Source organism: Poecilia mexicana, unplaced genomic scaffold (assembly GCF_051168715.1).
Source record: "Poecilia mexicana isolate PSO_F unplaced genomic scaffold, ASM5116871v1 scaffold_2, whole genome shotgun sequence".
In the NCBI taxonomy this organism is placed as follows: domain Eukaryota; kingdom Metazoa; phylum Chordata; class Actinopteri; order Cyprinodontiformes; family Poeciliidae; genus Poecilia; species Poecilia mexicana.
The window spans coordinates 7,914,763-8,159,111 of record NW_028263371.1 but is presented as its reverse complement, the minus strand read 5'-3'; the positions used below and the strand labels follow the sequence as shown (position 1 = coordinate 8,159,111).

Genomic DNA, 244,349 nt, shown 5'->3' with positions numbered 1-244,349 from the left:
ATTTGAGAGAAAACACAAAAGTAAAGCATAGTTTTGTTTTTTGGGGTTTTTTTTAAGGAAAAAGACACATGGTTTTAATCTAATTTTTCCTTTTTTTCAGCATCATTCTGTGGAGATGCTTTTCTTTAGGACAGGGAAGCTGACTGGAGTTAATAGAACAATGGAGGAAGTTTATAATGTTCATAATGTGTGGTACCATGTATCACACACTAATGAAAGCTCTTGTATCAGTGTTGATACGGGGACTTTACTTAGTGTGTCGTTCTATTTTAGCGTTTTTCTCCTTTTTGGTCCAGCACTGAATCCTGCTGAGTTTTGGATGCAACTTTCAAGGGGTGTACATAAAATTCACTAAATGCTTTAATGGAAATTACCGGCAGGTGGTTTAGGCATGTTCCAGAACAAGTACCTGTTAACCAATAACTTCTACGCTTGGACTGCATCTTGTAGCGGGTGAGATTACCTCAAAGCCAATGGTTCTGTTTCTCGGACCGTGGAGCGTTGGAAAGTCCTCGATGATCAACTACCTTTTGGGTCTCCATGGCACTCCCCAGGAACTTTACACAGGTTAGCACAAATAAAACCTGACAGTTTCTGATTTTGGTGCATGCTCCAGGGGGGAAAAAATCCCTTTCTTTTCATCCGTGCACCAGGTGCTGAGCCCACCACATCTGAGTACACTGTCATCATGCACGGGGAGAGGTTTCGTACCATAGAGGGCATCGTGATGGCAGCAGACAGTTCACGGCCCTTCTCTCCGCTGGAGAAGTTCGGTCAGGGCTTCCTGGAGCGACTGGTCGGCATTGAGATGCCCCACAAGTTACTGGAGAGGGTCACCTTTGTTGACACACCAGGCATCATTGAAAACCGCAAGCAGCAGGAAAGAGGTGAGGATCAGTCCAAAAATCTGTCCTCCATAGAAAGTTGGATAGAGGAGAGGTATTGTTCGAAGAAAGCCATCAAACTTTTAGTCTTTTCCATAGAAATTGCACAGCCGAAGCTAACCTAGCTCACCTTCACAGGTTACCCGTACAACGATGTGTGCCAGTGGTTCATCGACAGAGCCGACCTCATCTTCCTGGTGTTCGACCCCACCAAGCTGGATGTGGGGGGCGAGCTGGAGATTCTCTTCCGCCAGATGAAGGGCCGCGAATCCCAGATTCGCCTCATCCTCAACAAGGCCGACAGCCTCTCTACGCAGGACCTGATGAGGGTCTACGGGGCCCTGTTCTGGAGCATGGCGCCGCTCGTCAATGTCACAGAGCCGCCTCGCGTGTATGTCAGCTCCTTCTGGCCGCAGGACTACGCTCCAGACACCAGCCGAGAGCTCTTCATGAAGGAGGAAATCTCCCTGCTGGAGGATCTCAACCAGGTTAAGCTCACAGCTTTCTGTTCAGTAACCTCGAGGTGATTCTGTGGTTCGCTGCTGAGGGTCTGCGGGGAGTTTCTCAAGGCTCCGTCTTTGGGCCGCTGCTGTTAAATATCTAGAATGAAAACCAGAAGTTTTCAAAATGACACATGGCTTTTTTTTTTTTTTCTTTTTTCTCGCTGTCTCAAGTTAAGACAGACCAAGCTCTTTTGTTTGTTTGTTTTAGGTGAGTTAGAATTACCAAAATTATTTATATTTGCTTAAACAATGAGAGAAAGCCCAGATGACGAGGTCGTGGCTTTGGAAGCTTCTGATAGGTTAATTGTGTTTGTTTGTATCTTTTAATGTATTTCTGAGATTATATAAAAAAGGCTTAAGTGATTAAATGAAAAATCTGTGAAATGTACCAATTTATTTATTTTTTTATCAGAATAATTGATTACCAAAATAGTTAGTTGTTGCCCTAATGGGCAGGTGTTTTTCAGTAGCAACATAAAACTTTAACAGTGTCAGTGTTTGGGTCCAGGTGGAATGATGATATTTATTCTTTCGTTCAGTTTCCATACCCGTTTAATCCTTGCAGGGTAGCATTAGGGCTAGTTGTCAGCGCCTACACCCTGGACAGACCACCAATCAAAGCTGTATTCTCCTACGAGTTCTTGTTTCTTGCCTTTGCTTTCTTATTCATGTTCCTTAAACTTGCCTCTGTCCGTGCAGGTGGTTGAGAATCAGATAGAAAACAAAATCGCATTCATCCGCCAGCACGCCATCCGTGTACGCATCCATGCTCTGCTGGTGGACCGCTACCTTCAGACCTACTACGACAAGCTGGGCTGGTTCGGAGACCCCTACGAGGTTTTCCAAGACGTGGTGAACGACCCCGATAAGTATTACATCTTCAAGTCCATTCTGGCCAAGAGCAACGTCAGCAAGTTCGACCTGCCCGACAAGGAGGCTTACCAGGACTTCTTTGGGGTCAACCCCATTTCCAACTTCAAGCAACTCTCTCAGCACTGCAGCTGGACTGACGGATGCCTGCTGGAGAAGATCGAGAAGGCCATCTCGCACGAGCTTCCGGCTCTGCTCAGCAGCGTCACCAAGAGCTCAGGGGCACCCGACCCGGCAAAGGCTGCCCCAGCAAACCCGCCGCCTCTCCCCGGTACATGCGAGGGTCCAGAGTGTGAGGAGAAACCCAAAAACCGCTGGAGGAAGCAGTGAGATGGAAGGGAAGAGGACAGGAGGCAGCCAAGGGAGAGATGAGGCAGAGGGCAGCCAGAGAGTTTCCTGAAATAATGTCCAATGGTGTGGATTCCAGGAATAGCTCCAGGAAGACTGGAAATGGGCAGAAAACCAGATATTGAATGGACTTCAGGATATTTTGTGTTACTACTTAAATGGAAAGAACATTTGCGGTACATGTTCTGTTAGTTGCATTTGAAAGCAGAGGAAAACAATACAGGGTCCTCTACATTTATTGGGACCCTTTATCAAGATATGTAAAAACCCCTAAGTTAATTATGTTTTACTCTATCATACATTTATACAGTTCATTTTATTTACCTTAACTTTAAATTTAAATGCAAGTGGGGAAACAAAAAATCTGTTCGTTTTTCACCAGATCATTGGTGCCACACTTATTTGTGCCCCTACTTCTCTTATAATATTTTACAAGTTTTAAACATACAGACCATATTTTAGACCATTCCTCTTCGCACAAACTCAGTAGGTCATCCAGTCTTAAGTTCTCTACTCTTCGGCTCCCCCACCTGGGCAACTATGGGATTTACATCTCAGGAAGTGAGAAGGAAGGTTGATTTAGTTACTCGTGAGCCGTTTCTGCATCCATTCAGCCAAATTTCTCTGCTCATTTTTCACTTGAACAACCCTATGACGATCCAGTTTCAGTCTTCCGGTCAGAGATCCACTGATTTTCATTCAAAATCTTTCGGCGTCTAACACAGTTCACAATGCCATGCACTCTAACTACATTTCCAGACTATTTAGGAGCGATACAAACCCATCGCGCATCACAGAACCTCCACCATGCCTAACAGTGGAGAATAAGGTGCTTTTCTAAGAATTAATTATTTTTCACATCAGACCCAACTCTTTGTTGCACTCACCAAAGCAGCTAGTTAAAGTCCCAGTACAGTTTGCCAAACGGCCTTTACATATATGATTGTTAGGACAGAAAAGGCTTTTTCCTGGCATGCTTCCCAAACAGCTGGTTGGCATTTAGATAGCATCTAACAACAGTCGTCCAGGGCCAATGGGTGAATTACCTCCTCAACGCTTCACTAACATTTTATTATAGGAAGTTTAGGGAATCCTGATTGGTGTGGCACCAGTGATTTAATTTATTTTATCTTAATTGAAGGTTTTTCATACAAACCTTCAAACAACCTTTTACCAGAGGTGCCAAGAACTGCTATATTTTGATATTGCTGGAGTAGAATTTTATTTGTTTGGCATTTAGCAAATTCCTCTCTGCAACAGTTTTAATTTTCAAACTTTATTGAACATCTAGAGCATAAATACACTTCCGGGTTTATGTTTTAGAGAAATTATTTTTCAGTTTCTTGTTGATGTCCCTCGTTCTTTTATTCGTTTTAATCAGAGGAGTCATCGGGAAGCGACCACACTGCTCCTGGGATTGAAAAGGAAAGCTGACCTTGAAATGTTTTATACTTTCAGATCTGAACCGCTGTAATTCAGACAAACAGCAGAGTTATGTGACAACTTGTTCTAATAAAATAAGAAGGGTTCTCACTCTGTTTCCACTGTAACTTCCCTCTGAACTATGTTTTGTTCTAATACATAAACTTTACTTTTTTTCTCAACATGTCCTGAGAAGGTTAGGATAACTGAAAGAAATAAATGTGCTACAATTTCCTAGCTGTATTTTTCCTCTCAAAACTTTGAGCTGTTGTTTATTTTCACCTCAGTTCTGCAGCGCACCATATTGGCATTTTCCATTAAAATGCACTCTGTCGGCACTCTGTTGGGTCCTTAATCAGTATTTACTCTAATATTGTCCTTGTTTTGTGTGACTCATTGCCAGTAAACAACCAGGATACAAAAACAGCAGCAGCACCGTTTCCTTTGTGAAATCCCTTTGACTGAAGCCTAATGTTCTGGTATCGAAACTGAACCAAACCTGAACTTCTCCTGCTGTTCTTCCGGAGAAATCCACTTAAATGGCAGAAATCCCAGACAGAGCAGTGAAGATAAATCAGGATTGAGTGGAATTGCTCAGGAAGGCATTGGCTAAGCTAGGGTTTGGCATAGGTCAATTGTGAAGAATAGAGGGCCAAGTTTCAGTGTTTGGGGACGTTTTGCTGACACACCACCGAACCAGTTCTCCATAACGGAGTCCATCATGGATTCTACCGTGGTGTCAGAGGGTGTTTGAGGAAAATGTGTCATCAGCTGTAAAACCATTTAAGCTGGAGCAGAACTGGACCCTGCAACAAAGAATGATCCAAGCATACCAGTAAATCCATCTTAGCCTGGCTGAACGTTATTAAAATGGAAAGTCAGTCCCGGAATGATTCAAGATCAGTTGTTGATCTCACTGAGATAATAATGTGAGGTGACTCAATCTAGAGCGAAAAAAAAAAAAAAGAAATCCTTCAAACATCAAAAAGCTGAAAGTGAGGAGCGGACAGATGTGAAAGACAAAAAGATGGCAGCAAGAAGTGTTTCGAGAAGAGAAAACATTTCCACCGATCAGGTTAACGCTCTTAGGGGGTAAGATATACTAACTTTTTTTTCTTACCAACAAATCTAGACATCTAGTAAAATGTTATTTTCAGGAGTGTGTTTTTTTTTAGAGATAAAATAAAAAATAATAAAAAAGGGTTTGGCATTAATGTGTGAATATGTCTTAATAAAGAACAAATAATTGTTTTCACAGGACTGTAACTGTGTAACAGCAGAATGCTAATATATTCCTATTATTGAGGTAATAAAAAGGCTGATTCCTTATAGCCGTCGGTCATTTTCTGCTGCAGTGACTAATAATTGACACCAGATGGCGCTTCGGTTCAATGCGTCGACTCAAACGATTTTCAAAGGTAGAGAATGAAAATAAGTTTGGGATTGCCTTGCCAAGCAAACAGGAAGTAAAATCTCGAAATAAATAACATATTATGCAGAGGGGGGAAAAAGATAAAAGTAGCATGTAGCTGTTTATGCAAATGAACAAAATTTGCACTGGATTTACACATTCTTACGTCCCCATTCTGTTCTGAACATATTTGATGAGCTGGTTATGATCTCTGGATCACTGCAGTTTAGTGAGTCAAAGTTTAATTTTCTCTGAAGATAAATCTGCATGAGCTGAAACTGATTCAAGCTTTAGAAAAGCTAGCAGAATTGTCGATTTTATGCTACATATTTTTAGCCAATTTTCTTTTCTTTTTTTGTATAAATCAGTTTTCATTTTGAAATTCTTTTTTTTTTTTGTCAAAAAAAGCTACATTTCATTGATCGAGACTGATTTGCCACAGCAGTAAAAGAGTCAAACATCCAAGGTGGTGAGTACATTTCATGGGAACTTCATTTCTTCTTTTTGATGCATTATTATGAGCCAAAATATAAAATGTGTCAAACTCGAGGCCCGTGGGCCAAAACCCACCCGCTATAGCTTTTTATGTGGCCCTCTATCTAGACTAAACATTAAGTGTCCTTAAATATTATGTTTTCAGTCAAATTGATGCAATTTTTATCTGTTTACTATCAAATTATATCAATCAGTCCCTCCAGTTTCTTTAGAAATATTATGAAAATTCACACAAAATCAACAAATCCGCGTTCTTTGTTGCGCTAATAATTGAAAGTTTATTGCAGATTTTTCTAAAAACAAAAAAAAAATAGTCAAAACCTTCTTACTTGTACTAAACATCCTCCTCAGTCTTAATTGATACCAGATTATAGTCCACTATCCATACAGCGAGTAATAAAAAGCCGCATTTACCGTTACAAATAAGCACAAGTATTGCAAATATTTCCAAATTAGTGCCACAAATACTTTGGTTTTCATTGCAAAAAATCACAAAAAGAATCACGAAATCCTGGAGGGACTGAAAAGATGTTCAACAATATTATTCAATCTTAAGAATTGATAGATTTTTTTTAACAGTTTGTGAACAGGTTTCATCAGTACATTTGGCACATCCGGCCCTTTAAGAGGATTCGTGATCTTGATTTGGCCCAAAACAAAAATGAGTTTGGCATCTTCGTTTTGGGCGAAGATGCCGTTACTCTACAGTGCAGAGTAACAGGTAAAACTGATATTGGCTTGTTCATTAGTCGGTCTCTCTCTTTTGGTAGCCAGTCTACAATCAGCTGCTCTGCAGAGTAAACCCTCACAGCAATGCAACTGTAGTTTTCACCGTACCAAGAGTAAAGAGTTCCCAGACTTAATCATAACACCAAACTAGCTGAAATGCTCTTTCTTGCCCTCTTTTCAGTCTGCGAACCAGCTTCATTTCCCTTCTGGCTCATTTTTGACTTTACATGACTTCACCTGTGGATTTATGAATAAAACTTACACCCTCAAGCACACGCTGGAGCTCTTGTCGTCTGTGTTTGATGAGCTGAGCCGCGGCTCTCCAAGGCTCTCAGCACAGTTTCAGAGCAGACCTATCAGACGGGCTTTATCAAATCCCACAACAGTCCTCTCTTTGTAAGCTCTCAGCTCACCACCCACATGCCAACCTCTCTCACAAGAACAATGTGGAGAGGTCACACATCCCCTGAGATTGATATTCAAATTGTACTCCATCTTCGACAGTAACATGTAATTAGAATAATATACTAACAGAAAGGACTGGCGACCTGCCCAGGAAGGCCTGTATGGAGTTAAACTTTCATTTATCTTTTGTTTTCCAGTTTCAAATTTTATTATTATTATTTTTTAACCATCTTTATGACCCCAGTTGAGCTCCATATACTTACAACAAATTTGAGATAAACTTCAATTGCAAGATGAGGTAAATGATGAGGTTGACCTTGCTAAGAGACATTGCAACAAATGAGATACATATGAATGTATGAATATATGTAGCATCAAGAGGTATATATGTAGGCATCTATGGGTCATTTTTGAGCTGGTGTACGTAAAAAAAAAATCCACAATAAATGCAAACATTTGCATCAAATTCTTTTTCTTTTTTTAAATCAAATAATTCATATAATCACTTTACCCAGGAGGAACAGTTGAAATAATTAACTAAGGGCCAAAGAAGAGTAGTTTATTCCTTTAATTAGTATAACTTTTGACCAAAAATGACATGGAGGTCCAGATCAGGATCAGAAAAGATCCTGATCTGGACCTACAAGGTTCTACAAATGTCAAACCTGTCGGTCTCTCTATGTTTGTGAATACTTTTTTTCTGACATTTTGTGATATAGAAAAGAACAGTGTTCACTAAAAAGTAAGAAAAAAACAAAACTGAGAGACGTTTTTTTTCGTAGCCACTGACACTTAATGCAATGTGGGCGATACGAACTAAAAAAAAAAAAAAAAAAGGTGCTAGCCAATGATCCAAATGCCCAAAGCTGCATTTACAGGTAATATTGACAACAAGATGTCAAGTCAAACAAAGGGAAGCATATAGAGATCAGAAGTTGAGTTTGGCCTTCAAATTAAAAGCATGTTGCTTTTTAACATTGATTTGAAAGTCAAATAGTAAACGCAGTTTACTTTGCTTATTTTCTTTTTGTTGTTGTTGTTGGTTATACTATTTTTTTCTTTTACAGACATTTGTTCATTTGTTTATTGGTTGCTAAAAGGGCGGAGTCTGTCATGGCTTGTAGTTACATTTTAACCCGATTAGGACTAAAGCAACTTGTACATTCAAGCTCTAGATTTAACATTAACATTCAACATTAAACCGTTTTATTTACAATACTCACCACCATTATTGGCTTCATTTCATATTTCCATATACATGAGCGTAATCGTCCATTCGTGAGCACAACAACCCCAAATCTCAGCAGTGGCTAATTATTAATTATTAATTGTATAACTCCAGTCAACATACAGACTGTCTGTATGTTGAAAGGTCCAGATCATGAGCATATTTATCAGTTGGGACCGCTCATTGAATGTTCAGACCTAAATCCACTTAAGAATATGTTGAAAAGCAGAAAATCTAAACTGTAATGAAATGAGAAACAAATACAGTATTTATTTATTTTTTACTAGTAGTATTAAAATCTGAGCTATGGTATATTTTTAATTGTGAGTCTTTCTTATGATTGTCTTGGTCATGCTCACAAAATAACTTTTCACTCCTAAAGGTAATTTTTCATTGGTGTGACGTAATCATCAAATTTTCTGACAAACTGAATATTGACGTTTTCAAGAACAGAACGCCACGACTGAACTACTAAAATACATTTCGATCATGATGAACCTGTAGAATACCACTGGTTAAACATATTATTTCTCTGAATGTACTAATTCTAAGTCGTCTTTTATTTTATTTTATTTTATTTTATTTTATTTTATTTTATTTTATTTTAATATATAGGCCCCCAAACCGGAAGTAGTGTTCTTGAGGACCACAGTTAACTTCGCCGACTGCCTGGTCTGGCCAACCAGCTGGGGAAGGATTTCCGACCCACTTGCAGTGAAGATGGTGGCAGTTACAAGAGTGAGGAGCTTTCTGTCGCCCGGACGAGACGGAGAAACAGACAGCCGTCTGTCTTTTTTGTTTCTATCCAGACCCTAACTACGTCCGAGAGCTAAGACAGGGAGGGGCGGAGGTGTGGAGGGGGGGAGTGAAAGGGTGGCAACCAGCCACCGAACGGACGGAAGAGGACGCACCACCGCCGGAGCGCACAGCGTTGTGTTTGTTGGACACATGCATGCCAGCGAAAACTAGTGCTACCCAGACCTGAGGAATTGCTTGCGATCTGGAGATAAGGAGAGTGTTTTTTTTCCCCTTTCTTTCTTTCTGGATAATCCAAACGAGGATCACCAAGAGCCAGAGAGCCGCTCTGTGGATTTTCTCCCGTCTTTGCTCCAAGGGAATGCGAGAGGAGGAAATCCAGCCTCATCTCCAAATAAGCAGAGACTCCTAACTGGGTCTCCGCTCCAAACGCAGGAAATACGGCCTGGAAGAGAGAGAGAGAAAGAGAAAGAAAAGTTTGGGAGTTGGGAGGCTTTGAGATGGGGGGTGGAGGCTTTACCATAACATTTTTAGCCTAAGCAATCCTCGTGCTTCTAGGAAGAAGTTCAAGAAAGAAAGAAAAAAACAGTATTCCCGTTTTTACATGCAGCGGGGTGGTGTTATTTGCAAGAGTTTTGATCATCACTATTTATAGCCCAGCCTGGTCCAAAGCGAAGCCGTTCCCCGTAGCTGCATGTATGTTTTGCCAACTGCGCGCAACAAGTTGCAGACACTCCCAGCAGAGGCAGAACACAGGCTAAAAGAAAAAAAAAAGAAAAAGAACCGGGGCAGTGCATGGAGAGTTATTTTCCCCCCCTTTCTTTTACTAGTGCGGATCATGCGTCTTTGAAAAGGGGGGAGGAAGGGGGCAGACCCTGAGACCCTCTCTTTGGGAAAAGCGGAGAGAAAGAGAGAGAGAGAAAGAGGGGAGGGAATAAACAGAGGAGATCCGGAGCTGAGAGTTCAGGAAAGGACGGGGCTGCATCCGTGGGAATAGGCCTGGCTGTCAGGGGCCTCCTCTGTGAGTCGGGTGTCCAAAAAAAAAATAACCCCCCCCCCAAAAAAAAAACCTCGCTTTTTGTTGCAAAAAATAAATAAATAATAATAATAATAATAATATAAAATGGAGATGGGCTGCTGCAATAAAGATGGCAGGGGAATCTTGGGAATGAGAAATGGAAAGCCTTCGCGCACTGAGCCGTTCATTAGAGTGGATGCAGTGGGAGGTAATTACAGCTCGCACACTTTTTAATTAACTGCTTTAAGACTTTACATCCGTTTAAGGTCGCCGTTCTCTTTTGATAAGCTATTAATTATTATTATTATTATTGTTATTATTATTATGCGTCTGTATTATTTCAAATAAGTGCAATTTTATATATATTTTTTCTTCGTAGCACCGGTTGCTGCTCGTACATGTAGTATTTTATTCGTGGAAAAAGGAGCATAAATAGTGGAGTTATGCAGAACAGTACAACCTTTGTAACCAACTGTTGACGGCTATTATTATCATCATCATTATTATTATTCCTCATTCAAACAACCCAGTTAAGCAACGATGGGAGAAACTTTCCAATTGCGCACATTCAGTGGCTGATAATCGCCAGTCGTGCACATTTGAAGAAGAGGAATCTGTTGCACCGCTACCAGCAGCAGCAGCTTGCCGAGAAGGATGCCGAGTCCAGGAGGCAGGAGACGGGATGATGAGATTGTTTGCACCGCAGCTGGAGAGCACACCGGACAGCCTCTGTGGAGAGGGATGCGTGCAACGCGAGTACTGACGCAAAGGCGAAGCTGCGGCTCGGATAATGGTGTTCTGTGAGCGTCTTAATGTGAGTGACTGCGCGTAGCCGACTCGTTTGTCCCCCTTCCCCCCTCCCACTCCTCCTTCAGTGTTAATTTTCCGACAAAAACCTTTTTTTTTTTTTTTTTCTTGTTCTGCCTCCCGTGTCAGTGTCTGTCCTCCTCCACCTTCCCTGATTTGACTCGGCGGCACCAGAGTAAATTACGGATTGATTCAACACCTCAGTGACCGGCCCCCTCCCCCTCCCACCGCCTCTACCCCCGCTTACCCCACTCCCATCTCCCATCGCCTCCGCTCGTCAGCACTAGTCAACATGGCCACTCTGCAACATCACAGGCAGCTTCTTATGCACGGCACGGAGGTGAGCTGCGACTCAGCCAGGGGTGATGGCGCCATCACGGTGCGGATTGCCAATAATTCCACCCGGATGCAGCAGCAACAGCATCATGAACCACTTCGGGTTGCAAAGAGTGAAGGAGGAGTGGGAGGAGGCGGTGGAGGAGGAGGGGGTGCCAGTAAAGTGAAACCTGCCCTCCACAAGTACAGCATCTCCTCCAGTTGCAGCTCAGCAGACTCCAGACCCGTCATAACTTACACTTCCCATGTGCAGAAGAAGGCCCCTCCGCTGTTTGAACGCTCCGCCGCCCAGTGCTGGGACCCCAAGTTTGACTCCTCTGTCCTGGAGGATGCCTGCCAGGAAAGGTGCTTTCCACAGAAGCAGAGGCGATTCCGCTATGTCCTCTTCTACCTGGCAGTGGCTTCCCTACTCTGGGGGGTGTACTTTGGGGTGAACAGTGACCGCTGTCGTCCTGTGACCTTCCTCGCCCCCACTGCCTCCTTTCTGGCCTTGCTGGTGCTTTTGTTTTTGTTCACCTTCACCAAGCCGTACATGTGGCTGTACAACCAGACCTCCCTGCTGCTAATAGTCCTTACATTTGCCATCACTTTGGCTCCACAGATGCAAACTGCTACCTATGACTGGGCTGCCAAAGCAAACGCATCGTACACCTCTCTGAACAAAGAAATTCCGCCTCGGATGTCCTGCATCTCCCCTGTTGGCACCTTTTCCCTCTGCATCGAGGTCCTGCTATTGGTATACAGCGTCCTCCATGTCCGTCTGTATGCCTCAGTGATGCTGGGCCTCCTGTATTCTGTCTTATTTGAGGCGTTAGGATGGCTGCCACTGCTTGAGAGGAATTATGAAGCCACTGGACAGGTGTCAAGTTTGCAAAACACGCTCCTCTGGCTTGGCCCGGGCAAGGGTCTACTCCACCTGTGCGCGCACGTCATTGGCATTCATCTTTTTGTCATGTCTGAGGTGAGATCCCGCAGCACCTTTCTTAAAGTGGGCCAAGCCATAATGCACGGCAAAGACTTGGAGGTGGAGAAGGCCTTGAAGGAAAGGATGATCCACTCGGTCATGCCGAGACGAGTTGCAGACGAGCTGATGAAGCAAGGCGACGATGAGGGCGGCGGCGAGAATTCGGGCAAGAGGTATTCCTCCGGCGCCTGCTCTGCCTCGGCTGTGGCAGTGGGCAGCGGCGGGAGCGGAGGAGCTCTACAAAGCCAAAGTGTTATAAGTTCAAAGAATAACCCTCATAGCAATCACAGACGTAAAAAGACCTCGATACCCCGAGGACAGATAATATTCAGGCCCTTTAACATGACACGCATGGAGCCTGTCAGCATCCTCTTCGCCGACATTGTGGGCTTCACAAAAATGTCTGCCAACAAGAAGGCGCCGGCCCTGGTGGGCCTCCTCAACGACCTGTTTGGTCGTTTTGACAGACTCTGTGAATTGACCTGCTGCGAGAAGATCAGCACGCTGGGAGACTGCTACTACTGCGTGGCAGGGTGCCCCGATCCCAGACCGGACCACGCGTACTGCTGTGTCGAGATGGGACTGGGCATGATCCAGGCCATTGAGCAGTTCTGCCAGGAGACGTGCGAGACGGTCAACATGCGGGTCGGCGTCCACACGGGCACCGTGCTGTGTGGGATCCTGGGAATGAAGAGGTTCAAGTTTGACGTGTGGTCGAACGACGTCAATCTGGCGAACTTGATGGAGCAGCTGGGCATGGCGGGGAAGGTTCATCTGTCCGAAGCTACTGCCCAGTTCCTGGACGACTGCTACCAGAGGGAGGACGGGAAGGTGGCCGAGAGAGCAGGGCAGAGTGCAATTGAGAAACTGAAAGGTAAGTGGCTGCTTACCTCTGATTTCCTCACCAGGTTGCAGAATGAACTCACTTAAAATGCCAAGCCAGCTGACAGATGCATAAGATCATCTTCAGAGTTGTTTTTGCGTTGCGATGTCATCACAAAAAAAGCACTTGAACCATGCCTAGTGTGTGCACTGATCAGGTCTGGCCGGGGTCAGTGCATGATTAGACGGAGCTGAACGATGTTATCCGACCCCTTAATCCAGTCAAAATTAAGCAGAGATCAGAATATAACTCTCAGATTGGAGCACCTGAAGTGTAGGCAGGTTTTATTTTTAAACGTTCTGGGTGTCACTCCACATTTCCTAGTATCTGAAAATAAATCACATGCTCTATATTAGGAGCTTTCAGCAGATGTATTTAGGGAACGTGGATCACCCTCTTCGTTTAAAATCCTAATTACACCAAACGGAGGTTTTGCGTAGGGATCTGTGTGGTCTTGACATTCTGGGGCACGGCTCTGCAGACGTATTTTTGAATCATGCATGCTTGTGCCACCGAGATTAGGACCGTTAATCTTCAGATGTAACAAATGGATTTTGAAACCCTCGCTGCAGACGACTGTTTGCAATGTGCATAATAACAACATAAATGGATGCCGACAGCTCAAGGATCACCAGATAAAATTACATTTGGAGAGAGGGCTTAGATGTGCGACTGTCAGAAAGCTGGTGTGTTTGATAAGCTTGTTTAGATGCAGACAAGGTCGTGGCCCTCTCGTGGATTTTGTTTTAGCTCTCTCTTTGGCTCGCGCTCTGGTTGTGTTTGTGTTCTGACGCCGCTGCTGGGCGGTGTGAGCTGAGATTTTGCCGTCGATGAGGTGAGGGCCGGCTGGATTTACTGTTCTTAGACGGGTTATTGCGGTGGGCTTCAGTGGACTGCGCGAGTGCTCGTTTCGCTGCGTCCGCGAACTTCTGTGGAAGGTTGCAAACCCCAGAGAGAGACGGCAAACAGACAGACGTCTGGCATTTATGCAGGCTTGAAATCTCTTCTGATTGGGTAACCACAGTCAAGCGACAGGTGCTTGTATGTCGTCTAGATTTCTATTTTGAGTTTTTATTTAACTGAAAATCACATAAAATTGGAATAAAACAAAAAAAATATGCAGCAGGTTGTTTACATTGTATAGCAAAATGTAATTAACAAGTAAATACATGAAATAATTAATTAACCTCTTAACTGTCACCTCAAAAACATTTTGTCCTCTTGATAGTTAAGGGGTTTAAAGCATTGCAATTAGATTAAAACGGCAAATCTTACTTTTCTTTTCTGTTAGTTTATCCAGATTAACTCCTATTAGTTTATAAATTGTGGCGTTCTTAACGTTTTTCTTTTGTGATTTTGTTCCTAATTCACGTAGAGCACTTTGAACTGCCTTGTTGCTGAAAATGTGCAATATAAATAAAATTTGCCTTACCTTACTTTAGGAAAAACGTCCAATTTCTACATACATGTCGTCAGTTCGGTCGTTCTGATGGATCTAGAGTCAATTACATGCATATTCAAACTCAATTTCAGCTACTAAGCAATGCAGAAAAGTTCATTTTATCACTCGGATTGGTCAAAGAGTATGGAAACCCGTCAGATTGTATCGAGTCGCTATAACAGCCATCGATCCTCCTCAGTTGGAGCAACAGTCAGTCGCATTGAGTCCTTAACTTTGCAGAGATCCCTCATACTGAGCATGCATGTAGAAACAGCGGGGAGGAGAAATCCCCTCTAACAGGAAGATGCTGAACCTCCATCTGCTGCAGGCACCTGGGTCTGTTTCAGAAGACGAAACGTTCACACGCAGAGAAGCGCTGATCCAGGAGTACTTTCTATGTCAATGAAAGAGGAAAGTCACTGGCAGCAGTCGGTCATTTAGACGCCTCCTCTAGGAGAGAAACACAGCAACACAGATTAGCCCTAAGCTAATCGCTCTAACTTTGAGCTTTATGTAAAACAACAGTTTAAAATTTGGTCCAGGGCCCAGTCTAAAACTGGGCCCTGGTTCTACAGAAGAGGAGCCTGATAACTAAAGGACCAGCCTCCCACTCTAGGAACCAGTCCTGCAGACTGAGAGTGAGGCGCTCTGTTATAGGAACACATGGAACAACCAAATCTTGATTATTAAGGGATTTATATGTGACCAGGAGTATTGTGGATTCAACAGGGAGCCAGTGAAGAACAGCAATGATCTCTGTTTTTAATTTCCATCCGAGTTTTTAAGTACATTATTCTACAATAAATAGTTCAGGTTAAAGTAACAGATGAGTTGACTGATTTTGCTGCAGGACAAGATATTTCTAACTTTCACCATTTTGTAGCGGTGACAGAGGAAGGTCCTAGAAAACTGGTTTATATGGGATTTAAATAAATCGTGGTCAAGGATGACACCAAGGTTCTCCATTTGTTACCAGATGCCAGCTTAACGGTACGCAGTGCGGTGAACCGGTCTGCTTCTCGGAGGATCGGCTCCAAAGACGACAACTTCTGTCTTGTTTGTATTTAAAAGCAGAAAGTGTTCAGACATCTAGGGTTTTTTATGTCTTCCAGACATACCTGTAGTCTACTTACCAGATCGGATTCTGTGGGATTTCTGAATATAGGTGAGTTTTATCGGCGAAACAGTGGAAATGCATCCCGTGCTGTCTGATGGTTTTACCAATCGGAATCAAATGCGAAGTAAAGAGAACTGACTGAACCCTGTGGTACTTCACAGAAAACCCCGCAGTGCTGTGAGGATTTATGATTCACGTGAACAAATGAATCTGTTTGGGCCGAGTGATGTTCGTTTGAACCTGACAGCATGTTGGAGCCTTTCTGAGGAAATACTGTGCTGCAGCTCTGAGTGGGACAAGTCCGTTATCTTTAGCCATGTAGCTTTCACCAGCGCTGCCTCGATGCTATGGCGCCTTAATGTCATTATACTGTAACAATCACATGTCGTTATGTTAGTGTTGTTTTTTTCCATTGGTTATTTCTGTATTTTAATACAGATAAAACAAGCAACCACAGTAACATCAACATTAACATCACCCCGGCTCAGACACACAAATAAGTAAAGAAATGAAGACACATTATTGCAATATATTATGTAAAGCTCTGTGGGGAAAAAAATAGCAGAAATATCCAGATCAGTATACAGTACAAAGGAGTCCTAAATATTATGAAACACATTTTCTCTATTGTGTAATTTACTAGTTAGAAAGTCCAACAACACAAATTCAAGGACAGTTTGTTGCCATTGTGTTTTGGATGGAGCCTTATCTGTTATCCAGCTCAGACATTTCCTGTACAGGTGTTTCTCCACAGCTCTTCTGAAGAATCCCAGTAACTCCCAGTAACATATACATTGGATTACACTCGGTGCTAATGGAAAAAGATCTTGTCCAACTCTTCCTGTATACTGAACCAGAACTGTTGAATTTTCCTACAAAGACAGTGAGTTAGATTTACCCTCCTCTATTCTACGTTTGGGGCAAAGCGGAGAAAGGTCTGGATTAAATCGGTGACGTAGACGGGGTGATATGTGGCCACGATGTGACATTTTAAGTTGAGTAGCTTTTACCTTATTACAAACACTCAAATATTTAGCATTTTCCCAAGCTTCACTCCAAGCCTCGTTGCTGATCTCCATGGCTAGCTCTTTTTCCCACGTCTCCTTTAAAAAAGTCAGTACGTAAACCCCAGTTTAAAAAAAAAAAAAAAAAAAGCTACAACAGGTCTTAACAGAGCTTATAATTTTAGCTTAAATCACTGATTTTCACAATCAGAGACATTTTGGTTGTTGCGTTCTTCAAAATGTAGTTTCTCACCTGTAAATACAGAAAGAAGTCATGTCTGTAAATGTTATATTTGGTGATTATTTCATAATTCCCTCATAGCTGTCCACCATAAAATAAACTAAGCTGTTGCTGAGTCTCACTGGAATCCGATTGGTTAATCGCCTCCCACCGATTAGCATTACTACAATGTGACTTTGATTGATTAGGCTGACTTATAAAATGAACTGATGTTGTGCATTCCCTGATTTCAAGCCAATGAATTAAATAGTGAAATTATGTTAGTGCATTCACAGCAAACACATGTATTTTCTTGTAACAAAATAAACAGATCTATCAAACTGGACAAGATAAGTACAGATTGTGTAGCGTGTTGAGTAGAAATGTAGTAAATGATTATTAATTGCATAATTTAATGACACCCGCTACACATAAAAAAGATAATTAGATAAACAAATATTTAAATATAATGCTGTAGGTTCATTACATCTTAAAAGGCTGACTTATAAAGAATGTGGACATGAAATAATCAAATGCTAAGTGATGGATTTATATGTAAATAATGCGACTGCATTTCTAATTTGTTTTGCGTTTATTTTGAAATTCACATTGCTATCAACACTTCTAAATCATGACTTACTAATGTTTTGTTAAAGAAACTCCGTCTGCATGGTATTTGGAATATATCTAATGAATTCTGACAATTGTAACCCAGATTTACCTTTTTTTGTTCGTTCTTTTATCAGATTAATTGCATAACCACAGGGCATCTTTCAGAGACTGCCTAAATGATCTATAATAACATGTTGTGAAGTATAAAACATAGATTTGCACCAGTGTTTCATGTAGACACACCACAAAAACACAAAACACACACACACACACACACGGAGCGAGCCTGTATCACAGAAACTAATCTCTCCAGCAGGGAATTCCTGGTGGGATGTCTAATCTTAGGTCACTGGTGAAAAGAAACTGTCTGCTCTATTGTCGGGCCTTATGTCACAGTGTATTCACTCTTGGCTCTAAATGGTGCCATCACTCTCTATTTCCAGGCTGGCAAACAGTACAAGAGAGGGATATTGACAAGCAGCTTTTGTTGTAGGAGAGAAAAGCGGAGATTGAATGGCATCTAGTTACTCCGCCGAAACACAGAGCAGCGGTTTCCTGTTCAGAGAGGGAGAGAGAGAGAGAAGTGAGGCTGGAACGCTGATTCTGATTTGAGGAGCTGTAACCGCTTTTAAAAAATGAACGTAGCTTTAAAATATATATATATATATATATATATATATATATATATATATATATATATATATATATATATGTTAACATACTAATGCTAGCAAATGTGAGGATGGTGGAAGTGTTTTCTTTCTGTTAGACTGAAGAACGTATTCAGCAGGAATGGTGAACGTGAGAAAACAGGACTGTGTTCGTAACCAACCCCAGTCGTCCTACGGCTCTGAATGTACAGAACACTGTTCAAAAGTTCAATTCACTGTGGGAATTATTTCTTTTTGATCATTTATTTTAGGTCTTCAACTGACGCTTATTTTAGTAATCGATTAATCTATCGATTATTCTGACGATTCTTTCATTTAACCACTTAAGCGGTTATTTGTATCATTTAACGCAATATTAGAAATGCATTAAATGATACAAATAAACAAATAATTCAGTTCTTTTTTTTGTTTTTTTACATAAAAAAATAAATATTTTATAGCTTAAAATGCAATACTGTAGCATTGCTTTAGTAAATCTGAACCTGGTGCAGCTTTACCACTCTAGTAGTTTTGGCTTAAACATATTGTATCTTATTTTTTTTGTACAGTTTTACCTTAATTACTGTGTGTGTTGTATTTTTCCACCAAATGTGTGTTGTTTTTTTTTTGAGTCAGCAAAAGCCAGTTAATGATTAATCTATCACTAAATTAATCAATTATTATCACAGTAATCGATTCATCCAATTAATCGTTTCAACCCTAAGTTATTTGTAACATTTATTTTTCTGCTGTGGACTAATAATGCAACATATAATGTAATTTTTGAGGCAAGAGTTTTATTCTCAAGTTAGAAATAATTGTGTCGATTTGTAGGTGGTTTCCTGTCGAGGCCTCTGCTTTTTATCGTTGTATCAAAAGGTCGGGTTGAGGTCAGGGCCGACCCGGAAGCCTAACGGTGACCTGTTTTATCCATTCCACTTTCCTGTTGGAAAAATGACTTACCCATCCTGAAACCGTCCAGCTGTTCAATTAAGGTGGAGCTGTTTGGCGTATCAGGGCCATTGGCAGCATGCCAGACCCTCAGCATGATGGTACCACCACCGTGTCTCACAACAGGAAGTGCTCTCTTGAGTTTGAAAGCCTCACATCGGTGCCTTTAAACATGCAGGTTGTCAGGAGTTCAATCTCTGTCCCAACTCTTGCCAGCTAATGTTTGGTTCCGTTCAAGGCAATACTTTTCTCCAGGACATTTGGATTGTCCACCTGGGGGGAGCTGCATGTTTCCATCGAGCAGGGAGCCCCCCGCTCAGCTCATGGCCATGTGAAGCTGTTTTCACAGTGAACAGTGACACTGGTGTTGCTGTCGTAGTTTCCACTCCATGCTGGTTCCTGGTTTGTTCCTGAACATTCACAGGACATTTCTTCCAGCTGAGGCAGACAGTTTGGGCCAGATGGTCAAAACATGGCAACGTTTGAGTCTTCCAGAAAGAAAATGATCCCAAGCACACAAGAAAATGGCTTTGGAAAGCTTACATTAAGGCTGATGGCGGCTCCAGTGCTATTAAAAAAAGCCACGTTAGTGGAAGTGTATCCATACATTTAAATCCAAGTTGTGTGTATTATTTGTAAAGTTTTTTGGCTTATTTACTGCTCTGAGAGTTGTGTTCTTTCAGCAAATAGCCTTATACAGAGTCTGTATACTCCAATTAATAATTAGCTGATTACCAAGTTAGTTGGCGATTATTTTAATGGTCAATTAATCACAATTAACCCAATTAACTGTGTCAGTTAGATTGAGAGACGAGGTGCAATAATAATTTCAAATCTTCATATTCTGTGTAATCATTGCAGCCCAAACTAAGAATAGCCCAAATGAAACGATGACATTCCTGAAATTAATGAGATTCATTCCCATTGTGAGTGAACGTCAACTTCCGACTGGAGTTTTATTCTTAATCTAAAGTCAGTGTTTCAGTCATAACACCACATGATCTAGCGGGATTAGTGACAAATTGTCTGTCTCCCATTTTTGTGCATGCAACACTTTGAATTTTCACATCCTTCCCTTTGCTTTTCCTCACTGTTGCTGTCTCTCTCGTTGCCTCAGTCTCCCACCTGTCACCCACGTCTGTATCTGCGGCCTGTTGTGTAACACTGTTTTTATGCTGTTTGTCCGTCTGTCTTTAGTCAAAGCTTTGCTCCAGATCTCCCTGTGGGCTGAACGAATCCAATCTCAGGCTTTGAGTCCTGTTTTATTAGTCGCTCAGTTCCCCATGTGCTCCCAAGGATCAACAACCAATCCACTGAGGGACTGTTTTGGACAATGTGCAACATGCATATCGCAAAAAACTTCTTGGATTGCAGAGTTGCCTAATTGTTTAAGACTGCATTGATTAAAACATGCATTTACTTTAACGGAACGTAAATGTTTTAATCTTGCTTGGCTGGAGTTTGTTTTTGTTAGCATTGGGTCTCAGACTCTCGTCTTCATGAGCTGGTGTCCTGTAACATTTAGATCCATCCCTGGTGCAATGCACCTCAACCAAATGGCATTCAGTCGTGTTTCTGGGAGTTCTTCTAGCCACCAAATTATTTGATTCAAGTGTTATAAGGCAGAAGAAACACATCTAAAACACACCAGCCCCTCAGTATTTAAGTTTGAGACCCCTAGTGTAAATCATTACTGTGTACAAAGGTTTGGTCATTGTTAGGAAGCTAACTGGTACGAAAAAGTGAAAAACTTCTCAGAATGAGAAAAGAATGCTGTGTAAATCCACTTCTCCATTGTCAAGACTCAGTCGAGCCGGCTCGTGTTTCGCTTGGTTCTAGCCAAGTTGGGTGTGTCTGCATTGACAGTGTGTTCCTCACCATGTGGGCGTGGTGAACAGGAATTTGGCTGGGATGGTGGAGCGGCCATGAGTGCACAGGAGCTGTGGTGGATGCTCCGGTCATGTCATTTTGAAAGTCTACCATTGGGTGACTATCTTCCCATGCACATTTTTGTGGTGGGTTCCAATGTCCAGTTGAAGGTGTGGGCTCTTCCACCAGAAGAGCGCACACCTCAAGGTCTGGACATCAAGGTTTGATCATGAAATTTTCAACTTACATCCCCTACGTCTCTACTATGTTCTCATTGTGGACTTGTTGAGACGGGGCCAATCAATGAATGCAGTCTGCTGCCAACCAAAGAGCTTGTGCACAATATCCGGCTTGGGCCAGCATGTATCAGCCTTGAGGTGGTTCCAAAAAACAGGGACAAACTTTCTCGCATGAACGGTTTCTCGTTCATGCGTGTTTGAGAAATCCTTGAATTTCCTGCGACAGCCATTCTTAACGTTTGCTCCTGAAAGGTGTTTACCCAAACCTCAGCCTTGGAGGATAAGTCTCCAGCAGAGCTTGACAGAACATCCCTCTGCCACCCCTTCCCCACTCAGCTCCTCCAGACTAGCGGCAGCAGCAATTAGCAAACACCAGGTGGAACTGCACATCTGCCGAGCTCGTTACACAAACTGCAACGCTTCTAAGAACGGTTGTAAATGGCGATGGAGAAGCATTGTTGGGATGACATACTGAAGACAGAGTGTCAGAAAGGACAGGAGCTTCTTAAAGAGACAGAGGCCCAATTTCAAGGCATCAGATGATTTTAAAATTAAAATAATCCGATTACGGTCACCAGCCAATATCTCGGCTGGTGAGATTCCACTGTTTTTAACTCACTTTATCATAGTAGATTCTGCTTTGTCCTGCGTTGTCACACCACTCACTCATCAACCTCCCAACAAATATGAATGAAAGGAAAACGCCGTCAGTGAGAAAAGCTGCTCTCATGGCAGCTGCCAAACCCAGATTGAACCATTGGATTATCAAGCAGTGAGACAAGATTTATCATGTCTCCATTGCTCTAGACTCTGGTTACTGTGTGCTTTACACCACTGCTTTCAACACCGTGTGCTGCACCAGATGATTTAAGGCCTGAATGCAGCTGTTCGTTTGGCTGTGGAAACCCACTCTACGAAGCCCACTCCACACTGGTCTTGGACTAATCTGAAGACCACATGAAGTTTTTAGGTCTGCATCTCCAGATTTCAGGAAGTAGCTGCCTTGTACATATTATCCTTCTCATCACCAGCTGATCACTTTGAGGCTTAGTTGCATTTGTTTCAAATCACTTCCACTTTGTTACAATACCACAAGTGACTGAAGTATGAAGTTGTGAAGACATTAAATGACTGGAGTTGATGCACAGCTGCTCCCCTGAGAACAAGCCCATTTTCTCAGAACTGTTTGAGGATAGTAGGGAGCTTTGAATGAATTATTTCAACGGATGAGCATCCAAATAAATGCTCATCCGTTGTTTTGGAAATACAGTGCATCGATTATTAATTAATTATTCGTCATTAATTGTTGCGCAAGAGATTTATCCAAGACTTTGTGTTTGACTCGCCATGTCCAATACATGGCTGCAACTAACGATTATTTTAGAAACCGATTCTTCTTGTTTTGACAATTAATTGGATATAAAAACTGGCACATTCTGCAGATTTCTCACTGAACTACTTCAGTCTTTTTTATGCGATATTAGAAATACATTATACTACAAGATTAAATGAGTCAATGATTACCAAATTAGTTGACAATTATTTCTGTAATCGATTAATCTGTAATCGTTTCGGCTGTAGTCTGATCTTAAGTCTCTGTTGCTGAGGCCATTTTTCTGTTCTGCATCTTTTCTGAGTTAGTCGTTATAGCGTATCATCATTTTCTAAGCTGGTGCTTTTTAAACTTTCCTGGAGCGTATTAGCATTAAGAAAGAAAACATTTGAGTTGTTTTCAGGTCACACGTCTGTCTGTAAAAGTTTTCTTCACCTTTTGCTCCTCGGTGCGTCACAAACACTCGCTCTGCTGCGTACTGGCTTGACTTAAGGTGAACCCTGAACACTTCTCAGGCTTTCATGGCAAAGCGCAGGCTCCTTTTCAGTTTACATTTGTGTCATCTAAAAGTACCACTTCCGTTCATGTGTGTGTGTGCGTACGTGCGTGTGTGTGTGCGCGCCCCCACACACGCACGAGTCTTTCTCTGTTCTTGTGTGTGTGTGCATTCGGCCATGTGTGTACAAATAATCCGTGCCACTGTTACAGTGAGACACAGCACGATCCAGTTTCCTCAGGCTAGCTAGTCTGTGCTAAATCAAACATGCCACCCAAATATGCAGCTGCAGATGAGAGATCCTGGACTACAAACTGACTGGTGCTGGTGTGTCATGGCTTTGCTATTCTTGACTCCGTATTTGGCTTTAGTGACTGTTTTAAGGTAAAGACAAGCAGATCCTTGTCTGGAGACTGAGCTCGGTAAATACTTTGCTGTTTGATAGTGGACGGCTTAAATATTAAGACTGAAATGAAAATCAAAACTAAATTCACAAAATGTATTTTGTTTAATTCCTTAAGCTTCTTGTTGAAAAAGCAATGTTGTAGTTGATGAAATTTTTTATCTATCTTTGAATTTAAATTTTCATGCAATCTGCATGAAACAGTTGGTCGTGAGCCGCTGGGCGTCTCTTCACATGTGTCCATTTGCTGCTAAAAAGGTTTACAATAGCAATTCCAACTTTTCAATTTAAAAAAAAAATCAAAAGCTTCAGGGCCCAACAATAGTAATAAAATTTCAACATTTTTGACCTTTTAAATCCCTGTTTTACAGTAAGTTTTTTTTTTTATTCCTGTTTTTTTTTTCTTTTTCTTTTGCAAGGGAACAACCAAAAGTTTACCCCTACGATCCCCAAAATATATACAAATTAATTTTTTTTCAGATGAACGTGACTTGAGGTTGGGACGGTTAAACAATTAGCAGAAACATTGATTCTACTGAATGTTATTTTTTGTGTAAAGCTGTTTTATCATTAAAATCTTTGCATGTTTGTCTCAAAAAATGTATCAATAAAAATATTCACCGTTGTTCACTTCCGTTCTTGTTTAGGCCTGTCACAATGCCAAATTTTGCTGTGCGATAAATTGTCACATAAGTTATTGCGATAAACGATAATATCATTGTTTTGAGACCATTTCCAAGTATTACTATGTCATAATAATGCAAGAACACATTCTCAACGATCAATAAACTTTTAATTCTAATAAATATTTAACACTGGAACTGGAAGAAATTTGAAATATCCAAAACAAATAAACACAAACAGCAGAAGCAGCTGGTAAATGATGAAGTCTCTGTAAACTAAATTCTCCGTAGTTGAGACCAAAGCATCAGTTTTTCATCCAGTCAGACTCAATCAATGGAAATCATTGAGTTTGTTTTATTTTATTTAATTTATCGTGCAATTAATTGATTTATTGCTTATTGTGACAGACCTAGTCATGTGTAACAAATATTTTCAAAATTTCTGAAACTTTTTAGCCCCTTTAATTCCAGTGTCGTAAAAGTCTCTTTGTCTTTTTATTAGAAATAAAAACAAACGTTTTATATTTTTTCCCATCATGTGAATGCAAATAGGAACTTTGTCAGAAAGGATATTATTCACGAAGCAGCAAACTGACTTGGATAAATTGGATGCAAAGTACCAATTTACATCCCTTGTATGCAAATTGGTAAATTTACAGTAGATGGAAAAAATATATCTTCACCAACGGTAAAGCAAAATAAACAAAACATTTTGAAGGGATGAGAAAAAATGTAATGCTCATGTGTTCAAAAAAGTCCAGTTTGAGTTGGAGTTAGTTGGAGTTAGTGGAAACACACATTTCTCTGTTCAGTTACAAAGACTATGCAGTTTGCACCTGCAAAGCCAAAGTCATGCAAAGATAATGAAAAGGCAAAAAAAGGTGAAAGCAGGAAGTGACCTTCATCTCTCAGTGTCTGATGCATTGACTTGTCAAAGCGCTTGTTAGTGTCAGTTTTATTATAAAGATAAGGAAATAAAGCAAAGGGTCTGATCAAAGTCTTTGTGGCCTGATTACTCTGGCACACACACGTGCTGCTTACACTGAAGCAGGTGACCTGACAGCCGGTATGAGGTCATCTCAATGCCGTTTGTTGCTGTTAATGCTGCGCCTGTGTTGGTTTTGTTTTTTAATGTTAGGTTTTCACCTAAATCATTTTTTGCCATTGCTTCAGTCGGTTCGTCTTTGCTTCAATTCGTCCGCTTTGCCCCGTCAAAAGAAAACAGGGAAGAAAACAGGAATTTCATGGAAAAAGAATGTTTTTTGGTTGTTGTTTTTTTTTCAGAGCACGTTTGTTGGTTTTTATATTTGTGATTTTACCATAGAGTTCGGGATCATCGTCCTGTGGGAACTCTAGGTTGTGTTCAGGTTTTACCCATCAGCCATCAGGACTCTGGAGGCTTCCACCGCCATGTCTGAGACTCGGTGCGCTCTTCTTTGGGTTGAAAGCCTCACCGTGACTTGCAGGTATATTAAGCTCCCAGGCCCGACTCGCGGATCAAGCAAATAACAACTCGGGCCTGACTTCAGGTCGGGCTCGGGCAGCAAATCTAGAACTCTGCAATCCAAAAGACTTTCCCAGTGTGAAAATGTCTCCTCCTCTGATCTTCACACAGTTCTGGTTTCCCAGTTGTTCTGAGCCTGGATCGGTCCAGTTAGTGCCACGAAAAGAATTCTTTAAAGAAATTACGTAACGTAGTGTGTCATGGCTCAGAGACGGTGATTAAAAGTCGGAGCCTCAGACTTCAAACTCGACTTAGACTTGTGCCTTTAAGACTTTAGACTCGACTTGGATCGACAACACTTGTGTGAACATCTCTTACGTCGCAACAAAAGAAGGGTTAACGGATCACAGCACAGCAAAAAAACACTCAAGATTTCCTTATTAAAAGCTTTAAGATAAAGTTGTGTCCACTTGAGCCTGTTTTTTTTTTTTTTTTAACCTAAATCAGTGTTGATTCCAGGAAATTTCTGATGAATTGAAATCGGTGAACCCACATGTTGTTTTTGAAACGTATTCCTCTTGTGCACAGCCAAAGGGAACCACTTAAACGGATCCTTAAAAGACCCAGTTTGGATCTCTGCAGGACTCTCTCTTCATGAAGTTGGACCGGTTTGCGACGGGCTATCATCAGCCGTTCAGCTCCAGTTGTTTCTCTCCGATAGCAACAGATCAGGGACTCCCAATAGACGTTCAGTAACTGTTTTCATTATCCCGAATGTTCCTCTCAGTTTCTCAACAGATTTCTTGTTACTACATCTGTCATCATCTGGATCTCTCTCTCTCTCTGAATAGATCTGTAGTAACCCTCAGCCATTGTCTCCCACATGGACATCTAATCAACTCTGTTTTCTCTCTCTCTCTCTTTTTTTTTCATACATCCCACACACTTCACTTGAGGTTTGTCATTTCTGTTGCTCAAGAATGTCATGAGTCAAGTTTGTTTGTATGTGTGTTGGCTGTTGATAAGCCATGCCGTGCCCCGTCCTTGCCTGATTGCAGACACACAGCTCACCCTCACCGCCTTCACATATTTCTACTCCCACCTCCGTAAGGACAGAAAACTTGACTGAACCGTTAAACAATACAATGTACCCAACGGCAAAGTCCAGAAAGCCGTTTAGCACTTTGTAAAGTTGCAAAATCAAACTGCAGTGTATTTTTTATTTTTTATGTTTTTGGATTTTTGCAATGAATCAGCACAAAGAATGTGAAAAGTTTTCATGTCCAAATTAGCTGAAGCTCAATCCGATTGGACGGCTGGTGTCTCTACATGCACATTTTCAAAGCTCTATTTAGGTCTGAGTTTTGATTTGATGATTCCCAGCATAACTAATATCCAATTTTTTTTTGTTCTTTTTTGTTGCATCTTTGTTTTTTTCTCTTTGTTTCTTTCTTTTTCTGTTTTGTGTGATTCTTTCTTTCTCTTTCTGAACAATTTCACTTTCAACAAAACAAATACGAGAAAAAAAAAACATGGACGTTTCCCACAAAAATATTCAGTAAAACAAAACAACGTGGGGCTCAATACATATACAGAGTATTATTTATATCTAAAAAAAAAAAAGATTTTGAAAAACCATGTTTGCTTGCTTCTCAACAGTTATGCGCCGCTTACTGCCGATTCGTGTGCGAGTCCCATTGAAACGCGTTGAAGTTTACGGCTGTGAAGTGATAAAATGTGAAACGGCACCAGAGGTTTGAGTTCGCAAACAAACCTTCAGAGGTGTGTTTGGACGTCCAGGACAGTCAAACATTCGTGTTTGCACAATCTGTTCACGCACTTTTCTGTTGGTGTTGCAGAAAAGGTTCTATTTTTAGAAAGCGCTAAGCTTCATAATCGTGTCCAAACACATTATCCACCTGCCTCACGTGTCATCAATCATTTGGTTAACATAATGGGTGCTCTGATTCAAGGCGTTAGTGGTATTTGCAATGCGCTTGACGATTATCTAATAGTCTTGATGATTACCACGTGACTCTGCGTAATGGGTCGGACTGGTGTGTGATTTCTAACTGGCTCCCGCGGCCGAGGCGTGTCGCTAACGCTTATCCGACTTCATCGCTACCTTTGGCGTTGTGAAAACTTGTGTGAAGTCAATTTTATGTGAATGCTTTTGGAAATAAATCCTAACTAAAAACATCTGGTTGTTGTTTTAGCCTAAAATGATACAAAAAAAAGGGATGTTTATTTAGGTTTACTGACACACAGTTCTATTAGAGTTCTTCAAATTATGAACCCAGTAAAATTCCTGGACGTTTTAAATAAAGATTTAGCAGCTGAAGCCGAAACTGGGGTGTCATCAGGGCTTTCAGCTCTACACAACGTAAAACCAAAACGACATACAAATGCTTCACCAGCACATTAAATTAGCCCCCCCCCCCACCCCCCATTGAGATAAAAGGAAACCAAAAGTTAAAATTGGTTTCCTTTTATCCTGAGTACGACTGCCTGATCCAGGCATCAGGCGTCACTGCTATCTGCTGCAGGACGCTCTGGGCTTTTACACTTTGGTGATATTCTGAAAAAAAGAAAAAAAAACCTCCTCATGTAAAGAGGTTGCTTTTCATGTTGAAGACTTTGATTTTCCTAAAATGTCTCTCTGGGGACAACCGCTGATCTTTTAAGGCTCCTGTTTGGTCACTAATAAACCGTGTGCAGTTAAAACATGTCGTTTCCATTTGATCTTAGGCGGATTAATTTGGACTTTTGCATATCAACTTTCAATTGACTCCAATTTTTTCTTTTTTTTTTCTTTGAGTGTGTTTGTAATTTAGCAGCGTTTAAAGAAATGATCACTGTTTCTGTTTACCTCTGTGTTTGTTCGGGTGTGTTCTGGCTCATGTTTTCTCTGGTATGCCGTTGTGTTTAAGTGGTTGTCCTGAATAATAGATACAATCTGTGACCTCAAGCCTGTTAAGAGCTTCTTTGCCCTTCCCTGTGCTGAGTTTTATAGCCGAGGTATTTAGTCTGTGTTGGGATGGGTGTGGGAGACGTTTGAGGTCAGAACCCAGGTGTGCAAGGACTTCACAAATACAAATAGGTGACCAACAGTTAACAAAATGAACTGATTTTAACACCTGGCTGGCACCCTGACGTGTCACCATGAGCCGACAGCAGGTTCTTTTTGCAGATAAGGCAAAAGCTGATGACTTTACAATCAAACTCAGGCTGCACACGTTTGACTTTTCCACAAGGTGTGCAAGACTGAAGCATTAGAAAAGCATAAAAGCCAAGCTGAAGTTTAAGTTTACTGAAATTTGTTAGATGAACAAAGACCAGAACTAGTGCAGTGTTGTTCTTTGGACAGAAGAGCCTAAAAGTAAATCTGGAGGATTTACTTTTAGAAGAGAAGAGCTGCTTGGCATAAACCAAATCCAGTGCCTCAGGGAAACAACCTCACACCGACCGTGAAACGTGTAAATATCACCGTTTCCTGCGCCTCGTCAAGGCAGCAAGTCAAGTCAAGGAATTTCATTCACAATTTGCCACAAGTCATGTAGACTCATATCAAACCTGTGGGTCAAATGAGAGCAAAAACTGGTGAAATGATTGCGACACTTATCAGTAAGCAAAATGTTGAAAAGCTTGTTTTTTCCTTTCACGGTTAAATATGCACTGCTTTGTGTTGGTGTGACCCAATAAGGTCCGTTAAGTTAAAGTTAAGGTTGCAGCCGGAAAAATGAGGCGTGAATATTGTAACAAACATTTTTCTACAACTTCACAATCTGACTGCAAAGATACAAGATGGCTAGAAATTTGCAAAACGAGAACGATTATCCAAACAGTAAGTTGTCGTTTTTGTTTAGGTGTACAGAATTCGTTAAGTACTTTTGAAATGTTAAGCGATAACTGACTGGTTTGTTAAATAACGTTCGAATGGATTCTGATTTCACTGCCATTCAATTGTCATCGATCAAATAAGTTGGCCTGTGTTCGGATTCACGGTCAACGCGTGATCCGCCAGGCCGCGCCACATTGTTGCTTGAATCGAATTTCTTATCTGAATTGGATGCAATGTCTTTTTTCCTCTGTGGAGGAGAGAGGGATTTGTGTTACACCAGGAGGGAAGAAAAGAAAAGAGACAGAGAGAGAGAAAGCGAGAGAGAAGTGGTTGAAAGATGGAGCATATTTTCTGGTCATGACCTTTTTCCAAGGATTTCCCACAGCCTAACTTTAGGCACAGAGTGTGTGGACATCAAATCCTTGCTAGACTGCAGACTGATTCCCCCAAAGCAGCAAACATGAAACTTACATAAGATTCTATGTTTTCCATTACCAAAAAAAAGTCTTTCAAACCCCTTATGAGCCTAATTATCTACTGCCGAGCTCAACGGGTTATAGAAACTCCTCCGCTGACGGGCTGCAGCCTCCCCGAGAGAAACCCGGAGAATCCGGGAACACCGATTCCAAAAGTCCTTTTTAACAGCTGCGTGTCTTGTGTATTTATCGAGTATGACGCAGTGGCAGTCGGAGTGTGCGTCACTGCTCCTGTCAGCTCGCTGCACACCACAGAAACACTTGCGCGACCTACTGAGGACACAGATTGGTGATTGCTCAACAAGGAGGGGAGGGGGGTTGAATCTACAAAGCCGACTTCCCTGTCCGATCTAATCATAAATACCTCTGTACCCTCAGAGTAATGCCGTAAAAGTCTCATGTTTGACCCCAAAACCCCAAGAAGCCATGCTCAGTCATCCACCCGGCTCCCTAGAGATGGATCATTAAATCCCTTCTTTTTAAACACACACAAAAAAGAAATAAGCCAAAGAAGATGTGGGGAGGGGAGCAAGTGAGGAAGTCCCTGGACCGAGATGATGGCAGAAAGGAGGGATTGATGTAGACGTGGGGAGGGTATTTGAAGGAGGACCGTGTGAGAGCTTCGTCCCTGGGCTCCATCAGCGTGTCCAAATATGGAGGCTTCTGCTATTGTTGAGCCGCGTTCTCAAGACCCACCAGCGACCAGGGAGAAAACCGGAGAGGAAGGGAGCTGCTGGTGTGTGGGTGTACCGAGAAGGAAAAAAAAAAAGAAAGAAGAAGAAGAGCGTGAACTGTGGGAGAGTTTAAGTGAGACGGCTAAAAAGGACAGAAGTAGACAAATTACCTGACGGTGACTCGAAGCGAGAGAGGTCTGCTGAAATGTGAGGCTTTGTAAAACAAAGTGGAGAAAATCTGAACAGATGGAAGTCTTTTGAAAGGGGAAAAAAAACGAAACAAGTTTAAGTCTGTTCTTTTTTTCTCTTTCAGTTGTTTATTTTCTAACTTTTGCAAGCAGCGAGATGAAAGTGCAGAATGAAGTGACCGTAGAGTTGCTCACATGTATTTTCATGTGGTAAAAATGTTTAAAGAGTACATTAAATTTTTTTTTATTATACCAGCTGAATTTGGGAAAAATCTGGACTTTAATTTGAATTCATTTACTCAGTGAATGGGGAGGAAAAAGTCCCATTTGCTTTGTTTTGAACAGGATAAATGTGGGGTTTCCTTTTATTTCCAAAGTGCCATGCATTATAAGAGCAGCAGTAACGGAGCTTATTGTTGACGAGGCTTATCCTCCATTCATATTCACATGCAAGTGCACATTAATTTGTGTGGGACCAGAAGGGAGGCGGCGATCTTTGGGTCACTGGGGATGGGTTTGATCATGTGGTTGTAAGCTGCCACAAGGTGAAAGGGTATTTGTCAGGAAGTGCGGAGTTCGGGCTGGGATGACCCTCCGGGGATAAACTAAAATGTCAGATTTTAGCTGAAAGCGTTCGCTCTTCCGGCGGCGCTTTGGACTGGTTTTATTTATTTATTCATTTTTAGCTGCGTATTTCATCAACAACCCCAAACACTGGTTTAGTCTCTGAATATCATTTGGAGAGTTGGAGAAAGAAAGGAATCAAAACAAAAGTTGAGAGAGTGTTTGTGGAGAAGCCTTTCTCTGCTGCGTTTGCGTCCAGTCAGTGGACGGTCTTCGAGTGTGCATGTGGAATGTGGCGACTCAGCTGCACTTCCTTTTCATTCCCCCTTGTTTTCTTCGCCAGCGGACGGACGGATTTGTCTGAGTACACACCTTTTCAGATTCTGCCTGGCGCATGCGAATGCGTGTTCACGTAGAGTTCGTTTGTCTCTGAACGCGAGTCCCGTCTTCCTGGGTCAGTCGTCGAACGAGTCAGAGATTGGAAAATATAACCCAGAGAAAGTGGGACATTCCCGTTTCAATCAGAGGATTTGTCATTGGTTGATTGACAGCCGAACAGATTCCTTCTGTTTTTGCATTACTGTGTTACCTGGTTAAATCAGTTTTCAGCTGGTTTCACGTTTTTGAGAGGAAAACTTTATCCCCCCCAACTTTTGCTTGTATAAAAATATTTCTGTCCCCCATGCTAACGTAACAAAAACCAGTGAACATTGTTTTTCTCTTTCTGATTTTAAATTATAGAAGGATTGACACCATGTATTAGTCAGCCTCCTATTAGCCTCCTATTAGCCTCCACAGCCATAAATGTCAAATTGATTACTTGAGTTTGTTAGCTAGAGCTCACTCTTGACTTCTGGATGCACATGCATTAAATATGATTTCCCTGAAACCAATACAGTTATTCTCACACACACAGACATCCAACACATGTGCGATACAGTAACTACAAACTGAGAGCGTCTTTGGTGCACTTTGCTGTCGGAAAAGGCCGATATTTCCACCGCCTTGCTCTCTCAAGCTGTTGAATGGCCTCAGACGTCAAGGTTTGTTTTCCAAATTTATGGCTGATAAAGTAAGAAAGGCTGAAGTGGACATGGATGAAGAATGTGGGTTATGAAAGGCATGCTGGAAATCCAGGCCTTCAAAGCACATCTGCTGTCTTGATCCTATTTTACCATGTCTGGAGCTTTCTGCCTCTTTCCACCATCTCGTCTTTGTGTTTGAAACATGTCGGCCTTTTTTTGCCTGTTTTGCAGCACGAATGCCGCAGTTTAATCTGTTTAGATGGAAGAAATATGGCAAACTTCAATTGATGCCGTATTTGACTGTATCAGGGCTCTTTCTCTGTTAAAGGCCACTTTTCATTTTGCATAGAAAATACGCGGCTCACATGTTTCTGTCACCTGACTGGAATTTGAAGAACTCGGCCTTTTGAGACCAGGTCATAAAAAAAAAAACACCTGTTAGAATCATTAGCAATAATTGTAGAATGGATGACGCAGCGTTTGTGTTGGGGCGCAAGTCTTGGTATTTCGTGACCTCAAATTATAAAACGTCTGTGTAAAAATAGTTAGAAGGTTTCAAAATGATTGAGGTTGTGCACATCTGTGAGCAGAGGCGAAGACATGGCTCCTTTTCAGCTCTACTGTGATCGTTTAGTTGAGTGGGCTTAGAAGAATAATCGTCTTTGAACTCAGCTGATTCAAAAGCAGCACGATTTGAATTATACACAGGTCTGTCTCAATAAATTAAACTGAAAGATTTATTTATTTATTTCAGCAAAACAAAAAATTTAGTTATATATATATATTTTTTTTACATAAGACCAAGAAAGCATATCAGCATATTAAAAAGTGTGTTCAGTTTATATGTCATTAATACTTGGCTCCTTTTCTGTGTGGCTGAATGGCTGCACTGACTTTAGACTTTATAAAACACGACCGTTTCCCAAATCATCACCGTCTGTGGAAACTTTAACTGGACCTCTAGCAGCTTGGGTTCTGTGCTTCTCTTCCTCCAAACCCTTTAATCTTTATTTCAAAAAAGAAATGTGAGATTCATTTTATTCTAAGAAGATGATTTTGAACCTCTGTGGCTAAGCTTTTTTATGTATGGTACACAAAGCAAGCCAACGTTCTTGTGCTTTAACAAAGAATAACAAAGACATTTAGAAATTTGATCAAAAGATGACTTAATGTGTCATAAAATGAAACATTTTTTTTTACATAAAACAGATATCAAAAGTACATTTAAATAAGGTTTTAATTCGAACTTTAATTTTAAATCTATACTCCACTCAAATCTAGTCTTCAGTCACATTAGTAACGTTCTTTGCTGTTTTTTTCTGGCACAGGAATCGTTTAACCAAGTGCTGCAGTTGCTAAAGTCGTTCCTGTTGTGAAACGGTTTGACCACACGTTTTTCCTTCCACTCAACATTCTATTAATGTTTTGTAAAAGCATTTCTTTGCAATGACTTTGTGAATGCGTTTAGTGAAAAAACTTTTAAATTAGATTTTAATTTTTGTTTGTGGTGAAAACAGGTAAGCCCTCACTCATTCATTTTTCAGGTTACTGTAATAAATAAAAAATAAAATGGTTTTACTGAAGTTGTCAGCAACAGCTCAGGCCAAGGTGACAGTAGGTGAGAAGGAGAAGGTCCTGCTAATGTACATGGAGAGAAGCTAATGGATGGCATGAGAGCAAGAGAGTAGACCATCCTGGAAGTTATTAGTCATCCACTCTCTAATGATTTATTAATTTCTGCAGACAGAAAGTCTACTGTTCATCAGAGTTGTTGATTGGCCGCTTGGTTCTACTGCTGATCTATTAAACTGGGGTCTTTCAGCTCAGCTTATAGTGGACTGCAATTATTTTTGGATCAGCCCGTGCAAGCTCTTCTTGTAACAAGGTCAGGTCGATATATGTTTACAAGCACTTTTCCTGTGTCACTTGGGATATTGAAAGAACTCCAGCAATCCTTTGGCGCGTTAAATGCAAGGCTGAGATCTGTGAGGTGAACGTCACGACCTTTGCGGCCGTGCGTTTTGTGTCCCGTGTTTATTGAAGAGGCTAATCTGTTATTACTCAAGATTCAGATGGTATTCACTCGCTGGATGGTGAAGGAATGAAAAATATGCTATGCGTGTGTGTTTGATTCGCTAAAAATGTTGCAGATATTCTGTAGTACACAAACTAACACATGAATGCACCCGGCTAGCGTCAGACTGACGCACAAAGGTTTTACATACACGTAGGTGGGGTGGTCGTCGGTCGCAGCTAAAGAGGCTCTAACATTGCTGCCTTCTTTTTTTTTATCTGCTCCTGTTTAAAATAAAAACTTATCAGGGGAATCCTTTCTTTGAGAATTGCTGTCAAAGAAATGATCCTTCCTTATCTGGACTGGAAAACATTCAACATTTTCCTAAGCTAGTTTTAGCTAGTAGCATACAACAAAAGGAGACCTCTTTTCTGTGGCACTTTCATTGGATTAATTGAAATTAATTACATTTATGTATCTAAAATTAAGGTCTTCAAATATCTTGAATTCAATGAAAGTTAGCCTCAAATACCTAAAGCATAGATCTTATATTTTATCTGTTTAGTCCTATATTCTATGTAGTTGTTTTTTTTTCCTAGCTTGACTTTTCTATCAGGAAAAAGTTTGAGTTGTATTCAAACATCTACAATACGTTCTGTGACTTGAGGCATTTTCAGCTACTGCTAACTAGTTGCTAATGTACCCTTGCTAGCTATCTCATACAATGCTACATTCTGTGCAAAAAAGCTTCGAACTACGGGGTTAATTCTGTAGAGACAAATATACAATGTGAGAAGTACAAAGATGCTGCTAATAGCCACAAATGTACCTCAGAAATGCCACAGTTTTGATTCCCTGCTGTGGCTAAAGCTACCTAGAAAACATTCAACGCTGCTACTGCTACTAGCACTGAGAAGAGCAGCATTTGGTGCGACACAAACACTGAAGTCAGATGTTTAGTGAATTTTAAACACCAGTCTTGGCTATTAAAGAATTTTGTTTTAAAAAAAAAACTTGCTACTATGGAGAGAAAGCTACGATTTACGATGGTCTTTAGAGGTTTTAAGTTTGAGTTCGTGAAATATGTAGAAACCCTGATCACGAATGACTGTTCCTGGTTCTTATTCTCCCTTCGCCGATCCCATCTCAGTGGAAAACAGTGACTAAACCAGATGAATGAATGAATGAATGAATGAATAAGCAGTTAGAGATGGGTTGTCCTCTCATATTTCTGGTCAAGGTTGCAATGCAGACTCCTGATCCGCCTCCGGTTGTCTCCACGCTGTCAGGGACAGATCTGTTAGCCGAGGCCAGCTAGCCGGGTTGCTGTGTGTTTGGACAGGCTGATATCAGCTGGCTACGAGCCACCTCTCTAATCCTCTGTTTGTGTATTTCCTTGTTGGCTCTACACTAGTGTGAACAGGCCAGAGCCCTGGGCTGATATGCAAACATCGTTGGTGAAACACCCAGTGTTGCATTACTGTCTGCTTGTCAGCATGTGTATGCATCACTACGGCTGCCTGATGGAAGTAGAGCCCCTTTTTGAAGAATGTAATGTAAACGAACATGCATATCGTTTATGTTTTTGGGCTTTCTTTTGTTTTGATGTCTTGGATAGGTTTTCAGACTTTTTAAAAATACAGTAAATGCAGAGGGAGAATTACTGTTTCTGTATATTTTTCTTATTTTTTTAGTTATACAGTTTTTGGAGTGGATGGTATCCCGTAGTCTTACTGTGTTCAGCTGTGATTTTATGCAATTTTTGTGTTATTAACTACTCTGTTTTGTGTTCTTTAATCTGTGTTTCTGTTGTATTGTACTTTATTGAAATATCTGCCATATGTCAAACAAAGCAATGGGCTAGATAAAGCAGTTAAATTTTAACATGTAAAACCCACCAGAAGAAATTATAAACCAATGCTGGATGCACAGTAAAACCAAGTTCATCATATCTTTTTGCATAATAAAAAGTAATATTTAAGTTGCATGTTCTGCTAAGGTTTAAACATCTAGAAGGGTTTGTTCCATACTGGTCAATGATGGGTACTTACATTTTCAAGTATCTGGTAAGTCTAGTTTTCCCAGTGAAGGGAATTGATGGCATCACAAAGACTCCTGGCAGATTCAGAGAGAAATATAGAAAAACACAGAATCTGGACATTGTGTAGTGACGGTTATGCGTATCGGACATCTGGAAGGTGTCAATGGAGGACATAGATACTTCCCCAAATGTTGTTACTCTCCTCCTTCAGTCATACTGTTGATGAAATTGGAAAGTACTGAAATTGTACTTCGAAATGTTCTTGAACCACGTGCTGTATCTTATGTTTTTTTTTATTATTATTATTATCTGTCGTTTGTACTCTGTACCATTTGGTACCAAAATGAGCTAAGTGTTAACCTGCAAGGGTCAATGGTCAGATTCAAATTTAGGTTGAAGCCTAATCTTTTTTGTTAGTGTAAATCATTGATCATTATGACTCTGTAAAGCAACAGCAGTGAATTGGAGTCAGTAGAGTACGTATGCTTCACTTCTTGCACAGGGAGGGTAATAAAAGTACACTTGTACGAGTTATCTATTGACATAGCTGTACATTTACAATAGACTTTCATCTCTCGCCTAGCCTTGGCTCATAGTAACAAATTAATTTGGTGAGCTTGAGAACCAGAAATTTTAGATACTTTCTGAAGGATTTTCACTGTTACATTTTCTCAAAACAAAGAGGAAAACAGCATCAGGTTCAGCTGCCCCTGGGTATGGGACATAAAAAAACAACCCCTTTAAGAATTATATCAAGTGTATTATTTTACAAAAAAGATTTGTCTTTCTTATTTCATTTTGTTGTTGTTTATGCAAAACCCCGTATTGCGCCAGATACGCCAGCTTCTACGTTCCAGCTGTATACATCTTGATATTTAATAGGATAGCTATTTTGATAGCTTGTGGAATAATTCATTCATTCATTCATTGGGACGTGCTGTAATTATGTAAGAATGCTCTCTGGGGTTGATCATGAACAGCTTGTTGGGACCAGAGGCGACGTCACACTGTGTGAGAGAGAGAGAACAGCTGATGTTACACAACTCTGCAGATAACCAGGATTTGACTAATAGATCAAAACAAAGACAAAAAGAAAGGTAATATTCACTGTAAATGCTAGCATTATCCTAGCATGTACGATGGGTAGTTTGAGTTTAGCATGATTTGCAAGTTAGCATTAATAAAGCAATCTTTGCTGGTATGACTTAAAAGGCCAGTAAAGCTTTAACTGTGAGATTTCAGCACGTCCCATTACTGACCAAATTGGATTTTTATGAAGGATAAAATTGAGCAGGTTTGCTGTGACATGCTCACATCTAACTATCATTTTAGGTTTAGCGGAAGCGTAAATTAACAGCCAACATGTCTATTGAAGGAAGTTTGCTTTTATAGAAACTGGATATACTTTTTTTTTTTTTGCTTCCTCTGTTGTCATGTAAGCGCCTTAATGATTCTAATCTCCTGGTCACACTATTGTCAATCTGCTCTTCTTATCATTTGTTGTTGTAAGACATGAAGCCACAGGAAATGAATGCTCCTAAATTGCATTTAACCAGAAAAACCACACAACTGTGACTCAACAAATATCACAGCAGTGACCCAAAAATATTGCGTAACCTCTCTCTATGCTATGTGGATGTTTCACTCATCTGGGGAGGCTTTATGCCTGCATTGTTCATCCTGTCATCCTGTATTACTTCTTTAACTTGGATAATTAGCTGACCTTTCTAAGGAATTCGCAGAACATTGGAATTACAATCATAAATGGTCAGTATGGCGATTTCACAGGACAGTAATGCACCTGGTTTTAGCGCAGCAGAACACTGTGAATTATATCTCACTGATCTCAACACACACACACATTGGGCTGAGCAGGAAGTTCATTATTAGCTCCATGCATACTTCACTGGAGTCGATGTGCAGAAGATTCACTGTAATTGCCTCAACTTAAGGCTCTCAAAGTAAGATATCAAGCAGTTTGACGGCAACTTTAACAAAACAAATCCATCTCCGAACCTCCTTCCACGAGTAAAATCTCCCACATGGTGTGGCGTGTCCTCTGATTAAAACATGAAGCCAATAAAGTTAACTTTGCCTTATGCGTTTTACATAAAGATTAACTGTTTTTCCATCATTTTTCTGTGGCATCGAATGTCTGATCAGTAGAAAACTGGGTGTATTGGCATTTAGACTTGGTAACTTTGGACCATCCCCATCATTGATTGCCTTTTCTCGCAGCATTATTTTCATGTGCCACTTTTCTTACTGTTTGTGTGCTGCAGATTTGTCCGTCTTTCTGTCAGACTAAATGACAAGAGAGACAACAAAGTAGTTACGGACTCCTAAACAGAGAATATTTTCTGTCTTGTCTTTTTGCCAGGAATGAAGACGTACCTGATCTCAGGAAGGAAGGCAGACCATGATGTGCAGTGTGGCTGCTCTCAGGTGGGGCTGCCTGGTGGGGAGTTCGTGGGGGTCAACATGCCCTCCTGCCCTCAGCCTCGTACCCCGGACCTCATCCACGGAGCAGCACAGGCTGCCGAGTCCCTTCTGCCTCACAAGCCGTCGGACAGAACTGTGGTGAGAACGTACTTCAAGAAAACACTTTGTCTATGGCTTATTGAGTTTTGTCCCATTAAACTGGTCACATTAAGGAAATCCCTGTTTGAATAGCTGTACGTACCATCCAACCTCTTTGCCTCTTTCTCAAATGTGATTCATCTTTCATGGTTCAAGGCCCTGAACTGGCACCTGAGCTGTCGCCTCGTTCGCTCAAATTAATACTTTGCGCTAAATATATTAAGTATTTTTTTAAAAATCTTCATGAGAATGGGGAATAAAAGACTAAATTTAGCACGTCGGTCATCAACGTTTGTACAGAAATCCTCTTGCTGACAGACTCAGGATGCAAAGATGCAGCGGCTGATTTTACTTGATTTGTTTTGAGACGTTCTGAGAAGCTGCAGCTAAAACCCTGGAGCTGGAAAACGTGCGAACGACATTCTGAGAGTAGTAGCGTCTTCTTTCTTTGTCATCGCCATATGTTTCCTCACAACAATTAATGTGGTTCAGTAGATAATTTTCCTTTGCAGACAAGAGTCAGGACAATGTGAGATAAATAAAATCAAGAAGCCTACATGGCAAAAGTGTTCTTGTGGTTTTAAGGACAGTTTCTCTGAATATTTGCCTGAAATAGGTGGAGTCACTTTAAACTGAGACGGGTTATTGTACTGTATTCTTTTTATGGATTTAAATTTTCCCACCAAAATGTCCGTTTTGCACATTGACGAGACTGGAAAGCAGCAGTAATGCCTAAATTTACTTTCATTAATTAATTTAAAAAAGATATTGGTGAATAGTTTTGGTCATTTACCAAAAAGATCCAGGCGTCTGACTGGCTGCAGACGGAAACTACAGGGGAAGGGAGACTACCGTGCTACTACGTGACTTATGAGCCTTTGTTCAGCCAGCTGATAGGCAGTGTACAGCAGCATGTGGGGAAGGGGAGGCTCTGCAGTGCTTGAAAATTGCTGCACTTTCTCTGAAATCTCTTAAACCACCCATTATCTTCCGCTTATCCAAGGTCGGGTCGCGGGGGTAGCAGCCTCAGTAGAGTGTCCCAGACTTCCCTCTCCCCAGCCACTTGACCCGACTCCTCTGGGGCAATCCCAAGGCGTTCCCAGGGCCCGCTTCACTGTAGATTCAGCACCAATCCGCCTATCGATCTCCCACTGCCATCTCCCCTCAAGACCCGCGATACTTAAACTCCTCCGCTCAGGGTGGGACTTTGTCCCCGACCCGGAAAAGGCACTCTACCCTTTTCTGCCTCAAGACCATTGCCTCAGTTTTGGAGGCACTGATCCACATACCAGCTGCTTTGTACTCGGCCTGATGAAGGCCACACATCGTCTGCAAAGAGCAGAGACCTAATCCTAAGGTCACTAAATCAGGTCCCCTTAAAGTTATGAACAGAATTGGTGACAAAGGGCCACCATGGTGGAAACTAGCCCGAACTTATTTATGCCAACGCAGACCAAGCTCTGACAGCAGTCATGCTAAAGCCCGTATCAAAGGACCTGGTTTCTCATACTCTCAAACATTAAGAGGGCTTTAAACTATAGGAAAACAGAGGTGGATCATTTACATGTAGCTTGTTAAAGCCTTGGCACTCTACCTTTTTAACAAACATCTGGCATTTGCCTGGTTCAGACAGACTGAGTGCAATAACAAAGTATTTTCAATGTTCGCTGCAGCCCCAAGCGACACCTCAAACTTTGGGCCAGAACTTGAAGAAGAAATATGTCCTAGAACATATCTGCCTAAAAATCAGTAAGAAAAATGTGCTGCAATTTAAGATTGAGGCAAAACATGTTAAACCCTTTTTGTTCCTGTGACATTTGAAGACATGTGGCGGTCTAAGTCTACCACAATGATTGTCTCTTAGGACAGAACCCTCGACAGCCACAATTTTCACTAAACTGTACATAAAATTCAGTGTTGTGCTTCTGGAGCTCGAGCAAATGTTGCAATCTGTGAAACCCCACTCCCGCTTTGTCTCCCCAGGCTCCCTGTGTTTTCCATGGCACCGTGCGCTCGTCCGTGGCAGAGCAGGGCGATGATGTGGCTGTTGTGAACGGCTGCCAGGAGGAACACAAGGCCAGCGGCGCCAAGGTACGGCCCACATTAGCGCCGCACTTATCGCCTACTTCTCCAAGCGTTTCCCACTTACTCTACTCGACACGCAGGCCCTCCCGCTGTTTTTTATCGCCCTTTTGTCTCCTCTCAAAAGTTCCTGCCAGGCCACAGCCCGAAAGCGGTCAACGGTCTCCTGAGCCCCCCGCTGGAGGACGCCGTGCGTGCCAGCCAGAGCTCCCTGTGCGACATCCTCCAGGAGAAAGAGAAGAAGACCAGCACCAGCACAGGGACCGGCACAAGCCTCGGCATGGCGGCGGCGGTGGCGGCGGCAGGCACGGGCATGGACCACTCTGCCCTCATCCAGCTGCGTGCCAAGAACTTCAAACGGAAAAGCGACGCCCACTTCGTGGACGTTATCAAGGAGGAAAGGTGAGGAGGCCAGTTAAAGGTGGGGTTTATGAGCCGATAGCGCGGCGGAGAGCAATAAAGCAATCTGGTTTTATAATGAGGGTTTTCGTAAACTTGTCCGCTGGTAATAAACCTTTGAACTGAAGAAATGCAGTGAAATAAAGATCCATGCTGTGCCTTGTGTAGGTATTCATACCCCTTCAGTTTAGTTTTTACATTTTGTCACCTTCCAACCACAAAGGCATCCCTGCAGAATGATACTGCCACCACCATGCTACTGAAATGAAAGATATGTCAGGGGTCACAGTCTTGTTCGGCTGGCTAGTTTAGCTAAACGCCCATGTCATGGAGGTTGGTTTCCATTTTGGATCTACACTGAGATTAAATAACACACAAATGGACTTTTCTTTTTTTTTTCTTTACCAATTAATGAGCATCTGGATTTTACTTTGGTGTATCTTTATGTGTTTCTTTTTATTTTTTTAATAGTTTTGTTTAAATGAATACAATCCCAATAAGATACATGGAGATTTGTGGTTGTAACTTAATGTAACATAAAGTGGTTCAATGGTGGGAATTCAGAAAAGTTGATTTTTTTTTTTCTGAATTTTTCCAGTGAGTAAGCTATGCAGTGGTTCAAACAACAAAGATTAATCACCTGAATTTGTTTTTATTTGTCGTACAATTGGGTGATATGAACAGATAGTCATTTAAAATAAAGAGGCATTTATCTGACACTCATCTAGTTTTTTATTTGACTTCTCTGCAGTCTGATGGAGGACTACTTTTTCAAGCCGCCCATCAACAAGATCAGTTTGAACTTTCTGGAGAGGCCTCTGGAGAAGGCGTATCGCAGCAGCTACAAAGAAGAGGTACGCAGACTTGCACACACACACACACACCCTTCACTTAGATGGAGGATTTTTTATTTATTTCAGCTCGTCTTGTGATTTTGCAGCTTGCTACTGTCTTTTTCCTTTTTCTCTTCCACGTTCTGACTTTCTTTTTACGATAACTGAATGATTAATGGACAGGAGAAAACAAAAAACTTTCTTTGTAACACGTCATAACTCCATGCCACAGTGAAGACTCTTACTATAAAGACCAGTTCCAGATGTCCTCTGCTGACCCTGGAGACTTTCAGCCCCCTGCTGTTCAATAAGTGTTACTACAGCCTTAAAAAAACACAGCACATTGCTTCAGTTTCAGCGTCTCTTCCTTACAATTAATTTTTGAGCTTCATTGATAAATTCCACACTTGCACCAATGTACATCTCATATCTTCTAGCGTTATACAACCCTGGGTGAAACCTGAACCTAGTTAAACTTATCAATGTTTTGCTTATAAAACGCAAACTCATTCATATCATGTAATATTTCACTTTAAGGGTGCATTCCGCTTTAATCAAACTTTAGTTGGTTTATCTGGAAAGTCTGGATCTGCAACCCGCCTGAAAACCTAGATCTCAGTTTGGCTGAAGTGAACTCTGGTGCGTATGTGAATGCCATACGCACCAGAGTTGGATCCAACTATAGCGCAGGGGATTCTGGGTAAATTCTAACAAAACAAACGCGAGAAGCTAGTGGTAGCGAGAGCGATGACTCTCGGTATTTTGCCAAAGACAAAAGAGAAATCCCACAACCGCTAAAATCTGATGCTACTTAGTTTTTGCTTACATCTTGTGAAGAAGGAAGTTGTGCTCAGCGACTTCTTCGGGTGTTTCATTGAGTGGTTCTCGGTTCGGCGCCACCACAGGTGAGGAGGGGGGAAACGGGTTTTTCGAAGAGTTCGGATTGCTTCACACAGTGCGGTGTGAAAAGGGAACCGCACCCGATCGAACCGAGTCGACAGGACTATCTGTTGTGAGCTTAAATTCTTTCGAATGCGATGACGTTTTTGCTCGCCCAGACACACGGTGGCGAAACGCCTCCTCGCCTTCATCTCGGGAAACGATCCAATCCGTTTCAATCTTCTCTTCTGTCCAGGTGAAGAACCAGGTTCCTGTGCAGACGTTTGCCAGCCCCACTTTCAGTTCCTTCCTGGACGTTCTCCTCAGCTGCTTCGTCTTCCTGGCCTTGACCGTGGCCTGCTTCCTTCCGTCTGTGGTGGAGCCGGCCACGGCGGGCCCCCCGGCGCTTGCTGCCCTGATCCTGGCTCCTCTGGCCGGTTTGTTGGAGCTGGCCTCGCTGGTGTTCTCCATACGGTGAGGCTGGCTGGTCTAGACAGATAAACCGCTTCATGGAGGCTCGTGTGAATGTGCTTTTTATAGGGGTGATGGTGCTCATAAGTTTGACATCAGAGTATAGAGTAAAAAAAAAAAAGTGAACATAATACAGTCCCTGTTTTAAAGCATTTTGCATTGCAGACGATGAAGGTATGTAAAAAAACTTAAAGTAAGGTCATCTTCAAACTGGAAACAGTATCAAATCCATTCTAAAATTTTTGGTACATTCATTCTGCTACAAAATAAAAGCAGCTAAAGCATTTTTTAATGTACTTTATTATCCAGACTGTAAGTTTCACCTTTTATTCATAGTTCCGTAGACATCTTATAGTCAGGGGCGGCTTATGTGTGTTGCTATTTTCCTCTTTATGATGCATTTTTTAACTAATGCAACTTATACTCCAGAGTGAAGTATAGCCCCCCCCCCCCCCCCCCAAAACAAAAAAACTTTATATGCTTATTTATTTATTTTTTTAAGTTGATCAGATTTCTGGGAATTTTTTGGGCATTGTTACAGTGTGGAACAAGTAAGGAATATGTGCAAAAACACCTCCTTCCCACTGCTAGTGGATGATTTGTGATGGTGTGGGTTTGTTTTTCTACCAGTGGTCCAGGGGGTCTTGTGTGCAAAGTATCTCTCCCAATGTGGTCCATCTAGGATTGGTCCGTTCCATCTCTCATATGCTCCAACTTTACAAAATTACATTTTCCCCACTGAAAAACAAATGTACTCAAATGAATTTGTTTTTGTTTTGTTTGTTACTTTTCAGTGACAGATTGTGCTGCTGAAATCAAAGGTGGCCACATTTAATGGGGTTTTACAAATTTGTCAGCACCTGGATAAAAGTCAATGCCTGAAAAAAGTCAGTTATTTATAGCTGACTTTTTTTTTCTTTTTTTTTCTTTCGTCTCTGCCGTCAGTTAGCAGTTAGCGTATTAGTACCGAGTTCAGACTTGAACCCGCCCCAAAACACTGTTAGCTTTTCCAGCACTCATTAGAGAAGAAACTTTGCAGTCATACTTTGGTATAAATGTGCAATTAATCTTGAACAGCAGTGTTGTTTCACCACGGCGTGTAATGGCAGCACCCCGCTGCACTTTCTTTAATTAAAAACAGACATGGGATCTGGAGAAAAAATACGTATTTTATCCGAGTTTGTTTTGCAGCTTCATACTTTTTTGGGGGTACGCATCCAGTAAACGCTGGAGTTTTGCTGTTTGATATTTTTCTCCCTCCTCTTGATTATTTGCCTCCCTCTCTTCTCTTGCAGCATGACCTTCCACCTGGAGGAGCTGAGGAGATGTACTCGCTCCCTGGCCTTGCTGGTGTCCGGCTGGGTCTCTCGTCATCTGATCGGCGCGGTGTTGGTCTCCCTTCCCGCCGTCTCCGTCTTGTCCCACGTCAGCGCCCGCCTTCCCCTCCAGGTAAATCCAGTTGGTTGGCAAGAACATCACTTAAATTCAACTGAGGCAGAGAAATACTTCCTTACGGTGAAAGAACATAAATATCTATCAACTGTATAAAGAAACAAGATCAAAAAGAATTAGACTAAATCTGTGTTTAACGTAACAGAGGATTGGAAGTAATACTAAAAAAAAGAGGTAACTTTTTTTTGCGCATGTCAGAGTCTAGTCTTTTTTCAGCTAAGATTTTTGACGTGGAAGAACAGGTGGCTGCAAGACGTTTCTGCTTTTTTGTTTTCTTGGAGAAATGTTTGATAACATTTAAGGTTTCTAATCTTTCATGTCTTTAGCATTTTTAAGAAGCGTAAAGGATCGAAGTTGCAGGAGCTCATATAAAATGGGAGGACCAAAAAAACTGAAATTAGGCATAAAATATTTAATCTTATTAAGGTGTTTATCCATGATATTTGATTGTTACAAATCTCCGTGTGGATATAGTCAAATCCCTTCAGCGTCTTGGTTTGAAATCAGCTGTTTTTTCTCATTTTGAGGTTAAACCTCTAAGGAAATTGCATTGAAGCATCTTGGAGTTATACACAAATGTATATCCTGCAGTGGAGGCACAATCACTTTTAATAAAAACTGCCTTTTTGTGAAAATACTTTATTAAATGCAAGCCATAAAGAAAAATTAGTTATTCTTTTGATTAGTTATATTTTTCAGGCTTCAATATAAAGTGACAGTAGTGTTGCAGCGCAGACTGTTTAATAGCCGGTTTGCATGTTCGATCATTTCAAGAGGTGCCAAAGTAAGGAAAATCTCATTTCATGATCGTTCACTGCATGTTGCCTAGCAACAATGAGTAATCAAACAAAAGGAGAGTTGATCATTTCTACAGCACACTTGACATTAATTTACCCCTGGTAAAAAAAGGTAAAGAGCCTTAATTATTAGCAGTTAATTCATTTTTTTTAGTCCAGTGGCTAAATGCCAGACTGAGTTTTTTTTTTTTTTTCTTCAAATGTTTATTTGATTTGATTTCAACGCATGAAAAACGCACACATTTTTCCAGTTGCACAATTACTGACAACCCTGCTGTCGCTGGATCTCTTTGAGGTTCTCTCCTGTAACATTTCAAAGCATTGAAGAATGGAGAGAGTTTTTATTCTACAAATAAAATCACAGATGCAGATCTGCTTTTTAGCTGATACTGAAAGAAAAAAAGAAATCTGATCATAAATCTAAATGGGAAATATACAGACATACAGATCTACCCTACGACTCAATGCAATATAAAAACACCCTCTATTTTTAACAATATTTATAATAATCGAAACCAGAAGTTCCTCGCTGTCTGACACTAAATCAGACTAAACTTGTTTTGTTCTGCTAGATGTGACAAAATTATTTCTGTTTGCTCAGTACTGAAATATTAAGAGAGTTTTTTTTTTTAATTACTTAAATTAAGCTATTTGCATATAAGTCCTCATTTAGTAGGGTTGCATTTAGACACTGCGACTTGGGTCAAACATCTCGGATATCTCATAATAGTTTGCTGGAATTTTGTCCCATTCCTCCTGAGGCCAACGTTTCAAAATCTCTTTGCAAAGAGACACTTCCACGTGATTTGAGAATTTCTGATCACTTTTGATTAGATTTATTAAAAAAGCGTTGAGGAAAACCAGATGAAAGTAAAACCACTGAAATAATTACTGATGCCTCTGTTGCCTAGGAGTAACCGCTCTGACGTTTTACCCTCCACCCCAGGTGACCATGTTCCTGTGCTGTGCCGCCATCTTGGCCATAATCCAGTACTGTAACTTCTGTCAGCTGAGTTTTTGGATGAGGTCCGTCTTCGCCACCATCACCGGAGTCGCTCTGCTGCTGATGCTGTACAGTCCTGTTCACAGGTACGGTTACATCTCACCTGCACCTCCACTCGCTAAGTTATGTAGACATTATCAGCCATCACGTAGACAGGCTGTTGAGATTTTAAGAATTTATTCGTCTCTGATGCGATTTCAACAGAAATCAGCCAATTTGACCACAGAAGTTTGAATATCTCATTTTCACTACACTGAACCAAAGCATATATTTGGCGTGTGTGTGTGTGTGTGTGTGTGTGTGTGTGTGTGCGTGTGTGTGTGTGTGTGTGTGTCTTGGTGTGTGACTGACTAGTCCTTTCTCCTCGCTGACATCATTCTCATCTCCTTTCAGCTCAAGTAATAACACCGTGCCGGTTCATGGGTGAGTGTTTCCATAGAAACAGAGCGGTTTGATCGAAGACTGACATTTGAGGGGGTCAACAGGAGCGACAGCTCTGTTCTGTATTTCTCATTACTACAGCTCTGTTTGGCTTTTGCTCATTTTTTTTTTGCTTTCATCTGCTCTTTATTGTGCTGTCTGTCTCTCTCTCTCTCTCTCTCTCTCTCTCTCTCTCTGTGCAGCAGTAGTAATGGCTGCTAAATGCCACTCGTGGTGAAAATAACTCATCCAGCTCAAACTGGCTTGAATTTTTGTGTTCGAGATTTAATTAATCGCAGCGTCTGGAGAGGAAAATGGCGTAGTTCTTCTTTTAAAGGAGCTCATTTCATTACACCTGCTGCTAGATCGCAACATTATTCCACACTTGAGGGAGATTGTAGCCGGTTAGTTACAGTCGTAAGATTCATAAGATTGTAGCATTGTTTGTTTTTTTTTTGTTTGTCTTTTTAATCTGTAAAAGAACGATTTCAAAGAAGATGGTTTTCATCAACATCAAGAGATATGTTGCAAAGCACTTGTGTTTTCTTTGACTGTGCATTTTTTTAGCCTTGAATTCTGAAAAGCCTGTTTTATTATCACACGTCGAGTTCATTATTCAGATCCCGTTCAATGAATCTGAATATTATAAAAAACAGTCAGTTTATTTCAGGAACTTTATCGTTAAGTGAAACACGTCATATAAATTATTTACACACAGATGGATGCTTGAAACCTTTGTTTGTCTGTTAATTATGATTATTTTTCACTTAGTCATTGAAAACTAAGTGAAAAAGTAATTTAAAATTCTAATTTTAAATTAGAATTTTTGTATTAATTCTAATTTGTAATTAGAATTAATACAAAAAAATGAAATTGGGTATGTAGCCGTAATGAAAAGTATGTTTAATACCTGCTTAAAGGTTGTCAGTTTTGTAATGTGACAAATTACAGAAACCCTGAAAATAGTGAAAACAGTGGATCCCTCTTAGAGATAGAAAGAAATATTATCGGGGTTCTCTTTGTTGTTTTTACCTCTTTAGTATTGATTTTTTTTTTATTTTGCATTTCATCAATTGTTGTCAGCATTTAGTTGTGAAATCTTTTGGTCAGTAAATATAAACGTTGTACTTTATGTTATGGATCTTGAAGGTAACATCCGTCTCTTCTGGTCCGGCCGCGCCGTTGGGTGCGTCCTCCTTTGCCGGTCTAATTTTCATCCCGTTTCCTCCAGAAACAGGCTGAACGACTCCGCCTCCAGCGAGTTGACCCCAGACACGTCGAGGCTCTCCGACTCCCTGGTCACGGAGGCCATCCTGGCCTTCTTCCTGCTTCTCCTTCTGGTCTGGTTCCTCAATCGTGAGTCCGAAGTCAGCTACCGCCTTCATTACCACGGCAACGTGGAGGCTGACAAGCACCGCTCCAAAATCCAGACGATGCGAGACCAGGCTGAGTGGCTGCTGGGCAACATCATCCCCATCCATGTGGCCGACCAGCTCAAGGTCTGCCTCGCTTGCTTGTTTAAATTGTTATAGATAATGAGAAGAGGTGCTGTAACGATTTAAAGAGTGAGATTGTTTTAATTTGTTCTGTCCCCCCCCCTCTTTTTTCTCTTTTGCTCAGGAGACCCAGAGCTACTCCAAGAACCACAACAGCGTGGGGGTGATCTTCGCTAGCATCGCCAACTTCAGCGAGTTCTACGAAGAGAGCTACGAGGGCGGGAAGGAGTGCTACCGCGTCCTGAACGAGCTGATCGGAGACTTCGATGAGCTCCTTCGCAAGCCCGAGTTCAGGAGCGTGGAGAAAATCAAGACCATCGGCTCCACCTACATGGCGGCGTCGGGGCTCAACGTCCAGCAGACGGGGGACGACGAAGACGAGTCGCCCCACGCGCACCTGAGGGCGCTTTTCGACTTTGCCCTGGAGATGATGGGCGTCCTGGACGACTTCAACAAGAACATGCTGGGCTTCGGTTTCAAGCTGCGCATCGGGTTCAACCACGGGCCCCTGACGGCGGGGGTGATCGGCACCACCAAGCTGCTCTACGACATCTGGGGGGACACGGTCAACATCGCCAGCCGGATGGACTCGACCGGCGTGGAGTGTCGGGTGCAGGTGAGCGAGGAGAGCCACGCCGTGCTCAGCGCCATGGGCTTGGAGTTCGACTACAGGGGGACGGTCAATGTCAAGGGCAAAGGCCAAATGAGGACTTTTCTCTACCCGAAAAGCGGGGAGAGCTTTTGCCAGGACCAAACGGAGCCGGCAGCCGGAGTTGGACCGACGATATTAACTTCCAGTAAGACTTCCTCCTCTCTTCCCAATCAGTCCTCTCCGTCCCGAAGCACTGTAAGGGCTGCAGGAGCAAAATCCGAGCCCGACCCGGCGACGAGCGTAGAAGAGAGGGATGAAGGATACAGGGACTTAGCACACAACCCTGAGGAGTCCCGCGACAGACACTTCAGCAGCCTTGCACGCTCCGAGCTAGGCCCAGCTGCGCAGACGGATCCCGCTCCTCTCACGCTTCAGGAGGAGGAAGAGGCGAACGAGCTGACGAAGCTCAACGAGGAGTTTTACGCTCGTCTCTGATCGTAGATCCCGCCATTCTTCCATCTTCTTGTGCCCCGCTTCCACCTCTTTATGACAGATTACAGATGCCGGCAAGGACATCTCTTCCTTTCCTCCTTTGGCACAGAGGAAGCAGCGGACTGTTTCAACGCACACCGTGGCTTCGGCGGCTTGAAATTGGGGCCGGGAGGGCCGCCGCCACCGCCGCTGATCTTCTATGGGAGTGTTGCCCGAGCGGCTCTAACGGTGGATTTTGGAGCTGTGCTGAGCACAGCGGCTTGTCACGATGAAAAAGCATGAAGAAGGAGGAAAAAGGAACACTTTTAAGGTGTTATGTCTTTTCTTAATATTTTTATTAAGTGCCTTCAGGACTAGAACAGTGAACGAACAAATATGAAAAGTGAACAAGAGTTGAACAACCCAGACTACAGATCGTGCTGTAGTCTCTTATTTCATCCTTTATTTTTTAATGCAAGTATTGTTTTTCTTCTTTTTTTAAATTTTTTTATAAATCATTACCTTTGTGCCATATCAATCGCTAAGGGAAAATCATTTTAGTTTTTATGTAAGTGCCAACGCCGTGTTATGGGCTTAGTGGGAAATTAGGGGAAAATTGAGGGAATTACACAAAGCAGTGTTAATATTACATATACTGCTTTGACATAAGGGCCTAAATACAGTATTCATTTATGCCCAGAGATTCACTTATAAGATGATATGCTGCAAAAGCAGGCTGCTTCGATGATTTAAAAAAAAATGTTTTTAGCTTGTGTAGCAACTTGACGAACATTTTAAGCACAGTTCTTGCACAGTGTTTTTGTTTTATTTTTACCACTTGTATTTAGCAGTTTGTACAGCTTGATTGCTTCTTAAGAGACGTTGGGGAAAGATCTTACAGTAAAAAAAAGAAAAAATTAAAGAAGCACAAAAGCTTAGACACATAAGGGAAAATAGATCTGAACAACATGTTTCTGAAGCAGGGACACCATCGGAGAACAGGAAGGCACTTCAAACACCCACAGTGCCTTGCAAAAGTATTCATGCATCTTGAGCTTTTTTTTTTGTTGCATTTTTGTCATTTTCCAGTTTCCTCAATGTATATAATTGGGATTTTATGCAATAGATCAATACGAATTAGTGTAAAATCAGTACAAATATCGATGAGAATGACTGAATGAAATCTGAAAAGTGTCATTTGTTGTCAGCCCTCCCAAGTTAACCCCTCGTAGAACCAACTTTTTGGTGCAAGTTCCTTTACACGTCTAGAGACTTAAGTATTCTTCTTTCCAAAAACGACACAGGCTCAGTCCCACTGAGAGCTTTAGTGAAAAGAAAAGGCAATTCTAAGCTCCTGCGCTGATTTCAAGTCAAATTTTCACTTTATTTAGGTCATTAAGACATGAGCAAGCTTTGGCCCAAATCGTTCCTGTGCACCTCTGGCTCAGTTTCACGCTGAAAGGTGAACCTTCAGTCTTTGTGAACTCCTAACAAGTTTTTCTTCCAAGATTTGGAGCTGCTTACTCCATCCTGAAGAAAAACATCCCCACATTTTATTTTTTATTTCAGCCAGGAAGCATTCTGAATATAGACCAAAACGTTCAGATTTGAGTGTCCTTGGAGAAAACGTGAATTGCATTGGATTAGTTGTGTTGAATCGATTTTTGTTTTTTTTTTAATAATTTAGTAAGCGATTAATCGTTAAATGGAGAATAGAGATTCAAAAAAAAGAAAAAGAAAACAACATAGTCGAAGCAGTAATTAAGCCAAAACTTTACAAAAGATATACATTGTGCACTTATGAGTTTTAAAAAAAAACTTTATCAGTAAATATATTTTACCCAGAATTTCTCAAGTGACAAAGTGTTAGCTTTATTTTGCTCAAATCTCGTAAAAAAATAAATAAAAAATAAATAAATAAAATCTCGTATTAAGTGGATTTTTCTGTCCAATTATTGATTGGTTAATCCGAAAAAAACAATCAACAGTCTAACCCTACAACATATTGATTAAGTCAGGCTGAGCTTTTTCACATGTTGATGTTAGAAGTATTTTATTTAGCTTTGCTACAAATGATCAGTCACTAACAGAATGCTATCTTGTTGCATTTAAGGCAATAAAATGTTTATTTTCTTATTTAAAAAAAAGGAATTAAATTATTTATCTGTGTTTTTAATGTATTTCCAATATTGTTTGAAGTAAGCGTATACAGTTAAATAAAAACTCTGCAGAATTTGCCCATTCTCTGTGTCTGATTAAACATCAGGATAATTGATCAAATAATCAATTACCAAAATAATTGGTTAGCTGCAGGCCTATCCTCATCTTACTAAGATGAATGGATGCGCACACCTCTTTAATTCTCCACCAATCTGTGCTGGTCTGTCGCATGAAATCCCTCGCTTCGCTTCAGCACATTGAGGTTTCTGCTTGTAACATGACATGTGAAAAAGCTCGATGACTATGAGGATACTTCTGGAACGTGCTGTCAAGTGGAACCATGATCTGCTTTTTGAGGATGCAGTATACTCTCTTCCCCTCCTGGATTGAGAACGTGAAGGAGCAAATTCAAAAGCAAAGTTTTTTTTTAGTTTGTTTCACCTGGAAGCTTGTCTACAAGTGAGATGGGAGTTTAGAAATCAAATCAACTTTGGGGTGTTGTGTACCTTTAATCGGGGACGTGAGGAACAATCGCAGTCCACACGCGCCTGTTCTGTGTCCAGACACAGCTCATCTACAGTTCACTGTGTGTTAAACCTCTGAGTCAAACTGTGTGATGCTCCATTGGTCACCTTTACTGCTTGAAACAAAGGAACAACAACAAAAAAAAAAACTGAAATAAAATGAATAGAATTTCCCTACTCTGGGACAACAAAGGATACTTCTATTCTGTTGAGTTAGCTGAATTTGAGTTTCGCACTACAGTTTGCTGTTGAAGCGTTGGGACATTTCACGGCTTCTTCCCCGGGGAAAGAGCCCTCTACTGTATCAATATTGTGCCACTTTAATGGAGTGATCTGTAAGTGAAGTGCAACAACACCTAGTTGATTGTTTTGTGGTGCCTAAACTTATGGCTGTTTTTTCTTTGTTTTGTTTTTTCTTTTTCAGTATTTTAGTACACTTTTTGTTTTTGTTTTTTAAATGATACATTTTTCATAAGGACGATTTGATTATGATTGTATGTTTTAAGAAAATGGAGCTCCCACAACATTTGCTGCAAGTTGGAGTTGACAGATTCCACGCGGTTGAAATCCGACGGGGTTTCGCATCGAATCACTGCCGCAGTTTGCTCTTTTGCCCTTTCACTTCCCCCTCATGTTCGGTTTCTTCTCCTCAAACCACATGTCTCTCTCCTGTGTGTGTGTGTGAGTGTGTGTGTGTATGTGTACTGTCAGACATCTAACTTTTACCTAAAGTAAATACGAGAAAAGATGCAAAAGGAAATCCTTGAGATTAGCCAATCTTCAGTGTTTCATTTCTTTGCTGCTGCTGCTGCTGCTGCCTCCTCGTTTGTACAGGAATTACATTATTTACATTTCTCTGTTAGAGCCGGGCTGGGAGAGGGAGGGGGAGGGAAGAGCATGTGTTGTCATTGCAGAAAAAATGTAAAAGGGAAAAAGACCTTCTCTATTCTCAGTACCTGTCAGGAGTATTTATATCGCCTAGACATTTTCATTACAACCACAGACTTGAGTGTACTTTATCAGGGACTGCATGGGAACAATGAATGTGCTTTGATATAAGCCATTCCATCATAGCTCTGGTTATTAGTTTTAGGGTTTTTTGTCCAGCTGGAAGATGAACCGTCATCCTGGTCTTAAGTGTTTTTGTCCAACGCTGCTTTTAACTTCTCCACAACATTTTCCCTCAACCCGTCTGCTGTGCTTCTTGGTCAATTTGTGGCTGTTTCCTCACTAATGTTCTCTCTCTAGCAGCTGGATTTCTACTGAGATTAGATAGACTCTTATTTTATTAGTGGGTTACTTTTGAATGCAATAGAGCGAGGTGCAGTATGTAACTTTTTTGAACGATATGTTTATGTATTTATTTTTTTACCCATTTACCATATTTGTTAAAATTGAGACCAAGTAGTGTTGTTGCTCAAGTGCTTGTACACGCTGCTAAATGTGCATGCATTTAGCACCGTTGCAGGAAAATAGTTTATTGGCCGTCACTGGTGGCCGTGCTGACTAGCCTGAGCATTCACAGTAGGCTTCGGTGTGGAGGAATGTAACAGAGAGCAAGAGGGGGAGGGTTTGAACTGTGCATACACAAGGATGATTGACAGCACTAAGACCTTCCTCCTGACTCTGATTGGTTGCTTCTGCAGATGACAATCGGACCACAAGCAGGAGGCAGTGGAGCTTGATTTTTTTTTTTTTTCACATATTATTCAACTAATTTTATACTGTCAAAACATAGCGACAGTTTTAATAATTATGTGTAAGACATATTGTTTTAAAAGTTACACACTGCAACTTATCTAAAAACAAAAGAAAATAAAGCCACATATCATTTTCTGCCCACTTCACAGTTATGTGCTACGTTGTATAAAGTCCAGATAAAGTACATCAAAGCGTGTGGTTGTAATGTGGCAAAATTTAAAAAAAGTTCAAAGGCTGTGAATACTTTCGCGAGCCACCACATCCATCTGCCTCATCTGTAGCATAGAAAGACGATTGGTTACCTCTGCCACTGGGCATCCCGCGCATACACAATCAGTGCCTTTTTTTTTTTTTCTTAAATTGTTGTGTGTGTGAAGTGTGGTTATAGTGTCAAATGATTTAACCCTAGTTGCATTAATACCATGAGAATCCAAAGAAGCATCTTCAGCAGATGTCACAGTAGCTAGAGACAAAAATAGTTATGTGAGACTTCAGTCATAAGCTCTCAAAATGTTTTTTTTTTGTACACTTGTGATTCATATTCCCAGATCGCTCGCTTTTGATGAGCCACAGCACAAAAAAAATTAATAAATAAATAAAGTTGGAGAAAATACCAGGTCTTTTGTGAAGGAAGGTTTCACACACGTTTTCTTGACGACCTTTACGCCTTATGTTGTTAAGTAATCCTGTGTGAGTTTTAGGCCATGGCAGCACAGCATACAAAGAAAAAAAGAAGAAAAAAAGAGATTTCACAAGTTGACAAGTGCACCACCTTTCCAGTAGCACACATCTGTATACAGCCACAAATAAAACATTACATTGAAAACTACCGAGTCTGTGATTTGTGTACCAAAGAGAGGAGTTTGTCTCGACTGCATGCGAGTTCTCTTGTTCCTTTTGATTCTTCACTATACTCGCACTGTAATCGTTTCTGGACTAAGAATGAAGAGTGTGTTCAAAGGGAATCAGACAATCCACTTACAGACTTACTTTTATGATTACAGTGATCAATGCTCAAAGGTAAAGAGCTAAACCCATATCATGACACTGCCTCCACTGAGCTTCGAATGCGGGTTAAGTCTGATTAAATCTTTTCAGTTTCCTTTTATTTGTCATTTAATTTCATCGCTGTGTTGGAAAACCCTCAGCATGCATCAGAAATAAGATGTGGTTGTGTAAGAAAACTAAGAAGCGCCAGTGAAACAGCATGACTCCATTGTTCATCTAGATGATGACGTTGAAGCAGCTCCCACTAATATTCTGGATGTTCCAGAGTAGAGTTGGTTGATTTTGAATGCATTTGCTATATTTTCATAAGAGATTCACAGTGTATTATTTGAGTGCATCACCTTATGCGTCTTTTATCAACACATGGTCCTGAAAAGCACTCATTGTTTATTTTATTGTAATATTTTATTCATTTAATTTGTTACATTTAATTTAATTGTTTTTTTTTTTTTGGTTTGTTTGTTTTTTTACATGTGCGTGTGTCAGAAAAGAGAAAGGGATGTTTATTAGCAAACTGTTCAATGTGTGTATTGGCTTAAGAGGGAGTCATAATGTAATCCAGTTCTTTTTTCCAGTAGGAAAGAAATAAATACTGAAGCAGAATACTGCAGATCAAAATGCAGAACTCAAGATCCACAACATGCACACTGATGTCTAATCAAAACCTGCTGCTGTCGTGTGTTCCTGCATTGTTTCAAGATGCCTTGTTAATATAACGGATGCCTTCTAAAACTTGCTGTTCATTGCTGTTCATGTGGATGATCAAAAACATCCACAGCATCCTAACATAATGCTGAACAAACCTACAATGGATCTTTAGTGTGTAGAATGGAAAGATAATATTTTTCTTCTGCTTTATAAGCAATTTTCATTATAAAAAGTATCAAATTATTTCGTATTTTGTTTATGACAATGTTAATAGAAAAGAACTTAATGTAATCACAGAATTCTTACTAAGAAGTTATTTGCCTGATTTAGCTAATTAATTAAGTTAACAAATTAGAGTATTGCCTATTACTCTAGGTTTTAGAAAATTAATATGGAAAAAAAATGAGAAAAATAATATACTCTTTTCAATAAAATGTTTTCACAAGATGAAATCTGGAAAAAGCACAAATACATACAAAAGTATGAATATGAGAACATTAGAGAAAATAAAATGAAGGATCAAAAGAACAGTACATATAGAAAAGGAAAAAAAGCAAAGGCAGATAGTTGTAAATATGCTTATTTTATTTCACAGGAGTGAGGTTCTAAAATATTAATTCTGTTAATCAGAGAGCCATACAGGTTTGTGTTCAATATTTCAAAATAAACATTTTCCCGTGTTTTTTTTATTTATTTACATTTACAGCGGTAGAAAAAAAATTAACGAGCAATGAATTGCTTCATAATTCATAGTGCTTTAGCGCCCCCAGCGGCGCCCAGCGGCAGTGTTTTTACGCAGGGCGTGATTGTGCGGCCCCTCCCCCTCCACAGTCGATCTGGAAAAGAAAAAAAAAAACTTTTTTGTATCGAAGGAATCAACAGCCGCCATCTTGTCGTGGCTCGGAATTGGGATTTCGATCCAACACTGGGTTTCGCGTAGAAATACAGCATCATTACCTGGCTATGACAGCGTCCTTCTGTCGAAAACGAAACCTTAACGTCGCTCCCGGAACATTTTGTGCAAAAAAACTGGAATCGGAACGGTGGTCGTCGGGCAGAATTGCTCCGTATATCTGATTTCCCCTTCAGAGTGCGGCGATTCGAGCCCCCTGTCGCCCGTTCGGGAGCAGCATTGTTTACGGTCGGCAAGCGGAGGACCAGGTCGCGGCTTTCGAGGAGGATTTTTCAAAAAATTGCATTTTTGTGCAAATGTGCATTTTTGCGGAGCTTCGCGCGATTTTTGCATGAAGAAATTTGACGTCACGCAAAATGGGTACTTTAAACATTTAGAAATTACGACTTTTTGCCCGATATGCAGCAATCTCCCTGATTTATCTGGATTGACTCGTTGAAGCTCGATTTTTACATGGGGACTCTTTTATTTTGGGTTATTTAATGGTAATAATGTGGGTGTTGGGTGTTGGATTATCATGGGGTGAATGGCGGTGGCGGAGCGGGGCGCTATTGCATCTCTTTTGAAAGACGTTGACTCTTAACAGCGAGGAGTAGCTAACAGTTACCAGAGCTGGTAGCAGGCAATTAGCCAGTTAGCTAACTAAGCTGCCAACTTGCTAATGTGCTAACTGGGAAGGCTCCGGCTGATAGAAGAAAAACTTCCCTGACGTAAGTTAGTGCAAAAATAAAGAAGCCAGACAGACACTGAAGACAACTATGGCTGAAAACCTGCTGGATGTTGGACCTCCCAGCTCCAAGCGACCGAAACTAAATTCACCTGCCCTATCAGCGTCTGATGGACAAGGTAAGGCCTGAACACGCTTTCTAAATAGAAAAAAACTATTTTGAACTTTCGCACTCACCATTAGACCCTCTGGTATAGCTTACTAACTCCTACGTATCAACCAAGAGGCACACTTTCAGATTTAATAACAGGTGAGTTCGGCAAACTGGTGGGCTGGCTGGTTTACGGTACTGTTATGGTTTCGTTCTCTCTGCACAATCCCTGCTTACGTCGACGCATTGTTGGGTAGCATGGCATTAATTTAGTCTGGCAGACCTGCACAACTCCAGTCCTGGACACATAGCTGCAGTCAATAGCAAGCTTCCTGTGTGTTGTTGGCTAGCTCGGTCCGGTCCTCACTGTCATTTCAGCTCGTGCGTGTGTCGAGAAAATAAGACAATAAACCAACGATATTCATGCCCATACGTCTTTAAAAGTATTGCTATATGTGCTTAAACAAAATGTCTACAGACGTGTTGTGTCAAAATAAACTATTTCATTTGAAACATCCATAGAACAACTTCAAAAGGATGCTAAATCAACTGTGTTGGGTGAAAACCTGTGATTCTAGGGTAGTTTATGTCCTTAATTAGCACTGCAGCCCTTGAAAACTTGATTTAAAAAAAAAAGAACATTAATTTACTTTTTTTTTTAATTGTCAAGACATTATATGCTAGATTAGGCATTTCCTTGCAAGTACCAATTTCTAAGTCCAATGCTACTTTAGACCAAATCTGTAAGCAATATAACAAATGCAAGTAAGACAAAAATGCCATATTGCTAACAAGAATTTTAAAATGGTAAAAATTATATTCTGGGAATTTGTGCCTTGTTGTTGAAAATTCTACATATAGAAGTGAATCAATGAAAAAGCTATAGCTAGTTTAGAGGTGAAAATACAGTCAGTAGCGCAATTACTGATAAAATGAGAGGAGCGCAAGAAACTGGCTGATGATATTAGCGTCCCTTCTCTAACTGCAGCTTTATGTGTTTTTCTCAGCATGTGCTTAAAAATGTAGGGTTACATGCAAAGTTAGAAGTGTAGAAACTTTTCAGAAGAGTTGAACTCTAAATTTCTCTCCTAAAGAGCAATACAAAAACTCTCAAGCGATGCCAAGATCAAGTGTCTAAGTTCTAAATTAACATTTTTACCATGACGCTCATGCTGATTTCACTTCTCTCCAGGAATTCAGATGGTTTTCTTGCCTCCAAGTACTACAAATGAACAAAAAAATAAAAAATACGTGCAGCCGGTTCTAATTTTGAATCGAGCGGAGAAGGAAGGAATCCGAGGACGATCACTATTCTGTTCTGTTCAGCCTCAATAGTGAGACTTAATGACATACTCGGATTATCAAAATCACTTTATTCAGCAGAAATCATCCCGTTCCTTCTTGTAGAATATTTCGTAATTGAAATCGATAACGGAAAATATATACTTTAAAAAAAAAAAACCCCAAATACTACAGCTTACATATTTGTTGACTATAAAGAATGTAAATGCTGAACTTCAGATAAAAACATCTACTCATTCATCAAATCACTTGATTTCTGGGATAAAGGTAGTTGAAAACATGACCTCACTTAATATTTGGTTGATTTAAAAACAAACAAAAAAATCTACTTGCCCCAAGTAAATTAAATAAAACCCTCAAACGTAACCCCTTTCTATGTTGCTGAGAAATAATCATCTGGATATAAGAGCTGCACAATATATCAAATTGCAATCAGCATCACAAAGTCAGTTTGCAGAATATTGCAAATAACTGCTTGGAGGCAATATTTGGTAAAATACTCCCCATTTCCAGTGACTGGCATTCACACTCTGCATATTTTAGCAATATATTTGCCAGTTATACGGATTCTAAGCGCCCTTATTGCTCACGCCTGATCTTTATGTTTATTGGCTGAGATGCTGAAGCTCCTGGAGAGTAATGTGGGTGATTGTAAAGAAATAAAAGTTAGAAAAAATGCATTTCAATCATACGATCATCACTGCAGTTTTCATTAATAGTATTGCAATTTCATCCCAGTCTAGCAGAAATGGTTCCGCTGATGACAGATGAAGATGTTTGCCGTTTAAAGATGTTTGAAAAGTGTTGCGCTACTGCTCTGTCGGAGGATGATGTTACAGGTGTGGTGGATGAGAAAAGGGCTCAGTGCCAGAGCTTTGTGTAGCCTCTGATTTATAAAAACTAGACATGCCTGTGTGCACAGGCAAACCAGAAAAATGCAACACACGAGTGTTGTCTCCGTCATCTTCAAAATATACACTCAAAGAAATCGAAGGAGAGTTTGATAATCTCCTGTTTGGTGTAGATTAGTGAGCTGCCTCCTTTTTTAAGCCTCTTTTTGCTTGAGTTTTTACAAATGCCTCACACTGCTTTTCTCTTCTTTTTTTTTTTTTCTTCAATAGGCATCTCTCTTGAAATGCAGCATTAAAATCTGCTTTATGCTTTGGATAAAAGTAGCTTGTAGTTTTCTCTTGCAGGCAGTGGTCTATTGGAGGCATTCATTTAAATCCATTCTTGCAGTTCGCCAGAATTTGATTGTGTGCAGAGATTAATTTTTTTTAGAGCTCCAAGGTCCTTTTCGTTATTATTTTTACTTCTTTGCAAGAGATGGCAAGTAGGGGTGGGCGATATGCACTTAAAAGTTTTATCAGAATATTTTGTGGCACTATTGTGATGATAATGAAACTTACTACTCTTTTAGGGGCGCAGCAATCGTCGCCCCACAAACACAAATGACGCTCTCGAAAAACTACCCATTTGTACTATGATTCTTTAGGACTCCACTCACATTAGTAAACTAAACTGCACACAGTTGCTGCATTTAATATTATTTTCACATCTATTTATGTACTGACAAACAGTGGAGGGAATGGTAAAAGACAGTAATTCCGACAACACGGACAGCTTTGAGGATTTTCAAACGTCATTAATTGAATTTGTCACGACAACAATAAGTGAAAAATTCTTAAGAAATTTATCGTAACAAATGAGCGATAAATGCCCTCCCCTAAAAGCAAGTCCAACGTGCTGTTATTGATTGATTGGTTAGTTGGGATATGTGCTTGGGCGTCCAGCTTACAGCAGTTTGTAGCAACAGGTGGGGGAAGGGCTGCATTACGTTTCTCTAGGCTCTGGTATCGCATTAAAATGAATGGTTAAAGGGAAAATTTTTCACTGTTTTTAAATCTTTTACCGTTGTCAAACCTTGAAATAAATTAAAAGCAGTATCGTGACTGGCCCCAATCTACTGCTTTAATTTGTATTTATGAATCGATGAAACAATCCAGACAATACCATGGAACCTCACCTTTTACTTTGCATTAAACAAGACTGCATCCCAGTGCAATAATTCACAATGACAAAAAATCTGTTTTTGAGAGCCAAAGACAGATTCTTGTATGAGACGGCCAAATATTCTGTTGCAAACACGTACGCATCAAATCCAAATAAGAGATGAACTGTACGCTCATGGAGAAACACCATTTATATCTCTGCCTGTGGGCAACTAGAAAAACCACGAGAAAAAGAAATGGGAAGAGATGAGAGGGATATGCTCACCACCAATATTTGTGTAAATTGGCTTTAAATGCACCATGAAATGGCCTCTAATTTTTCTACTTCTACATCAATATCAAAGCCTTGTCCCCCCCCACATACGTCGAAGGCCTGTAACACTGTTTATGTTGTTTGAACCCTTTAGAAGTTCCTCTGGGAAAATCTATACCCCGACGTTCACACGGATGCAACTGTCTTTTCACGCCGAAGACATCCAGCGTTATTGGTTGTTTTATCAATGCCACAAAGGAACAACGTCACATCCTTAAGCTGTTGTGTCCCCTCCCAAAAAATGTTCCCCAATGCTCTAGTTAAAGTGACAAAACCCAAAGGTAATATTAATAGTCAGGAAACGAGTGCAACATTCTGCAACGTTTCTGATCCAAAGAGACATTTTTGTGTTCAGCCCTCCTAAGTAAAATTTGTCTTTAGCTAAAAACCGATGACCCCCAAGAACAAAACATACCATTACTTTGCAAGTTTTAAAAATTCATACTTTATAAAAATAAGTTCTCTTGCTTTGATGACATTAAGAAATTAAATCTTTTTGTGGGGTTTCAGTAAAACTCTTACAATGAGGGGTAGGGGGAAATAAATGTACTGTAGAAGAAAGCCTGCTCAATCATTCCCAACTCCATGACACCTGAAATTTCATATTTATATGTCGATCAATAAATCATGCGCATTGTTTGCAGAAAAAAGACTTGTTCCATTGGTGGTGTTTTGTTGTGGGAAACAATGGACTAATAAAACTTTTTGTAAATTTCTTATTTATGAAAAAACGGTCACCTTATTCGACTTTGGCCAAAATTAATAGGAAACAGACAGTAGACTGCTGGTCTGTGGGAGAGAGAAACTATTTCACTTTACAGCAACAAACTTTGTATTTTGAGATTTTATGTGGTAGACAAACACAAAGCTATGAAAAGTTGTGAATTAAAAAAGAAACTGAAACATGTAGGCGTCCTTTTGGTTTCTCTTAAGGGTATTCAACATTTATTTGGTGACAAATGGAAAGCCTTCAGCATTGATAACTTGCTACCTGTGTTGGTCCGTCTAAAGAACCTTAATACGATGCCGTAATGTTTGTGGCTGTGACGTGGAAAAGTTCCCAAGGTATGAATCATAGATGTGAAGTGATAATGGAACAGAAACAAGACAACGTCACTTCTTTTCAGCCTGCTTGATTACTCACATCGTTCAGAAATTTCCTGGTAAATTCAGCAATCTGACCTTTGTAATCTTGTTTACATAATTCTCCTAAACCACTGGCACAAAACAAAAACTAAAAGAAATATAGTAATTCTGAATATTTATAGTCTGGTTCCCCATTGAGAACTAAATTCTCAGATCAGATCAACTTTACAATTTTGCTCTATTTGGCCATAAAGCAAGAGAAAAAAGCACAGTTTGAAAAGAATAGTTGATTACCTGAGCAAACCTACACTTTATTCCAAACTAGTAGTTTGATTTGGGACACAGACAAAAAAAAAATCCACTAAAAATGAAAAATCTTTCACATTTATTTTAGGTTGCTAGGCATGTTTGTTTGCACTGATGTAGTTTAGGATTCGTCAGTGCAACTTCTGGTTTTCTTGTTCTACTTTTATATTATTTTAAACGCTACGCAATCGTATGAAGTTTTTTAAAATCAAGAGTGATCTTTTAGAGGGCTAGAACTTCTTGTTGTACTGTTAAAAGCCTGAGTTCTTCGTTTTTCAATTTGGGACGAATTCCACTTAGTATCTGATCTAGAGCTACTATTATTACCCGTTCTGACATCTTGATCACATTTGCTGCTTTTATCGCTCTGAGGGCTTTTGAGGAGTACAAGTAGTACCCGTTTGAAACGATCCAATTCAGGGCGCGACAGAGAAACCTTTCTGGGGTTTTTCGTCTAACTACAGGATCAGAGTCGAACATGGGCCAGTAAGGCCTTAGTGTTATAGAGAGGTGCCATATGGGGGGGGGAGGAAATCTGTGCTTTACAAAGACATGTTTTTGTTGGTGCGATCGCTGTGATTTGTTGTTCTTGCTATCTGTCCTGTTTGTCCTCTAGTCGCTGCTTGTTGACTCATCTTGGTGACGTGATGGAAACAACCATAGAGTCCTTAAAACAAAAAAAAAAGTCCCGTTCAGTTTGCATAGCCCCAGTTCACAACATGAGTTCACCTAAAAAACGTTTAAAAGACAAACAAATCTCAAACAGGTGTATAAAATATATAATCAACTGAATCTGATTCATATCAATGCAGTCTAATCGCATGGAGTTGGACTCAGTCAATTCAGTATAATTGCTATTCTGATACAATGCTGTCAATTAAAGTTAGAGTATGTAATTTTTATAAAAAATATATTTTTTTTTTACATATTTGTTAAACTGTCAGTATGTCATGACAATATATCATAAGACAGATAATCTATGAAAAACAAAATCAATCTCCAGCACCCTCTCAAAGTTCTACTGCTGTCTGCAAAAATACACAGCTCCCGGTCAGAAACAACCAATCAGAGCCAGGAGGAGGGTCTTAGCGCTGTCAATCATGTTTGTGTACACATTATTATATTGTTTTTGGCATCATTTTGAGCCAACGTTGAAATTGGTTCAATTAATTGCACAGCCTTAAAGCTCAGGATGAGTTTACATCCTGGAGATGAGAGGGCAGAAAAGAGGAAGGTGGAAAATAAAAGAAAAGCTCCGCTTTAGGAATCTGTTTGAGTTTTATCAGCTGTGTTTTGTTTATTACTTCGCTCAGCATTTGAATCAGCATTTGACATCTCTAGATCCCATAAAGATGTCAAAATCTAATTTCATATCTCCTAGAAGAATGTGGGGTTTTTTGTTGTTGTTTTTAGGGATGCGCTGATTTATCGTCCAGCTGATTTATCTGGGCTGATTTCCTTTACTTTGGGAGATTTGCGATTGGCCAATACTTGCATGTAAAGCTGATCTTATCCACTGATCTTATCAACCACAGCAAAGGTTTAAAAATCAACCACAGTCCTCTTCTACTCTCTCTTGAGAGAGCTTTGACCACCAGGTCATGTCTGCATGTTTGCACTTAGTAGTCACCCCAACTCGGCGACTTTCTTGCTTTATTCAGACAAAAAAAATTGGTATTTTCCAAAATCGGTAAACAGTGATCATCCAGGAAACTGCAATCGGTGCGCCTGTAGTTATTTTTGCCTTTGCGTTGCAGGAGATTGTCTTTTGAAATACTGGAGCTCTCAAGTCTTGCATTGTGGAATAAAAATGATTGTACTTATCTGGTTTTAAAAACCTGTCAGCTGAACTGAGACATCAGTGTAGCATCAATTCTGCTTCACATGCAGTAAAGGGAGACGCGTCGTCTCTTACCTGACCTAGCTTCATTTAGATAAAAAACTTCAGTAAACTGATTTTTAATTGAAAAAGTTGTTCTGTCTCAACACTGACTAAGAGTTACTATGCCTTACCAGGCATAGTAATTATGCTCACTTTTATGATCTGTTTTTTTGTGTATAATTAAAGCAACAATTTGCATGTTTGTCAAAAAATAAATCTCCTCAGCTTAAATGTTTATTTGGTCTGGATCATTATAACGCATAAACTTGGAAGGTGAAACTTTGTTCCATTCTCAAGCTTTTTCCAGCCACTTTCAGGGATTTTTTTCTTTTCAATATTGCCTTGTTTTTAGCTCTACCCATCCACTCCAACCTTATTGTTCTGGCAGACGCAGAGAAATTGTTCATGCCTTACTTTTCTGTTTTTCTTTCCTTTTGCATCCCCGTAGATCTGGGGTCTTTGCCCTGGGATGATTTGGAAAACGACCTTCCAGATGAGCTCATCCCAAACGGAGGAGAGTTGAGCCAGTTAAGCGGGCTACCTTCAAATGGCGGCGCAACACCTGGCGGCGGCAGCGGACCCGGCGGCACCGCTGGAGCTCTCGGCGGGGGCGCCTCCGTCGTCCCGGACGCAGCCTCCAAACATAAGCAGCTCTCGGAGCTTCTCCGAGCCGGCAGCACCTCCAGCATCACGGGCACAGGGCTCAACTCGGCAAGCCCCCAGCCTGGCGGTATGGCTCCGCAGCTCGGTACCCCCCTGGGCAAGAGCCCCCTCGGCCAGGGTTCTCCCAACAGCCACTCGTCGCCTCAGGGCCAGAAACCGGGAACGCCAACTGGAGTAGTAGGACAGAACAGCAACAGCAACGCCACAGCTATGGGCCTGAGCGCATCGGGGTTCAGCCAAGCTATGATCAACAGCAGCCCGGGTCATGCGGGACTGCTGGGTCAAGGAGGGCAACCTCAGCCCGGGCAGGTGATGAACGGCGGCCTCGTACCCAGCGCCGGAAGGGGACGGGGCGCCGGCGTGGCGGGGATGCAGTATCAAGGGCAGACGATACCGGGAAGCACTGCAGGACCGGGAGCATCTGGGAGCGCGTTGGTAGAGACTCTTACCCAGGGAGGCCAGCAGATGGGGGCGCACGCCGCCCAGCAGGCGGGCAACATGAGCAAGGTGAGTCATGCTGCCGATGGTCCAAAAAAATAAAAATCAAAGTTTGCACTTCATATTGTAGCTGCATATTTTGGCAAACATGCAATATGTCTCCTTCTGTGGTTGATTTGAATAGAGTTGTTAGTCATTCATTGGTTATTCGCAGCGGGTTGTGGGTGGAAAGTTTTAAAACTGAACTCGGTTTACCACAACTTGGTAAAACACTTTAATGACACGTGGTAATGATTTTGTGCTTGATGACATCACGATTAGTTAAAGTCATCTTAATTGCTACTGGAAATTTTATAAACTCATGATGAGACATATTCCATGATTTTTATTTTGGACTTTGAACCTTTGAAATCACAGTGTTCTTTTTTTTTATTACCAAGAAAAGTAATAAAAATATAATTACATTATGGCAAAAACAATCAGTATATGAGAGATTGGCACCTCTTTAGAAAGTCATATAATTCTAAAGTGCTGCTCTGCTGTATCACTAAACAGTAAATAAGGCAACACTTAGCTGTATTAATATCCTTAATGGAAAAATATATTGGATTCAGTTTTGCAGTTAAACATTTATTTAAGCTAAACTTGATTGCATGATTATATGTACTACCAGAGGAATGCATAGAGGAGCCGTTAGTTAGACTTAAACAACTTTTTCCAGCTATAGCCTGATCGTTTATGTGGTAATTATCCCATGGGGAGAGTCTTGCGTGTTTGCTTTGTTAAACTCGGCTCTATTTTTGGACGGGCAGTTGGTTAGACGTCTCCATGCGGTTAGCTACGAATTTCAGTCGAGCTCGAAGGTGTTGAATTTGGAGCAGGAGCTTCTTTCCTGGTTCAGGTGGACAGTCCAATTAGACGACGATGCCAAACAGACATCCAAAGTGCCTTTGGATCGACAGATCAATCTAACATTAGAGCTCTGGAGGCACAGACCGGCTACCGGTTTCAAGGCGAGAATAAAATCCACTTCGGCTACCCGAAGAAGACAAACGGCAACATGAAGGAAGAACGTAGCCCCACATGCAAAACATGCTTACAGACCGCATCACTATTTAGTAAAGTTTATGATGTCTTGAAATGAACCAGCTGCCGTTAGCGTCTGGCATTTGTGAAACAAATATCACCGTGTTCCTGTGGAATAATTGTGCTGGTCACAACTTGTCTGCATGAGTGTTCAGGAGTGTATTTGATTAATTCACAGTGAAGGCAAACGTATCGAGCTCCTGTGGCGTTACGTCGTTACTCCTTTAACAGAGCATGTATCTTGCATGAAAGCGTTCACACTCGTGATTTCTGTCGTGTCTGTGCGCGTACAATTTAACCATATAATCTGCTTTACGTCAAAATCTAAAACATAACAAAAACTGGCAAACGTGATGCATTACGCCAATCAAAAGACTGTCGTTGTGCAATGTAACCTGATTTGTCTTAGCTATTGAATTAGTGGAAACACAGTTCATCTACTGGAGCTTAACTTCATCAGTTTAGCTTAATTGCGTTAAGAGCCAAAAATCTTTAAGCGTGAACTCACACGAACCTTCAGAGTCACATACCTGTGAGCTAAACACAGCTTCCAAAACCAATCAAAGTTGAACGTGACTGTCGAGATCGTGTTGATAGAACAATGTTCTAAAAGAACAATGAGGACGAGTTCGTCCTCATTGTTCTTTTAGAACAGCTGTGGCAGTTTTAAAGACATTCAAGAAGCAAATCGCCTGTCCATTCACATTCACACCGTGGTATTTTTACCTAAGGTTATCATAGCGTCATGATTTCGATTTCATTTCAGCCCAGGCCTAATCTGGAATGGGCCCCACCACAGCTACCCCAGAAGAAGTTTGGATCGGAGAAAATCCTCCCTATATTTGACGCGCATCATCACATTTTTGTGTTCAAATTACAGTTCTGGCCTCAAAATTGTTCAAATCCGTCTAATCAAAATAAAATTGACGCCCGTTTTGATGAGTGTATGCAAACTTCTCTTCACGTCTCTATCTAATGCGATCACACAAGCTAACGCACCTTAAAGTTTAGGAGAAGTGTAAAGCACAGTGACATAAGGTGGTTTACAAGATGGTCTCCCCGCAGCTTAAAACCCCCCACAAACATCACAGGTCTTTATTGAGCCTGATCAGCATGTTGTAAAACTCTTTCTGGGCGCTCCTTCCTTCCCAGCACATGTTCCTTTCCCCCCCCCCTCTTCTTTAAAGTATTCCTAAAGGAGAAAGTAATGCCGTTATCCCCACCAGCGCTCTCTTGTTTACCGGCCGGCTCACTTTGCCGCATCACTGATGTGGGGAGAGACGGATCTTGTAAAATGAATCACTAACGACTACAAATGACTTTCACGGAAAGATGTTGGCCAGCTCCTCCTGAAAACCCGGTCTGGCAGCAGAGCGCTGAGGTGATAGTTGGCTTCTGTTCAGCCTGCCAACATGTGGAGTGTGTCTGAAAGGGGCGGGTAGGGCCTGAATGGGAAGAGTGACGGAGGGGAGTGTGTGTGTGTGTCCGTGTCCTCCCGCTCAGCTGTGTTGAAAGGCTGCCAGTGTCTGGTCGTCTCAGCTGGGTGTTTTTTATCTGGTCTGTTGGAGCGGTGTCAACAGCCTGAGGAGATACGGCCTGGCATGGCAGACTCTGCTCTGGTCTCCAGCTTCACGGATGAGAACAGCAGCAGCAAGTTAATCAGAGTGAGAAGCAAGGCAGACTGGAAAATTATCCTTAAGTGTTTTTTTTTTTAATTCAGCTTTTTTCTTTTCTTTAAATTAAATTTTCTCAATTTTAGTGTTTTTACAAGGACATTTTTTTAAGTACATAGAGTATCTGTCCTTGAGTGCCCATGCATCCTTGAAAAGTTGTAAATTTGTGTGTCTAATATTAAGGCCTTTAAAAAAAAAGGTAAGTTGGCCTTAATTTTTGTCATGAAAGGACTATTTAATCTCATGTGGTTTTGTTTATTTTTCTCGCTGGATTTTTCTGTCTGGCAAAATCCTCAGTTGCGCTCCGACATCTCAGTTACTCTCTGTGACCCGAGGTGATTGAGGCTACCGTTAACGAGGTTCTAATAAACCCTTGCTAGCTAGCTAGCTTTTTTTGCATCTCACCCTATTATGGATGATTGCTTCGACACACGGGGAGTGACGAACGGCGGTGATGATTGAGAGTCCAGACACGGGACGAAGTAGTGCCAATGAAAGCTGAACATTTTTCAATGTGCCGTGTCACAAAATTTCCCGTTAACGAACAAAGAGGGAGCGACGTCGCATAAGCACAAATTTGTCTCCGGTTGGCGGGGTGATGTTTGTTTTCAGCACTGGCTCACTTCTGTTGGCAACACATGCTAGGCTAGGTGGATTCTGTACATTTTAAGCTTGTATTTATGGAGGTTAAGGCTGCCGTGTGAGGAGGACAAACCAGCTGCAAAGAGCCACAAATTTAGCTATTCTTGACTGTAATACTGTAGAATCTTCACTCCTCCTTCTACACCCCCCGCGTTGTATCCACCCTTTATATTTCCAGTTGTTTCTGTCTTAAATGTGATTCAAGGTGGCATTAAAAATATCTTTAAGTCTGAACTTTTACTTGCCAAAATGTGCAGGAATCCTGTATTGATGAGAATGATGTGTACCAAGTCTATATGAATTAGTATATTTCATTTAAATGAATGAGTTTGTTCTTTATGAATGTGAAAATAGGTTTTTTATGTCTTTTTTTTTTTTTTTTTTTTTTGGCTTTAGTGGCCTTTATTTGAAAGCTGTAAGACAGTAAAGTAGGTAAAGAGAGAGAGGGAAGACATGCAGCCGGGAATCGAACCTGCGACATCTGCGTCGAGGACTCGGGGCCTCCTTATGTGGGTTGTGCTTAACCCCTGCTCCACCACAGCACTCCTGATCACTAGTCTTTTTAAAAAAAAAAATCAAACTTGCCAATTTCAATTTTGGCTAGTACTGGCTTTTAAATATTTTTTTATGATCGGTTTTGGTGCCAAATGTAGCGACAGTGTTTAAGTTGGCAAACGGTTGTGTGTTTGTTGTTAACCATGCAGACGGCGCCTGGGGGCCGAGTCTGTTGGTTTACCAAAAACTTATCTCTACCTATTAGTTAGTTTTTTAAAATAAATTTCCTTGGTAACGTAAATCATAGATTATGCTTTTATATCTGTATATTATGAGTTTCACTTTTTCAATTAAATTAAATAGAATTTAAGTTTCGGATGATTGCATTAATAAAAATGTTGAAAAATCCCATTGTTGAAATCTGACAAAAAAAAAAAAAGTGGTTTCTAAAAGGAGAATATGTACTACAGAAATATGCTCAACAACCAACTCAGCTAAGCATTTTTAACAGATCTTAAAACCTCTAATGCTGCTAATGCGTCTGTGGTTTTTATCTGATGGAATCGCTCCAAACTCGTCTGTTAACTTCCCTGACGCACAGAGGAAGCAGGAGGAGGAGGAAGAGCAACGCGTGGCGATTCAATTGTGAAAAGTCGATTCCAGTCATGCCAACAGCTTCAGTCACGCTGAGCTGTCATGGCACCCGAGCATCTCCGGATTAATTTCGGCCTAATCGGGGACAATTACTCTGGCACGGCTACTGTAGCGCTCGTTCTGGCATGTGTGACATCTTGTAATGACAAACGGTGGTTGGTAGGGGCAGCGGAAAACAGTTATTACCTCGAGGTTCCCGAGCCAGAGTGAATGTGTGCGTTTAAACTGATAAATGTGAATATTTGTTTGCTCAGAAGTTTAAAAAAAATTCTAAGAAACAGCTTATAACAGTGTTGAATAATATCGTCTTCTGTGTCTTATGTGTCGTCTTCAGATGGGTCTGGGTAGCAATGGAAGTCCGTTTGGGGCTCAGCCTTACGGTCAGGGTGCTGCTGGACCGGGCCAGCAGCTAAATCCTCAGCAGCAGCTCCAGAACAAAGCTGCCCTTGCCAGCAGCCTGCCACCATTCCCCAATGAGCTCAAAGGGGCCGCTGTCACTAGCGGGCCAAATATGGTTAGTCCTTTTTTTTTTTTTTTTTAAATAGATTCACATATTTTTGCTTTTAAACACAACATTTATGTTATTATTTATATCTTGGAGTGATTCAATTTTTAAAAAAAAGTAACCCTGTAAAAGTGTGATGATTAAAAATGTGGTTAAGAATTTGAGTTCATCTAACTTTTGTGTTGGTTCTAAGGAAACAAAAAGTCTAGCCTACCTTTTAAAAAAAAACAACAAACAGCTGTAGTGGAGTGGTTTACATTGGAGTGTATTCACGTGTTGGAATGGCCCTGTCAAAGTTTAGAGCTAAATGTAATTGATAATCTGTTGTGAAACTAAAATAAATGGAGTTCAGTCGCCTTTCTTCCAGTTTGAGCCTGAGCTAAGTTTCAAAGAAAATGAGTTCAGTTACCAGAAAACTAGAAGCTGGAAATGAAACAGAAACGTGGTTCTAAAGAGGCTAAATATAAGGACAGGCCACACTTTTCAGATTTCTACCAACTATAAATCCTGATATTTACACTTCTATGCATACAGCTGAATGTATAGATATTTATTTTGACCATTCCGAATATAAAACAAAGATTTCTCAATTATGCTGAAAAGAAATGACCAAAGCAATTTAGCTTTTGTTTGAAACTGAAAAGCAGAAATAATTCCTAGTGCTTGTAAAGTTATATAACATTACTAAAGGTGTTAAAAGGTGATGATTAATGACCACCTGCTAAAAAAACAATCATGTTTGGAATAATACGGTGGATAAATGGTGTGGTTTTGTTGGTAAAATGTCCTCTCTGACTCTCCGTAACCGACGTAACGGCACCATCGTAAAACATGTCAAGACGAAGGATTTTTTTTTTTTTTTTTTTACTTTACCGTAATTCGCCAAAAACGTTGACGTCAGTTTTCCTCTCCTGTGCCCCCAGCAGCTCCAGCAGCCTCCACAGCAGCAGGCGGGGATGCTCCCGCTGGCCAGCAGCGGAGGCGTGGCGGTGCCTTCGGCGGGGCCGACAGCTGACCCCGAGAAGCGCAAGCTGATCCAGCAGCAGCTGGTCCTGCTGCTTCACGCACACAAGTGCCAGAGAAGAGAGCAGGCCAACGGCGAGGTGAGGCAATGCGCCCTGCCCCACTGCCGCACCATGAAGAACGTCCTGAACCACATGACCCACTGCCAGGCCGGCAAGTCCTGCCAAGGTAAGGCTGCAGCGGCGAGAAGACGCGGCAAAGCGAAATCCACACCGACCAGATGTTTCTTGAACGCACCGTTTTGTTAGCCGAGGGTTTGAGCCCAGTTTGATGTCGCCAGTGAAGAGTCGGGGGTTCATTGAAAGTACATGAATTTTTTTTAGTTTTCCAGGTTTGATTTCTGGTTTTTGAACATGCAGCTTTGCTTTCATTAGAGGCCTAAAGTTGAAACCAGATATTTGAATTGTAATAAGAAGAGACGCTTTTTTCCTCCCTCACCGTCTGAAGTTAAACCAGACTAAACTTGTCTTGTTTTAAGTTGGTCAGACTTACCTAAATTATTTCTGTTTGCTAAATGCCAGAAAACTTAGATGTCTCTTGTAAAAAACAAAAAATTCTGACCAGTCAGGTGTGTAGGGTGTATAAAAGAGACATTTCAAAACATGAAATTGTTATATTTTACTTTACATTGTCCCTGCTGTAGAATACTATCACGAGATATTATTAATAACGGTGATAAATGATATTATTAAAATAGTGAATTAGAACTGTGGTCTTTAGTTAATTTGTATTGTTTTTATTTCCAAAGCGTGATGCTGGAAAACCTGAAAAACTGATCTTGAATATGCTTGAAAAGTCCTTGAATTTCACCGTTTTAAAATTGTACGAACCCTGAAAAGTTCATAAAAGCCACAAAAAAAAAAAAAAAAAAAATCTGGTACACTTGTTGGAAATATCGTTTATTTACTCGGGAGGATAACCGCTGTAGCTAGTGACGCGCTCCTGCAGGCGCCGTTACTATGCACCGAGTTACGTCCATAAATCCACACTGTGCCGATGAGGGATGAGCAAAAATCTGTCACAAAAATGTTTGTAGCCTTCTGATTTCTTATCTGATTTCTATAAAATTTTATGTCAATTAAAGCAGAGAAAACTACAGATGCTTTGATACGCAAGATATGTTTTCAACCTGGATATAAATCTCTAAAAAGTTTGGTTTCTGTCCAGATTCAAGAGGCGATTGTTCAAACTTCTCTTAATTAACTTAATTTTATTTACTTGCCGCTATAGGACATATTTTGTTATGTAACTTATGAAATATTTTGTTCTATTTGTTACAAATGGTGCAAAGTTCAATGGAAAACCAAAAAAAAGTTTGTCCACTTTTTGTCGTTTTCTGAACTTTCGGAAATTCCATCGGCTGCGGAGCGCCACAGTAAAGGGAAAACGACTCAAGATCACTCGTAATCTTTTTTTTTTTTCTCCCGTGTGTTTGGTTTTCTCCACACGCACAACCGTTGCCGTGGCTACTGACGGACAACAGCTCCACTGGTGGACAATTACACTCAAGTGTATCAGGATTCAACACCGAAAAACACGCAATCATTTCCCAAACGCAGAAGAGAACAAAAAACCCAAAACAGACCATTCAGTCCGTCGCAGTTTTATGCTTCCAGGCTTGACGTTTATTTTGCAATCATGAACAAGTGTTCGCCTGAACACGAGCGCCGGTTGATTGGCTAATTCAAACACCTGCTCCACTAACGGGCCAAACAAACTGCAATAAACAGCATTCCTTTGGTGGATGCAGTATTACTCGCTAGAGGATCCAGATGCATCCTTTCATTTGTAGGAAAGGATGCATCTGCGGCGAAAAAAGAAATGCTTCTAAAACGTATTTATTTATTTCAAACGGGTTTCTAAATTCAAAGAAAACGAGTAATGGGCAGGATGAGAGAAAATGCGCATTCTTAAGCAAGAACAAAATAAAAACACGTGAAAGACTCGGGCCTTTCTGCTTGACTTAACTGATCAGTTTGCATTTTGGATTAACTGATTAATAGTTAAAAGATGCTTAATAGGAGTTTTTTTTTTCAATAATTGATGCAAAAAAGTTGACATTTTAGGTGTTTTCAGTCAAGTACAGTTTTTCTTTATCCGGAATGAGAAATGTTTTTCTTTTTTTGTGCGGTGTTCTTTCAGCAAATGTCCACTTTTGAGACCGTCTGCTCCAGGTGGCGATCAATCGATTACTAAATAAGTTGACGATTATTTTAATAGTCTGATGAACCGTTTCGGGCCTAATGTCCCACCTCTTGCTTCTGTGCAGTGGCTCACTGTGCGTCGTCCAGACAGATCATCTCCCATTGGAAAAACTGCACACGACACGACTGTCCAGTCTGCCTCCCGCTGAAGAACGCGAGCGACAAGCGAACCCAGCAGCGTGAGTCTGACTGCCCTCAGTTGACGTCAAATAGTTGATGCCTATGGTCTACTGTAAGACTAGACTCCCTTTGGAGATTTTATTCCATCACAGTGGAAAGTTGCAGATATGACGAAGGAGAAATGATCCGACGGAGCGATTTAGCTTCGGAGTTGTTTACAACTCCGCAGTTTCTGCCTGGAGCTGCTTCCCGTTCTGTTTTGATTTTTAAGCCTCTCTTGTAAATATTGCTGTAATATTTTATGACCCATGATCATTTCCCCTGCCCCTGACTAATTAGAGCAGTTGCATAAACTTTGCTCATTTTCTTTCCACTCTTTAGTCAGCATCTTTCCAGTGTTTATCTGTCTCTCCTTGGCTTGCTCTGCGGAGAGCATGATGTATGATTTTGTGCTTCTTGCACACAGAGGTCCTTTATGTTTTCTGCTTGCTTCCTCTTTTCTAGTCGAGGAGCTTTTTATCCGCTCAAACTCGATAAATGATCCTCATCTCCCGTCCCCCAAAGCGTTGGACTGACTTCTTTATCCCTCTCCGCAGCTCTGCTGAGTTCCCCAAACACAGGCCTTCAGAATCCCATGTCTACCGTTGGCATGGGCCAGCCCAGTGCTCCCACTATCAATACCTCAGCCCCCATCGACCCCAGCTCCATGCAGAGAGCCTACGCAGCGCTCGGCCTGCCCTACAGCAGCCAGGCCGCTGGACAAGCTGCAGCTCAGCAGGCCCCAGGACAAGCAGCCGGAGCCCAGAACTCGCAGGCCCAGCAGCAACAGCAGCTTCCTCAGCAGATGAGACCCATCAACACCATCGGTAATGACAGCCTGGCATGTTTTAAATAAAAAGGAAAACAATCGGTTATCGATTACTCAGGCGATTAATCGGATAAAAAAAATTGGCACATTCTGCAGATTTTTTATTTAACTACCCAAGTCGCTTTCTTACTTAAGAACATGAAAAATGCCAATAAACACATAATTGGGCTTCTTTTTAAATATTACCTAAAACGCAATAACACAGCATTATTTTAGTGTATGCAAGATCATTTGTAGGTTAATTGATTCATTTTTACATTAACCCATTAATAATTGGATAGCAAAAGGTGTTTAATAGGAGATTTCTGTTTTTCTTTACAGAATTTGAATCAGCCAATGCTAAAACTGTGCTACATAAGGAGGTCTGAGTAGAACAAGTTACAATGTTTGGTTTTTAATCTTAAATACAAATGTATATGGGGGGTTTTGTACAGTTTTGGCTTTAATGCTGCTCTGAGTGTGTTGATCTGTGAGCAAATGGTCTTTGTTTGAATCTGTAAACTCAGTTAATCTATTTCTAAAATAATTGGATTATTTCAATAATGGTAAACTAATTTACAATCACAGGATTTACATATTACAGGCCGTTAACTTTTATTTATGTTTTATTTTTTGCATATCTCAAAACACACAGAATGCACAATATGCCAAGATGTGTTTTTTCTTTTTTGTTCTGCATGAGCATTTCAACATAAATAGTTTATTAAAAACTGATTCATCTGCCAGATGTGTTGCATTATGAAATGATTGAGTCATTTATTGTAACTGTACAGAAGCCTTTCTGTAATCTGTCATTTGTAGTCTCTTTTGGACCAGAGGTGATGTCACACTGGGTGTGTCTACACATCTGTCCAGGTTGAGCCACTGTCACAAAAGCTTTAAAACAAAGAACATGATCACTGAAGCAACATCTTAGACTTTCTTCTGCTCATCGCTAATATGTGACATGTTAGCAATGAATGCGGTTAGCACTACTACTTGTAAACATGAGTCTCTGTGCATTGCCTATTTAATAAGTACAATCTTACTGTCAGATTTCCAAAGGATTGCCAACATTTTCTAATCTAGCATGACAGAACTGAAAATGATAAAAAGAACAAATTTGCTGTACCGATTTAACCTTCCTGTTGCCTGAAGGTTAAATCTTCAGATTTAATCTTCCTCTGTTAAATCATCTTCTTTCTCTGTTGAAGTTGGAATTGGAGCCTGAATGAAAAGTTGGACTGTTTCCATGGAAATTACTTTTTATCTTCTTAAAGCACCAGACAGTTGTTGTGGTTCCTTTTTTTACTTTTCTTTTCCTCAGTAACAACTTCCACACCGAAGGGGTTTAGTTAGGATGTGTCCAGTTGGTGCGTCTGTAAGTGTTCATGGAAGGTCCGGGGTCATTTTAATAAAAAATCAAACCATTTTTCCCCCCATTCCTTTGGATAGAATATAACAATAGATGATTGACTGTAGTTCCAGTAATATTAAAAAATTAAGCGTTTGTTCTATACAAATGTATTTATTTATTAAAATGTTAAAAATGCAGGCTGTTCAAAATAAAATATTAAAATGTGCAAAAATATGTTTCAGCTGTTTATATTTAAGGCTGTTGTTGTATTTTTGTTGTTGGTGTGAACAGGTAGCCAGATGGCTCTTGGAGGTGGGACGATGGGCGTGGCGACGTCAGAACAGACCAACCTGCACACAGACTCCCTTTCCAACACGCTCAACACTAACAAGTCAGTCTCTGCCTCCTTCGAGAGAAACAAAATCACAATCCAGTGTCTGTTCGCACACATCTGCTGTTGTTACCCAATCTATTAAAAGAAGTCATATTTGTAGACTCTAATCGACTTTTTTTTTATTATTGTTATTCTCTTCCTCCACCTGCAGTCAGCTGCTGTCAGACGGCTCTGCTGTGGGCCAGATGGGCAGCCTGCCCACAGCAGCGCCCGTCTCTTCCGCAGGCGCCAGAAAGGCCTGGCACGAGCACGTCACTCAGGACCTGCGCAATCACCTCGTACACAAACTGTAAGTGTCGGCCTCGTCTTCAGAGAGGAGAGCCGGAGGTCGTCCGTCCCTTTAACGTCGTGCTTCTTGTGCTGCAGGGTACAAGCCATATTCCCCACCCCTGACCCGGCCGCTCTGAAGGACAGGCGAATGGAAAATCTGGTGGCCTATGCCAGAAAAGTTGAGGGGGACATGTATGAGTCGGCGAACAGCCGGGTAAGATGGCTATACCAGTTAACGTGTGCAGTGAGGGCTTAAAACCCCAATGCCGTAGCAACGTCTTATTTCGTTTTGCTTTCAGGACGAGTATTATCACTTCTTAGCTGAGAAAATTTACAAAATCCAGAAGGAGCTGGAAGAGAAGAGACGTTCAAGGCTGCAGAAGCAGATCATCAACCAGGCACCCATAGCTGGCCAGGGGACGCAGCAACCCGGCCTTCCCCAGCCCAACGCGTTGGGCCCCAGGCCGCAGAGTGAGTACTGGTCCCACATCATGTCAGCTGCAGGCGGTTGGGTGCAGTGGTGCCTAATCCTACCTAGATTGAAAGTTGAGAGGCATACCTTTTATATTTTGAGTGTGTGAACTAAAACGATGTATTTATGTTAATTTGATTAATACATGTTCTGTTTGTTGCACAGATGGACCCGTTTCTCTCCCCAACATGCCGAATCAGATCATGAACCGCATTCAGGTTCCTCAAGGTACAGATTCGATGTTAAAGAATGTAATAATGTAATAAAATCAGGCTTCAACATGTAATAGAACATCACTAAAACCGCATTGTGTAATAATTGATTCAAAATGTAATAAATGCATTTTGTAATACTTTCTGCAGCACATGTAATAAGTTTATTGCATTTGCGCAGATTGTTACAAAATGCGGAAGTAGCTCTGTTTAGAAGTGATAATGTATTAAATGGTCACAAGCCGCTGTGTGTTCACTCTAATCATTATGCTTCTAATAACGGTCATATTATGGATCCCGTGCATTTAGATTGAAACTTTGGCCAATAAATCCAGAACTTCTGGTCCATTTAGTTGCCTTTTCAAACTCGTTAGCAAAACCCTCAATATTAATCTACGTACCATTTAAGGTAAAACAATTGAAATTTACATTACAATACGTTTTATTACATTTTAAAACTTGATTTTATTACATAATGGGTAGGGCTGTGTAATAATATCGATTTTTGCGATATATATCGATATTTTCTTTCCTAGAAAAAAATCGATATTCATCCGCAAGTATTGTAACATCCAACTGTCCCCTTGCTCACTCACTGCTTGCTTCGCTGGGAGAGTGATTAGGTCACCAGGTTTAGTGATTCCTTCAGATGTTAAGTGCGAAGGTTAAAAAGGTATCAAACTATTCAGAGCAGGGTACTTGGTGCACTTTATTTACTTTACAAATGCAGGTAAGCTACAGTTTGTACTGTTTCAGTTAAAAGAAACATGTTTAACATGTTTTCTCACCACTTCTTTGATTCATTTTGTCCAGCTGTCGACTTTAAGTCTGTGTCCATGTCCAACCAGAGCGAGGTATTGTGTAGTTGGTGCTTTTAATCAGTTTTCAGTTAAATTAATTCAATCCAACGCTGTAACAGTCACAAAATGTCACCATAATCACTCCGTCCCTCTAAAATCGTTCAGAAAATCGCAAAAGTATACTGAATTGTATCGTTTGCTGAATATCGCAATATATATCGTATCGTGGGCAGAATATCGTGTATCGTATTGTATCGTGAGATTATTGTATCACTACAGCCCTAATAATGCGGTGCTACGTGCACACACACACACACACACACACACACACACACACAAGTTGAATGAAAACAGACAGTAACATGGAACAGGCTGTCTTTGTCTCTCATTTTCTGTTTCGCTGGACTTTGTTTTCCTCTACACACGTTTGATTGTCGCTGAACATTTTGCCTTTCTGTTTGTTGCAGGTATGAACCAGTTCAACCACATGACTCTACCCAACGCCCAGACGTCGATGGGACCCCGAGCAGCTTCCCCCATGACCCACCCACAGCAAATGAACATCAGCTCTGTCCCAGCGGTGAGAATCACGCAGGGAGACTGTCTTGGTGCATTTAGTTTTTACGCACATATAATCTGGAACAAATCTTCAGAAAACCTAAAAACTGCTGAAACGCAGAGTTATTTTATATCGAGACTAAAAACCCACCTGCAAGTTGCCTTTGATTAAAAGCAATTGGAACATTGATGACGATTACTCTTGTTTATTTTGGTGACGTCATTTGACAAAATACGATTGTTGCTTGTAATTGGTTATGAAATAATTTGTTTATTTTATTTATAAGGCAATTTGAACTGCCTTCCTGCTGAAATGTGCTACGTAAATAAACTTAAAACTTCAGCGTTTTAGAAACCTCAGCCAAGTCCAATTTATTAGATTTTTATGTTGCGAATGAGTAAAACAGTGGTAGTTAAAATTATTGCATTTTCTGAACAGTAAGTTGATCTGCAGTACAAGTCTTACTAATAAAAAAACTGCGTCATGAAGAGGAAAAAAAGCATAAGTCTCACCTGACTATAAATCACTCGACCAGCTAAACAATGATAGAAAAGTGCAGTACGAAAAAGATCTGTTGTATATATTAGTGATTTTTACAAAGGCTTTGATAAGTATTCCATCCCAAGTCTAAAAATATGTTTGGCACGTCAAAGCTCATAAAAGGGTGTTTGAATTAGTCCTGGTGAAACTCTTAATGTTTCTCTTGTAATGTTCCTGTGCTCGTCGTAATCTTGTGCTCCGGCCCTGCAGGTGGGGATGTCTCCCTCCAGGATGCCCCAGGCACAGGGCATTATGCCTGGACACAGCAACATGGTGGGCCAGACGCCCAGTCAGGGACAGTTCCTGCCTCAGACCCATTTCACGCCCGGATCTGGTGCCGTTTCTGTGTCCAGTGCCATGAATGTTACCGTGGGTCCGGGCATGGGCCAGCCTCCGGCACAGGCTCCCGTCACTCAGGTGAGACGCAGGATGTGGAGTTGAAAGAGAACTGATGATCTCATGACTAATTTGACATTTTAACCTTTTCTGAAGGCGTCATAAAGTCACGTTAATTTCAGATTATTCCCAAAAAAACTAAAATAAAAGTAACTCATTTCTGTTTTTAAATGATCACGCCGTCACAGCGCGCTCTCTAAACCCTGTGTTTGTTCGCGGTGTTGTCCGTTTGACATGTTGTTGTGCGTTTGTCCGCTTATCTTGTGTTTTTGTCCGTCCCGCTCTGTGTGTCCCTTTTTCTCCAGCAGCAGCAGCAACCGAACGCTAACCTCCCCATGAACGCACTGGGGCCCCCACTGGGCCCTCAGCTAGCCTCCTCCCAAACCCCCTTGCACTCCACGCCTCCGCCCGCCACTTCCTCGGCCTCCGCGGCTGGGGCGGCCACTAACCTGCCGCATCCCCAGTCCTCCAGCCGCAGCTCCACTCCCACCCTCCCTGGCCCTGTCCCGGCCCCAGCCCAGGGGGCCGCCCCGCCCTGCCCCTCTCAGCCCCAACCCCAGGCGGAGCTCCCTGCGGCGGGACAGACGCAGCCCCCGCCTCAGCCCCCTACCACGCCGGTGAGACCGAGTCCCTCCGCATGTGCCTTCAAATTTTTGATCCTCGCCTTCCATCCCTCTGAATGCCATCTACCCACCCACCCCTCCCATTCACGTCCACCTTTCTGATAACTGCATCCTCACCACTGTCTGTAGCCACCATCACAAAGGGAATTTCACACATTTTGTCTTAAGGGAGCAACGGTGAACACAGGAGCCTTGTTTGTGTCATTAGCTGCAACCCTGCATGCAGGACAAGCGGGTGGGGAAGGGGGCTGACCATCGAGATGGATTACTGGATCGGACATCGTGTCATTGCTATGCATTGAGTTAGGGTTGGGAATGTCGGTGGTCGGGAAAATGGCACAGTCATGCAAAGAATCTGAAAAAGATTCTTTGCACGAGAATCTTTGCAAAGAATTCTCATGCAAAGAGACGCATTCTTTTGCTATTAACTGTCTGAACCACAACAACTAAAAAACAAGGCTGATTTTGTCTGCAGAGCCTTACAAAATCTTAAATTTATTGATCTAAAAGTAAGTCCTTAAAATGTCTTAAATTCATTGGACAAAATGAGTGAGCAGGTCCTAAATTTTGTTGTAGCAGGACAATTTAATCTCATATATTCAATGTTTTCCGTTTTACTCACGGGAATTTACTGCTACGCAAAACTTTGAGTCCTGTGCAGACATCTTCATTGCGTTCTGTGACATGAGCCGGCTACAGCTAACTAGATGCTGTTACCCTATCCATCTAGCTTCAAGGTTGGTACAGCTTTATTCTTGTTAGCTAGCTAGTTAGGGTAAAGCTAACCAGCTTTTTTACATTAGTCACGGGTAAGTGCAAACTTCTTACATACTTTCTTTAATGTGGGAAATGTTCGCGTGGTTTTTGGTGTATCCTGACACAGTTGAACGTAATCTCTGCTCTGTCGAGTAGTGGGGCTGTTGTCAGTCCGTATCCATGGGAACGAGTCCATGTTTGGGGTAAAGCTGACATAAGGAGCAAAGGGGCAGAAATAAAGTGTTTTTGAGTTGCTGTCCACCAGACTCCTGCTCATCCCGCATCGTAACGGCATGGTGTTGTGTCCATGACTCAATGCATAGCGATGCCGCCTGCAGGCGCTGGTAACTAGCCACATCGGCTAATGGGCACAGTCCCATCCAGTAACTTACATCGATGGGGCTTGACGCTGGTTTCAAAAGCTTCATATTTCCCCTTCCTTCATCATCTCCTTCGTCTTTTCTCGTCTCAGCTCTCTCAGCCGGGAGCCAGTTTGGATAACAGAGTGCCCACGCCTGCCTCCGCCGCCAGCGCTGACCTGCACTCGCAGCACGTCGGAGCCGACCTGCCCGCCCAGGATGTCAAATCAGAAATGCTAACAGACCAACAGGAGTTTGAAGCTGCTGGTGGGAAAATTGAACCCAAGACAGAGGTGAGTTTGAGGCATAAAAAAGCAAGTACACCCTATCAAAGAGCAATCAGCTTTAATTTTTAAAAGAAATCTAACTCTGGAACTGGAAGACATTTTAAATATCCAAAATAAATGAACAAAACAGCCGAAACTACAAATAAAGTTAATAATGAAATCCTTTCCCTTTCATAAAAAGGTTTAGTTGAAACCGATCCATCTGACTAAAGCTTTTTTTTTTGTCATTCAGTCTTTGGTATAAAAACAGAGAGACACAAGAAACAAGCAATCATGCAACTAGAAACAATTGTGCTGTCATGGATTTAATTCATTTATAACTTCCTGCGACAGGTTTAACGATTGTTCTCTCGACTGCAGGTTGAGAACGACTCTGCCTCAGCTTCAGTGAAAAAGGAAGAGCCTGAGGAAAAGCCAGAGCCAATGGAGGTGGAGGAGAAAAAACCGGAAATGAAGACGGAACCCAAAGAGGAGGAGGAGAATGGGACCAACGGCACGACCTCCTCGTCTCCTTCCCAGTCACGGCGGAAAAGTGAGTCTCGCGCATCCGAGAGCCGATGCATCTAGGAAAATGTCCAAGGCCTTTCACTCCCAACTGGGCCTTTCATTTCTTGTCTTCTCCATCTTTGTACTTGCGTTCCACCTGCTCATTTTGACTACATCCATTTCTTTGAGGTCAAAATAAGCCTTTACTTTGAAAGGATTGGAGGATGCAGAGATCCTACAGTGTGGAAAAGTCTTGAAGTATGGAATGTGATTCAAGTATTTGTAGAGGCAGATTCCCAAAACGTATTTCATGTCTTCTGTCGACCTCTGTTTTGTTTTGTTTGGTGTTTTTGCGATTGAAATGCACCCAAAGCAAATTCTAATAGTTTTCATTTTTAAATTTATATCAGGTGCAGCGTTATAGCAAAAGCTGTAACTCTCCACCTGTGAAAATTAATCTGCTGGGCTTCTTTTTTAGACGCTTAACCAATTCTGAGTTCTATCCTGTCGGACAGGTCAGAAAATGTTTGTATCTCCAAACCCTAGCTTATAGTATTGTCTGTTTCAGTATTCAAGCCTGAGGAGCTGCGGCAGGCTCTGATGCCGACTCTGGAGTCTCTGTACCGGCAGGACCCGGAGTCGCTGCCGTTCAGACAGCCGGTAGACCCCATGCTCCTCGGGATCCCGGTACGAGTCACAGAAACGCCGTCCTTGTCTGGCGCCATTAGTGGACGCACCTGGCGCCATTTTGACTCGTGTATTCTTTCCCTCCCCGTGTTACTCTAGGACTACTTCGACATAGTTAAGAACCCCATAGATCTGTCCACGATAAAGCGCAAGCTTGACACGGGACAGTACCAGGAGCCCTGGCAGTATGTGGACGACGTGTGGCTGATGTTCAACAACGCCTGGCTTTACAACCGCAAGACGTCCCGCGTCTACAAGTACTGCTCTAAGCTGGCGGAGGTTTTCGAGTCCGAGATCGACCCCGTCATGCAGGGTCTGGGATACTGCTGCGGGAGGAAGGTAAGATGGACGTTCATCCTGTGGTTAGCTGGATTTTATTTTATTTTTTATGTCATCCACACTTAATAGTCAGTTTTACATTAAAATCTTCTTTGTTACTATAAAAAGAACTACCTGGCATTCCAGCAGTATTAATTTTTAAACATACCTATCACTCAATGCAGACTTAAGATATAGAACTCTTGTTTTATTAATAAAATATCAATATTATGATTGATATTTTAAACGAGTGCTTGTTTTTTTTAGCACTTTGAGATTTTCATGTAAAGAGCATTATACATTTTTGTTATAAAAGTTTGTGGAAGTGCTAAGCTAATGCTAGTAGGGCTGAAACGATTCCTCGAATGATTCGAGTACCTCGATTACTAAAATTCCTCGAGGAAAATTTACCTGCCTCGAAGCTTCGTTAATTTATGTTTTATTAGTTAGCGCACCGTGTTCCGGCCGGGACTTCATTTGCGTTGCGCGGAGCTCTCACTTCCGCCTCTGAGTTGTTGACAAAAGCTAAGTCTCAGCGGCATAAAGTCCAATCTTCAAGTTTGGCCCGTGGGGATTTTATGGATTGATGATAATGCCCGACTTTTTATCGTTTTTGGGGAACCAATAAGCATCCTTAAAATGACTGGGGAATGCCTGGAGTACGGCAGCATTTCTCCTCCGGGGCTGCTGGTTGAAAGCGAACAGCGGGAAGAGCGCTGAGGTGAGCAGATAGCCTGAACAGGGCGGGCGGCTGAGTAGCTGATGCTTACCGTGTAAATGTAGCTTTACCGACGAACCGCACAATAAATTTCATATCCCGGTCTGAAGAAACGGGTGGCGGAGCGCATCGTACATGGCTGGTAGATGAGTTTCTGAGTGTGACCAGTGCAGGTGTCGTAAATATCCCGTATTGCTTCCCCCCGTGTTCGTCCCCCGGTCTAACGGTTCGTCAGTCCGCTGGTCTATTTCCTCCCCTCCACCCCATCTTACGTTCGTTCATTCGCCCTCTCTTCCCACTCCAGGCGGCATTTCCCGTATTTTCAAACCCAAAGCGTGACAGGTTAGGTGGCAAGGTGAGTTTAATTAATCTATTAAACTCACTGAAGATGAATACATAAATTAAAAGCTGGATCGTAGACATTTTTATAAGCATATTTGTGAGCCTGCCTCTTTGTTATTAAATTCAATATAATTTCAGATTTTTCTATAACTTTTCTTCTGGTTAACTTAGAAAGTGAGCTATTATTGTTACAGGTTAGTTTTCTAAACTACAAAAAAGCAACTGTTAGGGATGCTCAAATATGAAAAATTGGACTGATATTGATATCTGATAGTAACACCGGTATTATGCCAGATTTACCAATATTTCATTTTATATTTTTTTTATCCGATTACTCGATTAATCGTAAGAATAATCGATAGATTACTCGATTACTAAAATATTCGTTTACAACAGCCCTAAATGCTAGTTTCTTTTTGCTCTGTTTTCATCCGACTTGTTGATAAATTTGTTCTTTTATAAATTTCAGTGTGGGGAAAAACGAAACACTCATACAACAGTTTTTACATTAAAACTGTTGTAAAAAAGGATGTGTGGCGTTAAAGCCATCAAAGCCTGTCTCTTTGCAGTGAGTGTTTTTAAATAGTTGAAAGGAAAACGACAAACAAAACATGACAGAATCTGAAAAAATACAGATTTGTGGTTGGTTTTAAAAATGCCTTGTTCCAGTATGAAACATGTATACATAATGTGGATTGGATTTGTGCTGCTCTGTTTTCCCTGTGCTTTGTTTGAGAATTGGTAAAGCAGCATGAATAGGGTTAGATACGAACAGTTTTTCTTTGCGCCACTCCTCCAACGTATGAAGAATTGCAGACAAAAAGTCAGAAAGTTGAATAATCTGACCAGTTTTTCTGCTTCCGATTGAAAACGCTTGCTGATAAATTCATGAGCCACTCTTTGTCTCCGCAGTACGAGTTCTCCCCTCAAACTCTCTGTTGCTATGGCAAACAGCTCTGCACCATACCTACCGGCGGCACCTACTACAGCTACCAAAACAGGTACGCCTGCACCGTGCTTCTTTTTTTCCCAGAATGTTCTAGTGCGTCTCAAATCCAAGCACCTCGAAAAATTCTAACTTGTATCTGCAGGTTTACTTCATATTAAATTGAGGCATTTGAACAGCCAGGTTCTGTTCAACTGAGATGTCCGTCTAGCTGTTTCTTTTGTAACGATGAAAAAAAAAAATCTTAGTTTAAGGCTACAAACATCTTCGCCCATCATTACCTGCTGCCTAGCAGCTGAGATGTGGCACATTATCGCTCACATTTTGGATTTCTTCCTCCCCCTGCTGCATGATTAGTGCAACTACAACTTTTTTTTTTCTTTTTTTTCCCCCCCCTCCTTCTTCTCACTTACACAATTCACTTAGAGCGAGAAGCAGCATTAGAGAGACTGCATCAGACTCTGGCAGCACAGCTCATTTATACTCTCAATGGGAGCTCCAGGATTCCCCGCTGTCTGTCAGAAAACATAAAAACACGCTGCAGTTGGTGCACAGCTCACTTGGGGGAGTCACAAACAAGCAGCAGAGCATCAAATCATTGGGGTTCCGAAGACGTTGCGCACCGTACGACGACCTTTTTTGGTTGGAGTTTCACTGAGAGCATGGATGTGTTTCATTCCCCTTCAGGTATCATTTCTGTGAAAAATGCTTCAACGAGATCCAGGGAGACAGCGTGACGTTAGGAGATGATCCCGCACAGCCGCAGACGTGAGTGAATGCTAAATTCATTCAGGCACCGAAGCGGCCATGTTTGTTGCTGCTCAAGTTTGTGTATTTTTTTGTTGTTGTATTTCCATTCAATTAGATTTAGAACTTTAACACAAAGAGTTATTTCACATGTAACGTTTGTTTAAATGTAAGAAATTATTTATATTTACAAGACATTATGACGGTAATAAAGTTTTTTTTTGCCCCTGTTTTTCTCAACTCTTCAGGATGATATCAAAAGACCAGTTTGAACGCAGGAAGAATGATGTTCTTGACCCAGAACCGTAAGTAGAGCCAATACTTACATTATTTTCCTAAAGTTTTACCGTCTTTACAATGAAATTCTGTTTTGGTAGGTTTCCCTGCACATCCTCTTCCCGAGAAATTCATTTAAATCAAAGTTTGCCTTCACACACATCCACCTTAGGTTGTTTTTAGATCTTGCTGATCATTTCCAACATTTAGTTTTATATTAAGTGTTTTTAATTTATCAAAGTGCTCCCCGAGTTTGTCCTCTATTACATGTCGTCTTTTATTCTTTTAGTAAAACTCTGGCAGCATTTATTTGTTCTTACTTTTCTAGTTCTAGCTGAGGAATTCAGCTGATTTTTTTATTTATTATTTTTTACATTGTAAAAAACAAAACAATTTGCTGTCCATAAAACTTACTGAGTTGTTGATGTTGGCAAACTTTTCAAAGCATTTGAATCTCAGATTTTATTTGTCTTTACTAGCATCGATCTGAAAGATATTAAGTTGTCTGAATATATTTTTTCAAAATGAGTCTTAAACTGACCATTTGATTCTCGATCTTTTCAATGGACTCTGAAGTTATTAGTAACCTTTTATGAAATGAAGCTAAAACATGAAATCCTCAGATTAAAGATGTTTAATATCTGTTTTTTTTTTTTTTTTTCTGTCCAGATTTGTTGAATGTAAAGACTGTGGACGCAAAATGCACCAGATCTGTGTTTTACACTACGAGGTTATTTGGCCATCAGGGTGAGGAGTTATTTCTTGCATATTTTTGCTGTAATTTTATTTATTTATTTTTGTATTTAAATCTCTTATTTGTGTTCAGATAAACAAAGTGACATTTTTCTCTTAATGTGTTCAGATTCATCTGTGACAACTGTTTGAAGAAAAGTGCAAAATCACGGAAAGAAAACAAGTTCACTGCTAAAAGTAAGCACACCCTACTCTGTTTTTTCTGCACTTCCATTAAGATTGTTGCACTAATCCTAAAGACCACATCTTCATATAACTGTGCTACTTTTAGTGGCGTCTGAATGTTTTGAAGTCTCCATGAAATTCCTTCCTTCTTTCCAATCCGAACAAGTGCCAGAGCTGGTTTTAAAATGTCGCTTGAACGTGCTGCTTCGCTTCAGGGTTACAGTCCACCCGACTGGGAATGTACATAGAGGACCGCGTGAATAAATACTTGAAGAGGCAGAACCATCCGGAGGCCGGGGAAGTGTTCGTGCGAGTGGTAGCGAGCTCCGACAAAACGGTGGAAGTTAAACCCGGCATGAAAGCCAGGTGAGCTCGGAACGGGTCGGTGGACCTCGCCGGTTTAAGAAAGAGGTTGCGTTTGTCTCTGACTCGACAGACTAACTGCTGTACAGCCTACATGTTGCACAAACTGGGTTTGACTCTCTGCTACTGCAGGTCTGCTTCCCCCCTGAAAGGAACACAATCTCTGATTGAACAGCTTGTTATCAGGTTTACTAATTAATCATGTTTGCTCCTTATTGATTAAAAGTCACTTGACCTTTCAGTCCTACTTTGTGCTGCTGAGTGACATTGTAACGTCTTCAGGAGCTTCTTCCGTATTTCTGGTTAACAGAGTTCCTATATAGTCATGAAAGGTATGAATAATGATGGGCTTTCTATGTCATAATAAAGAATAGAGCTAAGAGTCCAGATTTCTTCATTTCCATCATCTAAAACATTCAAATTAGATTTTCATGAAAACAGACTTTTAAATGTTTGATTTATTTTTAAATGGCATTCTTTGTCTTTGATTTTCTCCCATTAAATTTATTACATTTTTTTGTAAGCGAGCAATCAAATAAATGCATTCAGAATTTAAAAAGGTTTATTTTTTTACCACTTTCTTTGCCACCATTTGCTTTTTGATCTTTTTTCTTTTAACAAGATATGCAATTCAAAATAGTAAACATTGCTTCTTAATTTTATAAACAATTATTCAAAATCTTAAAAAAAAAAAAGCATCTTTATATATCAGAGGACACCCAGTATAAATGATTGTTACAGCTATGAAATTATACTTTCTAAGAGGGCAAAATGTGCACCATCTCCATCATATTTGTGTACATTTGTAATATTTCTTTATGCATCTTTCACGCCAGGTTTGTGGACACGGGTGAGATGCCCGACACCTTTCCCTACAGAACCAAAGCACTTTTTGCATTTGAGGAGATCGATGGTGTGGATGTTTGCTTCTTCGGCATGCACGTGCAGGAGTACGGCTCCGAGTGCCCATTTCCTAACACTAGGTTGGTTTGTTTTTGCATATATATATATATATATATATATATATATATATATATATATATATATATATATATATATATATATATATATAATATAAATGAATCCAAATTAATTAACACTTAATGTGTTTCGGTTCTAAAAGTAAATATACTTGGATTCGTTACACCCAAAGTTACACATTTTAACAGTTTCTTTCTGAATTTTCAGTGATGCATTTATTAGAAAATTTAGGCCAGTATTAATATCAGATATTGGTACTGCTTTTGTGACTGAAAACAGACATTTACCAATATTACTTGTATATTTCAATACTCTTTTGAACGTTTAAAAAAAAAAAAAAACACATGGCTGACAACACATAGAAAAATGTATTTCTGTGTAATTTGTGGACTGCAGCTGGTGCATAACACCCAGACGTAACCAGAAATCTGGACTAAAGAGAAAAAGGACTGGGCTGTTGCTTAGTGATCAAAAACATCCTGTTTTCAGAAGAAAACTTTGTATTAATTTATTTCTTTTGGACATCAAGGTCCCAGAGACTAGAAGAAGAGCGGAGCGGCGCCATGGCGATCATGTCATCCGCTGGCGTTGGTCCACTTTAAAATCAATGCGGCGTTTTAATAGGATGTCGTAATGCACTTTATGCTTTATGGAGAGGCTGTTTTCATTCTCCGGCAGGGCTTGGTACCGGTCCAAACTGACAAATATACAAAATATTTCTAAACTAAAGTTTGGGTTTTTATTCTCTCTCAGCCATAATTAACTCTTGAAATGCATCACTCTGTTGGAAATCAACCCAAATTATTATACACTTTCAATTTAATTACTGAAGAGAATTTTAAATGATCTTCACCTCTAATTGACATCATCTGTTAAATTGACATCGTTCTTTCCAACGTTGCAGACGGGTCTACATATCATACCTCGACAGTATTCACTTCTTCCGACCCAGAGTTCTACGAACAGCAGTGTACCATGAAATTCTCATTGGCTACCTTGAGTATGTCAAAAAACTTGGGTAAGTCCGACACTTTTTATTTGATAAAATGAAGAATCTTTCCTACCGGAGCTGCTTAGTGATGTGAGCTTTTGCCTGTGCGGTTCTGAAGTTACACGCAGGGCCACATCTGGGCATGTCCGCCCAGCGAGGGAGACGACTACATCTTCCACTGCCATCCTCCAGAGCAGAAGATCCCCAAACCCAAGAGACTGCAGGAGTGGTACAGGAAAATGCTGGACAAAGCTTTTGCTGAGAGGATCTTGCATGACTACAAGGTAGGTTAAAGGTTCTTGGAGAGGACGACGTTAATGGCAGCACTTTATGTCAAAATTTTTAAATTATTGATCAAAATTTTCTACGTCTTTTCCGCAGGACATCTTCAAACAGGCGACTGAGGACCGGCTGACCAGCGCCAACGAGCTGCCGTACTTCGAAGGCGACTTCTGGCCCAACGTGTTGGAGGAGAGCATCAAGGAGCTGGAGCAGGAGGAAGAGGAGAGGAAGAAGGAGGAAACCACCGCGGCCACGGAAACTCCAGAGGTACCGTCCTTTAGTGAGAAACTTACAAATGTTTGAACCTAAATCACTTAAATTTCTCTTTTGAATCGATGGAATTAGGGCTACAGCTAACGATTATTTTAGTTATTGATTGAGCTATAGATTATTCTGACAATCGGATAAAAAGAAATTTGGTACGTTCTGCAGATACTTAATATAAGCCCTTTTTTTATACAATATTGCAAATATAATAAAATGGGAGTAAACAAATTCCTCCTTTTAAATGAGAACAAAATTTTGCCTAAAATGCCAGAAAATGTGACGGTTTATGCATCAAACCAGGAACATCAGTAATCCACAGAGTAATGGTGGTATGTGACCCAAGTCGTTCCTCTAACGTCTACATGTCGTCCCTCAGGGAACCCCGAGTGACAGCAAAAACGCCAAGAAGAAGAACAACAAGAAGACGAATAAAAACAAGAGCAGCGTGAGTCGAGCCAACAAGAAGAAGCCCGGGATGCCGAACGTGGCGAACGATCTGTCCCAGAAGCTGTACGCCACCATGGAGAAGCACAAAGAGGTCAGCTTGTTCTTAAAACGTTTTCTTACACAGGATTCAGTCAGACAGACGAGCGCCAGCGACACGGAAGCATAAAGAAAAACCAGAACGATGCTTAAATGCTCTCTGTCCGATCTGACTGGACTTGAGCCATTTTGCAGAAAAAAAAAAACAGTGTCTTCTGAAACCATCCATGGAACTGGATGTAGGCATTTCAGCTCGATATTTTTTTCTATTATTTAAGATTTGTAAACATCTTATAAATTTCCTTTTTGGGGATGGTTTGTTTAAGAAAAAAAGGTCTGTGGTAAACTGGCTGCTCAGAGAGCGGTCTCCAAGCATGCAACAGAAAGTTCAGTGAAAAGAAAATTTGTGATAGTTTGTCGTAACTTACCTTCTAATTTAAATGGGTTTTTTTTATTAATCTTTAGTATTTGCTGCATTTTTATTTCATTTGCCTTTTTAAATTAAATTCCTGAAAAAAAATTCCTAATTTAACTCAAATTCATTGCAAAACTAAGGAAAGACTCCAGCACTGACGGCGCTGTGCCTTTAAACGGCAAGTCTGGACTGATTTCCTTCTTTTACTTTACGGATTTTTTATTCTTAGGTGTTCTTTGTGATCCATCTTCACTCTGGGCCCCTGGCCAACACCCTGCCGCCCATCGTCGACCCGGACCCCCTGATCTCCTGCGACCTGATGGACGGCCGGGACGCCTTCCTGACCTTGGCGAGGGACAAGCACTGGGAGTTCAGCTCCCTGAGGAGGTGCAAGTGGAGCACCATGTGCATGCTGGTGGAGCTGCACAACCAGGGACAGGATCGCTTCGTCTACACTTGCAACGAGTGCAAACACCACGTGGAGACGCGCTGGCACTGCACCGTGTGTGAGGTGGGTTACTCTTTTACGTTTCTTCACGTCTTTGTTTCAAAAGGGTTCGCTGAAAGCAGAGTTTTGTCTGAGGTTAATGTGCGCCCCCTCCTTAACTTAGAGACTTTAAAATGCTTCTGTTTGTTTATAAATCACAGAATGGCGTAGAACCAAAATGTTTTGATGTTCTGACTACACAGGAACCAAACATTCATTCAACGTCTACGCACCACAAATCTGGAACAAACTTCCAGAAAACTTCAAAATTGCTGAAACACTGAGTTCCTTCAGATTCAGGCTAAAAACTCACTTGTTTAAAGTTCCTCTAGATTAAAAACTTTTTGCTATGCAAAGCACTTTACAAATAATTTTAACATTTCACCATTTTGGTAGCCTCACACAAATCCAATTTTCTGACTTTATAATGGGAATTTAAATTATAGAAATTGTGATTACTGTACTTTCTGACCTATAAGTTGATCAGAAGTCACGCCAGTCAGAAATGTCACGAAGAGGAAGCAGTATGACTCAGTTTGTCTAGTCACACGAGCCAAACTGCTACTTATAGTGCAGAAAATATAGTATGCTAATACTATTTGACAAAATATGTTTACTGCTTGTTTCATGATTGGTTACTGTATTACGTTTATATGATGTAAAGCACTTTGAGCTGCCTTGTTGCTGAAATGTGCTGCATAAATAAACTTGACTTGACTCACCTGTTCTTTTCTCTGGTTCAGGACTTTGATCTGTGCATCAGTTGCTACAACACGAAGGGCCACGATCACCAGATGGTGAAGTGGGGCCTTGGCCTGGACGACGACAACAACAGCCAAAGCGGCGAAGCCTCCAAAAGCCCGCAGGAGAGCCGGCGTCTGAGCATCCAGCGCTGCATCCAGTCTCTGGTTCACGCGTGTCAGTGCCGCAACGCCAACTGCTCTCTGCCGTCCTGCCAGAAGATGAAGAGGGTGGTGCAGCACACCAAGGGCTGCAAGCGCAAAACCAATGGGGGCTGCCCAGTGTGCAAACAGCTCATCGCATTATGCTGCTACCACGCCAAGCATTGCCAGGAGAACAAGTGTCCGGTCCCGTTCTGCCTGAACATCAAACACAAGCTCCGACAGCAGCAGCTGCAGCACCGGCTGCAGCAGGCACAGTTGATGAGGAGAAGAATGGCCACCATGCAGGGCCGGACCATGCCGCTGCCGTCTCCGCCCGCCGCCGCAGCCGCACCCAGCACTCCCACGTCTCACACCCAGCCCAGCACTCCTCAGACGCCGCAGCAGCCGCTGTCCAACCAGCCGCCGACGCCCAACTCGGCTGGCGTCATGTCCCCCACCTTCCCTGGAGTGCCGAGAGCGGGCCCGCCGCAGGCGACCGGGTCGCAGGGCAAGCCGGGCCCCCACGCCTCGCCCCTGCACCAGCAGCAGTCTCCTCTCCCGCAGCCGCCTCAGCAGCGCCAGCAGCAGGCTCCTCTTGCCGCCATCAAGATGGCGCAACACATAGAGATGATGGCTCAGGCGCAGCAGAACCAGCAGAACTACCGGGTCAACATGAACGGCTTGCCCATGACCCCCCAGCAGACGCAGCAGCAGCGCATGGCTCAAACCATGCAGATGGTGGCGGGGCCCCGCGGCCCCCAGGTCATGCAGCAGCCCACTTTGGGGCAGTGGCCCGCAGCCGCTGGCCCCATGCCAGCTCAGAACCAACAGCCAGGCGTGGTTCCGAACCAGAACACGTCGCAGCAGGCCATGAGCATCCAGCGAGCCATGATGGCGCCAGGGCAACAGAGTCAGCAGAGGATGCTGATGACCCAGCCACCAGGTCCGCGGCCGCAAACCCCCCAGAGAACAGGCACCATACCCCCGAACGCCCTTCAGGACCTCCTGCGCACCTTGAAGTCCCCGAGCTCCCCGCAGCAGCAGCAGCAGGTCCTCAACATCCTGAAGTCCAACCCGCAGCTAATGGCAGCTTTCATCAAACAGCGGACAGCCAAGTACCATGCGAGCCAGCCGCAGCCGCAAGCTGGGCAGCCGCAGCAGCAGCAACCTGGCATGCCAGCAATGCAGACCATGGCCATGCAAGGCGGGCCGGTGCAGAGGGCGGCGATGCCCCCTCAGCAGCCGCAGCAGGCTCCGGTGCAGGGCATGGCCCAGCTGGGCGCAGGGCAGCTGATGAACGCCGCTCACAGCGCTAACCCGCAGATCCAGGAGCTCTACCGCCGGCAGCTATTGCGACAGCAGCAACAGCAGCAGCAGCAGCAACAACAGCCGCAGCAGCAAGGAGTGATGCCGCAGGGTCACCTCGGTCAGTTTCCCAATCAGCCGCAGGGAACTCCTGCGATGTACTCCCACATCCGCATGCAGCAGCAACAGCAGCAGCAGCAGATAGCCATGCAGCAGGCGGGCGCTGCTGGGGCGGGGGGCGTAACTATGGGTCAGCTCCCACCCATGGCCCAGATGGCCCAGCCCGGGATGAGCATGGACTCTACTCAGAGCCTGCTGCATCAGCGCATGCAGCAGCAACAACAGCAGCAGACGCAGCTCCCCCAGCAGCAGCAGCAGCAGCAGGCCGTCCTCAAGCAGCAAATGGGCTCCCCGGCCCACCCAAGCCCCATTAGCCCCCAGACCCACCTTCTGGCCGGCCAAGCTCAGGGTGCCGCCCACCTCTCTGCCCAGCCGGGATTGGCCAACGCCCTCGGCAACCAGGTCCGCTCCCCGGCGCCCGTCCAGTCGCCGGCGCAGCAGCAACAGCCGCCGCCGCATTCCAGCCCCTCGCCACAAGTCCAAAATCAACCACAACCCTCGCCGCAGCACCCGGCCCTGCCGCACTCGGGGTCGCCCCACCCGGTGCTGGGCGGCCCGCTGCAGTCGCTGGAGCAGGGACACCTGGGGACGCCGGAGCAAAGCGCCATGCTGCCGCAGCTCAACACGCCCAACAGGGGGGGACTGAGCAGCGACTTGGGGCTCGTGGGGGACGCCACGGGGGACACGCTGGAGAGGTTTGTGGAGGGGTTGTAGCATTTTGTAACTGGGAGCAAAAAAGAACTCTTTTCTCTCCCAGTGCCCCTCACCTCTACTCCCCAGTTTCCCCTCGGACTCTTCACCCCACCTGAGGGCTTCGTTCGTTCTTTCTAAAATTGGGAACGTTTTCGTTTTGTACTGACATGTAAAAAGTTTCAGCTGTTTTTGGGGGAAGGGAAGGGCGGGAGGTGACTAAAAACGAACTCAGTCAAGATACAAACTGTTCTTGGGAATGTAATAGTTTCCTAAACCCCAAGCGTCTGGTTTGTTTTTCTTTTGTTTTTTCCTTAAAATGTTTGAGGGATTTGCAAGTTTTCTTCTTAAAATAAAATTAAATCACAAAGAATATATTTTTGGTTGAGACCAAATGTGTTCCGTACTCAGTTTATTTTCATTTGTGGTATGATTTCATGCCTTTTTTTTCCTTTCTTTTTTTTAAGAAAATGTAAAATTGCATTATACCATTCATATCTTTTATTTTGTACCGTTTATTTTTTATTTTTTTTCTTTTTTGAAAAAAAGAAAGTAATGCGTTTTTGTGTTAAAAACTGTACAAATTTTTTTTTTTTTGTCTGGGAATCGGGACAGGTTTGTTTTTTCTCTTCGCGAGCTGTCATTCCTGGCAATTGTAATCTAGTATTGTACCATTACTGTGAGACGATGCATTCAGGGACGGCAGCGGCTCCCTTTTTGATTTTGACTTTTCGTTGTGCGCGTGTTTATGAAGAGCACTCGGTCGTATCAAAGTAGGAGCTGGCCTGCGGCAGGCTGCGTATTCGCTGGCATGCATGCAGGCGCACATGAAGACACTGATGCACAGACCCTCACAGTCACTAATAGGAACACTGCTCTGAATGAGTTTTCACAGAGGACTGCAGACTTCAATCTCAAATTGGAAAAAAAAATTCTGCTGGTGTAGAAAGTTGTTGGGTTTGACTAAAAGAAGAAGAAAATTGTCATACCTTTTTTTTTTGTTGTTTTTTTTTTTTTTTTCCTTGTCATACAAATGTAAAGTGTAAAGAGAGCGTGAGAAAGAGACCAGCCCCCTAAGCTGAGGTGGAATGATAACAGGTTGTTTTGTAGAAAACGATCTCAAATGATTCCCAAAAGCCCCAAGTTTTACACTAAAGTTGTGAGCTATCAAGGGGTGAAAGGGCAACATTTGAGATTCACCGTAAGGAAAGCTTAATTGTCATCAACCTTCGTTCCTCTCACAAACACTTGAATTTGGGGGGGGATTTCCTTTTTCTCCTATTGTAAATCAAGCTATTAAGCAAAAATACTATAAATATAAGGAAGAGAGAATGAAATCACTGTATAAACTGGTAAAAGATTCATTTCTTACTTATATACCATATTGTTAAATAAACTGTGTGCAACAGAAGAACGCCAGTACTCTGTTGACTGAATGAGGCAATACTTTTACTGTTGGTGTGTGTCGTTCATTTCAGTATAACTTTTCTGTCCTTTAGCATCAACTTGGGCCACATAACCCGTATTGAATCTTCTAGTACCTAAGCATTGCCTTTTTTCCCCTTTCTAAGCCTAAACATCTTCATTCCTGTATACTTAATAATATACATTTATATTTTTTGCCTTCAGAGTTTCGCCTCGTGTGTAAATGCTCAACTCCTCCATATTTAATTTACAGATGCATTTAAAAACAATCGACGTCCAAAAGTGAACTCATGTTTACTATATGCTGTGACGTATTCCAAGTCTTTTTAATTCAATTTATCGGAATTTTATTTTCTTTAATCAACATTTAAACTATTATGAAGAAGTTAACTTGCACACCCACACGTTTTCCTTCCACTAAACTTTCTATCAATGTAAAGTTTTACAAGTATCATCTCAGGTTGGCTTAAGGCTGAGGGCCCACTTCTGCTGGAGGACGAGTCCGGAGGTCTGTGGTTCTTCCCCCGCAGCTGCAGGGATTGGATGTTAAGTTTAACAGCAGCCATGTTGTAACTCTGTACCACTACCCTCATTTCTTTGACTTTTATTTCCATCTTCTTGCTAAAAGCAGTATAGGAGAAAACTGATCTTGCACCAAAGTTAGCCCACTTTGTCAGGATTGAATTGAAATGTCAATTTGCGATAAAAAAAAAAAAAAAAAAAAAAAACGTGTTCCCATACTTGTTCTATTTTACAGCAGCAATCTAATCAAAATTACTGACAAAAAAATATATATAAATGAGCTAATATTGGAGCCAGGTGTGCTGAAGCAGAGACATCTAGTTGCTGGACAAGGCCCTTGAGGAATGCAGTCTGGGACCAGTGGCATAAAGTATACACTACTAATAAGAGGAATTGCCTTTCAGGGTTAATAAACTAACGATTATCAATTTGTCTAGTCATGGTACTGCCGCAACATTAATGATGAAGAGCCGTTAGGAGCTAAGAAAGAGCCGGTTCTTATGGGGGAATGAGCCAAATTATCTGGATCTCGAAAAAACAGCCGCAATTCCCATCACTATGAGAATCGTAAACATACTATTAAATATTGCTGAACAGAGCCAACAGCCGAAGGCTTTATGGCACTAAACGATAAAATTAGTTAATTAGTAACGCAGTTATTTTACTATTACTAGAGTAAAATAGCTTGCGGCTTGCACATGTTCTTTCTGTAAAATTGTTCATTTGTGACCAATTTTCTGTTCTTTGAAAATTTGCTTAACAATCTGCACGTGCTCCTTTTAGGTTTTTGTGCTTTACATTATTTTAGACATACTTAAATATTTCAGATTAAACAAATTATATCAGAAAATACTCACCAAAGCATATCCAATAACCAATTTTCAAAAGACAAAGGGCATAACTTAGCTCCATATTTTCAGCGCCCGGAGGGGGCGCCGTCTCGACACTCGTTGGTTACTACGGCGACTTTTTTGTAGTTACGTGCATAAAATAAAATAAAAATAAAATAAAATAAAATGTTCAGGGCTCAACAGAGGATTTTCCTTTCTAATGTTGCCCATATCAAAAACCCCGATCCCATATTTGAACCTCCTTAATTTCTAACACAATATGTCATTTTACACAGCAATGCTCAGAAGGTTTCGCTCACGGTTGGATGTCTAGATTTTATTTATTTTTTTTTTTTTTACTTCCTTTTCTAGTGGAGGAATTATTGTATTCATAGTGAATTAAATATTTTTAATATGAACGCAAAATAAAGCTGGAAACATTAATTCAGCAGAGTACAAAAGCCAGTGTAGCTACAGAATTTGAGGTTCTTGTTCAAGTCAGAAAATCTGTCGTCGGAAACTCTGTATTTATTATATTAAAATATACGTAATATTACGTTACGTTTTTTGACAGTAAGTGACGTCAGCGAAGACGTCGTCTGAATAATCCCTGTTTATTGGTTAATTATCACGTGACCGGAAGCTAGGAATGGAGCGGTTTTGGTAAAACGTTTTGAAACATAAACAATTTCTCCGGGTCTTTCTGTTGTTTGTCAAGCAACGTTACGTAAAAATAAACATTCGTGACATCAGCGAGAGAGTGTTGAGGCAATGAGGGCCCTAACAGCAAATCTCAGTAAGTTTTTGATTAGCACAAACAGCTAGCATACCAACTGCTGTCTGTCGTGATGTGTTTAAGGACCTTGTTTCCCCTCCGTTCGCAGGTGAGGAAATGGATTTTCATTCCGTTTTCCCTGCCTAACCTGACTGTGTTTGCGGGTTGGGGATGACAGCTGGAACCGTGCTGCTTTGCCTCCTTTAATGTAACACTAATGACATCGCCATGGACGATTCCGAGCTGGATTTTGTGGACCTCTGCTCCAAATTGCTGAAGCGCGTCCGCAAGAAAGAACCAGGCAGACCGAGCAGGAAGGCAGAAGAACAACAGAGCTCCAGCCAAGCAACCCGGGGAGACAAGAGAAAGGTTGATAAGCAGGATGGGGATTCTCTGTCGGGGTTTTCAGCCACTGGGTCGGAGGTGGTCTGTGGAAGAACTGGGTGTGACTCAGGGGATGCTGTTCAGTCTTCTGCTGTTCCTCCAGCTGACGCAGACCTGAGGGCAAAAGACAAAGTTCTTCTCAGGATGCAAGAGTTTAAGAGAGCCAGTCCACAGAAGATGACGCACAGTAACAGAATCGGGCCAGCAAAGAAGGACGGCTGTACTCTGACTGTACAGCATCAGAAAGCAGGCAATGCAACGATTATCCCAACCCAAACATCGCCATGTAAGTTATGGAAATGGTGCTGATTTTTAGATGCTTTTCTCAGTGTGTGGTGTGCAGTTTTATTCAGATTTAGGTCTAGACTTTAACTGGGCCATTCTGACACATGCATTGATCTAAGCAAACTGTGTCCTGCTAGAACATTGGGTCTGCAACCTTTACTATTCAATGACACCCAAAGCCATTTTTGCCCTCAGTCCAGCTACACTATAACTGCCTTATAAGCACAAATACTACACACATTTATTTTTACTACAGAAATTCTGTTGTACTTTTTAAACAACTGTTAATATTTTTGTTTTAAAATAAGAAAAGGATCAAACTTTCTTCTTGTATGGGAAAGTTGGCATTTGCAAATAGTTTCTAGCCTAACAGTAATAAATAGATTAAAGTAAAATGACTAATACTTGTAGTGTCATTCTGTTGTTGAAATTCAATTAGATTATTCCCTAAAAAAACAAGAAAACAAACAAAAAAAAACATCTATTTCTAAAACATCAGTTTTTTTCTTTATCATTTATAAGTCTTTCAAAATAATTGTGGACAATCCAAAGAGCCACTTGATGCTGTTTGTTCTCCTTTTAGGAGTTGGGTTTTATTTAGCAGTTTTACTATGACCCACATCTGTCCTCAGACAAGGCGGCGTCGCCCCGCTCCGATCCCCGCTCTGAGCCCCCAGAGAGTGACGAGGCGCTGGCCCTGCGGCTGCAGCGGGAGCTGGACAGGGAGGCGGCCAAGGCCCAGATCGTGGACCTGGAGGACGGAGGCCTCTTCTTCTGTCAGATCTGCCACCGGGACTTATCACACATGACCCCCGAAGGGCGCACACAACACCTCAACAGGTCCGGACAAGTTCTTCCTTTATGTGTTTCATGTTGCGAGCAGAGGCGGGTAGAGTACCGATAAATTGCACTCAACTAAAAGTAGCACTACATCGACATATATATATATATATATATATATATATATATATATATATATATATATATATATATATATATATATATATATATATATATATATATATATATATAATTTTTTTTTTTACTCAAGGAAAAGTAAAAAAGTAGCCTCAATCACTCAAGTTAGAGTGAAAAAAGTAATTTGGTAAAAAAAAAAAAAAAAGGCTGAATGACTGATCAAAACATCAGTCAATTGATATTCAGAAACGACATCATCAGACAAACCAAAATATAAAATTACAAGGAGATTTTCCTATTTTAAGGACCTAAATGAAAAGAATTCATATAAAGAGCATAATTACAAAATCAGACAAAAGAAATATTTTTCCAAATCAAAGCTGCTTTATTCATTCTGAAACCGTCTGACTTGAATAGCTTTGAAGTAGTCGTCTTCAGTTGTTGTTTTACTGAATTCGTCTCGTGTGCGAACACGACTGGCAGCAAAGCCAGAACACGATGAGAATTTCCAGCAGGACGATTATAAAAAAAAAATAATAATAAATAAATAAATACACACCAGAACTGCTTTGAATGGACAATCTGAGCTAACTGAGCTTCTGAAAAGACTCAATCCTCACAGGATTTACTGTCTGTGTTTAAAAAAAAAAACGTGTTTGCTTTTCTTGCAGGTGTTTGGATCAGGATGAACAGAGCGCACCGTCTCTCCCCCCGCCCTCCGCTGTCCCCGACTGTCCCATCTGCGGCAAGAAGTTCAAGAGCCAGAAGAGCCGCTCGGCCCACCTGAAGCGCTGCTCCGCAGACATGGGCGTCTCCCCGGCCGTTCTGCTGCAGGCTCTGCAGAGACAGGCCGAGGAGAGCCGCAGTTCAGCCGTCGCCGCCAACGCACAGTGAGCGCCCCGTCGTGAAGGACGCGTCCTTAACGCTGCAGGCCCCTTAGTGCGTAAAGCTGACGAAACTGTCCCCGTTTCCTCTTCCCAGCCTAGAGACGGGCGGCATCAAGAGGAAAGCGCCGCCTCAGCCGGCGCTTCCAGCGAGGAAGAAGCCCAGGAAGAAGTCCGACCGGCTGGACGAGGACACCATGGTGGCTCTGGCTCTGTCCTCTTCCCTGCTGGAGCAGCAGAAGGAGCAGCAGGTTCAGAGCGGCCCGCCTCACAGCTCCGTGACTCCACTGCTGACGTGGAAGCCAGATGCTGGTGCGGTACCACCACTAAGATTTTCTGGGACCTTTCCGGATGAATAGGCTGTAAAGTTCTGTACATACCTTTAGCTTTAGGCTGTAAAGGTATGTAATCATACCTTACATTTGGAAAATGTAAAGCATCTATAATTTTTTTAAAGAAATTTGCAAAAATGTAAAAAAAAAAAAAGAAAAGAAAAAAGAATCCATTTAGGAACAAAACAAGGAAAAACAGGGACGCAGTGAAAAGTTTCCAGATGTACTTCACTTTAGCTACTTCTTATATTTAAGCACCTTTCCAACATCTGGTGATAGATCAGTCTGGGGAATCTCATAAACTCCAACTCAACCAACATTTCTTCTTCTCTGTTTTTGTGCAGCTAAAGGACGTGTGAGAAAGAAAAAAGTAGCCGTCCCTCGTCCTCCGCCACTCCTCCTAGTTCAGGACGCAGAGACGGCCCTGGCGAGGCTGCAGGAACGAGTCTCTGCTCTCTTGCTTCGCCGCCGGGCGCCCTCTCCTCCCACCCCGACGAGATGCCCCAGCAAGCTGCCCGGCTGGACAGGTGCTGCCCCCCTCTGGCGGAAAAGTACACTGCTGGATGGAGGCTCCACCTGTCCGTCTCAGTTCTATGCTGCGGAGCTCCAGCACCTGTTTACTACGGCGGACTTATCAAAGGTACTAGAGGAAAAAGGATTCATTTTCATGCTTTTTTTGCTGTTTTTTTTTGTTGTTGTCATGTTTTGAGTTGACTTAAAAGTTAAAGGCCCACCTTTAAAAAAATTATATTACTTTGCGTTTCGTTTTACAGACCACCTTAAATCGGAGATTCAATTTGTTCTCAATAAACTCGGAATCCAGCGTATACAAGATTTCTGCAGGCTTCACCAACTCAAATTTAAGACATTTTAAGGCCATAATGAATGACCTATATTTCCACAAAAATGTACGAACTTCATCATCCAGTCAACTGGCGGTAAATTTAATAGACGCAGGAAAGCTAACTAGCTAGCTAACATGTTAGCGGTGAGTTGGCGGTAGCCTCAAACGTCTGAGTGACAGAAGGCGGTGAAGATTTTTATTTTTTTTTCTTATTCTTAACTAGAAAAGCCATAAATAATATATAATATACAAAACAAGTCAGGGAGGTACATTTGACAATATAACAGTTTTCGGAACAGACCGTAAAGTTTGTAGATTTTGTAAATAAAAAGGAAAAACGGTAACAAAAACAAACAGGCTAAACATGTTTAAAACTGCAAGGACTTGGCAGTATTATGGTATGTCGTGGTAGTTTTCTTATTTGCATTAGAGGGATGTTATGTGATTTGAAATATTGAGTTCAGAAAGACGGTAAACAATGAAGTGCTGTTTTTCCATTAACATAAATAAATACACTGAATGTAGGAGATTAACCTTGCTGCCACGACAAAATGGAAGACCTGTGACTAAAATATTAAAGGGCAACATAATTTTTAAAAAGAAATGTAAGAAATTTTATGGCCCTATTTTTAGATGTATGAATTTAAGACTTTTAATGATGCACCGACACAATCTGTTTCTTACACAAGCACATGTATCGTTCTTTAATTAATGTCCTCCTGTTCCTCTTCCAGCCAGATGCGGTCTTATCAAGCAGCAGCAACAAGCCAGAGTCTTCTGTCCCACCCGCCCTGCCCTCCTGCTCCCAGACCTCCTCTCCCTCTACTCCAGGGATGGGAGAGCTCCACGTGGGAAGCCAGGCCATCCGAGACCTGATGGAGCTGGCTGAAGACGGCATGACTCTGACCCAATACGGATACGCTGACAAAGGTAAAACCCTGTCATGCAACTTATATTAGGAGAAAAATGGCAGGTTCCACTGAGCTGTATGACGGTCGGGAGAGATGAGAAGGATGCTGTGAGTAAAATCTGACTACATCTCGATTGCGTCCGTTTCTGCAGCCAAGCACCTGAGCGGTTTCATCCAGGAGGAAGAGTCGGAGGATCAGGCCGAGCCGTCGGACGACACCGCCGGCAGCAGCAGCAGCTGGACAGTGAGGAGGTCAGACCAGCCAGAGGCAGAGCGAGACGCAGCCAGACATGAGTCGGTGAGCACAAAGTTTTCAGCGACTTTAACTTGACCTACATGTTTGTCAAAAAAAATGTCAATGAATTTTCTTTTTGTTGCTTCTTGTGTAAATTACAAACCAGGAAGAGTAAAAAAAAAGAATAGAAAACAACAGCTGTCCTGTCTGTGGTAATCTTAATCTGTTATTACGGTGTTTTCCCTGTAGGTGGCGCTCTCCAGGCTGTCCTCAGACCTGAGCAGCATGGTCAACAACCCTCAGCTCAGTGACCTGCAGCTCCAGGTGGACAGTGGAGAGGTCTACTTTGCACATTCCTTCATGGTGTACGCTCGCTGCCCCCTGCTGGCTGAAATGGTAAAATGATGAACGTTTTTAGACGCTTTATGTTTTTATCTTTTTTAAATAAATAACGTCGTTTACACCCCATATCTAAGGTGACATAAACGAGCAGGAAGCATCTGAAATATTTAATATTTAACTCTTCGTTGTGATTATTACTCCTTACTTGAGAAGGATGATTGTCATTTTAATTTTGGTCTTTTAATAACTTATTTTGACTACTGCTCTTTTTCTTAGTGTGAACCAATCTCTCAATTATAAACCGTATGTTAGATTATTATGGATTTTCCTTAATCCAGCCAGATGATGTGTGCAGACTCAATTTAATCAATAATTATTCATTTTTCAGGATTTCTATGCACTCTTTGAAAATCCATAAGTTGATTTGAATATTTTGTTTATACCCAATGTGCATGGGGAAAATAAAATGTTTAGAATTTCCCAGTTTCAATTATTTATTCTATTTTTTAAATTATAAAACAGTTTTTTTTCTTTTCTTGGATATTTTGACTCATGGAAAATTTGGAAAAATGCAAAAAAAAAAAAAGAGAAGTGTTTGTTTTGTCTTTTCTTTCTTTCCCTCCCTTTTCTGAGATTTCATTTTCAACCAGATATGTGGCTAGGTGTAGTTTAGGTTTGTAGTTCGTAATATAAAGCTATTAAAATTAATTGTACTATAAAAACTAATATTTGTAAATTTTAGTTGGGGAATCCATAGATAGTCCCATTTATGATGACCACAAATAGACCTATATCGCATATAAATCTGCATCCTTTAACTGTTTTTCTTTCTTCGAGGTGATAATTTGGACCAAAACCCGTGAAATATTGCAAACCTGTGACTGTCTTCTGCTCTGATAGATTAAGACGGAGTTTAACTTTCTGTGATCCGTCCCTCCTCTTCCAGGTGCATGAAAGTGGGTTCGGTGTGCAGGAGGAGGGCACGGCCGCGGCACAGAGGGTGTTGCTAAGCGACGTGCCGGGTCAGGCGGTGCTGGCTGTGCTGCGGTACCTCTACACCGCCCGCTGCTGCGTCGCTGCGTCGCTGCGGCCTCACGTCCTGGAGCTGGCATCCAGGTCAGCTCCACACGCCTGAAACCACAAACTCCGACGTGTTCAGTTGAGATTCTGCGTGATAGTCAGTGATTTGTAGTTGTTTAGTGGAAGGAAAATCAAAAAAGGTTTACAATGAGAAATCCAAAAGTGCAATGTCTATTTGAATTCACTAATCGTACATATGATGATGAAATCCAGAGCAACCAGGTGTCGGCTGAATAAATACGGAGTCCAGCTGCTTTTTCCTGTTTTCAAAGTTAGCAATGGTCAATTGTAGGTGACAAGAAGAAGGAGCTCTGGTCTTGACCAATGTGCAAAAAGGCTGTATTCTAAAACTTCAGATTTAATAGAAATATTTAAATTAAACCATATTCCTGTTTCACATCGGCCTATTCCAAGGGTCTACGACTTCTGAAATCCAAAGAGCCTTTCACCCCGCCCCCAATCAGTCCACCTAAGTAGAACTTGTTTAGAGCCACAAATGTCTCTGTTGATAAAATTACAAAATCATTTCTAATTTATAATTTAGGAAATTTGTCTTATTACATTTTAGTTTCCATTTTTAGGGCTTAAAGTAAAGAAAAACAAAACTTTTGCAAAAAGAGGATGCATACGTTTTCTTCTATGGAATGTTGATACATGGGGAAAATTCAGTAAAAAAAAAAAAGAAGCAACATCATTTATACTTTTGGCGTCTGCTAAAACCAGTCTATGTTTATTTACTTTTAAAACATCAGTTGGTTCGTTAGTTTTTCTTCAGCCGTAGTTAAGAGCCACTTACAGCTCCAGAGCCTCAGGTTGTAGAGCCCCAGTCAAAGTTTAAACAATTTAAGTTTGAGTCACGTTTACGCTCAACGTCTGTGTCTCCAGGTTTGACCTGCAGGAGCTGGAGCGGCTGTGTCATTTCCAACCGGAGAACATGGCGGCGGCGGGAGACGATGGGCTCGACGTAAACCAGGAAGAAAACGTCAACAACCAAACGGACTCGGCCTTCGTGGAGCTCCTTCGATCCATGTGGAACGAGGAGGACTCGGATGGAGGCGGACGGTCGGAGGAGGATCGTCCAGAGGACGAGGTCGCCGCGGGCGACGGAGAAATCGGCGAGGAGCGAGTGAATGAGGAGGAGCTGGAGGAGATTTATGAGTTTGCCGCCACGCAGAGGCAGAGGGTGAAGGAGGAAGAGGAGGAGAAAGATGTGGAACCGGAACCCGGCTCGGACCGCAGCTACAGTCGGCTTTTCTCCCAGTCCTGGGACGGAGAGGCTTCATCCTCGCCTCCTCTTCTTCCTCATGAAGCGGCACCCAAACACTCTGCCAGGACTCTGCTTCAGTCGTCTGCAAGCGTCGCCGACGAACCCTCCCTCGACCTTCCCGTCCCCGGGCCGTCTCCGGGGCGACCGGCTCCGGAGGACCGACACGGGCGAGGCGAAGAAGCCATAGCAGAGATCCGAGCTCGTCGCAGCGCCACCCCTTCGCCTGCGAGGAGAGACGAGGCCGAGCTCATCGTTCTGTCCGACTCCAGCGAAGAGGCGGAAGCTGATCGGAGCTTCACAGGGATCAAACCCGGCCAGAACCCGAGTCCCACAGAATCGGTCTGTGGCTCCCAGTTCAGTCCCGGCGATCCCGCCGGGTGTTCGCCGGAGCTTTCCTGGCTCGTCCCTTCGACGCCCGTCAGGTCTCCTGTCGGAAGCACGAGGACCGCCTCCGTGCAGACCGACAGCAGCATGTGCAGGACGCGGCTTTTCCCCAGAATGGACCCGTCCCCCACCTTCTCGCCATCCAGGAACCCCGTCCCGACCTCCAGCACTCCTCTTAAAGCCTCCGCAGAACGCCAAGTTTCCCCTGACAAACGGAGGAGTACTGAAGCGTTTGGAGCAAACCGTTCCTTTAGAGAGTCCTCAAAGCACGAGGCTCCTCTGCAGCCGCGCAGCATCAGCAGCACGTCGGGTCAGATGAAAGCGAGGACACGCATGTCCAACCCTTCAGGTCAGTCCTCGTCTTCTTCTCCTGTGGAGTCCAGCGTGCAGCCTGGCGTCAGCGACACGAATGAAGTAACGTCTGTCCCAGATGTGAGGGACTCTAGTTTCCAGCAAAGTTTCATGGATGAGCCTCCGATAGCTTTTAACGATTCCTGGGGCCTGGACGCCTGCGCCGACGGCGACCCGGGCGGCTTCAGCCTGAAGCTGGACGACACCCGAGAGTCCAGCTCCGGAGGGAGACCCGAAGCGTCCAGACCGACAGCTGCAAGCAGCGTCCAGAACCCTGCTGTAGGTCCAGGCCCGCTGACCACGCCAGAGGTCCACAACGACCTGCTGGACTCCAAAATATGGGGCAGCTGGGAGGGCGATGGAGGAGCAGGAGAGGAGGAAGAGGAGGAGGAGGGTCTTCCTCTGTCTCAGAGAGCGAACCTGGCGGCTCGGCTCCAAACTCCAAGTAGGTGTTAAATTGTTTTAATAAAGTTCACGTAACGTGTTTATTCAAACTACGGCGATCTTAAGAAATTCAAAGATCTTCAGTAACTTTATTTCAGAGAAAACTATTTAATGCTGCGTCAAGTAACTTTTACAAAAAAATATTTGAAACTGCAAAGTCAAATTTGCCGATTTTTTTTTCTTTTTCTTTTTTTAAATAAAAGTTACCGACTGCAGCTTTAAAAATCATTAAAAAGATTTTGTTGATGCAGACATGTTGCTGTGACAACACAGACATGTTGCTGTGACAACACAGACATGTTGCTGTGACAACACAGACATGTTGCTGTGACAACACAGACATGTTGCTTTGACAACACAGACATGTTGCTGTGACAACACAGACATGTTGCTGTGACAACACAGACATGTTGCTGTGACAACACAGACATGTTGCTTTGACAACACAGACATGTTGCTGTGACAACACAGACATGTTGCTGTGACAACACAGACATGTTGCTGTGACAACACAGACATGTTGCTGTGACAACACAGACATGTTGCTGTGACAACACAGACATGTTGCTGTGACAACACAGACATGTCGACTTTAATCGGGGGTCGGTGGCTGATGCCCCCTAAAAGAAGGGAGTCGCTTTTTTAGTGGAAAGTTGAGTGGAAGCAAAACGTACTAGAAAAAAAACTGAAATAAAGCTTTGAGAGGTTTGTGAGGTAAAGTTTCTAAGTTAGATATTCTAAAAAAAATCTAATTTAGTTTTTAGTAACTCTAAGCCATAAAAGTGAATCACATTATGCATAAGGAATATAATTTGCAAGTTTTGAAGTCAGTTACTGAAATTAATTGAGCGCTTGTTTTTTTAGCCGTAGCTGTATTTCTGATAGTTTGTCTTGGAGAGACTAACAGGCCCACAGCATCACTGATCCTCTGCTGTACTCACAACATGAAAACCCTCTTTGCTCATGAACCGTTGCTGTGTCAGAATCGTGGAAGCAGACCCGGCGGCGCCCCCCGGTGCCCATCACCCCCATGCCTCACTACTCTGACATGGACACACCGGAGCTCAAGAACAAACTCAGCAGGTCAGTCGGTTCATCCTCACTTCCTTCATCATCATCTTCACCCTGAGCAAAGTTTACACAAAGGTCAAGTTGCTTTGTCTTTTTTTTTTTTTTTTCTTTCTTCCTCTCAATCCCGATCAAGGTGATTAAGTGATGAACCAATCAGATTACTCTCGGCTAAGTCGATCTCAGGCTGCTTCTTTTTTTTTCTCTCTCTCTCTCCTTCCTCTCCCGTCCATCTGCTCACCTTTAACGTTCCCCCGTCCTGCAGCTTCGGCGTGCGGCCTTTACCGAAGCGTCAGATGGTCCTCAAGCTGAAGGAGATCCACCAGTACACCCACCAGCTGACCAGCTCCGAGGAAGAGGAGGAGGAGGAAGGAGAAGAGGCGCCCCTGGGCAGGGCGGTGTCCTGCGCAAGGTTTAAAGAGCCGACGGCGCCCGCTGCTGCCTCGTCCCCCGTCAAAACGAACCAAGAGGAAGCCGGCGATCCGCTCTCTGCCTCCCAGGGCTCAAACGCCTCGTCCACCGCCGCCAGCGACGAGTCGGAAAGGTGTGTGGAGCGATCAGAGTGTCTGTCTCTACAAACTAAAACACACGTGCAGTGGAGAAGTGTTCAGACCCCATAGGGCTGTTTATCAATGTGTATAGTAACTAGTTACATGTATGCAGCTACATTTACTGGAGTAACTTGAAAACATTTTTACTTTTATAAGTATTTATGCTATGCTGTACTTTTTACTTTTTGTTAGTATGGCTTGAATAAAATTCCTGAGTAACTTCACTGAATGAAGAACAAGCTTGTTTTAACCAAGACACACAGCTGCAGTTTTTAAACTGAGTTTTATATTGAAAGAAATTGATTTGGAAAAATGCTTATTTTGCCTGATGATGTAATTAAGTTATTTACATGAATTATTTTCATTTTTCTCTTTTAAAAATGGCAGCATTTTCACATAATTTTATATTTTGGTCTGCCTGATGATGCAGTTTTCAAATATTAACTGATTAATGTTTTGATCAGTTACTCAGTACTTCTGTAGCCTTTTTACCAAATACTTTTTTTACTTGACTAAAATATGTGGAAGTAGTGCTTCTCTTAGTTAAATACGATTGTGTCAAATATTTAACTTTCCACTGCAAAATATATTTCATTTGGGATTTCTTACAAACGCAAAGCAGCGTTTAATTGTACAAGTGGAAAAGAAATGATGGATGGTTTTCTTCAGGTCCAACCCTGAGCTGGTTCTCTCCTCCGACGGCGACTCGGACAGCGACGTGTCGTCCTCTCAGGCCGCCTCGCGCCTCCAGGACCGCCTCCAGGCGGTGCGCTCCTTCATCCTGTCCGACTCCGACCTGTACGGTCGGATCCTCCAGTACCAGCCTCTGGTTCTCTCCCAGCTCCAGCAGCAGCTGAAGGCGGCGGGGATCCGCCTGGGCGCCGCCAAGCTGGTGGACTACCTGGACTCGCAGTGCATCACCTTCACCACGGCCAAGCCGGGCCACCAGGCGGCCGGCCGCAGGCGGGGGGCGTGGACTGGCCGGGGGGCGAGGGGAGGCGGCAGGAAGAACGGAGCTTTAAAACGTTAGCAGAGAATTTTGATGTAGAAAATGTGAAAAAAAAAATAATTGTCTGGTTAAAACTTGTTTTAAATTCTGAGGCGTTTACACCAATTTAAACTTTGTAAATACTTGATTTATTTTTAAATTGGTTTCAGATTTTAGGAGTTAACTTTTCATATGTTGCATTGTATTGTTAAAAATAAATCAGAAGTGTTTGTTATATTGTGCGCAGGATGTGATGGTTATAAATGTTTAACATCCAAAGACCAGCGTTGGGTTGATGGGATACGGGACGTCGCGTGGCGCAGCGCGACCCGGAAACAGAGGCTCAACTCCGGTCCGCAGTTCCTTGTTGCCGCCTGTCTCCGTGTCTTTCCTGTCCAGTTAATATCAAGTGAAAACCACTAGTGCTGAAAAGATATCTACCGTATTTTCTGGACTATAGAGCGCACCTCACTATAAGTCGCATCTACAAAGTATTTTTTTAAAAAACTGGAAACGTACATATATAAGCCACTGATATCCCAGCTGCTCTCAGTTTTTCATAAATCTGGATTTATTACTGATGCAGCCCCTGCGTCTCCAATGCTGAACGATGGATGCGTTCATGCCGAGCTTACTTACTTTGACTTCCAATAATTCACTTCCTGTTAAAAAGCCCCCCCTGGTGGTTGAAGAAAAATCCACAGAAAAGCCGCACCAGGCTACAAGCTGCATGGTTCAAAGCGTGAGGAAAAAGTAGCAGCTTATAGTCCGAAAAATACGGTATTTACATTTCTAAAGAAACCACACCACACAAGTTTTGAAAATTTTTTTTTTTTTTCCTTTACTTTTTCAAGCTTTAACATCCAAACACCCAAAACGTACCCAGAGCTGTGCGTGTCTAATTAAAGACGAGAAAAATCCCACAGCTTCTCATACATTGTTCAAGTAGAGAGAGGTGTCCTTTAATGCAGCACAACATGAGGTCAGTTCTGTCAAGAGTCCACATTCAGGTCGCCGCTGCTCCGCTCGGGGACTGGAGGGGACGAGTTTATATTGCACACCCAGATTTCTCTACAGCAGCGTAAAGCACGGGGCTTTAAAATCAGATTCCGAAAAATACGCACAGCACCGCGGCCCCCCGGGAGACGGGCTCGTGTCCGGTCACCTCGCGGTCGGCGCCGGTGCGGGCTTGCTTCGTTTTCGGTGGACGCTCTCGTACGGTTACGACAGGTTGGCGATGTTGGCGAGGAAGCGCTGAGCCCACCACTCCTCCAGGTCTATAGGCACAAAGTCTGGGCAGAGGAGGAAAGAAAAAGGAGAATCAGCTTCTGGTCAAGAGTTTGTCGTTTGGCTCAGACTGGAGGTCAGTTTAAAAGAAAATGTAAACGGGTTTCAGTGGATGCACCACGCTTCAAACAGAAAGTGAGCAACAGATCAAGCTCAGTGTGAAGGTGGTTAATCCAGAAAGACATTACTGGTAGCCATTTGAAATGTTAAAATGTTTAACCAGAATTTTCTAAATCTTTCTTCCTCCTTTCTTTCTTTTCTACATTCAATTCTCCCTCCTTCCTTATTTTTTTTCTTGATTTCTCTGATTTTTCTCCTTTAATTTCTTACATTTCCTCCTCCCTCTTTTCAATCTTCTCCATTTCACTTTTTCTTGCTTATTTGAACTTCAACTAAGTATTCTCAACCTAATCAGAGGAGATGAACGGTATGGAGTCTCAGTTTGGGTGTTTCCTGTCTTTATAGGTCAAAGATGATCAAATGGCATCTATTAATTTTAAATAATAAATGACTGGATTATTACTTAAGTTCTACACTCACCATGAAGCTTTTCTTGTTTTTTTTCATGTATCATTTCAGCACAGTCTTTGGGATATTTAAGACTTAGATTATAGCGATTTTTAGAAGAGGAAAAAAAAAACATGAGCAACAATACAGGAAATAAACTAAAAGGCTTAAAAATGTGTCTGTATACAAAGCAAATGGAAGTCAATATCTGTTTTCAGTCATATAAGAGTGCTGGCTACTTAAGTTAAAAATAATCCATCAGAAATGTTGCAGCTACAAACTGGAGCCGGTTTATCTGGAACAGCCAGATCCTCTCAAACTGAACGGCGAGTGAAACGTTTAGGCGCCGTTTTAAAAGCCGGCCTCAGGCTGCGTATGGAGGGAAGACAGAAAAACAAACAAAAAAACAGACACAGTGGCATTCGAGTCAACCGGGGTGATGACAGCAGCGCTTCCGAAATCAAGCCAATAAATCAACACCAGGTGAGATTACTGGTTCAAAGTTCTGCAGGGCACCGAGCAGGAACAGAGCCGCCCGACACAAATCAGACGGGAGATCAGCTTTATGAGGACGGCTCTGCTTTGTGAGGCGCTGAGCTGGAGAAGTGGAGGTAACTCACTCTTCATCACAGTGCCGGGGGTCTTCTCTGCGTACTGAACCGGCCCCTTGCTGTCAGCTGACTCCCCTCGGTCTTCCAGCTTCTGCTCCACTTCCTGCCATACTGCACACAGTCAGACACACACACAGGATGTCAGACACTGAGACCAAGACACACACACAGCTGGACTTCTTAATGCAACCGATTGCAGTGGATTTGATTTTTATCTGCAAAATAAATTGCTTCCAGTTCACAATTTGGGCGCTACTTTAAAATCAGAGTAAAAATACATTCAAATTTGGGCTGATTAATCCGATTAATTGAGATTAGCTGATGATTGAAATAATCGTCAACTAATTTAGAAATTGATGATACTGGAGAACATACTTGGAGCAATAATTAATCCAAACCTATACAAAAAATATTTACATTAAAGATTAAAAATAGCTTGACTGCTAATATGTTTTACCCAAAACTCCTCAAGTGGTAAAGACTTAGCATCGCTTGGTTTAAATTCAGTAAAAACAAAAACATCTATTAAGCACCTATTGCTGTTCAACTACTAAGAGTAAAACAAGAAATATGCATATAAACGACTTCAATGAAAAAACAGCAGAATGTGCTAATTTTCCTTGTCCGATTAATCAATTAATCATCAGACTAATCAATAGAATAAATCACTGAGTAAATCAATCATTAGTTGCAGCCCTAATTGAAATAATTTGACAAAATGGAACAAAAGGTCTCAGTGTTTTGCATCTTTAATCAACTTGTTATTTCTCAGGCTGCCGTATCTGAAATCCAAATCCCAGTGACATTACTGCAGGAAAGCTGTTTTAAGGGACTGGTTTTGATTTCTTCTTTTAGATCCAGCAACGACGAAGAGCTGAAGTTTGCGGCAACAAACAACCAGCAGAGTCACATCTTTCCTGGCGAAAGCCCAAAGGAAACAGAAAGTTGCTGATTTACACAAACCCAGCCGTCCGAGCTGTTATTTTCCCACCGAGGGACGCCGGGTCCGCGCTGACCCACATTAAAGTAACTCGAAGCGACCTTCGATTTCTGAAGCGCTGTTGGAAAAATGGTGCTTAATTACTGTAGACGGGACACATCGAAATTAACTTGAGAACCTGTTCTGGGTTAGATTTAATTACGCCACCTGTTTAACGAGAAATCATAACATGGCGTCACAGTGAGAAGAGCAGAGCTCCTCTGGGGTATTTTTTCTGAATGGAAATAAAAATTTGCCAAAGTCCCTCATATGTGGAAGAAAATTCAAGAAAAGAGGCCTTTGCCTTGAACTTGCTTTTCACATACATGTCAGTGACTTTGTTTCTGTTCTGCATGATACATCTCACTCTGTGAGATCTTTTGTTTTGCTTTGTGAAGAATTTTTAAAACATTTTTTTTTATTCTACGGGTCAGGTATCAATTTAAACATGAATTCATGTTTAAATAAAACGTCACTTTCTTAACCTGAGGTCAGGTGGATGTACGGACAGCCCATGTCTCATTTTTACACGATATCAAATTTGAAATGCTTAAAAACAGACGATATCCGCTCCCACGGAATCGCAAGTTCGCATCAAAAACCGTCCTCCTTCCGATCTTCTCGACCTCTGACTCCCACACACTTTGCGCAACAAGATCTCTGTTCGGCTTCGGGATCAGATCGGGACGTCTGACCCCGCGCGCGCCCCACTGATCCGGTGATCCTCACCTTCGTAGACGAATCTGACGTTCTCCTCGTGCGCCGGTGTGAATCCCTCTGCGGCCGGGCTCTGGTTCTTCTGCGTGGCCGTCCCGTTGTGGCGCTTCCCGTTGAGCCGATTGAAGACGATCTTCGGAGGCGGAGAGCTGCGGGGAGGACGGCGCGCCGATCGTTAGAGAAGCCATATTTGTTGAGGCAAGTTAAGTGAATTGAGGCTGAGGTTTTAACCCACTGGGAGCAAACAGCAGCTGGGAAACCGAGGTAAAACATGAGGTTCACAACAGAACCTTGTTTAGACTGTATAAGAAGGTTCATGCATTCATTTTATGAAAGTTAGTTTTAAATCGTCTCTATTTTTAATTCCATGGAGCAAATGTTGAACTTGTCTTGATCAATGGTTCTCCAATTTTTCAGTTTTTTTTTTATTGACTAGCAGTAGCCCATGTTCGACTGCTGGTCAAGGATATAATGGAAAATTACAACAAGCTTAGTTTCTGTTGGAAGCCTAAATAGATTCCTTCTTATTATAAGAAAATAATCAGGCCAAATATAAGTTTCTGTCCAACAGAAAAACAGAAACAGGTTGTATCTAAATTTCACATTTAAAAACAAATCACCAAATCTGATCATAAAATCCAAAAGAAGAAGCATAAATTATTAGAAATATTCTGTGTTAATTTGTATGATGTAAAGCCCATTTCTGCCACTCGTATCAGTCATTATTATGAGAAAGTATAACAAGATTATGAGAAATACCAATTTTTCCTGATATGCAGCCGTCTTTGCTGAATAATAATAATAATAAAAAAATCAGAACTTGGACATTTTTTATGAAAGCCCATCCTCCCCCCCCTTCCCCCCCCAAAAAAAAAAAAAAAACAAAATAAAAAACAAAAACATTATTATCCATTATTATTGAGTCGCGGAAAATGACTAGCATATGAAAGGACTCCAGAAGATGTGGGTTTACAGGTAGAACCTGATTTTACAACCGATCATGAATGCCCCATAGAAACGTCGAAATGTGACTCTAAAGTAAACGTAGACAAAGGTTTGACCTGAGAGAGTCTCTAAGGGGAAGAGCGGGTCTAAAAGGAAAAGAAAAAAAGAAACGTCCGATAATGGAGGCAGGCCACGTCGAGGCGTTACATGATCGCACTGCTAGTCCCACGTGGGAAGAAGTATTTTGGGCCCACGCGGCTGCCAGCGCGAATCGCGTAAACAAAACTCCATAATTACAGGTGCGGTAATAGAATAAAGACGGAGTGTACTCACTTTGAGGTGAGCCAAGATGTGGGCTTTAGCTTCAAGTCGCTGAACTTGCTCTCGACCTGCTGGGTGGGACCTGAGGTGAAATCCAACTGTTTAACCTTGTGCAGTTAAAAAAAAAAAAAAAAAACTCAAACGAGCAAACTTTCCTCCATGAAGCTTCATTAGATAACCCGCCCCGCCTCTCACTCACCTGTCCTCCTTTGTGTAACAAGTTTGCTGGGACCCCTGGTGATTGTGTACATCATGTGATGTCAGGACGCAGTAATAAGCCCTTCAAGTGTGTGCCTCTTCCCCGGTGACCACCTTTAAACTCTTCACCGTAAACTTCCAGCTCGCTCCCCCTGACGCAGCGCGTCCTGCTTTGCGGCTTGTGGCCTGGGGTCAGCCGCTCTGAGGTCGGCCAGAAGCCTGCATGGGACTCGCTCTGTTTGGCTCCGTCAGCTGCTGTGTTATATAGCAGTGCGCTCCGAACCGGCTGCTGTCCTCCGGGTGCCAATGGGACCACTGCGTGTTCTTTAGGGTGCTGTGTAGGTCATTCAAGGAGAACCCGGGTCCAGGGTGCCGGGGACCGTGCACAGGAGGAGGGATGAACGCTTCCTGACGCCTGAGCACTGTGACTCTCTGAGCCGGACACTGTATCTGCTGAACACCGCTGCAGCTCCGAAGATGACTGCAATACGCCTGCTCCTCTGACAGATTACAAGGGCGAAGCGCACTTTACTTTCATAAGGACTAGGAACTATCACGCTCGTACTTTGTGAAGCTACACATTGAAAATTCTAAAGCTTCCGGTGACGAACTTCAAAATAAAACCCTTACGCTACCAGTAAAGGTTTAACCATCAAAAGGTACATCGTTAATCCACTCATTTAGAGGAGAGACTAGACATTTTTGGAGTCCCACAGGGGTCAGTATTTGGATCAGTATTGTTTATTAAACACTGAAATTGCTTACGAGACACTTTATAGCCTTTTTATGAACTTTATTTCATCATATCTCAAAAAAACAATTGAAACAACAAGCAACGTAAAACATTGGAATATGTTATTTGAAATGTAGATCTTTTTCTCTTTAAACAGTATCTGATCAAATATTGAGGTAAAAGTATGTAATTAATTAAATAAAATCAGTGTTAAACAAATGATGCATGTATAGTGAATTGTTTAAATATGTTATTTTAGTACAGATTTATCTTTTTTACTGGAACATTGTGCAATAAAACCCCCCAGAAATTTATGTTTTAGATGCATTGTTTTACTGTTTGAGGTTGCAAGACGGATTTGTTAGTGAATTATTAAAGCGCTCTGTAAAATATATTTTAAACAAGTTTAAAAGAAACACTTGTTTTAAGATTACCCTTAATAACACAAAACATTTTTCACTATGCCTTTATGGGTTGTTGTGACGCTGGCGAATACAGCGTAGGCTTTTATTTTGAAGTTGAAAACCCTTGGTTTCCGCTAGCCTTGTTTCTCTTTAATCTACGTAGGCGGAACCAAGTGTTCACCTTTCACCTAATAAACCACTACAAGCAGAGACCAAATGTTTTCCAGTCCGCGTGGTTGTTAATTAACAAAGTTTCACTACACAGTGGCTCAGCATTTCGTGATTATTTAACAAATGCTCTCCGGTTTCCATGGATACTTAGCTCTACGGTGGCTTAATTTTTTCTAGCGGGATCCGTTAATAGCATCACTCTGGGATCTAAGGGCCGTAAAGCACAGGTAGCAGCTGGTGTTCCGGTGAACAAAACCACCTGAGTGTCAGCCGACCGTCTGCGTTTAGCTCCTGGAGCTCAGCGGAGACGAGAAGCGGCTCAGACAGGCTTATCTGCGGTGATATCCAATACTACTCAGTCACCCTCCGCCTCCCCCCATTCATCCACACTATCTGGGTCAGACAGCAGCGAGTTAATCATCCACAATGCTACAGGGTTAACAGTGAAGTCAGAAAACTTTTGCTAGATGAATAAATGACACCTCCTTAAACTAAACTGAACAAACAAAAAAAAAAAAAATAAATCACATGAGAACTCAAAAGACTTCCCTTCATTTCTGCTAGCTGTTCACCAAAAACCATCTAGCTTTGGCATCTAAAAATTAATAAAAAGCTGGATATTAGTGTTGCAGCTCCCATTGTCTGGTATTTACATGCAGATTTGGTCAAGAAGAGCTTATGTGACCCAAGTGAGCAAAGTTACTTTAATTTGCAACAGGCTTTAGCTTATATTTAGCCCAACCAAGTCAGAAAGTCTTCTTTGCTCAGATCGGATGGATAGTGTTAACGCCAATGGACTTTGACTAGGACATTCTAACATAAATTTGGCTTTAGTCTTAAACCATCACAGCTCTGGATCGCCCTGCTTAGAAGGTGGAATTTGTCCCATTCTCCCCCCTGCCCCCGGTCTCTAGTTAAAGTTTTCCTACATTTCTCCACATGGACCAACTTCTTTTTCCACTGAAGAAAATAAGTCCCCACAGAACAATGCTGCTATTGCCATGTTTCACAATGTGGTTGATGTACAAACAATGTTAGTTTTCCGATACACATGGTGTTGTAGGTGTAGCCCAAGGGGTTTTATACATTCTCGTTAGCCGACCTTCGACAACCTCTTCCATATGTTAACTTATTTCTACAATGGCCTTCCTTGTCGGGTCATGAACTGGAGCTTAGGATATTGTTTTCTGCCTGCTGTGTTCTTTGTGATGCAGTTTGTTTGATAACGGCACTCCGAGGTCATCACAGAACAGCTTTATTTACACGGAGATAAAAATGAAAAAGCAAAATCTCTCCCAAGATTTCATTTTCTGTTTCAATTGGAAGGCTCTATCCAATAAAATACATCAAAGTTTGAGGTTGTGACAAGAACAAATGAGTTATTTGGGGGGAGGGAGGTATGAAGAATCAGCATTCAGCAGCTATGCACCACTAATCTGGGACAAACTTCCAGAAAACTGCAAAGACGCTGAAACACTGAATTTCTTTTAAATGAAGGCTAAAAAAAACTCAGCAGTTTAGAGTGAAACACTGATCAACACATTTGAGTTGATTGACGATGGTATGTGACAATAGGTAATAATTGGCAAATATATTATGTTTTTATGATCTAAAACCCTTTGAACTGCCTTGTTGCTGAAATGTGTTACACAAACAAACTGGACTTTAATCATTTTACAAAGTAACATCTGTACTATTCCATGTTCTTTAGAGGGTTTTGCCTTTTTACCGCAGACGAATTGTCTTCCTTCTTGTAGAGGAACTGCTGGATTGCTTGACAATCAGATCAACCGAGATGCTACAAAACGTAAAAACCTGATCCAACGTGAATCCGTTTCTGCTCCGAAAACTCCTTCCACACATAAACACAGACATATTCCACCATAAGAACCCAAACATTGTTATATTTTAGGACAATGAAATAGGCATTCCACTTTATGACCGCTTACAATCACTTTCTGTACAGAGTGTAAAAGATGTGAGGTTAGTAAAACACAAGCAGAAATATAATCACGTGCTCTGAAATACTCAAGTATACATTATCAGTTACAGCTGCATTCTACAAAGACGTCTCACTTATTGTGATTTCGTTTATCACACGTGTAATTGGCGCGGCTCGTTATTTGCTTCTTTTCAGTTTACTCAGTCTGCAGAGAGAGAGACCAGTTGCCTGCTTACATATTTGTACAATACCACCGTTTAGTAAAACACTAAAGACACATTTGTTTGATAGTTTCTTATTCTTTAAATGGACATTTCTGGACTTAACAGAAATAATCTGCAATATATATATATATATATATATATATATATATATATAAACAGCTAATAAAAGATTGAGAGCAGTTTAGAAATAAGTAGGAATAAATATCTTAATGTATCTATTATATTTCATTTTATGTTTCTTTAAGTAGGTCTACCATAAAAGCAGTTTTACCAAAGTAAACCCAATTGAACCAAAAGTACCTTTTTTTCCCTTTACCCATAATGTAACTATGTGATCATTTGTGTGTAATTTAATAATTAACAAAGACAAACTGTAAAACTCACATAAGATCAAGGATGGACGGATGTTTTAAAAGAGTTTCCAAAGATATTTGTTACCTTAGAGATTTTAACTCCACACAAACTTTCTGTTTCTTTCAGCATTTCTAAGTTTTTTCTGCTTATGCACTTACTTTCTTGCTTCCAGATTTGGTTATTTATTGTCATAAATCACAGTATTTCTGTGCCACTCCCACTATTCTGAATAAATGGAGATAAATTACTTTGACCAAAAAAAAAAAAAAAAAAAAGTATAGTCATATACTTTTTTTTTTTTATAATCACAAGTTCTTCCAAACATGAGCGTAGAGGAAGACTGATCTGCATTAAACCAGCGCATTGACTCTCAGTCATTCTTCATATTCATAAACAAGACATATTATAGGTAGTTTATCACACGCTCCCTTTTCGTGTGGAAGGACAAACGTCACAGGCATCAACAACAAGCAAAATAAAGACAGGAAACAAACAAACAAACAACTTATTAAAATCCTGAGTACAGAAGTCTTTCTGTGGAAAAGTCTTAATTTGTCATGTTTCCCCCTCCATTTTGTTTCAAATGGAAGTTATCTTATGGTTCTTTAATCTTTTGGACATTGGTTGTTTTCTTCATGGTACATTTTAGTCAGATTAAAATTATGTCAAAAAGGCGAATATTTACTTAAAGACTGAAAATGCAGGATTGTCCTGTATTCGATTCAATACTGGACACCAACTCTGACCAGAAAACCAATGAAGCTGCCACCACCAGGTTTTTGCAGTGGGGATTGTTTGCGACTTTTTTATTCTGTTCCTGCTCATCGTTCTTTGTGAAAGAGCTCAAACCAGAGTGGTACTGAGTACGTGTTCATATGTACTCTGTTAAAATTCAAAGGTTCTTTTAAAAGTCAACGTTTGCAGACACAAAACTGTTTTATTCCTTAAGTTCAGAGCTTTTCACAGTGGATTTGCACTTTAAGTGGCCAAATCAATAAATTCAAAGGATTCTTTAAAAAACCGTCAAACTAAACTAAATATTAGTTTAATGCTAGCAGCCATTGTCCAAAGATAAACTGAGGAGCCCAGAAAACCCTGTAAAGACTTTTGCACAGACAGTCTGACACGAGTCCGTTTAAGACAAAGAGCACAAGGACACTGTCTGAAAATCTCTGTATGCACCACATGTGCAACTGAATTGATCATATTTATAAAGTGTCTAAAAGGAAACACAAAACCTGATACATGGCCTCTTATTACGAAGTTAGAAATAAAGTTTAAAAAGTTTGAAAATCGACAGATAAAACTCAGCTTAAGTTTACAGAACTGGAACATGTGATTTATCCGACCCTCTTCACAACAGATTGGGATAGCCCTGTAATCTTCAAAGCTATTTAAATTTTGCTAGATTGTAGCAAATTTGGGGGGAGGGAGAAAAAAAACTTGAGTGGAAAGTTGCTGCTTTTTTTATACCATTCTGTCAGAACAGTATCACTGTTTCACAATGAAGTTTCCTTGCAATCTGAGAAAGATTTCTGTAAATACGATAGGTTTCTGCTCCTCCACCATCACATTCAACCACCGCAGCAAGCTGCATATGTGCAGCATGGAGGTGTGTGCGCTTTTCTAAAAGCAGTGGGGGAACTCGAACAAAGAAAATCACACTTGTGCTCTTGGCGCACCGCGGTAGATATTTCCGTTTAGTTTTAACGTTGTCACATGGTCTGAGTCTGGTGAGAAGAGGGCCTTATCTGTTGACACTGATAGCTGAGGAGTAATTACTTGAAACATCCTCTTTCATTTTAAGGATGTTATCTGATAACGAGACGTTGTGGGCAGCCATTGACCGTGTGTCTCAGTAATGAGGTTCACAATCTTCCACAAGGCTGTCTGTGATGTAATTGATGTGTAGCACCTCCTGGAAATAATCTTTCTCCAGTTTTGTGTTGATGGTCCAGGCTACGACTTCCACTCCCCTTCGAGCCCAGTACTGGACATAGTCCCTGCAGACAGGAAGACACGTATGAGGATGAGTTCAACAGGAGCGCATGGAGAACACGTCGACATGATAAAAACATAAGCCTTCTGGATCGTCGTGGGAGCGCGCCTTCAGAGCAAGTGTTGAATTTCAGACGAAGACCGGCTGGCTTAAACTCACTGTGACACGACGTTTTTCTGGATCAGGAAGGCGGAGATGCCGCACAGCCTCCACAGCAGGTGATGGTGTGCCCAGTCCAACAAGATGTCCATCATCATCATCCAGTGATGTTGCCATAGCGAGGAAAAACGTGGCGTACCGTCGCCGAGACAGCTCAAGCTCCACGGCCTGTGGGTCAACGCCGTGAGCACTTCAGGGTCGCTCTGTCTCATCTGGACAAAACAAAGCAAACAAAACAAAAAAATGTTTGAAACTCTGAACTGTAGCAGCAACGACAGATCTATGTGACGGGAATGATCTGATAGAGGAAACCACAGATTTAACTGCTGTGAGTTATTTTTAAACCGAGGTTTATCTCTTTTTTTTACTAACAAACGTACAAAAGTAAAAAAAAACAACATCGCTGGCTAAGATAATTTAAGATTTCTCAAAGTGCAAAGGTATTAAAACATGCAAAACAATCAAGCCCATGAGGATATATTTTGTCTTAAATTCTGAATCATTCAAGTTGCATTTGAGTAATAACCTTTATATATCTAAACTAGAAGTGCTCAAATTTAGAAGCAATGTAGCAATATATTGTGGCAATTTTAATAACGGCTTTTCGTATCGGTTCATCCTGAACTGAAAGTATGTGCAGGTCAGAAGCAGCTTTCTCAAACACGGCGAGAATCACCTGCTGCGGCCGTCGAGAACACAACTGAACAGCTACCAACGAGAAAGCACGCAAAAGTAAAAAAGGGAAAAATAAATACAAGCGCGCATGCTTAAAACAACTCGGATCAAGCAGATTTACGGCTTTTTGTGATGCCTTCACAGGCAAGTGCGAGTGGAAACTTGTTTTTGAGGGATGGGTTTGACCAGGATTGTGTAACCGTAACGTTTCACAGCAAAGCAACGAAGCAAGCGTCGCTCCAAGGAAAATGGATAAAAGTAACACAAACACAAAAACGACAAATGTAATCTTTTGGGAACTTATGTTGCCATGTAGGGGTTGGGTAAAATTAACTTTAAACCTTCTGCTTTAAAAAAACAAAACAAAAAAACAAAAGGTTTCCAGAGATCAACCATGCTCTTACCCTGTAGATGACTTTGGGTTGGAAGGAGCAGACGATGCTGCTGTTGTAGAGAACCGGATATTTCTTGTACAAGTCTTTAAGCGCTGCAGCCGACTGGACGGGAAGGAAAAACAGAGGGATGCAGAAGGTCAGTCAGTTTTTTGGTTCTTTTCTTTTTTTCTTTTTGCAGCAAGTGTTTTTGTTTGTTCTGTTTCCAAACGACCACATGGTGCGAGTACAGACACACCGCTGTGGGCCCTCCACTCAAAAAAATGTCACAACCAAAAAAAATAAACTGAAAACATTCAACACTGCATCAACCAACTTAGTTATTAAGTGCCTAAAAGCCTGAATACAAACTGGAAACACAGAGCCGTCTGGCCAAACACATGTGCATCTCTGTCACACTTAATATTGATTAATATTGATATGATTTTCCTTTTTAAAAAAAAAACAAATTTAACACCTTCAGTATTAATTCAAAACTAAAGTGTGACAAGATTTAATAATAAGCTTCTTTAATTTTATCTTTATTGCTCCATATAAGCAATCAGTATATTTAAATGTTATTGAAGAAAAATGACACTATATTAGTGTCATATCTGCACCCATTTATCACTAATTATCCTCTTATTCTATGTTGTTCTGATGAAGCCTTTAGATCTGTTTTAGTTTTTAATGAAGATTTCATTTCAACCATTGTCTCCATTGTTGGACCTTGTGTTACGGTGCCTTACAAAAGTGATGCAAATTAGTACATAACTATTCTTTCCACTTTACTTCAATCTGTTGCACAAAACACTCCAGTAATATAAACTGCAGTGACCGAATGTGGAAGCGTTCGAGAGAGGTAGGATTATTTCTGCAACGCACAGGAGAGGCCCAGTATCCTTTTCCACTTTCACCTGGATGCAAATCAATAAAACCAGCCGCACATCATCAACTCTGTTTTGTTAGTTTTGTTGGCTGCACCTCATCTGGATGACCTTTGACATCAAAGTAAATGGTGAGCTTCAGCTTGATGCATTCCTTCACCGCCTCTTCCAGAGTTGGGATCTTCTCACCAACAAACTTGGACCTAGTGAGAAAACCAGAGCTCATTCATAAGTCAGGCCTTAGAAACGAGAAGTTGTATTCTGATTAGATAATAACCAAAACAATACCTTTATATTCATCTCACAATAATACGTGTATTTTATAAATTAACTGCTACATTCTGCCTTTGAACTCAATCATTTGATCATCTTGTTACCCAACAGCATGACAGACATGTGTACAGGAGTTTAGATCCTTCTGCATTCTGTGTCCGTTTCTCACCTGAATCGATGTTTAGCAGATGCATCTAGTTTGCGCAGCTCAGAGAAGCTCATCTTGTTGAGTGGGCCCGAACCGTTGGTGGTCCGATCTACGGTGTCATCGTGCATGAGGATTGGGACCCCATCTGCAGAGAACCCCAAGTCCAACTCAACACCGGTCGCACCATTCCTACTCGCCTATAAGCGGAGGAAGAAAGAAATGCATACATGTAACGTGAGATTTTCAAAAAGAAAACATTTTTCAGACAAAACATGACAAAACTGAAGAAAAAAAGTTATTTTATTTAGTTAAGTTTATTTAACAGGTTAGATAGGTGCTACAAACTCCTTTGAAAGAGCGACGCTATAAGAACCAGCGGCGGCGCTGACAAGGCTGATCTCCACATCCAGTTTCTCTGGAAACTGTTTAAAATTACATGTAGGAGGCGAGTTGAGCCCCTAGGTGTCACTGTTGCGTCAGAACTTTTATTTAGGGATCTGCGCTGATGATTGAAAGTACAAACTGTTTTTACTGTAGTGTCGCAAAGAAACATTTGGTACACAATTATCAGACGTATTAAGTCGAGTACGGGATTGATAATACATGCTGTTGCTAAGCAACAAGCTCTATAATTGACCAGATGAAGTCGTCTGGACACGCTGTACTATGTTGAAAGACGCGGTCACTGTTAAAGTTCAGTCCATTCAGCAACTTTGGGCCTTATAAGGTCCTTAGTAAGGTCCTCGTCTTTTTCTTAGCTTGATACATTGTTGCAGATTAAGAAAAGCCCAGTCACTAAAACGGTACTTCAAATGTGAGGTTCAATGCTGGGTAATCATATTCAATTTAACAGCAAATTTAACTGTTCTGCTGTTAAATTTGTTTACAAGGAAAATAAAAGATATCCTGAACCTGGAATCTGAGGTTTAATTTTTACAGATTTGTTTTTCACTTGAGGTGAAAAGTCAAACTAAAGAAGGATGAATAGACATTTTTTTCTTAAGTCATACTTGCAAAACAAGTTTGGAGAACAAGTTTAAGGTAATGGGGAAAACCTCAAGAACATGCGAAAAATAAATGTTTGACTCAATCTATACATATTTTAATATGTTTATCTGTGGAAAAGAAAAATTCAGCTCTCACTTCCAGTTTTGTTGACCAAGTTGGTTAAAACTGAGAAGTTTGGGAAAAACCTTGCTTTCTTCATAAATAAAAGGGAAGTAAGTTCTTATCTAGAAAGAACTATATAACTATAGGTTGCAAAAATCTTTATGTGAATCAAATTGTGTCATACAACAGATATAAAACCTGCAGTGAATGATTGTATTACAAAAAACTGCAGTGAGCCCTCTTTACTCCGATACTCATAAATAAAACCCAGTAAGATCACAATTTTAATTAGTGGAGTTCTCCCAAATAAATTCCTTCACAGACTAAAGATAAGTGGAAAGTTCTGTCTTTGTTGGCACCGACTCTCACCTCCCGTATGGCTGCTATCGTGTTCTCCGGGGCGTCGTGTCCACCGCCTCGGTGAGCGATCGCGGAAGCCTTTCCCGCTACTGGGTTCAGTACCTGCCGTGCCCTGCTGGTCGCCAGCTGAGGGAACCTGAACATGGCTACAAACAGATAGAGGGAGGTCGTGAGGGCGGTGGACCACAAGGGGCTCCGGGTTCCCAGCAGGACCAACACGAAGACCAGCGAGTAGAGGGTGACTTCATCTCCCAGCTGAAGCATGGTGGTTCTCCTTGTTTTCCCTTGTTCGTGTCCTCTGAGTTTCGAGTCGGAAAGCAGAAATTACCTTCAAACTGCAGAGGCAAAGTCGCCCTTGAATGTGACATTTATTGTCCTGCAGCGGTCATTTTCCTAAAATACGGCTCGACGCAGGACTATATTCCACTCGTACGGTATAGCATTTTAGAAATGTTCATTGTAAGATTTAGAGCGATACAAATACCCGCAGAGAGCCGGTGGGACATTTAACCCGGATGGACGGACAAGCGGAACACTTTCAGGTTGCACCTCCCAGCGGATATGGCAGTCTAGCATTTCCGTGATACCCGCGCTAGTCGGTTATGTTATTTTATATATGGAATAATGGCAGCAGTAATAAAGCAGATAACGTCGAATACACTTTTGACTTTATGTCTTTACGCAGGGCCGTAAAGGGAAAAAATATTTGGATAATCAAAGACGGCTTGTTTTGTTAAACTCTTCCGGGTCGGTCTGTAGGTTAGCTTCATATTAGCATGCTCCTAGCATACTCAGGTTGACTTTGGTCACTTCTCCTTTTGTTTTAATTTTTCTTAAAAAAAAAAAACTACACTCGTCAGTCGTGATGAGCATCATGGTGAGATATTTATATTATTTTAATAATATTATTTTATTAGCAACGAAAAGTAAAATCCAGTTTATCAGCTAGCTCCAGGTTAGCATCTCATTCATAATTACAAGTGCAGCTTACATAAAAGTTTGCCTTTCTACCGAATACTTCATAATTTATCTAGCTCTTGTCTTAATGTTTGTAGACCATAACGTAAAATGAGTGCATGTTGACAGTCAACTAAAACGAGTAATTTCCCCCTGAAGGTTTAGAGAATTAAAAATCAGCCTTGGTTACACGGATTATTGTACATTTGAGAAGGTTTTGCTTTAAATCGGGCATTTTCACAATTGGGCTACACAGTTGTTGTTTTTTTCTTCTAATAAATGTCTCTTTCCCACAGATCAGACCAATATTTCTGACCAGGTTCACTGCTCAGGCCCTGACCTGCACCAGAAGATCATTTCTTCTCTCGGGCTGTTTTCAGCCTCGTTCAGCTCACACTCCGCTCCTTCAGAGCTGTCGTGGAACCCTCACGCCAAAAATCACAACCCTGGTCAGATACTCTGACCTATCAACACAGAAATACTCTATGATTTACATCATGCCTCACATTAGGCTCCTGAGAGCTGTGTCCAGGCTCAAGCTGTTTCAGACTGCAATTACGTTGGTCATCTTACCCCCGGTGTACTTCCTCTACTTCCAAGGAATTGTCTCCCTATATCTAGTCAGCTACTCAACTGGGATTGCGCTTTTTGCTGGTGGCATGCTCTACATTGCCAGTCATCTCTTCAGAAGAGTTGTGGGAATGATGTACCTGGACCCGTCCCTAACCACACTCAAAGTTTCTCACCTCACTTTCTGGGGCAAGCGTCAAGACATCTACCTCCCTGTGTCAGACGTTATGACCATTGCGGATACTGGAGACTCTGCAAGTGAGACTATACTGAAACTGAAGAGATACAGCAGTCCAGACACGTTTTATTTCTCCACTCGTTTTGGACGGGTCATAGATAAACAAGGCTTTGAGAAAGTTTTCGGAAGTTTTCAATAGTTGCTTATATAAGTGATAGGACAGGAGGACTGGACTGATGAAAATGGAATGAATGTACAATCACGCATATTGTTTGCACTGACTGTTATTGAAAATAAATAGTATAAAGATGAAAATTCTTGGGGACTTAGAAATCCTATCAGTCTCTCACCATTGTTAAGAAATAGTGTGTATGTTTTTATTTCTATAAAAAAAATAACTTCAACAAAGTCTTCTTGCACTTTTTGGAATAATAACAAAGCAATTGGGCTCGGCCGTCAGGTAGAGCACCACAATATATCAAAATGCAATCCTCATTGCAGTTATTGTGTGTAATATTGCAGTAGCAAATGACTGATTGGATGCAACGTTTTTAACATGATATAGAAACATAGAAACATTCACACTGACTCGTTCGGGTGTTTGTCAGTCCAGCAGCATCCAGTCCGTGCTTTTCCGCTCTCTTGTTCAAGTAGCCTAAATGTGGGCAAACAGCGCCCCCTGGCGCTTCAAAGGAGCTACGTCATTAAGTTGCGTCAGGTGAAACGCTTATATCTGCTGACTGAAAAGTTTCAACTTTATTTGCTCCTGACTGTGCAACAAAAAAAAAGAAAAAAAAAATCAGGAAAGCTTTCTTTTACTTTATCTTTTGAATGTTTTCATAGATTCTGTCTGCTTTCATTGTCTGAAGGATTACAAGCAGAAGATTTGAAATGAACTGTAAATATTACCCAGGAGCCACTGTAGTGACATTAAGGATTTTTACTTTTACACATGCACACACATTTGCACAGAGCATTTTTTAAAACAACATAACACTCTCCATTACTCTACAGCTACTTTATATTAAATACAGTTTATGACTTTGGATGATATGTCACAAGTTTAAACTTTTAGCTTTTCTCACAAATTTCTCATAACTGTATGCCCACAGAATTCAGGATCTAAAAAAAAAGCAAAGCACCATGGAGGAAGATCTCACTGTCACGTGACATGTAATATATTTTTAGACTAACTCCAGTCCTACATGTGAAGTTGCTAAAAAAAAAAAAAGCAAAAAAAAAAAATAACTTGAGTTCACACAACTAAATTTAACATGGTTTAAACAGCCATTTTATCCTGAACTTTTTTTAAAGGCTGATGAAAGTTGCCTGAGCTTACAGAAGGTACCAGGCTGTAAAGCCAGCAAAGATGGCAACCCAGGCCGCCAGCGCCACCTGGCAGGGCAGACGACCCACAAGCGTCTTGACTAACTGGAGCGCATAGGTTGGATTCCCATTTGCAGCTGTACAGAGGAGAGGGGGAATGTTAGGCACGGAGAACAGACAGTTCAATTATGTCAAGTAGATAAGAAGTGTTTATATAATAGTTCTTCCACCAAGAAAAAAAATGAAACAACTGTTTTAGTCATCCAACATTGGGTCGAACAATAAATCTAATCAAACCACATCGACACACATTGTTTAGTACTTTGAACTATCTTGTCAACATTCAATAGCCCTTTAACTTTTCCATCTCCACAGCATGATGCTGCCATCATGGTTTACCATGGAGACGGTGCGTTCAGTGATATGCAGTGTTAACTTTCTGCAAAAACATTCCTACAAGGTTCCTACACATTTGCTTTAAAACATGCAGACATTTTTAGACACTTTTGAGAGTTCTGAGTTTCACTGAAGCCATTTGAAAATATAACAGATATTTTTACAGGGGCCAAGCTTTAAGTATGTGTGGAACAAGGATAGAAGGAACGGTAGAACACAAAGAAGGAAGTAAAACAGAGGAGGTAAGACAAGGAAGGGAAGATGAAACAGAAGTTAAAAAGGGATGTAAGGCATATAGTGTGTGTGGACTGAAGAAGGGAATAAATAAACGACACAAGGAGGGCCAGAAATATGGGCACAAAAAGAAAAGAAGGAAAAAATGAAGAACAAGAGGGGAGGACACAGAAGATAATTTACACTAAAGAACAGCAAAGGCACCTTACCCATTTTAGCTGCATAGTACGGGCACTTGTTGAAATGATCTTCTTGAATGAGCTCTGCATGCCCAAAGACTTGCTCTTGGACTTCCTCTTTGATGGTGTTTCCAATTTCCTCAAGCTCTGAGAACACCTGATTAAAGAATTAATAATCCCCATGTTAACTTCAACCTTCTAGTTACAGCTTTATTGGACCCATCCTGCTCACCCACCATCATGTTGAATCCAAACGCCCTATTGGACTCGTCTACAATCCTCTGTTTGGCCTCCGGGTCCAGCTCCAGCTCATTCATCCTGCTGCGGTAGAGCTGCTTGAAGCCCCTGTGGCTGGTGATTCCTTCAAACTGGTAGAAGTTCAGACCCTCTCCCGATGCAGGCAGCTTCAGAGCCCTTTGGGCCACTTTCTTCAGGATCTGTCCTCCTGAGAGATCCCCCATGTAGCGGGTGTAGGAATGGGCCACCAACAGAACCGGGTCTGCCTCTCCCACCTCGTGGATCCGGTCCACGTAGGGCTTGGTGCCTGCAGAGAGGCTGATCTGCCGGAGAGAACGCCGCCATGACAAGTTTGCTTTTCATTGGTCATGAGCTTCCTGACAGCAACACAATTTGTTGCAGAGAATTAATGAAAACAATGTGACAAACTACATAGAGAGTAAACTATGACTGTGCTTTGTGCTCACTTGGCTCTCCCAGTCCGCTCCATAAAAATACTCCAGGTCCCGGGCCAGGGCCTCACGACGGTGCAACTCCGCAGGAAAATAGATTGGAGCTATGTGAGGGTGGTCCTTATTCTTCTCTATCTCCTCCTCCATCGCTGAATAGACAAAGTACAAAGCCGCTGTGGCTCTCTGAATATAAAAGAGAAAAAAAGAAGCGCACAATTGCTTTAAACTCTGCGTGTTTTCATTCATACTATCAGGTTTGACTGGGGACCAAAATTACTACACTGAAAGTGGTACGTTTCACTTTCGCACTGCATTGTGACAAATTATCCAAACATTTGAAAAACTTGTTCACCTCATGGCCTGTGGTGGTGCTGTACCAAAAATCACTGAAGGAAATTACAAAAACCTCTGAAAAAGACGTGAGCGCAACCTCATTCTTCACAAAACATAAACAAAAATGGAGTGATATCAGATTTTAGCGCTTGTAGGATTTCTCTTTCGTCTTTGGTAGAAGACCACGACCAATTTCTCCTGCTAGCACGAGACTTGCGCAGTTATTTTGGTTGTATTTACCCACAATTCTTTCAAGAGCAAAAGCAAGTCTGCAGTCCACTATTGAACCACACCATAGTTCCTTTCAACTGAACCGAGACCTAGGTGTGAAGGCGAACCAGAGTTTGATTGCGCATTCACACCTCCCTAAATGGACCAAAACAGCTGAGTTTCCAAAACTCAGATGTTTGAATTGATCTCCATGTTTGTTTGGTAAACCAGTTTATGGAGCTTGAGGTATTTAAACTTGCACATAGCTCAGAACAACCATACGCAACGACAATTTTAATAGGTTCTCTATCTGAAATGCAAATATTTACAGTACATGCAGAAGTGGTAAAAAAACAAAACAAAAAATCGGATAATGTTCTAAAGGAAAGTACGACCATTTTCAGTCATAGGGCCCTGTGTATTTTGAACATGTCAATTATGTGTATTTTTAAAGTCAACCTTAAACACATCCTTGATGATGTGACCCCTGAGGAAATCTTTGACGAACTGACAGTTCTCTGCTCGATCATGGGACTCCTTGGTGCCCTCGGCTAACATCTCAGACAGGTCGGTTGGACTTGTTGAAAAAGAGAGAAATAAAATACAGTTATTAACACTTCAAACATCTCACCATAGAGTAGGTATTTCAGGTGAAAGGCCCCATTAGGTCTTTACCTAAGACCCTCATCATTGTCATCCACAATGATCCTGGCTCCTCCTTTCTTCACTCCATTGGATTTGGGTTCAGAGATTGAATTGCTATCCATCTTTTCTTGTTTTCAGAGTTGCCACCTTATTGAGGCAGGAATATAATAATATAACATTTAAATATGTGATTTCACAACTCTAAAGTCTGAATTACAGATCTTAAAAAAAAACCCAACTAACAGTCAAATTGTGCTAAAATAATTTCAGGACATCTTATGCTACTATTACCTACTACATGCTACTGCAGTCAAGTGAACAGACACAACCAGCTTGCTTTAGGTTACATCTTGGATGCGCTGTATGTGGTGTATTACGGTAAAGGAACTCCTGAGTGTCGTTTTACACGGCTGCAGTTTATTCAGGTTGATATAAGCCGTGAGGAATTATTGTGTCGTTCCTGTAGAATACATGTGTGATAATGAAGTTGTTTGGCATTCCCTCACTATTGTGTTAAACTGTTGGAGTGTAGTGGGGTTAACATGACCAGCACCTGACATTTGGGGGACAGTTACAAAACTGTCACTGGAGGTCATGTTGAGAGCACATTAATAAGTCTGTTAATATGAAAAACTGTGCAAAAAGTAACTTTCATTCATTAACAGCCCATCACGTGAAATTCACCCTAGCGTGGTTTGTAGAAAATATGAAATTGAGAAGCTTTGTTTACCTTCTCAGTGCGCAGCCTGCCTTCCGAGGAGAAGGAAGAAGATGATTGGTTAAAAGCTACACCAATCATGAGTTTCAGCGAAGAAGTTTAGATGACGCGATGCATCACTTTGTTGCCTCTCCGGCGTGTCCGCCATATTGTGAGTGGCGATTCCACCAAGGTAAGTTTTGAGAATGAATGTATGGCATGAATAATGGTAAAATGTCACCATCGGCTAATACAAATGGAGTAACAAGTCTAGAAAATATTATTTTGTTTTTCTTAATTGTACAAAGAGTGATGATAATGAAGTTGAATGCACTTTTTCTGAAGATGTGTCTATCAAATCGACAGTAAATAAATTTGGCAGCTCGAACCAGGTTTCTGCAAGATATCTTAAACACGCCAATAAAAACAGATTTTCTGGATTTTTGAAACATGTCTATATGTACAACTAAAGCCAGTCAGCCATGGTAAAATGTTTGTAAAACTTTAAGAGCAAGGTATCCCTGTAGAATCTTAAAATATCGGTACAAAACCCATGTTACATAATTTATGATGATTTAATTCAGAAATACTTTACTGATCATGAAGGACATTTTGTAAGTCATATTATCTAAGTTCCTTCAAAGAGAAGATGCTGATTGCTGTGGGCAAGATGGATCTCCTATCAAGCTGTATTACAGCAGCACTGATGAAGCCTCTTTTGAAGAGGCTGCACAGGTTTGTCCATAATTTCCTTGATTTTTATAAATCCTCCGTTGCTCCATAAATCTCCAGCCTTTGTTGAGCCTTTAAAAGTCTCCGGTTCTGATGCTGCTGCCCCAAAAAATGACAGTAGAAGAGTTGACTCTCTCAATAACAAACTTATCAAAGATTTGCAGCGTTTTGCTGCGAACACCGAAGGACGTCAGTTTCATCAAGAGGTCCATTCTGCTCTGTCCCTTCCCGTTGAAAGCTTCACTGCTGAGTCTCCAGTCCAGTCTGTTTTGCAACTTAAAGAAGGAAAAGGCTAACGGGAGTTTTAAACAAATTTATCTGAAGCCTCCCACCTATGCGAGAAAGCTATACTGTATGCGATAAAAATCCAAGAGCAGTTGTTATGACATTTAAAACTTTTTATTGTTTAACAAATACACATTTGTACAGAGCATCTTCAGCCTCAGTGTATATTGATATAAAACAAAACTAGCCTTTTTGCTAGAGGTTTCAGTGTTTCAATGTTCTTTGGAGGATGAAGCTTCTCTAAATACTGTTTGCAGGCATACATGATGCAAGCATTTTAATTCTTACACAACATGCATATATTATCAGAAAAGCTTCCTCATTCCTAACTGCAATACTGGAAGCCAAGCTATACATGATCCACAGTAATGAAAAAAACTGCCCTAAAGTGCTAACACTAAATTAATGCAGCTGGGCTCCATTTGCAATGAAACGACACCAAGTTCTTCCCTCAAGGAGCTCTCAGAGAATACCACGCTGTGAAGCCAGCAAGGATGGCAACCAGGGCGGCAACAGCCAGCTGATTGGGTATGTGGCTGAGGTAGGTGGCGCTCTCGCCGGCAGCTGCACACAGAGAAGGAGGAGATGGAGGTCAGAGTTCAATAGGTTAAGATATGAGATTAAAAAGAAGGAAGCAGGTGCAGTCAACAGGAACAGTGGCGTTACTTGTGGAGTACCGCAGGGTTCAGAGCTAATTCTATTTATTTTTTATGCTTTAACTTGGTGACATTATCAGACAGCATGGGATGCAGTTTCAATGTTGTATTTATGACAACCAGCTTTATTTATCCATAAATCCTAACAAATCAACTCAGTTACAGCAGGTGGTATGCTACAGGCATGTCTTCAAGACACTGAAACCAGGACAACTTTTAATTTTCTGCTTGTACATTCAGACAATGTAACAGAGCAGCTGCTCAGTCAGTAAAATTACATATTGCTGCTGTTATCTTGATATTCGCTCTTTTGTTCATACCTTCCCTGTTTATGAAACCGTGAGGGTGTAATGTCAGTGGCCCAGCACCAAAATACATTAAAGATCTGTCATTGTTGTATCAGCCTTCCAGACCTCTTAGGTTCTGGTTCTGGTCTACTCTGCATCTCCCGAACCGGAACCAAATATGGAGAAGGAGAATTCAGGTTCTATGCTCTGATCTGGAACAAACTTCCAGAAAACTGCAAAGATGTCAAAGCACTGAGTTCCTTTAAATCGAGGCTAAAGCCCACCAGTTTAGAGTCACCTTTGATTAGTAATTTGGATATTCATCAACATATTTGGTGTGTGTTTGCTTGGTGATTTTGATGTTTATTGCTTGTTTTCAATGCTTTTATATGTAAAGCACTTTGTTCTTGTTGCTGAAATGTGCTATACAAATAAACGTGACTTGACTTCTGTTTTATTTTTAATAGCATTACCCAGATGTATGAGGTACTAGATTGATTCTGAACCTCTTACCTGTATTACCTGAAGAGAACGGACACTTGCCCTCACCTCCCATGGCACCTGCATGACTGTGTCCAAAACCTGTAGCTTCCTCTTTGCTGGTCTTTCCAATTTCTTCAAGCTCTGCAATGACCTGAAAATACATGCATTTTTTTTTATTTTATTCATATTCAAAAATAACGGTGTCACATTTATGTTTAATGTTTTTCCCTCAATAAATTTGCTAACAGGCATCGTGCCCGCTCACTCACCAGCAGTGAGTAGTCATAGGCCCTGATGGCCTCATCCACAATGCTCAGTTTGGTCTCCATCTCCACGTCCACCTCGTTCAGCTTGCTTCGGTAGAGCTGCTTGAAGCCCTTGTGGCTGGTGATTCCCTCAAACTGGTAGAATCGGAGACCGTCCCCAGTCGCGGGGAGCCTGAGGACCTTCTTGGCCACGTTGTTGAGCAGGTGTCCGCCCGACAGGTCTCCGATGTAGCGAACATAGCAGTGGGCCACCAACATCCCCGGGTCTTTCTTCCCCACTTCGTGAATCCGTTTCACCCAAAGCGTCGTGGCTGGGGACGGGCTTATCTGACGCAGAAGAATGCGTTTTTTTATGCCGTGTCAGAACTCGCTGATATCAAGAAATACAAGCCCAATTCAAAAGAAGTCGGGACGTTGTGTAAAATGTATTTGGGAACTGAAGACACTCATTAATAGAGCTTTATAGGTCGAACGCTTTCCCATTCTTGCTTGATATACACCTCCAGCAACAGTTCTGGGTTTCTATTGTCCTATTTACATAATGCACAACACATTTTCAATGGGAGACAGACCTGGACTGCAGGTAGCCAGTCTAGTTCCTGCACTCTTTTAGTGCCAGGCCACGCTGTTGTTGCAGCATGTGGCTTGGCACTGTCTTGCTGGAATAAGCTGGAATGTCCCTGAAAACGATGTTTCTTGGATGGCAGCATACGTTGCTCCAAAACCTGTGTGTACCTTTCAGCACATGCCATGGGCACTAACACACACCCTTACTATGACAGGTGCTAGCTTTTGAACTGTGCGCTAATAAAAATCTGGACAGTCCTTTTCCTCTTTGGTCAGGAGGACACAACGATTTTCAAACACCATTTGAAATGTGGACTCATCAGACCACAGGACGCTTTTCTACTTTGGGTCAGTCCATATCACATAAGATTTGACCCCAAAAAAGCTGCCAGTGTTTCTGGTTGTTGTTTGATAGATATGGTTTTTGCTTTGCATTGTAGAATTTTAACTTGAACTTGTAGATATAGCGATGAACTGTGTTCACTGACAGCGGTTTTCTGAAGTATTCCTGAGTCCATGTGGTGATATCTGTTACAAAATGATGTGAGTTTTAATGCAGCTGCTTGCTAGCAGAGATTTCTCCAGATTATCTGACTCTTTTGATGATATTATGGACTGTAGATCATGAAATGGGAAAAAATGAGAAATGTTGTTCCTAAACTGTGGTGAACCTCGCCCGGTCCTTGCTCGCTTCCCCTCATTCGTAATCATGACGCTCACCAGTTTACAATTAACCCGTTCATCTGTGAAATGTTCCAAACAAGTGACTTTTGCACCAAATTCAAAAAGAGTGAATAAGTGCAAAAGCTGAACAAAGTTTTCCCATTGAAACATTAAATATCTTGTCTTTTTAGTGAATTCAATTGAACATAGATTGAAAATGATTTGGAAATCATTGTATTCTGTCTTTATTTATGTTTTACACAGCATCCCAACTTCATTGGAACTGGGGTTGTATGTTCTGTTTAAAATAATGAATCTACTAAATCAACACTATATGTGTACTAAAGCCCAGTGAAACACACTATTAACACACGAGCACCAGAAGAAGCTAACTCTGTCTATGGCGTAACATGGAAGCTGAGTGTCTTCTGCTCACCAGGCTCTCCCAGTCCACTCCATAAAAGTACTGCAGGTCCTGGGCCAGGGCTTCGCGGCGGTAAAGCTCCGTAGGAAAATAGATGGGAGCGATGTAAGGATGGTCTTTGTTCCTCTCCAGCTCATCCTCCATGGCCGAATAGATGAAGTACAGAGCCTCTATGCCTTTCTGATTGCGTGAGAAGAAGTAGAAAGGAAAAAGCTGAATGAAGGTCTTTGCTATAATTACAGCTACGGCCTTCACAAGGCTTACTAAGACGATCTTGATGATGGTTTCCAGAATTTTTTACACTGTCACCAAAGTGGGACCCTAAATTAAAAAGCATGGTTTACATTAATATTATATTTACAGCCTGCCTTGCTTTTGATGAGCAGCAATAGCCAGTAATACCAGATTTCCCAATCAAGTAGAAAAAGCCAATCAGGTAACATATTGCGCCTTACATAAGTATTCATACGTTATACTTTTTCACATTTTAGTCCAATACAACCAGAAACTTCAATGTAGTTCAATCAGATTTCACAACAGTGGAAGAGAAAGTATCGTTTTAGGTTACAAACAATATCCTAGGAACATTTCTCTGGAAATGGGAAGACCTAGTACAACTGCAAACCAGGCATGGAGTGTTTACTCCATGCCGGTTCTTTCACAACCAAGACCAGACCTCTTAAGGAAAAGACAAGAGTTTGACTAATATTTCAGGAGATTGCTGGGTTTTCTTGTATATTGCAAAATGTAAAACAAGTAATTACAATGAGGAAGAGGTACAGCAAACATCTAGAAGAAAGTACTCAGGTTAAATGAGACCAATATTCAGCTTTTTGCTCAAGATGTGAGGTTGAAAACTAAAAGAGTGGCCCATCCTGAACATGCCATCCACGAGGTGAAACATGGAGAAAGCAGCATCATGCAGCAGGGAGGCTTTTCTTATGCAAAGACACGAAGGTTACTCAGAGTTGACAGGAAGATGAATACTGAATAATGGGCTGGCGGAAACTTGAAGCTTGAGCAGCAAACAACAACCCTAAAAATACAACCAGAGCTACAACAGAATAGTTTAGAACAAAGATTACTGATAGGTCAGAATGACCCAGTAAAAGTCTGGGCCAAAGTCCAACTGGGAATGTTTGGCAAGACTTGAACATCGCAGCTCACAGATACTTGCCCTCCAGTCTGACAGAGCTCAGTTGGGACATACAACGAAAAGACCTGCAGAGGCAACAGCAGTAAAAGTGTTGACTGAACATGCCCTGCATGCCCTTCACTTTCCCCTCCATTATTATTTTCACACCTTCTGACAAAATGTAAGTTCAAACTGTTTTGTTTTACACCATGGCAGACTGAATACTAGGGGACATCAATCAATTAGCACGATTGGGTTAATAACCCTAACCCTGCCCTCCCTAATTTTGGGTGATCACTGATCAGGTAATACTTACACGTGAAGCCGATCTTATCCCCCAATTTTATCTACCTCTGCAAAGGTCTGAAAATCAGCCACTGTCCCCTATTGCTCTGTCTGAAAACTGACGAAAGGAACTGATTGTCTTAATTCAGTTAGTTTAGTAGTTTTTAATTGTCAATGTTTTACAATAAAATAAAACTGGAACATTGTATTGTGACGTTATAACACCTGGCAGAGTCTGTTTAAAATAATAAAAAAAAAAACAGCCTGACCTGCCGATACTAAAAATCAGTGTTGGCAGATTGGCGATTGGCCAGAAAGCTGCAATCGGTGAACCCCTAATGCATACAGACGCAAATATTCTAGGACATGTGAGTACGAACCCTGGCTTAAGCCAAAATATAAAACCTACTGGTGTTACCACAGAGGATCCAAAGTGTTCCTTTGGCATTGGAACTATTCATGTATAAATGAATGTGGTTGGGTAGCTGTGGCACGTCCGTTCCAAAGCTAAGATCTAAATACCAGATGCTTAAGGACTCCTCTAGAATCAAGCACAGACTTACCATGATATTAATGAGCCAGAGCGGAGACAAACAGCAGAACCTTCTCAATAACTATGGTCCCTTATAAGTTAGCATCATGAAAATGTTTGAACAGAATTTCATACAACAGCAGTTTAAAAGGAAGCAAACCTTAAGGACGTCCTTTTTGACGATCCCTTTGTAGAAATCTCTGCCCAGCTGGGAGATCTCGGTTTTGGTGTGGGACTCCTTGGTACCGGCGAGTAACATCTCAGACAGATCAGCCGAACTTGTTGAAACACAAACAAGAACAGGAATTTACACCTGATAAGTCATGATAATGAGGAGAGTGGAACCGTGGATTATTGATGATATAATTCATACCCTGATAGTTTCTCCATATTTGTATTTTACACAGCTTTCACCTTAGGGAGACAAGAAAAAATGATTTAGCAAGAGTTTTGATAAAAAACAAGCACATTTTTAATGTGTCTGATAAAAATCAGACAGAAACCTAACATGCGGTCATCTGTGATTGATTTGTTTTAGACTTGTACAAATAGACGTGAACTGCAGAATGATTATACAACAGCAAAACATTTTCAAACATTACAACTGGGCCTATAGTATTGAATTTTAAAGTGGATGTTTTTCCAATCCTTGTGCATCCAGTTCTGGTTTTGAAAAATCAAATTACAGAGTCAAAAATCCAAAGAATAGTTCAAATGAATCACTAAAAACAGAAAATTAATTTGTTATTCATGTCAGTGCATGGATGAGTGTATGTAGACTTCTGACCAAAGCTGCAAAAATTAAATCTACGAGTCCGATTTCTATTGTAAAACAATTACTTTTCAGCATTACCATAATATTAAACAAACTAACTACAAACATTAATTTTTTCTATGCGTGTATTTTTTAAAATTTATAAATCATTTCAAATTGAATGTCAGCGAGCCTAATAGTGGTTCTAAAAAAAAAAAAAAAGAAATGGTTGCAGTGTCACACCCAATCCGTCAAGGAGGAGATGACGTTTGATGGGAAAGTTTGTTACAGAGAGCTGACATCCGAGGACACGGCTAGACAGATGACACATTTAGACAGAGGACACAGTTAGACAGATGACACCACGTAGTTACGAGGACGCAGCAGGGCTGCTGCTGCTGCTGTCACGAGAAGCATTTCTCAAAAACTCTGCAATGTGGGTGTTTTCAGTGTATTTTCTGATACTGGATTTTTTACATTAGAGACTAATTTACTCGTTTGGAATCTGCTTTGATCAATATCGATTAACAAGTTTGGTTGTCCAACAACCTGAGTAAATAAAAAAAATATTCAAAAGATAAATGGATAAATGTAAGTATATTACGAAGATGGAGGCAAATGCGTTGATAATTTATTGGGTACAGTACCTTTTACATACATTGGCTCTCAAATGTGTACATATTGCGTCATAATGCCAGTTTTCTGTGATGCAAAAACATATGAGACCAAGATAGACTATTTCTCAATAACTTGTGTAATAACTCCGTTGAATAAGAGTGAACATTTTGTTAAAGGAGCTACCAGTGAGATCTCAGCATCAAGCCTTCCCTGTCCTGACAGTGTAGGTAATTTTTACCTACACTGTAAATAAAAAGTATCTAATTTACAGTAAAATTCTGGGAACCACAGCTGCCTGTATTTCACCGTAAATTACAGACTTTTTTTTAATTTATTTTTTTTATTTTGTTTTACAATGAATAAAAAAAAAAAAATCTCCAAAACACTTTTATCAACAGAGATTTTGGTTCTGAACTGTGACTCGCATTCGAAATAAAACATTTGGTCCCATTGAAGCTCATCTTTTTGGTGATGTGGAAATATGTTTGGATTCAGCCATGGTTTAAAAAAACTAATAAGTATTCAGTATTCCGTGTTATAGCAGATTAATTGGGGTTTTGGGTAAAAACAAAAATCCTCAGTTTCATCTGAGAATAAGTAATCCCCCAGATCATGATGGCGCCACTTCCATCTTTCACTGTTCTTGTGCTCAAGCTCATCAACTTTGAACTTAATTTCAAAAGGTCATCACATTCTTCCACAAGGATTCAGGAGACTTTAGCCAGGCCTGAATGTTTTCTTTGGACCAAAATACTTCTGTCTTGCAACCCTATTCCTTGGCTAAGAGACATGGACAGTACAGAGGTTTGTTGTCACATGTTGAACACAACCAGCACTTGATGGAAACTTGTCTACCTCCCATTGAGTTGCTGACAGCCTCTTGGCTGCCTCCCTGACCATGCCTTTTCAGGGTTTTTTTTTTTTTTTTTTTTGTAATATCATTCTAATGCCACCTATTTCTGCAGATGGTCTTCATTTTAGACACTGTATCAATTCTTAAAGATTATCATCAACTACCAGCTAATGCAAATTTGAGGTCTTATTTCGTTGACAGCCGACTATAAATTTGACTGACCTAATTCCAATAGGTTATCGAGAAATGCTAAATAAAGACCTGGGGACAAATGTTTGCTATGTTACACCCAAGCCCTCAACAAAGGTAAAGGTAAAAGGTAAAGGTAATTTTATTTATATAGCACATTTTCAGCAACAAGGCAATACAAAGTGCTTTACAGGATTTAAAAAGAAATACAAACAAAATAACAAACCAAAGGAAAGAGCTAAAGAAGAAAAAGCTAATAATGTTGATCCAAAGTAAATAAACTAGATACTCCTATTCAGGGTTGGTAGGTAAGTATAAGCAAGTATCCTCTGGTCTAATTCCTTTCCTGGGTTGGACATTGAAATTTGAGACGGTTACTAAAATGGAGTGGAAAATCAATACGAACTATTGGAAAGATACTGTAATATGGGAGACAGGGCAGCAAATTTATAGGACTGTTCCTATATAAACTCAGTGACCTCTGTCTCAGATGTCCCAGAGGAGAGTTAGAAAACTTCTGCTATATGTCATCTCCGATGTGTGCACCAAGTACATCTGCTAACAGACTAGCTTAAAAAACAAGTCTTGTTTTATGTTCCTATAGTAGATTTTCAAACATAATTTATGGCTGAAAAACTATTATGTAAAAAAACACTACATTGTGCTGCCCAGACCAATAAAAACAAGCTGATATTTCTGGAGACAAGTGCTAAGAAAGAACAAGGGCACCTCCAGAAATTGCACTGTTGTCAAATTCAAGCCATTTGAACAAATGGGTGTTAGGTTGTGCAGAGATGAAAACCAATTACCATTTTAAAACAAACATATAAATATGTTGATATGCTACATTTATGGCCAAAACAACTGGTGCATTTAAGAGTATCAAGTAGTGGCTAATGGGGAGCAGGCAACTTTACAGGGGCAATAGGCAACAATTTTGTTTGTATTACATTTGCAAATCAACAAAATACACACAGGTCCACTTAGAAGTCTGTCAGCAAGCTAACATTAAACAAGTTAGCATTTCACTTACTGAATTCACTCACCATGCCTCCAGTTCTTCATTTGTTTAGTGTAAACGAGACACATTTATCAAGTAATCCAAGGGTGAGGCATTAATGTGACGCTTTCCGGTAATAAATCTCTACCTATGTCAATAGGTGGTATGGGATTTCCAGAAGCTCCTGAATGAAATGATCGCACTGTAACATCCAATCCACAAGCCAGGACTTAACATTTGAGAGGGCAATGACAAAACTTTTACATCACTGAATTGCCCCTTTGAGACACTGCCAGACTCCTTAGCTTTTACTTCCAATTTTCTAACGTAGACACAGCATATTTATGAGTTAACATGTGCTGGGAAATGATATTGTGCAGTACCTCATTAGTATGTTTTTAAGTGGGGAGTCTGACAAAAGTGAGAAATGATTGCAGTGTAGCAACCAACCCATTAACTAGGAGTTGACATTTGGAAGGACAGACTATCAGGGAGCTGACACCTGAGGAGCCGGTCAGAAAACTGACACCACACCTCCGCTCTGATGGTTAGTGAATAAATCCAGTTATCTGTAAACATGCGGATCAACTTTAATCCCCATACCAGGTCGCACATGCAAAAATGTGTTCTTACCGTGTTTTGGGGGGGAAGATGAGTAATAAGAGAGGTTATGCCTGTTTAGCACGTCCATAACACAACATAAATCACGTCAAGAGACAAGCTTGTTAGGAGAACAAGCCAATCAGAGTCTCGGTTGAGAGGGTGGAGAATGTGATTGGTTAAAAGTTAAAAATTGCACAAATAATTATTGCCGGCGAGAAAGAAAGGTGGGACTTGTTTAATATGGGTGGTGGATGACTTTGAAGATGACCATATTTAGGTAAGCTAATTTTAGTTGTCTTTTTTTTTTTATCTCTTATTAGGTCCAACTTCATCTATCTATCTATCTATCTATCTATCTATCTATCTATTGGGGACAAGTTATGTATCCTATCTATGGATATGTAATTTTCTCTACTGTGAAAACAGGACAAGAAAGTTATGAATATACTGTTATGTTTGCCGGCAGATATAGAAATGTGGCTTCTCCTTAATAATAACTAGTGGAAATGAATTTTATTTTCAATATTTAGATCCAGTTATTTGCATTGTAATGCAAACAATTACAATAATGCATATAACAGAAAGAGAAAGAGGACAAAAATGGGGAGTAAAGAATGGCATGAATCCAATCAAGTTCAACTTGGAGTTGATTCCAATCCAGTCCTCTGCTTGCTCATATGTGTTCATAATATAATGACACCAAGCATTCCAACACTTCTACTTGTAATACAAATAATCAGGAGTATATATGTATATATAAATATATATATATATTAGGAAATCTGTCCATCTGGCCTTTAACTATGAACTGCGTTTTCCTTTGCGTGTTTTGACCACCAGGTGTCACCAAACTCCGTGACGTAAGGCAAAGCAATGCACTTGCATGTCAAACAGCACAGAATCGTCTGGAAATTTTCCATTTTTATTTCTTTAAAGCTAATTTCATATTATATAAAAACTTTGCGTGATTGTATCTATAGGCAAAATTATTGTTCATTTCTCATATGTCCAAACCAAAGAGGGAGTCGCATGCATTAGTCAATATTTAACGTCTACTATCAGCTGCTACTGTTGTTGCTCTGTTAATCTGCACATCTTCATTTGATACGTGTTTTGTGTTATTAAGTAATTTCAGTCGCACCCTAGATGAAGAACCTGTACCATTTGCTCTTTAAAAACATTTGAGATGATAAACAAAGGAACAAAGGTAGTGGGGGCTGGGACTTTTTCCCTCTTTTTTTTTTCTGTGTATTGAAATGAATGTTGGCAGCTACAAGTACTTCTTTCATGTCTCGAAGCTCATTGCGGTCTAGAGGAAAACCTTTTGGCTGTCGAAGTCCTGCACCACAACATTCATCTCCAAACGTCCCACCTCTGTTTGTTTTTGTCATTGTTAATAGCTGAGACAAGCTTCCTATGATCAACAATATTACATTGACCTAGACTCCATAGCAGCATGACTGATTTTGCCTTCAGATTCAATACAGCTTCCTGTGTTTATGAATATCTTGGCTGCTTTTCTCTGATTCATTAGTCAACAACAATATGTAGGAAGGTCCGTGCAGCTTCTAGAACCAGTGCGTAATATTCTAAAGCGGGCCTAAGTAGCGTGTTTTGCAAAAGGGGTTATTTATAACAGTGCGACCTGGATGATGTGTTGAACTAAAATCATTGCACCCTGGGGTTTATGCTCCTGTGACTAAACTGTTCGGCCTCGCCAAGTCCTGTTAATCACACTAGTATCATGCGGGTATGTTGTTCCTTTCCGTTGTTTATCACATTCCTGATTCATTCTGGCACTGTGTTTTGAAACATTTTTACACAGAAGGGAAACCCTCCTGTCTGCGTGGGATTTCCTCTTGTTTTCAATAATAAAAGGGCTCAGACTAAATTAATCCAGAACAAGATGCAGCTGGTTTCAGTTCGTAATTCAAAAGTTGAGGAGATCAACAGGCACAGAACGGAGCCGTGGTATTTTGTGATTTTTTATTTTTTTTTTTAGTAAATAAAGTAGGAAAACTTTGTAGAGCAACATTTCTTTGCGACCCAATATTTTTTGCCAGTATATCTTTTTGTATTTATCTTCATGGACATTTTCTTTGCAAAATAGCGCATGCTCACCCAGATTTCATCAACCGCTTAAGTGACCAATAATTTTCAATGGTATTTAGTAGGGGTGCATCGATTGCGGTTTTCTGGTCGATTGCCAACTATCAATCATTTAAAAAGCTTAACCTGCCAATTCCGATTTTGGCCGATACCAATTTTTTTTGTCTGAAATGTTGCTGAAATGGGGTGACTATTGTTAACTGTAAAGACACAACTTGGTGGGTCGGTCTGTCAGGCAAACCTTTCTCACCGGAGAGCAGAAGAGGACAGCGGTTGATTCTTAGACCTTTGCCAAGCCAGATAAGATCGGTGGATAAGATCGGCTTCAAATGCAAAAATTGGCCGATCACCGATCTCCCAAAATGAAGGGAGAATAACCCCTAGTATTTAGGTGTAGACTTTGACTATGGTACTCTATTGCAAGCATGTCGTTTGTCATGATTGCGTTTGTGAACCTTCACTATAGTCTTTTGCTGCTTAAGCTGTTTTTTTCTTCCTGCACTGCCTTTTATTTAGCTCCATTCATCCTTCTACTCGCCACTGTCCTTCCTTCCTATAGAGAAATATCACCACATCATGATGCTGCTAGCATCGTATTTCACTTCTGGGAAAGCGTATTGATTGTAAGACAGTTTTTTGACATGTCTTCCATAAATGTCCTCATTTGTGAAGGTAAAAAATGTTAGTTTAGTCTGCACTGGATCAACCTTCTTCCACTTTTGCGTAGCCTTTGACAAACTTTAGCAAAACTTCTGATAATTTTTTTAAACAATTCTTCTTATCTGGTCTTGTCCCTATATGCAGGCATGCACATAAAAAAGATGGTTTTCTCAGTGAATATTGTTCAGTAGTGAAGTAATGAAGTGTGCCAACGGAGTATCTATTTAAAACACCATTTATGTCATACAATGGGTTGATATTTAAGTCTTTGATTTTTGGCAGTAGAAGCATTTGGTTCTTTCTAGAAGCGAAATGAACATATCAATGCTCTCAGACATTCGCTTGGCGTTTAAGCAAGTGGTAAAACTAAATGCAGCATCTCCACAGTGAGTGCACTACAAAGAATGTGCTTTGAACTCTGTAGCATTCACTTGTCAACGTATGTCGTCTTTGATCATGAAGAAACTACAGTGGTGGGAAAAAGTGTTTGCCCCCTTCCTGATTTTTTCCTGTTTTTCTGCATCCACATTTCAGTTTCAGAACATCAAACCCATTTAGATATTAATGAAAGACAACATAAGTAAACCGCAAAATGCTCTCACCGGAGTCCCAAAGCTTTAGAAAAGACTTTGTAACAAGATCTCCATTACTTTCTTTCTCATTTGTTCCTGATTTTCTTTGGATCTCTTTTCACTTTTTCACAAAAGAGCCATGCAGATTTGGATTTTGTCTCTTCCACAATAATAAACATAGTCATTTGAAAACTGAATTTTGCGTCTTTCTTGTGTTGTCTTTGTCTGATATTTAAATTGGTCTGATGTTCTGATACACCAAAATGTGAAAAACATGCAGAAACAATAGGAAATCAGGAAGGAGGCAAATAATTTTTCACACCACCGTGGCAGGGATTGTGTGACGCTCAGTGTGCTTTACTGAAGTTGCATTCAATAACACTGACACATCTTCATCGGCTTGTGCCAACATGGGAGCAGGTTCGCAGTCTTCCTGTAACCATACTCCGCTAATGAAGTCTGTTTCTATACTTATCTGCTAGTTAACATCACCCCAGCAAATTACTGAGTGTCCTCAGAAATATTTCAAGAACTTAAGACATTAGTTTTGTAAGTGTAGTGTTGCTTTCCAAAAATACATTTCCTGGGCAGGTTGCAGCTGTCGCTAAGGCTCTGAAGCTGGCCAAACAAACAACAAAGGTCCAGAAAATGTTCTTATGTACAAGGTCTTATCTTTTTTACATTTTATTTTTCACATTTTTCTGGTATCGAGCTAAATACCCGCCAACTATTAACTTGTCAGTTTTTTTTTTTGTTTTTTTTTTAATGAGTCACTCACCCTGTTTCCAGGCTTAAAACAAAACCGGTATACTCATTCCTCATGTTGTCACCTCCATTACCTTCAAGGCCACTCGCTGGCTGTCGATGTCCAGTTAAGAACTCATCTAATTATAGTGGGTCACTTTTGACACAGTAAGCCACACAATCTGCTGATGGCCTCTGTATCAGCTCATTTGTCAAGCAACGCAAATGTTTCTAAGTACAGAGATTTTCATCTGACCATTGCCGTTTCACCAGCTCAGCAAACTATAGAGAACTTAATATACTGCTCAAAAAAATAAAGGGAACATTTCACTTTAATTTTGTGTGTGGCTCCAAATCCAGGCCTCCACTGGTTAATAAATTTGATTTCCATTGATGATTTTTGTGTGATTTTGTTGTCAGCACATTCAACTTTGTACAGAACAAAGTATTCAATGAGAATATTTCATTCATTCAGATCTAGGATGTGTTATTTGAGTGTTCCCTTTATTTTTTTGAGCAGTGTATCAACTGCATCTTCTGGTGTTGAGATAAAACATGTTTTCATTACTATGCAAATTCATTTCAACATGTTTTAGCAACACAAGTGAGCAAAATCTGTCCTATCTTGATGATTTTCTTGTTGGGATTTTTTTTTCTTTAGCAATAGTTTTATCTGTGTTAAGGCCATCATCACTCTGATAGCATGTATTAGATTATTTTATCAATGTTCTATGGTTTGGTGGCTTTGAAAAGTGTTTATATTGCCTGAACGGTTTTAAATTAATCAAGTTACAGCCACAAATATGAGTAAACTTTGCTGGAGGTATGTCCTCAGTAAAGTTGGATGGAGAAGGTGTTTGAACACAAATTTTCAAGTCAAATCCACAAAATCTCAATTGGATTTATGACTAGACTTATATATGGATACATGATAAAATATGATAAATTGGGACATCTACCCTTAATGTCCCAATTCCCATAACTTAAAACCATAATGTCCAATTTAAATTCACTGAATTTTCTGGTAATCGGATAAAAACGTTTTTAAGACAATATAGCACAGAAATCAAATAATAGCCAACTATGCTACTTGAAAAACCGTCTTCAAATTAAAATCTTGTAATTCTTTGTTTTCCTTCTTGCTCCTGTTTTGGGAGGGTTAGCATTTCTTGCTTCACCGTGTGAATACGTAGACCCCGAAACGCGCCATAAAACAACACGCCTCTAATATTTTGATAGTCAAAAACAAAGCTAGTAAACGCCAGTTTTAAAATGCTTTAAAGACTCTGTATGTTAAATTAAAATAATAAAAAAATGCCTTAAACAAGCGCCTTAAAAAGACGGTTGCTTTTGGGTAGTTAGCCAGAAGGCCTGACTAAACTATTAGCCTAAAATACTCATTTAGAAAGCCGTTGGGCTAATTAGGTGAATTTAAAGGGCTACACGTCAAGGCTGTTCTAAAAATAATTATTGTGTGATCGTTTTATGATTTAAATGAAAAAGTCACAAACCTTGATTGAACATTGTTCTTGCTCGCAGTGCCGTGTGTAAAGCCAAATCTCCGAGCCCGAGTGGAGACAAAACGCTTCGGTAGAGAAACTGTCCGTCGGAGCTCAGGCTGTGCGTAGCTGTCTTTAAATATCCAGCCAGTGAACTTAAAGACTGGATAAGCTCCTTTACTATACCTACAGTATGTAATGCACAACCCAACACACACATCGTATGTGAGTGTTGTTTCCAAAAATAAGCTGCCTTTACGCTCTGCGGTAGAGGGGACAAACAGCAGCAGGGAAAATTCACATGAACTGATTAGTACAAAAGTTTGCTCCCTGAAATTCACCTTAGAAATGCATAAAATATTTTAAAGCTTATCAGGTTAAGATAATTCTCTTATTTCAGGCATATGAGTATTCAGTTCTCTTCAAAGGTAACTCAGCCTGGGGTGTTGCGTGCGGTAGAGCCCCGCATGCACAGAGGATATAATCCCGAAGGCAACCGACTTGGGATCAATTCCCGACCTTGACACAGTTGCTGCATGTCTTCCTGCCTTTTCTCTCTATTTGGTAACTGTCAAAAAAGCCCAAAAAATCGAAGAAGAAGAAGGACGAGGAGGTAACTTAAAGAAAAGTATCAGTTGTAGACAGAGCCATTCTTCGCTCTTGCAGATGTGTAGATGTTTGGCTCATTAGGATGAAACTTAAGTTTTATCTCCACTTAAAAATGTATGCATGAGCTTAAGATGTAAACATGAGAAAGATGCTCCCAATAAAAGACTGTAAATGCAGCAAAATTCTTTTCTGTGGTTTATTTTGGGGAAGAAAAATATTTTAAAACCCATTCATCATTTCCGTTACACTCTGCAATGCAAACACAAAATGTAAATAATATAAAGAAGTTCAGGAAGTTATGTAAAATAAAACAAAAAAGCTTTACTGGGGAAAAGAATTAGCTTTTTATTGCTTCTTTTCCTAACCAGCGAATATGAATGGCCAGCTGCTGCTTTTGACAGGTAAAAATGCACTTAAAATTAAATAAAACAAAAGCAAGAAAAATAATAATAAGTAGAAATGACATGCACCTATGATGGATTCCTGCAGATTACTCTTCGAACCCCCAGACAGACTCAGCGAAGTAAGTGTGTGTGTGAGTGACCCAGCAGCCAGCTAGCAGCAGCCATGCTTTCCTGATTTACAGCCGCAAAAAGTGGAAACATTTTCTTCCCCGGCGGGATCCAGGGGTGGCTGCATGAACGTTTGTACCATTAATCTTGGTGGCTGTGGTGGCCAGCGGAGAGTGTGTTTAACCCGGGACAAGGCTTATAATTGGAAGCACACCTCCCTGCATTCATCTGCAGGAAGCAGCCCGGGCCTCCGTGTGTGAGCGGGAAGCTGCGGGACGACAAAGAGAGGAAGGTGCATACATGGGGCAGGCATGCGATGTGATCACAGTGCGGTATTTGAGGGCTGCGATCACCTCATTAGAATGTGCAGGTGGATGGAGGGCAGGATGGAGAGAGCCACGAGACAAGGCAATGAGGCAAGCTGAGCAAATAGTCACTTATTTGGTATGTTTCAATCCAACATTGATCAACCATGAGTGTGCACAACGGACCGACCGCTGAAGGATGTCTCATCGTCAGTGAAACAATGAGCTGTAAACTTTCAAGCGCTTATATATATATTTTTTTCTAGGAAAATCTGTGCCATTGTGTGTCAGTTGCAACAATTTAGGATGCCGAAAGGCCATAAAATACACCTTCCACATCACGACTTTCTTTGCAAAAGATCATCTTCGTCTTACGTTCCTGCATCTGCTGCTGCTGAATTGAAGTTCACAGTGACTGTGAAAGTTATTTTTCATGAGAATCCGAATGTGCACTGCTGCATGTTTGTGTTTTGTGCCCTCTGACATCCCCTGATCCCCTGTCCGTCACGAGCCACTTTGTCTCCGAGCAAATCGGAAACACATGGAGCTGAGATGAACCTGAAGACTAACTAGAACCTGTAGGAAGTTCTGCTTTACCGGTCACAATTTGGTGGAAGCAACAGATCAAAAACCGACTGAGATGAACAGAAAAAAGAGCAAACCCCAAATTCAAAACTAATGAAACTAATAGAGTTTGGACAGTCAAGAATGCTAACTGGATTTTCCATACTTCAAAATTCCTCAATGTCAATAAGTGCCACACCTTTCTGTTCTTGTGTAAGAATGTATATTATGAAATAAATTTTATATTCTTGCATGTACAAGACTACAACACCTCCCCCCCACTCCCTCACACACAAATGTAATTAAAAATTGATATTTTAAAATGTTTTAGACTGTGTAAAATCATGGAGCGTAAACTTAATTCCAATAGACAGACAGGGATTTTGTTTGTCTATCCCAGTTTGGAAAACTGTGCTATTGGAGAAACATAATGCGGTCTTTTGTAAAATGGGTAGAAAAACAAAAAGATTGATGAGCTCACCCTTTGTTTCCTCCTGTAACAGTAAAACAGGCGTGTTGTGGAGGGCAACGCAGGGCGAGGCAGGGGGATTCTTACAATGGACAATGGGAAATGTGCATCACAACATCCATTGTGTTCTCAAGTAAAACGTCTCCCAGTTTAATCCATGGAGTCCAAATATCTCCACCTCTGAATCTGACCCAGGATCGCATGTTTTCTTGAACAGAGTAGCATTCCTTCACCCGGGAATCCACAACAAAAACCTTCTATTTATGTGTCTTGACATTTACCCAGCTTTGAGGGATGACCCAAGATCTGGAGATTTTGAAGAATAATAATAAGAAAGAAAAATGTACACTGGACAAGAACATCAGCTGTTTGAATTGAGTCTTCCCAAGAGCCACTGCACAGAATAAACCCGCATATTTAGCAGGAAAACTAACACACTACATGGTGAAACATGGTAGGGGCAGCATTATGCTTCGGGAATTCTTCAGCAGGAATGGGGAAGCTGATCAGAGTTAATGAGAAAATAAATTAAGTTAAATCCTGGGGAAAAAAATATAAAAAACAAACAAACATGAGAACACTTGAGATCCCAGAGTCACAGCCAGAGACACAATGGATCGGGTTTAGATCAAAGCAGATTTGTGTGTGTGTGTGTGTGTGTGTGTGTGTGTGTGTGTGCCTGTGTTTGATCTTTTTGTGAACGATCTGACCAAATGAGAATCTGTGGCAACGCCTTTAAAAAATGTTGTTTTTATCCAATCTGACTAAGTTTGAGCTACTTAGCAAAAGGAGGATGGGTATAAATGTCCTCCTCCAGATGAGCAAATATGGGGGTTCGGGGGAGGACATAAATACACTCCACACTTTTGAAAACCATGTATAATAATGCACTATGTCTTTCTATCACATTAAATCATGATAAAACACAATGAAAATTGTAGATGTAACATCAAAAACCAGTAAAAGTGGAGAGAATATGTTTGCAAGGCACTGTGCAATGGAGGACCCACGATACAAAGTTAATGGTTAATGTGTATAATGTTGACTATTCATGCAGCTTTGCATTAAATAAGTTCACACACTGCAAAAACACTAAATCCTACCAAGTAGCTTTGATGTAGCTCCTACACCAAAAATGACAAAACTAACTTTGAAGTAACTTAACAACAAGACATGGGAGCTTGGCTTTAAGTCAATAATTCCTTAATATTGATTTTTTAAAAAGTACTAGTTCCACTGGCAAATTATTTTACTTATAAGATGGGGAAAATGTCTTGTTGTAAGTGAAATAATCTGCTAGTGGAACTTTTAAGGAATTATTAACGTAAAACAAGTTCCTAGTATCTTGCTGAAAAGTTACTTCTAAGTTAGTTTGGTCTTATTTCAAGTGAACTAAGCTATTTGCAGTTGAAACTGGACCAAAAATACTTCATGAGGTTTTGTGTTTTTGCAGTGTAGGTACTTTCCCTCCTTCGGTTCAATCTTTGTCACACATTTCCCTTCACCAAAAAAAAAAAAAAACACGTCAAATCCAGCATGGAGGACCGGTTCTCACACTCGGCCACTGTGTGCATTTTGGATTCTTTGAAAGCGCTGCCTCTCCCAGCGGGGGGTTCCTGCTTAAACGAGGAAAGCGTCTCAAACTCGGCCTCGGAGACCAATACAGGATAAATCAAGGAAGCCTGCTTTGCTCTCGACATTGCATCCCCTCCCCTCGCCCCCGTCAATGTTCCCAGTGGCAGTCCCAATCTAGCATTACGTTCGAAAACAGCCTGGATCCTCATCAGTTGAGGTGTCAGGTGGGCATTGAGGGCGACCGATTGGCTGATTAACAGTGTTTGCTTTGGCTGCACCCGTCAGACTGACGGTCTCCACTTTGGAGCAGCGGGGGGATTTCCTCAAGGTTAATCTCATCAATAATGAACAATGCCACATTTCTGCCTGAGGGAAGCAGGTAGCAGGAGGGTGTGACGGTGGGATGAGGTGGAGCGGTAGGTGCCAGCTGGGTGCTGACTGATATGATCTGGTCAGTTATTACAGCGCTGCCACTCACGGCTTTAATTGCTTACCTTGAATGGAGCACAATGTGCATGAGAGGAAGTCCGTGTTTAGATGTCTATCAGCGTTTGGCAGGTTTATAGCGTAATTGTGCCCTTATCAGCACTTCTATTGTGGAAACCTCTGTTTATGAGATGCTGTTAACAGTATGGACCTCGTGTATGGTAAGAATAGCTGTTGTATGCATGGAATGACTTTCCCTTTTTATGCATGAATATGCTAGGAAAAGGTCAGGCAATATGTCAGAGCAGAAGGCAGGCAGCAACCCAAATATTCTCCAAAAGGATTTCTAAACCTTTCATTACTCCTCATTCTGTGCTTTCACTGTTTAATCTTTGGTGAAAATTCCAGTTTTATTAATTTAATCAGATACATTTTAGCGGTATTAATTGATAAGCTGCTTAGTTTTACATATCAAAAACCATAGTCTTGTTAAAATTGTTTTTATTAGTCTCCACTAAAAACTCCTCTGTCAGAAGGTAATATAGTTCTTGTCTGGAGGCTTCAACCTCACACAGGAGTGAGTCTAACAATATTTTTTTATTATCAATAGTATACAAGAATATACACACATCTATTGAAAATTGGGTGGTTATATTGGCTGTAGTCACCTAAAAATGTATATTTAATCTATTTATAATTCACATTAGATCAAGCAAGGAAACAAGACTCACACCACTTAAATGAACGACTTAATTATTATTATGGTTTCTGTGGACAATACATTTTATTCCTCACTTTAAGAAAGTTTGGGAAGCAAAGAGGTCCAGAAAACATCTCAAATACTGAAAAGGAAGACATCACCTCAATGAACCAGCTGGAGCTGTAATTGGCTCCCAGCTACCATCTGCCGCGGTGGATCACTTTAAAGCTCAAACATTGTTTATCTCCTTTGAACTGAGGTGAAATCAATCAAAACGGATGTTGCTAGGCTCACTGTTCACAGCTACATCAGGGGACTCCTACCCAACACACGTGGATGCCAAGTCCTTATTGTCCGCACATAAATGAAAGCAATAGGAGACCTGTTAAAGGTACAACTGACAGACTGGTTTTTATCTGATGCTTGTGCCGTCCTTTTCTAATGCTGCCCTGGGAAACCACCCATATCACCAACTGAATTGAGGTTGTTTGTAACACTTTGTAACACTTTGCCATATCAAAACACAATCAATACTTAATCATCTTTCAGAATATCTTTCTGAATGAGGCTTCAAATAACTAGTCAAGGTTTGCTTTGTTTTTTTAGCAAACATTTAGCAGAAGAAAAACACCTTTACTTAAAAGATCATTTAGTTTGATGCGTATTGGAAACCATCTAAGCTGCATCATGACAGTCTTATAGTTATGAGCATTGCATCTGCATAATGTTAGGAGCACAGTACGTGGAATAGAGATATGCTACTTAATTATAAAACCACATATTCTGTTCATACTTAAATGTAAGTTTTTTGTATGTTTCTTAATGCTACAATTTACCAACAGTTAAATAGTCGTAATAATGCCCTCTGTTGTAGAGTAATTGTGCCAAAAATTAGACCCCCCCCCCCAGCCTGGACCCCATTATCCAATCTTTTTAAATAAATAATAAGGGGGAAATGTTTGGGAAGCCATTGAGCGAGTATGTTTTCCTCTGGAAGTTCAAAAAGGCAATTACAATCACTCCTCTCAGGATGAAAGCTATTGTTTTTTTCTGCCAAGTTCAGATGCTTACAACTGTGTGCCACATTAAAGACTTTGCTAGAAAAATCGCTGATTTGCCCAGAGTGCCTAAACGAAACCAGGTTTCTGCGAAGAAATGTTGCTCTCTGTGGAGTATTGACACCTTTCCAAAGCTGAATAACAACCAAGATAAATAATTTGGGTTTCAATACGATTTTATGTGACAGCAGCCAAAAAAAAAAACAAAAAAACAAAGGGATTCTTCTAGAAAACCTACTCCAGAGGTCTGCTGAACTCATGAGAAGATGCTGGAGAAGGACTCAGAGGAGGGAAGCAGTTCATCTTTCAAAACAGCAGTGAGCCAAAGTTTGGTTTCAGTTAGCAGCAGAGAGTTTTTGCACATTAAGAAAACCGCACAATCACAACATTTACAAAATAAAACTGCTGGTGAGATGTAAGAACAAGAATTACAAGCTCTCAGCGTATAGGTTGGTTACAAGTACAACACACTCAACCATACAACCTGAATGTAACAAGACAAAAATACACAAAAGGAGAAGAATGTAAAAACAACAGGATGCAATCATTAAAAATACATTCAGCGGAATTTAAAGTGCATTTATACACACTTTTAAAATAAAAAATACAAACATCAATGCATGCATCCAGAGCTACACACTCAACCTGACTGAACTTGGAAGAATCCACAGAGGGAAAATGGGTGAAGATACAGTAACACAGAAGAAGAACCAAGGAAATGGTTTCTTCCAACTAAGGTAAGTTTAAGTGTGAATATTTATAAAGGACGGGGTTAGCAAGCTTTTCAATTACAAAACACATATGTGGATCTTTGAGGTAAAACAAACATTCAAACTATTATATGATAAGTCTGTATTGTAACAAATTGTGCATACAGTGGCGCAGTACACTTATCTTTGTTTTCTAGATTGTGCTTTTGCAAGGCAGTGAAGTTTATCTAACTTATGGCTTGGATTGTGAAATCTGCCTGTGCTGCTTTACACATTTTTCACTGTTTTTCCAAAGTCCTCTGAGAGAAAGTTAAATCTCAACATGAAGCTATTTTTCTCCCCAAACTCCATGCTGCCAATGACTTCTCTGACGACATTCTGCAGCTGACGGGTGAAAGAAGCCCCTCAGTCATAACTTAACGCTGCGTGTATTTTAGAACAATTGCTAAACTATTCTCACCACAACCGAAGAACTGAGCCGTCTCCACACGAGTTCAGTCTGATATGATCTGTTAATGTCATCGTCTCTGTCTGACCCGCTGCCCTTAACGAATGACAATACTGAGACTATACAGAGATTCCAAAGCAGTGATTAATGTTTGCTTTTAATAGTCTAATAAAAATCCAGAGCTGTTCGAAAAAGACTTTCTGCAGATCATTAATTATTAGTGTTTTTATACGATCAGATTATAAGGTGATTGCACAAAAAGCACATCCATCTTTTGTGGATCTGTCAGAGGAATGTGGTTTTTAGCAGGATGTGAGACCTTTGCTGCTAAAAAGAATCACACTGGTGAACTTTTTAATTCTGCACCTTTACACATCCTTCATTCAGCAGACGTTGGACCTGGTCATTGGCTTTCAGGACTCATAGCTTCAGTAAATACAGTCGATTTGTTATATAAACAACTTAAGCGACTGGGTTTAAACATTGGTTTTGATGACTAAAAGGTTTTCCTTGTCCAAGTCAATATTAACTCAGCTGATGGGAGCAGTCTGATGTGTTTTTTTTGAGGAATTCAGATAAGATCTTGGGAGTTTCAGGTCAGACCCATTTGTTTGACACAGACAACACCCAGCTTTAAGTAGCATCTGGTACCAGTCGTCTATTTGTCTACAACAGCCTCTCTCTGGTGTGACTTTATTTTTTTGTGTTATACTGAAGACTGAAAAGACAAGCACAAAGTAGCTTGTTGCTATGCAGTGGAAAGAATGAAAAATATGTTCTTTGGTTTTTAATCATTTTTCTACAAATAAATATCTAAAAAGTGTGGATAGAAATGACCTTTCATTGGAGTTAAAAGTTGTAAAATGTTTTAATGTACATCTCTACCAAAGTGTATTACAGTCCTTCTGCAAAAAAACTGTCTCAGGGTGTAAAGTGGACTAAACACCAGCCCTGTTTAGTCCACTTTAATCAAACTCTGGTTCATTTGCCTAGAAAGTTCGGTTCGTTTGTGGAGGTGTGAACGTGCAATCAAACGCTGATGCGGACCAAAAAAAGCAAACTCAATCTGGACCATCTAGAAACCTAGGTCTCGGTTCAGCTAAGTGAACTCTGTCGCTGCTTGAATGCATCAGTGAACACCAAGCATACTGGAGACTGTTCCAAAAGCAGGAAGCAGCCTACAGCACAAAGCATTCTGGGTAAACACAACCTAAACAAATGCAAGAGTCTAGGGAGAAATGACTGGTGGTCTTTTACCAAAGACAACAGAGAAATCCTAAAATCTGACTCCACTCCATTTTTGTTTACATTTGTGAAGAAGGAAGTTGCGCTCATGTCTTGTTCAGAGGTGCTTGTGTCATTTCCTTCAGTAGTTCTTGGTGCAGCGCCACCACAGGTGAGGAGGAGGAACAGGTTTTTCAAACATTTGACACAGTGCAGTGTGAAAACAAACCACAGCAGCTGAAAATGGAGCAATTGTTGCAATTCTAGTTTCTAATCCAACCAAGTCTGCAAAACTATCAGGTCTAAAAATATCTCAGGTTCATTGAAATTCAGCTGTTTTCGACATTAAAATAAGTATTGAAAAAGAAAAAAAAAACAATTTTATTCAGCTGTCATATAAACACGAAAACAGTACAATTTAATTTCCCTTCAGGAGCATCAGTGCCAGTAGGGAAACTAGAGCAAGTCCATTTTTTAAAGGAACTTTTCTGTCATTTCAATGGAATACTGATTCACAATAGCAAGTCTTTTGTCTTGCCATCATCAGCATTGGTCTACAGCCATTATCTAAGCATATTTGTTGCTACAGAAACATTTACAGTACTGGTTGGAAGGGCTAGGACGTTAAGTATTTAAGACCTTATTTAGGAGTGTTATGTTGCCGAACGTTAGACGAAGATACCATCTTTGTATCCTAAAAATATCCCTGCCATACTCTGTACGACAGAGTGGCGCTTGGAAGCGTCTACCACTGGGACTCCTGACTAAGAACAGCACACAGTCAACAAGCGTGTTGCCTTTTTGTCATATCAGGGCATATTGGAAAAAGACAGCAAGTGAGCCAGAGACAGCTCCTCCTCCAGATTCTCAGGCCTCGGCAGGTCTGTCTCAGAGGCAGGTTCCTGTGTTTGTGCCTGTTCCTGTCTCCCGCTGTCACACCGAGGCGCGTCGCCATTGTTTCCGCGGCGAGCGCCGGAGGTCAGGGCTTCTCTCTCTCTCTCTCTCTTGCTCTCGCTGTTTCTCTGCCGACCACACGGCCCAGCCAAGGGAGGGGAGCCTGGAGAAAGCAGAAGGCAAAGCTCCAAACAAAGCCTGCCGACGCCTAAACTCGAGATGCAGCCAGAGAATGGAGCAGTGAGGTGTTGATTCTGGTAGTGCATGTAATGCACACAGCTCCCTCGCACATGCACACGTCCACCTTTTGTTGTACTGGAGGGGGATTCCAGGTTTTCTTGTAAACATTCTGCAGGTAAACAGACTCTGTGTCTGGCACATGGAGATTAGAGACAGATCATTTTGTTCTGTTCTTTTCTCTTCTTTGCCTTGCTTTTCATCTGTTGACCCCTGGGTATGAGCAGAAATAGGTACTTGGATGTTAAACTCCTCGCCCCAAAACAGAGGCAAACAAGAGAACCTGTAGTTTCTTTGGCAAGGAGACACACACTTTTATATTTCTGTGTCTCCACTTGAGTGCAGGGTGGATGGTTGGGACCAGATGGATCATTATTTCCTCCTCCTTACCCCAGAAAATGCAGAAGTTATTGTTTTTGGTCCCAAACACGGAATAAGCAATTGAGACTCAATGAAACTCAGTTACTCTAAATGCATTTTTAACATTTACATAAAGAATACATAAAAATAGGCAGAATAAAGAGTTTCCTAATAAAACCTTTTAGAGCACCTTAAAGCATCTGGGGCCTTTAAGGTGCAGCGTCAAAAACAAGATGAATGCTTTTGGGTAACATCCAGCTCAGATTTCTGATTAAGCACAGATTTCCGTGTTCACTGCGTCTCGGCAGATTAGTTGGATTAAGAACGTCAAATTTCTATGTATTGCAGAAATTGGGGGCAATTTACACATGAAATTACCATGATATTTGCTCTGGCGTATAAGTCTGAAACATTCCTCGCCTTCCCAAAATAAACTGTTCCTGTGTGGCAGCCGGTAGGTCATGTCTTACTGTTTTTAAAGTAATTATCCTCATAACTGTGTTAATTGTGCATTAAGGAGCTCAAGGTTGTTAAACTTACTCTGCTCCATAGCTTCGTTACAGAAGTAGCGCTGAAACCTCTTGGTGAGAGAACATGTCAAACCTTTTATTTTAAACATTTGTTTGTCCAGCAACTTTCCACTGTACACATTTTGTTGAGGTTTAGCTCTCTGGCACCTTGTTAGACTCACATCTGGGAGTAACCGCAGATCCCTCTGTGTTATGTGTAGTGATGAAACCGGGGTGGCTGTAGCTGTTTTCTTTCTTTTTGAAAACCACCTTAGTTCTCTCTGGTTCTAAAGAAAAAAACCTCCGTCACTCAGCACGGCTTAAATTAATCTGTCCATCCAGACCCAGAATGAAACTAAAGTCCGACTGAAGTGCCGCCAAGATCATGCCAAACTCGTCACCCCGCCCCCAATCCTTCATTCTTTAAGCAAAATCAATTATTGCGGCAGATCGTTGCACCGATTATATTTCTTACTGCCAACTGCCACAGCAAGAGGAACATGCTCACGTACTGTAAGTCGTAAAAGATTGATTCCAAAACGTTTCCTTTTCTGTTAAACATTTTCAGCCGGAAAGATTTTCCTCTAAAAGTTGGCTTTCTTCCACAGGCTTTCACATGATAGAGGGCCCAAAACAAATCCAATAACGCTGAAAGAAATCTGTACGTAAAGGATCACAATTGTTGGCACGAATTCTGTACGTAACTTTATGTCTTGTGCGTATTGTTGCAGTGAAAGATCAAACTTTAGGATTTATATTCATGTTTTACCAAAGCGGAGAAGACAATCACGATATGGAGAGTGACCAACATTCTGGCTTGCAGCTCTGTTTTTAAAATATCAAAAATATATTTCTATTACATATTTTGGAACAAGAGTGATGCCACTCAATAAATTAGAATATTATTGAACAGGTTGTTGTTTTTTTTTACAAAGTCGACACATTAATTACACACAGACTGAATTCTGACATTTAAAATTAGAGTATTACATCACACCAATACACCCAACGTCTCCCCTTAAAAAAACAACAACAAAAAATATTATAATAAAACATTTTATAATATAGAGATGTGGGGTTAATGAAAAGTTTGCTTTAGCTTAAAGGTTATTATTTTCAAAGAATTTTAATCTGACAAATGAGCCTAATCACAAAATATTGTTCTAATCTATTGAATATGACTGTACACAGCAGGTTCGAAAGTAAGTTTTTAACTTTATCAGAATGATTCTGGGTAATGTTCGGAGCGACCCAATCAGAGTCATGTCTTGAATCTGGTGGGGAATCTGTGGAGGGAGATAAATATTAGGGTGATGGTAAAGAGGCCCTCCATCCTCACCGCCAAAGATAAATTATTAAATTACCAGAACAGATTGATCACTTGTTATAGGAAACGTCTGGCAACAATGACCCCTCTGCTTTTAAATCCGGTCCTAATGATGAGTCCATCCAAACTTCTAATCAGACCTAAATGGATGATAAGAACTGTTTCCAGTATCTACAAGACACATAAACAGAGTAATCCCCTGTAGGGTTTCATATGGTAATCTCCCTGAGCATTATTCAGCATTGTTATAATAATATTTTTCCACTTTGATGGTAAAAATCCAGACTGAATCACATACATTTTTAATTTCACCCCCTCTGAGCTCCGAGAGCCCGTATCGTCCAACATCAGTCCCATTCTTCTAGATTCACCAGCACTCCTTTTGCTAAAGCTTTGGGTTCAGCCAAGTTTCAAAATGCAACGATAAACTATCTTAGAAAGCACAAAGTGTCAATGGCGGCAGATGAATGGGCCGTGAAACGTTAGGCAATCCACGGAGTTAAGAGGTGTACACGACGCTCACTTTGGAGGAATCATATACCCACTCAGTCCTCTTCCCATTCTCCCTGACATTACCCTCGGCGCAAACAGTGAGTATAAACATCCTTTATCTGGCTCCTCATCTCCTTTTCTTTATGTGCTGTGTGACCCAGCTTTTCTCCCGTGGCGTTATTTGCTCAGCTGGCAGCAGAGGTCTGAACTTTCTGAACTGCGTTAACCTTCAGCGTCCCTGCTGGCTTCATACGTTACGCTGACCGACGTCTGAAAAGACATATCCAGCCTTGCTAAATGTTTTGCATAGATAAACATATTACACCGTAGTGGTCATAAAAAGCTAAAAACATGACATGAAAACTCTGCATGGGATGCAGACGTCTTCTACTTTTAATCTAGGTCCATTTGGCAGAGGTCAGAAAGCGTCTGCGCTGCGCTCTCATCAACAACAAGTAGCAAAGTCCTGCAAGGCTTCGGCTCGGGCCGTGAAATCCAACATTTTCCGGCTCAGATCATGTTCTTAGCTAATGGCTCTCGCATCATCTGGTCCTGATGAAGAAAGGAAATATGCGGGGAGCCTCGCGTAAAGCCGGCAATTTCACCGTTCACGACCCGCTCTGGTTTGTCCAAACAGAGGCAGAGTGTGTGCGACAGATTCCAGCCATGATAAAGAGGTCTGTTGACATTATGAGTTTAAAAATCTCAAAGCAGACACGAGCTGCAGTGCCTCATCTTTATGAAGAGGTAATGAATGGGAATTTAGGTGAAAAATAAACACAGGTTTAGAGGATTTGACAGCTTTTATTACGCGCTAGCATAGCGGAAAGGGGCCAGAAGCATCGTTGCTGGTGGAAAACTGCATATTAGGGCTGTGACGATTCATCGAATGATTCGAGTAGCTCGATTTCTGCCTCCGCCTCAGTCTACGTGAAATGATGTTTTACGAATTTAGCATACTGTGTTTGAGCCAATGAGCTGTTGACGCGCACAGAAAGAAGCGCCACCGAGAAAGACTCAGCTCAGAGCTAAACGGAGTTTCACAATAGTGCATCCTCGATGCTGTTACAGCTCAGCAGAACCCCCCCTCCCCCCAAAAAACAGAGTTTAGATCAAGCTTCAAAAAGAAAATCCACCTCAATCAAGCTCATAAACATTGTGTCTGAGCTCCAGCCAGTCCAACTAAACAACTGAAACACACAAATATCTGAAACTACCCGTTTAAAAAGCTTCCAGACGTCTGACTTTGCTCTCTGCAGGCTTATTTTTGTAATTTTACTTGCCTATCAAGAAGAGTAATTATGTGAATAAAATAATAGAAATAGATTTCAAGTATAAGCACCCTTCCCCCCCCCCACACACTTTAAACTTGAGACTGAATCACTTTTATTAAGAAAAAGGAACTGAATTGCTTACTGGTATTTTCTCTGTCATATATTTCTTTTACTACCTTAAGTAGCTACTACAGAAGGGGATTTTTTTATTTTATTTAATTCCTTGATTAATTGTTAGAATAATCAATAGATTATGGGATTACTAAAATAATAACCCACCCCAAGGAGTTACATCAGCTTAATAAGAGAAAAATGCATATTAAATAAACGATGGCTCTCTTATCCAGGCATTCGTTATTCACAAGGACAATATTTCACAATTCGGGGCGAAACCATCCCACATTAAAGCTCAGGATTAATTTTTAGCAGCTGATCTGTGTCCAGACTGGACTCTGCGATGGGGGGTTCCTGGACGTGACGTCTCTGCTGCCTGTGGGTTTTAGCCTTTGTTTGACTAAAGTGGAGCTTTTGCATCGACAGCGGGGTGCAGCCGCTCCTGAGGGACGCCTGGGAACAAAAGCTGCTGTGTGGCTGAGCTTTTCATGTGAACCTCGCTGTCTTAGGTCCACCGAACAGAACAGCCTGTGATATCTGAAACATTTTTGCTGCTCCAGATTTATCGAAACCTCAAAAAGTTCATCCCATTTTTGGTTTTTTCAGTCATTTGAAAGCTAATTAAACTGCACTATAATAGCCTCAGTTAAAAACGCTACTGGTTGTGAATTTGGCTTCCCAAGTGCAAAGCCGTCAAACTGAGTTACAGCGGCGCTAACTTTCACGGGTTGCATCACAGCGCGCTGCCTCACAGCTCTGGTGAAAAGAAGAGAGAGAGAGAAAAAAAAGAGTTTGTTTTGATGAATAAGCAGAATGGCTTCACAGCCTGTTGTTTTCAATTAGCGGCCGAGCCAGCCGCCTGTACAACAAGCAAAAGTTCAAGACTAGTTCAGCAAACCAAAGCACTCCTCCTCTTGTTATCTGGTTTCAGTATCAAATACTGATCACGCCATACGTTTGTAGGTCAGTATGATTTATAAAGTAATATCAATTGCTTCTTTATCTGCAGTTCTATTAGTTTTTGGCTTGCTTTGGAAACCTACACTGGTCCAGCTTGCATAAAATGTAAGTGAGACAGACACTGAATTAGGAAACTTTAATACATGACGATGACACCACAGTTATTACTGATGATGTTACAGCCAAGAAAAACCTGGGCTTTATACGAATTGGAAGGCATTTATTAAGACAAATGCACTGATCTCATACTGATTATGTCAAGATCCTTGGGTGTGTGTGCTTTGGTTTTCTCTTGTCCTTGTGTTTTAACAATTTCCTTGTGGGTTATTTATGTTCAGCGGGTCTCTTTTACCGGAAGATCCTGGAGAAGAATGTCTTGACCATCGGTTTCTGCTCAAGCTCACCTGAGTTATACAACACAGATCTGAACCAGAGCAGCGAGTCCACGTGAAAATTTAAAACAAAATAAATAAGCTTATAGGAGAACTGAAGAGTGTTCTTGAACCACTCTGGTGTTTTTGGAATATTTTCCCACGACATGTGACAACTAGTGGTGGAACGTGGGTGCAACACGGTTGCAATAAAGTTTTCGAACCAGCCAGAAAATGCTACTGGAGTTTATATTTCCAGCTTCCCTAAAGGTAAAGACTGTGTCCGATTTGGATAAATAAGTTGCTACCCCAAACAATGACTATCCGAAACTAAGGAGAACGCTGCCACGGACGAGACGAAATTTATCTGGAGCGAGAACGGCGCTCATGTCATCCAGGCATGTGCTGCACGGAATTACCAAAGCAGAGATTCCTACTAATGCACCAAATCCAGAAATCGTACATTAGAAATGGTTCTCACCGTTCCACGTTCGTTCCCAACTTAGTCTGAATCAAAATCAAATCGGAGGAGGTTTCACTGGATTCTGGATCTCCAGCTGTTAGTTCAGGTTCACGCTGATATGATTCTCTACCTTTTACTCCAATAAAGCCCTCCTGCAGTTCTTTATTTAAAAAAAAAGCCCCCCACCCACTTCCACTAATAAACAGACGGACAGTAATGTCATTCTAGTGGCTGGCAAGTCATGCACCGAGGATGTAGAGGACAATAACTCCCCACCCCCCCAAAAAATTATCCTACTTTGGCATATATTGACACCAATACTAAAAACAAGTTAAAGTTTCAGGTAAGAGAAATGGGTCCCTGTGTTTCACCAAATAATACTCAATATTTTGAGATCTGATTTCAGTTGTCCTTTAAATCCTGTTGGGATGCTGTTGTGTGGCCTTGATGCGCAAAAATCCTCCAATAAAGAGAAAACTGATAACAAAAACTAATTGAGTGTTTTTTTATTACATTAACTTGAATCAGAATAAAAAAAAACTAAAAATCAAACAAGAATAATTAAAGTGCATGAAGTCAGCGTCAGCAAATCAGTTTGTGAAAGACTGAATGTGTAAAACATTTCCAAAGCCAAATCAATCCAAAAATCCAGGACTATCCGCAGTGAGGGGAGCAAGGGCAGCCGAGGACACAGCTAAACTGACTGGGAACACTGGGACCCAAAAAGACTGGGAACACTGGGACCCAAAAATACTGGGACCACTGGGACCAGATGTTCCTGTCAGCAGCCAATCCTTCACCGGAAAGACGAAGGTGCAGGAAGGTTTTTATTGGATAATATTTTACTGTTGATAAATGAAATCATGTTTCGAAAACAGATTTTTATTTAGTCTATCAGATATTAAATTTGTTTATTATTCTGATGCATGAAAGTGTGAAAAAACAAAAGAGGAGGAGGAATCTCAGTGTTAAAAAAACATGATACATTTTAAAAAGGTAACTTTTTTGGGGGTGTGCTGTGGTGGCGCAGGGGTTAAGCACAACCCACGTATGGAGGCCCTAGTCCTCGACGCAGCTGGCGCAGGCTTGATTCCTGGCCCTGGCGACCCTCGCTGCATGTCTTCCCCCTTCTCTCATTACCCACTCTCCTGTCAGTTAACTATCAAATAAAGGCCATTAAAACCTTTAAAAAAAGGTAATTTTGACATGGTTGATAGAGGAAGTTTAAAGTTCATCTAACAGAATAAATTACTGAGAAATGTCTGTATATCAACATGGATCCCTGAGAATCTGCTCAGATCTGGTTCACAAAACTATTTAAAGAACCTCCTTTGGAGGAAAAATAACACTATCATAGATAAAAAAGTTTGTTCTGCAATTATCGCGTAACCGTTTTTAAAACAATACGGTAAAGGAATTTGATCAAACATTTATCTTGTTTGGTTCAGCAACAATAAAACAGTTTATCATGACTATCTGCTGAAATGCACTGTGAGGAGAGGGCGTACTTACTTTGGCACAAATTAGCATTCAGCAAACTGTGTGGTTTGTTTGAAAGGCACTTTGTTTAGCTGCCAAGCACTCCCACACGCAAACAACAACATTCTGTGGGAAAAAAAGGACTAATTATTTTCATCAGCATTATTATTTTTATTTTTTTTATTTTTCCACACATGGTTCTTCAGAATACATGAAAAACATTCATGCCTCCAGAATTTTTTCATATTTTGCCATCTTACAACACCATAAAGCAACGTGAATTTTACGGTGATGTTGTTTAATAGACCAGCATCAAGTAGCGCATGATTGTGAAGTGGAAGAAAAATAAAAAAAGGCAAGGTTTTCAAATGTTTACATATGAAAATATTGTTTTAAAACCCAACCCTGATTTGAACTTTAAACTTCTCCTCTATTTTCTTTGTTTTTCATGATGCTGTTTGTCCCCTGATGTCTTCCTTCATGTCTGTACTGACATGAAATTACTCACAGGGTACTCCAACTAAAGGCATTCGTTAGACGACCTCTAAAGACAGTTGTGGCGTTTTATTTTTCAGTCAAAGGGAGGGGATGCAAACCCAAACCACATTCAGACTACCATTAAATAGATGAATGAATTAGGCACTCTAAATATTGGGTGACAACATAAATGTCCAATAAAATGCACTGAAGTTTGCATTGTCAGGAATCAGGAAATGAAAAGGCCACACTTGGAGGAAATCCTGATGTCTAGAGAGTTCATTTATGTATATCTACAAAAGTCTCATTGTATTAGATTATCTAATTTTCAGCTTTTTTTTTCTTCTTTTAGTCACTTTACTCCACGGTATCTTGACATTCTTGGGCTGTTATCCTGTGGACGGTGTGAAAACACATTTGCCCGACTTTCCTTGCGTTACACTGAATGCAACTTGTGAGAATCTGACTCACAAAGTACTCCATGTGGGATCTATTGTCAATGTCATAGTGTGTTTTTTGAGAAAAAAAAAATTAAGCTTCAAGAATGCCCCCTTAAGGAATAAAGCTAACCCTATCCTTTTCCCTTTCAGCTAGATAATCAAATTTGTTTTTATTTTTTTCTATCTTGCCCTGAACTCTACTTTTATTTACTGCTTCTCATTAGTTTTCCTCCTTTCTTCTCTAACCAGGCTGTGTAGTCCTGTCTGTCTGCGGCTCCATTCATGCCGCAGTGTGTCTTCAAACAGCTTGTATATTATCTGCTCTGCGGTCAACAGTTGCAAGTGATAAAGACAACAAATCAAGACTAATGACTTTTTAACTCTAGTTTAGCTTTCTCTCGGATCCTCCCTCCTCTGATAAAGCGTGTGAGCGGTCCGCTGTGTTGACAGAAGTGTCGACAGATGCACTCGGCCCCGGGCAGGCATTCAACATGTGGTTAAAAGTGCTGTCATGCTGACAGCGACGCAGGGACGCGCATGTGTATCTTCATCCCTGAAACTAGACATGCACACAATCAATGGAGAGCCGACTGAAGATACAGATCAGCGTGTAAATTGGCCTGGGAAGCTGCAGACGTGGAGCAAAGTATCACATCTCAATTGAAAGAAATGGCGGTTTTGCTGTTTGGAGCTGTGGCAACGACGAGGCAACAAAACGACTTCCCGAGGACAGACTGGTTTGGATTTAACAGGAACTGGAAAAGGGTTGTAACTCACTGTGGTCTCCCACCAGCGTCCCCTAACCCAAACCATGTGCTTGAATATAACTAAGGAGACATCTTTACCGAGGGTTGCTCCCATCGGCCTTGTCTCTCCTTGCTGCTTAATCCCTTTAACAATCTTGGCTTGCTAACACATAAGCAACATCATGCCTGATGATGTTAGCATTGCCAGCACATTTCCCTCAGAGCAAAATGTACAACCTCCAAGGATTTACCTTCTGCTTTTCTGTTCTTACTAGACGTGAATTACACCAACATCTGGCTTTTGTCTTTGGTGTCCAAAAGGTACAATTGACATTATTTCCCAGGTCAAAAGGGAGTGACGGGTTTTTATCAACTCCAGCGCCGATGGAAACACAACGCCTCCAAGGACACGTTAACTGTTTGCAGTTCACTCTGACGTGAAACGAAAAGGAAAAATTACAATTTTTTACTTTTAGGTGAGGGGGTGAAAGGTCATGTCTTATTGTTGCTTTATATTTTTTTGTAATGTTGTGTTTCTTTCTATTACTAGAAAACAAAATTAATTTATGCTTCCCTGACTAAAAACGTTGTCATTTTATGGTAGTTTTATTGGAACAAATTGATTATCAGCATTAAAATAATAATAATAATAAAACAAGAGAACCAACTGTTCTTTGATTTGAGGACAGTTGGCAATAAAATAAATGGGATTTTGTCTCTGGGAAATGATTTCTCTGTGGATTTGGCCATATGTTTTTGATCATTATCCTGCAGAAAAAAGAACAAAAAATGGCAATCCGTTTTTTTTTCTGAAAATGTCCTGGTTTTAACAAGATTTTATGAAGCCAAGAAACCTAATAAGGTTTTGGAAGAACTAGACTTTTGTAATAAAAATGTATTTCTTTTTGTAGGATTCAATTCCTTGTTGAAGTTATTTACTGATTGTCCTTTTGTGATTTAAAAAAATTGGACATATTTATCGTTTTTTCCCCCACATTTTTTGTTTATTATTTATGGTACTTTGGTCATGTGTGGATTTTTACAGTGCCCCATAAGTAAGGCTGAAATCAGTGCTATTATCTGTGAAAGAGTTAAAAAATAAAATAAAATAAAATAAAACAAAAAAACCCTCTCTCAGCTCAAACATTTAAATCATCAACACAACAAGAGTTTTAAGGCTCCAGATTTTCATTGGGCCAGTATAAACACTCTCAGAGTTTACATCATGTTTTCCTGATAAAGTGCAGTACTACACACTTGTTAAAATAACTGACTTTTTACATGCATTGTGTCGTGAACTGCTAAAGTGCAATACAACAGTGTTTTTTTCTTTGTTTGTGAAAAACACTCTAATCACACGACGGACAGTATTTTTACATTTCTTCTACTTTCTTTTGTAACATTTTCAGGATATTGCATTGAACCTGTCTGTTTCTGACACAAAGTCACTATTTTCGTTGAAACAAAGGCTGCATTGTTCCCCGACAGCCTCAGCAGTGACCTATAATTCCATTTAGCATCCAGATACACATCTCCATTCTCTTGTCCCAACCTGATCGGCTACCTCCCTTGAATTCATCAGGGAGCTTTCTCTAATGCTCCACCGAAACAGGCTTGTGATCACACCAGCTGTTTACAAATGACTTTCAAGGCACCTATTGAAGACTGGACAAGGCCCAGGCAGTAGGGGAAAACACCAACAGTACGGTTTAGTGGCCTCCTGTGGCCTCTAGAAAAATCCCCGTACACCCGCTTCACCCCGCCCGCAGGCGCCCTCCCCGCTTGTCTGTTCGCTATCTGGGGAGATGGCTCGATAACTTTTCTGTTTATGTTTTGTGTTCTCTGCAGAGGTCTTTGTTGTGTACCTGTATTGTTAAGGACACATCGGACATGTCTGAGTTTGTGTTTGCACACGTACTCCGATTCGCAGTAAAACCGCATGCAGCACGTTCCAAACGAAATCACGTTTAGGACGTTTCCATTTTAAGGTGGCCAACAGCTGCAAACGGCGCAGCAAAACTGAAAGGAGCTGCAAACAAACGTAACAACCAAATGTGACAGAAGAAGGGATGCAAACAACAACAAAAATAATGCTGCAATAACAGCAGAAAAACAAATGCAAACCAAAAGGGTACAACCATAAGTAAAATGCATCAAACACACACAAAAAAGAAATGCAAACCAAAAATGTCTAAAAAAATAATATATATATATACATCTATATATATATATATATATATATATAGAGAGAGAGAGAGAGAGAGAGAGAGAGAGAGAGAGAGATGTTTTTATCTTTTTACTTGGCGTGTGTAAATATCTGGTTTCAACTGTGAGTGTGTGCATACCTTTTTTTTAGGTGGCCATGTTTTGCCCTTTCTACGGTCAAAATCTGGGCATAGACTATATTTAAATTTTTTTGTGTAGTGCATTAAGCTTCAACAATTATTTTTATCTAGGAGCAGATTGAGCAATTGAATTTGCAGCAGATGCAGCAAGTGGAGCAATGTTTGGAATGTTATTCAAGCCTGATTTTTCAGATACTCAGCCATTCTGCTCCTCCAACACCACTTTCTGTCCCCGGCCAACTGTCCTGGTGTGTCTGTCAGAGATGCAGAGAGATGATGACTTCTGTGGTGGAGAGGAAGCACTGCATGCAACATCCACCTCGTTGCATTTCAGCGTTGCCGTATGTGGAAGCTTACATTCTGGAAGCAGGAGTCCTGCATCTGGCCAGAAGGATCTGGAATGACCTGCGTGCGGAAGACGACCTTCCAGATGAAGGTGAAGACAAAAGGCATTGTGGAACTCTGGGTCCTGGTCACAGAGTGGTCATCCCAAGCTGCTGTGTTTGGGCAATTCATGATCCTGATGGACAGTACAGGCAGGATTTCCCTCAGTGTATTATAAGCCTGGTGGACCACCAGGCTTTACCTGTGCCCCCACCTGGTTTAGCATTGTTAATTTATTGTTTTTTTAATTTTTTATTTTTTTTACCGTACCCATGGAAGCCGAGTGTTTATCAGGGCATTTTAAAAAAAAATAACGGTCAAAAACAACCTACGTTTCCAAAAATTTGACATTAATTCAACTAATTTTATAATCATTAACTAAAATACATCTATTTCTAAAATTCCTACACCACAGTTTAACATTCCTGACATTTCAGCGAACTTAAGTCAAGATAAAGGCTCATTAAATAAGAATCTATGCTAACAAAAAATTGCTAATGGTCTTTTTTGTACAGCAGTCGGAATTTCTTTAAAACACACACATAAACACAAAATAAACTAAGCAATTCACTAATATCGTAGTAATACTTGCTTTCGTTTATTAAAAATAGTAGAAGACTGATATTAACCTTCCGGCTGATCACTCCGCTGGTGCTTCTCCTGGCCAGGAATCATCTGTCGCAGGTTTGTTTACCACGGGCTTCCTCAGCGAGTTTTGCAAAGCAGACTTTCTCAGCAAGTTCAAACCTTCCGAAGCTTTCTATGCTCTTTCACGCGTGTCCCTCAAAAGTCCAGTCGCAAAGGGAAACATTTTAAGGTCAGGACCATTTATATGGTTGCCAACGCTACCGTCGTTTCCATGACGTTTCCATGAACGAGTGCGTTCGTCAATGAAAGTCATGGAAACGACGTTAATCCGTGGAATTGAGGAACGCACGGGTCCTGTCGTCAATGAAAGTCATGGAAACGACGTTAGCGTTCGCAGCCCTGTAAATGGTCCTGACCTTCGAAATTCTTTCCCTTTGCGACTGGACTTTTGAAGGAGACGCCTAAAAGAGCATAGAAAGCTTCGGAAGGTTTGACCTTGCTGAGAAAGTCGCTGAAGAAGCACTTGCTGAAGAAGCCCGTGGTAAACAAACCTGCAAAAGATGGTTCCTGCCCAGGAGAAGTACCAGCGGGGTGATCAGCCGGAAGGTTAATATAATTCTTCTACTATTTTTAATACACGAACGCAAGTTTTTACCAAGATATTAGTGAATTGTTTAGTTTATTTTGTGTCTGTGTGTGTTAAAGAAATTCCGACTGCTGTACAAAAAAAAGACTATTAGCATGTTTTGCTAGCATAGATCCTTCTTGCTAATGAGCCTTTTTCTCGACTAAATTTTGTAAATGTCAGCGTGTAGTGATTTAAGAAATATAAGTATTTTAGGTAGGTATCAAATGAATTGAATTAATGTAAAATTTCTGGAAAACTAGCTTGTTTTTGACCGGTGTTTTTTGAAAAATGCCCTGATAAACACTGTTTCTATGGATACGATAAATGAAACACATTAAATATTTACTATTATTTTTAAAAAGAACATTCATTTGTGGGGTGAAACAAATTTGTAATTTAAATGGATTTGGAATTTATGCGTTATCTTATTGAAATCTGTGGATAAATGTCTGCAATGTTAATACTAGTGTTTGACAAAAATTCTTATGCTGGTTTGAAAACACAGCTAAATTTCTGTCCAATTTCTTGCAAACTAGAGCATTTTTCAAATCAGTTTTGAAAAATGCCCTACATGTAGTTTTCCTACATAAGTGAACTAATTTGAAAAGAAAAAAATATTACTTGAATTAGTTAATCAGTAATGCTGACTGCAGTTGTTTTGGTTTGAAAGAAGTTTTGGAACCAGCTTTTTGAAAAATGCAGTATCTCCATGGATACATTGATTAAATAACAACACACAACTTTATTCTTATCTGTAAAGAACAATCAATGTGTGCCTATTCATTTAACAAAGTCACTTAATTATTTAGTTTATTTAGTTACTCAAGACCATGCTCTATTGCATTTTAGTGACGTATCATTTTCAGAAGTTAATCAAATGCTAACAGTAAATGTTAAAATTAATTAGAAAAACAATGATCTCGGTTTCAGTTAGTCCAGTTGTGATTCATTTATCTTCAGCACGTCACTGTCACTGTCATCTGTGCCCACCTGTCTAAAGACCACCACTATTGTCCCTGTCCCCAAGTGCTCCATAGTGACGAGCCTGAATGACTACCAGCCTATAGCCTTAAAATTGGTAGTAATGAATTGCTTTGAGAGGCTACTCATGTATCACATCAAGGACTCCATCGATGTCACTGTGGACCCCCATCAGTATAGTATAGCAATAATATTGTTAATTAAATCTAGTCAAGAAAAACAAAGACCTTCTCCAACTTGGGTTAATGTATTGGTATTTCAGTTTTCTCTCTATACATTTCTTTGAATTTTTGTGAAGGTCTTGATATTGAACTGTAGTATTTAGTTTTTTTTCCTTCATAGCTCATGCAGTAGTGCTTCCTCCAGATGGATCCCTAATGTTGGAGGGACACCCGGACAATGGTAAGAATCTCGGTAAGGTGGTCAGATGTTTTCCCGCAGATGTCAGACGACATTTCACTAACCCTTCACATTTTACTGCCCATCAGTTTCTGAAGACAAGGGAGAGGTGTCAAGCTGTAGGTCACTTCCAGACTCTGTCGACAGTACTACCAGCTCCAGTGAAGGTGAGGTTGGTAATGACAGTATTAGCAGCTCCAGTGGCAGCTCTACTAGCAACTCCGGTTGTAACTCTACTAGCAGCTCCAGTGAAGAAGAAGTTGGTAATGGCTGTACTACCAGCTCCAGTCCGACAGTGGACCGTGCTTACACTGCACCACAGCTGCTTGAGGTTCTTCCTCCAATTTTTAAATACATACAGGACATCGAGATGGCTCAGAAGCTTCAAGAGGATATTTTTCTCTTGACTTCGCTTGAATCCATACGTGGACTTGACAAGCAGAAAGAGCCCATTTTGGGTCCAGAGGACTCAAAACCTATTGGGAGCTCCCAACATTACCAGGTAGGTTGGGAAGAGGATGCGGCTCATGTGACATCTGTGATCGGCATAAACAATGATGCTGAAGAGGAGCCCCCTGCCAAGAGGTCCAGGGACAGCAGTGATGAAGAGGAGGTCCCTGCCATGAAGCCCATTTGGGAGGAGGTCCTTCAAAGTATTGGCACAAGGTTGGCATGGAGATGTGGTAAAGAATGGGAGGATGAGCCCATTCTGCCAACCCCTGTGTTCATTGCCTACCAAAAGACAGACCATGAGGATCCTGTACTCTCATCCCCTGTCCTCAGTCCCTCATGTAAAATGGCCCATGAGGATCCTGTTCTGTTATCCCCTGTCTTCAGTCCCTCACGAGGGATGGTGCGTGAGGATCCTTTTCTGTCATCTCCATTTTTCAGTCCCTCACGAGGGATGGTGCGCGACGATCCTTTTCTGTCATCCGTTGTCTTCAGTCTCTCACCCTTGACATACTGGGAGGATCCCATTTTGTCACCCTGTGTCTTCAGTCCTTCACTTGAGATTTCATGGGATGATCCCATTCTGTCATTCCCTGTCCTCAGTCCCTTACCATCAATACAGCGCAAAGATTCAACTTTGTCATCCCCTGCCTTCTGTTTCTGGATGGACTCTGAAGAGGACATAGAAGAGGAATCAATTCCTTCAACATCTGACGGAACTAGAGAGAGTTTCAGACAATTGTGGTTTAGACCTCACTACCACTTGTCAAGTGACTCTGATTAGATTGGGATCTTGAAAAACTGAAGGCCTACCTGAGAAGTCACATTAGGACATTATCATTTCTCTGTTTTATTTATTTATTTATTTATTAAAGACAATAGCTTTCTAGCAGGCCTGGGGATGCCTTAGGTAGCGTCTTGCAAAGGAGCTTTTCTTTATCCTGCTGGATTTTGTATTTTACATTTTAAGGATTCTGATTAAAAAGGCAATAAAGTCTTTTTTTCTGTTTAATCAAACAATGACCCAATGCTGGAGGAGGCAAATTCAAATTTCTGAGGAATGAAACCATACAGCTGAACAAAACATAAACACTAAAAGGAGTTGGGTATCACTGGTGCGTAAAAGAAAAATGCTAAAACGAACAAGACAACTCTACAAGATTAAGACTAAATCTAAAACGTTCTTGCTGAGTAAAAATTAAACCTCAAAAGGATTGAGATAACGCGACTCGGGGCACTGGAATCAATACAGTTGAGACAACACTGCTGCAACTTAAATGCTTTAAAATTGAAACAATGTTTCTGGCACTTTCGAATTTTTAAGACATGAAAAAACTCTAGTAGGGACAAAATATAATCGGTTGAATTGTGGTATAAACGGATTTAAAGTTATAACACAATTCCTAGACGTCATAAAATCCACAGTGAGTTAGGTATTTTTTTAGGTAAGAAACAACAACTGCAGGAACAGTAACAATGAAAGTCCACATGTTAGGCTCAGGTGATAATACTTTTAAAAGTAGGTAATGCTGCTGGGTGTCAAATCTACAATCTCTAAGCACTGAGAAGAGACAACGCTTTTCGGGACAAATTCAACTCTTTAAATATAGAGTACAATACTTTTGCGGACAAATTAAATCTTTAAAGTTGTGAGATGGCTGAGATGACATCATGGTGGACAAACTAAAATGTAGAGGAATTAAAACAACCCTGCTGAGCACAACATAAAACCTATAAGGATAAAAGGAAAAGACGGCGATAAATATTTTTATATTTTTTTGACCCTGTTGTCTTTTCTCTGCGTTTCCTTTCTCCATGAACTCATGTCACATGATTTGAGTTGACCAACCCCTAAAGCAGGTTACTTCCTCTATCTGCTGATCTACTGGTTGTAGCAGATTGTGGAGAGGTGAGGACGTGACGATGACTTGATCAGATAACGGTGGTCGCCAGGAGCAAAACTCACAGCAAACAGGTGAAATGACACAGCAGAAGTGAAACTAAAGGATCTTTTTTACATTTCCAAACTGAACTTACTAATACCGTCATTGAAACAAAAAAAAAATGTTTCCACCATAACTTCTGGTTGTTCGATAAGTTTATCTATCAAACTTTGCGTAGTGTGCAATAATTACCAAACCATGCTGGTGTAAATTGGGACTGCAGTAGTATATTTATTTATGTCTTTGGTTATTGTTCTCTACCATAGGTATCCAGTGCAGCTACATTGAATAAACTACATCAGTTGGTTGACAGACAGGCCAGCATCTTACAAACAGCTGGCTGCTTTCAGCTTCCTGTGAGTGTCGATGACAAAGAGAAGATTGTGAAGGACTTCAAACATTAATTTACCGCAATCATTTCTCTATTCAAAGGTAATGTTTCTCGTCTTTATTTAAAACAATTAACTAAGTTAATTTAGCTACTATGTTGTTGCAGCTAAAACAAGTGAATGTAGGGTAAGAATTGACAATAGCCAGCAGCCAAATAAGTAAGAACTTGATTTAAATGCTTCTCGATAACTGGAGAAAATCTACATTACCGCAAAGAAATAGTGGATTTGCAGTAATACCACTGCTAAACAAAAAACAAGATTAGACACGTTAATGTTTACGTTTGACTGTGAAAACCATCCATTTAAGATCATGCTGTTTTTAGCATCATTAAGGTTATGTTTGTTCTAAATGTTTTGTAGATTCAAGGTTGGCCTTTCAACCCTGGATTTTGTTTATGGTTTGGAGCCGCATGCTTCCGTGTTCAGGCCCCTTATGTGCACAAGTGCGGAAAAGCTGACATCAGAAGTTTTAGAGACAGAGACAACATAATCCCACACTTTGCCAGAAATAACTAAAGTCCAGAGTGAAGATGGCATCACTTATCTTGCTTGTTTGAAAGAACGTGCAGAATATCTGTTGCTGCCAATCCCAATGTGAACGGCTGAAGACCCACAGACGTTTGTGGAATGTCGACTGTTCCAGATCTAGACCAAATCCAGAGGAACGACGCTCATCATGCAATAGGTATGTCACTTTACTCCTCTGAACATTGTAGTAGTTAAAATGTAATGCTACATTTGTATATGAATGTGTTTTCCAGATTTGTTCGAACAATAGCTGTGTGTGGCAAGCGAATTCCCAGCCTCCTTTCAAGTATGGAATGCAAGCTGGGGACTTTCTTTGGCATAATTCATAATAGCATAATAACATAATTCTGTCTGGCAACAACGATGCCCGAGTTGCACTGCTGCTCAGGTTTATGAATATGGGAGCAGTGGATCGGTCAACATTCGTCAAAATGCAAGACAGTTACTGTGTTGACACTATCAAAGACTTTTGGGACAACCACAAGTCTGGTTATTGTTCTTTACCATAGACGTCCAGTGCAGCGATGTTGAATGAACTACATCAGTCAGTTGACAAGACAGGTCAGCATCTTACAAACTGCTGGTTGCTTTCAGCTCCTACAGAGCTGAAGTAGTTTCAGGATAATGTTGTAGTACTTGGTGAGTATAATGCTCAGTTATGTCACCCTAGACATACATCTCTGCCTAAAACAGTGACCCTATGTTGATAAGAATTCTTTGTTTCTTTTGCATCTGCTATTTTTCATAGCTGAGGGGTGAATGAACCCAGCCCTGGGTTTTGTGCTCAGTCCTGTATCTACACCGTCATGGAAAAGGACATTAAACTCGTATCAATAGGAAACATTGACAAGTATGAGACGCAGAGGAGTTCTGTGATTGTGGAGAGGGAAGGCCTCAACGCTTTACCAGAAGCTTTGACCAGCTCCACCCGGAGGTTAAACTTGCTGAAGTGTGCACAGATGCACATTCACACATATCTGCTCTGTTCAGTAAGTGCAATGTAGTCCTATTAATAACGGTAAATGTTTGCTTGACCTCATGATTTTATCTGACAATGTATCTCCAATAACATTTCTGTGGCAGTCAATAGAAAATACAAGGACAGTGAAGTGCTACACACTTTAGACATGTGGCATGGTTCTAACAACCTGGGCAAAAAGATCCATTCAGTAAGTTTTTGGATCATAACATGAATACATAATAAGTGTCAAAATTGTACATTTTTATCCAATATGTTAATTCATTACATTATGATTTGTGTTTATTAAGGCAAGGTAGCAAAGAGGTTGTTCCATTCTTCTGCAGTGGAGCAAGGAGATCTGCAATCATTTTTGATTCTGCTGCAAGAACTGTGACGACTTTTTTGTGAGTCATAGAATTATCCAAAAATACAATATGTATTTATCATTGCTAACATTAAGCACTGAGGTGTTGACACATAGCGTGTATACAGCAAGTTTGTTTAGAATGTGATATTGTTCAACAATGCATTTGACATGTAATAAGGTGACATATTACATGTCAAGTGCATTGTAATATATACAATGCATTGGTAAATGTGCAATTAATTTACATTGTACACGCATTGTGGGAAACACTGGGGAAAATATGCAGTCACTGTAAAAATCTGCATTTAAAAAAGATAAAGGTCATTTCAAACTGTTATGTTCATTTTCTGATTTAGGACATGTGGCGAGGCCTTCCACACCAGGTCACAGGAGAGCATGAGTGGCCCCTGGATGCCTGTCAGCGTGGTCCCTTGGAGGAGCACAGAGACAAGGAGTGAACAGAGAAGGGATAAGGTTCCCATCAGATTTATCAGAAGTCATTCTCAATGAACGCTGGCTAAAAGAGCTTCACAAGTTCTGGTGCTTTAGGTATGTCTCCTATATAACACTATTCTATGGAATATTAGTATTTTGATCTGTGTCATGTGCTTAATATCCACTTTCAGACATCTCAAGCTTTATAGTAAGAGGAGTTTGTATGCCATAAAGGAGGAGAAGGACTTCCATTACATTCCACAACTTCAGAGGCCAATTATAAGGAAACTGGTGGCATCAGGACGCGGACTCCCTCGAGTTTCAACCATGAGACCAAATGACCCACGTCAGCATGATGTGCTGTCCGGTCTGCCGGCTCTCACCACACAGGAGCTGCTGGTGACACCAGTCAGCAGAGGCCAGGGTAAGAAGTTAATGTTTGTGTCGAACCATCACTGCTGCTTGTTGCCTTCCCAATGAAAACTTGAAATTGATTGTAATTAAAAAAAACAAAAAAAAAACAGTAGGCCTCATTTGGCAGGACAGAATTCTGTTTTTGATCATGACTATTTTAAGCATTTCCTCCTCCTCAGGATTTATTAAATTGTGAATCAAAACATGTGGCACATCTAATTATTTATGCTCTTTCAACAGGTCAGACTTTGCAGCAAACAGAGGAAGGAATCATGTCTTCAGAACTCAAAATGTTCATATATCTACAGGAGCACTTTGCAATAAATATAATTTTATAGTTACACATTTTTGAAAGACTGGAAGATTAATTGTTAGGATCTGTGTTTTCTGTGTAGTTTCTGTCTGTCTAGTCCTGTTTTCCCCTGAGTCTGTCTTGATTGATCCCAGCTGTGTGTCGTTCCTGTGATTACCCTCCCAGTGTATTTAGTCCCACCTGTTGTCAGTGTTCTTTGTCGGATCGTCGTCGTGTCTCACCCTCGTTTCACGTCTGTGTCTGTTCCTGTGCTGCCTGAGAGTTTCTGTTGTTCCTCCTGGTTTTTTCATTAAATTATATTTCATCATGACTACCTGGGATTCCCGGCGTCTCTCTCACCACTCTCAACCACACACCATGACATTAATACTTTAACACCAACTATAAAGTCTTAAAAAAAAAGGCAGTCATTAAAAAGAACTAATAAATTAACAATGCTAAACCAGGTGGGGGCACAAGTAAAGCCTGGTGGCCCACCAGGCTTATAATACACTGAGGGAAATCCTGCCTGTACTGTCCATCAGGATCAGGACAGCAATCTTGAATTGCCCAAACACAGCAGCTTGGGATGACCACTCTGTGACCAGGACCCAGAGTCCCACACTGCCTTTTGTCTTCACCTTCATCTGGAAGGTCGTCTTCCGCACACAGGTCATTCCAGATCCTTCTGGCCAGATGCAGGACTCCTGCTTCCAGAATGTAAGCTTCCATATGCGGCAACGCTGAAAACTGTCCCAATTCCTCCTGGGAGACTGGGAACCCAAAGTCCGTTCCACCAAACCTGGGAGTAAAATGTTCACAGGACACGTAGTTTAGTCATACATTTACATTTCTTCATTCAACTTGTACCTTCAACTGCAATGGCTGTTGATGAAGCCAGTTGTAATGCATAATTGTATTTACTTTTACATTTTAGAAGTTAAGATTTTTATGTTGTTTAAAATGTTAAAATTTAGTCTTTCATGCCTGAGATAATGCTTCATTATAATTTTTTTGCCATGTTTTTGATTGCTCAGTATTGTATTTATTGCTTAAAAGTGAACACAATTACACTGTCAATTACATTGACAGTGTAATTGGGATGTAATTTTAATCATTTGGATTTGATTTTGAAATCACCAGACTAAAAACCATTTATATGTGAATGGTTCTTGGGACTCGACATGCACATTTGGAGAAGGTCGACCATAACTCTCCATGTGTGTCAGCAGATTTCCCAGCAGCTCGTTTCCAGAACGCACCGATGTTCAGCAGCAAAAACGTCGGGGAAAGTTTGAAGTCGCACTGGGATCATTTAAAGATGGACGCACACATGTTTCAATCTCCTTGTCTATTCTTTTGCTCGACTCATTCTTCCCAAGAGACAGCTTCGCAAAAGGAAAGCCAAACCATGCCACCCAGGGTAGTTCCCCAACCTCCGACCCCTCGTGTCACCCGTCCGTCTCCGTCAGACCATGTGAACTGTCTCGCCACAGGAGGGAGTTACAGCTCAGCTTATTTTCAATGCAGCGTTTTATTGCCCATGCCTTCAAACTCAAACATGGTGAGTTCTCAACAGTCTGTGAACTGGCTGCCAAAAAAAAAAAAAGAGCTCCTATGTGATTTGTGTTATTTACTTTTGAGAATTGAGAATTTTTCTCATGGCTGATGGTTTGGGGACAAAAATGTCTTTTAATTTAAAGCCAGCTTTGGTTGCCATGAAAGGTTGTGTGCCTGTGTGTTGGTTGCTGCAAAGTGAAAAATCCATATCAGATATTTAGTTTAAATGATCTAGAGCTGCATAGGATGCCTGGAATATTATACTTCAAGAATGACATGAAATTATAAGCTTTTTGTTAGCATAGTCAAATTATCACCAGTCTGATAAACTGATGTGAACATCCTTTAATCCCCTCAGTCTTAAATGTACTTATTTACAGTTAGCTTTGCACGGAAAGGTGTGCTGTTTGCATGGCACAGTACATGAGATGACACATTTTGACACATGACATATTGTCTATATTTCCCACTCTCAAATTAATTGATTGTGGGTTTTCTTTTCAGTTATGGCAGTGAAGCTGTATCTGCAACCTTGGTAAGTCAAAATGAGGTAAAGTAAGATTATTATAATTGCACTAAACTGCACTTTATGAAATTGAAATCAATTGAATTTTATACAATTCGACTTGAAAAGAGCTGAAAGTGGATATCTAGGTTATATGATTTTCAAGATACTCCATAGATCATTTAGTTGTTTCAAGATAAAGTTTATTTTATTTTCTGTTGATTTATTTATTTTTTTGACCATATATATATATATATATATATATATATATATATATATATATATATATATATATATATTTATTTATCTTTGCTGACTTGAAGTAATGTCAACATCCTGACTTGAATCTGACAGAGAATTCATAGAGGAAACTAAAGATTAGGGTGATGGAAAGAGACCTTCCAGCCGCAAAGACTAAGAGTTTATAACCAAAGATAAATCGTTATAATACCTGGAAACATGCAAGAAACTGGTCAGCAATTATAAGAGATTGATTGCTGTAATGCTGATGAATTACTAAAAGTGTAATTAAAAGCTAATTAAAGTTCAAATTTGATACTTGTTTATATTGTGTTATTGTCTTTGAAGAGCTGCCTGCCTCAGTTCCCATCAAATGCAAACTTACTGGTCGAATGAGAATAAAAGCACATCTGAAAATGTCAGGGGGTTTGAATAATTTTGAGGTCAAACACGAGTGGAGCCCAAGTCACCTGCATTTGATTTTGCTGTGATTCAGTGTGTGTGCACAGAGAGCTGCGCACGTCTTCATGCGGTAATGAATGTAAAAAGCCGACATTACACCAGCGTCCTGTCAGTGTCGGGATCAAATTGCAGGATTCAGATTTCTAAAGGGAATTTGGAGAAATATTAAACCAATTTAAAAAAAAAAAAACAAGAAACGACTACAGCATAGGAAAAAAATTACAATTTGAGGTCGCAAGAAATGAAAACCGAAGCTTGTGAAGTATCAAAATGTCAAATCGCCAAAGATTTTTGGCCTTTAATATTTGTGGACAGCCCACCTAAGTATATCGTCAATCCAGCTGCATGTAATTCAGACGTGGGTCATGACTTCTAGATTGTGTTACTCTTTGCTCGGTTTGAACTGAAAGAGCCATTGTGTTTCCATTTCATTTGGCATTTATCACATGTAGCTAAAACACAAGGAAAGCCGTTAAAGTTATTATGTGATGGCAACGGATTTCTGCCATGCCGGACCTTTTCCCAGATATTTTATGTGAAATGTTTTCCCCCCGCATTACTGGTGAGGAAACGCCATCGTTGCAGAAATATCTGGGTGGTGTTTGGGATTAAGTTGCAGGATCTGAAGCCTTTATTTCTTGGCTTTTGTGACTGGCAGCCACAAACCGGAAAGTCATAAAGAAAATTTAAAAAGAAAATAAACAAAAGCTCTCCACCTTATTTAGTTTGTTTTCCATCCAGTGTTGAAAGTGACAGGAAAATATTACAAGTGTGTATAAAAGCTATATTGGCTGGTTTAAACTTTTGTAAAAAAAAAAAAAAAAAGGTGACCAGGGCCAGTAAAATCTATAAAAGTGGTCTCAATATGGAGATACATTTTTACTGAATTGGCTCTTTGCTTTATGTGTCACCAAGGCCGATTGTGACAACATTACAAAACAAGGGATTTCAAGCCCTGACAACCGTCCCTTTGATGCCTTTGCCTTATCGCACACCGAGCAGCTGCTTTCACAACAAACACGCCGTCCACAGACCAGCTGGGCTGTAATAGATGGGAATTAGGAGCACTGTAGATGATGAAACTGGGAAGTGTTATGGTTTCCATTCACATTCTCAGGCAGCCAAGGGGATTTGAACTGATGACATCACAGTTAACAAGCCTGTGTCTCTAAATGTCATGCTGCTGCTGCTGCCCAGTTTAAATCAGCTGACAAAAGAACTATGACAACAGCTGCATAATTGCGGCCCAGGTTGACTGAATGTTGACGGTATCGCTGAGATCTTGGCAAACCCACTTTGTGACCTCGCTTCCACTTCCCAGTTTCTGGGATGCCATTAAAAAAAAAAAAAAAAAAATACTCCTACTCCTTGAACTTTTCCCACATTTTGCTGCATTACAGTCACAACCATCAATGAACTTTATTGGATTTGGTGTGACAGGCCGAACAAAGTAGTGCGTGATTGTGAAGTGGAACGAGAATGTCACTTAGTTGTTTTTTTCTTTTTTTGAGTTGGTACTTTTTTGAACGACCTGCTGCTGCTGCTTATGTCTCTGCAAACTCCACATAACCCTGAATAATTTTACCCATTCTTTTTTGGGACATAGCTCAAGCTCAGTTGGATTGGATGGAGAGGATCAGTGAACTTCAGGTTTTAAAAAAAGGTTTTTGCATATTTGTCAAAACTGTCACCTTGTCGCAATCAAGCTCCTCCACCTCCCTCCAGTGCCACTATTGCCGTTTGGAGAAATGCACCGCTCTTGACGAAAACACCCAATCAGCGCCAGGAGGAAGGTCTTACTGCTGTCAATCAATATGCGCTGCTCAATGTGCCAATTGTGGAGAAACAACCATTCCATTTACCTTCCGCCATGCGTGGCCATGCTAACTAGCCTTAGCATTCTTGCCAGGCTCTGCTGATGAGAAGCTGTAGCACAGCAGGTAGAAAAATGGAGAGAGTGAGCAGCGCGTGCACATGAATGATTGATAGCGCTAAGACCCTGTGTGTTTCTGTGGTTCACATTAGGAGTAATGGGAGAAGCCAGAAGAAATAGACTTTTTTTTTTTTTTTTTTTTTACAAATTATCTGTCTCATATTAAACTGTCAAATATTTGAAAAACTTATTTCTTTTCAAGAAAGGTCACTTACCCCAGCTTTAAGTCTTGCCATAAATTCACATCTAAACTTTGACTAGGTCTTTTTAACACATGGTCATGTTTGGATCTAAACTGATCCGTTGTTGCTCTGGCTGGACGGTGAATCTCTGCCCTAATCTCAGGTTTTGCTGCTTCCATCAGGTTTTCTTCCAGGACTGACCTGAATTCATCTCTGTCCATCTTTCCATCAACTCTGATCATCTTCTCTGTTCCAGCTCAAGTGAAGCATCCCACAGCATCATTCTGCCACCACCAGCTCTCACAGGGGAGACGGTGTGTTTATTATGATGATCAATATAAATCAGCACTTTGGCTGTTTTGGCCAAAAGTTTCCCTTTTGGTCTCATCTGACCAAAAACACTTTTTCTTCATACTTGCTATGTTACCTACTGTTGGGGTGAATACATTCTTATGCTTAATAATACGTGTAAAATCTCATTTAATTACTTTGAAGTTTGTGCTTGTTTGGTAAGAAAATGCCTTTACGAGGTACACAGCATGAAAGCGTTCAGCGCTGCATCTTGTGCCGAGAGTCAGGCACGTGTACCCCATTAATTTGACGTGATTAAATGACTGGCATTTGTCGGCTGCCCGGCACCGGTCACCACCGGGGATTTGGGTTACATGAGCTTACATCTGGTCACTTCCTGCGGCGTCCACACTGCGTATTTAACATCACACCTGCAAAATGAGGTCTTCAGAGGCTTATGAAACACATATGAAGAGTTCACTTTGGCCTCCCCTCCCCCGACAGAGCAAGTTCAGAACGGCTATGAGAAAAATCTAACCTCTCCTGGGTCGGTCCAGGAAGTCCAGTCCAATATAGCCTGATGTCTCACTCCAATCACCGATCTGAAAACAAAACGGTCGCTGGCTTGTTTGTAAATCCGCCCAGGGTCACAACTGAGGAGGTCGTGTGAGTAATCAGGCTTGTCATTAACCTGCTCAGATTGCTGGTTTTATCGGGACTGACACAGTTGGAAACATTAACCTTCGTTTACCTTGGCTTCAAGCCACATCTATTCACTGCTAAACGTCTTAGGATTGTTTAGAGTAGAGCTAAATAGAGCACTAAGTATTTACTTTTGAACACCATGGAAATATCAACAGGCTTTTCAAATTGCAATTCAGAGAAAAGAAGAGCAGTCGTTGGGGATTCGATTAATTGTTGGCGCGGACAGCGTTTTAGCTGCTCGTCAGCAACAAATGATGAAGAACTTCCTAAAGGACCAGAGGGGGTAAACCAAGAAAAAAAAAAAGAAGAAAAAAGCTGTTTTCTCTGTGACCTAAAAGTCTTTCGGATGTGTGAGAAAATTCAACAGATGACGCCGCGGATGGAAAATTTAACGATACACGGAGAATAATGGTAAACAGAGAGAGGAAGATGAGGAAAAGCAGAACCTCGGTAGCGACTTGTGATGTGGGTTCGGGACACGCTGGCAGATTCGTCCGAACTCTGCTTTCTGTCGGCCGTTGGGCTTCAAAGAAAACTTTCTCTGGATTTACTGCCGAACGAATTACACAAATTGTTTTCAACCAGACAGACCAACATTCAACTTATATTTAAAAAGTTTGAGTGAGTGTTTGTAGTGGAATAATTGGAACAACGAGACATTCCCACTAAGGATAATGTGTTTATTGTTCCTTGCAACATCTTCCAGGGGTTTTCTATAATTTTCATGAACTGAAGAGACAGGGGAAGCTACAGACTGATATAAAAAAAAATCAGCTTCTGTGGGCAAATGAATCAGTCAGTAAACTGATTTTGCTGCAACACCTAATCCATTTCTGCAGCTGTGATTAACAATCAACTGCTTCTATAAACACTGAAAAAGGAAAACTGCTGTCGACAGATGAACTAGAGCTGTACTGAATGAAGGGTTCATCGGTCGGAGTTAAACGTTTCCCCTAAAAATGACCAGTTTCTGAACTGAAACTGAGTCAAACAGCAGATAAAACCAAACTAACCTGGGAAAAAAAAGGCATTTGAAAGACTTTCTGAAACCCAAATAATGACTGATGAAAATCCTTTGGAAAGTATGGCTCTTTAGAAGCAATATACGAGTAAATGCACCAAGTCAAGATCAGAGTAGTAAAATATTAAACCAAACATAAAAAATATGTTTTCATTGCCACCTGACAGTTTATATCATCTTTTAGATTACATCTCAAATGCTCAGTTTGTAACGATTTTGTTTCAATATCAACTTCTTGCATGTCTCGCCTGTCTCACAAAAGGAAGTGGCGGAGAAGTGGGCTCTCCTCTGAGTAGGTGGTGCTGGTCTGCCGAATGCCTGCAGACGTCTGTGATAACCAGGCAACAGAGACAGAGGCTGCCCGGTCCTGCATCACAGTGGAATGACTCCTTGCAAACATTTTTTGTTCAGGATGTCTTCCAAAATAGATCATGGATGAAAAAAAGCATTTACTTTTTCTTTTCACAGCTCGTATTTGCAAACAAGCGATGATATCCGTCTTTCTGGTCTCTTTTCTTCTGCTGTTCTGCTTTGTCCCCCGGAGTCAGACATAAAGGATGTATGCAAATGGAAACTACCATCAACATGTTTGTCAATGTATTTATCGTTTTTTTTTTTCTAACATTAGGTTGCGGAAACACTGAAAGCCTCTGTTGTGATCGATTTAGCAACATTCCTAAGGGAGCAGGAGCTAATTTCTGTCAATTTGATGCTGAATTATTGAGGGCTGTGTGGAGTTTGTGTGACATTAGAAATTGTGAATTGCCTCATCCTTCTTATGCTTTTCCCCTATTCAGCCACTTTCAGTTAAATGGAGCCTCTGTTTCTGTGTGGTTTTCTAAAGTCCATTAGAGGTTTTGGGTATCAATTGTTTTTATGTATGAAGAGAAGAAATCAGTTAAGAACCTTGGTAAAAATTTCTATTTAATAATCCAATTAATGGAATTGATTGCCTGTTAAAATAATATGGTTCCTTACGTAAATGTGCATTTCATAAACATTTATGCAGATTTAAGAACCAGAATGAAAACACTTCACACTGCAGCACTTGACTGCAAAACAATATTCTATATGAAAACCTTTTCTGTTGCCCCTTACCAAAATTACTACAGAATTATACATCATTTTTACAAAGAAATGTAAATATTTTTGACTGAATTTCTTGTCACTACAAGATTATTTTATTTAGTTCAGATTCCATCGATAGAACTAATTATGCAAGAAAGTTTAAAAAGAAAAAAATATTGTCATTGAGGTGTGTTGGTTGGTGGTGAGGAGAGACGCAGGTAGACCCAGGATGTAGATGAAAATGATGAGTTTAATGATGAAGTTGCTCAAATAGTCCAGATCTGGCAGCACGGCAGAGAACAAAGCACACGGCTAATTACTGGTAGCAACTGACACGAAGACTGAACTAGGAGCTAAGCTAACCAGGACTGCACAGTTCGACTGGAGAGCTAAGACGACTACTGACATACATTAGACATACGTCAGACAAGGACCCGACAAGAGACAAAGACAACAGGTGGGTTTAAATACACAGGGAGGGTAATCAAGGGAACGAGACACACCTGGGAACAATCAATGGGGAAGCCGCAGAGACAGAGACTCACAGGGAACAGGGTAACAATAAACACAGAAACAACTCAAAAAATAAACACAGAAAACTACGGATCATGACAAATATGTTGTCTTTCCTTATGTGACAAATTTCTCAAGATCCTGCAGGTCACCTGGACACAAACGCTATAAAAATAAAGTCTGAAGTCTGAGCAAAATGAGGTTTTATCTATTAAACTGACTGAGGAGAATGAAGATGCTAAGCTAAATACCGGCGAAGGGTATTAATGTTTTCTTTCTTTTCAACAGGCTGACTTTAGATTTTTTTCTAAGCTATTTAAGAGTAAGTATTAGTGATCCACTGATTGAAAATTTGAGCAAATATTGATATCTGATATGAATTCTGATACAGTGGCAGTACTTATCAATATTTAGCGATATTACATGTATTTCCCTACACTTCTGACACTGTTTGAAAGCGACCGCACCGCCTACATTGTTTCCCTGCTTCAGTTTAACACCCATAATCCTCTGCTGTATCACTATCACTCATGGCCGACCCTCGTCTCTCTCCCTCCTGAAACACAAGCAGAAACGACGTCAAGATGAACCAATCCCAAACCGATCCTGATATGTTAAAAAATGACCAATATCAATACTGATATATCGTGCATCTCTAGTATTTATTTATATAGTTGTTTATTTCCAGAGATTTTTTTTAATCTATCTGTAGTTTGTTCTTTCTAACCACACAGAGAAGGCACACTTTAAATATGTGAAGATAAAGTTAGTTTTTTGTTTTTTAAAAGAAAACAGGGTATGATCAAAGTGTTTCAGGAATGGGGCAAAAAATCAAAATATGATTGCAGACCTCCTCAGTGACCGTCAGCTTAATAACATGGGAAAATAAGATGGATGTGCGCACCTTCGCATGCCTTCACTGTAGAATTTGTATTTGTAGACGGTTAATTGCTCGGCTATGTTTACGCAGGTTTGTTCTGTTAGGAATCAAAAACACACATACTTTCATTTCCCGTGGCTGTCCACTAAGACAAAAGACAGACACACATCAACACACCCACACACCTCCGTGTGGACCAGCAGCCAGCATGTTTCCCATTAAGCAGGCCGGGTATTAGGTTGTTCAAAGATGAGAGCCTTAAATCACAGGATTACAAACAACCTCAAGGATCAAATCAGCTGGGCAATTTGCTGTCCTGCGTGGTTATGTTCTCTGTCTGAGGCGAGTTTAGCCGAAGGCTGCCGTTTCCTCTGCCTCTCTTATTTTCAGGATGTGTTTATTGAACGACATGTTTACAACTTGGCCAAAAGATGAATATAAAACTCTGTATTAGCATGTAAAAATGATGTTTGGAAAGGTTAATGCTTAAAAACGTATTCATTTCAGTTTCAAGCTTGAAACTAAAACAAAGGTGGTTTAGTAAAAATGATAAATAATTCTGCAGTAACTTTTTTTTAGCAACAGAAAATGTTTTCACATCAAATATTTTTGTTTTACAATATAGCAAAAATAACAAATGGGTCATGTATTTCAAGTAGGACATAGTTCTAACTTTTTAAAAACATTTGTTGTTTATCGGTGATGTTGAAATTTGGTCCCCGATTGGACCGGACTGTCAGGTGGGATGACACCCAAAGTCTCTGAAGGACGAATCAAGGCAAGAAATAAAATAGCCATTCTTCTGGAAACAAACAGGAGTACACCTGATTTGGAAAACGAAGCCATAATAAGTATTACAACAAACAAAAAAAGATCTGGCAAATGACAACCTGCGGCTGTAACCTAACAAGTTCATGTTGAGAGCAGGCAGAAGACGAAATGAAACCAGAGAACAGACAGAAGGGGGGAAAAGAAATCAAGAAGAAAGCACAGATGGTCCATGTGAAATCCCACACATTTCCACAAAATATAAAATATTGTAGAGAAGAGGAAGAAACATCAGCCGAAGCGTAGAAAATCTCCTGGCACGAAACTCCACTCCGTACATCATCCAGCAGAATACAATAAGACGATTGTTGTGTTTAGATGTAATTTATTACATGGCATGTAATAAATTACGAGCAGTAATGAAAACTTCTGCTGGAGAAAAACTTTGAATGATATTGCTTTTATTTTATTTTTTTATTTCCGTCTGCATCGCAGAAAATCACAGACTTGGGGGATGCCATTCGATCATATTTAGGAGGGGGGGAAATGTAACCTGAAGGAATAAAAACCCACGGGGAACATCTATCTTACTGTAACACTGTAATAACTCTGAATCCAGGCAGCTTTCTGCTTGGAATAAAACCACAAACACAGAGTCAGGGGAAGAAAAAAAAAAACAGCACATGTCCCATACAGCTTTCTTATATTTTTGGCTTTTCTCACCTGCAGGTGTAAATGAGTTGGGCGCGCTGCGGCTAGCAGCAGCTTATTTGGATTTAAAGTGACAAGAGGCCCTAAAACGACTCATTCAGAAAAGAGCTCAACATAGTCAGAACAGAGGACAAGAAAATCTCCTTATACAAGAATGATTTTGTGCAAATGATCTAATGAACATGTCTTGTGCAGTCCACAGATCCACCCCAACTTATCCTTCAAAACGTGAACCAAAATGGTTCCCATTAGCTTGTTTGAAGCAAATTAGCTGGACGTGGGATGAAAGCTACATCACACAGGGCTGAAGGAGAGAGAGAAAGAGAGAGAGAGAGACAGAGAGAGACCAAATTAACATCTTAAAAGGAAACACAAGTGAAACCAAAGAAATGACGCAAAAAAACCCAGAGTGGTTTCCTGGAGTACAGCTGTGACGTATAATAAATGTGTCGCTGTTGCAGATTCCTCTCCAGTTTTCTGTGAGGTCCGCTTTCCACTGCACCATTTGACATTTCCTTTGCTGCTTCGTCTGTTGGTATGTCTCCTCATCAACCTTTGCCTTATTGTTTTTGGTTGGACAGCGTACATCTCATTCAGACTCTAATAAGCCCTCTGGAAATATTTTTACATGTCCCAACTGGCCCCTAATACTTAATTTAGCTTTATTGAAACATATTTCATTTTCCTACCCTAGGCCTTATTGTGTTTGGTTTGACTTTCTTTCTTTATTTTTTTATAGGTTATAAAAACGCTTCAGATTCCTTAGCTTAGAGTGATGTATCCCTGAAACTACATTTTAATAAACACTTCGTACACTCGCCGGCCACCTCTGGGGCTCAGCTGAGTAAGCACGGCGCAGAAATCCTATAATTGTTTCTGAACCCCAAAGGTCCAAAACATGCAACTCTGACCCCGTAAGGCACTTACTTGGTCCACGTCCAAATCGTGTCTCTGGTTCCTCGTACGCATCCGCACGCAGGTCAGAGGGAGAGGTGCCGTGAAATGAATCCGCTCCATTTGGTTCCCCGTTATTGGAAGTGACAGCGTCATAAAGCCACTCGGGCTCCCTGGTGCTGCGGATGAACGTACACAGCCGAAACCTCCGGTGTTAACATTTCAGGCTTTTACTCCTTGACTCTTTAACGGAAAAGCGATTGTTAAACAAGTTTCGTTTCTGTGGTGGATAATGTAAAGTGACAGTAGCTCATGAATTATTCACTCAGCCTTCAGGTGAAGGCTGAGTGGCTTCAAAAGCCAAAACCTTTTGAATTTTATTTTATTTTTTTTAAATCAGGGCTTGTTTTTGTGTTGCAGGAAGCTTGGCCTCAAGAGTTTTTTTTAAATTTTCCTTTGTTGTACGGTTTTGTCGTTGAGTTTGTCCCGCTGTCTGACTTTTGTTATTATCAAAGTGAGTAATGCCAAGTGACAGCTCCTGATTGTAAGAGAAGGAATCCAGAACAGTTCAGAACCGCATCAAGCTGCTCTCAGGGAACATTTATATATATATATATATATATATATATATATACTTTTGAATTGACAAAGAATCAATGCTAGCACGTTAGCTCTCATCACATTACATACAACAGGGGAGACTGGGGCAAGTTGAGCCAATCCTTGTTGCTAGGAAACAGTAAAAAAAAAAAGAAAGAAAATGTGATCAAACAGTCAGTGAAGGCAGTATGTGATTTAGACTTTTATTTCTTAAAAAACCAATTTAAAAGTGAACTGTATTTAGACCCCAACAGGTATTTTTACATTTATTTTATATATCCATTATGCTATGTATGAGCTGCAACATGCGATCATAAACCAAAGGTAAAAGTGTAGCATTTTGGCTGCGGGCTCAGATAAAGTCAAACTGGAAGCTGTAAGTAGTTGAGCCATGAGACAAATCATTTTGTTATGTTTACACTCGTTCTGAAAATATATGCAGAATAAGTTAGAGACCAAATTGTAGAGATCTTAAATATGAAGTCTCCCCTTTGATAACTTGTTAAATAAAATTCAAGTCATGTAACCCCAATAAATAAACAAATAAATAAAATCGGTTAATCCTTTTTTCATCCGGACATTTTTAGAGGCCTGGTCTGGACACCGTGAACATTTCTGAGGGCGTCGCGGTTTCTAGCTATTAACAGCCGCTACTGTTAATTACTTGACTTCTGGTGGAAGTAGTTACACTTGATTTCATTTAAGGGTGTCAAATTAAAAGGAGGCGAATAAAAAAATGTGCCGTTATTTTTGCATTTTTGTTTAGAAATATCTAGAAAGCCTGTTTGTCTTTTTCTTCCGGATCGGAGTCGCAACAGGCCGATTAAACACAGCGATATTACAGGCTGTCGTGCAGGAAAATTTAATTTAACAATTATGAACGGTTTTAAAAAGCTGCATGATTTCATCAACAAATTGCCAAAAAAGAAGAGAATCTAGTTAAGTCACAAAAACTAACCATTAAATAAGCAAGAAATTCAAACCGAAGTCGTCTGGGATGGATGAAACACAGGTAGTTCACTTATTATTATTTTTTCTTATTATGCTTTATTGAAAAATGGGCATAGATATAAAAATAAAAACAACAAAAATAGAAAAATACAACCTCTTGGCTTACAAGCTGTGGAAAACAGGAAGTAATCTTCTAAACCATTACATAGGAATAAGTCAGAAGCTGCCAGGAGAAAAACATTTTCACATTGTCTTGGGCTCCGAAGTAAAACTCATTTTGATTAATTTAAAAGTACAACAGTAGAGAGCAAGAGTTGAGCTGAGTGTCAACTTAAAAGGCGTTAAAAACGTTAAAGGTGAAAGAAAGAGAAAAAACTGAGTTTAAAATGGATTTTTGTCGATGTGATTACATTTTCTTACAGGGACATTTTGCTGAAACTCATTATCACCGTGTTTGATTTCCGTAAATTCATAGTTTCAGTGCCGGCAACGCAGCATAATCTAGACTGAACATGAGAAAATGTCAGAGGTTACAAAATGTTATTTGTCCTTTACCAGTTTCAATGGTTGGAGTAGTTTGGTAATGAACAAATAATAATAATAATAATAATAATAATAATAATAATAATAATAATAATAATAATAATAGAAAACCTTATTGAAACACTTTGTTTTCTGAGCAAAGTGTTCTTATAATTTACTTTAACCACACAGGATTATTGGGTGTTCAGTTCTAGTCCATTTATGAGAGATTAATTACAAGATTATTGCACCATTTGCTCCAAACTGTTAAGAAAAACCACAGATAGCAACAGAACAAAACAAACCAGCACAAAATGAAACACAAGAGCATAAAGAAAATGATCACAACCACCTGGTTCTGAATTAAGAGGTTGGAGTAAGACTGAGGAAAGGCTTTTGGGTGCTGGCAGATTGAAAGCACATGCCGGTCGCTCTGATCTAAGCTGAGCTTTGGTTCTGTCTCGGCTCATTGGCGGCTCAAACATCGACTGAAGTAAAACAATAAAAAAGAAAAAATAATAAAATTGTTCAGTTGGTTTGACTCGAGCTCGGGAGAAGCTTTGCGTTCAAAGGCAATTTCAAAAACCTCCTTTAAAGAAAAATATGTCAGCTGTTGCAGCTCTGACATGTTAGCATCTCAATTTGACTGGTAAAGAAACACCAAGAGAGACAAAAACGAAAAATAAAATTCATTTGACGTAAGCAGTCAAACAGTGATGGTGTTGTATTTCTTTGCATACAGGATTACATGCTCTTTATTTGTGGTAAAGAAGTTTAATACTGAAAAATTCACCTTCATTTAGTAGCTGATAAAAAAACAATTAGTAAGATTCTACATATAAAAAGAATAAAAATACACTAAAGGACACATCTGATAATAAAGTGGCTCAAATATATATATGTAAAAAGTGGATAAACAAAAACTTCCCTTTCGCCAACCTTAACATTCCCTATGTGACATTCATGACCTGACTAATTTTGACAATTTATTAGCTTTTGATTCCTAAAAAAAAAGGAATGGTGTTGGTATAAAACACTAAACTTGTTATCGTAGAGTGCCCACGCACTCCAAAACGTGCAAAAAGCCTTAAAAGAAAATAGATTTTCTTTTTATTGTACTGAAGCAACAACATCCCACAAACACAAATGCAACTGAAGTCTTTTTATCACTTTTATCCAACTTTTTTTCCCGTTTTTCCTGAAACGTCAGAGATTTTCATCTTGACGTTTCACCGAACGTGACCTGACAAGAGGTCAGATCAGCCACATTTCAAGGTCGGAAAGACTCGTGCCATTAATGTCAGGCAGCAAAATACAGCGACTTACTAAATTCTGCCTAATTGTTCAGTCAGAGCAATAGAAACAGTTGGATCTAGTTTATCCTGCCACCAATTAACCGTTTATTAAACTGCTGCAAATTATTCAGTGTGGGATTATGTTACAGCAACATGTAATTGATGCCTTTTAGGACTTTTTGCACATCTTCAGCAAAAGTGCCAATAAATGTGGATGGGACTCTCTTTCTCTGTGTGTGTATGTATGTACATATATATATATATATATATATATATATATATATATATATATATATATATATATATATATATATATATATATACACACACACACACACACACACACACAACTCTTTTCACTAAAAAAATCCCCTAAACCTAAGATCATAGAAGAATCCATGATTTTTGAGGTGGACGTGTTTTCTGTTGCTAAATTGTTTTAACAAAAATATGTTCTTTCCCTTGCATGGCTTCAACTTCGTCTGGCAAAAGTCCCGTTGTCAGTAAATGCTTAAGACTTTATCTTATCTCCCAGTTGTTAGTAGATGTTCCCTCTTACATAAAAAAAAAGAAAAAAAAAGTGATACACAGTCGTATAAATGGCTCTGGCTCCCCTTTGTGAACATACAGCAGCACCATGAGGCTGGTGTCAGCACAGTGGAGGATTCCTCTAAACGAAGCGAGGCTCCATCAAACATGGACGCCCGGCTCGCCTCTGGCCATCAGCGGCCGCTAGAGTTCAGCGGTCGTGTCTGGAAAACCCGCGTTCTGTCGTCGAAGGAGGAGGAGAAGATGGAGGCCAGAGGGGAAATTTATAGGACATGGTGATGGAGAACATGCAGGTGATTTTCGTGACAGAAGAAGAAGAAGTGTGGGAGGAGATGGAAACCTGGGAATCTTTGTTGAGAACGTGGTGTATTTTAGTAGAAAGGGAGACACGTTTGCCTCGCATGAGTTCCCTTTGGCGCTCGCAAATTAAGCACTTCTTCATTTCACCAAAGCGCAACTGATGCGTCGGTGCGTGAGCGTCCTCTTGGAGACGTTATTAGTGTTCAAGAGGTTATGAAGTCACAAAGCTTTTGTGAGTTGGAAAGCTTGAGGTTTCTCTTTACAGAGGTGTAAAAAAAATAAAAATAAAAACCCTGACTATTAACAGTCACAGAAGCAGAGTTAGTTCAATTCATCCTCGTTCAGAGACTAAAAAAAACAACAACAAAAAAACACACTTTCTGTTTGCATCCTGCTGTTTCAAAGTTTCATCACTGCATGTGGAGCTTGTGTGGATTTCAGAAGACGACTCCTCACCCAGTCGGGTTGGGGGGCCAGGGGGAGAGACGGCGGTGCGGTCAGTGCAGGTTTGGAGGTGAAGTGCTGCTTCTGCAAGCGGTCCACAGAGGTGGACAGGTAGGTAGCGTACAGCGTGTTTGCATACATCCAAAGCAGTGTCAGGGAGGTACGGAGGTTTGACCTGGGGGGGTTCAGACTCGGAGGCGGTGCGCTCCATGCCCCTTTCTCTGCAGCTTAGACTTTCTTGGTGTTGCGTCTCTTGGACTTTTTCACCCTGGGGAGATAAGCAGAGGTATGAAAAGGTTAGGGTTTGGTTTTTGTGGTGTTATTGCAGCGTGGAGACAATCTGCTTTTAATTCAGCAGGACGTAATAGCAGGAAAACATTCTCCCATTCAGACAGCCAGGATGGGAGAATGCTGCTTATTTAGGAAAACTTGAACCAGTAATGGAAGTAGCAGAAGCTACATACAGCTTCTGGTTACCGTAGAAACCAATGTCTCTTCAGAATGACATTGACATTCTGAAGTCAAATTTAACAAGTGACATTTTTGATTCGCTACATCTGAAGGAAGAAACTAACCTCTGGGAACAAGAACTGCTATTTATTAGAAGTTCACACACTGTAAAAACACAAAACCTCACCGTGTATTTCTGATCCAGTTTCTAGAGCAAATATCTTAGTACACTTGAAATAAGACAAAACTAACTTACGAGTAACTTTTCAGCAATATACCAGAGCTTGTTTTGCGTCAATAAATGTCAAATATTGATTTTAAAAAGTACTAGTTCCACTAGCAGAATATTTTACTGAGAAAAAGACATTATTCCAATGTTATAATTACTTTCTTTATATATATAGGTACCCTTTATCAATTATAAGAAATTATTGCCTTAAAAAAGGATCCTATATCTTGATAAACAGCTTCTTGTGACTGAGTTTTGTCTCATTTCAGGTGTACTAACATATTCGCACTTACCAAAAATACTTGGTAAGGTTTTGTGATTTTGCAGTGTAGGAGTTGTAAATATGCTTTTTTTTTCTCAATTAATAGTTTAAATTTAAATACTGATCTATGATCTATAAGAATTTCAAGTTATAATATATTTTGAAGCTTTCATATTTGCCTTTGTTTGCTGGTTGGGAATTGCTTTGGAAAGTGTTTATAATGTTTCAGAAAACAGAAATTTGACCAAAAAAAAAAAAAAATCAAGATTTGTGTTTTTTTTCCCGACATTTCAAAGATGCATTTCATACGCCTCTGATAACATGCAGTTAGCAAAGACGTAAATGTGGAAATGTGCAGGACGAAGGTAAATACTGAACATCTGCTCTCAAGTTTACATCTTATGCGAAGTTTGGATTAAATGTTTAGCAGGTTTGCAGAAACAAAGGCGCGCGAATCGCAGGGGAAGATTTAAGTCTGTTCATAAATTAGTGGAAATTATTTCTCCTATAGCCCGTCTGCTGCTCATAAACAGTTTCAGAGTAATTGTAAGCGGGAATGTGAAAAGTTTATTTCTTTCACCTAAACCCGTGTGAGCAGAGCCGCATATTTCTTGTTTTGTGAGGGATCATTCGTCAACGGCAAAGGTTTTTTTTTTTTGTTCTTACTTGTTGATGGCGTTCTTCAGGTATCCTTGCAACCACTTGGTCTCAGGGTTGATGCAAACCTCCCTGTTGTTCTTCAGCTTAGCACTATGGAAGAAAAAGAAAAAAAACCCATAAATTACATACCATTTGTCTGTGATTATCGTCTGTGATTATTACCATTCGACATGCAGATGGACATTTACTTCTCCAGTTTCTCTGCTAACACGTGTGTTTACACAAAGAGATAGAGAGGAAGGTTCTGAGTCTCATCCAAGCAGCGTCTTATAAATCAGCTTCAAGGACATCATGGAGGCAAATTTATGCTGCAGGACAATTTTTTTTTTCCATCCCCTGCATCTTGGTGACGATGCGCAGCAGAGAGGTAGTGTCTACAAATGATTATTTTAATCAAAGTTTTACAACAAAAAAAAAAAAGAAAAAGAAAATCGTTGCAGGTTTATTAATTCAAGACGCTCGCTTTATGTTTTCTGCTGGGTGTGTTACGAAAACCTTCGGTGAGACCTTGTTGAAGTGAAGCAGATACGATGAGTAACGGCAACCACTAATGATGTGCAAAGAGTCTTAAAATGAATTTATCTTGGCGATGGATTCCATTAAACATATTTGTTCTCAAATGTTTAGTTTGAATAAACTAAAGAAAACTAAAGAATCCATCATTTTTTGTTTTTAAAACCCTCGTACCGCCAGCAACCCGAATTAAATGCAACAGAAACATTTTATTACTGATTATTTCTGCTGTTTCAAAGTTGCTCTGATAGTCTGGAAACTTTCCCGGTGTGTTAAGACCAATTTCTTTTGGTCATTTTTGTTGAGGCGAAATTATTTTAGGGTCTTCATAAATCTGGAAATTGCTGCAGAAATATGCTTCTTTGTTCATGTAAGAAGCATAAACATGCCCATATCTACTTTAAAACACCTGCAACCGTGACAAAGAAAGCCTTAATGAATGATAAAGTGACGTTCACTTTATTATCTTAAATTGCTTGTCAGTTGATTGATCATTTTTCAAACCTCCCCTGTCAGAAAGGGATTACTGGTTGTTCTAATATGTTGAAGGGGAAATACTAAATCAAACCTTATCAGTGTTTCATTCAAAGAACAAGGAAGCAGAACTTTCCTTATCAGCTGATTAAAAGCTAATCTATCCACGGTTCAAGTTTTGCTGAATAAATCGAAGGGATTTTAATACTAAATTGCACGTGTAGTGCCATAAATATGTCCCGCGTGGTTTTGCTCCAGAACCCCTCGTCTGTAAAGAATCTCAGCATGTCCTGTTTAAACGAGACGGATTATGTTATTACTGCAGGTTTCTGTATGTTTGGGAAAAATCGCAGCTTTCTGTTTCCACTCACATCAGCGATGACACTGAACTCTCTCTGTAAAAAATGTCTCTGCAAAGCACATTAAACGTCCTCACAGATCTGGCATCTCTGGATTGCCTCGATTTCATTTAAAACTTTCTTCTGTTTTGGTTTGATGTGAATTTCTTACATGAAATATTCACTTCTTACTTGTAGACATTGTGATAATTTTGCCGGCTTGAATTCAGATTATTTTATTTAATAGGGGAAATATGGCTCAAGCATACGTGCTCTTGAAATGTAATTAAAATGACATAACTGGCTCAGTTCTGATCTTTAACGACTAAAATGTTTATAGTGAAACAGACACTGTAACTCAAACTGTTGACTCATTTATTTATAATTTGGCATTAATAAACAATTCCTCCAGACATCAAAATGCTTGTCACACTTTTCTGTCTCGCATTTCTGTGATGTGTTCAGGTTCTTTAGGAAAAAACAAAACAAAACGAAAGTCTTCTTGTAATGTTAGATCTCAGTTTGCCTCCAAAGGCCCTACTGGGATTTATAGTGGGAATCATTGCTGGCCAGGTTTAAAACGTTCCATCTCTTCCTCTTTAATCACATTTCCATGCTCTTTTGTCTGCTTCTTCCACCGCCGGCGGTCTGCGGAACGATTTAACTCTGAACCCGAGTTTACAAAAATACACAGAGATGCTTTTGTATTATCCGTTTAATCCCTTACTTCCTCCAGTAACGGAAGCATCAAAGCCGACCAGCAGTCAAACACAATCGGACCTCCGCCATGTTTCACTGTAAGCGAGTCGTTCCTTTTTGTCACCTTCACACAAACAGATCCTCTGGTTGTTGTTTTTATTTAGTTTCCTCATCCCATCAAATCTGATGTCGTAGAGAAGCTTTTTTTAATACAGGTTTTCACTTCCAGTACTTCCAGTTTCCTCATGATGTTATTATTACTGCGTAAAAAATATGTTAATGAATTTTCGCTCTAAAAATCGTTCATTTAGCTGCGTAGGAGGCATCTCTCCTGTAGCCATTAAAGTTAATTTATGCAGATGACAACAGGAAACTGTTTCGCAACACGATCGATGTGTAAAAGCTGTAGGAGCAAAATATCACGCTGCAGTCTTATTTCAGGAGCTTTACAGTTTTTCTTTTAAATCATTTTTCTCACCATCCTGCTCCAAACCTGGAGGTAAAATAAACGTGCGCCCTCATCCGCCCTTGAATTTCACAATTCAAGTTGTTTTAAACATTTAAATTTTTGTCTGCTGATTCACAAGAATTTACACACGCAGCCTTCCTTGAGTGTCACTTTCTCTTATCTTTCCCATTTTGAAGAGGAATAATCAAGGGCAACAAAGGGTTTAGGGGGAGTTAGTAACTTGAGGTTTCTTTCTTTCTTATGCAATTTTATTCCTTGAATATTTTTACAGCAAAAAGCTCTAATATACAATAAACCAATGTAGAGACACTTTACAGTTTTGTAGTTCCTTAAACTACGTTTATTCATCCTGATTTCTTGGTGTTCCTGGTCTGTCGGTGAAAAGCCGGTGGAGGGATTAGCTTTCTTGTCCGGTTGAGTTTCAGATCTGACTGGACAGTGAGGGTTTGGGGGGTCAGGCTGTAAGGTTTCACCTCCTCTTAAAACATGTGGCTGATATCACACCCCGGTGCCGAAAGGTCGCGTTTGCGAGCTAACAGCTCGGAGGTGCAGCACCTCTCTGCCCCGCTCTCCTCCTCCCTCTGTCTCTCTGTCACACAACTGTAAATTCAACACATTCCTCAGACTGTGACCCTCTTCCCCGCTCTTCCCTATCCCTTCCACCCATTGAGATGCTCCCACACACATTAGCAGGAGGAACGCATTGCCCCTTCGCCTGCAGTGTCCTCCAGGAGCGTCGGTCGTACGAGCATCAACATCAAATCCCTCAAACCAACACGTGAAGCCGGGAGGCCGAGCGGCCCAGAAACCGGATCTCTGTTTGCTTTTCCTCAGGGGATGTCTCCTCTTCTCCCCCTTCCCTTTCTGTTACATTTCATTGGGGCTTTCCAGATCGTCCATTCAGAAGCTCTCTATGGTTTGATGCGTCTCCCTTCGTCCAGTGAGGAAGACGCTCTGAGAGGCTGAACCCTAATTGATTTGGCTGGAATTTGTGGGCCGGAGCTCCAGCAGCAGCAGCAGGTAGTAATTACTTCACAGCAAGTTAATATCAACAGCATGCTGAGGTCCGCGAGGATGATGGCACATGGGGGGACGCATGGGGGAGGACTTTCTGTTTTTTTGGAGGTGTAGTGTTTCCAGCTTTCTTACATCTGCTCCAGGAGAGACACCCTGGACGGTGGGTTTGAGACGCTTCTGGCCTGGCCAGAGAGCCGTTTGTCCTCTGTGACATTTTTTTTGCCATTTGGTGACCCCCTTGTTTTTTTTTTTTTTTTACCCCTCTTCCCTCTTTTTTTGGCAGAAGCCCTGAAGCTTTTCAGCCTTTTGGCTGCGAGGCGTCTGCTGTCCACTCTTCCCTAGCCAGGAAGTGATGAGATTTTCTAGTTAATACGTTCCAGACCAGTGACATTACATCAATCATCGTCGCTGAGGCAGTTTGAGGCGGGAAATAAATAACAAAAAAGAGAGGATCAGGGACACAAGGGGTCAGCAGTAATACAAAGGTAATCTCTTTGACCCTTAATGATTGCTTCCTTTACAAACATAAATGGTCCCCTCGAGCTCGGCCCGCCGCGGCTTTCCTCTCTCTGAGTGGATTGTGTTGTTTTAATCTCTCTTCATACAGGAAGTGAGTCAAAGGATATCAACACCAGGCCTCACATTTACCCCACACGTCAACACACGTCGGTCAAAAATAGTGGAAATGCACAAAAACCGCTTCGTAAATCCTTTTCCCTACACTGCTGGGTTTATACTGTTGTGACTTTAGCATTGGATTAAAAATTAAAGCCCATGTTTGCTGGGGTGGACAGGAGGAGCAGCCTCATCTTTTTCCGAAACTTAAACTGACCCAAGGTTCACTGAGCAGCCGCAGGAAATGGTAAGATCACAAAGTGATGCTGTGTAATAATGTTATGTTGGTGTTTGTAGAGATGAGATTTGAACTTGTTTGTTCGCCTGAGCTAGCATGAGCGTTTTGACCAGCTAGCACAGAGTGCTGCTAGCTTTGTTCAGCATTCACACTTTATTCAGAAAAATAACTAGTGCTGTTAATAATAATATTAATATAAATGGATTGTTTTACAGAATTGCACTACGGAACAAGTTTGCACATTTAAGCTAACATGAGTTGTTTACTTGCTAAGTAGTTAGGGCTAAGCTAATTATAGCTATGTCACATCTTGACTAAACATGTGGTCATAAAATTTGGGTGAGAAGTTATACTTATTTCCATCTTAAATTTTCTTACAATGCCTTGCGTAGCCTGCAGGAGGCTGATTGCACAGAAATTAAATATGACTGACGATAACATATATTGTTGCACAAGTTGGTCGTTAACGTTGCTTTCATGGAAAACTTGAATTGACTTTCTTGAACTTTAGTGAATATTGTTGTTTTAAATAATATTTGAAACGTAAGAAATCATGCAAATCCATGAAACTCTTACTCAAGCTAGATGCATATTTTACACCTTTCTTGAGAACTTAGCATAAAACTAAAGCATCAAAATCCTCTAGAAGGATTTATTACTTAAATGCATAAGCTGCTTTTAACTGTTCTTCACAGAAAAACATTACAATTTAGCTCCATCCAAAATGCACTCTGGGATTTGACTATACTTTCCCCAGATTACCTGATGCTTAAGTCATTAATACATAGAAATCTGTACAAATTAGTGAGAAGATCAGACAATCAGAAAGTGGGAAAGTCATTTCTCAGAGATAAGCATTCTGTTAATCTTAAAGAGTCATTTACTTACATGACTTGGAAGGGGCAGTTGGGGGTGTGGAGAAACTTGAGCTCCTTGATGGAGCGTTGAGAGACGGTGTTGAGCGTGGTGCGACACCAGCAGCGCTCCACCAGACTGATGGGCTTGGCTGCAAGCAGACAACACAAACCAAAAACTCATCACAAAGCTGCAAGCAGGCAGCAATAAAGTCAATAAGCAAATCAGCTGCAGGCGCCAAAATTAAACTGAAATAAAATCATTTACGTTTCAAATTCGAGCATTAATGCGCCTCTTTCTTCAGTGAGCATGTTTAATCTACTGTAACAAATTTTCACAAAGCATGGAGGATTTATGAGTTTAGCTGCTATTTTTTTTTCCAGGACATGTTAATTAAAAAGAGATTAGCCCTTTATGGCCACTTCTTTTCTTTCTTTCACACAACCGCAGGTGCAGAATTTTAGCCTTTCATTGCAGCGGCATTTAGCCCGGCCACTCTAAAGGGAAAAGAGTCCTCGACCTTTTCCAAAATTCCTCCCTCGGCGGTTTTTTTGGTTTTTGTTTTTTTCTCATAAAAAGTCCTCTGGAGCTGAAACGGCATCAGCAGGCTGTGTGGAAACCAGCTCAAGCGCATTCTTAAAATTATTACAAATCAGCGCTGTGGATACCTGCTGAGCACCGAGGAAAACAGACATGCAACTGTTACTGCATGTAGTTGCTCATTTGGCTATTTTTTTGTAATTTAAACAGCTTAAAAATGTCTTTGAGAATACAAAAAATATAACACTTAGCCCTTTTACAGCAGATAATTTCACATTTTAAACATTTGCTGTGGGATTCAACTCGTGTGTATATGTATATATATATATATATATATATACATATATATATATAATCCTAAACACCAAATGTCTTTCCACAAATGGCTAAATCCTCAGTAATTTCAGCCTAATGATTCACACCCGTTCAGACTTCTTTCTCATGCAAACTAAGGGATTATTATGCAGCTTTCAGCACCGGGGCCACAAGCAAAGGGCCCGCTGCTTTCCCCACTTCACTCTTTATCCCTAATTAGAAACTAATTATAAGAAAGCAAAGAGTAAAAGACAAATATACGCTCATACATAGACCTGAGGCTTTAATATGCTGGAGGGTGCTCTCGTTGGGGCTGAAACGACAAGCTGTAGCACAAAGCAGCAGCAGCAGCGGCGAGCGACTCGGCAGCCCAGAGGTTAACTCGTAGGAGATTAATGGGGGCTCAGCGCGAAGGCAGCGCTCAAGATTTAAGATTCTAGACTTTACTGTGGAAGTGAAGGCAGGAAATCAGATTTGAAATAATGTTTCAACCAAAAATATTGGACATATTCATTGTTTTTCTGTATTCCAGTTAGAAGGACTTTGAATTTATAGTAATAATGTCATTTATCTTCTTCCATGTTCTTATATTTTATATGTTTTGCACTTTTAAGCCCCTAATTTTGTCTTATGATTTAAAAAAATGATCTCACAGCACTTTGTGATTCTATCTTTAAATATAAATAAATGATTTCTTCATTAATTCATTCAATTTATAAAACAAAATTCTATAAACTAAAGCGTTAATATCATAGATATGAAATAATCCTGGTTGTGTTGACTTTATATAACTTGGTGCTACATAAACAAATAAAGTGAGTTTTCACTACAAGCTCCATCAGACCATTTTATGTACACATCACCTTTAGTTTGAGGTAAAACTTTATGAACTAATGGACTAATTTGCCTCAGTGCTAGAGAAAACAGTTTGTGAAAAAGCATGATTATAAAACAAAGTGGTCAAAACTGATCTACTAAAGAATGAAAACAGGTAGAAAAACTAATATTTAAAGCACCTTCCATCATCATTTACCACTGCAACGCGATGCAAACTTGTAGAAAAATTACAACAGAGTTCTTTTAGAATAACAGTCTGCCATCTAAAAACTCAAATTTCTTGAAATTTATCACAGGGCTGCAGTAATATTCTGATCCAAAAGCCATGTCTCGTGTTTGCAATGAGTGAAACGTAATGAAACAAACGTGCAAAATCTGGAAAACATGTCAAATTAATGTAAGTACCCAGATGGTACAAGCTCCACATTAAAATGGAAACTCGTTTTTCTCATGCAGATTGAAATAAATTAAATCCATATGTTCACCAAATCAACATACTGGATAAGCTTTCTTTATAAAAAAAAATGTCTAAAGAATCACCAAACCAGCAAAGTGACCTGAAACCTCCCCAGAGTTGCCAGTCCAGACTCACCATTTGCAGTGGGAACCTGCATGACCACGGCCAGCAGAGTCACTAGCGCCAGCAGCTTGACGTCCATGGCTTCAGGAATGGCTTCAGGAATGACTTGCGCTCTCTTCCTCCTTTACAATCCAGCGCACGACTGTGTCCTCCAGCTCCACTGCGGCTGCAGTTAAAGCTTTAGTGGGAGGGAGCAGAAACGGAGAGGGGGGAGTCCCACTTTCTCAGGAGGGCGAGGCGTGGGTCCCGGGAGAGGAGGTGAGAGCAGGGGAGGAGAAGAAGAGGAGACTTCCCTGATTGCAAGCGTGTTGGCTGGGAGTCAGTGGACAGCTCTAGGGGTGGCGTTCTCTCTTTTCATGTAATGTTTCTTTTCCAGATTTCATCTTTTTGTATCTTTATTTGATCTCTTCCATCATCTGGCGGGTTTTCCTCTCCACCACACACCAAAACCAGTACACCGGCAGTTTGCCCACCAGTCAGTACCAGCCCCACTGTGAGTGGCAGAGCTCCCTATGGCTGGGCTAGTAATGCTGCACGCTTCAGCTGAGTGTTGTGTTATTGTTTGCTAGGACACAGACCGCTCTCCCCCCCCACTTTTCCTCTCTTCGTCTCGCTGACTCCTCGTCCTCTGGCCAGGTTCCTGTCCTCTGGCCCGATTCCTGTCCTCGACGCCTGGTTCATGTCCTTAATAGGCTCCACGGGACTTTCATTGTCTGCTCCGTGATTAAACTATTACGAATCTGTTTAGACCTCACATCTGGACCACAATTAGGAGGAAGGAAAAGTTGTGCTGAAAGAAAAAAAAAAAAAAAAAAGAGAAGCTGCAGATCTTAAAATTGACTTCTGTGATTCTCCATTTCTTGTGTGCAAAGCAAGCCAAAGAAAAATCAAGAAGAAGGTGAAGTTTGGAAGTTTCTGCAATCAGGGCCCGGATGGTGTGGAGTCATATTTCATCAGATCTAAATGCATAGTTACGTTTGAACTAAAAAGAGAAGAAAATCGATTGTTTCTTTCAGTACACAACTGTTTCTAATGTAAAAGCTTTGCTGTCTGCTGCAGTTTGTTTCCTTTTGTTTGTGTCCATCTCAAGGACTTTGTAACTATGACAACCTGTGTTTAAAATCACTTTCTTTAATCTTTTTTTAATACTTTACTGTGGTTCCGTTTTGGTGTTTTGCTTTGACGAGAGGTTGTAATAATTTTTTTTATTTTTAAGTTTTGACTTAACTGTCTCGGGTGTCTTACCAGAATCAATAGTGTCCAGTTAAATTATATGTGGTATTTACGTTCGTACTGTACAATTACAAAACGGAGGCCGACAGACAGCAGATTTGTTTACATTATTTTTTAAATCAGTTTTGGGACATTTTAATTTGATTCTCAATTGTAGTAAATGAGAATCACAACTCTCACATATGTGTTACGTAAAGTGTTATTTATTCATTTTAAAGAAGATAATAATATTCATTTGTTTCAGCTGAATATGATTCATTAAAGTGGAGTGGCCAGCATTTTCCAGGGGCCTCGTCCCCCCGCCAGCCACCTTTTAGGGATGCCACTGCTTAATGAGCATTAAAACGCAAACTTCTTTAAGTCTACATTTCTATATTAAAAATGTTTCAAATTTTGACCAAAAGATTTAACTTGACTTACTTTATTCACCACAAATGGTCAAAGTAGTACTCTCCTTTTTTTTTTCTTTTTTTTTGCCTAGAAGTGAGAGACGAGGTGACAACGACTGGGTGTTTTATAAGATCCATAGATCTCCATCTATATGGCTTTAAGCATTTTATTGAATGGAGTCTGTTCTCCTAAGCGAGCAGACATGGACAGGATGCTGCAGAATGAGGGCTGTAAACAAAGCTTGAAGGGACAGATGTGAGTCCTCACGTCTTCTGCAGCTCTCCAGGATCTGATGGAGAGCCTCCAGCTTCACATCTTGATGAGCTGAACTGAAACAGAGCTGTGTGGCTGGGAGACGCCGGCATGCGGGCGCATGTCTCTGATTGTACGCGGGACTCCAAACAAGCATGTAATTATGCACATTGTTGCCCCTTTTTTTTTTGTTTTGATGCATCGGATGCTGAAGTGGAACTGGACTTCCTGGCAGAACACAATCCTTGAATTTGGATCCCGCTGCACTCCGTCATGGATAATGAAACCTTACGCTGCGGAAAAAAACCCCTGCCCATCCATCCATAGAGCCTCTGCTGTGGTTTCCAGACCCCACAACGCAGCGGCGTGCTGAGAGAGCACTCACATGTCTCAGGCCTGCCGACGGCCGTAAAGCTGCTGCTGTTCACTGTCAGCCAGAGATGAAAGTGAGAGAAACTCATTGCACCTGAGAGGAATCCAGTGATTGCTTCTCTAAAGAAAAATATGCTTTTCTACAAATCAGTAGAGTGGCTACAGAAAATGCATTTCCCGGTTTTTCCAGCGGCAAAGGTCAAAGTCGAGTTTATTTGTAAAACACATTTCGGCGACAAGGCAGTTCAAAGTTCGGATAAAAGCAAAATACATCCACCATTTATGAAACAAGCAATAAACTTTACATTTTATCATCAAATACGCTGCTCAATTTTACACTTGCTACCAACTCTGTGAACAATAAAGATAAGTTTAAAGTAAAGTCAGGTTATAAAATAATGATGGTTTGAACAGAGCAGTGTTCAAACCTGTCAGTGCAAACCTACAACACCTGGTTTCTGCAGTTCAAAACATTTTAGATCATTACATTTAGCATGAAATTTAAAAGCAAGCTTGCCATTAATGATTTCTCTCAGGTAACTTGTAATTTGTAGCTCCATGGTTTTATCTTGGGCTGTCCTTTATAAGAGGATTTTCTCAGAGGGGAGAGATAAAAAAAGTTAGTTTGGGATTTTTAGCATAAGTTTGAGGCTGCATGAAATGCAAATTGTAGAGATACAAATATCTGTGGGACTGAGAGTGAAAAACAGTAAACTACAGAATTATCTGCATTAAAAGACTTAAAGCTGGGATGTAGGACAAAATAAAGTCAGAATACAATCAAATTTCGTTCAGAAATCTAACTAAGAATTACAGGCAAAACTCGACAATTCATGTTCAGAAATGCTCTCCGTCCGTTTTTGTTTCACCTCAACAACACAAATTTAGTCTTTCAAACTGAAAGATCACCAAAATGTTACAAAACTTCACATTTTATTTCAATAAACCCAGTAGTTTCTATTCATAAAAGATGGATAAAACTTCAAAGATTTTCATTTTCTGAGTCAAACATGAACGTCAAACATTTTCCAGCGCCAACACGCTGCGTCAGTTTCAAGCAATGGGAAAATGCTTGAAACTTTTATCCCGAGCAGTGGGACAGCACTGTTACGTTAGGTCAAAGGTCAGCGTGTTCGCGTCTCTGCTTTGGGTTATGGGGTTTGATCTTCCAGGTCTTTTTTCTGGACCGTTCCCGATAGACGAGCAAACGGCTTACCTGACAAGGGATATGATGGAAAACAGACGAGCGCCGGGTCCAAACATGCAGCGCCGCACAATTAGAAGAAGGCGAGCGGATACGTAAAGGCCAATAGGCAAGTTATTCCATTTCTCACATAGCAGATGTGACAGCTGCTTGTAAGATCTGAGGATGCGGCTGTTTGGGAAGTAATGGGGCCGTAAGTGAGAACACAGAAACATTTAACTGCCCCGCTCTCTCGGTTTGCTTTCTCTCGTTGTTCCTCGTAAATTAACGCGATAAAAGGCTTTTTTTTTTGTGGCTTATTTGTTTATTGTTTTGTGACGGAAACCAAAACCAAACTGGATTTTATCCTACCATGAAAGCTGAAGAGTTTCTTCTTTCAGTAGGTAGCGTGGCCGCATGTTAAACAAACCAACGCCACACAAACACGTCATTAACCTCTCCTAAAATCTTTACTTGCTAAAGTGAAACCAAATAAACCACAGAGTAATCTGTCCAGTCATCTCCTGCCTGACAGCAGAGCTCTGCTTCCTTTTGCAAGATCTTGTTCAGAAGATTGCTCAGGGTTTATTGTGCTGGTTCAGGCGTTTGAGTCTGGCGATAGGTTTTATGGTGGCTGACCAGATGAAAGGTTTTCCTTAGATAAACAGGAGTCTGTGATCACGGCCTGGGCTGAATGAGTGGTTCAAAGCGTAAACACACTTTAGCCAACACTGGGACAAATGTAAGCCTCGGTAATAGCTTCTGGATCATTGAAAGTGTTAAATAAAATCACTTTTATGTAAAAAAAAAAAAAAAAAAAAGATTTTCTGTGGAGAAAATTTCACCTGGAGCTTAATTAAAAAACAAAACACGTATATTTCCAAGAGGTACGCACTTCCTGCCTTTGTGTGTTTTGGTTTCATAAACATAAAATGGGGGTTTAAGATGTGCGATGGGGGTTGGAGGGGTAAGAGGTATTTTCGGGGGTCGCCTTTATCAGTTAACATGCTTGGTCTCAACATCTGGCTTCTCCGGTGGGACATCACACACACACACACACACACACACACACACACACACACACACACACACACACACCCCCACACACACACACGCACACCCCCACACACACACACACACATTGATTAAGCAGAATGACGTTTCTGTTAAATGATTAATTGTCCTTAACAGTCTGAAGTAATCTTGTGTTGATTTATTATGGATCTGTTCAGAAGGTTGTGCTCACATTTCTAAACAGTCTCTTCAGTGCCCACGACTGGGTAAGTACTCAGAAATAAAAGAGAGAGTGGTTGTGTAGCGTTATTCTGGTAGGAAACAAAGCCATTATGTTGCACTTTGTGGTTAAGCTTAGGTGGTGCAATGCTGCTACTGTCCGATTTCACTTTTTAGTTTTGTTTCTGTGCTGAATTTATTGCTCACTTCAGCTTTCAAACAATTGTTGTTTGAATTGTGCTCTTTGCTAAAAGTCCTGCATTTCTAGCTTTTGAACCCGTCTGTTGGTTAAGTTTATGGGCCAAGATGAAGATTAGGCATCGTCCATTTGCTGGTACTGTTGTTCATTTCATACCAACGTCTTACAAAGCTGTGGCTTTAAAGCAGCAAAAGATTTCTGTCGTGACATTCCTACTTTTCAACCTGTTTTAACAAGACGCCAGAGAAAAGTAAAACCAAAAGCAGCAGCAAGTATTATAAGCAAGCAAATTTTCAGAGTGGCATGGGACACATCCTGTAAACAGATGTAGAAGGATGAAGGTCATTTTGTCTGTTCAACAACTTTTCTTTGTCAATTCTGACATTCTGTAGTACTACAAGAGTTGTACTTGTCTATTGTATGGAAGTTGGGTTGTGACTCTGATAAATAACTACGTACCAACAGGAGGTCGCTCAAAGTTAATTTAGTGTCAGGAGTCAAAACGTGTCATACTTTGAGAATCCACTGCCCCAAACTGGGGTCTGGATATAACTTAATAGAATAGAAAATAACATAATTTCAATAATACATGTGACATGACAGTTGATCTTAATTGAGAAACATACAAAAGTTAAGAAAAAAATCTGTCGTGAGTTGGTTGTGAGGTAGACCCAGGTGGAAGCGAGAGAAATGATGACTTAACGATGAATAACACAATCCAGGCAGCACAGGTGAGCAACAGCAATGACTCTCACCCTGGTAGCAAATGGCATAAAGGCAAAGACGTGTGACACGATAAATGACAAGGACCCAGCAGAGAAACACAGACAGAGGTGGGATTAAATACACCAGGGAGTAATCAAGGGGAAACAAGAGACAGCTGGAGACAATCAAGGGGTAGACAATACTGAGACCTAAATGAACACACAGAAAAACCAAATCCTCACAAAAGCTAATATGTAATAAAGGTATGAAATGGTTTGATTAGGAACAAAAATGGCTGCCAAGCAGATTGACAAAGGTGTGACCAACTAAACGGGCTACACTTGAGACCCTGGATTGGTCCATTTGTATTAGTTTTCATTTAGTCCTTTCAGGCTGCAGCAGGGTACTAAACCCCAAAACCAACAAAGATTAAAGACTCGGCAAAACAAAATGCATTGTGGGCTCTTCACTGAATACAACTCTTGACAATTTTAATCCCTGTTTACATGTACAGCACATACAGTCAAAAAGCTACACAGACCCACAGGGACCGACGCTGAAGACATTTCCATTTGAATGTGCTGCTGCTTTTAGGGCAGCAACGCAATGAATGCGTTTGAAGTCTTCGGCTCTCCTTGCCTGTCGTCAATGGAGAATGGTCTCTCATCGACAAATCCAGTTTACTTTGGGCCCGTCAGAGGAGGGGAGAATCTGGCATGACACCAAATGCCACTCAATAGATGCTTCCACCAAACAAAGGCAAAAAGTGGCCGCCCCTCCTCTCCTGCCACTCTATCCTTGTCGCCCGCTTGACGGGCACATTGAAATCTGCCTGGTCTTTCATTAATTTGTCAAGGGCGCAGTTTGCACGTGATCCTGTTGCCATAGTTTCTGCCTCTGTATAGGGAAGGACATGTGTTTACTGTATATATTAGAGGATGCCAGAGAGAAAGAGGGCGGACTTGAGTGCCTGTGTCGACCGGTGCTACATTTAAGTGTGTTTTTAGGAGCTGGCAGTCATCGGCTCTTTTTCTCAGCGAAATGCAAAGAGCGGGGAGGCCGTGTAAAGGGATAGACGTCACAATGCGAACTCTAATTGGGTGGGATGCACCGTGAATACTCTGCAAGAATACGTGTGTGGTTGAGACATTTGAGCAAGGCAGTATGAATGTCTGTTGCCAGATATTAAGGTTGCAGGGTTTTTTTTTGTAAGATCAGGGAAACGTGAGTGATAAACTCAAAAAGAGACGTAAATGTGTCTGATATTTTTGTATTGTTAACTTTAAGTTTTACTAACAGCGTTTCTTTGGGGAAAACTGAGACAGGTGTTTGTGGTCTTTTTGGTAACCAATGGAGTTGACTTACAAACCATTATGGTGGCATTTATCAGGCCTAGTGAAATTAAACCCAGTTTTTAAAAAAAAACGTGATTAACCGCTGTTAGCTTACATTCAACGATGAGGGCGATTACTTTCCCCAATAGAACCAGATTGCATTTTATTAAAACTGATTATCTTAATAAATGAGTTGAGAATTGCATGTTGTATTTTCTTGTCTGTGGCTTGTAATTCATTTTAATTTCATCTGAAACATTTGGGAAAGAAAAAGAAAGTAAAGTTCAAAAGGTTCTGTATGTGCCGTTTCTTGTTGTAATGAAATAGGACAGATTAATCTGATAAAAATTACTCTGAACAATAATCTTCAGAGTATCGTAGATGTTATTCATGGAGTCACTTTGCCACATTTCTATACTGTAAATTATGAGTGTATGATAGAAAAATCACTGGAAGTCATCAGTCGCCAACCTTGTTACAAGATCTATGACATAGCTCCCAAAATAACAACTGTGTGGAATATTATATAGATGTAATCTGAATCTCCCTGTTTTCTTGACAAAATCGCTGCCACAGAAATGAAGAAAAGATATGCAGAAAAAAAAAAACATTTTGGTGCCATATCTTTGAAAGCCTCCCCTCCTCATGATATCCCACGGTGACACAGGTCACTTTAACATGGACAAGTTAAATTCCCTCTAGTTTCTGTCAAACCAGGGCTGATGGAGGCCATGGGGGCTTGGCAGAAAACAAGGAGAGCATCTGTAAACACCAAATCACACGGCCTGGAGTCAACATGCCTCTGTTGAATGTCAGAGAGCCGTGGTTTAAATTCAAGCTGAATTAGCCCACCGATGTTCCTCCAGCTGCGGCTTTTGACAGCAGCCGATCTAAACGGAGTTTGTTTTGAGTTCAAACGCGTCGCTCCGCTCGAGACAAACCGCCGAGCTAAAAACCTGCGCAGTCATGGATGCCGTCTTTGTGATGCAAATCCTCAATGGTCTCTGAAGGCTTAATGGGTTGAATGTCTGGCGCACGAGGAACAAATGTGTTGGCTCACACACACACACACACACACACACACACACACACACACACGCACAACTCAATTTAAACACCACACACAGACACTGAGCAGAGCAGAGCGGCTGTGAGGAGGCCAGATCTGAGCCGGGCCGCGGTGAGGTCTCTGAACTGGGACTGGGTGGAGGTCACGACCCCGGCAGATTGGACAACCAGTGTTGGTGTGAGACTTAAGCGCTTCTTTCAGCCGAGCTGGCCCTCACACTGCGGCAGGTGGGAGGCAGCCAGTGTTTCCCTTGTACAATTGTTAAAGCAACAACGGCTGACAGTGTTTATGCTTCTCCAACCCACCAGGACTGATGCACTGGTAAGTGTTTGGTCCACTTTGCATGAAAATGTTTGACGTTGTTACCATGGTACCTATAGAGTTGCTAGAATTAGTCTCTAAATAACCTCATCAACACAATATTGTTGACAACCAAACACTTATTTGAGATTAATATACTGCAGAGCCACTTTTTGTGCTACTAGTGCAGTAATAAACATGATGCATTAGCATTTTGTTTGTCACAAACGATGATATTTTTCTGTCCCAATCAATGGTCTGTGCTGTGAGACACAAGTAGCTTCACCCGAATCATACCGCATCATCGTCCCACAACTGAAGGAGCATCGTCTTCACAAGACTGTCATAGAAAAACAGAGAGTCTTCAGTCAGAGGCTTCTTTAAAACTGCTGTAACACAGACCTCTACAGAAGGCCATCACCATCCATAACAACTCTGAAAAACCTTGAATGATTTGAGTTACATTTAGTTTCCCTTTGGGATCAATAAAGTTCACTGACAACAGAAAGCAGATGTTCCAACACAAAAAACTCAGTTAATTTGCTATAAGTACTCAAATTAAGTTTATCCAATTACATATATTATGTTCTCATGTTAAACAAAGAAATTAAGACAAATTAGTTAAAAAATTAACTTATTTTTTTAAGTTGGAGTTCTATTATTATTAGTGAATTTTTGAATTGAATTGAATTGAATTGATCCGAATTGAATTGTGCAACACAAATTGGTTTTATGGGCCACAGTCACAACAGAAACATGCAAAATGGCGCATCAAACCAGTCTGTGCAGTGATTCTCAGAAGAAATTAAATATATGGAAGCAAAATACACAAACTTAAAAAATGGCCCAAGACTTTTGCACAGTCCAGAAGGTCTAAACCCACTGTATTCCTGTGGGTTAAAACACCCAGTGACCGTCTCTTCATGCCAAGCTGTTTGGCGTCTCAGATCCCCATTTGGTCAAATTGCTCCTCTTTTCTCCATCGACCTCTTCAGAGGGAGTTTTGTCACATTCCTTTGCCCTCTTCTAGTGTTACCAGTCATTTACTTCACCCATCTTTAGGTCACGACCAGCTTTTTGTTTTCAGAGCATTAGAGCCTGTTCCCACTGTCAGCGCCCGACTGGATCTACGAGAAGTCAGCAGTCGCTCCGTATCCAGGAGCGAACGTGTGAGTCCAACCCGACCGGCTCTTCAAACAGAAGCAAACATCTACAGATGGACCCAACACTCAAGGTCACACATGAAAGTATTTACTGGCATACCATCTCTTCAGCTGCTGCGTTTCCATGATTTAGTAGATGTTAATTTCTCAAACAGTATATTTCATTACATGAAATGTCATATTTTGGCAGCGGACTACGAACGCAGCACAGTGTCGAGTGTTGAAAACGAGCTTAGCAACCTCCAAGAATCAGTTATGTTAGACGCATCACGTATTTTTCACTTCTGGTTCTTGTCCATAAAAAAAAAAAAAAGGGACAATGAGCAATTAGGTAGAACCAAGCAAGATGTTGTGCTTTTTGGCAAAAGTCACGAAGGTTAGATTTCCCACTTATACGCTCATTTTTAGTTGCTTGGCTGGAGCATAAGACAGATTGCATTTTAATTATTGCTGCTTTTTTTTTAAGGGAACAAAAGGACATAATTAGAGGAAAGAAAACATTTTTGAAAGTAAAATTTATGCTTTTGTCTTCTGCGACCTTTTCTGTACCTTCACTTTGTACTTTCGTGATTATATCCAAAAAAAGAAGTGCTGCTTTTTCAGTGCATTGCAAACTTATCCATAACCCTAGGATTTCTCCAGGTTGATAGTTAAATGATGCTTTTTTTAAAAAGTTTTACAATTTACAAATAACACTCTGAAGATGTGGTTAAATGTAAAAAAAATAATAAAAAATAAAAATAAAGAAAGAAAGAAAAGCACAGATGACAAGAACCCTAAACATATAGCTGTAGCTGCAACAGATTTAGACAAAAGAATATTCAAGGCAAACTCCTTAGGAAGGAAAGTACACAGTAAGAGGCAAGACAAGATGTTGTAAAAACAAAACAAAGAAAAAGTCTTTGAAATGAAGAAAAACATGTGCGAGCTTGTCTGTAAGATAGATCGCTTAAGCCACGCACTGTATGGTCTTCAAGTATTGCAAAAAAAAAAAAAAAAGACGACATAAAAGAACGCAAACGTCTGCAGCACTTTGGGTTTCTTGCAGAGAAGCGATATTGCAGCGATGAACTGTCCAGGAGATCAGCATGCAGAGACAGCGAGCAGACGCTGCCGCATGAACGTCGCTCCGTCCTCCACTCTGCTCTCCGCTCCGGAGTTGATTTGCAGAAAAAAGTTTCCAAAAGGATATTACTAATGTCATCACAAATTACTTCACTCCATTCATCATCCTTCTTGTACGTCCTGGATGGTTAACGTTCTCCACTGCACCGACTTCTCGTATATTTTCCATCGCACGTGTCAGAAGTGGGTGCTATTTTCTCTCAAGTCCCCTTCGCACCAGGCCAGGGCCCAATGTAAATGCAAAGCCTTTCTTTCCAATAAGTCAGGGAAAAGCATGACATTTATAAGTAAGAAGAGGAGAGAGAGCATGCAGCAGCTCATGAAGGTTATAGTAGCAATTCTGGTGTGATGAACGTAAAGTATTTAATAAAAAAAACTGATTTTGCAAAGAATTTTGTGTTTTTTTGTTTTTGTATGTGTCCCTGCAGGGCATGAGGATTGATTTCTGTTGTTTCAATTTTAAAAAGTGAGGACTTATTAGATGTAAACCTCTGATATTTTTGTCTTTTTGAACTTTGGTTTTGGTGAGTAGAGAAAAAAAAAAATCTTCAAATATCTCGTATCTTGAAACTTGCATCCTTGTCTGCCTCATCTAGAAACATAAGTTCAATAAGAAATAAACGCTCTAAACTCAAACACCTGTCTCAACATATTCTCATTTAATACTTTGTGAAATGATGGGATTGTTTGTTAATAACTGTTTAAAAACTACACACGTAACAGGATATATCATGAATGAAAAGGTGGATCATTAACCAGTGAATGTTTTGTACATGTAGACGGCAGAAAGAACATGTGAGAAATGAAGAGAAATAGAGGTTTTATGTCACGTATATAAAGATTTCTGACCTGCCGGCGTAAATATTTCACGTTAACTTTTCCAGCGCTGCAGCCTTATCTAATGCACAGACTATTTTTACATAAAGCGTTGGGTTTCTTGTGGAGGCTAAGAAGTCTTTCTGATCGTTGCGTGCGCTCAGCTGTGGCCCATTAAATGCCCTCATAGGTCCGTAACTCTCAGCATCGCCAATTTATGACCTGCCTGTGAGAACATGACAGCACTTTCTACCTCCTCCTCCTCCTCCTGCTGCTGCTGCTCTGCCTCCGTGGTGAGCGGGACAACTGGAGGCGAGCTTAACCGGCTCATTGAAGCCGCATTGAGAGGTTTTCCAGGCGGAGGAGACTAAATGCAACGCGACTAATCGAAGGCTTCTCAGCGCGGCGGCGCAGGCTGGCTGTCGATTTTTGACTTGATCGTTGCACTAGATAAAAGCAGCTTTCTGAAACAGAAGAGGTAGGGTCAAGGGTCACAAGGCCAACTAGGCCTCTGTCAGTAAAGTGCAAAAATGTTTGAGCTTCTTCACGGATCCTCATGCTGAAGTTCAAAGTGTTTTATTAGAATTTTTTTTTTGTTTGTTTTTTTAGAAATGTCAACAAAAATCATTGCTTTTATGTAAACTGGGAGAAAATAACATGATTTTCTCTTTCTTTTCCCACATACGTCAGATGTCTAATGGACCAGGTGTCAACCCGTTTCACTTTGATGTCCCGAAATAAAAAGCAAAGTCGTCTAATCAGGAGCCAAAGTTCACCCGGGTGTAAATTAAAACTTTAAATCAGGATTATTTTCTGATTTTTTCAGTGACAGTAAATTTTGGACAACACACAATTTTTATTGTACTTCTAATTTGTTCATTACTTTTAGTTGCTCTGTCTTGTAAAACCTCCCCAAAAAATACAGTTGAACCAATAGGTTTACGTACAGCGAATCAAAAAGCTCCTTTTTTTTCTCACTGTCTGAAGTTAAATCAGACCAAACTTGTCTTGCTTTAGGTTAGTTACAATTACCATTATTTCTATTTTATAAATACCACAATAATAAAAGAAAGAAATATGTCAGATTTATTTATTTAAGTCTTCAAAAACAGAAGTTTAAACACATTTCCTCAGTATTTGGTAGCATTACGTTCCATTTGTAGCCTATTATTGTAAGGAAACATGGTTCTGAATCTGAATGAAATTAAATAAAAATAAAGAATAGCACGACATCCTCAGAAAATATTATTCAATTAAATGAAACGGCGTGTTAGATTTGAGCGTTTTTTTTTTACTTCAAAATGGATAAAAATATAAAAATACTAAGAGAAAATCTGTTATATTAAGATCCTGGAACTTCACCGGCCTTTATTAGTTAATAACTTGGGAAAAAACAGAAGGGAAGAAGGAAAAGAGGAAAATGGCGCCGGTCCAGAAATCAAACTGTGTTCCTGCTTCTACCACCGGAGCCGTGGGACTTTCTAACTTTATGAAATACGCCGTTCGCTTCCCAAAGAATCTGCGTTCATGTACTGATGACATCCTGCGGAGGATCGATATTCATCCTTACTCTGACAGTCGGTGCAGAAGTTCCCACGCTAACGAGCCTGCTGATCGAACAGCAGGGTGTAATAACAGTGTGTAATAAATCTCTTTGTGCTTTTAGCCGACGTAGCTTCGTTTAAACTAAGTGAGAGCACTTGCATAATGTCGCGCGGAGCCTTTTACCGCCTGCCATGTCAGCAAAGAATCAAGTCATAAATCCAGCTGAACTGTCCAATTCCAATGTCCCAAAACCAATATATTTTTTAAAGTATGCATCATTCTGCATTCCTCCAACCCATTAGGTTCGGTTCTCTGGATTAAAAGGTTAAGCTCTGGAAAGTGTGAAATATAAACCCTCTTAAAAAAAAAGAGAGACTCAGAAATAACTCATAAACGAATGCTAAAAGATTTCCAGTGAACGTTTGTTTGATGCCATTCTCCGACTTTCTGCCTTTGGAGAACTTCCAACATCTCAAGATGTTGCAGCTTTAATGAGCAGAACTTTGAATTTTCATCCAGACGTCTGCCTTTTCCTGTGATTTTTGTCTGCTCTAGTTCTGGACGGAAAGAAGCGCAGTGCGAGTCCACGGGAAACGTATGTTAAGTTGATATTCCAGTGTAAATCCTTGGACTTACACTGGAACGAGTGTTGAAAGTTAAAGAAATCGTGACAAAACCTCTTCAAACACCTACAGATGTGTGGCTCCTGTTCTCAGTGTTTCTGTAGTTTTTATCTGTTATCTTCAGTGTTTTCTCCCACTCTTGCAATAAAATGAAATCAAAGACTGAACTCTGGCAACATCAGCTGGCAAATAAAGGACCAGACACATCCACCTAAAGCACATGTGCCAGAATTTGGTCCATCGTGTTTCCCTCTGGATTCCAGAGTATTATGTTATCAATCAAATTAATGCAGTTTTTATCTGTTTACTGCCAAATTATATCAATCAGTCCCTCCAGTTTCTTCAGAATTACCGTGGAAATTCATGTAAAATCAACAAATCACACACTTTTTTTGCGCTAACACATAATTGGGAGTTTATTGCAGATTTTTCTCAAAAAACTGTCAAAGATTTTCTTAATTGCACCAAACAGCTTCCTTGGCTTTAATCGCTGTAAGTTTATAGTCTTATATGATTTACACAAAGAGTAATAAAAAGTCATAAATAAGTGCAAAATGTCGCAGATATTTCCGAATTAGTACCATAAAACACTCTGGTGTTTATTGGAAAAAAACTCACAAAAAGAATCACGAAATCCTGTAGGAAGCAGAAAGATGTTCAATAATATTATTTAATTAGAAGAATTCATTGATATTTTAATAGTTTGCGAACAGGTTTTATCAATACACTCTGGCGCAACCGGCCCTTTAAGAGCCTTCATGATCTTGATTTGGCCCGAAACGAAAATGAGTTTGACGCCCCCTGACCTAAAGGCCGTTGCAGCTCCGCCACCCAGATTGATCTTTCCTTTCAAATCGATGTGTAGGGACTTAAATTACTCCTGGTCGATCAGCAGATGTTAACACTTTTAATGAAGGACCGAGCGTATCGATCTGCCGCTCATGTGTGCGCGCGGCGTTTAAAGATCTCCTTCTCTTGTGCGTGTGTGACTGATGGACGTGTGAATGTGAGCGGACGAGGCTCGAGTGGGAAAGACACAAACACATCACACAGTTAAACACATCCTCCTCACTCGCCTCCCTTTGTATACATAACCCCGCGTCTTGAAAGATGCCGATAGTCTGGTCGAGGTGTAAGGTCTCAGCAAACTGTTTGAAGTGTGTGTAGGGTGTGTGTGTGTAGGGTGGGGGGGGGGCCGTCCAGCTTGGTTATTGTCTGCTGTGACACACTCACACACACATTCAGGCGGTGACCTCCAGAGTCAGGCACCGGTCTATAGACGCTGCTGAATAGAGGAGCAGATGGTCCAGAGGTGAAAACTGGATCAACTGTGTGTGTGTGTGTGTGTGCGTGTGTGGATGTGCACTGTGTGTTTTAGTTCAGGCTTTTAAGGTTTTCCCTGATTGTGCCTCCTAATCTCTGCTGAACTAGTCTTGTTATCTCTGAATCTCTCCATTCAGAAAAAAAACACTTAAACCTGAATCCCCACAGCCACTCCCCATACACACACACACACACACACACACACACACATCGGAGGTGAGTGTGCCTGAGCGACGTGTGTCTCGCTGAATTCCCAACAGTGTAAGGTGACTACCTCCCTTTATGTTTGCATAACTTGTCACTTTGGTGGCATTCGATTGAAGAGATTGTCTAAACAAAGAGGCAGCTCACAGCTAATCATCAGAAATCTGCAGCGATGAAACAAAGAGGACTCTGGGCAGTACGGACATAAAGTTTCATCACGATATTCTGTGGTACTGTTGTGATAACAATAAAAATGACAATAACAACTATTAATTACTTATTTTCTTCGGTAACTGTATGACTGACTCCATAAAAACACCAATCAGCCCCACAAACACACTAGTCACTTTAAGAAGTGTGATTGATTTGTATCAAAGAACTGTACACAGTAATTGTATTTAATCATATTGTTAAATTTATTGATATGATATTGATATTCTCATTGAACAAACAGCGGCGAAAAAGCTAAAGCTAACAATCCCAACAATGCAGACAGTTTCTGTAGATTTTAAACAAACTGGAATTTATCGTGACAAATCAAAGCTCTTATCGTGATAAGAAATGTATCACGATAAATAACAAACGATACGATAAATTCCCACCCCCACTGCAGCCTCACGGTTTATCGGTTTGTTTCTTATAAATCACATGGATTAGCATAAAACGCTGCTCAGACCTGCGTCTCCAAACCCTTTCAAACATTTCCTCAGCGTCGCCCGTCGACAAGGACATGTGGACCTTTTCCGTCTTGCACTCAGCAGCTTCTATAAATAGATCCACAAACCAAGTTTCCACTAGATTTGTGACTGATGAGCCCCAGGGTGCAGAGCTATGCTTCAGATGATAATGCTCCTAAAATAGTGACCGGCACTGACCTTGGAGCCGCCTATTGGTACAAATTTTCCATGGCTTTGGCAAACCTCAGGGGAAATTTGCATTCCCAGTTAACATGATTAAGTCCTCTCTGAGTTTCTGGGAATAAAACGACGGATTACGACGTGAATATCATTTGTGATTGAAGGAAAAAAGTTAAAAATAGAGCAGGACTCAAGGTTATATGTCTTAAACCTGAATAATAGAGCGTCCGGTCCTCACAGGGGTCGCAGTGTGTAAAATCTGAAATTATGCAGAAATGCAACGAACGTCTTGAGATCCTGAGGACAGAGGACTAACCCAGATCTTAAGATCAAGGATTTAACCTTAAGGACGCTTCGTGCTGCTTCCCAAACATTTGACATTTTCTCCACGTTTTATTCAAGCATTTCTTTGAGCAAGAAAGTTTAAGCAGGTTTCTAACGTAAATTTCATTGTAATCTAAATAAATGCCACAAAATATTGTGTTGAAATTACAAGTTTGTATCGCCCAATCTTATTTCTGCCCAATATGTTTCTAATCAGCTGAATGTGTCTAAAAGGAGCTAATTGGTCTTTGTTCAGTCATCAGACTCACAGTATGCAGTAACAAGTGGGGGAGGGGGAGAACTGCTTCACAGCCTTCTGGTTACTTCAGCATTTTATGTCTCTGTGCAAAGATTTTAAGACATATAAATATGTCTTAAATTTATGGAAAATTTTGTATTTGATCCATGAAATTTTGTTCCACTTTAATTCACCTAAACTGGAATTTAATTTTATTGAAGTAAAATAAAATAAAAGTGTTTTAAAAGAAGAGAAACATCACCAAAGACGTCAGTGGTAACAGATAAACTTTACAAGCTCCCACAGACATGGTGTCTGAAAACGTGGGACTCAGAATGAAAACCAGGTGATATTGAAGAAACTGATACAAAAAGATCAGATTTGCACAAAAATAAAATGAAAAGAAATTGTTTAAAAATCATCATCACTGCCTGTTCAAAATATTTAGTTCATGAGTCAAACTCACACTATTTTAAACTTCTGTGTGTTTAGACCTTTCATAGAGGTGAATGTGCAATTTATTTACTGCATTTCTGTAAGACTGGCTTTATTCTGTTTGTAGTCAACCAGAAGTTTTGATGAGATTCTTGACTACTTATTGGGATTATTATTGGCAAAAAGAGGGAACTTGAGCAGAGAGGAGAGAAAACACCTGGTTTTATTTTCACATCTTCAACTGAATCAACAGGATCGTCCATCTGTTGACGGCTCAAATCACTTCAGTGGATCTGAGGTCACTGAAGTTTGACATGGAAGAAGAAGAACGAAGGACTTGCTTTGTTTGTGTTTGTATATAAGAGTGTTTCATTTTGTTCTTGTCTCTAATATAAAAAAAAATAATAATCTCTCGCTGTATGAAAATAAACAGAGAATGAGGCACAAATACAACATTTGGCAAGAACACCAAGCAGGTTTAGGCCTATAATTGGAATATTTGGAAAAATTCAGGCGCGTTGAAGAGTTCCCTCCGGAAAACACTCGACGTGACTTCCTCTGATGTCGGGAAGCATCCAGAAGTGTCCAGGTTCACCTCTGAGACAGAGAGACGAGGAGCCGACGTGTGGGGTTTGTTTGTGTGCTGGAACGTGTGCCTACGTGCCGATTCCTGTGTACACAACCTGCGTATCGGAGAATCTGGGAGACATTATCGCCGCCCAGCCATGCCCACAACCGGGAGGCGCTTAACCGTGCAAGACAACCACTGCGGGGTTCACGAGGTCACCGCATCAGCCGCAGCAAGAGGCAGGAAACAAAAAAAAATAAAGGGTGTCGAAGGTTAACGTGGGAGCCGGTGGCGTTGAAGGCGGCACTTAGGCAGACGTAATGGAAAGAGAAAATAGCCGGATTACACGGTTCAGCTGAAGGCATGTTTGTACTGCAGGCGTCAAACTATTTCGGCTTCCCGGCGTTCTGCTCGTCTTTTTGTGTCCGTCACTTTTTACCCTCACAATAAAAAAATACCTTCTGCTTTAAAAAAAAAAAATATATATAAATATTGTGAAAACCAAAAAGATGAGAAGGAGTTTTAAATTACGACGCAACAACTTCCAAACCCATCGAACCGATGGACAATTTGAAATGTTTATAAGATTATAAAGTGAGGACTCCATCCTAAATTATTACAACTTGCATAATAGGGGGGGCAATGGTGAAATGTTTTCCTGCTTCTTTTCTGAAGGAGAATTTTACTTTCTCGTCTCTACGTGGGAAGATCCCGCATGGAGGAATAAAAGAAAAAAATTCATTTAAAAAACGCAGCGGGTTGCCGGTCTGCGCCGCACGTAGGCAGCCGCGGCGCCATGGAGGCGTATGAGGGTTCGGCCTTTCCTTTAAAAACAGAGAGAGAGAGAGCAGCACGTGCCACTCCAGAACCTGTTTATGTAGTTCAGTATCACTTCAGGCATCAGACACTTTTTCAAAACATCTCTGTTTACAAAAACGCCGGCTAGACGGTTTATCTAATCTCTAAACCTTGTTAAAAACAGTGGAATAAAAAAAAAATACCAGAATTTATGTAATTATCCTCAACCATGAATAAACTGTACAAAAAAAACTGTAAATACAGAAGACATGACAAAGTAAGGAAAAAAGAAAACCACAATCCTTTTAAATCTCAAGAGTATTTCTTTATTTCTATTGATTTATCACGTTTCGTCATGCGACACACTCTAAATACTTTTAACCGCAAGCTGGAGAAAATAAAAGTGTTGATATCTCACAAAAACTGGAATATGACCGGCTCCCTGATGTGAACAAGGAACGTCTAGTTTTGTTTACAGAAGGAGTAACAGAGCATGTAGGAGAAGATACGGGAAACGCTCCAGAAGAGCGCTTCTATTCTCAGAGTGATGAGTCAATTTCTGCAGAACTCTTTATATTTAGAGGAAGAGGAAAATAAATCTTTACTACTTGTTTTGTTTATTTTAGCCCAAAATTATTCATATCTCTGGCAGATTTAGCTTTACCTACATATTTCTGTGAAGGGAGCTAAAAAATTAGGGTGATGGCGAGGAGGCCTTCCAATCTGAAAGACATAAATCGTCAAAATCCCTTTTGGAAAAATGGATCAGTTACGACAAGCGGTGGATTACTGTGATGTCATCAATGGGAAAGGATTGGAATAATTTTCTACATGCTCGTTCTTAAATTTTTCTCCTTTAACATAGTTTTATCGTCTTCTTCCTGTCAGAAACAAGCAATTTAGTTAAACGAAAATGATTTTAAATGTAGTAAATTAGCATTTGGGCTTAGTTGTAAATAATTTATGGTGTCAATGATGTTAAATGAAGGCCCCCCCTCACATACTTCAACCAAAATGACAAAACAGGCTCTTACTGACGACGATGTGTGGTGAAAACTGTCATTTTGCTGGCGGAGAAGCACGAGCCTTTCTCAGCTCCAACTGCCTGAATATGGAGCCACATTAATGTTTGTGCTTGAGCAAGAGACGCTGAACGTTTACGAGCCAAACTAAGATGTTAAAGTCCGTGCTCTGTTGTGTCCTTTTCAACACGAGCAAATAAAGCCACACCAAAAGAAAAATGCGTTGAAAATGGAGACAAACCAGAGTCTGCAGACGCCCAGCAGACGTAAGAATCTGCGGTATGGGATCATTCGCCGTTAGTCGACTGAAGCGACGGCAGAGAACGAAAGGAAAAAACCCGAACAAGCAAAAGCTTCTTCAACGTTTGATACGTTCAGATTTGATTGCTTGAAATAAGATCATCCAAATGTAAGTAAAAGCTGCAGAAAAACAAGAACGGCAGTCAGTTTGTGGTCTGCTATACATCTCTTTTTTAATTTTTAACATTTTACTGTTGATCTCATTCAAGCTTTTGAGTCAAACATTTTCTTAGGCACAATTTACACTAAGGAATATGAGAAAAGCCATCAGAAAAACTTCTAACATATACTGTTTTTTCCCTCTTTTACTTTTTAATGAATTATCATTTCCAGTTTAATTTTTTCCCTCCCAGATGTATGTGTAATATTATTCTTATAAGGATAAAAATTAACATAATGACTCTTGTTGAAAGCAAACTAGCCGTTAAATGATCAAATTGTTAAACAAAAGCACTGCAAAAACACAAAATCTTACAGTTGCATTTGCTCTAGTCTCTAGTGCTTGTTGTTAACATAAAGGAGCCTGGTTTAAGTCAATAGTTTCTTAATAATATTGATGAAAAAGTATTTTTCCCTCTGGCAGATTATTTCACTTATAACATGGAGAAAATGTTGTGAGTGAAATGATCCTCCAGAGGGAATAGTACTTTTTTGTTGTTAAAAAGTTGCTTGTAAGTTATTTCTGTCTTATTATAAGATGTTTGAAACTCAACCAAAAACACTAGTGAGAGTTTGAGTTTTTACAGTGCCGATAAAACACAGGCTTCCTGAATCCTCATGGAGCAATGAAGCTCGTTAAGGATCACACCTTTACTCTTTACGGTTTTTAAAATAAACTCAGTAAACCTCTGAGCTCGCAGTCATTCACTCTTTACATCTGATCCGTGTTTTGACGACGCTTCGTCAACTTTGACTCTTTCGAAAGGAATCCCCTCTGAGGGAAGATTTCTTTCACTTAAAATCTGATAACCAGGTTTAACATCCTGGCAACAACCCTCTGCTTTTTTTTTTTTTAAATTTCAGGTTGAAACGATACGAACAGGTTTGGACGGACCTGCTGCCCGGCTCTCTCCATCCACAGCCGGGCCGGCAGCAGACTGAGCAGTGAAAGGTGAGGGAGCTCGGCAGGGCGCCGGGACTCGCTTCGCTGTTTGTTTACCCTCCGGTTTAACGAGCTTTGTGATTCATAAGCCGGCACTAACGGCCTTTATGGGACCAAATATTTATGTAAGCCGAGACTTCTTGTCTTAAGTGAGGAAACTCTCGGAGACGCACACATTCACTGGAAGCGAAGGGCTCTGTTTCTGCCCAGCAGCCATTTCTCACTGCAAGCGCGTGGCCCCGAAACACCTCAAAGCCAGACAGCTGAGATTAGCTGCTGATAAATTGGCTGAAATGCAACAAACCCCCGTGGGAAGTGTGGGTTAAAAAAAGGTAGACGGGTTTTTTTTTTCTTTACTCAAAGCAGAACCAAGGCAACAAAAGAGACAGTGTTGTAAACCTCTGAGAAGGATGAGCAGCGGTCGACTGGGACCGGAGAAAAGAGTGATGGAGTTACGCACCGAGAGAGCGATGGCGCTTCTGTCTTCACTGGTGGCTTCGTAATTAGCTCAGGAAGTTCTGGTTTCCATTATCGTTCCTCGGGAACGCCGAGGCAACGACGTACGCAGAAGGACCCCAGACAAAAACGGGCTGACCTCCACAGCCCTTCTATTCTAATTGTTAAATATATATATATATATATATATATATATATATATAAAGAAAAAGGTTAAAGGGAAATAAATACCCTAGAACATAAAGAAAAAGAAAAATTCTGATACAAATGATGTGGAAACGTATCGGCTCGGGGCGATCGGGAACCAAACTTGAAAGTTTTTCACTACAGTGTATAAATGAACCAAACTGAAAAAAACTTGTTCTGAGGCTGAAATTGTTTCTATTCTGCTTAGCAACACAGACCAGGAACATTTAGTTTATATACTTTGGATCAACATTTAGCTTTTCCTAGTTTTCTTTTCTCTCTTCTTTTACTCTTTCGTTTGGTTTGTTGTTTTGTTTGTATTTTATTCTAACTCATTTAAGCACTCTGAACTGCCTTGTTGCTGAAAATGAGCTATATACATAAAATGACCTTACAGTCTTAGTGCTATCAGGAGTGAAGGAAAGCTACAAACACGGGTAACTTTCTGCACAGTTTACTGCAGAAGGACGTCTTTAATTGATTAGCCAGTGACGGCTGGCAACCAAACAACATATGTTTTCCAATGCTCCAAAGCTGTTTTAATAGATTCAAAGTTCAAAAATGAAATAAAGAAATCACATTGCACCTGGCATTGATTTAAAGCTCTCGTAGTGGGGATCCCTCTTTTTTAAATCCGTCGAGCTTGAAGCACAGTCGGCACAGAAATATTCAGAGGGAAAACGCCGAGAGCCAAAATTGCTAACACACCAGTCCAACCCTGAAATAAAACTCGACATCGGGTCGGTTTTCCTACTGGAGCAAGAAAGAGGCAACAACGGGAAGGAGAGAGGAGGACAACGAGGAGCGCACAGATATTTCGACATCCAGATTTGCCTCCTCCAGGCTTTGAACAGAGACTGTTTAGACGTTTGGGCTCAGGCTTGTCAGGTTCGCATTAGACATGTGAGGGGCTTCCTCCTCCTCTGCCTCACTGTGATGAGGATGAGACCCCTCAGCTTGATCCGAAACAGAGACAAAACGCCAGATTTATCTTTGTTTTACAGCTGCGGCCTGTTTTTATTTGATTTGCTGCGCTTATTCTTTTAAATATTTACACTTTGGTGTTTGTTGGATATGAAGTTGTAAGGTGGGATACATAAAGCAATTAGAGTCACGATGTCAGGAGTTTGTTGGACTGTCTGAGAGATTTGTGTCACAATGGAGTTCTCTGTTTTCTTTGAATAAGACCTAAAAGATTAAAAAAGAAAAAAAAATGTTGCCACCGAGATGGATGTGTTTTCACATAGAGAAATAAAGTTGTTTTGGGAGATAAATAAATAGTTATGTTAACTGTGTCTTGAGTAATCAAAAATAGAAACGATGTCATTTGTGTCTTTTTTGGCGCCTTGCAAAGTGATTTTATTGGGATTTTTTTGTGAGACAAAGCAATATAAAGTGGTATATAACCATAAATGTTTGTAAAAATTTAAATCTGAATTGTCGTGTGCATTTGTGTTCAGTTCTGTTTGATAAATTGCGTTAAATCGGAAAATGTTTGGCAGAAAAACACACAGCTGTCCAACTAAACTGACTAGCAAAGAGAAAAGCCCAAGGTTACTCTGGAGGAGCTGCAGAGAGCTCCATAAATATTTTTTTAGCGGAAGACAGGAAAGACAGCCAGTAGAAGTCCAGTTCTGGACAAACTCTGACAAAGATGGCTGTTTTTTTTAGCACAAAGAAACATTTTGTAAAACAAACATCAGTGAGAAGCTATAAATGTTGATCAAGAAGCGTGAATCCATTTTGTTACTTTGGTGTTTGAATCGTCTATCGGCTCATTTTGATGACATCAGTAACTAAAACACCAAGGAATCTTTCCGGCTGAAATAATATTTTAAAATGTAACAAGCTTCTACTTTTATTTACACGTTAAACAAACAAAGAGCAGCTAACGACTGAATCGCTATTATAAGAGCGTTGAAAGCTAAAGACGAACACAAACGACAGACGTAGCATCAATTGAACCACATCAGACCAGCTGGGTTCCACCGTCTGGTGAAACATTCATCTGCTATCGTCGCTCGTGACGCAGATTTCCTTCCAACCAACAGCAGAGTTACTTCCTGGTGAGCTAACCCGACTGCAGCTCTGTGGCGACGTGGAATGTGTTGACTTGAGTTGCAGCGTCGCCTTATCTTCTCCAGGCCTGTCGTTTATAGCCTTCCAGAGCTCCTTATAATCCTTTAATAACCCCAGAGCGGAGGCCTCTTCATGGCTTTAATCATGATGGCCCGGGTCAATCCACTTAGCGCCGTCACCCCCGTCACTTCCTTCCTTTTTCACCTAGAATCATCGACATTGGCAGAGAATGTGTTTAAAAAAAACAAACAAAAAAAAAAACAGAACATGCATCTTCTTCTTGTTTAAGTTTCCCTTTTATCCCCCCCCCCCAAAAAAAAAAAAAAAAAAAAAAAAAAAAAAAAAAAAAAAAAATATATATATATATATATATATATATATATATATATATATATATATATATATATATATATATGCATAGTTGGTTCAGGTCCATTTTGTACCAGAAAACCTACAGTTGTTGACGAGGCCAACATTAATCAATCACGTATCGTATTAAAATCTCCCAGCCAGTACTTAGAAACCCATTGTGGTGTGGATTAGTAACTTTAATCTATTTTATGCAACAAGTCGCATTTTCAGCATGAGGACAACGCATGTGTAAGACGTAGCAAGCAGCCAACAACAACGGAGGGAGAAGAGCTTTTTCAACGCACAAATTTACAGAAAACGTTCGGCTTCTGTTTCGTAGCCGTGTTGCTTTGAACGTCATAACAGTGGATGATGAGGCGTTTCAGCTGCTCTCTGCTCAGCTCCACCCTAAACTGAAGACTGTCTGGGAAAACGGCAGGAGTGTCATTTACTGCGGACATCAGGTTAAAGGGTGAAAAGCTCTTTAATCTGGGTTACGAAGGAAGACACGAATAAGTAAGATTAACAAATTCACATGCATGGAATATAACAAGGTTTCACAAGTTGTGGACACAAGAATAGGCTGTAATTTAAAAGAAAATGTAAAGTAGGGATTGGGGCTCACTGCTGACCCCAACACTAAAACCAACCCCAACTCAGAGTTTATGAAAATAATAACGTCTCTGAAGACCATTTTCCTTCGCACACATTCATGCACATCACACTTAATACCAAACAGCAGTTCTCTTTGGTTCAGTACGTTTTCCATCCGCAGCCTCAGAACCCCAGAATATTCTCGTTGGGCCAGGCTTACTGCCTTTTGTACATTATGTCCGGATTTCCTTTTGTTCTTTGGACAAAAAAACCTGTAAACCTCACCATCACTATTCGTGGGCAGTCTTTATGCTAGGCCACAGCTTGGTGATCAAAATGTGAGGCTTACAAAATGTTCTATTTATAACTCTACCCTTTCCATCTTCATTTTAACATTTAAAAATATTCATCACCGTGTCAAAATAATTAATCATTAAACCAATTAGTTCCTAAAGAGCACCGTCTCTTTAAAGACGTCCAGAACTTTGGACTTTTTCCACGTTCGGCGAACGGAGCATACTGTCTTCAAGGTGAGCATGTTCACTCCTTCCGAAGTGAGCTCTCAGAAACACGTTCAGCCAAAGAAAACTCCCCGAGCAATAAATCCCATCCCTTTAATGGAGGAGCTGCTCCCAGAGCAGCCAACGTCGAGCGTCCAGGAAGGAAACCCGAACGCCCAAAAGCAACAACCGACTCCAAACGTCTCAATCAGGCTGTCAATCTGTTTGTGTGTTGGGACTTTCATCATGTCTCCATGTCACAGGATGTCACAGGTTTGTTGGAGTCAAGGCTGTCCAAAAAGGTTTTTTTTATTTTATTTTTTTACACTTCAACAGAGCAGGAGCTGACCCGCCATCACAAGTTTCTTTGGCTCCGTACCTGAAATCAATGACTCTGTTTCGCTGTCGGTTTTCCCTCGCGGTTCACAGTCATCGACATTTACGGGGGAAAACCACGTACGTCCATCTGCATTTTGTTAAGTGAGTGTTTGCTAAATGAGTAAGTCCAAAAAGAGACTGAAAAAGGGAGGCCTGTAGGGAGACATTTTAATATCCGATGGATTATATAAAGTTGTGTTATAATAACAGGACGGGGAACTCCTCATTGTTTTAACTCAAGACTCAAATATTTTACATCGAAAAGAAACCGAACGAGAACTTCGTTTTCTCCCAGAAGGACGTTGACCTAATTACTCGCAGAGACAAAAGCGTTGGCATCGGACGAAGCTTCTCCCTCTTCAGGACGTTAGTTTTGTAAAGTCTCCAGACAAACAAGAGAGCTAAACCCCCCTCCCCTCCCAGATTCCCCACTCGTGTCCACGTTTTCACTCAACCCAACCAGACAGACGTCATTCAAAACCAATCTCGTTCCAGTGATTGAGCCACAAAGGCTGAGGAGAGAAAAAAGAAGAAGAAGAAGAAAAAAATATCCAAGCAGAAGCAAAGATTTCACTTGTGGAGGCCACGGCCGGCCCTCGAGCGCCAGGCGATGAATGCACCTTCAGTGATGTTCGGGCTTTGCAGGAATGTCATTAATTACATCTTGAGCTTCAGCTGAAGCCTAAAGGCTGGTGAAGTTCAACTCTACCCGCTTTTTCTTTTCACTACCAGCCTGCTGTTTTTGCTCATCCAGAGTTTCCATGGCTCATTTGTTAAAAGGCGCTTTCAATTTGGAAAAAATCCTTCAACGAGTGATTCTCTGATTAATTGACATTCCTTTGCAGATGCTTTCTTGCGGGATAATAGAATCCCTTTTGGATTTGCTTCAAAATGCAATAATAATTTTATGAAGTGAGAGTTTTGCAAAGAAAATGTTTCCGTAACAGATTGGCTGCATCATTTTAAGACGTCTAGGCGTTACAAACAAACAAAAACAACTAAATATATCAAAAATATATAAAAGTTTACACGGAATCAACAAAAGCAGATGTAAAGTTTTTTCATTCAAAAGGTTATACTTGTAGATTTTTGTCATTAGAAATAAAAACAAACAAAAAAACAGTTTTTTCTACAGCTTTGACCAAATGTTTTAAGATTAATAAAACTCTGAAATCAATATTAAAATGGTTCTCACCACTTTATCATTAAAACTATATGCCTATAAAAATCTAGTCTTATTGCTTTTTCCAATCACTTTGAAGGACGGCATCGGCAGAGATACACTGCAAACGATTAAGCGTTCTTCTGCTATTCATTTTTTATTTGTTATTAACACAACATTCTTATTCTTCTTGTGTCTCTGCTCCGTCTTCTCAGAACCTGCAGACGGTTGCTTGTACTTAGCCAGGTTCTGGTTCTGCTGCAGGTTTCCTCCTGTTAACGGGGAGTTTTTCCCTCTCCACTGTCGCTACATGCTTGTTTGGTGGATTGCTGCAAAGTCGACAACGCAGCACAAGCGGTTTTCCGTTCTCGCTGCAGGCGGAGGAGTGAATGCTGCAGGTCAAAGACCCGAAGCAATCTGCTGGGTTTCATTAGATATGAAACTCTTTGAACCAATTTGAATAATAATCTGAGTTCAATGCAACTGCTTAAAAACTAGGATCAATTAGAAAATATGTATGACTGTGTTAACATGACTTATTTTGTAAAACTGAGATGACGTTTGTTGACGAAATTTAAACAAACTGAATTGAATGCAATGCTAAATAAACATGAGAAAATACATTTTGTATGGAAGCTACAAACGTTTTAGTCATGTAAAAATGTCGGCATGCTGAAGCCATCTTATCGTCGAGAGGTAAATGAATCTCCATTTTTGGAAAGTTTTTAGTCATAACTAAGATTTAACTGTTAAAAAAATGAATTATTGGTGTAAAGTTTGTTCATGGAGTCCTATAAACACCCTGATAAACTCGCTTCACAGTCTTTCACACTTTCAAAGTAAATGTTTTACAGTGATTTAAAAACAGTGGATTCTCTGCTATTCCCAATAGAAACCCAACTGTAGAGTGTAAATATGCAAATTGCATTTCCAAATCTTTCCCAGACCTGAGCTTGGCCGGTGTCTGCTGGAAACTGTGTCATGATGTGTTTTTTTTTTTTCTTTAGTTTGAAGGAACTGGTTCACGTAGCTCACGTAGCACATACTCCTCAAACTGGTTAGCATTTTTCCTCTCATTCTTTCACAGTTGTTTCCCTTCTCCGGTACCTTTATTTTTTTTCTTCCCCTGCGTATCGCCTCATTCCATCGGCCTTCCAACACACAGCTCTGTCTTCTTCCATCAGTGACTCCATCTGAGTCGCCCTGATCGCTTGCACACACTGATCCCTGCAGGTACGATGGGGGGGAGACGACGCCTGATTTCGCTCCTATTAATTCTAATTTTGGGGTCTTGAACGTCGCGCAATTGTTGAGGGTTTGAAAGTTGGCCAGAAAACACAAACGAACAAATGAAATGTTTTATAATCACCGCCTGGCTCTCGATCACGTTTAGCAGCCTTTGTGACATCTGATCTCAATTATCGCTGCAGGAAACTTTTCATAAACATTTACAGTTTCTGTTCCCCGGCTCTCCTCTGTCTGTCTCGCGTCGGCTCGTCCGTTTTCGACTCGCTTCCGTCGGCTTGTCATTCCTCTCATCTCGTCAACAAATCAGCGTCGCCGATAAGTGTAACAAAGCAGCTCTGATTGGAGCAGATAGCTGACGGCGCTCCGTCTTCTGACCCCGGAAAGAACATCAAATGACTTTTAGACGAGAGTTATGGTCCTCTTACAGGGAGCAAAGGGTCAGGCTGTGGGGCGCGCACACACACACACACACACACACACACTCTAGTACTTAGAGAAAGTGGTATGAGGAAGTTGTTTACCACAGATTTAGTGAAGGGATGGCTGGATTATGTTCTGACAGCTGAGGTGCTGCTGCATTGGAGGCAGCTGTGCTTCATCACTGCTTTTCCTATCAGCGCCGGTTTGTTTTCTGAAGAAATGCAGCTTTGTGAGCAAAGATCAAAAGTCATTCATTAAGAACCTGAACGTTTTATATACAGTTCATTATTTTGAAGCATCGAGGTTTTGCTGTCAGAAAATTCATTTTTTTTCACCAATTCTGCAAACTGAGTTTAGATAAAGTCAGTTATTTTATAGTTTAGGTTTTTTTTTTTTTTGTAAATTCATAGAGAATGTGCTTCACTGAGATGGGATTGTTGCCTCTCTGTGTGTGTGTTGGATCATTTGCTGATAAATCTAATAACTACGTTTGATTCCTCTGTCTAACTTGTGTTGACGTCGGTGAGAAAAGCTTGTTTATGATCTTTTGCTTTGAATCAATCCTGTTTTATTATATAATAAAAACAGGAGTTCTCTGCCCAGTTTGCTTCATATACATTTGGTAAATATCTACATTTATGTTCATCTATATCTCGCCATCTAAAAACAGGAAAGCTCAAATTTTATGAACAATTTAATTGACGTTCTACTTTCTGTTGCATTTGCATTAATTGTGGTTCTGATCTCTGTTTTAGCCTGACAGCTTTTCCAAATATGATAAATTATGAAATCGGAGTAGATTAAAAATAACTCTGGACAACAACATTAATTGGATTATTTATTGGACCGATAACCACATTTACCTGCAGTACAGGCAGGTAAATGCCTGTCCTGTCAGAGAGAAGAAAATAAAAACTGAAGTATGAGAATCACTACCCAAGTTTTCATGTGAGTTGACTCTGAATCCCTTATTTTAACTGTAGAAATGGATTTAGTTGTTAAATAATAGTTGTTTATTTAGTTGTTTTCAGGAAAACTATGTGTTTCAGTTTAAACCAGCTGCGTCAAGGTTGAACGAGGAAACCAGTACTGAAAAAATGGATCAAGTGGGACATCAATTTTGAATTTATTTGAAAGATTATGTCACAGAATTTAAGTTTTCTCCACCCACTCATACCTCACATTTTTATCCTCTAAAATAAGTCTTGCAGCTGCAACTTGTAATTTATTAAATGTTAGTAATATTTATTACATTTTAAAGTTTTTTTTAAATGTAAAAAGAGAGAAAAAAAAGAAAATGTAAGAGATTAGATTTTTATATAATGCTTAAAACATTTTCCAAACAGATAATATTTAAGTCCTTTAAGAGTTGTGCTCATATTTCATGAATTCACTCATTCCTGCATTTCCTAAATGCACATTTAAAACATCATCATGGCTGCATACATGCTTAATGTCAACACACTGTGTCACATCTCTCACATCCAGGACAATCCCATTCTCATTCATCAAAAAGAAGTAATATCATTTGCAATAAATAGTCCCACAGAGGGAGCAGTTGCTTATTTTTACAGCTGCAAGGACCTTGTTTAAACACTGAGTTACTGCTGTGCTAAAAGCTCCCCAGGACGGGGTGTTTTTATATTTAGAGAGAGGGGAATTAACTCGTCCTGTCATGCAAAGAAAACAAGTGAATTGACTTCCTATTTCAACACCAACCGGGGATCGCTCAGTCTCCTCAGGCCTCACACAGACACGGCGGGACTGGAGCTGACGGTGTTAGTGGTTCATCCCGCCTCTCTGGAAGGTCCGAAGGCCTGTTAATGCTAACGACACCAGGAAGCTGTCAAAATAAAATATAACGCAAACATAAAAGCTAAACGTCTGGACGCGCCTCAGGGTACGACTTGTCGACAAAACGGGAGGAACTGCGTGTTTTTTTTTTTTAAAGAGAGGAGAAAAAATATTTTTGTTCCATTTTTGTTTTAGAACAACACCGTGCAAAGGATCTGACGTCATTCCCGTTTTCCAACGTTGTTTAAGGGAGCCAGGATTGTGTAATAAATGACATTTTTGCTCTTCTTGCTCTCCTAAAGTCGTTTTTTTTCCCTCTAGACTTCATCTTCGTAGCCTGCCCATTTTCAGAAGAATGTTTTCCTGGCCTGTGATTCATGTCGGCATTATGATGACTGATAGACTATAAATCAGGGGCTGGACCAATGCTTTGTCTAATCATAATAGCAAAGGGGACATTTTTTAAGGAGGTTTTTAGAGACTTTGTGACCAGCAACGAGTGTGTGTTCTCAAACTGAACAAGCTAGGCTGCTAGCTAACATTAGCGTGTTTGTTCTCTGCTTCAACACGACTTGCGGGTGATTTGGTTCATATTTCGGTGCGGCAACAATAATGTCTGGAAGCAGTATTTACAAAAAAACAACAACATTGTTCTTTTTTTAATTGCAATATTTCACTGGAGTCATAAAATGAACTCAGGAATCCAGGAGACGTCCCTGCGAACCGTATAAGTCGAACTCTGGTGACCTCAGACATTCTGCCCGCCATGAGGATGACTGATGGTCAGCAGGCAGCTGGAGGAGAGATCCTGAAGCAAGACAGGAGGAGGACCGATCCAGAGATCAGGCTGAGGGCAGGGCAGAGTAAGGAGGCGCTTCTGTCTTTCATGGAGGAGAGAGACAGACAGACAGACGTAACTCTGGATGCGGGGGATGTTAAACACCCGGCAAGGCCGCCTGCAGGTCGAGGTGACAGGCCGATCCACCGGAAGATAGAAACAGATTGACGAGGTCACTCAGGAGCTTTGAAGACCAAACAGAGAAAATAAATTATTTTTAAAAAAACTTAAGTTGGGACAGGTTTCATAGAAGGCCAAACAGTAGCAAGCTGCTCCACATCCAGAGCACTTGATCAAATAATCACTGGTAAGTGTGAGCATCTCTAGAATCGGCTGTTTTGACAGTTTTCCGGCCTGCAGCGTTGCTGGAGACGAAGCCGAGAAGGAAAGAAGACGCTTTGTCTTTGACAGATTACAGGACCTTTCCAAACAATTTGGAATCCGTCGCCCTTCGAGATGAAAAATGATTCACGAGAGTTAAACATTCAGCACAGCTACTTATCTTCTGAAGGCATTCATCACAAAGTCAGGCCACGAAATGCTCAGGAGGAACGGCACCAAACCCAAAGGGGCTCGGCTTCTGCAGGCCTCAGCCGACACTCAGCACCCAGCAAGAAACACGTCTTCGAATAGCCGATGAGTTTTTATCCCAAATGTTCAGCTGCAAGATGAAAACAGTAATTTAACGAAGGTCCAAAAACGTGCCTGGGATTCTGCTACATGCAACAATGTAGCAGAATTGTTGCATGTAACACAATCTGCTACACAATCTATTGTGTTTTTCTTCTGTCTGGTTAAAACGACGAGCTTTAATATTTTATAATATTTTATGTTTAATTCTTTGTGGAAAGTGAATTAGAGAATGACCTTAAAATCCAAGCTGCAAACACGTTTCCTCTCTCTTAGCCGTAGCTCCACCGTCTGTCAACGATGCCATAACATCGACGTAAACCTCCGTCAGTGACCCCCCCACACACACACTGGTTTTATGGGCGGCCCTGACCACATTTAGCCGACCCGTCTGAAAATGTCACCTCCAATTTGCGGGCCTGCAGGCAAGAAAACGGCATGACCATGTACCATGTTCGTTTGATGGACATTACGAGCCACCAGAGGTCAATCCTCATAAAAGCTGACCACAGAAAGGCATAAAATATAAGGTACATGTAGCATAAGGTGTTTCTGTGTCGTAAGATGCTGGCGGTGAATGTGTGCAGAGAAAGACAAAAACAAGCAGGAACTAAAAGGAACTAGGAAAACAAATAAGTAAAAAAAAAAATTTCATCCCTATACGTAAACAACTCTAGTTTCAGTGTTTTCCAGGCATATAAAGTTACTTTATTGCACAATCAAGCAACTATGTTACCTTCAGCAACATAGTATAGATGTATATATCAAATATGACTTAAGAGAAATCTGACTGCAATTTAAGGCTTTGAAATTGGGCCACTGTCTCTTTAAGAAGCTCCTGTTCTTTTTGACAGTCAGCCTTCAGTACGTCAGCAAAACGACGTTCCTCCATCGAGTTTTTACCATATGAAAAAGATGCTCGTATGAAATGAAAGGACTTTTCAAACAGGCACAACAGGATCAAGACGACACTCGAGGACGTTGTTAACAACATTATAACGTGACAAAACTCTCAGAAAAGTCTATTTTACATAATATTGCCCCTTTAAAATTCAAATCAGAATTTAATAGCATTGTAAAAAAAAAAGAGCTAAATTGACTTGAAATCCTGTAAAGTATATAAAGTGGGATTATGCAGGAAGCTAACTCACAAACCTAAAGAGTAATTTTGAGTTTATTGAGTTGTTCTGTAATCTTTGGATACAGAGAAACCGAGCATGAGATTTGTTTTGTAGAGAGGAGTTTGGAGGTTTTCTGAAGCAGGGCGTGTTTTTACAGGACATCCATAAACCTCTGATGATCTCCCAGGCTCAGAGGTCGCCTGTAAAGTCCCATTTAAGAGCATCCAGGAATGCTCTTCACTCCGAATCCGGCTCTCCAGGTAAATAGACACCGTGGAGGCCGACATGTTTACGAGACCCCCCAGAACCTACTCCTTTAAAAAAGAAAAAAAAAAAAAAGTCATCCCAGAGGACAGAGAGGATTCCTCTCCTGTCGATTTGAACGGGGGAATTTCAGACGTTGGTGAACCAGAACAAGTGGGATCAATGGTCGTCTAAGCCGATCCACTGAGCTGGAGAGAAGGACGGAGAGTGGGGGGCTGTGGACGGAGCCGGGAAGACAGAGGGACCGAGGCTCTGTGTGTGTTTAAGTCCACACTTGGCTGCACGACTTTGTCAGCTTGTCAGGGGAGCGGTGAAAACGTCCTGCCAGTCAGAGACAGTCTGGCGTTCCTATTGTGTCGCTTTAATAAACAAAAAAACATATTCATGTTATCGCAGAGGCAGCTGACGAAACTCCATGTCTGTTCGATTGAGCATCTTATAAGAGAAAATAACGCAATCCATCGGTTTTGGTTGGGTTTACCCTGCAGCAGAGGAGGACTGCTGCGGTATTAGAAGAACCGTAATGGATTTGTTATCTCCATGGTCCATGCGCAATGCCATGTGGGTCGGACTGGCTGTGACAAATGGCTTTTAAACTTTCAACTTTGAGTCATTTAGTACGCTAATCCGCGCGCTGCTCGTTTATCAGTCTCTCACCAAGGGCCTACGGTGAGCGCAGGGCTCCTTCACACGTCCGTGACTCTTCCAGACTCGAGTTTCCAGAGTTCACTTTTAAAATATCAGATCATTATTTGCGCGGATGTTTCTGCAGAGGACAGACTTATGGTACAGGATCCACAAAACCCCAGGAAGGGAAGAAACAAGGACACGAGGAAGGAAGGAAAGAAGGAAGACGAATGGGGCGTACCAAATCATCACCGGGGTGAAAAGTATCCCCAATAGAAAACTATTTGAAAATTCAATCGGGCAACATTAGTCACCACTGAAAATCAAAAAGGAAATATGGTCACCAGGACACATGAGCAACTTTTACTGCACCGTAAAACGAGTTATTTCCCTCTGCTGCGCTTACAGCTGCTGAAGACGGCAGGAAACCCGATACGGAGATTAAAACAATGTCTGCTGTTATTCAGAAGGAGGCTCCTTACAGCCACCGCATTCCTGCGTCACGGATAAAGATCGGAAGCGACTCTTCACAAAGCCATAATGCACATTATTTAAAAAAGAAAAGAAAGAAAAAACCTGCCTGTCTGAGCTGAATCCTTTTTTTTATTAAATTTTTTTCATTTTGACATACATTAATATAACAGGTCAAATTCCCACACATAATTTACCTGCACAAATCGGCACATCAGAAAACAGTAAAACAAAACAACATGAGATAAATACATCACAAACTGATCCAAATCTTTCCACAAGTATACAAAACAAAACAGTTACACAAACCACTGAGCAGCAGCAGGTCTGTCATTGCAGAAATTTCAGTACAGGATTCTCAAACACATCGACTCTTCTCTTCACTATAATGCCTTTTGTCTTTCCAGATGCAGATCAAATGTGGGCATGGAGTCTTTTCTTCCAAAATCTCAAAATCAACCTTTCAGTAATCAACGCACCAAACAAAACAGCCATTTCCTCACTTTTAGTGGCTACAAAGCATTGAAGGCCCTGATAATGGCAATAAGGGGCTTTGGGTCACATTGTTTACCAAAAACTGCTGAAAAAAAGTGACAGATTTTCTTCCAAAATGAGTGAAGCTGAGCACATGACCGGAACGAGTGGTCAAATTACCAACAGCAGCCTGACAACGATTACAAGTCGGAGTCACACTCATAAAGAAAGAGCTCCACTTCTCCTAACCGTTCGTCAAAGTACGAACAAGAGCTGCGAGGCAACTGATGAACTACGGAGATTTGGAAGAGGGAACAAATATTTCCCTCATTTGGCCGACATCTACACTCCTGTTTTTGGGGAATAACAGATGAAAGGATAAAATTCCTCCGCTTGCTTCGAATCGCAGGTGTTATCTTCTCCCACAATCTGCTCTTGGTTCAGGCAGCCTGCATGTTTTTCTTACAGAAAGATGTTGGAGCAGATGAGATCAAAAAGCACTGTTTGGGTAAAATCATTTTGTAAAAGTTGCATAAAATCGCATTTCGATTCATATCTTGTTTGCGTTTTTACCACCACCAGTCCCTGCACAGATTGTGCTTTTAATGTTTGTCCCATTTTGGATCCCGGGTTGCTGATCCACATCAGCAGCTGCATCAATCTTGAGATGTTGATTTAATGTGGACATTAAATCAACAGAACCACTGAAATCTGAACACTTTTATGCAAAAGTAGAGAAGTTTAGTAGATTGCTCTGCACAGATAGAGAACATTACATCTGTCCTGATTTCTTGGGGTAATCCCAGATTTCCTTTTACCTCTGAACTTTGACCCCTTCCCATGCGGAACGGCCACCGTGGCTCCGCAGCGCCACGGACAGCTGGGGCCGCTGAGTGTATTTGTTGTTTCTGTGGGGTCAGAGGCGAGTGCAGCCCACTCGGTTTAAAACTCTCCCCTGCGCTGCCAATCACATCCCGAGCCAATGACGCCGTCCCGTTATTTCCCAACTGGCACTCAAATTATTTTCAGCTTAACGTGCTTTTGGGAGCAGTAAATGGAGAGTTTATTTTTTTTTATTTTACTTGATAAACCTACAAAAAGCAGCACGTAACTGTGAAGTGGAAAGAAAAGGACACAGAGATTTACTTCATAGAACCCTCTTTTGCAGCAATCAGACATACATTACAGTTTGGTGCATATTTTTGCCAGTTCTGGAAGAAAAAATGTCTCTAATTTATGGTAAAATACCGTAGATTAGAGGCAGTACTTTCTACAGTATTTTACCGTAAAGTACAGATGTTTTTTGGGTTGTTTTTGTTTACAGTGCAGATGAACAATTTTACCTATTCACTGCAAAAAAGGAAAAAAAAAACAACATTCAGGCTTGCTCAGGTAAGCTGGAGAGTCTCTTTTAAGCAACCATTTTCCTATCTTACCAAAGATTCTCCATTGGATTTGGGTCTGGACTTTGACTGAGCCGTCATGAAAGTGTTTTGTAGAGTTTAAATCGGGCCACATTCACATAAGACACATTCTTATCAGCTTCTCTTGTTAGTACTTTCCTTCCCTGGCCTGTTGACGGCCAGGTGTCGGTAGCTGTGCAGTCGCGTCAGACTCTTTCCATTTTTAGGACGGAGCTCTGTTAGACGTTCAACCTCTGGAAATTGCTTCATAATCTAATATTCCTTTAGGCTTCCCCACAGCCTGTCTGCTTCGCTCCCTGCTCGTCTGTTTTGTTACTGAAGTTTGTTTACCAATTAGGTGACTCATAAAGTCAATGTGTATCTCTGGATTTTATTAAGGGGCCCTAGAGTAACCGGGATTGAAATCAAGTTTATGTCATCCCTTTGCTCATCGTAACTCTTGGATCTCTCTGACAATCTCCGTTCAGCAAAACCCAAACTTAAAAACTCGTGGATCCTTTCCATCACATTTCAGTATTTCAAGCTTTTTTTTTGTTTTGTATTAATCCATTGTAAAAATCTCCCCCAAAAAAACACATTTGTAGTTTGAGTTTGTAAATAGGACAACATAGGGAAAAGTTCAAGAGGTCTGAATACTTTGGTAAGGCTACGTCCACCACACTGAAGCAATAATAAGTCTTGGGGGGAAACTCACAGGAGGTCTGTCTAAAAAGGATCAGCCAACATGAATTAGGCTCTAACCTAAAACACAGTATTAAGTTTCATTTTAGCCATAGAGGAACGTTGCTCTCTCTCCAGCATGTATGTACAGGAACCTACTTGTGAACCTGCACCGCTACTAAAAGACAAGTGTCCTTATAAAACTCTGAGGACGTAGCTTTGTATGCATTAATATCGTAGCTTATTGAGAAGGCCTGCAAGAATATAATCTAATCCAAATCTGAGCCAAGTTCTCTCTTGTGTGCAGGCCAAAAGCTACGGTCGTAACGACTCGAAAAACATTTCATGCTGACTTTATTCCACTGAAAACACTCCCTTGGAAAGACCCGCTCTGCTTGGATCTAATCAAACCGAACAACGACAGACTTAACGAGCTAGAAGTGAGAAGAAAGAAGTCATTGACAGATTTAGATAGACTGTGAACTGATGCAGTAATTGGGTACTGAGTGATCAGAAGGCAACAATCTGATTTGTGATAAAGTGTTTGAGACGACGGCGGCGGCCTGAACGGCGTCCAGGTCTGAGCCGAGCGCTCACGCCCAAACGTCAGGAGCTGCTGTGTTTGTGTGGCTGAAGCTAATGTGTAAAAAAAAAAAAAAAGAAAAGAAAAGAAAAAAAAGGTGAACATTTTTGGTGTGTAGGTGTGTGTGTATTAGTTACACAGAGCATGTCATATGGAAATAATTGTCCTGGCTTGGATAATTTTCACTCCAGCAGGCAACAGTTTTGTCTATCAAGATTTATAACTTCTGACAGATGTCAAATAGATGCTATTAAGCTTTTTTTTTTATTTCTCACAGTAAAAAAAAACAACATTTATCTCAATTTTAGAGAAAAGACTACAGTCACTGAAATGACCATGAAAGCTACTGTCAAACATTTGCTGATACTGTATCTTAAAAACATTCTGTGTGGGTTTAATGGGTCGGTTTCGTTTGTGAACTGAGGTTCTGTGAAGCTGTTATGAGTAATGGTTCCCTTACCTGTTCTAAGAAATCACATCAGAGTAACGCTGCGTTAATCCATCTTATCAGTGGAGTTGGTGAATCAGATGATCGGATCGTTTTCAAACAACTACGAGACCCGGAAAGAATCGATGCATGTCAAATTTGATGCTGCTTCACATTTGATGCAAAAATCTAAAGTTTTCTCTGCTTGACAGCAATAAAGTCTGTAGTTTAAAGAATAAAATCCTAGCAGTGCGTTTCTTTTGACGTGCGCTATGAACGTCGTTTTGACATTGCGTCAGGACAGGTTAGGTTAAATTCTGCTGTTATCTCCTGTTATTTTATTTTTTCTTTATATTTAAGCATCTCCTGACCAGTGCATTCCCACATTTGTTTGAAAATCGGACTATAAATTGCACCCAGTGGTCAAAAAGTTTTTTGTGAAATTAGTAATAATAATAAAAAAAGAGGTTGTGCTGCCTTTCTGCTGGAGCCTCTCCAAGAATTCACCATGCTGTAGTGAGTGAAAAATATGCGGCGGCCTGGTGTTAGCTGGAGATCAGATCATGCAGGCTACTGTACTATAGAAAGGCGATGCTCTAATGTTTTCCATTTTTTAGCCTAAAGTCACATATCATAAACCCATGAAATGGAAAACTGACACAGAGAAATTCGATAGAGGTATTACTGACCGTAGCAACTGAGACGATCATAAATTGTTCTGGACTCAAAACTGTGTCTCGTGTGTTGAATAATAAATAAATCATTTATGCATGTTCAGATAATAAAGCTGAGTAACCATTTCTTTAAAAAAAAAAAAAAAAGATGACTTCCTGAACTGTGTTATCAGCACCAATTTAAGTTCAATAAAAATACACAAATACGTCTCTAAGCGAAACATAAACAGTTTTGGAGGCTGAAATGATCACATTTGTTTATAAAACTGCTAAGAGAGTTTAGTCGTTATCACTTCCTCATCCTGGTGCACTTACAACGCTTCCTGCCCTTTGATTGAGCAGAAAAAGCTGATGAATGATCTGCGACATGGATCCACATTAAGCGTAAAGCAAGACAAGATCGTAATCTGCGCTTTAAATTTGCTGACGCAATGATGGTAAACCAAATAATCCGTAGGATTAAATCTGACTTTTCCATTCAGGTTTGTGTATTTTCTCTGGGTGGACTCCGCTGCGCCCCCAGCTGACTTCATGTGTTTATTCTGATTAATGATTTCTGCCTCGTTATTATTAGTTTTTACTCAGCCACAGCTTTCAGCCGACATTTTCTCATTAAGGTAGGAGGGTTTGTTTTACTCCAGGTGCAAACGAGGGCCGTCTGCAGTTTCAGGTTGAACTGTATAACTTTCAGACGCAGCACTGTGTTTCAATTGCTACTTCCTACCAAATGTTATAATTGTGTTTGTCGTTTATCATTTAAGGTCATTCATTTAAACATTTTTCATTCCTCAGGCTTGGAAATGAACCAAGAACGTAGAAACACATGTTCGCTTTTATCATAGTCATCAGAGTCACAGCTGATCCTGAAGGGAAGAAGTTCTCAAAGTGGGGGGCGGGGACCCCGGGGGTGGTCGCGAGACACCGAATGAGGACGGGGTGGCAAAAAGGATTTTCAAAATCATGAGGATATGACCGTGGAAATGAAAATTAAACAGATAAGTAAATATATAATTAAATTTAAATGTGCCATTAAATAATGCACAGTATTATTTATAAACCCATGAAATGGAAAACTGACCCACAGCAATTAGAGGTATTACTGACCGTAATACCTCTATCTACCTCTCTCTCTCTCTCTCTCTATATATATATATATATATATATCCTCTAAAACCACACTTGGATCATTTGACCAGACGGATGACAAACGGTGTGTTGTTTCCACCTGACTGGCTGCGGAGAAAACCGTAGAGCCCACTGTGGTAACTCGGACGCCATTGGTACGAATGTGAGCTCGCAGGGCGACCCTGACACCTTATCAAGTTCCTGTCCTTCATGTCCGCCGATGTTTTCGGGACTCTCCCTCTTTGCTACATCTTCTATAGCTGTGACTGCCCTCTAAGGGACTGGCAGATTGTGTGCATCTCAAGAAATCCCCCGGGTGTCGGACATAAGCATTCGACATCCTTAAAACGTGAGCAGATTAATTTCAATCCACCGGGTCATTTTCTTAGCATCAGAATTCAATGTGTGGGATTATCCAGTACACTTGAGGGAAGTCTGCTTAATATCCGAAACAGATGTCAAGAGAGCATTACACGCTGTTTCACACACAACTCAGAATTACAACCAAGCAAATGGGAGGGGAAGTTTTAAAGATAAAAAAAAAGATGGATCTCAGACGTTGCTTTACTTTAAAACGCTTTACAGAAACCAGTAGGATTGTAGCTGGACCAGTTGGGCATAAAGCAAATTCAGAATAGCTGTCCCTTAACTCAAAGATGGGTTTTAATAAGTTTTTTGTAAACCGAATCCTCTTCTGCTTCTGGGTGGCAATCAACAAGACGGTCTGCAGAGAAGGAAGCTGCTCCAAACAATCATCTATCATGAGGGCAGACGCGCCGTGACACCGTATCCCATGTTAAACAGCAGGTCTCCGGGGTTATGTTGCGCTTTCAGAGGGATTGGTGTTTGTAAGGGCTACCTTAGCAAGTTGCCTTTCTGTTCCCACAAAGAGTTGCAGTGCAGTTTTACATTCTGCCAAAAAGAAAAAAAAAAAGAGCGTGATTGCGATTTCTTTCAAAGAAGGTTTATTCCAAACCTAAAGATGCTTATCAGCTCTGTCAAAGTAATGCTTCTGCACCACTGTGGTTTGCTTTGAGTGTTTTGTTTCATTACTGCAGTTCATGCATGCAAGAAAAGCTTTGTTGCACAAGGGTCTGAGTGCAAAGGTGTTGATTTTAAGTGAGCCGCTTTGTGCGAGTCTGACTGGATTTCATCGAGTCTGGCTGTATGTTTTAAATCCGTAACCAGTTTTCACGAGTTCAGTTTTCAGTAAATCGTGATGCAGGCAGAGAGCAAACGCCGGCTCTGGTCTGTCTGGGTCCAACCAATGCAGGAGAGAATCTGATGCTGGCAATATGAGAATCCCGGCGGCTCGGCTCACGTCGCCACCTATTTCCAAATGTTCGCGTCAGTTTTGTTTTCGTAAAAGGTGACACAAAGCTAATCAACGTACATTTATCTAAAGATGCAGAAGGTGACACCGAAGAGAGAAAAAGCAAAGCAAAAACAAAAGTTTCCTTCAGTCCTTTTTACAATCAATGCAGCCTTTGTCTGGATTGTTTTGCAATGCCACTGATGTGGAGGCTGATAATGTCATTGGAAGCTGATCTACCCGCACACCCCGACCTTCAGTGGACGAGATGAGCTGATGCTTGGATATAAACTGTTTACAAGCCTCCCTTGTTTTATTTAAATTTGTTCAAGACTAAAGTAAACTAAGGTATAAGAACCTTGACACACCGTCGTACCCTTGAGTGACATCATGATTTATTTTTGCTTTAAAACAAAAATGTTTAACTTTAGCTAGTTATTTCAATTTGAAAAACAGAAACATTTTATGTGTATCAATGTTTGGGTTTTTTTTTTTATCAAAAGAAAAACCCTGGTTCCTGACAAGGTGGAGATTTGAAAAAGCTCCACATTTTGTTTGTGTGTGTATACATAAAATGAAGGTTTAGGGTCCCACCGTATTACAGTTTGACACATAAGTGTCGATATAAACACATACTTGTTTTGACATGATTCCCAGTTGACATCGTCTTTATTAACTTTATTTTCTAACACACTACGTAAAAGTAGCTCAACCTGTTCCTCTCTACACAAATGAACCTACTGGCATCATATTTAAATCCCAACAGGAAGTCGTGGTTGATTTAAACAATCTGATTGGATGACACAAGCTTTAGCTTTGTGCTACACTGCCCCCTATGGGTTTGGCATGTTTACAACAACGTGCAAGGGCAATTTGTGCGGGTTTTCTTAAGTTTTATCATTAATTAAGGATGATTAATTTAGTGGTAACACTGAAGTTATTTGCACTTTTGCGAACCGTCTCAGTCGGTTTCCATTTCGCTGTCGTCTTGGCCTCTCGTTTGAACCCAGTGGAGAATCAGACATACGGTAATACATCACGACCGTATTTTACGATATGAGTAATGAGTTGAACTGCTCTGGTGCGAAACGCAGTTAAAGACCTGCTGGAGACCGATTTTATACTCTTGACAGATTTTTAAAAGGTTCTTTCTTCTGTGACACATTAACTACACAGTTCAAGCTTAAAGGTACAAACGTAATTATTTCTTTAGAGACGTCGTGTTTGACCGCTTCTCGGTTTTTCTTTTAAATGGGGGAAAAGAAAAAGCCTTTAGCTCACCGATAAAGCCTCCGGTGCCGTTCCCAATTATTCTGATAGGGAAATAATTAATGAGACACTTGTCTTCCTGTGGGTAAAATACTATTTAGGCTAAAATGGACCCTTCAGAGTATCGGGTTGAGCTCTAATCGAGAAAGAAAATAATAAACTCTCAGCAGGTTCACAAATTGAGCCAAGGGAGACGA

General features: G+C 40.7%; 10 protein-coding genes across 17 annotated transcripts in view; 5 read left to right on the top strand and 5 right to left on the bottom strand.

The window, feature by feature from the left end:
• Positions 1-4,451, top strand: part of srla (sarcalumenin a) — a 14,325-nt gene extending 9,874 nt beyond the window's left edge. Inside the window, exons 5-8 of the mRNA XM_014994113.2 lie at positions 451-567; positions 654-887; positions 1,023-1,372; positions 2,087-4,451. Coding sequence (XP_014849599.2) covers positions 451-567; positions 654-887; positions 1,023-1,372; positions 2,087-2,587 — 1,202 coding nt within the window. The 3' untranslated portion in view covers positions 2,588-4,451. The remainder of the gene's footprint in view (positions 1-450; positions 568-653; positions 888-1,022; positions 1,373-2,086) is intronic.
• A 4,218-nt stretch (positions 4,452-8,669) lies between these two features.
• adcy9a (adenylate cyclase 9a) lies at positions 8,670-54,970 on the top strand. Of its 2 annotated transcripts, none has more exons than XM_088009958.1 (12): positions 8,670-10,883; positions 11,006-13,050; positions 38,665-38,864; positions 40,848-40,955; positions 41,074-41,348; positions 42,097-42,199; positions 43,314-43,531; positions 44,824-44,977; positions 46,724-46,866; positions 47,174-47,203; positions 48,432-48,699; positions 48,821-54,970. In XM_088009958.1, the coding sequence occupies exons 2-12, from the start codon at positions 11,169-11,171 to the stop codon at positions 49,781-49,783; spliced, it is 4,344 nt and encodes a 1,447-aa protein (XP_087866084.1). In that variant the 5' UTR covers positions 8,670-10,883; positions 11,006-11,168; the 3' UTR covers positions 49,784-54,970. The 2 variants fall into 2 exon arrangements, with proteins under 2 accessions (XP_087866084.1, XP_087866091.1); XM_088009965.1 differs by having other exon boundaries at positions 8,671-10,277; positions 10,600-13,050.
• Positions 54,971-55,123: 153 nt separating this feature from the next.
• Positions 55,124-95,959, top strand: crebbpa (CREB binding lysine acetyltransferase a). 6 transcript variants are annotated; one of them, XM_088009933.1, is made up of 31 exons: positions 55,124-57,559; positions 64,881-65,602; positions 70,418-70,597; positions 71,515-71,779; positions 73,881-73,994; positions 74,532-74,801; positions 76,431-76,530; positions 76,685-76,822; positions 76,900-77,017; positions 77,103-77,274; positions 77,441-77,503; positions 78,755-78,867; positions 79,597-79,803; positions 80,088-80,399; positions 81,634-81,813; positions 82,168-82,339; positions 82,862-82,980; positions 83,080-83,319; positions 85,271-85,359; positions 85,992-86,072; positions 86,300-86,356; positions 86,997-87,074; positions 87,190-87,257; positions 87,461-87,611; positions 88,445-88,591; positions 89,494-89,607; positions 89,699-89,864; positions 89,962-90,129; positions 90,506-90,667; positions 91,257-91,538; positions 92,258-95,959. In XM_088009933.1, the coding sequence occupies exons 1-31, from the start codon at positions 57,472-57,474 to the stop codon at positions 94,535-94,537; spliced, it is 7,416 nt and encodes a 2,471-aa protein (XP_087866059.1). In that variant the 5' UTR covers positions 55,124-57,471; the 3' UTR covers positions 94,538-95,959. The 6 variants fall into 6 exon arrangements, with proteins under 6 accessions (XP_087866059.1, XP_014869023.2, XP_087866055.1 ...); XM_015013537.2 differs by having other exon boundaries at positions 71,512-71,779; positions 80,091-80,399; XM_088009929.1 differs by having other exon boundaries at positions 71,512-71,779.
• A 1,225-nt stretch (positions 95,960-97,184) lies between these two features.
• On the top strand, positions 97,185-109,567 carry slx4 (SLX4 structure-specific endonuclease subunit homolog (S. cerevisiae)). Its single transcript, XM_088009906.1, has 14 exons — positions 97,185-98,086; positions 98,175-98,735; positions 99,367-99,574; positions 100,324-100,542; positions 100,634-100,848; positions 101,213-101,508; positions 102,447-102,642; positions 102,775-102,920; positions 103,107-103,253; positions 104,146-104,315; positions 105,165-106,726; positions 107,709-107,808; positions 108,059-108,337; positions 109,014-109,567. Exons 2-14 carry the CDS (start codon positions 98,294-98,296, stop codon positions 109,372-109,374), a joined length of 4,341 nt encoding a protein of 1,446 aa, XP_087866032.1. The 5' UTR covers positions 97,185-98,086; positions 98,175-98,293; the 3' UTR covers positions 109,375-109,567.
• Positions 109,568-110,147: 580 nt separating this feature from the next.
• On the bottom strand, positions 110,148-115,490 carry mcrip2 (MAPK regulated corepressor interacting protein 2). The gene is made up of 5 exons (XM_015013536.2): positions 114,899-115,490; positions 114,712-114,781; positions 113,446-113,582; positions 111,747-111,848; positions 110,148-110,624 (listed from the first exon to the last, which is right to left on the bottom strand). Exons 1-5 carry the CDS (start codon positions 114,951-114,953, stop codon positions 110,554-110,556), a joined length of 435 nt encoding a protein of 144 aa, XP_014869022.1. The 5' UTR covers positions 114,954-115,490; the 3' UTR covers positions 110,148-110,553.
• Positions 115,491-118,081: 2,591 nt separating this feature from the next.
• gde1 (glycerophosphodiester phosphodiesterase 1) lies at positions 118,082-125,219 on the bottom strand. Of its 2 annotated transcripts, XM_088009910.1 has the most exons (7): positions 125,036-125,219; positions 124,717-124,853; positions 123,259-123,434; positions 122,914-123,019; positions 121,963-122,055; positions 120,884-121,095; positions 118,082-120,728 (listed from the first exon to the last, which is right to left on the bottom strand). In XM_088009910.1, exons 1-7 carry the CDS (start codon positions 125,073-125,075, stop codon positions 120,581-120,583), a joined length of 912 nt encoding a protein of 303 aa, XP_087866036.1. In that variant the 5' UTR covers positions 125,076-125,219; the 3' UTR covers positions 118,082-120,580. The 2 variants fall into 2 exon arrangements, with proteins under 2 accessions (XP_087866036.1, XP_014869019.1); XM_015013533.2 differs by having other exon boundaries at positions 124,717-125,216.
• A 26-nt stretch (positions 125,220-125,245) lies between these two features.
• tmem186 (transmembrane protein 186) lies at positions 125,246-126,820 on the top strand. Its single transcript, XM_015013535.2, has 2 exons — positions 125,246-125,584; positions 125,961-126,820. The coding sequence occupies exons 1-2, from the start codon at positions 125,573-125,575 to the stop codon at positions 126,609-126,611; spliced, it is 663 nt and encodes a 220-aa protein (XP_014869021.2). The 5' UTR covers positions 125,246-125,572; the 3' UTR covers positions 126,612-126,820.
• A 517-nt stretch (positions 126,821-127,337) lies between these two features.
• LOC106933949 (heme oxygenase 2-like) lies at positions 127,338-131,201 on the bottom strand. Its single transcript, XM_015013534.2, has 7 exons — positions 131,155-131,201; positions 130,455-130,571; positions 130,239-130,356; positions 129,252-129,419; positions 128,784-129,107; positions 128,578-128,704; positions 127,338-127,875 (listed from the first exon to the last, which is right to left on the bottom strand). The coding sequence occupies exons 2-7, from the start codon at positions 130,544-130,546 to the stop codon at positions 127,748-127,750; spliced, it is 957 nt and encodes a 318-aa protein (XP_014869020.2). The 5' UTR covers positions 130,547-130,571; positions 131,155-131,201; the 3' UTR covers positions 127,338-127,747.
• A 1,041-nt stretch (positions 131,202-132,242) lies between these two features.
• On the bottom strand, positions 132,243-137,853 carry LOC106912148 (heme oxygenase 2-like). Its single transcript, XM_014978982.2, has 6 exons — positions 137,810-137,853; positions 137,597-137,714; positions 135,497-135,664; positions 133,834-134,157; positions 133,595-133,715; positions 132,243-132,702 (listed from the first exon to the last, which is right to left on the bottom strand). Exons 1-6 carry the CDS (start codon positions 137,824-137,826, stop codon positions 132,590-132,592), a joined length of 861 nt encoding a protein of 286 aa, XP_014834468.1. The 5' UTR covers positions 137,827-137,853; the 3' UTR covers positions 132,243-132,589.
• Positions 137,854-190,241: 52,388 nt separating this feature from the next.
• On the bottom strand, positions 190,242-202,545 carry cxcl12b (chemokine (C-X-C motif) ligand 12b (stromal cell-derived factor 1)). Its single transcript, XM_015014054.2, has 4 exons — positions 202,385-202,545; positions 200,134-200,251; positions 194,889-194,972; positions 190,242-193,549 (listed from the first exon to the last, which is right to left on the bottom strand). The coding sequence occupies exons 1-4, from the start codon at positions 202,449-202,451 to the stop codon at positions 193,510-193,512; spliced, it is 309 nt and encodes a 102-aa protein (XP_014869540.1). The 5' UTR covers positions 202,452-202,545; the 3' UTR covers positions 190,242-193,509.
• Positions 202,546-244,349: the final 41,804 nt, after the last annotated feature.

Coding starts and splice junctions, on each gene's coding strand:
- adcy9a (XM_088009958.1), top strand. CDS start 11,169: ATGGCCACTCTGCAACATCACAGGCAGCTTCTTATGCACGGCACGGAG. Junction 13,051..38,664: donor TGCAATTGAGAAACTGAAAG/GTAAGTGGCTGC, acceptor TCTTTTTGCCAG/GAATGAAGACGTACCTGATC. Junction 40,956..41,073: donor ACAAGGCCAGCGGCGCCAAG/GTACGGCCCACA, acceptor TCCTCTCAAAAG/TTCCTGCCAGGCCACAGCCC.
- crebbpa (XM_088009929.1), top strand. CDS start 57,472: ATGGCTGAAAACCTGCTGGATGTTGGACCTCCCAGCTCCAAGCGACCG. Junction 90,130..90,505: donor CGGCCACGGAAACTCCAGAG/GTACCGTCCTTT, acceptor GTCGTCCCTCAG/GGAACCCCGAGTGACAGCAA. Junction 90,668..91,256: donor CCATGGAGAAGCACAAAGAG/GTCAGCTTGTTC, acceptor TTTTATTCTTAG/GTGTTCTTTGTGATCCATCT.
- slx4 (XM_088009906.1), top strand. CDS start 98,294: ATGGACGATTCCGAGCTGGATTTTGTGGACCTCTGCTCCAAATTGCTG. Junction 101,509..102,446: donor CTACGGCGGACTTATCAAAG/GTACTAGAGGAA, acceptor TTCCTCTTCCAG/CCAGATGCGGTCTTATCAAG. Junction 102,643..102,774: donor ATACGGATACGCTGACAAAG/GTAAAACCCTGT, acceptor CCGTTTCTGCAG/CCAAGCACCTGAGCGGTTTC.
- mcrip2 (XM_015013536.2), bottom strand. CDS start 114,953: ATGATGTACACAATCACCAGGGGTCCCAGCAAACTTGTTACACAAAGG. Junction 111,849..113,445: donor CGTCAGATTCGTCTACGAAG/GTGAGGATCACC, acceptor GACTGTGTGCAG/TATGGCAGGAAGTGGAGCAG. Junction 110,625..111,746: donor CCCCGGCACTGTGATGAAGA/GTGAGTTACCTC, acceptor TCCTCTGCCCAG/ACTTTGTGCCTATAGACCTG.
- gde1 (XM_015013533.2), bottom strand. CDS start 124,971: ATGCTTCAGCTGGGAGATGAAGTCACCCTCTACTCGCTGGTCTTCGTG. Junction 121,096..121,962: donor AACCCAAAGTCATCTACAGG/GTAAGAGCATGG, acceptor TGTTTTGTCCAG/ATGAGACAGAGCGACCCTGA. Junction 120,729..120,883: donor CAGAAAAACGTCGTGTCACA/GTGAGTTTAAGC, acceptor TCCTGTCTGCAG/GGACTATGTCCAGTACTGGG.
- LOC106933949 (XM_015013534.2), bottom strand. CDS start 130,546: ATGGATAGCAATTCAATCTCTGAACCCAAATCCAATGGAGTGAAGAAA. Junction 129,108..129,251: donor GAGCGGACTGGGAGAGCCAA/GTGAGCACAAAG, acceptor TCTCTCCGGCAG/ATCAGCCTCTCTGCAGGCAC. Junction 128,705..128,783: donor CGTTTGGATTCAACATGATG/GTGGGTGAGCAG, acceptor TTCTTTAATCAG/GTGTTCTCAGAGCTTGAGGA.
- LOC106912148 (XM_014978982.2), bottom strand. Junction 135,665..137,596: donor TCAAAAAGGACGTCCTTAAG/GTTTGCTTCCTT, acceptor TCACGCAATCAG/AAAGGCATAGAGGCTCTGTA. Junction 133,716..133,833: donor CCTATGACTACTCACTGCTG/GTGAGTGAGCGG, acceptor ATGTATTTTCAG/GTCATTGCAGAGCTTGAAGA.
- cxcl12b (XM_015014054.2), bottom strand. CDS start 202,451: ATGGACGTCAAGCTGCTGGCGCTAGTGACTCTGCTGGCCGTGGTCATG. Junction 200,252..202,384: donor GCAGGTTCCCACTGCAAATG/GTGAGTCTGGAC, acceptor GTCTGCTTGCAG/CCAAGCCCATCAGTCTGGTG. Junction 194,973..200,133: donor AACTGCCCCTTCCAAGTCAT/GTAAGTAAATGA, acceptor TTTCTTCCATAG/TGCTAAGCTGAAGAACAACA.